We start from the raw sequence: 288,358 nt of genomic DNA on the forward strand, positions 1-288,358 counted from the left end.
ATAGCCTTCATTGACACTGAAACAGTGATTCAACTGCTGCTTTTGTGAGCCTGTTGTCATCCTGAACCAAAGAACAGTATGTGCTACATAGTAATACCAGGGTGTTGTACAATAGTATAGGGAAAAAATCAATAGCTTATCTCTTCAGTCTCTGTTCTCACTAAAAAAGTTAGAAACTCTCTTTTATGGCACATCCTCCTGAACAATAAATGGCTTTGTAAATTGGAATTTCCAACTACTTCAAATGAGATTTCCCCTCGTGTCCTCTTGCAGCTGTACATTTTCTACCTTCAGTCATTTCCTTTTCATGAATTTAAGAATCTCAGGCTTCAGGGTTGAGCCAGAAAGGGAATCCAGAACCACACCATGGGGTAACTTCATAAAATGAGAAATGGCTGGGATTCAGAATTTTCATTCTTTGGGAAATTCTGAAATTTCAGAAAAGGTTTCGTTCTGATTCCAGAACAAAAACCAGGACTTTCCAAATTTCCTGTGGAAGTAAAATTAAAAAAAAAAATTCTGTATTGGAAACCCATTTGCTTATATTCTGAAAAAAAATGGAGCCAGGTACTCTGAGCTTGGGGCACTTGGGGGTACCTCAAGCTGGGGCATGAAAAGGGTCCTCTGTTGTAGATCTGGGAGCTTGCAGGTCCCAAGAGCCCAAGGCTCCTACAGCCCCAAAAGCCCCGACTTGAGCCATCGTTCTTGGTGGTTTCAGGCTTTCTTCTGAGCAGTGAGTTTTGACCCCTGAATTCTAGCTAGAGCCAGTGCTTCAAGGGCTCCTGGCTCTGCCACAGCAAGCCTAGAAGCTCTGGCTCAACTCCCAGCTGTAAGTCAGGCAACCTGGGAGCCCCCAGTCACAGAGCAGTCCAGATAGCAAAGCTACCCTAGAGTCCATAAGTGAGCAAGGAGAGGAAGAAAACTAGAACTGAGATGGGCCTCCATTCTCCACAGCAGCCCAGAACTGGGAGGGTACAAAGGCTGTTTAAATACATGTGTATTAGCCTCCATCTCCCTATGGATGGAGTCCTGTGTGCCCCTTAGTCTACCCCACCTCCGTGCCGTGTGAAGAAATACTGCCATGCAGCACACCATGCCTATTTACTCCAACTCTGTGCACACTAAACTCAAGGAATTTCTTTATTTGTGTGATTTAAATGCTGCCCTTGCCAACAAAGGCTCAGGGTGACCTGTAGCACGAGAAACAGAACAACTTAACAAGGCAACTAGAATAAATAAAGCAAATTAACCAAATAAAAATGAAGCAGAGGCCCAGTAAACAGTACTTCAGCTTGGTTTTGGGTGCTAAAAACCTGCCCAAATAGAAAGGTCTTGCAGGACATCCAGAAGATGTCTAGCTCAGGTTCTGGTGGGCCTCAATAGGAAGGGCTGAGGAGCAACTTCTGAGAACAACTTCTCACATATTTTTGCCAAGTGGACTTGATGTACTGATGATGTTTGCAGAAATAAGGCATTGCAGAGTGGCCCTATAGACCCACCCCAGAAAGGAAGTCTAGGAGTGGCTCTGAGCATATGCCACAAGGGAGCACTGAGCTCCGCTGTCTCACTACTAGGGTGGCCATCATAGAGGACATTCTGGTTTTCTGCTATTCTGTCCTCTATTGATATGAAACCCGACGCCTTTATGTCCTCTTCAAGAGAAAAATAGAGGACATAAAGGTGTCTGGTTTTGCATCAATAGAGGACAGAGGACAACTTTAGACTAGACGTTAGGAAGAGCTTCTTCACAGTTCGAGTGGCCAAGGTCTGGAATGGGCTCCCAAGGGAGGTGGTGCTCTCCCCTACCCTGGGGATCTTCAAGAGGAGGTTAGATAGGCATCTAGCTGGGGTCATCTAGACCCAGCACTCTTTCCTGCCTATGCAGGGGGTCGGACTCGATGATCTATTGAGGTCCCTTCTGACCCTAACATCTATGAATCTATGGTGGCCACCCTACTCACTACTGGGTTCATGCAGGAAGGCGTGCCAGGTGCTAGGGCATGCTTCAGACAGTGCTCTGAGGTGCCTCACATAGTCAGTGTAGTGTAGACATAGTTGGTAGTAGACATAGACATAGTGTAGACATGCTCAACACAAACTCCCTCCTCCCTTATTTTCTACACAAAAAGGAAACCTGCAATGATCACAGTTTGTCAGCTGAAAGCACGGAGGAAGATTTAAATCTTTATCTGAGTAGCGCAGCCTATGCTGAGCGTCAATATGCTGGTAAATTCTGGTATGTTCTAGTGCTCTCTAGGTCCCAGGAGCTGCCACATTTACTGATATGGCAGTAAATCAATGCCATAAACATAATGCGTACGTAAGTGACTTCCCATAGTTAGATTTTGAGGTGGTTCCTTATTAGGGTTCATTGACCTTTAAAGGTCTTTGCTGGAAACTATGAGCAGAGATCTCTCTTTGTCACGTAGAGTACTTCTTACCGTGGGGACATGATGTGCAGAACCAGACCAAAAATATCAATAAGAATAGTGAACAGAGATATAGGGCAGAGGTCGGCAGCACTTGTTATCTGGCCCACAGAGCCCCTGCATCGGGGCCTCAGAGCCCAATGGCCTTGTCTTTACCTGTGCCCACACTGGGGCTAAGCAGCAAGGAGCTGCACAGGGGCCAGACAGCTTCTGTTGCCACATTTCTGTAGGGAGGTGGAAAGGGAAAGCTATGGGAGTACAGAGTATAGGGGGAAGTATCCATGACTAAGGCTCCTAGATGCTAGGATCATACCTTTGTAATAAAGACTCTACCAATATAATGGTCTACCAATATAATGATCCTATAATGTAATAGGATCATACCAATCTAATAAAGACTCTACTCAATTTGTGATTCCACAGATTTCACAGAAACCGTGAAATCCAGGATTATCTGCAAAATCAACCTAAAAAAAATAATGAAAACAAAATGCTGGTTCCCCAGCAGGAGCTGGTAGTCCTCACTGCCATTGCAGCTTAGCCTCACAGTCTGCCACCGGGGGGAAGGTGCAGGCTGGTGGGGTGGCATGAGAGGCAGCAGACAAGATAGCAGCTCCATCCTCCCACCTCCCCAGGCTTTGAATAACACTTTGAGTCTTGCAAAAACAATTGGACTGCCCATCACGATGCCCTAATAAAATTGGAGACCCCTCCCACCAGGTTACGATTTTCAAATCTTATGGGGGGGGGCGGCTCTTGTTTCTTATGGGGGGGGGGCTCAACTTTGCTGAGCTCCCCCATAATTTGAGCCCTGCTTCTCCCCATGCCAGGGTCTCTTTGCCAATCAGTACTGAGAGGAGGGGGCTGCATCCAGGAAATATCTGTGGAATTTGCCATTTATGCTGCAACCAACCTGCAAAAAAATGTTTAGTTTCTCTGTGGTTTAGGTAGGCCCTTAAATATAATATCTGTCTACACTGGATTGCTATCCTGGGTGTGTGTGTGAGAGGCAGAGGACAGGATGGGAGGAACTTATGAAACTGCTCAGAGCACAGATGCAAACAGTGTCTTGTCTTCCTCAGCATTTGGGAAAACTCTTGTCCTAGCCTAGTAAATACATATGTTTTAAGCAGAGTTAAGAGGTTTCTGCTTCTAGCAGCTGCAGCAGCCTCGCTGGGAGGTAGGAGGCCTGGAATGAGAAGCTGGTAATATTTATGCTTGTTCTCTCTGAGTTAGATTGCTTTCAGACTTCTCAGTGTTTAAGTGGATGTTATATTCTCTGCTGAGTGAATTCTGCCCCTCTCTAACCCTTCTGGGCTAAATCCAAACAGTCTGAATTGTGAGTGCAGCAGGGGCAGTGGCCTTTGCTGTAGGAAGGCGAGTGGTCAAGTTGCTCTCTGGAGTTACAGTGCTGTTATTTATTATTAACAGTTGCTGATACAGCACCGGAAAGTGATGTTTTTTCAAACAAGAGTGCTCAGTCTTACCCTGTAATAGGTCCCATTTCCACGATCTGGGCTATGAAAGTGGATTTAAATCTGGTTTACACTGACAGCTGAGGATTCATGCCAGAAGAGTTGTTACCCATAGAATAGGCCTGTAAAAAGAGTCAAGTCTCTTTTCTCTCCACCCCCAAAATTCTCTACTCTCCTTTTCCCGAAGCCAAGTAACCCTGAAGCTCCCATGCCAAGCCTTTGAACCAGCCCAGAGAACTTGGTTAGTCTTCACAGGCTGTTTCTGCTGTCTATATACTAGAGAGATGGTGCACAGGTATCAATACTGAGATTGAAGCCCTCAATCCTGGGGCTAGAAATGGGTTATGAGCTCGATTCCACACTCATAGACTAGGGGCAGAAATGACATATAAACCGGTATAGCAATTGGAAACTGGTTCAAATGTGTAACATGCCAGAAGTTCAGAACGCATAAACTGCTTTCAAGATGGCCAAAATCAGTTTAAGATCAACCTGGCTGGATGTGGTACCAGACTTTACTGATTTAGGTTAAATCCGTTTATTGAACTTCTGTCCCAGTTCTTCTCCAGATTCAGGCTGTCTGCTCCACTCAAGCAAGGAGGTGTGCTTTAGCACCCCTCCGGCTTCTGGCCTGGGCCACTGCAGGCACGTGGCTGCATTTGCAGAATCAGAAGTGAATGTCTGTCCACTTGCTTTTCAGTTCAATCTATGCAGCTTAGACTAACCTGTGAAGATTGAATCGATTTGGTCTTGGGCTTTTTGACTGTCTATACTTAGCCACTGAGATCAGAAGAAGTTTTGCCATCAGCTTTGTCTTAGGTTGTATCCATGAGTATAAACTTCAATTGCATTTTTTTTAATTAAAGCTCAAATTCAAACCCTAAATAGCAAAGTAATTTATGCTAATGTATTAAACATTAAGCAGTAGGACTACACAGATTTAATTCTGGCGCATTGCATGTTTCACAGACAGTAGCAAAAAAATCAACTGTAGGTTAATAATACTTTTTTACAATTTTACATTTTACAATTATACCTCTGGAGATAGTTTGTATTAATATTGTCATGTTTATTTATATATGCAACTCTAGTCTACTAGTTACTAAGGGCAATTTTATTTTGTTTGCCAGTCAGCATTTTGCATATCACCTCCAGTAAGTTAGGTTTCTAAGTCAGTTTATAGAGCTTAGAAAACTCTTTAAAGGATTAACACAAACCTATAAATCAAATGCAAGAACAAGGAGGCTGAATTTTGTGCAGAAGGCAGCTCAGTTGCAATGCGGCGTGGCGCGGTTGAATTTTAGATAACATTCCTCGTGTGGCGCTTTAAAGGTTCTTTATGTGAAGAGATAACAATTGTAAAACAAGTTGAAGCTAATGCTTTCAAAGAGGAGATTTACAGGGTTTGATTCTGCACAGGGCTTAACCTGTCTTCTCTTTGTTCTCCCATGAATAACTGAGTGCAACTTTGGGAACATAGGGAGGCCAGTGTGGAAATGAGATCATGTGGACTTCCAATGAACCAATCTGTTGAGTCTACAAAGGATCCCAGAACTGCGGTATGCCACACTCACGATTCCAATAGCCAGTAGACGTTTACATGCCCTCCCGTCTGTCTTCACACAGTTTCACCTACAACTTTATGCAGGTGCAAAAGGAGACCAGGCTTGATAATTAGGCCCAAAGGGGGAAAAAAATCACTGTTTCCAACTGACCAATAATGCGTAAGAAATATAGTTTGGAGGAGGAGAGAGTATAGATGGAGATTAAGTTAGACAGGAATGAAGATGGCTTGGAAGGTGCTGTTTTTTTTCTGTTGGAAGGGATAGAGAAGGAAAAACAGAAGTAGCAATGAGGCAAGGTGCCTGCATAAGGAACTAGAGGGGAGAAGGGAAATTTGCCTTGAAGCAAAACATGAAATGGATGGATCGGCTGGAAATGTCTGAAATCAATCAAGATAATCCAGAGAAATAAGTCCTTTTGAAAGATCAATACAAGCTTTAAAGGAAGAGGAAAAAATGCTATGTTCTTCTATTCCTGCCTCCTAAAGTGGCATTTCTCAGAGCATATGAATGAAATGGAGATGAAGGAAGAAAAGGGAACTTTACTTTGTTCCCCTGATCCAAGGCCAGTGTATTTTCAAATAGCCTTAGGGTTCTGTATTTGAGTGCAGTTGTGTGAGTCCTTGCATCCGCTATATGTGAGGGGTAAAGAGCTTGCCAAGAGTCTGGAAAGGAGACGGTTAATGTTTTTTTCTTCCCTAAGGAGGGGGACTGCTGCACAGGTGCAGCCATGAGTGCACAGACAGCCAGGGAAGGGCGGCTGGGCCAGTTGCAGTCCATTAGATAATACCTGCACAAAAGGGTCTTCCAGACAACAAGCTGGGCTTAGAGGAAGGAGAGCAGAGGGAAGAGTTATGGAAAAAAGACTGCGAGGTACTCAGAGACTATGGTAAGGAGGCATGGGGCATTTGGGTATCTAAATCATGGGAAAGGGGAAGGATTTAAACCACACATTTATTTTTTTTTTCAGCAGCTTTTCAGAAACCAAGTTTAAATTGAGCTTTAAAGCCCTGGCGTGGGGGAGTTGTCTTCTGTAGAGCACTGGGACCATGCCAGCGGGAACTGTTTTGCAAACTGAGTACACAGAAACCTCCTGACTTCTTGTGGAGGCAGGGAGAATATGTTCTCCTTTATTTCCCTCCTACTTTTAAGTAAAGGATTCTAGAGCTTTCACGTCTCCCAGAGTAGCTGGAGCTTTATGAAAGAAGCCACGGTTGAAGTCTTTGCTCAGTAAAAGCATGGGAATCTTGACTGACTTCAAAGTCAGGACTTCACCCAAATTATCATCAACTGGCAACAAATGAGTTTAGTGTGGCACTTGTTTGCTTGGTTTTAGTACTTTGTTTTGCTGGGTGTAGGTCCTGTGGACTCTGCAGTCCTATTTCTATTGCTGCCTGAGCTCTTCCCTGGTCCAAAAGGGGTGTTCTGGGCTTAGGACAGACAGCCAAAAAGCCCAAGGGTGAATTGATTCAACCTTTGCAGGTTCATCCAAGCTGTGTGGAGTGAACCAATAAGCAAGTGAACAGACATTCACTTTTGATTCTGGAAATGCAGCCACATGTCTGCATTGGGCCAGGCCAGAAATCAGAGGATGCTAGAGCACGTCTCTCTGCTGAGCTGGAGCAGACAGCTTGGGCTAAGGCCAGCCTGCCTACCCTACAAGGGGGTGGGTGCAGGGCAAGTGCAAAGTACCCTGTGATGCTGACTGACTGTGAGTTAACTTGAATCTGGAGGGGATCTGGAACACAAGTTCAATAAACCAATTTAGCCTTAATCAGTGGAGTCTGATACTACATCCAGATTTATCTTAAGCTGGTTTCAGTCATTTTGAAAGTGATTTATGTGCACTGAACTTCTGTTGTGTTACGTGTTTGAACCAGTTTCCGATCATTTATACCAGTTTTTGTTTAATTTCTGTCCCTAGTCCTGGTGTAAGAGTCTCCTATGCCTAAAGTATAAGTAAAATGAGAGCTTTTTTGTAGCATAAATATAAAAACAAAGCTGTTAACTTGTGGCATAATCTTAATGTTTAGGCATAAAATGACACTGTTAGATTATAGCCCCATTGCTCCTGTTGTTTGGCAAGTAGTCTTATTGGAGTTAATGGTAGTGTTGGTAGGAGTAACTGCTTATCAAGTATTGTGCATGTGATATGATGCATAATGTGTACAGGAGGGGAAGACAACATTCTTAAATACCTATTTTGAAGGCAATTAAATTGTTTTCCATCTTTAGGAAGCTGAAGCTAATCTTTTTAAAGCAGCATAAATCAGAGTGCCTAGGAAGAAATTATTTTAGGTAGTCCTTGATTTCAATGAACTCATGGAAGAGGATCATAATTGGCGTCTAGGTGATGTTGTTTCATTTCATACACTTCTGAAAGTAAGCAGTGTAAATTGGAAGCAGAAAAATATGTTGTTGCTTAAACGTGTGTGGTTTTTTTTGCAGGCAAAAATATACCTTTCTGTAAATGAGAGAGACACGAGTATAGCTTATTTGATGGGAGAGAGGGGTCTCTTTATTCATCATCAATACACTGCTTGGGATGATGCATGCCACAAATAGGTGTCCTACTTAAGAAGATTCAGTCCGTTGAATGTGTCCAGTGCCCACCCTCATCCCCTGTACTCTGCGTTTTAACAGCTGTTCCGCTTATGGGAGCTAAAACACAGTGATTATTTTCAAGTGGCTCATGTCTGTTTTGCAGCCTCCCACCCCCACAAAAGAAAGCCTTGTAACGAAACGCTGATTCAATAAGATGATGCTCCCGGCAATTATGGTCACGGAGAATAAATCTGTTGAGGTTATAATAGATCAGGGTATGAAACGAGACTTGAAGATGCGTCATGTTCCTGTTATCTCCAGTGAACAGGAAATGAACTGGCAAGTGCTGCTACTATGTCTTCGTTCCTAAGTTAAAGACACATTGCCAACTTGCTTTTTTGCAAAACAGGAGTTTGAATAAAAGATTTGAAGACAGGAAAAACACAGTATGTCATGAATATTTAAACAGGAGGTATTTGGTCCAATTGTAAGAAAGGCCCTCAGAAAGGAAGGAGATATGGAAACCTCAGAAGGCCCAATTCATTCTATTGGATTTCCATCACTCCTTCTGCGCATGTCCTATCTTTATTCCTCCTTGTTAACTTTATCAGATCTTTCCTGCTCTCACCCTGAAGTTGATTATTGCTTTTAATTACCTTGTGCATTGCAGTATGAAATACATGGGAGGTTATCCTTTCAGGGAATTGCTTCCAGTCTCAAAGACAAAACGGTAGAAGGAGGAAGCAAGTGAGATGACATTCAAGGGAATGGGATTCATACAAATGTCTCTAGGTTACACTAATGGAGGAGAAACTAAACGAATACAGGGACCAGTTGTTTTGTCTTCTGGTGACTTGTATAGATGTGATCATACTTTAGACGCTTAAACAGGAAGTATTATGAACCTGATTGAAAATATGGGTCTGGCCTTTCTATGCTTTAACTAAATATGCATCTGAAATGCTTAGCTCTACTGACTTAACAGGGCCTTGCAGGGATTGCTCACTTGATCTTTATTACCTATCAAGTAGTCATTTTTAAATGAACACATTTGTCCTTAACAACTGCATACAAAGCTATTAACTTGTGCTTCTGTTTGTCCGACTTGCTGACCCTACTTGGCTCCCACTTCAGTGTCCTTTAATAAAAGATTTGGCTGAAGATTCAGGATTGCAGGTGAGCATCAACTCCTTGCCAATTCCGTTTTGCCCAGAGTAAGGATATGAATGAGAACAAAACTGAGAATATTATAGCCTAGCTTTTATTTCCTATTTCACTAATGCCTCCTGTATGCATCTCTCCCATCCTTGTTGTGGAAGAAGTCTAAATGCTTCAGGCACTTGATGGTTCTTATTCTTCCTGCATTTTTAAATAACTCTTTAAAAACAGATCATTGTTCCAGCCTGTGTTTATAGCAAATGACTTTATATGCACTACAAGTGGTTTTAAGGGCCGTCATTAATATTTCTTTACTATTCATCTTAATGCTCTGTGTAGCTCTCTTTTTTTAAGTCTCTGTGCAGAACCATTAGTGGACTCTGATTTGATAAAGCACAATGGATTCCTTCTTTTTGACTGATTGTTGTTGTCATGCAGTACAAATTTAAACTTTCTTCAGTGGAACAGCTCTCTCAAATCTGACAGACTATGCCTAGAGGTCCTACCTACCCAACCGCCAACTTGTATCAGCCACGACTAGAAAGAATGGTTGCCCTTTCCCAAATCATTTTACATCAGGCCTTGTTGCTTATATAATTTGTTTCTCTAAGTGCTCATCTCCTTTTGCTGGCAATTAAAAAGGCAGAAGGTTATATACCATAGTTTAATTAACATTCTGCAGGCTGCAAGGCATTCTAGGAGTCCCTGTACCGTGACCCCAAAGACCTCACTTCACTTCCAGGCTTGTTTCAACTCTCATGTTGATATCGAGTTTGCATGTATAAACAAGAAGGCTATTATTATGCAGTGGAGGAGGAGGGGGAAGAAGGAAAATATCTGCAAATCAACCCTAACTCCCAGATAGTGGTGTTAAAGATGCTAGACTGGAGCTTGTAATATTTGGCTCAGTTTCTACTCCTACTACAGGCTTTTGTTTTCCTCAGGCAATTTTTCTGAGATCTCTTAGTACTTTGGTTTCCCATCTGTAAAGTGAGGTCTGATGCAAATGTCATCTTGTTGTGTGAGTACTCTTGATCACCTGTGCTTTTGACTGAAATGCCAAGGGGTATTGGCACAAAGTGACTGACACCTAGCAATGGATGGTCATTAGCCTGGAGTGACTTCACTTTGACAGTACAATACATATGTCAGTATGCACAGCTGAGGCTGACAGAAAGCACTTCTCATATGGGCGAGGTGATGGCTAGAAAATGATATTTAGAAATTTTGCTTTTAGGAGTTGGCTTGAAGGTAAAGTAGATATTGCAAGAGGACAGTGGTACAGGGGAATGGCAAGGGTTAATTGGTTTTTAAAAGCCTCTTTGTAGCAATGTTTCCTTCAAAGCCTGCTGTGCTTGAAGCCAGCAGACAAACGGGCTGGGAAATTGAAGACATGTACCATGGTGTTCCCTGATACTCCATAACAAAAGATAAGCTTGCCACATTGGCTAGGTCACAGTGACCAGCTGCAGAGCCCTTGGGATTTCTGGTCTTGGTGACCAGACCAAATCAGAAGGCCAGGGCATACCCAAATTAAGACACTGGTAAATGACCAAATTAAGACGTGTGCATGTGATGGGTTTGGGAAACAAAGGAATATGCTGACAGAGCAGAATGTGGGCAGTATAACAACCACAAAGAAACCAACAACGATGCCCAGGAATGAAGAGTCATCAGGAGGAGAGAAGGAATACAAAAGGAGGGATTTCAGAGCAGCAAAGGCCCTTGAGAGGGGTAAACTGGGGCCACCATGAAAAAAGGGCATACCACCAGCCCATCTCACCCACCCCATTGCAGGAAGGTGGGCCTCCAGGCTGCTGACATTCAAGAAAGAACCTCAGGGTGAAGTTTGCATACTGGCCAGATATCCCTTCCCTCTGTGAAGCCTAGGACCAGTAGATGTAGAACTGGGGGTGGGGGGAGCTTTCTTGCCTTCATGATTCTTATTTGCTATCATGTGTATCAATAACATTTGCCTGTTATCAAATGGAAGAAGTTGTGGTTGGTCTGAGGGTTTGGGTCCATCCAGAATAAAGTATCTGAGTCATAAATCCAGCAGCAAGATGTGATTTTTGAGAGGAACAGGGGTTTAATGCTGATGGTGGAGAATGGAGGTCTTGTTCTGGTGGGTGAGCCTGCTATTGGGAGGCAAGGCTGTGTGGAAGTTAGAAGGATCTTAGAATCTGAAATGAGGAAATAGTGACTAAGTTATGGTTGAGAAGTGGGTGTTCAGCACTGATGACTTGTAGGAAACTGGACCCTGGCTGGGAGACTTTACCCTGGACCTGAGGGGCAAAAGCCAGAATCTGTGCTTGGGTGCTGGTCTAATCACTGGACTACATAGTAGCATTTGGGATTTGGATCCAAACATTACAGCCTGGTGGATATTCTGTGGGGCTGACCTCAACTGGGTCTACAACAAGGGTGGAAAATGGGAAGTTGAGTTCTTGCTTCTGTAAACTGTCATCTCTGCACCCCTCAGGATTGTCCTTGATCTGGGAGTCTTCTTGGCTGTCCCATTAGGAGCCCAGGACTCTGCTTATTCCTTTAGCCTTTAAACGGTGTCCTTGAGATCTATATGTGTTGGAAAATATTAAATTTTACATTAACAAAGCAGCTTGCTGCTTCTAAATCTAAACCAGCCTTCTTTATTTTTGTTCAGGATATGCTACCCACCAGCTATCACCTGGGGAGCTTAGCCTTTCAGACTTTGCTTCTGTATAGCTTAATGCTTTTTATCCTGGAAGATCCCAGTTTATCTTAAAGGAGGATCCTGCCTTTGTTCCCATTGAAGTCGATAGAGCATGCCCATGCATATCGGTACAGGTCACCCATCTTCTTCACACCTCTTTCTAGGGGCCCCCAGTCATTGATATCATGAATTAGCGCAACCACAGAAAAAAAGAGAAAATATGGAGTGGTCAATTTTTGTTAAATTGCAATTTGCCATTGATACAGGGTGGGGGGGAGTACTTGGTGACGTATCCACAGAACTGGACAGCAGCGATGACAGTGTTTTGATGCAGCCTGGAATTTGAGGCTGATTGAAATGGTTGCAGCCTTAGGAGTTAGAGGAGGGTTTTCTTCCCATACGTGTATGCTCCTTGGAGTGGTGCTCAGATTATTGCATGAGTGCAGTGATGGGAATGTGACTGAGCCCCACCAGTTCCTTCCACAGCAATAGAAGTACTTTGTCACTGTCGGAGAAGGTAACAATGTTGATTATTACCAAGCTGAGAGAGGTGAAAAGACAATGACCTAGAGGTGGTAAATCGCTACATCTCCTTAGCAAACAGAGCTGCAAGTACCTTGAAGAAACCTCCTTTGAAAAGACCCAAAACAATGACTAAGAAGTTTATCATCAAGCATCAGCATTAAAGTTCTGGAAGGACATTTTAACAAATGCCTGTTGTCATTTTTCCTTTCCAAAATGCTTTTCTAGTTTCTTTTCACAATTACCCTTTAATTGTCCCTTATCTCCTATTTTCACTCTCATAGATCTATGTAACTTAATAAAGAACAGACTGTTCTCAATGGCTTTAAAAAATAAAAACCAACCAAAAAACCCCGTATTTCTTCTTCCTTCCTCCCAACCCCAGCCCATGAAAAGGAAGAGTGGCAAAATTTCCCAGGGAAGGAAATGGTCCTGGGGCTATAAAACAGTCAAGCCCAAAATGTAGCTCCTCTAAGAAGGCTAGTATAGGTTAATATGCTAGTCTGGGATTTGGATTCAATTATTGGCTCTGCTTTCGACTTGACTTTGCTTGGTCTCCCTGTGTCTTGATTCCCATCTATGCCTCAAGTCAAGGAAAAACTTGTCCAAGAGTGAGGACTACTGTGGGAATACCAAGTGCATGTGAGTACCTGAAATGTGCTGGCAACTGGCAATGTTTCTCCCTCCATTATTTTTAGTTTGGTTTTTTTTTTTTCTTTTAGATGGTTCTGGGTTTCCTCCAAACCAGTAGTGTTTTGGATAGCTTGTTAGGTGTCTGTATAGCTAAATCCTAGACTTTCCAGAAAATGCTTCCAAAAGGATTGTGTTGATATACTGAAAGAAACCCAGGAGTGGAGGACTTGCGGTAGATGAAGCAACCTAGTTGGGATGGAGGGATTTCTTCTGTCTGTATTAAAAGTGCACGGAAGAATAAATGAACATCAATTTGACACAAATTCCGTGGCGCAACGCCTGCGGCACAACGCTTCAGCCTCCCTGGTCATCCATCGCTGACCTCTGAGTGGCTGTTCTTAGACAATAATGTTTTTAAAAACAAATTTCAACAGGAAATACTGGAACAAGAAATCATCTGCAGACTAGATTGTGGTAAGTATGGTCTGAACCAAGACTGGATTAGCTTTTATAAATCCTTTGTGTCTCAGTGAGTTAACTGCTTCATTTTTTTTTTTCTTTCCTACTCGCCTTGTCTCACAACAGTTTTCCCACACTCCCCCTCTCCCTCTTCTGTACGTGTTTTATTTTAGTCCCTGCTTCCTGTCTAGAAGCGTTGCTTCACAGCATCTGATTCAGCCTCTTGTTTATGAAAGCTTGTTACACATCTCTGGTTTAGCATATAAGGCACACATCTACCTTGCCTTCTATCTGACTTTGCACTAATAGGGCTGACTAGTGCTCTGAGAATGTTGTTGACACTGTGGATTCCTATTTGAAATCTCTTGGTTTATCTTGTGAATCAGATGCAGGTGTTTGCACACTTAACACTGGTAATAGTGTATGGCACCCCACACGACCCATAAAAGAATCTGGCTGAGAACCACTTCTCTGCATTGTAGAAAGCCAGAGCCTGGAAGAAGTAGGGCTAGGATTCAAAGAGATTTAGACAAATTGGAGGACTGGAGCAAAAGAAGTCTCATGAAGCTCAGTAAGGACCAGTGCAAAGTCCCGCACTTAGGGTGGAACAAACTTATCCCATGCAGGCTGGGGACTGGCTGGCTAAGCAGCAGTTCTGCAGAAAAGGACCTGGGGGTTACAGTGGACAGTAAGCTGAATATGAGTGAGCAGTGTGCCCTTGGTGCCCAGAAGGCTAATGGCATCCTGGCCTGCATTGGTAGGAGTGTTGCCAACAGATCAAGGGCAGTGATTCTTCCCCTCCATTCAGCACTGGTGAGGCCACATGTGGAGTCCTGTGCCCAGTTTTGGGCCCCCACTACAGAAAGGATGTGGACAAATTGGAGAGAGTCCAGTAGAGGGAAATAAAAATGGTTCAGGGGCTGGGAAACATGATTTCTGAAGACAAGTTGTGGGGACTGGGCTTACTTAGTCTGGAGAGGAGAAGACTGAGGAGGAATTTGATAGCAGCCTGTAAGTATATGAAAGGTAGGGCTGTGCAAAGCTTCAGATCATGATTCAGATTCGGGCATGATTCAGAGGCTTAATCTACAAATCTGAATTGAATTCCTGGAAGCTTTAGGTTTTCTGAATCGATTCGGAGCTTCCAAATAGATTCGGAAAAGATTCGGTGACTCGGTGATTTGGCCATAGGGTATAATGGGGAATCAATGAAATATCTATAACCAATTCAAGTGAATCTTGCAGGGCTGGTAGCTTCTTCTGGGAGTATGACACATGCAAAGTTTCAACATGATAGGTGTAGGGGTTTCTGGGAAACTGCACCTCAAAATCCTGAAAGCAAAAACTCATGTCACGTGTGTATGTTAAGCCACAGTGGGGTGGAAACTGGAGGAATGGTGGATCTTGCTGAGGCCACAAAGTCTGCCAAGATTCAAGGAGATAGGTGCAGTTTCTCCCAAACCCCTGCACCTCAAGTTGCAGACAAGCAAAACTTGTGACATGGGTGACACTGTGTGTATTAAGACGCAGCAGGATGAAAGCTGCAGGGATGATAGCCCCCGCTGAGGCCATGAAGCCTGCCAGCTATCAAGGAGATAGGTGCAGGGTTTCTGGGGCCCTGCACCTCTAGCTGCTGACAGGCAAAATTCATGACATAGGTACTTGTGCAACTGATTGTCTCTTTCTTGGGGATACCTGGATAGGTAGCTGGGAGGTAGGGGACCTGGGACAGTATGTGTGTGTGTGTGTGCTGGTGCCTGTGGTACCTATGCTTGGGGTGCTTGGTAACTAAAGAGCCAGTGGCAGAGATCAGGGAAAAAGGCAGTGGGGACAAAGCAATAACAAAGAAACGGGTTTGCAGGCAGAGAGGAGCTCAGGACAGCTGGAGCCACAGGAGCATGGGACAGGTGTTGGAGGTGGTGGTGAGCCAGAAGCAGGAGAGGGAGAAATGAGACAGAAGTTGGAGGGGCGAGGAGCAGAGATTGGAGAAGGGCTGGAACCGTAGTAATGCAAAACTCAACTCAGGGTCCCAAATAACAGTTTTATTAAATGAACACTGTACTGTACAGCATGGTTCCCACACACACTCCCACAATGGCAGCAGGACAAAGAGACTCAGTGGAAGGGCTGGAGTCCAGGTAGGGAAGAGAAACAGAGTCCAAGTCCTTGGATGAAGAGAGGGTGGGGTGGGGGTCTCCTACCTCCCAGGTCCCCTACCTCCCAGCTACCTATCCAGGTTGGGAGGGGGTCCTCGATGGCCATTTGGGGTCTTTCTCCAGCAGGTGTTATCCAGAGGGGGGTTGCCAGCAGGCCCCATGTGTTGGTAGGCAGCATGACGTGGAGCAGGTCCAGGTGAAGATGGTGTCCCAAATAGTCAGTCTTCACTACCCCTTTTTATGGGGCAGATTACCTCTGATCTCCTATGGGGAGGGTATGTCCAGGCAAGGTCGTCCGTTCCAGGTGTTCTTACTGAGCATGTGCAGCCTTGGAACAATGGTGGGTTGCCTTGTCCTTTGTTTCTTGAATGCTGAGGTGGTTCCAATGGCTGGGTCAGTGGTCCAGGTATTGGTTTTGGTGGTGGGATGATTTAGTAGGGGGTCCCACTATCATTGTGTTTCACTCATCCATTCACTCCTTTGCATTCAAGGAAAACCAATTTATATGGGACTTAAACGTGAGTCATAATTGCAATATACTTCAGAACAGAGCATGGGGACAAGATGGGAATGAGATGGGAAACTGATGGACAGAATGGATACTTGACATCACTCATGCCAACCCACACTGCAGGCCTAAATCATGAAACAATAAAACAATAAAAATCAATGCACAAGTGATAGGAATACAATATAAAACAGTAAAAATCCATACAAATATAGAACACTATTTTCAACATAAAAAGGGGCTTATTACGATAATAGTATACAGGAACTTAGCTTACCTAGTACTACTTGTAACCACTTATAAGGGATAGAGAGGGCAGACAGAAAGTCAGAAATGGTTAGAGGAAGGGGAGGGAGTATATTTTTAAATAAAAATAAAAATAAAAAAGAAACTGGGGGTTATGCTACAACTTGATGCTACTGTGCAGTAGTAATGAGCTATGGTGCAGTCAGCACCACTAGTTATCTGTCTGGGATGCTACTGTGCAGTAGCTCTGGTTACTGCGCAGTCATTCAGTAATTGGGTATGCAAGTACTAAATGACTGCGCAATAACAACTGCACAGTCAGTGTCTTGTGTAGATGCCGCCTGCAACTATATGATCTGGAGCAGCCTACAGCTAGCCGTACCCTAAGCACAGAGGTATTTTCAAAATTTTCCCTCTCTGCCTGAGTTGCATGCAGCTACATGCATCCGTTAGGGGTGTGGAGGCCAGAATCTATACTGGAGAGTAAGTGCCTGCAACTATTATCCACAAAAGGATCCAGGCTTATACTTGTCTTTATTAGAGGACTATGGAACAAGTTGCCAAGGGAAGCTGCGTAATCTCTTTCATTGGCAGTCTTGAAGAAGCAGGACAGGTATCTGTTTTGGGATGACTTAGGAATTGCAAATCCTGCATTTGTGCAGAAGTTTGGACTAGGTCAGGGAGGGTCAACATGTGGCCTGGGTAGTTTTGTATGTGTGTGGCATACCGCAGATCAGGATCGGGGTAGGCAGTACTATAGAAGATAGAGCAGGAAGGAGAAATTTGGATAGGGAAGCACAGGGAAGAAAGCAGAGCAGCAGATGAGCAGAGCAGGTAGGGGAAAGATCAGAGTGGCATTTGGGGAGGCTGCAAGGCTTATTTATAGCATGCTTGCCAAAAAGGTGGCCATCACTAGACTAGATGCAAGGGACCCTTGAGTTAGTTCCCTTCCATGCCATATGACTTCTCCACGTTTTAAAAAAATAAAAATAAATGGCATCTCTTGCAATGAGCTATGACTTCCAATTTCCTGGCTTGGAATAGTAGATGGCACTCAAAAGTGCAAGATTTGCAAGCTATGAAGATAAATGTGGGTCAACACTTTCACTTCCTTTTTGTTAACGAGCAAGACTGAAGGTATGGGAGGCTGAGAAGGAAGACAAGGAAATGAGGAGAGTGCAATTAAAACTGGTTAATGTACTGTTTCAGAAGAAATGTCTGAATAGGAAATCTTCTGTAGAAGTGCCCCTCAGGAAATGAATGGCCTCTCTCAGCTCCATAGACAACCAAAATGTTTGATGCTCTGAAATGTTTCATGGTTAATGAGCCTCAAAGTTAAAAGACCATGGCTGTGGCATTGGGGAATCTCATTTCGGGAGGAATGCTCATTAATATGTGCTGTTTTCCCCCCCAAAATTAAATGATATAGCTTTGAACAGGAAAGAACAAGAGGAAAGTCTCATAAATCTCATGATGAATGGGGATTTGAAGGGAATCTTGTTAGTAACTGACACCAAGAGAAACAACTGAAAGGTTATATAGCAAGTGATGAATATTCTTTGCAAAGCATGGAAGGAATTTCATATTACTGAAGCAGTGCCAATGGAAAATGACTTGTGTAATGACAGAAAGACTGATGAAGAAAGAGAAACCACTTCATTCAGATTCAGGTTCTTCATTCAGATTTTTTTTTTTGGCTGCCTGTAAAATTATATTCCCCTTCCTGCCACACCAAGTTAAATGTCAGTGGAAAGGGTTTTTTACAGCATGGACAGTAACAAAGTGCTCTGCATAACTGAGAAAAAAGGAGGTGCATTTCTTGGAAGGGAAATCTTCTTAAGCTTTCTGCAGTCAGCTCAAATGGGCAGGCAACGGGACATTGATCCATGCCCTTCATCTCCTCTCGCCCCAAAGCTGAACAATCAGGAGACAGACGAAAGGCTCTCGTCATACAACACATCCCACAGAGGCATCTGGTGAAAGTTGGTTGGAAGATTCACAGGCAGTAAAACCAGAGGGGATCACTGTGGTCATCCAAGTTGACTTCCAATGTAATGCAGATCGCAGGACTTCCTTGTCTTAATTCTCGTTTGGACAGTTTCTCAGAAGTTTTGTGCTTTCGTTCAATCTAGAGCCTTAATTTCAGTAGTGGCGAGTGAGTTGTCTGAGGGTAATGAACTCCTGGATGTTCAAAATCCAGCTCTTGTTCCTAGTCGGAACAAGTTGGTATCTGTGGTTTAGTGACTTGTGAATGTGGCTGGTTATTGGGACGTCTCATTCTTGTTCCATGCTGTGCAAGAAACTTTTGTTTTCATGTGAGGTTGGGTCGGTTAACCACTGGGGTCCTTATTGATGGTCTCTGTAAGGTGGTAGGGATATTACTGCTGCAAAGCAGATGGTTCGAGATCTTTGGATCTTAAAGTGCTGTCAGATTTAACAGACTGAACCAAATAGACTTATAACCTGACAGTCTCATCGCTGCCTTTCTTCATCTTGTCTTAAAGCCAGATTGAAAGCTCTGTGTTCTGCTATTTGTCTAATCGGGGCCCAATGGCTGTAGGTAGTGTAATGATTTAGGGCCTGCAAGTGCTTCTTTGATATATAACTTATTTTATTATTGCTTAATATTTATATTATGCTTTTGCTTGCATACCTACCTAAGAAAAATGAGGCATTCCAGCAGCACTGGCTATGGACCAGAAATCCCTTTTATGCTCTCTGAATGTACAATGACAATGGACCCGAATCTGGTACCAGTGATTTCGGTGACAACATTTAGTAAATGGCTACAATGTAGCTACTGTCATGTATTTCATGTGATTTGCAAGTACTTCTAAGTGTTTTATGTATTATATCAAAATAAATAAATCCCAGCTCTTTCTCTCTGGTCACCTTAAATTCAGATTTATCCTTGTCTAGAAACGGGGAGGTCGGACTCAATGATCTATTGAGGTCCCTTCCGACCCTAACATCTATGAATCTGGCCTCTTCTTACTATAGCTGTCAAACTCTTCTTAATCTAGTAGTTTCTTCATGCACCATCCTCACAGACAGCTTGACCCTACAAGTTTTTCTGTAATTTTTTGTCTTTTCACTTTTCTCAGCAAAGTAATTGAATTTGAAAGGCCTATAATGCATTGTGCTGCCAGGTAACCTTCCTGGCTTCTTTTAAATTGCGGCCATGTCTTCCTTTCAGTTTCATATAAATGTCTGGGGGAGGTAATGTGGGGATTTGGGGGGAGGAAAGGGGAGACCACTGAGATTACATAAAGTGTGAACAGTTTTGGGCAGCTCTGTCTGGTCTTTGCAGGTTCAGCTGTGTAGGATGAGACTGGCTACACAATGTCCACTAAAGCAGAGAAGGGTTTGAGAGCACAACTTACTTCCAAGTCGGGGAGGGTGAAATTTGTCCTCCTTTTCAAAACGGACCGCGTCTCTTCATGGTCACTAGTACCGTGACAACATCCAACTTTTTTTTAAGTCTGCCCCTTTGCTTTCTACCCAAATCTCTTGGATTCAAAAGTCATCCATAGTGCAAACTTCTCTTTCAAAAGCAGGGCTATAGATAACCACTTATAATTAAAGTCTTTCAACTCCTTTCAACTCAAAGGAGCTAGAATTTTTTTAATTAAAAACCCTAAGTATTGTCAAATATTGTGATAATTAGTAAGATGAAGTTGGAAGTTCAGCAGTTGGCTGAGATAATGTATTGCTTTTGTTTTCTAGCTGAAATAAATAATTCTAGTGATGATCAGGGTGGGCAGCACCTCCATAAATAGATCAAGCCGTACCTTATCTTAGTGTTGTGTTGGGTGTGTGTGTGTGTGTGTGGTTTCTCTTTGGAGAGGTGAGGAGAAAGTTAAGTACCTACCTGTCTGCAAGCTGGAATTACTTGCTGTGCTTTAATTTGAAACCATTAAAAAACCCTTTTTTCATATAAGTGAGTATTACACCTGATGGCAGCAGCTTCATTTTTGCCTGAGATGATGCAAGTAAATTTTAGTGTAGAAAAGACTGGAATAGAGTACCTGATGCTCTTTGGGCCAATGAGCAGCACAGCATCTCTCTGGGTGTTTGGCCAATGATACCAAAGGTTTTTAACCAGCAGCTTCCTGGTGCAGAGTACGATTCTCACAAATGCTTACATGACTGCTGCGAGGGGGAAGTGGCCTTTTGATGGGCCTAGAGGAATAGCAGCCTGGGAAGGGGCAGAGGTAGGCATCCTGACATGCACTGTGTTAAGGCTTTCTTAGTATTACTCCCGCCAGGAGATGGCTTGAGCAAGCTAAATCTGGAACTGGCAGTCCTGCTTTTGGCAAGATGTAAGAGGATTCTGGGTAACAAGTCAGATTATTAAACCACGTGACAGGTAATGAAGCTCTTCCTGTTGATGAGGAAAGGTAATGTATTGTCTAACGCTATGAACCAGATGAGATGCAGTTGCAAACATGAAGTAGAAATCTAAGCATGCTTGAAGGCGAGACAAGGTAGGAGAAACTTGTGTCATGCTAAAGACTTTGGATGCAATATAGGTGAGTAGGTGGATTCCTAGCAAAACAAAGACAAGGCTATTCAAGACTTTGGGGCCTGTACCAATACACAGCTGTGAAAGTTGGAACTTATGAAGTAGCTGGAGAGAAAAGGACAAGCTGTTGAAATGATGTGCTACAGTGGGGTGGTGAATGGTTCCTAAACCCAGTAAAAAAAACTCAACAAATGGATCCTTGATAAGCTTGGAACCAGGTTTGAATTTAATGCAAATGGTGAAAAAAGAAGAAATTTGAAATACTGTGGGATCGTTATAAGAACAGAAGGAACCATCCTATGAACATGGGCCAGATCAGGAAATAACACTCAGCTATATTCAAGTTAGCAAGTACCAAAAGTAATTCATGCAGAATTAAACAAAGCACTTTGATCTATTAGCTTTATCTTTGGCTTTGTATTTGGCAAGATGAAGCCAGAGATCCAGCTGTATGCTGGCAAACTTGACATGTGTAGCTTTTTCCAGGCAACGAAGCCATCTATGGCTGAATTTCCCATAGTTCGAGCCATCCTGTGATCACAGGAAAGTAGATGCTCCTCAGAGACGACGAATCCAAGAACAACAAGGCTACTGGACCAGATGGCATAGCTGCAGACATCTACAAGGCGGGTGCTGAGCAACTGGTACTGAGACTCCGCAAATTTACCTTATGAATTTGAAGCAATGAAGAGATCCCTGAGGAGTGCCAACAATCACGCCTATCTTCAAGATGGAAGATAACTGGGAACTATCGAGGTATTGCCCTCCTTTTCACAGCAGAGAAAATCCTTGTCCGTATCCTCCTGAACCATCTTCTACCTCTTGCCAAGGAAGTTCTGCCAGAACCTCAGTGTGATTTCAGACCATCTTGTGGAGCAGCTGACACTATCTTCTTCATCACCTGACAGGTCTAAAAAAGGTGTTGGGTTTATATATAGCCTTCACTGACCTCACTAAGGCTTTTGACTTGCAAAGTCTTGTGGAAAGTACTGGCCAGATTTAGATGTCCTGAAAAGTACATCAAGGTCCTGAGGCTTATTCATGACCAGATGACTTCAAACATCCGATGTAATGGATTGGAGACAAATCCGTTTGTCATCCGAACTGGGGTCTAGCAAGGATGTGACATTGCCCACCTCTGTTCTCCATTTATTTTATTTTTTAACAGTAATATTGGTTCACATAAAGGACCACTTTCCTTCTGGAACTGACATAGAATACTGTATGGACAGAGGGCTCGTCAATCTGGGACATTTTTGGTCAAAAACAACCTACCTTGACCTTCCATATGTCAATGATTGTGTCATCTTTGCACACCGTGAGGAAAACCTCCACACTGCACTGGATCTTTTTGGAAAAGCCTACTACACTTTGGGCCTCTCTCTCGACATAGAGAAGATTGAAGTGCTCTATCAGCCTGCCCTAGGCCATGAATGTTACCCCCCTCCCTCCTAAATTACTATCTGACGAAAAGACCCTTAAAATAGTCAAGCACTTCCCCTGCCTCAGTAGCTGTCTCTCTGAGAGTGAACATTGAGGAGGAAACGTGGCACGGGATCCAAGGAAGAAATGCTTTCTTTGGGAAACTGCCCCATCAGGTCTTTATTGATCATGATCTCCAGAAAGACACCAAAGTCCAGGTTTACAATGCAGTCATCATCCCCACTCTCCTCTACAGATGTGAAATGTGGGTGACCTACCACTGTCATCTTAATAGTTTGGAGAAAGTATCGGCAATGATGCCTCTGGAAAATCCTTTACACCAAATGGGAAGATCCCCACACAAATCCCTGCTAAAGCCAGTGTTACCAGTATCGAGTTGGTGATCCTCAAGCATCAGCTTTGTTGCACCCGACATTGTGTGTAGGCCTGACTCTCAACTCCTGAAATAAGTTCTCTACTCCCCAGCGTAGGATGGGCCTGAGATCTTTCAGTGGCCAGAGGAAATGGAAGGATACATTGCAGGCATACCTCAAGAAAACAGATGCCAACATCAAGAGCTGGGAGGAATTGGATGCTGACTGACTCCAACGGTGCCACAACCTCAACCAAATGGCAGTTTGTTTGTTTTTTGAAGGAGAAGAGAGAACGGAGAAAGGAAAAGGAGAGAAACCCTCGTCCATGGCCTTCTCTCTCCTGCAGAAAAACCTGCAACTTCTGCAGGTAGGTCTGTGGCCCAAGGATCGGACACACAATTCATCTCAAGATCTATCAATGAGTCATGGAGAGATTATCCTTGTATTGAGGGATTGCCAATGATGGTAAGCCATTAGTAATGAACTTCACAGCTTGTAGAGGGTGGGTAGGATTCTAGGAGACGGCCAACATTATAGCTGTCCTTTTAAAAAAATAAAAAAATAACCGAAAGAAAATAATCTGGGAATACAGACCAGTCAGGCTATAAATGTGTTGCTTGGAGAGATACTGATACAAGCTGTTAAGTGATGTATTTATAAGCATCTAAAGAAGAGTAATGCAGCAAGAAGAAGCCAATGTGTATTTCTCAGGAACCAAATAGTGTCTAACCAATCTACTTTTCCTCATCCATTAATCAAATGGTGCTCCACCTTTGGCCCATGGGGCTCTCCATGGGTCTGAAAACTTAGTGCTGGAGGAATAGCAGCAATTAACATTCTCCCATCACCAAATTTCTAAGCCGTGTGGGCCAGATAATATGGCCCTGTGTGTAAGGCTGGACTTCAGGCATGATCTTGCATGGGGCCTGCTGTGGCCTACACAAGGCCATAAGCTTGGGCACCACTGTTCTGATCCATTTATCTTGTCAGAGAGGGAAGCTGTTGATATGAGAGAACTTTGGTAAGGATTTGATGTCCCACGTGGTTGGATTTTTTTAAAATTGACTTAGAAGCTAGATATAACCATGCTCAAAGAGTACTTGTCTACATGTAACCATGCTCAAAGAATAGTTGTCAATAACTTGCTGTCAAATTGGGAGGATATATCAAGTAAACTGCCACAGGGATCTCCCTAGTCCTGCTCAACAGCTCCTTTAATGGATCTAGTTGATGAAATGTATGGCATGAACAGGAAGATGGTGGCAAACTGGAATGGGGCAGGAAGTGTCTGGGAAGATAAGATTACAGCCTTCTAGCTGGAACTCCTATGGGTCTTGCAGCTCCCCAAATTTAAGGTCCCTAGCCCTGAGGCAGATCCACCAAGAATCCAGGCCGGGCTCTCTTACAGACCCACCCTGGATTCAGTGAAAATCAATCAACCCCAGCATGTTTTGAGTGAAACATTTCAGATCAGCAACCTGGCATTTCTCAATAAAACTTTTGTTTTGTTGGAAATTTTCCACTTACCTCAAACATTTTCATCTTGTCAGTAAATTGCTTCTGATCAGGAGTCGAGTCCTGCCTGCCTGCTGGAGTCGTTACATCCGGTGTTCCAGTACTCTTTGATTTCTGTAAATGAGCCGCGCCACGTTGTTGAACCTTCTGTTTTGTGTATTTTTCATGCTTGAAACACATTAGTATTATCTTTGATAGCAAAGCCCAAATTACAGTAGCTGGTGTCTTCCCCTTCCCCCATGGCTAATATTGCAGAGCTAGAAAAAGAAGCCAAAATACTATAATTTCTCTGGCTTTCTGACCTTTATTTACACTGTGAATATCAAACATCCACTCTTTGATCACACACATGCTAGGCTATGTTCCTAAACTAGCCCAACACGGCCCTGTTCCCACTGCGCACAAAGCATGAGAGCTGGACTAAACTGTCAGTGAAAGAAAGGATTTTTTTTTTTGTCATTTACTGGATGGATATTTGTCTTCTAGCTGCATGCTGAATTTGAAATTTGTGTAAAAAAATGCAGTGGGTTTTCCTTGTCATGATGTTGTTATAAGACTGGGAGAGAAGAGTAAAGACTTAGCAGAGGAATGCTGGAGATCAGTTCTGCTTACACCACTTCTTTTTTTAAGGACTACTGAAATGTGGTTCTAAAATATGAATGAGAGAGAGGATCTGAATTGTAGAGAAAGAGGATCTGAACTGTAGGCCAGGCCTAAATTGTCTCAAGGACTTTTTAAAATTTCTCTCTTTTTTTTGTATGGGACTTGAGCTGACAATTAGACTAAGATGTGCACTATAGCTATCTGATAGGTAGGAATCAGCTGGGAAAATAAGGAGGAAACTTACAGTAAAGGTATTTACTGATTTCCACCAAAGTACTGTAGCATAGTCTGCCTATTGCCTCAAACCCTCCTTAAAATATTGGTATTGATCAAGTAAGGTAGTCAAAAGCTAGTTACCTTTATGACGAGATGTGTGGAGAAATAGCAGTGAGTTGAGCACAAGGCTTTGTTTCGCTTGGCCTGTTAGTAGCTTTTTCTGTAACCATCTAGGAGTCAAAGCAGTGACTGAAGCCAACCAGTTGCAGAGCATGCATTTGTTTCCTGTCAGGTGGTTTTAATAATACAACTTATGACGAGGTCACTGCCTAAGCATTGCCATTATATAAATTGTGTTGTAGCCTGTAGCACATATTCTCACGTTGTAGGTTGTCATTTTGTATTAAGATTAGTACATTTGCTTTTGCTGTGGGTATGCAGCAAATTCTGCAGTGCACCAACATGCCATATTTATGGCCTTAATGGCAACAAGGCTTTTTTATTATTATTAAGGATTTTATAAAATTGACACATTAACCATTTAGAATGCAAAATAGCTAGTTTGATAGACAAATGGGGAAGCATTTGCTACTTTTGTGTTGAGGCAAATTCTATTACCCCAGTAAATAAGCAAGATCTGGCATAAAAATTTCAACTAAATCAAAAAGGTATTAAATCTTTTTACAGATCTGTCCCACTAGGTTTTAAATAACCCTATTTTCAGAAAAATATTTGAAAGATAGCAATGATAAAGTAATGTTGAAAGTTTCCCAATATGAATAAGACACTTCTTTTAAAAGAGGGATCTTCAGGTTGCTTCTGATCTCTATGGCTACACTGGGAATACCAGCACTGGGAAAATGGTCCTCTGGTGGATGCGACTATAAAATCAGAGATGTACTAATATGTACCAGCCTACTAAAGTCATCTTCGATGAAGGGAAATGAGAGCGAACAGTAAAAGCTCAACTTTTCTGGCCTAATGGTGTCTTTGCTATGACTTTTGTTGATACGGTGAGATCAGCCTGAGGTCGCATCACTTCATGCCCCAGTTCAAGAAAGGTATGTTAGTAGAACTCTGTTGTGTAGACATAATTTGAGGTGACCACTGTGGAAAAGCCTGCTGTCCCACTTGGGCGTGTTGTGTGTGTGTGTGTGTGTGTGTAATAGGACTGTGTAAAACAGTACTGTTCCCTTTCGACTTACGTTTCACGGTTTCGATGGAACAGTGTTTCGTTTTGAATTTCGTTTTTACTTGAAACCAGCGAAACAGTGAAGCTGTTTTGATGTTTCGCCCATAGGTTATCATGGGGAAACTCGAAACGGCCTCTCTCATCTGGCAGGCAGATCCGGGGCCTGCAACTGTGGGATGGTTGGGGGGCTGTGCCAGTCCTCCCAGGGTTGCAGGTCCCTGATCTGCTTGCCAGATGAAGGAGGGAAGCCAGGTACTGCTGCCTCCAAAGCCTGATTGCTCAGTTTCCTTCCCCTGTGCTGCGATCGGCTTCCTGCAGCTGGGCTGTGGGAAGCGGGGAAAGCCAGGGCTACATTCCCCACCTGGCTGAGCCCCATGGGGCTGTGGAGCTGCTAAGCCCTGGTTCTGCCCTCTCTCCCATCACCTGGCTGCTGGCTGCTTTGAAACTTGAAATATTTCAAAACTTTTGAAACGTTTAGACTAGCCTCATTTTGTTTTAGGGCTGTTTTGAAGCCCTTTTGTTTCATTTCGATGTCGCTGTTTCGAGCTTGAAATGGGTTGAAACAATGTCAAAATGTAACAACTGGTGACATTCCATACAGCTCTAATATATAAAGCCATGTCTATTGGCCTTTACTGGACACCAAAAGTGGCCAGCTTTTTGCCGCTTCAGCCCATCAGAAGCAAGAAACACTGGAAACTTCACAAGAAAGCCTGATCTCCTACAACTTCTAACGCAGCTCTGCAGACTAGTAACATTGTCAGGATCTTGTCTGAACTAACCAGATAAGCAAACTTTAGTCACAATCTCTATTGATCCTAAGTGCTGAGCACTGTGAAGTTCACTGCATAGGGGGTCCTTCTAAGATCAGTAGCTGATCCTGCCATTAGGGATTTACAATCCAAATAGGCAAGGCAGGCAAAGGAATCCCACCCTAGCGTAAAGAGGGAAATGGATACAGAGCTCAAATGACTTGACCCAGGTGACAAGAAAAAATGTAGCATTTTGGAGACACCCCCCCCCCCTTTCTCCCCCATTCATGGGGTTATTGCCCTTTGTATTTGATAGCATTGCATTTACTCAGTAAACAAAATTAATTGTAACAAAAAGTTCTCAGGCAACCAATGAGTCTGCTTCTCACTTGGGTATAACATGGAACAGCAAAGCAACAAGAGGAAAAATATCAACCTAGTGGTGTACAGTCTGAATGCCGTAAGCAGCCTTGGCTGCAACATGGGCCATATTTTGTCCTCTGTAGGTTTCTACTGTTTGAAATGTTCCTGCTGAGAGCCAGATGACAGATCTCGTATCCTTCTGGAATTAATTGGCAGCTGCTAAATGCTAATTTCCCCGTCTGGGTAGCAGTAAACAAACGCACAAACATTTGCTGGTGTTGACCCTGTGTGGAGCAGCTATTCAGTGATGAGAAATTAAAACACTTCTAATTGTTGGAAGGATTCTTTATAATTAATACTAATAATAATAATGCTTCCCCATGCCTTTTATTGAATACCTTGGACAGTCCTATGCAGGGGCGGGCAATTATTTTGGGCAGAGGGCCACTTACTGAGTTTTGGCAAGCCATCGAGGGCTACATGACAGGCAGCCCAGGGAAGATTAATATTAATTTTCTAAATGTTTTAGGGGCCCTGTGGGCTGGATGGAATGGCCTGGCAGGACGCATCTGGCCCCCGGGTCGCATTTTGCCCACCCCTGGTCTTATGGCTTGGGAGGGAGGAGGGGCATGAAGTATGAATATAAAAACGTAAGATGTGCCATATTGGGTCAGCTCATCAATAGTCCATCTACCCCAGTATCCTGCTTCTGACTGTGGCAGAAGCAGATGCTTTAGAGGGAGAGCATTGAGCTGGGTCTGTCTAGACAGGCCTATCTCCTATTCAGAGAGTCCATCTAGAGGGGTCTATCCCCTCCCTGGCATCCCACTGTCATTGGTTTAGAGATACCAGAGAACACATCTCCAACTTAGGCTGTTTAATAGCTATTTATAGATCTGCCAACCATGAATTTGTTTAATCCCTTTTTGAACCTGGCAATACTATCTGCCTTTACAACTTCCTGGGGTAATGATTTCTGCAAGTTAACTATGTGATGTGCATGTATTTTTGTTTTGTTTCAAGGTACTTTTACCCATTCATTTTAAACCTGCCTCTTCCTAACTTCAGTGAGTGCCCCCTGGTTCTAGTGATCTGGGAGCTGGTGAACAACAGTTCCCTATTCACTTTGTCCAAGCACTTCATGATTCTGTAGGCCTCTAGCATGCACCCCCACAACTTCTCCTTTCCACCCTGAAAAGTCCTAGTCCTTTTAGTTTCATCTGGTATAACAGCTTCCCCACATCCCTTCTCTGTACCTTTTTATAATTCTACCACATCCTTTTTGAGGTGCAGAGACCAGAACTGCACATACTATTCAAGATATGGGTGCACCATGGGTTTGTATAGTGGCATGTTGTTGTCCATTTTATTTTCAATTCCCTTCTTACATTTTACTGACTTTGTTGGTCACACTGCACATTGAGCTGAAGTTTTCTTGAAAACTATCTGTAACTACTACCATCTACTCAAAGACATCAGGAAAAACTTCTTCGCTGTCCGAGCTCCCAAAGCCTGGAATAGACAGGAGTGGTGCAAGCACCTACTCTGCATGTATACAGCATGCCCACTAGCCACAAGCAGCTGAAGTGGAAGTGAGAAAGGAGTCCCATTCCTGAAATAACCTTCTGGTCCTATAGAGAAGTGAAAGTTCTCAGTATACTGAGGCCGGCAATCATTGCTAAAGATAGTAAAACCTTCTGGCCATTTGCCGATGACACCAAGATGTGGAGAGAGGTAGGCATGCTCAAAGGGAGAGAGAGGCTGCAATTAGATTTAGACAGACTACAGAAGTAGGCGGCTGGCAATAGGATGGGCTTCAATGTAGATAAATGCAGGGTGCTGCACCTTGGGAGAAGGAATCCACAGCATACATACAAGCTGCGGAGCTTCCCCCTTGTGAGCACAGAGGCAGAAAGGGATCTTGAACCGCACCTTGTCATGCATCCAAAGATGCAACTCAAGCTGGTCCAGAAAGGTGATACTCCCCCTCTACGTGACATTGGTTCGGCCTCAACTGGAGTCCTGTGTCCAGTTCTGGGCACCACACTTTAAGAAGGATGTGGCCTGCCTTGAGAGGGTTCAGAGGAGGGCCACCTGCTTGGTTGGGCACCAGGGCAGGCCCTATGAGGAGAGGCTGAGGGACCTGAACCTGTTCAGCCTCAGGAAACGGAAGTTGAGGGGGGATTTGGTGGCTGCCTACAAACTCATTAGGGGAGATCAGCAGCAAATAGGAAAGGCCCTATTCCCCCCAGCAGCACCTGGGGTGACGAGGAACAGTGGCCAGAAGCTGCTGGAGAATAGGTTCAGGTTAGAGATTAGGAGGCACTATTTCACTGTTAGGGTGGCTAGGAACTGGAACCAACTTCCTAGGGAAGTGGTCCTCGCTCCTACCTTGGGTAAATTCAAAAAGAAGTTGGATTAACACCTGTCTGGGGTCACGTGATCCCAGCATGTGCTCTGGCCAGTGGCAGAGGGTCAGACTAGATGATCTATTTAGGTCCTTTCTGACCCCTAACTACTATGAAATTATGAAACTATGCTACAATCAGATTGGGCCCTAAATGCAAAAGATTTCAGTGCATAAGTGTCATAGGATTTTAGATGCATGCATCTATATATATATATATATATATATATATATATATATAATATAATTTTACAGAACCCAGGCAGAGTCGGTTGGAGTCCAATGAGCAGCTTAAAATCTAGCACAGGAGACCTGCTAAAGCAATCGGCAAATATAATTATAACATCTTGGTTCAGTAGGCTTTGTACCATGGAAGAATTTGGCAGTAAAGCATGATCTAATTCAACAAGCAACATTGGAGGAAGAAACCTTTCTTGTTAATTAACTGATATGGAATAACTGTTATTTAGACTGTACTTAATATTCATTAATTGACTTGGGTTTCATAAGACAATACTTGCAAGAGAAGATCTGCATTAAAAAAAAACTTAACCATGAAAAGCTGCATGTATCTGGCTGCCCCTCATTCAATACATTGTCTATAGGGAGTGTGCATCGGTGTGAACTCTGTAATGAGTCTCACTTGGGATGTCAGGGAAAAGCATATTAAGTATTGGGACATCAATGATATCATATAAACGTTTACAATTAAACTTTTGGGAAATGTACTGGGTGAACAAATTCTTCCCTCCACCCCAGTCTGTAAAATATTTAAAAAAAGAAAATAATCTTTACTATTACGGTTTTTTTTTCTTTTACCTAAAACAAAGTGATTAGACTGGGTGACCTGGAAAGTGGCTTGTCTGTAGATACTAGCCTTAAATAATGCAATCTCTGGAAATGCAGAAGGTGGGCAGTCTACAAGTGCAAAGATGTCTTCTCTCCCTTGGTAGGTATTGGAGAATGACATATGCCAGTGATGCCCCACCCATCTGTCCCTATGGGCCAGATGAGTGGCACTGAGTCAATCCACAGGCTGAATCCTAAGTGGGTAGGTTCAGGTCCATGGGGGTGACCCCATGCTTCCAAATCTGTCTGTGCACTGGGCCAATCCTGCACATTCAAATTTGACAGGAAAGGAATGGCAGTTAACATTGCCACCTCTCCCCTGCACCACATTTCTGAACCCATCAGGAGCCCTGCAATGTGGATGCCATGGCTCCACCGGCCAAAGATGGAGCACCCGGGCATGTGTTGACTTCAGAAACACGCACCATAGGAAGCAGTCTGCAAATTAACCCCTGAGAATTGGGAGTGGGAAGGGGAGAGGGAGGTGAAGGAAGCTGCAGATGATGCAGATATGCAGTGATCTTGGGTCATGAGTACTATCCTCTATATAAGAAGAGAGGAACAGAAGGCAATTAAATGGCCACACTGACTGACGTGGTGGGCCTCTTTTCTTCAAAGTTAAGGGGCCCAGTTTTCTCCCCAGTTCGTACACGTGCCATAGCTGAGTGTATGAAAATACCCCACTGTTCATAAACTCATTGCTTGCTTATAACTCTTTATTCAACCCGAGTGAGGACAGGCAATAGTGCCTGCACTTTCCTAAGTGCTTGTCTCCAAATCTGTGCAACTGAAATGGAGTAGACGGTATATGAGAAGTTCATGGATCTAGGGGATGATGGAGCGAGACAGCAATGGTGGCTCTAGGGTTCTGGCTGGCATCTGTAAAAATTGCAAGCTACGTGTTTTTGGGGTTTTTTTTGTTTTGTTTTTTTGTCTTTTGGGCATGTAAACAGTTGCTTTGGAGGTAAGGTAGGGAAGGGCTGTCTTTTCAATTAGCCATGATGAGTGGTGGAAAGGAACTCGGTGTATATTTGGCTTCCTTTCTGACAATGGGAAAAACCCTAGGAAGCAAAGATTCTCTGCTAATATACCCTAGGTAGGGAGAGTGGGGTTTTTTGTTTTTTCTTTTTTTGTTGTTTTTTTTTAATTATTGCATCTGTACTCCTGAGCTCTAGAGTCCTAAGAGAGCTGTCCCCCACTCAGATGTCAGGGGAGAAAATACCCCTTTTACCTCCCTCTAATTGCTCTTTCATTCAGAAGCATAAGGGCCTTTCAGCATCTCTACCTCCTTTACCGACTCGATTAGCAGCATCTATTATGACATGGTGGCCACCAACGTGAACCACAGTGCACAGAACTGCCCGAGCCAATTGCTTCCTTGGCCAGGTGCTAATAGGCTCCTCAGTCTCCAGTGAGTTTTAAATGACAAGTGGTTACCATAATGATGTCTGTATCATGCAGGTTGTTTTTTTTTAATGCCTCTATACAAAACCCTCACGTAGAGAAATACATCAGTAGATTTGGAAGACTTTGAAAGTAAGGCAAGGTGCTAATTGTTAATGGACTGTCTTAACAAGTACAGAGTGTTTTTGCTGAGGTTTACGCACCGGTCCCTGGAAATGATGCATATATTAACAGGCCCACTGGAATATTTCCTGTTTACTGGGCAACATGCGTCTGGTTGGAAAAATGTTTCCCACTCAGCAAAGCGTTGGGAGGCAATTTTTGTAGTAGCTGACGTGTACTTCAAATTACCCCAAAGAGTCTTGCATTTTGTTTATTAACTTGACAGCGTAACACTAGGGAGAAGACTGCTGTTCATTAATGCTGTGTCAGCTATTAATCAAAGTCTCATTAGCTCTTAGCATATCAACCTGTTAAATGTGTAATGAATACAATATGCTGGCACACCTAGAAATGGATTCACCACTTCCCTCAACATATTTCCAATACACTCTTGAGTTTTCTAGCAGCCTAAGTGTGTTCAGAACTGGTCTTGGGTTTTTAAGGACTTGGATCCTGCCATTTCTTATATGTACCCTCATATGCAGGGATCCTGATTTTTTTTTTTCCCCCCGATTTTTTTTTTTAAAAAATGCCCAATTTTTGGTTTTAAAAAAGTAACTCCACATCCACATTTTTTTTCATGATTTAAAATGAAACGCCACTAATACATAGATACATATATAGTGGTGTTTCATTTTAATCATGGAAAAATGTGGATGTGGGGTTACTTTTGTTTTTAAACCAAAAATTGGGGATTTTTTTTAAATCGGAGAAAACCAGGATCCCTGCTCATATGATATCACTATTTCTTTTATCATCAATATCTTTTTCTGTGACTTCCTGTAACAAAAATCAGCATGAACTCCTGCATGTTAAAATTACCTACAACAGCAGCACGTCTCCCTGACTGTTAAATTATAGCCTATGTGGGAACATATCCAGAAGACCTATGTTTCTTTTGGACTTCCGAGCTACGCGGTGCTATGCAGTGAGGTTCCTCTGAAAAAAATTCCACCAACTGCTTCCAATGCCAATGCCCTTATTCAGTCCTTTTTTTGATTTGTTTGGAGTTCCCTCTGACTTCAGTAGTGAAAAATAGAACTTGAAGAATTTTTTTTTTTGCCCTTGGAAGATGGAAACGGTTTGCTGATAGTCTAAGTGTGAACATCCTATGTTTTTTGCCACATACCACAGCAAATCACTTTAAATCTGGACCAGTAAGCACCTCGTTACATAAGGCCAGGTGCCAGAAAGGAGTGGTTCTAACTGGTGGGTTCAGGGTCCTCTGAGTGAACCACAAGACTGGAAGGGTCTGTGGTGAGGTGGGCTTCACTCAGGCTAGTCGTCGCTGGCCTCCCACCTGCCTCTGGGCATGCTGCCCGCCTGCCTTGCCTGCCATGCCTTGTTGGAATAAATAAGTTGTTAAATAAGGTGGGAGGCTGCGCATTTTCTTTGCACCCTGATATTGGGGGGGTGTCTGCAGCTCTGTACCACCCCTACACCACGGCCCAAGCCTTACAGGTGGCATCCAGATGTTATCAGTCACACCAGCCTCACACTAGGCTCCAGAATCTTCCTGGCAGGACCCTCTTTTGATCTCTCCGCTCAAGTGGCCTATGCCACCTTCATTCGGGTTGCCAAGCTCCTTGTAGCTGGCTCCCCTCTTGGGCATGGTTCCCACTTGGGACCTTCGGCCACACACAGGCCCTGGCCTCGCCTCCAAGGCCAGGTGGGGTCCCAGGCCCACAACTCTGGGTGCCCCTCACGGTGGGCACATGGCCCTTTTGACCTTCTTGGTCTTGGCGCCACCATGGACCAGTCAAGGAGGCACTCTACCTCTGGCCTCACTAGCCTCACACTCTCTCCAGGTCCCCCTTCCTGGATGTGGGGAGATGGGGTGACTCGCACCACGACTGGTATTCCAGGGTCTTACAGGAAACTCTTACTCCCTCCCTGGAGCAGTAGGTCATGGTGCTACCCTGAGCTCTTACACAACATCCCTCTACTCAGGATCTTGGGGCTTCCCTGCTCAGGTGGGCTCAGGTGGCCATAGCCGTGCCTACTACTACCGTGCCTACTACTGGTTTGGGGGCTGGGCTAGATGACCTCCTGAGGTCCCTTCCAACCCTAAACATTTATGATACTGCAATAAAGAACTTAAGTGGAAGTGAGGCACCTAAGACAAACATTGCAATCCAAAATATTCCAGCTCAGCTGCTACCTGCACCAGAGACCTCTTACATTTACCAGACACCCCCTTGTCTGGTTTGACAGTTTCTCAGGAACCTCAAGGTTTGGCTTCTACCTGTGCTCAGCACCTCTTTCCAACTGAAACCTTAGCAGGATCCCAGAATTGGGCATTTTTCTGCCTAAGTCCCCCCCCGAGCAGCCCAATCCAGTTGTCCTATTTGGAGCACACTTTACAAGTACTGACAGGACAGAGTGTCATGTGAAGTGGTGCTGTGGGTGCTTGTTTTTAAAATGTGGGGGCAACAGGAGGAGGAGAGGGTGGAGATGACACCGGAGAGGCTGCCTTTTATGCAATAACTTAGTGTGTCTATACGTGTGTTCAATCATGTTCTAATTGGAATGTGTCAGAGCAGATGCAATTCATTGACTCAGTTAATTAATTAATTGAGTCTGCTGGAGTATTCTAATTGGAACGTTCTAGCGTGCTGAAGCATCATGTGTATTCAGCACCCTGCGTTTCAAAATGGCTGCAGGGGCACTTTAACTAAAACTTGTCAAATAAGCTTTCAAGTGCCCCTGCAGCCATTTTGAAATGCAGGGTGCTGAATACACATGACAATGTGGCTTTTTAATTGGAGTGGCTGCCTGGGAGCAACTCTACTTAAAAGCCCCTCTCCCCACCCCAGAGCATGTGTATAGACACCCCTAGTGGTTAGAGCATGTGGGAAGTGAGCAACCTGACTTCAAATCTGTCCTTAGCCTGAGGGGGTTCAAAACTGTAGCTCCCAACTTCCCTAATAGTGCCCATATCATCCCAGAAGATCTACTGGTTAGGGGCACTATTCATCTCTTTGGCAGAGGATAGGGGGAGGAGGAAGATTTTTTTTTGGATAGAGAATAAGCACAAAGAGGGGTGTTTCTCTGTAGCTTAGAGGTTATGGCATCAACGAGAAGGGTTCTGGTTTTGATCCCTGAGCTCTTTCAGTAGATTACATGAAACACTCAGTGCCCCTCTCCAAGTGCAGGTAAAAGGACAATGGGATCTGATGCATGATCCACACAATTGTGCCTCCTGCCATGTAACACTTGCATGGCAGGAAGCATAATTGTGGCATTTGGCAATAGATCCCAGAAAGCCTTCTTGCTGTTGCAGGGGAAGCCCAGGATCATGATCCTGGGCTTCACCTGCTTCAGCTCCCACAGCTGCCAACCCCAGAGCTGATGGGGCTCAGAGGGGTCACCGTTCCCAGTGGGGCTCATAGCAGGGCCAGCAGGGAGAAGACTGCCCCCCTGCCCCCGAGGCTTCTGAGGTGGGGAGCTTGCAAAGGCAGCAGCTTGGCCAAGGCTGCTGCCACTCATGGCTCGTAGTAATGTCGGTATGCTCCCCACTGCAAGCCATATAGTGGGCCAGTAGGGGGTGCTCCTGTACTGAGCCACTCACCTCACTGCACCTGACCACCTTCCAGGCTCCAAGTGCCTTCCTAGGGGCACCTCATGTCTGGCTGACCCCCTTTCTGGATCACACCCACTAGCCTGGGGGTAACGTCGCAACCACCTAGAGTCTGGACTGATCCTCTGGGAAACACAAGCTTAATAGCCCTTGAGGGTACTTGACCCACTTCAAGAATTTGTGGTGCTTCCTTCAGTCTGAAGCACAAATAGTGGTCTCCCTTAGTCAGCCGAACCAAGGGGACCCCAAGGCATAATCTAGCTCCTCTCCCAATAAGTCTTCCACGCTCAGTACAAAGGAGAACTTTATTGATTACAAGGAGTAGGTCTGAAATAGGGTACAGGGTAGAGCCATATCAGAGAAATCCCTTAGAGCAAAGTGGCATGGTAGCCTTTGGCCACGCATCTGAGTTACTGCAAGCTATATATCTAGTTAGGTCTCAGGTAGCTTACTCATAAGTATCATCCAGAGGCAGGTGGAGATTCCCTCTGGAGGAAGGCAGTTCATTGACCATGAGTTTCAAGAGAGAGTGGGTTTCAGATGGTCCAGCTCCTCTCTGTGAGTTGTCACCATGGCTACTGCTCCTCCACTTGGGCAGTCCTTGACATATATCTCATTTAAGTCAGCTCATTTACCTGATCCAATGAAGGCCAGCAACTGTTGGCTGTCAGCCAACCAGTTTGAAATGCATCACTGGTTGCCGGGAAGACTGGCAGGGTCTCTAGCCCCTCCCAGACAGGTTGGCAGTGCTTAGAACAATAGGGAGCTTAAGCCCCCACCCAGGTATGTGATGCCAGTCACCTAGGCAGAGGAAACAGGTTTCCCTCCTCCCTCAGGAATGTATCCAGCTCAGGTAAAACTCGGGGGCCAGAGGTGTCTGCCCTCTGCAGTGACCATGGTAACCAAATTGTCAGATAGCAGAGTTTTGGGGAGAGACCGAGATGGCATTCTGCTACAAGGCCCACATCTGGCAACACTGCCAACACTGCGAGCTTGCTACTGATAGCAGGTGGTACACCCCTATGGGTGGCAGCCCCTCAGTTGATGATGATGATGTGATTAGAACAAGGTACAAAGTTATAGCACTTTTTTTTGTGGAATAACTTTGTAGCTTATTGCTTGTTTCATCACGCCATTACTTGGTTGAATGTGTAGCTGGGTCACAATTTAAGGCATGATTTCCTGGTTAATCATGCCTGAAGTGTAACATGTAGAGGGGGCCTCCCTGGCAAAAATGCTTAAACAATCTGTTCCAGAGCACTGGGTTATTAAACAATCGGGTGATGGCAGTGTTGTGGCACTTACTATAAGGAGAGGATTCTGGCATCGCCCTGTAGACCTAGAGCATGACTGTTTCCTATTGAATAACTTGGTCATCCCTCTGCTGTTTGTCCTGGGCACCTTTTCTAAGGCACAGATTTCCTAGGGTGATTTATTTGTATTGTAACAACTGTGTACATGGGATAAAGTTAGACAAGCTTTTGAATGCAAGGGATTCTTTGTCAGCATGAAAGATGCCTTTACATTTGGAAGTTTATCTAACTTTATCCCAACTACAATATATATATTTATAGGAAGGAGAATGTACTTGATACAAAGGAAGAAATTTTAGGCAGACAAAATGGACCCGCCAGAGCTGATGTGTGGCAGGGACATGTGTTAAGACCATTATGCTTTAAAAAATAACCTTGGTTAACTTTGGGTAATGTATGCAATTATTCAGAACCTAGGTTTTGGATCTCATTTGAAAAACACAATTGCAGGAAAGAACCTGACTTTGAGACTCCGTACTGCAGAAGTACAGCTTGTGAAGGAATATAAACACTGCAATGCATCTTGAATTCCTGTCTCGTTCTTTTGCATAGATGTTGTCAAAAAGACATGGCCATTCATTTCACTGGGAATTTTGCCAGAATAAAATCCTGAAGGATTTGTCCCATAGAGCAGGTCCAGAGGCAGATGACGAATAATACAGGTGTCGGAAGGCAAGCTATCCAAAGAGAGGTTGAAGGAAATATGCACGTTCAACTTGAGGTTGAAGGAAATATGCACGTTCAACTTGAGGAAAAGGTGCTTAAGAGGAGATGTGATGGCAGTCTTGAAATACCTGTAAAGAAGAGGGAAAGGTATCTTTTGTTTTCTTGCTGCAGAGTGCAGGATGTGGACCTGCACTCTGCAGGCTTGAAGGTGCAGCCAAGTAGGTTTAGATTAGCTATCAGGAAAAAATGTTTTCACTGTTAAAATAGGGAGGTGGTGGAATTAGACGCCTAGGGAAGTTGCGGAACCACCATTTTTGGAAGTGTCTGAGAAGAAGTTGGACAAGCATTGGACAGGGATGATCTAGGCAAAGCTATGCCTATGCTCTACTCTGGGTATTTCCTATGCTTCTGGCCTCCACTGGTTGCCATGTGGGATTGGGAAGGATTTTTTGCCCCTCCTGTTGCTACCCATGTCGTGAGATGGTGGGGAGTCACCTTCCCTGGAAGCACTGGATGTTGGCTGCAGCCTGGAGAATTTGACTTGAGTGTGCCGCTGCTCCTGCTGTGACTTAAACCAGGCGGTTACTGGTTGTAGGGTTTTGCCCCTCTGCTGAGGCTCAGACTGATCCCCACATTTGGGGTCAGGAAGGAATTTTACCCCGTGGTCAGATTGGTACAGACTGTGTTTGGAGGGGGGAACCCTCTTCCTTGGATCTCTCAAGCATATTTTTAACAACTCTCAGAGCAATGAAACTTTGGTTACCACTCTCTGCCTGCCTTACTTGTGGCAGGTTAGGGTGTTATGCCATGCAGCTGTGTCAAGGCTGACTGTAGTTTTACTAATCAGTTAGATAAGGGATTTGTATCAGAAGTTTTGGATAGGGATGATCTTGCCTCTGGTGGGGGCGGGGGTGGATTAGAGGATCTTCTCTACTTTTCTATGACTATAGTAGACTGATAAGCACACACATGGCACATACTGACCATGCTCTATTTTATATCCCCATTCTGGGGCTGGCCGTAGGCCACTTTTGCTTATTTAAAGCAACCCAGAGGCTGCTCTGAATTGTTTTATTTTTGTCTTGTTGAAACATCCTGCAAGGAGCTGCCAAAGTCCAGCTGTATCTTTCTTTCTTTTTCTTTTTCTTTTCTTTTTTTCTCTCTCTCCAGTTGAATTTCTGCTGTGCCTCTAACCAGTTAGGTGAAGCAGCTTTCCACCTGCTTTGCACTAAGGGAAGGGTGTAAAACAGGTAGAGCAGGGCCCAGGAATCAATCCACAGAATTCAGGCATTGGGATTAGTTTTCAATATAGCCACTACCGGCAAGTGCAAAAATATAGCTGTCAGTTTAGGTCAATTAACAACCTCCCCATCCCTTAAACAAGAGATTGTAACAGCTGTAATAAGTTTCAATCAGACTAAATAATAGGAAAAACCTGCTTTTGAGCATGATGCCTTTTCAATGGAGTACTCAGCCTCTGTTTAAATGCAAATTTTGATTCATCACCTGGGATGACTGAGCTCCAGGAAAAAAACACCAGAGACAACTGAATCTATCCAATTCATTAAAATGTATCTTCCTTTTAATGAAAAGCACCATTCTCTCAGGAGTGCCGTATATCTGAGTTCACTGTCCATGAAAAATGATTTGCCACGAGTGTCTGACTTTTTTAGCTCCACGCAGGAAAAATGTGAGTCAAATGCAAGAGACCTCTTTAAAAATCTGCATATTTCCTACATATTCAGAAATGCATTTGTTCTTTGCAGTAATTATCCCAGAGTTTGACTACTACTTTATCATTATTCTTCTTGGTACAAAAAACCTGATTATAAGGGTGCCCTGTCAGTACCAAAGTTTAAATTTAGAGATGATGAAGAAATCTGATATCATGCCTAAAACTCAAGATCTAGAAACTGTAAACTTTCCCCCCACTTAATGTAGAAAAGTTGGGACTTAAAATTGCAAAGTTCAAGGAAACTGAGTTTTAAGCAGCAAAAAAATAGAACATTTTCAGTCCCAATATTGAAAATGTCATCTTTTCTAAGGGAAAGTTAAATGGTAGTTTTAACAAAATTTGATTTGGTCAAAACCTTGATATTCTCTCATTAAGTCCATAGAAAATTTTTGATGAGTCTTACCGTGCCCTAAAGATAGATTGGGTCTTTACAGCAGGGGTGCACAAGGCACTGCCCTGTAGTAACTGGTCACTTAGCAAATGAATGGATTTATTATATGAGGCCAAATAATTGCCTTTATTACATGTATGGGCAAGGAGCACGGGCCTCCTTGCTTTCCTATCATTCAATCTTCCTAACGGAGGTAGCAGTAGGAGAGGCAATGCAGTCTACATGTAATTATTATTCTTGGGTGAGGGGAACAAGCACTAAGGCTTTGCTAACTTGAGATTAAGATATGGGTTAACTTTACAATTAAGGTAAGTCCCACCTGCACACAGTTTCCCTTAACTGGAGTGTGGTAGGAATTTAAGCTGGCCTTTAATTCCTACCACCAGGGCTAGGGAGAGACATTACACACAAACCAGTTTAAGTGGTCAGAAACTGGTTTAAACCTGTAACAGAACAGAAGTTCAGTGCGCATAAACCAGTCTGAAAATGGCTGAAACTGGTTTGAGATAAACCTGGTTGAATGAAGTATCAAGACTTAACTGATTTGGCTCAAACTGGTTTATGCAATGTCTGTCCCAGGCCCTTTACTGGTTTCAGTTAAACCAGACTCCCCCAGCATCCCGGCATGCTCTCTGGGCTGGACAGGGCTCTCTGCGCCACAGCAGGGCTGGCCCGGCCCCTCCCCTCTGACCCCTGGCTGAAGCTCCAGCAGAGGGTGCAGGCATCTGCCTGGCTTCCCCCTAGCATACCACATGCTGGCTGTGGTCCGTGCTGCGGGAGACTGGTTCCTTCCTTGGAAAAGCTGTTTAAGAAGAGCTTGAACTAATGCTTTGTTTTCTGATGGGGTGATAAACACTGTTAACAATTCCCTGCTGTGCTGCTCAGGAGCGGGGGAACCCCTCCCTAATCAGAGCACTGGCTGGGGCCTGGCCACACCCCCCTTAGCTCAGCACTGTGAAGGGGAAGGGAGGGCTGCTCTAGCACCCCCAGCTTCTAGCCTGAGCCAGTGCAAACATATACCTGCATTTCTGGGATCTCTCTCCAGTTACAAACTAGTTTAGCCTAGCCAGGTTAGACTAACCTGCAAAGATTGATTTAATTCAGGCGCAGGCTTTTTGAATGTCTGCCCCTAGCCTAGAGGGATAACAGACATTTATGCACTGCTTAAATTCAGGAAGAAAACAAAGATGTCAGTCAGGCAAGATGGCCAACTGAAACCTAAGTTAGGAGGAGCCTGAAGCATGGACTCCAAAATAAGCAGTAGTGGAGCAGAGAGAAAGAGAGATCAGGAAAAGAATTTCAAGAATAAGTGTAAAAAAGGAAAACTACTTAAACTGCAGCTTTTTAGATGCAAGGAGAAGTAAGACGTGACAATTAGATCAGCTAGCGAGTAGAAGAGAACAAGTGGATTGGGGATGTTCATTTATTGTCATCCATATAGAAAGAACTACCCTTCTATTTTCTCCTGGCACCAAATACTCTTTTACAAGTTCTTCATCCTTTTCTTTTCAATGATGGGAAAAGCTGGGACCTGTCTTCTGTTTGTGCTACTTGGGCTCCAAAACATAATCTTAAACCTCACCACATTTACACTTCCACTCAGTACATTTTCCCCTTCACCTATCACCATGACAACTTGAATAAACTAGGCATCCAAAATGTATAACGGGCTTGCAAATTGTTGTATGAATTGTGTCTACCAAGGGGAAAAAAGCAGCTTTCTAATGCCAAGCTCTGAAATAACCAAAAGGGGTGGAATAAAATAAAGACATTGACATTAGTGTTCCTGGATGCATCTGTTCAGCATCCAGTCACTATAAGTAATTACCTGTCTGAAGCTGTACAAGCACTTCAGGTTGGCTAGAGACAGCTATTGATCATGTATTTAGAAATCAGATGTTTTTGGGTTGTGGGGAAATAATATAAAAACTTTTATAAATTATTATTTTTTCCTTCAACTTGCTGTGGCCATGAATAAGTATCACTCATTTCATGCAATTTCCATCTGAAAGATTTTTGTATTGGGAATTTATTTCACATTTGTGGCCTGCTAGACTGAAAATTGGTTTTTTAACCATGCTGCCTAACCAAGTACTTTAGATTGTTCCATTAAATTTTGCAAACTATTTTTTTCCTGTTCTCCCTATTATTTGTAGTAGTGGTACATCTACTGAAGTCTCATTTTATTTTAGAAAAGCACGGATTTTAATGTTCTCTTTCAGGGGTTTGTTCTAATTATTTAGGTTTTAGCATTTCTGTCTTTTACATAAGGGTCTTGTTGCACGTTAATTTTTAGGAAGCTTCTGGAGCTCTTAACTCTTGGGTTGATCATGCAGGAACACCTGAAACTAGTTTTAATTGCACTTTAGGTACTTTAAAGTTTATGCCACTCCAGACACATTTATTTCTGTTCCGTGTTACCCATCTCGTGTTCCATTAATGTGTGGCCACTCCCCATATATGAGTCTCCCAAGTTTCAGTCCTCCAGCATCCCAGGAGGCAGTGTTCCCCTCCCCTCCTGTTCTGTGTGGACAGACTTTCTGCCCCCTGAACTCTACTGCCCAGGGAGTGGGTCTGGCACCAGGACAACTCCTCCCATCCTGAGGGTGGTGAATTTCCCACCTGTAAGGGTGCAACCCCATGCAAATAGCCTGTAGAGCACATACCAGCTAGCCAGGTCTCAAAGCATGGATGGGTCCAGCAGTAGGGTTTATGGGGAGTGCAGGGAGAAACAAAATAGGGGGTTGGATCAAGTCGCTATGAGCTGGGGATTTCTTCCTGGGGCAGGGGTAGTAGCTCCCCCAAAAGCACCTTCCCTCACCACTCCCATGTCCTAGCCACCCTGAGAAGTACTACCAGCATCCCCCATACTCCAATCCCAATTTATTAAGACATAGGATCTTGTTAGTTGTTGACTTCCTCTTTTTATTTTAAATTATTTCTTTTTGTACTCCTTATTTTATCCTTTAGTGGCTGATTTCCTTTATTTCACTCCCCCACCACTTCCATTTCCTTTTTACCTCTCATTTCATTACCTACCCCATTCCATTAACTCTCTGTCTCTCTAGCTTCATGTTTCTGCTCCCCACTTCTCCAACCAATCTTTCACACCCCCACCTGGAGCAGGGGCAGAAGCTCACCAGCCCTCTCATGGCAAGTCACAGCTGTAGCTCCTAGTCAGGCCCCTGCTCACCAGCCCTCTAGTGGCAAGTCACAACTGTGCAGGTGGGGGAAAGTCAGATAAGGTTTTTAGCCTTACGGTGTATCTACTCCACACTCAAGCTAGCACTAAGACCGATCAACATTTGAGCAGCTCAAATAGAATGTGTAACAATCCCTAAGACTAAATGGCAATGATTATCTTAGTTGTTAAGGTGTTAAAATGTTATGATTATTGTAAACTTGAAATTAAATGTTTCCTTCTCCTTTCCCTTCCCTGCCTGTCCCCCTCCCCCACCTCAGTCCCCCATAACATTTTATAGGTAATTAGATGGAAAACCTTAACAAGAACCACTGAAATATACTCATGACAGAAGGTCTTATGCATAAAACCTTACTGAATATAACCTCTAAGACAAAAAGTTAGACCACAATTAAATGCACTTTTTTCCAAGTAATAGCTGAAACTGACTGATTTAAATATAGGATAGACTAGGAATGCTTTAATTTCATGAGGTAATCCTACAAGCAGTCTTCTTGGTTTTATTGGGATTACTCATGGGAATAATTGCTCATCTAATGAGAATAAGACAGTTAGTCTGATTCCATATCCTCACTGAGAAGCTAGCAGACTGTGGAGTAGATGCCTACAAGGTCAGGTGGGTGGCCAACTGGTTTAGGGACCACACCCAGAGAGTGGTGGTGGATGGTTCCTTCTCAGCCTGGAGAGAGGTGGGCAGTGGGGTCCTGAAGGGTTCGGTCCTCAGACCGATATTATTTAATATCTTCATCACCAATTTGGACGAGGGCGTGGAGAGCACCCTCTCCAAGTTCACTGATGATACCAAGTTATGGGGCAAAGTTAGTACACCGGAGGGCAGAGAGCAGATTCAGGCTGACCTGGACAGGTTGGATCAAGGGGCAGAGAGAAATAGGATGCAATTCAATAAAGATAAATGTAAGGTACTCCACCTGGGAAGGAGGAACCCCCAGTACACCTATAGGTTAGAGAGTGTCCTTCTCAGCAGCTCAAAGGCAGAGAGGGATCTTGGAGTCATAATTGTCTCCAAGATGAACATGAGCCGGCAGTGTAACGAGGCCATCAACCAGGCCAATCGCATCTTGTCGTGCATTAGCAGATGCATGACTAATAGAACAAAGGAGGTGATGCTCCCCCTCTACGCAGCACTGGTCAGGCTGCAGTTGGAGTACTGTGTCCAGTTTTGGGCGCCACACTTCAAGAGGGACGCGGGGAATCTGGAGAGGGTCCAGAGGAGGGCCACTTGCATGATTAGCGGCCTTCGTGATAGACCCTACGGGGGATAGTTGAGAGAGCTGAATCTCTTCAGCCATCACAAGAGATGGCTGAGGGGAGATCTTGTGGCCTCCTATAAATTTATTAGGGGAGGTCAACAGGGAATAGGGGAAGCACTGTTTACTAAGGCGCCCCAGGGGGTGACTAGGAATAACGGGTGCAACTAGTTAAGAGTGGATTTAGGTTAGATATTAGGAAGAATTTTTTCACAGTAAGGGTGGCCAGGATCTAGAATGGGCTTCCAAGAGAGGTGGTGCTATCGCCTAGCTTGGAGGTCTTCAAGAGGAGGTTAGATAGCTGGCTGGGGTCATCCAACCTCAGTCCTCTTTCCTGCCAGGGGCAGGGGGTTGGACACAATGATCCATTGTGGTCCCTTCCGACTCTACAATCTATGAATTTATATATAAGGAGTAAAATAAAGGATTAGCTACGATTTCAATAATTTTTATTAATGTCATCATGATTGAAATATAGGGAACATGCACAATACTGCGGTATAACAGTTCTGTCATCGGGCGTTTGGTATAGTTGCATTGTTCAGGATGGAGAAGGCCTGACTAAGTTATGTAGGTCATCTCAAATGAGTTCCAATAATATCTTGTTACCACATCATTGTGAATTTATATTTTTATATGAAACATGTTTTGCAGAAACTAGGATTGTAGTGAGTTGGATTCTCCTCCCCTATGGCTATTAGATCACTTAATCTGACTTCCCTGCTAAAGGAAACTCATTTTGCATAACTGCATGTTCCAGTGCTTTAGCTAGTTTGGTTTCATGGCACCAAATACATGGGGATTTCATGCTAACTGGAATCTAAGGGCACATTCATCGAGACTAGTTAAGAACACAGATAATACCCAGAACTGAATTTCATGTCCTTGATTGAAAGCAAAATCAGGGAAGTCTTTGTGTTAATTGGGCTAAAAGGATTGAAAAGTGATGTCTTCTCCTCCTCCTACCCCTTTTTGTGGATTAAATAGCTCATTTCATTCGCAGATATTTTGTTTCCAAACGTGCTTCCACCCCAAGGCTTTGCATTGCCCCATCTCATTACACTTTAAAAGTCTGGATTATTCTGAAGAGCCGGCATCTGAGTATTCTCCAGCAATTTATGCTAATTGGACCCCCTCCATGGTATTCAGATATTCATGAATGTATCAAGAGAGAGTTTATACTGAATTAAGATCTATTGGACTGGGTGTTTCAAGGCTTCTGTCTAGAAAGGAGCCATTATTAAAATATATTACTGAATTAAACATGAGGGTCATAAGCTTCTTGACAGTTTAAAGATTATAAAACAAATGTAAGTAGTTGAGGAGAATCGAAGGTTTAAAGAACTATGCGGGGCGGGGGTCAGAGTTCCTATTGTGCCCCATAACTGATGAGCGCTATGGAAAATGAGCAAAAAGAAGTCCTAAATCAGTTGGTTTTGTCATGTAAAGCAGTCTTGGGGCTGCCCTGGGGGTCCTGGCCCTGGAAGCTTTACTCAGAATAATAGTTGGAGTGTGGCAGACATTTTCCCCCTTCTTTTATCCCTAGCCTCCATTATTATTGGTCATCAGTATAGCGTGGTCGGGAGTCCCGTTATGCCAAGTAGTTTACAAATACATAATAACGGATAATCTCCATCTTGAGGAAATTACAATGTAAATTGCGAGAGAGGATCAAGGCCAGGGGAAAGGTGATCTTATCCCCATTTTACAGATGAGAAACACTGTCAGAAATGTAAGGTCTCTTAAGCTTTTTAACCCCTGGTGAAATGAGTAGGACCTAGACACCCCAATACCTTTTAACAATCTGGCTCTATGTGATTCGGGTAGGGTTACACAAGGAGTCTTTGGAAAAGCTCAGAATTAGCCCTAGATATTTTCTGATGTTTTAGTCAGAACCACAAGATTGTCCCATCTCATTGTGGAAGTTGTAATGAGATCTTTTTGAGGATGGCCATTTTGGCTGTGATTTTTATTTATTTCCAAGCTGGTTCAGAAGCTCTAAAGAACTCAGAGAGGTTTATGCATACATATTTAAACTTCTGTTTCTTAATGCACCTGTTTACAACCCATAATATTGCCAAAGGCATTATAGTTTGCTGGAAAATAGCCCCACTCTCCTATTTTCTCCCTCCAGCTCCCAACTAAAGCAAAAATAATGCCTTCTGTAGACCTACTGTACTCGATGTTTGTCTTCAGTGATGCTTCTGCAGTTACTGTTGTACTGGGAAAACAATCTTCTTTGTGGTACAGGCAGGCTTATTAATTTTGCTGCAAAATGGACTGGAATTATTACTTATAATAAACTCCAGTGGGGAACATGAATGGCATTACTTTTCCAGGTAAAAAAATTACATGCGGCTTTTCCTGTTTTTGTTTGTTGGTTAGATTTTGTGCTTTTGCAAAAAATCTTGTTGGTCTAATAAAAGAGATCATCTCTACTATGAGCCCTGATTGCTTTCTTCTCTAGACCAATACGGCTACAACCTGGATACCTGCTTCTTTTATTTTTTTTTACGTTTACTTAAACCACGATTATTATTCCTGGGGGCAGATTGACAGGACTGACACTTGTTAACATATTTGTATCATTTTCCTGGCAGTTGTAGGAAGCCTGTACTATTTTTCTTGATGCATTAATGTGGTTGTGAATGGAAAACACAGCCATGATGAAGCCAGTCTTGGATTCAGGTACACGATGCAAGAGCCTGTTAGAGTGCACTTCAGACTTAGAAGGCTAGCCTCCTCTCTCTGAAAGTTTTGGAAAGTGTCCTACTTAGTGACAGGTGACACTAAAATGAAGTAGCAGGTATGACTGAACATTTGTGGGATTATCTGTACTGCAGACAACCTTCTCTCTTAGTAAAGCAGCTGTTCTACTTGGTGAACCGATCATAAAACAATCCCTGATACCTAGCCCTTTTTGCCTTTGCCTTTCGGCAATAACGCCTCCATAGAGAACTGGAGACCATTTGGGCTATACTTGCCTCTTAAGGGATGCTTTCCAAGGCGAAAGAGGCTAGAGAATCCTTTTACAACTAGCAGCAGCCAGTGAAATGGGTGTTTTGTTCACTTGAAAGACTGGTGCCACTGTTGTTCTTTCCACCGAACTACACGGCAGCATGGATGGCACGCCTTCCAAGGAATTCGAGAAGTGTCTAGGATCTCGGTGCTGACCCACAAGAGCTCCAGTCTTGGCTGAAACCATAATCTTCTGTATTCCAAGTTCCCAGGGTTGTGAGAAACTATCAAGAGTGAGCCAGTGGGAGTACAGACAGCAGGAGAGACTAAGTGGTCTCACCTCCACACCTTAAGTAGGGTGAGGAGAAGCATTTAAAAATGGTGGTCAAGAAATGAATTGATTTGGGGATGCAGAACTGGTGCAGCCTGCTTAACGGTGGGTTGGATCAATCGGCTATCCTGATACAGACCAGACAGAAGAGTCCTCCGTTTTCCTTGGAGAAAGGATACAATATTTGGTTATGTCTTAGCAAAGGTTGATGCATTTGCAATCTCCATGTTGTTCCATGTTCAGGTTTGTTTATTTGTTTGTTGGCCTGGCTTATTCCATTGCCACTGCTACAGACATAATACTGAGTAGTTAAGGGACTATTTAACTGCTACAGACATAATACTGAGTAGTTAAGGGACTATTTAACTGCTACAGACATAATACTGAGTAGTTAAGGGGCTATTCCACAGTTAGGATGTGCAGATTGTGGAATAGGCTTCCTCCAGAGGTGGGGCAATCGCCTACCCTGGAAATCTTCAAGAGGAGACTTATGATCACCTTGCTGGGAGTCGCCTGACTCCCATTTGTCTTTCTTGCCAGGTTCAGGGGGCTGGACCCAATCTACCAAGGTCCCTTCCAGCCTCACGAATCTATGAACCTATGTAAATTGGGTGTCAAGTCTTCTGTTAGGGCTTGAACTTCCGCCAGCTCAGCATGTCTCCTTCCTCAGTCAGTCAGTCCTTCACAGCTGGTGCCCCTACTATTCTCCAATCCAAAATTTTCCAAGCTCACCAGTTTTTCAGCACTTCCCAAAGCTCAGCAGTCCTATCAGTCTCTAGCAGGGCATTCAAAGTCCTCCTCTGCAATTCTCTAGGCTAGAGTCTTTGCAGACTCTCTTTCCTCTCCACCCCCTGGCATTCCTGATTCTTTTCAGCTGAGTCTCCTCCTTTTCTGGGACCCTGCCAATCTCTTATCGCAGACTTTCCCAGCAGCTCCTTCTCCCTAAAGTTCTCTCCATAGGGTCTCTTGATGGGAACCATGGAAAATCATCTCTATCTGATCTCTCTGGAGGATGAGTCTGATGTGTCAGATTAAAGTACTGCCTTCTGACCCTCTATATTCTTATTCCCATTCATTAGGAGGTAACTCTTTTGAAGGCCCGCCTTTGGAAGCCAGTAAACAGATATGAATATGCATGCAGGCACAAATCTAACTGGATCTTCATTGCAATTTGGGAACTCCTCTTTGCCAGAATTCAAAGGGAATCAGTAGGTGCCTTGATGGAGGTATTGCCCTGACTAACTATTGAGCAGGTCCCCCAGGATGCCAGCTCACCATGACCTGCTTAGGAGCCTAAGATCCCTTCATGCAGTCAATGAAAATACTTTGAAGAAGCTTAGGAGTCATTCATTGTTATTTGTTAAGTCCCTTAGGCAGAGTGAAGAGCCTTAGGTGCCTCAAAGGACAATTCAGAAAGCCCATTGATGCTGAGAAGTAACCAAAAGACAAAGGGCATCTCCAAGCTCTTCCCTAAACCCCATGCTCCCCAGAAGCCTAGATGCTTGATTCAAAGTATTTTTAGTCACTCCACTTTGCAAGAGGATGCCCAAACTACCAAGCTATGGAGTAGGGTAGGTGAGAGCACTCCCAACTTTCATGCCAAAGCTGGGGCAGGAGTGAGTCATGGGCAGAATGAAAGAAAGCAAGAGGGAGTCTACAGCTGTAACCCAGTGGTTGGGGCACTTCCTTGAAATGGGAGTGGAGCAGCCAAGGGTTATGTCAAATATATATTCTGATTTATTTTGTAGTGTTTGCAGAGGATGTTTCTCATTTATGAATGGGAGATGAAGTGGCTGGGGCTGTTACTAATGGGAGGGAAAAATGCATGCTATAATGAACCAAGATGCGGAACCATTTAGGGAACAAGTTGAGAACTTTTGTCTCCTACCTGAGAAGATTGTCCTATTCTCACATACAGAAATAAATGCACACTTGCAGCTGACTTCCAGAAAGTGCATTTCTTCTTGAGACTCAGCAGGGAGATATGTTTCTTGGCCTTCTTCATATTGGCTTGTGGGTGTTTTTCACTCTGAAGAGGCCTTCCAGCTGACTAGCAAGTCATCTGAATATTCAACATGAATCCAGTCTAATGACTCCCACAGCTGTTGTGAACCTGACTTGGAAAACAATGTCATGCAAATACACTCTTGCTGAAGACAAATGTTTCTGATGGCTTGTACTTGGACACAGATGCTCTTTCAGTCAACTAGCACTAAAGCTTGTTTCTCCATAGTCTGCAAAGAATAACTATATGCTCATGGAACCGAGAGTCAAAAAAAGTCAACTTTGGAAATGGATGGCATGGCTTTTCCTGGGCAGGATTGTAGTCATTACTCAAAGTCTGAGCATACCTTTGGGTGATACCCGAAACTCTAGTAGCGTTCAGATTTTCTTTGGCTCTTTCAGGCCTTCATATGTGTATTGTAATGAAAGCTGAGTGGCAGCACAAAAGCATCTTTGGCCCATAACCAAAGAAATTAAACTAAACTAAAACTCTGATTAGCAGCACTCAGGAGACCTTCTGGAAAGGGTGAAAGAAAGGCATGTCTCTGTGGTGTGATAGACCAACCTGCTCTGGTCTTAACCAAAAAGTTCAGATTTGAGCCCATGCGGAGAGACGTGGATATTTTTGCCTTCGGAAAGTATGCTGCAATTCCATGGAGACCTGTGCCATGCAAGGATTAAAATAGCAAGAGCACCCTTTTTCAGTTGCAATTTCAAGGAGGTGCTCTATGCTGCCTTGATAGGCCTATTTCCTCTTTTTTTACTCCTATAACAACACAAGGAACTCATGTAGCTAATCTAAGCAGAACAGTTTAATTCAGAGATGTATTGAGATGCACATGCTTCTCTCTAAATCTCTGGACTAGCTTCAACTCAGTTCAAGGACCGCTTTGTGGTTCTCCCCTTCCGCTCAGCCTGGCAAATAAGGAGCGACTTATTTTCCTTTGGGTCAAACCGAACATCCCAGATGTGGCTCGGAAAGAGATCTGCATCTTCCACACCACTATAAAGTCAGAATAGGGTTAGGTTTTTAGGTTCTTCTAGTCAAATCTCCCATTTTTGTCCTTATCTTAAACTCGCAAACTCCTTGACGGAGAAAAGGTGACTTTTTTTGTTCATCAGGAACCGCGTTCTTTAATTAATAGGTGACGAGATGTTGCCTGCCCATTAAATGGATTGCAGTCATGGAAAAGCCAGACTAGAAAATTCACTGACCTTTTTATCAGAGCTATTTGTAAATGCCAATGGAAGACCTACTGAGGTAACATACTATACATATAAATGAAAATATAATTAGAGAAAATAGCTAGTACCAGGGAAGGAAAAAAAAACCCATCATGTCCTCAGCCCTGTACATTTTGTTGTTATAGATACTTATTTCTGCACTCTCTGTACTTTCTGAAATGGGTCCCTCTGGATCTGGTTTGCTTTTTTGCTCCCATCCATTCTTTTTTATTTATTTATTTTCTTGCTACGGCACTTATTTTTTTACTAGGCAGTCTCTCATCACTGCAATTTCCCTTCCGTCCAGAACGAGACTTCTGCGTTGTATTCACTAAAAGCTCGGCTTGCTTAGCTTTCACGGCAGGTCTGTCTGATTATGAGCTACCATACAAGATAAATCAGTTTTAAAAAATAAAGAGGGAGGGTGGTTTTGAGGGCGGGAGTAGCACGATAGGACTGCTGCAGGACCTCAGAACTTCTTGGAAATAACCTGCAGTTCTGGTTTATGACAACAGATGATGCCAGCACATTTTTTGTTTTTTATTTATTTAGTCATTATAAGCCTCAGAAATGCGGCTGCTTGAGTCGCAGTCCAGCTTTGTAAAGTGCTGATTTGGATGTTCAGTTCAGCAAAACTTTTTTGGATGCTTTTCTTCACCTGTTCTGGGCCACTAAATTAGAAGATGTTAAAAAGCTGAAACTGCAATGAACTCCAGTTTGAGGGCACCCAGGCCTTCAAACCAGGCATCTCCAAAAATAGAGATACCCCAAATCCTTATGACTTTTGAAAACTGATTCCTTGCGTTTGGGGTTTTTTCTGTTTTGGGGGTTTTTTTGGTGTTTTTTTTTTTTTCTGAAGCAGAGAGGCAGTGTACCCAGCAAATTAGGGCCTAGGATAAGTAAATGGGTGCACAGTGTTTCTCATTAGTAGTATTACTAGTCACTTTTAGTGCATTACTGGTAATTATGAGGAGTTTCATCTCTCTGTATGCACTGGACTATGTTTTTAGTCTGCTGGTAATGGTAACGAACCCCTGCTAAAACTAAGTTAAGTATCTACTGTGGATCAAAGCAACATGGGTGTCATTTAGGAGGGAGACAGAAGGCCCTCATTCACCTTCTGAGCAGGACTTGAAACGAGCCAGCTGGAAGGAGTTCATGGCAAGCTGGTTGCAATTGCAGCTCTAGACCTGCTGCGTATAGCAGGCATCACTACTTACTACTGCCATCACTGCTTGAGGTCTTTTAGGAGTTCCCAAGACTTATCTGAAGAGGGCTTTTTTCTTTCCATGCTTTAATCCAGTGGTCGTCAACCTGTGGTCTGTGGACCCCTGGGGGCTCTCAGATTGTGTCTAAGGGGTCCACGAAAGAGGACTAGGATCAATCAAAAGTATGTGAATACCCACACTTACAGTTCAAAGGGGTCCACACTGCACCTCCATTCAGAATTTTCTTTTAGGCATCTGCAAATGGAAAAAAAAGTTTGAAAACTACTGCTTAGTTGGTTCAAAATGAATCTTTTGGCTACACAGTGATATGTCGGCAGAGGGTCCCACAATGGAATCATTTGCCTATCTTTTATTTTTCTTCTGGTGTTCAGCTTTTATTTAAAAAAAATTAAAGAATGGTAAAACAATAGCTTATTTTGGAGGCATTTCTAATTGGGTGGGCTGGGCATACATTTCTTTTTTTCTCCAGGGTTTGGATTAAACAAGATCCCCTTCTCCCCCATCCCTAGTACTTTTAAACAGCCTGTTATGTTTACTGGTGTGAGATTTAATGCATATTCACAAATGCTCAATTCAGCAGCATATTTCTGCCATAATATCACACTCAGAAGAAATATTGAATTCTGGAAAGACAGACCCCTCTCCTGGATTCATTCCCACTCAGTGCGAATATTGGCGTAATGAGGGCACCTGTAATTACCAGCAGATCCAGCGCTCTACATTTTCTTGCAAACAACGTATTCTCCAGAGGTCGCCGCTTCCCTCCCCCACAGTCTCCCTGTTTTTTCTCTTCCCAGTGAAGTTGCAGAGGCAAGGCACTGTGCTTTTTTGCACAAATGTATAGGAGGATGTTTATTGTTTTATTTCTTATTCTCGCCTCTTCAGTCACTCACCTTTTAAAACTGAGTGGTTCACAAGTGACCTCTACTAAGGGATGATGCTTAAGAGAAATGACATGGGAGGAATAGGTGACTTGAATTTGATGGAGAAAGAATGGTTCCTACTCAAATCAATAGTAGCATTGGCAATTCATGCTGCCTCAGTAAGGTGGTTACTTCCAGCATGACTTCTGTTAAGCCATGACCTGTCAGGAGTGCTCGGGAGTGAGCCATGCACATTAGCCTGAGGTGTGAGCACCTGCCACCAGGGATACTCTTGTCCTGCTTTGCACGATGGACCCAACACAGTTTGCAAAAATGCAGCAGGGCAGAAAAGTATCTGCCTCTTGACCACGTCATGTCTCGGGCAGTGCTGCAAAGACCATTGTTACACCATGAGCAAACTGGATCCCTGTCTCTAATGCCTGGCTAGTGGAGTCCTGGAATCAGCAGGTGATGGAGGTGAAAAAAGGTGAGACAGTAACACCCATCAGTATTTGGTGCCTGGCTGTAGCACACATCACTTGCTGATTGCCACCCTTTTCTTTTTCACATGGACTGGGAGACCAAATGAAGCCATCTTGTGCGGGGTGGGGTGTGCATGCCCGCACCCTCAATTTGGCAAATATCCCCGATATCCTTGGCCTTTCACTGGCTTAATAGACTTTGTGGAGGAAAGGTCAGGGATCAGGTCTCTTCCAACAGCACCTTATTTTCTTCAGTGCCTCAACAACCTCCTTCAGGCTTCAAATGCAGGATGGAAACTATAGCAATTACTCTGTCAGAAATGGCTGGGGAAGTCAAACATCTGTGTATTTAGGCACTTTGGGGCAAACATAAACCCCATTCAGCAAAGGACCTAAGCATGCTTAGCAAATTGGCAGATGACACCAAGTTGCAGATGCTACAGCAAGTAGGGCTAGGATCTAGATTGACCTAAATAGGTGGAAGCAATGGTCTGCAATCAACCAGATGAGATTTAACAAGAATGAGGTGAAGTCCTGCACTTGGACAGAATAATCACTTGCACAAATACAGACTGTGGAATGACTGTCTACACTGAAGGAATGCAGAAGACCTGGGGGTTATGACGGACCAAAAATGTGCTCTTATTGCAAACACCCCCCCCCCCCCCCGAAAGCCAGAAGCATCTTAGATTGTATCAACTGGAGTGTCACTTACTTACAAATTGAGGGAAGTGATTCTTCTGCTCTTTTTGGCACTGGTGAGGCCTCACCTGGACTGCTGCCCATACTTCAAGAGATGTGTGGAAAGTTTGGAAAGAGTACCAAACTTTTAAGCAGAACAACAAAAATGATTAGGGACTTGGAAGGCAAAAATTATGAGAAAAGGCTGAAAAAAATAGGGTTAAAGAAGACTGGTGAGCGGGAGGGTGGGGGTTGATAACTCCCTTCAGGCAGTTGAAGACTGATTAGAGACAGGATGGAGATGAGCTTGTCTGTGTGGCTGTAAGAGATGGGACTAGGAGCAATGGCTTCAGGCTGCAGCAGGGAAAATTTAGGTTGGAAATTAGGAGGAACTTTCTGACTATGAGGTTAGTCAAGCATTGGAATAGGCTACCTAGAGAAGTGGTGGATCTTCCATCCCTGGACGTTTTCAAGACCAGGTTGGACAGACACTTGGCTGGGATGGCTTAGTCATGGATAATTTGCCTGGAGAAGGAGATTGGACTGGATGATCTTATGAGGTCCCTTCCAGCCCTATGTTCCTGTATCCAGAATCAGGGCCATAATAAACATTTTTAACAGAAGCTATATCAGTTTTTTGTTTTGTTTTTTTTGTATTCTATAAATGCCAGGTATGGTTCAGGCAGGTTCCCATTCGCACACAAATGTCTGTGTTTTGATATGGACACACTGATGCATCTGTAATTTGTAGGTGAAAACAGCTGATGAAGATACTGGCATGTTACATGGTTTAAAACAGCGTTTCTCAGCCCGTGGGTCACCACCCAAAAGTGGATCAGAAGAATATATGAAAGGGTCACGAACAAACTTTAGAAATGGATCAGCAAACTTTAAAACGGGCTGAGTTCCAGCCTGAAAGAAGCTGCTTGAGGCCCCCAATGCCTCCTGCCCACACACTGGGGTGGGGAGTAGAGGGTCGGGAGTGGGGACTGAGGCTTGGGGGTGGGGAGAAAAGGGTCAGGAGTGAGGGGCAGTGGGTCAGGACTGGCCATCGATGGTTACCAGTGGATCCTGCTACAAAAAAACATTGAGAACGACTGGTTTAAAAGATGCACGTGCTGGAAATCGTGCCTATGTCTGTTGGCAGAGATTTGCATAAGTATCACTGGCTAGAGAAGAATAAAAATCTGACCAAGTTTGATTTGGAAAATCATCTGCAAGACTGAACTTGTTTCAGCATCTCATTTCACATCCTATTAAAGCATTCTGCCTTTATGTTTAATTTCAGCATTCATCCCACATATGTTCTCTACTTCATTTAATTCAGAGTACCTTGTAGTCTGGACTTGTTCCTTTCCACCACCCACCAAGATGTTGATATTTTTATTTGCATGCGATACCACCATGTGCGCTAGTCGTTAAGGATGTAATGCCAACTATTAGCAAAGGAAATGAAGTACCAAAAAGCACTCGGGCCAACAAGCATAATGTTTAACTACCAAGGCTTGGATGGATATGCCTGTATCGGTTCCTCCAATTTGAATAAGAGAAACGAGCAAGTCTGATCTTTTACGAGTTAAGAAGTGTTTCAGGAGTAGGTTTTTGGATGGTGGTCATTGTTGAGGTAAGCTTTTTTTTCCCCAACAAGTAGTAGATCTGCCAAAAATCTGAGCTTCAGAGAGACCAGAATGACTTCTGAAATTCAGCCAAAGTAATCAAAGAAGGAAAGTTTTTGAAAATATACTTTGTTTTCAAAATGAAACTTTTCTACCTTTGGTTTCACAATGGAAATCTTTTTTAAAGAGGTCTTGGAAAGATTAAATAATCTGCAAATAGACCTTGACCTTTTGGGGTTGAAATAATACATTTTGGGCTGATCCAAAGTTGATCATAAATGAAACTAGTAGGTAGCAAGTTTCAAACAAACACAAGGAAGTGTAATTAAAGTTTGGAGCTCTTTGCCATTACAGGTTGTGGAAGCTGACAGTTTAGCTAGATTCAAAAGGAGATTGGACACATTCTTGGAGGAAAGGGCATCGGTAGCTATTGAGCACAGGAGTTGGGGATATATCCTCTGAGTTAGTACTTCCTAGGCCTGAAATGCTGGAGGCTGCAAGTGAGAGAGGAACAGTGGGCAGGAAAAACAAAAAACCCTGGTCATACCAGTTCAGTCTCCCTTTCAGCATCTACTCTCTGCCACTGTGATACGCCAGGGTACCGGACAAGATGGTCGGGCCCAGCAAATGGCAATTCTTATGATCTTAAGTAGAAAAGTGCCTGCTTTGTTGAAAAGTTTTGTCTTCCTTTTGGCCCAAACTGAAGTCTTTAGCAGGTTTTTGTCTCTGCCTGCTGACCCAAGCAACACATTCATTATTCTCCCAGCTCACTCGCCATGCTGTAGTTGGTATTCTTCTTGCCTTGTTAATGCTGGAGAATTGAAGGCACAAGGAAGTCCAGTTCTTTCAAGAATATTTGTTTTTGGGTACTATAGGAGCCCAAAACTCCTCAATCCCATTGGCTTTGGCTTATTCTGTATTTCATTTATCCTTTTTGGTCTAGTAGTCTGGCTTTCAGAGAGAACCTGCTTTACCGGTGAAAGTGCTTGACTGGGCGCTATGCTCTATTTGGGCCCAAAGTAGATTTTGGACTTTGTGGCCTTTCTGGGAAATATTTGGTTTGGATTAACAATGAATTGCAAGCCTGGGCCTTCACTGGAGAAGAGCCAGGGTGGTAATTTGAGACATAAATGGTCGGTAGGAAAAAGAAGCAAGGGGAAGTTTTTTAAAGGTACTTGGACACCTAATGATCCAGAAAGAGACCGATGTGAGATTCTCAAAAATGCCAAGAATCCTTGGGGAAAATCCCAGTAGACTTCTAATCTTTCTCTTTTAGCTATCGAAATACCTTTAAATACCCTGCTGTAGGCCAAGGGAGATGGGTAATGTCAAAATAATAGCCAACCAGATGAAGGACAAGGTGTTTATGTTTTTTAAGCCCAAATCCTGCTTCTCCTTGCAAAACAGAACTACACTAAGCATACCCAGTGAATTTTTTGTCCCTTGTTTTCTTTCTAATGTAGCAACTCCAGAGGCTACATAACCTCCTTTGTTAGGAAATGTCCCTGCTTTTTACAGATGAGCAAGAAGAAGGAAACACCCCTGTCTTTGCTGTTTAAAAGATAGGTTTATATCCTGAGCCTACTTAAGATTCTTGTTGCCTGATCTAATGGAAAGAGCATGTGAATTGGGGCAGCTGCAGCTGGCCTTCTTTTAAATCATATTTCTTGTGTCTTGGCCTGTAATATGGCAGGGTCAGGAGGGTGGCAGAGGGCACACTTTGAACCTAAAGACAACAACAGTCACTTGCCCCTGACTCCTGGCAAGTGCCTCCACTTCTTTGTGCTTTGTTGATCCCTTTAGTAACAGACTCGTGTTCTTCTGACACTGAATAAGAATTACATGTTTATTTTGCTTACACCCCTCTCTAACAAGGCATCTGGGCTTTGTACAGGACAGAAAAACCCACGCCTTAAATGTGCCTCAGTGTGAAAAAGTTAGAGATGGCTCTTGTGCCAAACCAGGCACATCTACATGTGTGCTTTACTGCTCAGTATACTGATTTACTGCACAGTAAAGCATCATTTTCTACACGTGCATGGCAATTGGGCCAGTGCAGGCTAATTTACTGCACCTTCGGATATTCCTGTCAGTACTTCGGGTACTATCTGACAGTGGAGTAAATTAATGCACTTAAATGCATGTGTAGAGGGGGATATCGGGATTAATTTACTCCAGCTCAAACTGCACCAGAGTTTATTCATTAATTGCACATGTAGATGCACCCACAGTATGTCAAATTCAGCCAGTAAAAAAAAAATCCACTGACATCAGGGACATGCTTTACTCTCCGGTATCACCGTGCTGTATAAAGCAAAAACTTCTGCATGTTTGGAGCCCGTGAACCTTGATCAGTGGCAGCAGACGGGACTCCCAGGCAGGGGTAGGAATAGCTCTCTGGATGGTGTGGAAGTTCAGCAAATATGTGGAGGGGGACAGTTGCCTTAAAGGATCTTGGCAGAGGATGGCTAAGCGGCAAAAATGATTTTAGTGATTTGCAGAAAGGATCAAATAACTCGTTTTGAATTTGCCTCTAATGGAAAGGAGAGAAGGTTGATTCATAATATTTTACTGCAGTGGAAAGTCCTCCACTCCCACTATGAAGACCTGAATATGAGCCCAATTATTGGCTCATCTTCCACCGTTTTTTTTTCCTTTTTGCACCTTCAGTTTTGTGAACGCAAATAATTGTGGGAACTCTTTTCAGTGTCATTAACGCAACTGATCTCCAACTATATAATTGCAATGGAGTGGCCTGCCGCCTTAGACGTGGAAGCCTTCAAAGGCAAGTAAGAGTTTTAGAAGTTCCTTAGAATAAGTCATGGAAGGGTTTGGTGCAAAGTCCTATAGATTCTCCACATGTAGCATTCAAATATTTCATGAACACTTGGGTAACTGGGCTCTCAGAGGAAATCCAGCTCCACATATAAAGGGCTCACTTTGTAGTGGAACAGGTGCACATTCTTTGTGCAAAAATGAGGCTGATTTTAGAGGAGGATAGCATAGGAAGGGAGAGACTCCACTGATCAAGAAAATGTTGGATCTGTGACCTCTGCCTGTGCTTCCCTACCTCCTTGCAAAGTGATGTCTAAATGTGCTAAGGACTTCTCCAGCCATTGGGCTGCAAGTTTTCCCAACCCCCTGCACAACCTTCAGAGAGAGATTCCCTTTTGTTCACCTGCCAGGCACCTGACATGGGCATGCTCGGGGTCTGATGAAAAAACGATTAGGAGAGGAAGCTGGTTCAAAATATGGAGAAAGGTAATTATATGATATTGGAATGGAAAGGAAGGAATGGAAGGAAATAATGGTTTTAGTAGCTGTATTTGGGGTGGACTGGAAACAATGGCCAACAGGAAAATGAAGGGGTTGTCAGAACACCAGTTACCACTCCTTGACTTGGGCAACCCCTATGCTGCTCATAACTTATACTGAATGAAGGTATGTACTAGTGAGTGATTATGTCCATAGGATTTCATGCTAGATCAGAACATATGGTTCAGACCATTTACCCTACATCCTTCCTGTCACTCATTTCCCCCCCCCCCTCCACCCTCTTCTAGTTTCCCTCTTGGACATCCCCCCTAATGTCAGACTGGCATGCAGGATCTGGGTCACCACGCCCACACATGAGCCAAGAGCTTTTCAAACCAGGGAATAATCACTTGGCCTATTACATGCAGATTTATGGTCATTTGTATTCTTAAAACACTGGACGAAGGCTAGAAGTATAGCCTGAGCTTGCTGCAGATCTACTTCATTATCTTTTTAAAATTTTTAATTTTTTTTAATTGCAGGCTTCCCTGTAAACCACAGCGGCATTTCTACCCATAATGAGCTCTTTGGCTAAATAAATACCAGTAAGTGTACAGAAGAATTTCTAGGGTGTGCTCTTCTGAGGGCTAAGCGGATTGCATAAATTAATTGATTAAGTCATTATGACTGACGTGGTGGCAAAAGCAATCCTGGAGCTGAAGATTATTTTAGAACCTCAGCTTTGTAACCACATTTCCAGAAAACTTCCTGTTTAAGCCACATGATGTCTCCAGTGATAACGTTTAGGAGCATTGCACTAAGTAACAAATTGCTTTCCAGCATCAATATGGCAGTTAACTACCATGTAATCAAGCCAAGATGGAGAACTCTGTTTGGGTTGATGCTTTTTATTTTTTTCTTTTTTAAATTAAAACTTGAAATAACAGATTTCCTAATTAGCATTTATTTCTTACATTTCTAAACTTCATTGTGGGTTGAATTTGGGTTTTGTTTCCTTTTTTTTCCCCCCTCCCTCCTACGGAAACAATTTTTATTCTTTAATCAAATGTTTAAAAAGTTCTTTAGTTATTCTTAGCTTAAGAAGAAAATGGTTTTGAAAACGAGAAGACATACAATATGTTGGAAGCCATTAATTAACGTAATAATCAAATACTACTGAGTATAACCAGCAGTTTAATAACTCTCTGGAGTGGAAATACTTTCTCATTCCAAATTGGTATGAAAAGTTGCGTTCTCAAGGGTGTGCAAATAAACAATCTGAAAACGGATTAGATTGGAGCTAAATGAAATGAATGCTTCATTTTGACCTTTTAAATTTTTATCAGTTGGATGATTTCTAAACAAAATTGTGAACTGAAAAGCCACATTTTTAAATTAAAGCAGGGTGTTTCAACAGCTTTGTCACCTTTCTCCCCTCTCCCATTTTTTTTTTTAAACCAGAATGAATTAATAACTAATGCAGAGCAAGGGTAACCAAGGTACAGAGGTGAGTTCATTTGTCTTCAGGAAGGTGCTAGCAGAGCTTGGGCTGGGACACTTCTCCCCTGGCAGGCCATGCTGTGTGCTAAAATGAGCCTCTATGCGCGTGCACAAACTTTCATCTCTAACGATGTCAGCGGGGAAGATTTAATTATGACAGCATCACTTGACATCAAAATAATATTGTGCCCTCCCACCTTGAAGGAACCAAACATGGGCAGTACAACCAGCCATGCTCCAAACCCTGGCGAGGCTGTTTAATGGCTCGTCGCTTGTGGCTGTCTTTGATCCTTGGTCTCCAACACGCTTGAGAGCCTCTGGAGAGGAGCCTGGAGGAGCGTCAACACTAAACTTCCACATTTGGCAGTGCCTGCAGGTTTAGTGGGTGCAGCGAGCTCCGGACTGTCTTGGCTGCACCTTGCTATTATCGCGGCATAGACAAGGCCTTAGTCTCCTCTGCTAAGATTGTCCCAACTATTCCAGCTTGGGTTCATTTTCTTGAACACGGGTGACCAGAACTGTGCTCACGATTCCAGGTGAGATCTCTCCAGTGCCTTGTCCAACGATGTACACTTCTCTGCTTTCTGGAAATGCCTTACGGGCTGCATCTTAGGATGGTATATGCCGTGTTTTGTAGCTGCGGTGACTTGTCCTCTTGTGGTCAGCTGCATTGCTCTCCTCCCCTGTTACGTGCAACTGGTGAGTTCCCTGGTCATCATTGGGAGGTCCCTAAGTATGTGTTCTTGCAATGCATATGACTAATTTTCATTTGATTTCTGTTACTCTAGTCCTCAAGTTTATGTAGTTCTGTTGAATGATATTCCAGTCCTTTTCTGTGTGGGGCAGCAGGCAGACTGACTAGCCCTCTGACTGCTTGGTTTAGACTGGTTGAGTCCCCTCACCTGGTCCCAGTTAAACTGAATTGATGTGGCTGCTGGCATATAAGCAATAGCCTTTGCAGTGCTCTGTGGGCACTAAAGGCATATTGCTCCTCTGCCTTCACCTCAGGGCTCCTGATTGCCTCACTTCTGACACCCAAGTCTGGTTCCTGCTTGGACCTCTTGCCAAACTTTTGGGTCCCCGGCTCTTGGGCTCTAGGCTTGTGCCTCCTGGCTAGTGACCGTTGAGCTCTGACCTGCCCTCACCCCCCTCCTCCCTCCTCTAGACATGCAGGTCATGCCTGTGACAATACGAGCAAAGACTTCCAACTTTGTACCATCAAAAATTCCCTTTCCATGCTCTTACTTTTGATGCCAAAAGCAGTAATGAAAATGAGATTGGTCCTAACACCCATACTTTCACTAGTAGCATCCCTCCAGCCAGGCCTTTCTTCCCCTTTTAACTTAACACTGCTGTCCTCTCCTTTTTAGCCAGTTCTCTACCTCTCTCTCAATTTTTTTTCTTTAAAAAAAAAAAAATAAACATCTCAACTAATAATTTCCTATGTGGCACATTTATGGGTACGGGCAAGAGAGGAGGGAAGGGATTCCTTGTTCCAAACAAAACAGCTCCAACTTTTAACACTGCTTCCCCCAGAGTTAAGTATGAAGCAGTTTTGTTATCGCTCCCAGCTTGTGCCTATGCAGTTGTTAGAGCCTAATAACTGCTCCCCACTTGCAATCAGCAGTTCCCTTTTTGAAACGGCTCCAAATATACCTTTGTCCACAACCCGGTGATGCTTAATGTCTCTATTGGCACAACTGCACCCATACTAGAGGGCTGTACCTGTTCAGTTAGGCCAACCGTGATCTTTTTAAGCGGTGCAAAAATCGAGTAGGCAAGCCCTAGGGGCATTGTCCATTGTCATTTAGCAAATTGCAGGCCAAGCTTTAAATCGGTACAAGAAGTCCTGAATCTTAGTCCTCGGCTCTAAATAGCTTGCTCTCATAAATTCATACAAACTGTTCAGAATTAGTTAGTGCTTCGCCTATGGAAATCCTGGGGATAGTTTGATCAGTTCCTACAAATGCAATTAAGAAAAAAACAAACACAACCTTCATGAAAAATCAATACTTCAATTAGGGCTCTGTATAAACAACTGTATTTGAAACACCAGGCTTTACTCCAGAGAAATGCATAGCAAGCAGTGCAGCTGCAAATAAAGAGAGCATTTCCTTTAGCATCTTGCCTTTCAATCGTATATACTGCTGGTTGAACAAGTGTCGTCCAAATACACAGAGCGCTGGCCAAAACCAGACCTGTATTATCCCGTCTATGGCCTGATCAAATCCCTGCTGAAGTCAGTGGGAGACTTTGCATGGTTTCTGCTGGCCTTTGCACCAGCCCCATAGGTTGAGATTTGAAAGCTACCAAGGGGATTCGTTTTAATTTGAAATGTGCATTCAAATCCGTTATGCAGCTTTGAACTTTGGCGCTGCAGTGTTTTCTTGCAAAATGCCTTTCCCTGGTTGGTTTGTTTGCTTCTCATCACTAATCTAGGTTGAGTTCTGGCACTGTACACTTTGTATGTATTATTGAATATACTCTGTCATCCTTTGTGTCAGGGGGTCCTTTAGATGCACACAGTGTAGCTGCTATTTCACTGTCAATGCAAAGATGAGCAGTTGCAGGCTTCTATGGTTGTTGAATGCACACAACACACAATCTCTATACACCCCGGCCTATTAAAATCTAGAGAAAGGGGCTGCTGACTTCAGTGGACATTGAATTGGGTCCGTTAAACATGGAAGTACATCAATGTATCATAGTTATGTCTTGAACAAAACTATTTGCAGAATGGATGCAGGTCTTTTTCCTAGGAAACTTCTTAGTACAGAAAGTCTGAACACTGCTCTTCCATTTCTGTTTTGCATTAGCCTGGTGAACAAAATCAGCCAATGCAAAAGCAAGGGCAGTCAAAGCCATCTATTAGATTGCATGATATTATCAGGGGCACCGGGAAATCCTTGTGGAAACTCCTGAATCTTTTTCTTTAATTGAAAGGTTTATTCTTCATTCAGTTGTCTGATCTGCTCAGACACATAGGTAAATGCCGTCTAGCAGCTTTTACCATTAGGCTTCAGGCCTAATCCCCCTCTCATTTAGACCGGTATACACTACAAGCGTCTCCACTGAATCAAAACTGGTAGAACTAAGAGGCCAGGCCATTTCACTTTGTTGCCAAAGGGTTTTCCCAAAAGTTTGCTCCTTGTTTATAAGCACATTGGGTGGGGGCAAGGGAGGACGAAAGGTCCACATCTCGTACTTATAAGTACTCGTGAAGAAAAGCAAAGCCCTCTTGAAAAGATAAGATTAGTTTTAATTGGCGACTGACCACAAGCAAGGGGATGACTTAGCCGTTCAGCCTCTACAGTGAGGTTCTCGTTCAAGACTAGGACTCCTGGATGCCAACCTCACTTTGCAAACTCCACCTATGTGAAATCCAAATGTTGGCACGGACCAGCAGCCAGTAGTGATCAGCATAGCTCTACGGAAGTAAAAGCAGTACTATTCGCACGTATTTAAAAGTGGGCATGCAGTGGTAGCAACTGGTATCAGTGGTTGGCGGAAAGCAGGTCATCTCATTGTTGCCGTCCCCTGAAGAAAAGCACTATATACTGTGAGAGGAGGAACAGTCTTTGAAGTCAGGCATAATTTTGCTCGACCAATCTTTTATATGTAGACGGGCATTAAGGAGAGAGGCCACTGCCAGAGGCAGGATAGCAGGCAAGATACGCTATTAAATTTTCAGTACGTGTACTCTGAAAAGTTCTGCTCTGACCTCCCCTTGGATTGACTGCAGTGAAGTCAATGGGATTGCATGGGGTTGTAACCAGAACTCCCTTGACTTCATTCCCTAATTATCAATTAAAGTTTTTACCATGATACTTTTCTGCTTTTGCAATGAAAAATTACTCAGTTTGGCTGTGAGGATGTGCGTATTGCTGGCCTCTGAGCAGTGGCGCTATATGAAGGATTCAGTTTGGGTTCCTGGAAGAATATGCAAATACTAGTCCATTAAGTGGATGACCTTAATGTCATTTGCTGTTCCTTTAAACATTCAGCAGGTATTTTTTAAGAGCCGTCCCTCTTATTCCTTGAAATTCAAAAGCAATATAAATTAATTAACGAAAGGTCAGAGACTACTTCTGCTAGAGCTGATTTGTAAGCAACTGCAGCGCTGCATTTGTACATGTTATAAATGCTAATAAGTGTCCTCATTTAAGATCATACTTCAGTCTTAATAGTTTGGATAGTCTTTCAAGGTGCCAGAAACCAAAGAGTTAGGGGAAATGCTAAAAAATGAAATGAAGGGCTCTGGCCCAGCAAAGCTAACTGTGAAAGAACATTTTATAAGCATAGCTAGGAAATGCAGCAGTCTTTTGATGCATGTCCTTTGCGATTGCATCTGCTGGATTCATCCACCATTACCGATGATATGCTAAAATTGATTTAGTTCTTGGTTGGTAGTGGGGGGGGGTGTGTTGTACAGATGTTATTAGACCTGATTCAGTCAGGTTCTGAATCAATCTCTGCTTTTCAGCTCTCCATTTTCCGCTTGAGGATAAATGGCCATTCGGTTCCAAAGCAAAAATTAAAGGCTGTCATTACCCAAGAGAGAAACCTGCGTGCATATATATGTACGGGAGGGGGGTAGAGGGGCGGACTATAATGATTTGTGGAACCTTTCCATTTTAAGAGCAAAGTTATTTTAGTAAAGGAAAGAAGTAGAGCTACACGCAAACAAGCTTATACACCTCTTGACTTCTCACTTTGTTTTCCACGTTTACTGTATCCTGTCTGAAGCGCCATGTGTCAGGGATGGCTGGCAGCCAAATAATACGCTGCAAGTAACTGTATAAAAAGCTGTGTCGGGTAATCTGTTGGCACAGGTCTGATTCGTAAAGCACAGGAAATAATGGCAACGTGCCTGGAGGATTATCCCTTATAGCGCTGCAAGATATTCAGCAGCCAGCTGGGCTCCTGGCCACGTCCTGTAGCCACCGCATGAGTCATGGAGCACCACCAGATGCAGAAGCAGGGAAGAACATGGGGGAAATCTTCCTAAATCTATAGGTAACATCTAGGAAAGATTGAAATTTAAGTTCTTGCTGTGAAGATGGCAAGAAAGAAAGTTATGGGTAGAATAGAAGGTATCGAAGGGGTGCTGTGAAAGAATAGCGGAAAATATGGATTCTAGCTCTCAGTTAGACCTTAGAGATGCCATTGATTTGACTCTTTAAAAGTGGGGCCAAAGTAAAAGCAGAGGCACCCCTGAATTTTGAATAAGTCTAGAGGCCAAGCTCAATTGAGACCTGAATTGGTCTGCTCAAATGCATCGCTCATTTAGGAATTTGCATTTATTTTTTGACTCTGTGCATGGGTGTGTATGTACTGTAAATTCTAGTAATGAGAGCCTACAGTTTTATTTGGTTTTTTGACTTGTGTGTGTGTGTGTGTGTGTGTGTGTACTTTTAAATCCCAGCAATAAGAGTCTATAGCTATTAAACTATCTAAACTGTGGTTTAGTTACCTAGCTATTCAATCTCATGCTACGGGCATTAAAAAAAAGAAGATGACGACGAAGAAGAAATGCACTTCCATTGCATTTTAGTGTTTGCCCCAGCTGACCCTGGAAGCAAGCAGAGCTGGAAGTGTAGGTAGATGGGCTGAAGGCCAGTCACAGAATGTACCATGCCTTCTGGCAACAATACAGCAGATAGGCTACAAAGTAATTTTTCTTTTCTCTGCTTATATCCAACTCTGCTAGAGAGCTAAAGCAGAAAGCAACGTAGTTCACTGCGGGAGTCCTTATTAGAGAATTACCAATTGTGGACAAAAACATCTGATGAACTATAATGCCTTCATCTCCCAAATGAAAGGAAAGGTATGTATTTAATCCACACCAGGGCAGGTCATTTCAAATCACTGAGTGGGTTAAGAAAAAATTAGTCTGGTGAGGACTTGGAGCACAGCTGTGGTTTGCCAACAACTCCTGGGAGCTTGCCTGCTCCCTCCCCGCAGCCAACATTGCACACTAGTGTTTCTTATAAAGTTATGTTTCTTTATAAATGTAATATCCATTTTTGCAATATCTCTGTGGTGCACTTCAGTCGAGCACTCTGCTTTGTGGGCAAAGCACCAGCTCTCCGCTCCTGAGCAGAGACAGGGCTCGATTCAGAGTGCAAGGAGAAGGGTTATTTGTGCCGCTGCTTTCTCCGTCTGTTCTGGCAGTTTGGCCCCTTCAGCTCCCTCACCCACGAGCTTTCCTCAGGCCATATTCATACCCATGATAGGAACACTACTACATCAGTGAACAAAAGCTTTCGAAAAGACTTCCTCACACCCCATCAAGCCCATCCGAAACCTTGCCACCAGCTAGCCATTTCCCTTAGTGAGAGGAGTAAATGCAACCCTAGTCTCTGCATGGGGAAAAAAAATGTAATCCCAAATCTCTTGGGGAGCAAATGAACCCAGCAAGCAATCGGGGTGAGTTATACAGCCTGCTAGAGTTTACATACTTCAAACAGCTGGGCAGGGCACCAAGGGAAGCGAGCACAGTTCAGCATCTGTGCCGGTGCAAAGACAGCCAAAGACATGCTGTCTTTCCCACCAGATTGAGGCACAACGGAGAGGCCGGTATGAGAACAATCCATTCTTGCTGTTGGAGCCCTGGGAACTTAATGCAACTACCGCGGAGGCACAGGAGGAAAAGCATTTTGAGATGACATTTGGTGACAGATGTTACAGACCCCCGTGGAGGAAATGGCAGGGAAACATGTCTGTCTTTGTGAGGGAGAGGGGTAGGGAGGAAGAACGCCGAGATGGTATCGGGAGGGTGTCTACAGGATTTGATGCTTGTCTGGTCCTAGCAGAAAGCGTGACAGATGGCCAAGAGACAGCAAAGTCAGGAAACCTGTATTTCCATTATGTCCGTCGGGTCTAATGGCAAGTATTGAGCCACAAGCCAATATTTGGGGATGTTTGAGGATGGGGCTATGATGAGGAGGATGTGAAGCAATTCAAGGCAAAACAAGGAACAGCAACTTGATGAAACCAGTGCTAAAGCCTGCTTGAATTTCTCCAGAAATTAATCAAGACCTGCCCATTGCTGATCTCAAGAAATGGAACAATTCAGTTATTTATTATGATGCAGAACATATTGTACTGTGCTCAGCTTTTATTTCAAGGATTTTAATAGTTGTATGAAAAAGACAAACTACGTCGGGCCAGTCAATTACTTGCAGAAGGCAATATATAATTTCAGCTCTTAAAAATGAACGTAATGGAAGGAAAACACAGGACTTGCCACTCCAGCTCAGATTGGAAGTCAGTCCACTCCCATTGCTTGCCTTCCACATTGGCTGCTTGCAGATGCTACAGAGGAAGGAATGGGAAGTGACGGGCCTGATCCTGTTTCTGTTGAAGGTGATGGAAATTGCACAACTGAACAAGATCAGACAGGAAAGATCTTGACTGCAGAACTACAGTTAACCTTAATGGGACCAAGATTTCATCCCTGGTCTTTATGGAACATCTTGCCTCAAGGGGATTATATATATAATCTCCTAGTTCTCTCTGTGTGAGAGAGGCCTTTGCCCTGAAGTATGAGGGCTTATATCCCTAATTATACTTATCCTGACTTAGGTGACCATGGATGTTCTTATTAGTTTCATAAATCTCTTTTTGAATCCTGATAAGCTCTACTACTTTGTTGCTGGTTAAAAGAATTATTTTGCCCTTGGGCCACTAGAAAGTGGTAATTCCAAATCATCTAATCGGGATCAAGCCTTATTACATTTTTCTGCTCAATGGATCAAGAATATGTCTAGCTTCCACCATCATAGTTGCAATAGCTTCTTCCTCCCTCCTTCTCATGTCCCATAGTTACAACTGATTAGCAAGAAGTTTCAGCTTCTCTCTTTCTTGATTGAAACAGCAATTATATGCTCATTTGTTCAGAGCTTTTCCATCCAGGATGACAATGGGAAAATTGACAGCAGAGGTGTTCAACCCACAACCCAGATCCAGCTCCCAGAGCTGACCTGTGAAGAGCTCTGCAGGCCATAGCTAGGTTGGGCACTATAGGCTTGCAGTGTGGTAAGGGGCCTGACCCCAGCACATGGGGGCCAGGCAGGGGCAACACAGGACACCCAGATTCCAGTTCTGGTGGGTTGGGGCGATGTGGAGCCCTGTGCCACCTCTGCCTGGGCAGGATCAGGCTCTGGGGCCCTGTGTCAGCCTCACACATTGGAATCAGGTCCCAGGTCTCCATGTGGCTATCACCCAGCCAGGTGGAGGTGGAGGTGGCTTGGGGCCCTCGGGCCTCATCCCAGCATGCAGGGACTGATCTGGTCCGCAGAAGAGCCTTGCACCATTCATCTGGTCCATGTGATCTAGTATCTGGTCCATGTGATCTAGTTGGGGACAGTCCTTCTTTGAGCAGGGGGTTGGACTAGGTGACCTCTGATTTTCTATGACTTTATGCGTGTACCTCTCAACTGTCCTTGCTTTGGACCCATTTCAGTCCAAAAGGTTATGTTATCCTGGTGTGCTCCATAGCACAGTGCTAGCCCTGCAACTGGAAACAGTGTAGCTGTATTAGCATAGCTCTTTGCCAGGCTTGATTAGCCCTGAGAAAGGAGGCCGATTAGCCCGGGAGTGCTGCCCTGACATGGCTACACCAGTTCTAGGATCTGAGCTAGTCTCTTTCCACGACAGCGCACTACATGGTCAGACTGGTGAGTGTTGGAGTTATTTACTGTAAAGAGCTTCCCTTATGAAAAATAACACATGTTCCTCACTTTAAGGCTTCCTTATACACATGGTCTCCCGTGTTTAGCGTGTGACAAGTTGAGGGGCCTTGTTCACAAAAGCAACTAGCCTGCAACAAGCATTCTGGTCTGTGTAGCAGCCCAAGTGGAGGTTGCTGGGCACAGAGCTGGGTGAATGCTGCAAAAAAAAATGTTCCCCAAATAGTCTTTCCAGTTTTAAGGGCATGTCTCTAGCGCAGCACGGGGCAGTGCAGTGCAGAGATGCTCAGCCTACCTGGCAAGGCACTATGCCTGGGCAACACAGCTATAGTGGCTCACGGAGATTGACCTGAAGGGTCTCTGTGCGGCACGGCCTTGTTTCATATCGACTCTTCGCTCCGAACGTGGCAAGTTGCACGTAGTTCAGGGCTATTTCTGCCTGCGGTGGCATCATGCCACATAGATATATCCTGAATAAATTTGAAAATATGGTTAAGCAACTGGGTTGGGTTGTGAGGGTCTAAACCAGTGCTTCCTAAACTTTTTTTCTCAGCATGGCCCCATCCGCTGACGTTGCAACCCCATTTGGGGTCGTGACCCACAGTTCGGGAACCGCTGGTCTAGACCCCCTCTGCCATTGATCAGCTCCATGATGACCAGGATGTTGTACTTCTCTGCACTTCTGCTTTCTCTGCCGGTCTCTTGCTTCCCCTTGGTGAGATCTTTGGAGCTGGCACTATCTTTGTTTTTGTGTTTGTACAGAGTCTAGCATTACAGAGGCTTGATCATAGCTGGAGCCTTTAAGGCCTTTCATGTGCTGCAGCGCACACGATGACAAAGATCTCGCATCAGGTGCTTGCTCTGCCACAAGCTTCCTGTGTGATCTCGGAAACGTCGCTTAAGCTCATTGGTAAAATGATTAAAATAGCACTGAAGTATTTGTTCTAGAAATAAGACAGTTATTTCAAACCTTAAATCTCTGCTGCTGCTACAGTGATTAAACAAAAAATCCAAGCTATTTGCCTTCAAAATGTTCAGAAATGGTTACCTCTAGATTTAGACTTCAAAGCAGATATTTAAGTGTGACCTGTCCCCTATCCTGACTGGTGTCGGTGCAGTTTACGACTGTCCAGCAGTTCTAAACTCAAACCAATCCTATTTAGGTGCCGGATCAAGGATTTATGTTGACGGGTCTGGCCAGAGATCTCTTGCTTGTTTTCTCGTGTCCGTAAAAATAATCTCCAATTCATACTGCGCTGAGATTCAGTGTGTGCTGTATGGGTTTTCTACTGTGCTGTCTCAGATGAGCAGGATGCTTTTGAAGAAGCAGCAGTGGCACAAAAAAGGCTTTGTACATGGTAATGCAACTGAAGAACAAACAGACGCGCTTGAGCTGGAACAAAGGCAGCAGGCATTTGTGTCAAAATGTTAAAGGCTAGGATGGAGGCTCAGCCTCTTCCCGTTAGTCTCAGATGCCTGTTTGGTATGCAGAGTCACCCCGGCGGAGGTGCCACGTTGTGACAGGAGTGGAAGGTGGATGACAATGAGAGAGGGATGTACTGAGAGGTAACACTTTGCTGATTATCAAGGTACATTTCCCACCCCCCTCGTTGAGCTCTTTGTACATGCCAGGGCCCCATGCCTTTCCATTCATCACAATTCTCCACACCTGCCTTTTGGCCAACAAAAGTACCAGCAGATCTGGGGAAAAAAAGTTTTCAGTGGGATTCCATAAACCCACCTAATCGGTCTTGGACTCATTAGCTAAAGGCATTCAGAAAGCATCCTCCTGTTGCCTAGAGTGGCTGCTGGAAAAAAATGGGAGACCTTCCCCCTCTCTCCCCTGAATACCCATGCAATATGCCCAGGATGCAGCTTTCAGCTGAAACACTCATGATGAGATTCAGACTAGTTAATTCAAGGAGGAGCAAAAGGCACCTTTAGTCCATACCCTTTTACTGAGATAGTCTGTCCCCTCCAATAGGTTGTGGTTACCTCTAGAGGTCAGTGAGCAGGGATCCAGGTTTTCTGGTCCCCATAGGGAAATGGAGAAAAACACAGATTTCCCCCTTTACCTGAGGAAAACGCTTTTTTTTTTTTTTTTTAATTTTAATGGAGGAACCTTCAGATTCTGTTGTTTTGCAAAAAGCTCTCTGCAGGGTGGCAGAGTTGCAGCCTGCAAGGGGCTGGGGGGAGTGGGAGGAGGGTGGTCAGGCAGGGGGCACCATGTGCAAGTATATGCACATGGCCCCAGGCAGCCTGCAGAGCAGCTCTTGCAGGTAAGATGGGGCGGGGGGGGGGAGAATAAAGGACCCTATAGGGAGAGAGGGAGTGAGTTGGGCAGGGCTGGGGCTGCTGCCCAGCCAGGGGTATGTGGGGCTTGGAACCCAGCTGCAGGGCCCTGGCAGGGAGTGGGTTGAGGCCACAGGTGGCTCATCAGGGGGCAGGGGTGTGGGGCCAAGTTCCTGCCACTGCACGCACAGCTGTGCATGGGGTGAGTGTGGGCTGCCCGCTGTGGGCTTGGGTTTCCTGTCTTACTGCCCGCCCTTGGGGCCTCTGCAGCCCAACAGCAGTGTGGGCCGGGGACACCTTGCCAAGGAAGCACAGAGCTCACAGCGGCAATGAACTTTTTAGCACAGCCCTTCTCTGCCCTGCAGCTCCGGGTCACACCCACTGGGCTGCAGAGGCCCCAGGGGAGGGGAGCAGCCTGTAGTGGGCAGCCTGTGCCCACCCCCACCCTGTGCATAGATCTGGGGGGCACAGGTATTCCTGCTCCCCCAGGCGTGCATGCACTGGGGGGGAAGCCGGCCCCACTGCCACTTGATCCCGCAGCGGGGAGGCAGCAGGGTGGGGGGAGCCTGGCTCTGTGCTCTGCTCTGCTGCAGCAGCTGGGGCTCGGGCATTGCTGGGCAGGGGGCTGAGGACCTGGGTCCCTGGCCCCATTGCCCTGGCAGTGGTAATGGGAAGAGTCAGGGGAGGGGGTTAACTATTGCCCTGGCAGCTGAGGTCCCCTCTGGCAAAATGGCAGGGGGGCAGGGGGCTGTGGGTGGGGAGTGAGGGGCACCAGCAGGGCCAGGGGGCTGGGGGGCAGGGGTGGGGAATGACGGGCACCAGCAGAAATGCCCAAGGTTCAGGTCAGGTCAGGTCAGGACTGACCCTGGGAGTTTTTCCTCTCGCCTTCACCAGCAAGGTTCCTCTTGCTCCAGAATAATTCACCCAGGTCTGACTGGTTACAGCAGCGTCACTTCTTTATAACGAACTGCTTTTCACAACCCCAACCGAAGGAGCTGATCTTTTCATTATGACGATGCAGCAAACTGGCTAGCGTTATAACTTCAAAAACCTTCTTCCATGAACGTCTCTCATGGTCCCGTGGGGGGTCATTATGACGCGGTCGTACTGTTCCATCCTCTCTTGCACAGGCCGTTAACTCCGTGTTGACTGGGGTAGATCAACTCAGTGTTGACAGAGGTTTAACATATTGAGGCTGTTTCAGCCATGATGATTCTTTGGTCTTTTCCTCATTTAACAATCACAAAGTTCATTAAATGCAATTTGATGATTTGGGACGTGTGGTCTGTGATCGCATCCCCTTCTCCAACCTCTCCCATTCCTCCCTCTTGTGCACGTGATGGGACAAAAGAGGTAATGATTTTATTTAATGCATTCAAGCTAACACGTTACTTGAAGCTGCTTGAACTGATTTGCAGAGTCTTGTGGGATGACGGCTTTCTGTTATTTCCTTTCCCAATAAAATAAAGTGAAGAGTAAAGACGAGTGATTGGTCTAAAATAAGAAATGTGTTTCCGTGTGGTTTGCAGATGACATCCTAAATCATTCAGTAGCTCGGAGCAGGTGGTTGTGCAACTTTCCACTAAAAGATGGAAACAATGTGGGGATGTGATTCAGCGCCATACCACAGCACTGGGAGACCATGCGTCTTGATAGCATTTACACTGGTGAATCCAGCTGTTCTGTGTAGACCCAGGCCTGCTGCTTTACGTTAAAATGTAGATGATGTTTAAAAATGTAAAAACCTCCCAAGCTCTCAGTCTAAGCCAATGGTTCTCTATCTTTTTGGACTCGAGCTGGTCCTGAATATGAATAGACTTAATGCCCCCACACAATGGACTCGAGGGAAAACACCAGCTCTTCTTTTTCGCTTGAAAAGTAATAGAGCAAATCTTCTGTTGCAAAGAGCTCAGAAAGAGCCCAGCAGGTCCGAGTGTTTTTAACACTATGGCTTCCTATTCGAAGTTTTTGTTTTTATCGTGCAAATCATATTTGCACACCTAGTAGTGCTAACTTTGCATGGCACCATACAGCACCTTTTGAAATGACCTCAAAGCACCTGGTCGAGACTCGCAGGTCTTTTTGTTGAGACTTTGCCAACATCATTTTGCTGCTCTGTTCTGCCGCTGAACTGTAATGTTTCTGACTGGCTGATGATATTAATAACTGTCGTTGCTCCCTTAATCAAGTACGGTATGCAGTATGTGCGTGCGCGCATGCACACGCGCACACACACACACACACACACACACACACACACACACACACAAATAGATCTATAGATAGATCAATAGCTAGACAGATAGATATAGATATAGCTATTGATATAGATATATTTCTGCCCCGTTTCTCCCCCTCTCCTCCCTCTGTCTATTGTTTCAGGATTTTTTTAGCAGTTTCTAGTGCAGCATGTTCTTTGTGGTTACTAAACCAGATTGTAACAGCCTCTTCGAGAGCTGCCTGTGAGTGTCAGTTAGTGAGGAGACATTCATTAACAGCTTTGGGATCAGAAGATAATGTCACCCTCTCCGTGCAGGCTCCCGTATCTAACAGGTATAATGACTTATGATTGTAGAGGTTCATGCTCATTCAGAACATTCATGTTCATAAGAGCTATAAAGACTGTTTTGTTCATCCCAGATAGGAGGCAATGGTGGCATTATGGATTAGAGAAGGATGCATATAGTTCAAAGAAATTATTTATCATTTATTTTGCTTTGCCTGTTTGTCTCTTGCCAGATTTTCCAAAAACAGGTCAGGACTCCCTCAAAATAAAACGTTGTTCAACGTTACTAATCGAATAGTATCTTTTGTTCGGTTAGAGATTATTTGTGAGCAATTTAGTGAAAATAGAGTTAATAAAACTCTTCTGTTGCTATTATTTTTCCAGAAATGCAGTTTCTGCAAGATACCAATGTTACGAGGGAAAATTGCAAGTTTGAAAAAATCACATTTTCCATTAAGAACAGTGACAGTAAAGACAATATTTGTGAATGTTCCTAATGGGTTATTTTCCTAATGAATTATTCTTGGGTTATTTTTCACCCACATTTTTATTTTTGCCTTTTTTTTCTACCAGGAAAATTTAACTCAAATATTTTATTTTGAGTCACCATGATCTAATCAATTCTTCTCCCCAAAAACAAAATGCAATTTAATATTGAACTAACTTAAAAAAAACAACAACCCATTTCTAGTCAGTTCAATAAACTAAAATGGAACTATCTTATGTTTTTAAAGAGGTGTAGGTTGTAGCCGTGTTGGTCTAAGGACATAGGCAGACAAGGTTCTTGGGTAAATCTGGTATCTTTTATTAGACTAACTCAGATAGTTGGAAAAATACTTCTTAGCAAGCTTTTGAGTATAAATACCCTTGGTTGGACTGAAGAAGCATCTGCAGTTGGTGTGTGCGCTCTTCCTGGATAGAACTATGTTTTAAATGAATTTTTAAAAAATTCTGTTTCATAAAGCAATTAAAGCTCTTACTGTAACTTTGGATGAAAGCAAACGCTGAAACATGAGATTGAAACATGGAATTTTTGTCTTTCTATCTGATTGAAATGTGAGTATTCCCAGTTCAAGTTGGTTTGTTTGGGTCTGCAGGTTATATAATACATAGGAAGTATAATTAGCCGTTGAAGCCAATTGCAACAGGATATCAATGGAGCAATGTGGACTTCAGGAAAGGGTAGAAATGTAACATGATAATTTTGTTGCATAGGATTGATAAAGTAGAAGTTGTCTATGCCTGAAGCTGCTCTGATCCAGCTCCGTGTGCTGTGGAGGGTCTGCCTGGGGTATGAGGGTGCTTCGGTGTGGGGCTAGCCGGCAGTCAGCCCAATCAGTGTCTACCCATGTGGAGCAGCACACTAAATAATGCCACCCAAGGATAGTATTTGTGTTGACAAGTAGTATCCTAGTGTGGAGCTTATTACTTTACTGTGGCATAATAGGGCTGCATGTGTAGATGCTGAAGCACCTAACTTAGGGCACTGACAGAAGTGACTTTTGTTGTGCTATTGGCCCCTTGAAAGCACTCTATGGCCATGCCCTGACTGAAGTCCATGGCTGCTGAGTGCTTTAAAAGTGCCCAGTCATGTGACAAATTAACCCTCATGTAACAAGGGTTCAGATGATGACACTCCGAAGTGGAACACCTTCATTAACTTCTGTCTGTCCCTGCACGTGATCGGGGCTGGGCTGATGCAGCCCAGCCCTGCCCCCTGGTGCTATCTGCAGGATGGGAGGGGAGGGAGCTGGGGTTTGTCCAGACTGAGATGGAGGAGGGATGGGTGGACTGGAGCTCACCTGAAGGGGCTTCAACCCATCCATTTCCCTCCATCTCAGGTTGAGTAAACCCCAGCCTAGACCTTCCTCCTTCCCTCCTCCCATTGTGCAGATAGCAATGGAGCTGAGAGAAGGATGGGGTGGGGCTAGGGGGCAGAGGCTGCAGGCAGGCAGCCTCACTCCACTGGATCAGCTCCAGAGTGGAGCTGAATCCCCACCACCCTGATCAAACAATAAATGCCTGTTGGGTCAGGGAAGATGCTGAAACTCATGGTGCGTTCTGCAAAGTACCATGAGTTACAGCAGCAGGGAGCTGTACGTCTGTCAGTGCCCTTAGCTCACTTCTGCTTCAGGCTTTTCTGAATGTCTGTACCTGGACTATATGCAAGGGAGACTGTTTAGGCTGAACTTTTCAAAAGAGCCAGTGAGATTTGGGGGCAAAACTTTGAAAATTCAAGGTTTGACATTATTTTTATACTTCCATATACATTTTTAAGAAGCACAATTTGCATTGAGAGACCTACCTTAAGTTTCCTGCAGAAAGATTTTCAAAATGGCAAGTTTTAAGAGTCTAACGCTATTTTCCCCAGTTAGGCGTTTCCTTTAAATGTGCATTTGGGTCTCAACTTTATATAACGAAAAGTCTAAAAATTGACTGAGAATGAAAATGCTTTACTTTGCAAGCACCAATTGCTCAGGGGGATTGCTTCTTCCAATAGCCAGATTTCTAAATCGGCTTCACGTGAACTTGAGATATCGGATCATGAAAAGAATACACTGGAGTCTGCCATGGTGCTGCTGCGGGATGTAAATTAGGTGTGCATTTGCACTCGCATGTGCATTTGAATACTTATTTGACAAAAATCTGGCCATGTCCAATAAAGAAAATGAAGCACTTGTATGCGTCTCCTTGCCATTGATTAGCAAGAGTCTGTCACAATTCTGCTTAAGCAAATGTTTCTTTCCCCATTCCCGTAAGATATTTTGGAACTTGAACATATTTTTTTAAGCAATGGTAATGGGAAGCAACAAAAGCTTGTGCTGCTTCAACCTGCCAAAATTTCAGCTAGCAGAGGTCTCCCTGGCTTTCTGTTCATCAATCTGTTGTTATGATTTCCTTTGCTAATCAGTGCAAAGGCTTTTCAAAGCCACTTTTGCAGGTCCTCAGTGACATGGAAGCTTTAAAGACACCTCAGTGCACCCACCAATCTGAAGTTACTGCTCCAGGGGAGTCAGATATGTGCTTGAAGGAGCTCGCTCACTTTATATGAAAGTGGCCTGAGTCAACAACACCTTCAAGCTATAAAACAATCTCCCAGGCTGGCGATTCCAGTTCTTTTAATCTGTGCATGGCTTGCTTCTCCTAATCCTGGACTTCCGGGAGGTGCTGCTCCTTGTGTGCCTCTGGCTCGCATTTTCCTCTCGTTATTCTTTAGATTAGCACATTCACAATGGAAGCGTCTGACAGACTTTTCTCCTGATGTTCCTAGATAAAATAAGAAGCAATTATTCAGCTGAAGTGTGGCAGGAGAGGGGGAAGGAAATGAAAATAAAGGGCGAAAGACTACAGTAGATGTGAAGAACCAGGCTCATAATTGCTGAGTTGTTTTTTTTTTTTAAAGTAAAGCTGCTGTGAGCTGTCTTCCACTTGATATACATAGTACAAAGGTAGCGGACCAGTAGGTCTTCATCCTGTTTTGCAACTGCTTTACCGAGTGCTAATGACTGGATTGTTTAAGAAGCTTGTAACTGCAATTTATTTGGACTCTATGTGAATTTTTCCTCTCTTGGGGAAGCGGGGTAGGGGTGGGATTCATTAGAGATTGTTTTTAACTCAATTTAAAGACTTCTCACTTGCTCCATCTACCCGGGTGATGGAAGCCTCCTTTAATTGCCTCCCTTCAAACAAGAGTTGTTTTCTAGATAGCATTCTTCCTTCCAATACACAAATGCTGCCTTCCCACTCCTTTTCAAGGAAATGAGATTCCTTAAGAACTTCTCAGCTTGTTAACAAGTTGTTAACATATAAATATCATCGTCTGGCTGGCTTCTCTCTGGAACAAAAGGTTATGATTAATAAAAATGAATACACCCAAAGTTCCCTCTTGCAGCTTGCACTGATGAAATAGTAATAACTTGGATTTATGTGGCATCTTTCAGCCAAAAGCACTTTACAGCCTATGTCTAAGAGGCACTGCTCCAACCACCAGAAAAGGGGAGCCGGCATGTGGTGTGCATGGGGGGAATAATAGCTTGGATGAAGGAAACAGGGGAGAGTTGCACTTTTCTTACCAAACATGGTGGAACAGGGCAGAGCAACAAGGACCTAGGGTTTGCAGAGGTTTTATCTGAAAGACCTATAATGTCAACAAGCTCAATTTATGAGATTCATGAGAGATTTTTATTCGGTGGGTTATAGTTGGGGTCATCAGATTTTTGTGCAAGGGGTTCAGAGGCTTCTTCAGTGACTTTTGTTACATAGTTTTATCACTTTATGGGTTTTCTACAAATTTGACAAGGGCTTACACATTACTGAGGGTCACACACAGTGAGAGGGTGTAGGGGGAGAGGGAGAGGGTGTAGGGGTACATGGGTATGTTCACACAATTGCCCACAACTGCATGCCATATGAGGCTTAAAGGTTAATTGTCATTTCCCCCTAGCTCATGGGCTGGAGGCCTGTGCTTTTAGAGCAAACATACTTGGGTTCCCTTCTTGGTGCTGCTGGAAAGGGCTGAGTATCACTGTTGCTCAGTGAAGCTTCATGTGATGCCAGCTTCTTTTCGCTATCAATCATTGTGGCTCTTGCCTAAAGATGAAGGGCTGAACTGAGCCTGCCAGGATTCAACCATGCGATTCCAGGGAATTTAGGCATTTCAACCTCAAGAACTGCATACACCAGAAATGCTCCATTAACAAAGGGTTACGCTGTACAGTTGACCTGACCGCTCACTTCTTGCTTTCCCTCATTATGAGCCCAGGTTTAAAGGGAAAAAAAAAAGTGCTGTGTGCAGTTTCAAGGCTGAGGATCTGATGACTGCTGCTAAAAAGTGGATATATTGTATTTTCCCTTGCTCTGGCATGAGGACAAATACAGAGCAGGGCCAATGCCTGGAGCTGATGTGAAGGGGCAAGGAGCTCAGGGACTTCTCCCTTTCTACTTGCCCCGGAGGGCTCAAGTAGACTCCTAGAAGGATTGCTAAACCTTTTTGAGCCCCCTCTCGGTGATGCTCAGCAGCCCTCTCTTCATCTGATTTAAAAAAATTAATGAGCAGAAAAGCACATGAAGAAATTTTTGCCAAATCAAACCATACGTACATCTCACTGGGCTCCTCCTTTTAGCAGCATGGACTGACTCGGTGCATCAGGTTTTCAGGGTTGCTCTTCATCAGGTTCCTTCTAGTTTTGGAGTCTGTGATTTCTCCTGCCTGCTCCTTTCCTCCGTGTGCCCTGAGGGGAACAAATGGTTCTGCAGTGCCCTCGACTTGCTCGTAACATGAGTATCAGGGATTTTTGCTTTTCTCTGTAGCATGGCTTGTGGCCATCTTGAGATCTCCATTCCCTGGCACTGCATTCCTATCACCTGGTCTCTGCTGGTTGCAAACTGTTTAGTGCCCTAAAGAATGCAATGCTTTACTAAACTCAGTACGGGGTCACGTGGTGATCTTTATACAAGAAGGCAGATTGTCTAATCCAGGGGAGGGTGGGTAATCCCAATTACTAAACTCAGTATGGGGTCACGTGGTGATCTTTATACAAGAAGGCAGATTATCTAATCCAGGGGTGAGCAGTTATTTGGGCAGGAGGGCCACTTAGGAAGTTTTGGTGAGCGGCGGTGGACCAGGTCTGCAACGGCGCACCAAAACTCCTCAAATGGTATATTACTAGACCAGCCTAGGACCCTGCAGGCACGAGGATGGGATGGGGCCATGGGCGGGTAGGGAGCGGTGTCTGTAGGGTGGCCATCGTAGAGGACAGTCTGGTTGTCCTCTATTCATACGAAACTGGATGCCTTTATGTCCTTTATGTTTCTCTCAGGTTTCGTATCAATGGAGGACAGAGTAGCTGTCCTCTTTGATGGCCACCCTAGGTGTCTGGGAGTGGGATGGGTGGACAGGACCACGGCTGGCGCAGGGGCAGAACTGCGATCCGCTCCCAGCATGGTCCTGTGCTGTCGCCGCCCTGTGATTCTGGCTCTGCCCCATCCCTGCCTACCTGTCCCACTCCCGGATGCTGCTTTTTGCCTGCAACCGCCTCCCATCCACCTGGCTGAGTGTGCCCTCCCTGTGGGGGTCCTGTGCCAGTCTCCATGGAGACCCTACCCACCTGCCTGCTCTGTCCAGTGCCCCTGATAGTAGGTGCAGGGCAGACGGACTGGGGTGCCTGGGCCAGGGGACTGGGTCTGAGGGACATTGGCAGCAACAACTAGAAGGAGCTGCCACTGCCAGGAAGCAGAGTCCAGCTGCCGTGCCACCCCAGCCATGCTGTCCGCCTGGGTGTGACGACCAGCTGCATATACCATGACCTGGGCTGCTCCCCATGGGCTGGGTGGGGCTAGGGCACCCATCGCGGGCTAGGTAAAATCCTTTGGCAGGCCAGATGTGGCCTGCAGGCCATATTTTGTCCACCCGGAGTTAATCCAGTGATCCTTCCTGACCTAAATCTTTAACACATTGGAAACTGTGGGCCATGTCGATTGGGAATTGCTAGTTACACAGCAGACAAGGTTCCTTGGGTGAATTTGATATCTTTTATTAGACCAACCCAAATGGTTGGAGAATAGTTATTAAGCAAGCTTTCGGGTTCAAAAACCCTTCGTCGGGCTAAGGAAGTTTCAGCAGTTGGTGTGTGCTCTTCCTGGACGGAATGAAAAATTACACAGCATGCATCCAAATCAGCATCTTGTCGCTGCAAGAAAATCCTCTTGCTTTACCTTCACAACTTGTGTAAAAATACGTAAAGTCCTGCCAAACTGGAGCAAGGAAAAGCATAACCATGCCAAACAACCCCTGGGTAAGACAATGGATGGATTTCAAATGCCAGGATCAGAGCTTGCACTAAACAAAATGCAAAGTAGAGGAAAGTCCTGTTTGGGCAGAATTTGCCTAATGAGGATTACTGTAATTACCAGACTGGATTTTTAAAATTTAATCATGATTTGACATTGCCATCACAGTGGTACCCAGAGACCCATGTCAGGCTGAGGTGTCTTGTGCTAAGACTTGCCCACCTGTAAACCCTTGAAGCGAGTGGTAGGCACAATACACACCCATCCAACCTGTACCGTGCTGTGTTCTCTGAGATACCCAGACTAGAGCAATATTCATGTTCCCACTTCACCTAAGCAACCCTCTGAGATCAAAGGGCTTTCCAAAGACACCTGGTAAATGTTACATTTTGAATATCTGCTATTGGGTATTGAATCTGTTTTCAGGAGCTAGAAATCCAGGCTGACACGAGGCTGTGAGGTCTAGCATCGAAAACAGTGGTTTCCAACCTTTTTTTCATTTGCAGACCCCTAAACATTTCGAATGGAAGTGAGGACCCCTTTGGACACTTTTGAATGGAGGTGCAGACCCCTTTGAACTGTAAGTGTGGGTATTCACATACTAGTCCTCTTTCACAGACCCTTTAGATATGGTTTGCAGATCCCCAGGGGCCTGAGGACCACGGGTTGAAAACCTAGCTATCTAAAACATTGCATCGGACCTACAAGGATGGGGTGCTACTCCTAGCTCTGATACTATCTAAGACCTCCTTGGTTCTCAGGCAGCCCTTTGTTGGACCGCACTTGTAAGCTTTTCATACAAAGGCTGCTGCTTGCTACATGTGCACACAGCAGGTGCCTGCAGAGCGTGCGACAGTACAAATATACACCTCTCACTGCTCAGATGAGAAATCTGACCCCAGTATCTGTTTTAGTGCCTGAATGGTAAATCGTGATCCCCCCTGCTGTGTTCCTTATCAAATACAGGACTCCACTAGTTGCATTTGCCTGTCCTTACAATAAGTACCAAAATTGGCAGCTAAAAGGTGAATAAATCTAGGAGAACCGTTAACATGTGATAGGCTGTCTCTATCCCCAGGCCTTTATATGATACATTGGCGCCTGGTGATTTTTTTTCACACTGGTTTTCCCTCTTCCGCTTCAAATTACACAAAACCTGAAGAGCTACTTTACGGTGATGAACAGGAAATATGCAAATGGTTTCATCACAGCTGCAGTAGCTTGCTGCCTCCTAGCAGTGCCACAATCAGATGTTCAGAAAACTTTCTTTCCCTTTTCAGTACTGCATTGCAAGCAGAGTTTCTAGCCTCCCTGCTTCAGCCAGAAGGACTCTTGCCTTTTCTCTGTACCAGTAAAACAAATAGACATTCCTTATCCCAAAGATCTTACAATTAAAGCATAAAATGAAGGACAAGAGATGGATACACACACAGGGAGCTACAGGCAGAAGCTCAGTGTTATGACTTTTGTTTTTGTGTTGATCGTAATCATTGAGCTATATTCATCTCATAGTGAGATTGGAAACTAAGGGCCATCTTTCTGTTGTGTGTATAGTACCTTTCTGAATTGGCCCCCCCTGTCTGCAATTGGACCCTCTAGGGGCTTTCACATTATATTCTCCCAGGTGAATCTCCATTAAGATGGAGGAGGATGTATTTGTTAGCCATGTTGGTCTGAGACAAAAAGAAATGCAAAACTCTAAAACTCATGGTTCAGAGATGATACCTTTTATTTGATCAACTAGGAAATCACCAAAAAAAAATGTTTTGTTGTTGTTGTTGCAATTTCTTAGTTCATTTAATAAAAGGTATCGTCTCTGAACCAAGAGTTTTAGAGTTTTGCATTCCTTTAAGATGGAGGAGTAGCTTATGCATTTGGTGAGCTGGTATCATTGGTGGTCATTTAGCGAAGCCAATAGTTGTAACCTCAGAGTTGTAAACTGCTCTACGTTCAGAGTGTAAGGATAAACGGCCATTTTTTTTCCCGTCAAATAATCACTGAACCAAAAAGATGGGATGCTATTTTCAACTTGGTTTTTGCTATGTAGCAGGCAGATTATAGAAGAGCTGGTCATAGAAAATAACTTCAGATCAAATCACTATGAGTTGATTTTGTTTAAATTAAATGGGAGAAAAAACAAAATCAGGTCTAAAATTATGACCCTGGAAAGAAACATTTGGACGCCTATCTTGCTGGGATCCTTTGACCCCTGCTGACTTCCTGCCCTTGGGGCAGGGGCTGGACTCAATGATCTTCCGAGGTCCCTTCCAGCCCTAATGTCTATGAAATCTATTAAATTCAAAAAGAGCAAATGTTGCCAATTTAAGGGGATCAGTAGAGTCGGCTATAATGAAGAGCTTTGAAGACCTGAATATATAGAAGGCTTGAAATTTCTATCTGATTTTTCCTTCAGTTTAAAGAAGATAATGATATGATAATGTAGTATAGTAATTATATAATTATATAACAATATAGTGTAATGATGGTTAGTTGGAAAACTTGTATGATTGATTTAAAATATATTAGAATAGTTCCTACCTTCCAGTTGTCAAAACATCTTTCATCACAAAAAGAAATTATTTTTCAGCTAACGTCTTGAGCACATTTCTCAGTCAGCTCTAGTGGGATGACCAAGAGCTGGCACAGCTGGGGACTCACCGGATAGGTGGCCAAAAGTCCCCACCACTCCCACCTACAAACAAATACTGTAGTCCTAGATTGTAAATATTGTAGTCCCCTGCTCCCCAGTAATGAGGAGATTTGTAGCCTTGGGCAGGCCTGAAAGTCCATTGTCTACCCCAACTAGTGCTGCAATGCCTTGGGGCTTGCTGGAAAGGCAAATGAAGAGCCAAGATGTGTCCTAGAGGGCCTGAGAGAGCTGCAAATTTAGGCATAAATGCTTTTAGGTCAAGGCCTTGGTCTTACCATAGATGCTCTTGGATTCAGTGAGGCTTTGGGCAGACACAGGACTTATTGCCTGTGGAGGCTTAGCACTGCAGCCAGCAAATGGCAATGCATATTTCTTATTCCAAGCGTGGGGACATCCTGACTGACTTTGATGGGAGATAGGCATCCAGCTGTGGCACCAGAAGGAAAATAAGAGCTTTGGATTGCACAGCTTTGTAATAACAGTTATTTCTACTTTGGCTTCTCTTGTGCTGCATAAGACCTTACCATTCTCCTACTGTTAAGAAGAAAAAGCAATTAAAAATGTATTAAAATAGCATTAGGGTTCAACCATGAGAGCCATGAATGCGATGTCATGGGGTAACATAGAAGGGTAAAGGTTTGGTAGAAAGCAGCATATGTTCCTTACCCTCCTGCTTTGATTAAGAGTCTATGTCCTTGATCCTGTAATGCAATCTGCACAAACGGGGCCCTCCTATGGTGCTCAGCTCTTTGAAGTCAGCGGTGCTTTGTGTAGAAGAACTATTCCCGGTAAAGTCGGGCAGAGTGCTGTGCTAACACAGTACTGAGACAGCTCGTCTCTCTCTACCCAGCGCTGCGCTGAACCAAGGAGTCAAAGCAGCTGATCTTTCCTAGGATTCCCGCTATTGTGCCGCACTTGCGGTATTGCAATAGTGGGCACATCTGGAAAAAAAAGGCTAACGTCAACCTAGGGTAGCTAGTATGGGTTGCGAGCCTTCACTTTAAATGGCACTCCTTGGAAAAGTTCATTTCTTAAGCAACAATCTCTCGGTCGTTGCTAAGTAACACTAAGTTGCCTTCAAGGTAAGTCTGTCTGGTTTAAAAGTGATGAGGGTGTAATGTTTGTATCTTGTGTTTCACTGCTTGACTTGCCAAATATTCAGCTGGGTCGGCAGAGTGCCGGACTGAGCTAAGCACGGTTTTAGATCCATGTTGCTTGCGCAGTTTGAATTTAGCTCTTGACAACCAGCGATGTGTGTTTTCCCATGTTGTCTCCACATCATTATGAAATTGTTATTCCAAGCAGAGTGCTGACTTTATTTGGCAGGAAGAGTGTCTTTTGGGGTCGCTGTGATAAATGCAGACCTAGAATATCCTCAAATGGCAACCAAGTTGGAGCGTTGTTTCCAAGCATGGAGTATACACTCAAGCTCAGGATGTGGTACCTTATTTCCTTGTTTCTATTAAGCTCTGAACATATTTATTTTTCACTTCCATCAGCACAATCTGTCACATTTGGAAGAAAGAAGTACTAGTCTTTTCCCTGTTTACCTCTGTTGTATGCACACACTTTTGAAATAAGGACAGTGGCCTTTGAGCCCGTTAGAATCGTGTTATTATGGGAAACCGTAGAGGATCGTCTGCACATTTATAGTCATTGAAGACTTCATCCTGGGAGCTGCTGATTCCGGAGGCTATACCCATAGTAGGATATTTGTCCAAGTATGGGTGCACAAGAACAATACCCTCAGTTTTCTACCAGAATATCCTCATCACCACTACCGTGGATGGTAACTATTAAAATCATAGACTCATAGAAAATGAGGGTTGGAAGAGATCTCAGGAGGTCACATCTAGTCCAACCCCCTGCTCAAAGCAGGACCAGCTCCAACTAGATCATCCCAGCCAAGGCTTTGTCTAGCTGGGTTTTAAAAACCTCCAAGGATGGAGAGTCCACCACCTCTCTGGGTAACCTGCTCCAGTGCTTTACCACCCTCCTATTGAGAGAGTTTTTCCTAATATCCAACCTCAGCTTCCCTTGCTGCATCTTGAGCCCATTGCTCCTTGTTCTGTCATCTGTCACCACTGAGAACAGTCCAGCTCCATCCTTTTGTGTATCACCCTTCAGGTAGTTGAAGGCTGCTATTAAATCCCCACTAGGTCTTCTCTTCTCCAGACTAAGTAAGTGTAGTTCCCTCAGCCTCACCTCACAAGTCATGCCCCCCAGCCCCTGAACCATTTTTGCTGCCCTCCACTTGACTATCTCTAATTTGTCCACATCCTTTCTGTAGTGGCGTGCCCAAAACTGGACACAGGACTCCAGATGTGGCCTCACCAGTGCTGAACAGAGGGGAAGAATCACTTCCCTTGACCTACTAGCAACACACCTACTAATGCAGCCCAGGATGCCATTAGCCTTGTTTGCAACAAGAGTACACTGCTGACTTGTATTCAGCTTATTGGTCATTGTAACCCCCAGGTCCTCTTCTGCAGAGCTGCTGCCCAGCCCATCAGCCCCCAGCCTGCACCAGTGCATGGGATTTTTCCATCCTAAGTGCAAGACTTTGCACTTGTCCTTGTTGAACCTCATGAGATTCCTTTTGGCCCAATCCTCCAATTCATCTAGGTCACTCTGAATCCTAACCCTACCCTCCAGCATATCTACTACTTCCCCCAAATATTAAAGGAACCAGTGATTTCAATAGATGGTTTTATAAAATACCACATGGGAAATTAAGTATGTTTGCAAGGTTGGGAATGAATATAAGAAACTGTAAAGCGAGTTGGTTAAAGGAGGGCAGACAATGGGTTGTGCTGAAAGGGGATTTGCTGAGTTGAGGGAAGATTATCATTGGAGTTTCTCAAGGATAGGTCTTGGGATCAATCTTTTTTACTATTTTCATTAACAAACTTGGCACACAATGGTGGAACCTTGTAAAGAAATGTGCTGATGCTGCAAAGTTGGGAGGCATCATCGATATACAGGAGGACTGAAGTATCATACAGGAAGAATTGGATGACCTTGAGGACTAAAGTAATAGAGAGGAGATGAAAGTCAATAATAGAGTGCACAGTCATGCATTGAGGAGCTAATAACAAGAATTTTTTGCAAGAAACAGGGAGCTCATAAGCTGATTGAGGAGGAGAAGGAACACCTGCATGTATTAGTCAGTCATAGGATTCCCATGAGCCACCACTGCAATGTGGCAGGGAAGAAGGCAAATGAAATCCACAGATAGATCTAGAAATGTCCTTGCAGTAGTAGACTCATCGAAGCATTTATGCCACTGGAACTTGTTTGGGATATTGTGCCCGATCTCAGTGACCCATATTCAAGAAAGAGGGATTCGAACTGGAACCAGTACAGAGCAGCAGATATAAGGATGATCCAGGAAGAAGGGAACAAAAGAGCTTGACATGTTTAGCTTATCAAAAGGGAAGTTGAAAGGGGACATAATAGCTTTAATAATACCTAGGAGGGATAAATACTAGAGAGGGAAAAGATCCATTTGACCTAAAGGACACTGTTGGCAGAAAAACAAAGGATATAAACTGGCCATGGACAAATTCAGACTGGACTTTCTAATCATCATGGGAGTGAGGTTTGGAAACAGTTCCTGTTTGAGTTGTGTGGAGGTAAAGAAAAATATACCCAAAAACTTATTTGGCTTCACCACGGTAGCTGGACTGAGGATTGAACAGCGGTGCTATACTGTATAGCATGCTTGCTTGTGGTGGCAGTGTATTAAACGGACTGACATAAGATCTTCCCTGTTGTGTTTTTCAGCATTTTCCCCTTCTTTCTTTCTTTCTTTATTGCTGTCTAATTTAGGAGTGGAGTGTGTGGTTCTCAGCCAGTAAATGGATACTATGCCAGTTCTCACCTGCGGTATATAGGTAGAACTCCATCATTACTCCATTATTTTGACTGGAGGACTATCATAGAATCACAGAAAGTGTTGGAAGGGACCTCAGGGGGTCACATCTAGTCCAGCCCCCTGCTCAAAGCAGGACCAGCCTCAACTACATCATCCCAGCCAAAGCTTTGTCAAGCCGGGTTTTAAAAACCCATAAGGATGGGTTTTCCACCACCACCTTGGGTAACCCGTTCCAGTATTTTATTACCCTCCTAGTGAGAAAATTCTTCCTAATATCCAACCTAAACTTCCCTTGCAGCAACTTGAGCCCATTGCTCCTTGTTCTGTCATCTGCCACCACTGAGACCAGTCCAGCTCCATCCTCTTTCGAACTCCCCTTCAGGTAGTTGAAGACTACTATTAAGTCTCCTCTCAGTCTCTTCTTCTCTAGACTAACTTATATTAGCTGATGTCATAGCCCTTTGTGGGGAACTGCCTTTGAGTAGCCTGATTTTGCTGCTCTGCCCTGGTGTAAATAACTCCAAGAAATACAAGGCAGGGAAGTCGGGTCCCATTCTGCATGTCTGTTTTTTAGACTCCTAGAATCAGGGACTTGATCCCTACAGAGTTGGGGCTTCATTAATAGTATTGATGGGAGAGGAGTTAGAATTGAGTGGCTAGTGCAAATAATGAGTCAAGTACTCATTAGTTTTGGGGCAGATATGCCCCAGGAGTCTAAGTTCAGATGATCTTAATGTGTTTCCCCGAGACCAACATACATCTTTCAGGACCTGACACTTTAGTTCAAAATTTGAATGCCCATGAATAGGGACAGTGGTGGGAAGCAACGTTTTTGGCAGGCTTGCAACAAATTACCCCCACACCTTCCCTAAGTGCCGCTCCCATGCCCTTTCCCTGCTTGACTGGGCTGCATTGCTTTCTGCTCCCTGCCCTGCCCCGTCTGCCACCGTGTTGCCTGTGTCCTCCCCAATTTGCTGTGCGCCACACACCGAGGATGCCTGTGCCACTTGAGGCATACGTACCACAGGTTGGCCACCCCTGTTGCAGAACATGTGCAGCTAATGATCACAGCGTACTTGAATATGCTTAATATCCGATTGATATTCAGCAGATAAATGAGCCACATGCCCTACTCTAAATATTATAACGTACAGTTTCTCCCAATGCTCCAGCTCTTTTCTTGTTCCCTTTAATTAAAAATATGTATGTGGGCCTGCTCCAGAACCCATTGAACTCATGGGAAGTATTACAGCCTTGCTTCTAACCACTGATTTTTTTTTTTTTCCTTCCTCTATCTTTCATGTAACTTTTCTTTTCTGAAACCGGTGGGGCTGCCTGCTTTAAAACTCAGGTAGGAAATTGGTGTGGGGCACTTGTACACTCCCTCCAGGCTCTTTGGCTGTGAAAAATGGGGTGTTATCCCCTCCCTCTGTGCACCCTGGAAAATGGCTTTTTTTTAATTATTCTCTTAACTGGAATGAATTGCACATGGCATGAGATCAAAATTTGATCTTCCTTTCCTTGATTCATCATCTGTCAGTATAAAGATTACTTTTCATCATGCTTCTTGCTAGGAAGCCCACTTTAATATCATTCTCAGTGGATTCCTAACACCTCCCATCTTTTATCAAGTTAATCTCATATTGTTGATGATTTGAGGGAGTGAGAAGCTGTAGGACTAACTGGCTTGGTGCTCTCCCTTTGCAAATTCAAAAAAGAAAAAGAAAAAAAAAAGCAAACCATGTTGCCAGTTGTTTGCTCCATGAAATGTCTATTATTTTGTCGAAAGGAAGGTGAAGTTTGCATTTAGGTAACCCCAGAGGTGGTAGGAAGACTAGCATTGTTAGCTAATGACCTGGCAATGGTCAGTAGTCAGAGTGGATCTTCCCAGACCCTGCGGCAGGCTGTTGGGCAAATCAGAAATACATTTGCTGATGAGGCTCGGACGTACACCTCTTATTAGCGATCTGACATGTGTGGTGGAGTCTCCTTTGTTTCTCAAGGCCCTGCTAAGGCAGGAGCTGGATAAGGGCAAATGGTCTGAAATTTAATGCTGATAAGACTCCAGTGATGCTGGTGGTTGGATGAAGCCTTCAGTGTGTGGGGCAGAGGGTGTTTCCTCCCTCCGGGATCAATGGTCCGAGGATCGTGTGTTCACAATGAGTTGTTAGAAATGTATTGCAGCAAGTTCCCATGCAAGCAACATAAGCAGGGAAGCACTCGCATTGTAAAGCTGTGATCCCCGTAAGCATATCTCCAAGGCCTGAGAGGAAACCAAGACTTGGGGTGGTGGGCTCCTCCGAATCTGCAGGAGCCATCCATCCAGGCAAAAACCAGACCGGCATCTTGGACAGCAATTAGTAACTGCCTGCTCAAACCTGCTGCTGAATACTGTCCAACTCTATGCTACTCTTGCATTGTCTCCTAATGCTTTCAAGCCCCACTCCTTTTCTAGTCCTCCAGTAGCTAGTATGAGTAGTTTTTTGTGGTTTTTTTTAAATGAGCTCGTTTTCTCACAGAAGTGTGGGACCCCAGTCTAATGTAGTCATAAAAAAAACCAAAAAACCCTCCCTGGCTTGTTTCACAAGGATGCTTAATCTGAAAGCAGTGGACAAGTCCCTGGAGGAAGTGTTGCAACCGTCTTGCCCCTCCTACACGGCTAAGTGGGAAGTCGAGGGAGTCCTCCCTCGCTAGGAGGAGGAGTTCAGGAGAGAATCAGAATGCAAAAGGCTGGAAAATGCTGTTCAGCTAACAACTGCTTCAGCATTAAATAAAACAAAAAGGGAAATAATTGCCCACGCTCTGATCATGTTTTGGGGGATATGCAAATTGGAGCAAATGGCATTCAACATGCGTCTCCCTGGCATGAGCAAGCGAGCACAGGTCACAGCCCGTTCCAGGTTCCAAACAATAGGCAGAGCTGTTCATTTCTGCATGTATTACATTAGACACGACACTGCAGCTGAAATGCTAGCTTTGGAAACACTCCCTCGGCCTTTTCCTATTTGATATTCCAGTCTAAGCCCAAGAATCTGAAATGCATGTCCCTATGAACAACTTTCCCATTCATATTTCAGTTCTTGCATCTCCAAGTTTCCTGGATCCTCCTTCTCTTTTTTGACTTCAAAAATCCTAGCAAGCTTTTTCCTCTCTTACCTCCAACTTCTTTCTTTTTTCACAGCACCACTATCTCTTAGTTCCTGATGTTTACTGCAGGAACTAGTCTGCATGGCTCTTTGACAGTGTGCATGGTTAAAGCAGGTTGGGTACGGGGTGGAAAGTCTTGCATCTTTAGCTTCAGGAAATATCATGCTCTATTGACAAAGTTTGTCAGACAAGACTCATGGTAAGCTAACGAGGGCTTCTGTGCTCACAAAAGCTATCAATCGTTGCCATTTGCTTCAGGCACGTTTTGCTCTTGCCTGTGTTTTTCCCCGGCTTGTCAGCCCCGCATGCAATCCTCTGCTCAACCTCAAAGAGTTAAACCTCTTAACAGCGCTAATAAAAATGCCGGACATGTTCAAAATAACCATTGAGATTCATGAGAGAATTTTTTTTATTTGCATAGTTTCTTTCTAACTGGTGGGGGAAAAAAATTGTGTTATATGCGGTGATGCATCTCAGTATCTGCACCCCACCTTTTCAAAATCAGGGTCGTGCAGAGCTTTCTCTGCTGTACAGAGGCTCAGGGAGGGGAAGGGGAGGACAGTTCGAGTTATCCTTCTCACCCCTGCCCCCAAATACAGCGATGGATGTGGCGTTGCATTTGCACAGCTCCTGTGTCTAGGCAGAGGCATCACAGAGCTTCCCCTGCTGCAGCGAAGAGCCCATGGGGTGGATCCTGGGACCTCCTCGTAGTCAGCAGGTGCCCTGCTTCCCCCCACCATAGTTACACCCATGGAGAAGACCAGCCCTCTAGATGCTCAAGAGCACCAGGTGGAGAAGAAGGGGTGGTCTGGAGAAATTGGGGGAAAACTAGCCTGAGACAGAGCTACCTTGTGAGAAAAGGTGCATCTTGGTTTGAGGGAAAACCTCTTGCTCTGGGGGCAGAAAAACAATAGAAACGGAAGGAAAAGAAACGATGATACTATGAAACGAGACCAAGAAATCTGTGGTTCGACCCTCCCTTTAGCCACCACCTGTGGCATCTGGCAGCATTTGCAGCTCTAGTATCAGCCTTTTTAGCGATCAACAGACTCATCTGCAACTCTTTACTTGACCCGGGGGAGTGATCATCCTCAACCGTGAGGGATCGCCAACGATGGGTCTGGAGAAATGCCCGAGTGGGCTGGGTTTCACGTGCATTTTGGTTGATTGGGTGGTTTTACACATTTTGGTTAAATTACAGTGATGTTTTAAAGCGTAAAGAAATGCTAGGCCAGATAACAAAGGACATGAGAATTACCCAAAAGGTGCTTGGGGTGCAGATTAACCCTGGCAAGTATGAATGCCTTGTGGGGGATAGCAGCCTAACTCGAGGGCTCCCTACTCAGCCTACAGGTGCAATCTCTTCTGTTGGAATAGATAAGGGGTGTCCTGCTTGGGCTGCCCTATGGGTGCCATATGGACCTACCTGGAGTTTGTTCTCAGGGTTGGCAAGTCCAGACTGTGAGCAGGGCACCTGTGAGAAGGGCATTAGCTAATATTAGGAGGCACAGGCTAATTAGCTACTTGCTGAAGTTCTGGGAGTCCTAGCTAACAGATGATATTGAATAACAGCCAGCTTTCCCAATTTTTATTGTAGGTCTAAATTTCTTTCATCACTTCTCCCACGTTCCCTCTGTTTTTCAAGTGTTAGTCTCCGTGCTTATTCGTGGGGAATTATTGCTTCTGAAGGGTGCTCTGGGTAGGTAATTTTGGTTTTTTCCAGGTTTCTGGCTGGGAATTTATACCAGCGTTGCTTAAGGTTTCAGAAGGAAAGCATGGATTGAAATGTGGACACGTGGCAGGAGGGTTTGCAAAAGCCCTCTAGTCCAGGCTGTTTTCAGTCTATGTGGGTTGTCTCATAGCTGGAAGTATGGCTTTGCTTTTGCTTGGATGAATGGTCAGTGTGTCATTTCTTGGAGTCGGCGACTAATAGACTTTCCTGCAACCCCTCTGGCAAAACGGTTCCTCTTGACCTGAAAGGTGATCCTTATCCAAGAGAGCTGCTGACTTGTTGCATTGACTTGGTAAACATTGGTAAAAGCATAACTTCTTTTCCAAAGAGGATGGAGGGAGCAGGTGGGGTCTTGCATTACTACTGATGGGCACAGTGGCTGCAGATGGTAGAGCTGGCCAAATATTTGTCAACATAAAAATGTCTTTTTCAATAATAAAATACATTATCCAGTTTTCTATAAAATGATTTCATTATGAAAAATGCCAACTTCACTCTGAGGGATCAAAAATGTTGATAAAATGATTCTGGCTCGCACCCCTATTTCCTTCCTTCTCCCACCCACCTTTCCCCCTGGGGTGATGCCATGTTTCTCCTTTGGTTTGCCGGATTATGGGTGTGGGTTTCCCCCCCCCCCCCCCCCATTAAGAAAAGCTACAAGCCACCCTGGACTCTTATTTAATATCTCAAACATCTCCCATCTGCGTCTCTTCTCCAGTATGTCAGTAAAAAGACAGGCAAGTTGGTGACTGAGAAGTGCAGTCATGTCTTGTCAAATCTAACACACTTAAGTCGAAATGAATCCTGAAAAGTCATAGGGACCTTTGTATAATAGCATTGAAATCAGCCTGTGAAATGGCACAGTGGCCTCTGAGTTAAAATCCCACACAAGCCGACAGGAACAGAAAATACCCCTTGACGAGTGACACTGAGGCCAGAGCCCCTTCAGTGCAGGAAGATGGGGCAGGAAAACACCAGCAAGCCTTGAAGGACTAGCACTACCAAGCTGATGTATCAAGCACTTTGAGCAACTTTTAGTGATTTTTTAACTCGCTTTTACTCTACCTGCGCCAAGTAACTTAGGCAGTAGCATAACTATGGCTGGGAAAACAAGAGCTCAGACCTTGAGTGCCGATGATTTCGATGGGGCACCTGTCGCTACCCCTGCTGTCACTGCACCCAGGACCTTTTTATTATGCCGCTAAATTTAGGACTTGCTTTGTGGGCTACCAAATACTCCATAAAACTGTCAGAGCTGCTTTGACTGAATAATCCCAAATAATGTACACAAATTGAGGATCTGGGCCTGGGCCCCAGTATCTTCCTGCCAGGCATCTGGCATCCTTTTGCTTCCCCTATGGGGATAAGATGCTTTCTTGTTACAGGTGCATCTTCATGCTTTCTAGTTGAGCGGTCTCTGAAGGACTGACTCTTAGTCTGTCATTTTAGCTGCTTGGCTTTTAAAGCAACATGGCAGAAGCTAAACCCGTGTGAAATGGGGCATCCAGAACTCTGCCTTTTTGGGTAAATGTCCTTGTTTGCAAACTTAGGAGTTTTCTTACCTCCCAAAAGGAGGGATTCATTCACTGGATGTCATAAAATGCTCATTTTTTTTTCTTCCATAGGCAGAATAAACCTGTTGGAGCTGAGTGAATAATTGGCATTGAATACTACAAGCTCATCTTTAAATCAGGGCAGCTCATACTCCTGGCACTAGCCTAACCCCTCCAAGTCTTCCCTCCTGGTATAACTATATACCAGTTATTAAGCATAGGACTGGGATGGGATTCTTAGAGTATAGCCTAGTGTGCTAGGGACGGATGCTGGGGGAGTTGGGAGGGGCCCAATCCTTGTTGTGGCAGTGCACCCCTGGCCTCTGCCCCGCCATCCACCCTGAGGCACGCATGCATCCACTGCTGACAATGAGCTAGGCTGGGGCTCTGTGGACCCCAATGCAGCCACTTGCAGCTTCCTGGCTCCCTGCCACAGCTGGTCCAGACTTTAGGAAGGCCCCTACTACCCACCATGGAGCCCGGGCTGCTCACAGCACGTGGTAGGGTGGCTGCAGGCAGCTGCACCGGGGTCCACAGAGCCCCAGCCCAGCTCATTGCCAGCAGCGGGTACATGTACGCCGATGGTGGGGCTGGGGCTGCGTGCCACAACAAGGATCAGGCCCCTCGCAGCTCCCCCACTGCCTACACTGAGACACGCATGTCAAGCAAAATGCCTTCATGTGCCACACTCTGGCACGCGTGCCAGGGGTTGCCTGCCCCTGGCCTAGTCCCTATAGCCTGCATTTACAGGCAACCATTTACTCAAGGATTCCCCCAAGATACCACTTCTCAATCCAAGGTGCAAAACTAGCTTCCTACATTGGCATACATCTCCCCTGCCTCAATTTGCATCTAGGATATCTAAATTCAGGCATGTTCATAGGTATTCAAGTTTTAGGACATGTTTGTCCCCTTCACCTCTGCTCTTCTCGTCTGTGCTGAGCCTCTCTCAGCAGCCAGCTGTCAAGGGAGCCACTGCATCCGGTGCCAACAGGTTTTCGGTAATGGCATTAGTGCTTCAGAGTGGGCAACGCTTTTCTGAGAACAGGGCATCGTAAGCCTCTTAAGGCTTTGACCTGCTAAAGCAATTCAGGTGTGTGAGCTGCTCAATGGGGTACCGATTCTGGTCTTGGTTTCCTTGGTATAACTGTTCAAAGTTGCAGCAGTGCTCTGTCGCCTTCATCAAACTTGTCAGCTGCCCTTACCCCAGCTGTACAATTTTGCAATATAAAATTGCATGCATAGGGATGTCCCACTGCTAGCACATCCTTTTTTGGATCCCCTAGGGGGCACTAGATACCTACCCCTAACTTGCCTATACTCCTACCAAGTTGCTCACTTGTAGATGTTTTCTGTTTTCCAGAGGATTTCCTTAACTCTCAAATCCCTGCTCTTTACTGCTGTTCTTCTTCATCCTAATAAACTGTAGCAGTCTGTTGTGAATATGCCAAAGCAGTGGGCAATCGGGCTGAAATAGGGAAGAATTTTGTTCGCTGTATATGGCCATCCATGGAGCGGTTTGTCCGGTTCCACTGCACGAGCTGTAAAAAAAGGTGATTAAAATTCCAGGTTTTTAGAAAGAAAATGATTCTACGACTGGAAAACGCAGCTTGTAATGAGAGACCAAAGAGCTCAGGGTATTTGGTTCATTTGAGAGAAGGCTAAGAAATGCCTTGATCGTTGTGCAAAAATATCTAAAAGGAAGACTATTTCTGATTGTGGGTGTTTTAAACACAAGCAAAGATGCAAGTATGTGAAATGGCTGGACTTTGAAGAGACACAAATCCAGTGCAGAACAAAAGATTATTATTTTTTTAAAACAGACAGGGCAAATAGCCATCAGAACAACTTTTCTATGGACAGGATGGATTTTCTGTCATTTGAAGTCTTTCAGTCAAGACTTGTTTCCAAGAAAATATGCTTGACTAGAAATAATAGGCTTATTTTATTGAGGTCAGACAAGATAATGTTCCTTTCAGGCCTTAACAATCTATGATAAAGGCTGCTAGCTCAGATACTTGGTTGTGATTTTCATATCTCAGATGGTTTAAAATAAGCTTGTGGAGGAAATCCGCCCTGTAACTAGAAAAAAAAGGCTGTAGTCATTCCCACTAGATTTAGCATTGGGAAATGGAGTTCAGACTGCCACTTTCTGCTCCTTGTCCATTTAAAAAAGGCAAATCAATGGTATTGCCATATCCTGACATACCCTTATCACTTTTTGCTATTTTGTCATGAGCAACTGCTATCATGCCATTACACTTTCTGATACCATTAGGGGTGGCAATGTGAAACCATTGAATCAACCTACAGTAATCTAAAGACACATTAGGTCCTACAAGGTTTGAAGTTGCCCCAGACCAAAAGCAGGGGAACTTTGGCAAGTTACCTAGACTGTCACCTTGGGTTGAATCTATAATTTTGTACTTCGAACACAGTTATGTCCTGATTACTGACTGGGATATTCTGGAAACCACAATGCATTATAATGGGTTTGGATTGAATTTTTCATATAACACTTCCAGACTCGAAAGTTTTCTGTAATGTATGGCAAATCAGTGCTTTGTTTCCTATTATAAATTGGAAGAAAGAAACAGGTCAACACATGAAAAAGGTGTTTTGTCTTCAAAGACTTCTTTTCTAAAAGCTCCAAGATACTTTGACAAGGAGACACACATTAACAGCTTCTTAGCAAGACAGAACAAAAGCTGTAACGATCTTTCCTTCTCCAGAAAGAACATTTGTTTTTAGTAAGGATGATACTGCAGATGCTGTGAAATTGGATGTTAGCCAAAATCTATCCACTTCCAGAAAATGGGGGGCATGTGATTGCTGTCAAGCAAATAAATTATATGGCTGTTGGTTTTGTGCAATGTGGATGTCAAGGAGGAGAAGAGCCAAGTTAAGTTATGAGTTAACAGAAACATGAAGTCTGAATATTGCCCGCAAGACACTTGCTGTATATGGCATTGTATATAAAACATACAGAGAAATAGAGATGTACGCTAAAAGTTATCTATGAATTGTGGTCGGCTTACCTATAGCAGTCCGGCGAGTCCAGGCTTGGAGAAGCTTCCTTGTGATTGGTGGAACACTTCCACCAATCAGGTGGTTGCTGGGGAGGGGCTTGCCCCACCCCTTCCTGGCGGGGAGGCAGAGAACCTGGACCTGGTTGAAGCCTGTGTCTTGCTTCAGCCTGATTGGTTTGTTTGCAATCTGGGGGCGGAGCCCCCAGAGGGAATAAAAGAGCCAGGCACATGGGTGGCTGCGTTGAGGGATGAAGAAGAGGACTGGGCAAAAGAAGAGCGGGCAGGAGCTGTTGCCCCAAAGTGCCCAGAGACCCTCCTTGCCGGATGGGAGCAGTGAACGGTCGTGGCCCACAGCCCTGCTGCTGAGAAGCACGGCGTTGGTGCATGGAGCGAGACGCTGGGAGCTGCACGAGGCAGCTTGGGTCTACAACACCTGACATGGAGCCAGGAACGCAATGCATGGGCTGGTGCACAGAGCCAGACCCTTGGAGCTGCATGAGGCAGCTCGGGTTCTGCATCTCCAGTCAGTGCACGGGATAGGACATGGAGCCAGGTCTCTGGGAGCTGCCCAAGGCAGCTCAAGTCCCCAATCCCGGGCAAGTGGCCAGGACATGGTGCTGACGGCACAGCACAGAGTGATCCAGAAGGGATCGGGACCTCTGAGAGCAGCTCGGGGTGACTCCCAACTACAGCCACTGGCACAGGGCCAGCAGCTTGGTGCAGACAACTTTACATGGAGGGTTTGGGAGTGGATTGAGCCTCGGTGCTGTACGAGGCGGCCCAGGTCTCCAACCCCTAGCAGAAGGCAGAGCCCTCAGTGCACGCAATGGTGTACAGGGCCACCAGCAGCCAGTGGCCCAAGGGGAACCAGTGGCCTTGGAGACCTCGTATGTGAGGAGCAACTCAGCTGAGGGGGACGAGGACCACCCATCCAGGGCCCCAGAGTCATGAGTTGTCGAGAGAAAGGATTCCCATAGGGGAGGGGTAATTCCTCCCGGCTAGTAAGGGGCTTCTAGAAGGAAAGCCAAAGGGAGAGGGCCTTTGAGTTTTTAAAGGCTCTCTTGGGGGTGCCCAAGGGGCAAAGGGGCAAGGGGCATTAGGGTTTTACCTCACTGGTCCCTGGAGCATTGGCAAGGCCTTGGGGACCCTTAAAGAGTTAAGTTTTATTTCTGATGCTATGCGACTCATATTTTGCAAAATAGCACCTTATATTTTGTCATTCCTGTGTAATGATAATAGTTGATTCGTTGACATATGATCCCATTGAAATCCTTGCTTGGACCCCTCCCTGTCACCCACCTGTCCTTGACTTGTGCTTACCTATATTGATTTACTACTTACCTGTTCCTGAGTGGGACCTCTAGTGGTAGTGTATAGTTCCCCTCTGGTTCTGCTCTCAGAGTCTAGATTTATGTCAAAGTTGTATATTTGTACATATGTCTACTACTATACCTCTTTCAGTCTATTTTTATTAATAAATCTGTATATAGTTAAGTCCATATTGTCCCAGCCTGTCTGTACAGGGAATAGAGGGAAAATAGGCTTCATTTATAGTTTCCTCTCTCAGCACTCCTGCCTAGCCAACACTTCCCTTCCATTGGAGGAGGGAGCACTTACCCTGGTGCACCTGGGCTACAGAATGTAAATGAATAGATCGGGGTTAAATTCATGAAGGGACAGCCCAGTGGTCTGTAATGTTGCACTCATAATCAATTTTGGGTGCAATTGCACTGTAACAAGACTGTGTCCCAGGGGCAGCCATTGCCACCCCTTGGTGGCCACACAGCTCCTGCCCCACTCAGCTCCCCGGAATACCCTCCCTTTTCCTTTCGCCTGCCAGACCTTGATGGAATTATTTTCTCTGTTGGTAGAAGGGAGATTGCCCCAGGGTCCCTAAGTGAGCCCTACCCTGCCTTGGCCAGTGAGTCCCTCCCAGACCCAGCTGATGCCAGTCCTTCCCCTCAAACCCTAAGCGGCGCCCTCCTGACCCTGGTGATGCCCATGGGCCAAGGCATCAGTTGTCTTTAAGGGCCTACTTGCATCCCTACATGCCCATGCCTCAAAGGTGCCACTCAGTTGCCAGGTACCCCCTTTTATAGGCTTCATCCTTCTTAGTCTGAGCCTACAGATTCCTTTAGCTGTAGACTGGTAGCCTAGGCCCATTGGCTCTAGCCTGGACTTTCTGTCTCTGTCTCTTGATGGCCCCCGGCCAACCCTATTGCTCCCTCTCGGAGTCAGCCTGCTTGGACCCTTTACCCCTTCCCCCGGCAGGGCTCAGCAGTGTGCCCCTCAGCCACCCCTGTGGCCTCCTTTCCTACTGTACATCTAGTCCTCCAGTACTTAATCAGGACAAAAATGCAAGACCACTGGCTATATAACTAAAACTCTCCTACATTGGGTTAATAATCCCCCCTGCAGGATCTAAGTCCTCCTTAGCTCTCTACTTGCATCCACGTTGGCTTAAAGGGCTGGCCTATGATGTACTGTTTTCCCCACCCGGGGACATACCTGCTGCATCTCTTTCCTTAAAGTAAAGGAGCCCCTGGTTCCCTATTACATGCACGCATAAATGTGGCAGCATTTAGACGAGTAGATAAAGGATTTAAAATCCAGCATCTAGATATTCACTGATAATAAATTATGGCAGCTTGTTTTCAGCCCATGATTATGTGTTGCTGTTTAAGCATTGCATGCTGCATTGTCAAATGTATTTATATATTTAAAAAAAAAACCCTCTAGCAAGCTAGCTAGTTCTCGGTTAAGACTTTATTGCAGTACATAATGTCACGCTTTGCCTTTAAATTTGTACTCTTCATTTTTCCCCCCCCCACACACATAGAGAAAGATCTCACTGAATCCTGATAAAGCCAATTTTATGTTAATTTAGAAGCTGTGTACAATCACTAGCTGATAACTGCTGATCTCAGCAGTACTGTTAGAGGAAAAATGAGGCACGTAAGCAGTCTTATTACCTCAAATCTGAATATCTAGGCTTGAAGTACAATACACCCATTAGGCAGAATCGCTATAGATTTCTGCATATCTGATTCTATTAATCAGCAGAATAGTTTTGTTGAATTGATAGCACCGGTTTATGCTAGAGTTCGAATAGTGATTATGTCATGAATACATTCATTGCCAGAATGGGTTTTTGTCCATCATTGTTCAGACAAGAAAATTTGTTCCTTGTGTCTAATCTGATTTCTCCCTTTGCTTGCCTTTCTGTTATGCCAAGTAGAGAGCTTTTGCTCATTAATAGTGAAGGTTATTTTGGGAACTATTGTTCCTCATTTTTACCAATTTTAATACCAGTCCGCTATAAACGATTCCATGTTACGACGCACAAAAATCCATTCAAAATCCCCGTTTGACTTCTGGTGAATTTCAAAGCAAATATGATCTTGTGGCTATCAGAACTTGGCCCTGTTTCTGGCTCAGCTACAGACTTTCATCGAGATTTTTTTTTTCCCCACTTACAATCTTGCAAATTCCTTACTGACTGCCACATTTTTACTGACGTATGTTTTGACTAATGTTTTATATAATGTAAATGTAACCCTTTTGCCAGGCCCTGGATGGCAAGAATAAGGGTGGGATTCAAATTTCGGGATTTAACACCAACTCTAACAGTCTTATTTGACTACAGCAATAGTCTTATGTTGTGATGTCCCCAGCCCAGGGGTCCCCTATTCACCCCACACCCTAAGACGCCCAACCAAACTTCATATCCTGCTGCCTCTTCCTGCACCCACTCCCCAACTTTACCCCCGTTGACCCTGCTCCCTCCGATCCAGTGTAACCCCCTTGTACTACAAGGGAACTTTTCCATCTTGGGAAGGTCACTAGGGAAATGGGGGTGGCTGATGACCAGGTTGGGTGTACCACTGGGATCAAGGGTGTAAACAATATCTGAGCAGCAACCAGGTTTGAGCGTGTGGCAATTGGGTCCAGAATGGAGTGTTTTGCAGGAAACCTCTGTGAAGAGGAGCAGGGCCTGGTTGACTGTCACAAACTTTCCTATGGACCGATCAGGGCTGGGTGAGCTCTGGCTCCTGCTGGCAACAGGGTTACAAATCTATCAAGTGTTCCAGGAACTAAAGGAGGTTAAGCAGAAATGTAGATTGTTTTTTTCTCGGCCAGAGACACGTATGTCCCACTTGGATAAAGAAATAACACAAATGTGTTGGGTCTACCCAGAGGCTCCTGAAAAAAATGGATGCAGTCTGTGCCAGCCAAACTCAGACTACAAGGAGTATCAGGGATAGTGAAGCTGGTTAGCAGCCTTTTTTGCTACTAAGGAGCAATGTTGTGTGCGTGTGTGAAATCCATTTGTTATTGTAGTAAAAAGATAAATTTGGACTTTTTTTTCTTCATGATTATTCACTGAGAAAAAAATGAATGCCAAGTATCCCACATTGGGGGCTGCTGGTTTAGATGTATATTTTGTGCATGTGTGGTGAACCAAGAGGGGTTGGCACATGGTACTGCATAATCATTTCTCCCAGCTGCCATCTCTTCCCACCTTCCGGCCCCAAATTTCCATTCCAGCCATACCATCCCCCCTCCCTGTCCTGCTCAGCGCCCCAGACTGCCCAGTCCTGCCTACCTTCAAGGCAAGCAGCCTTTACAGCAGCGGTTCCCAACCTTGGGGTTGCAATGATAAAAAATTGAGTAGTAAAGTCTTTGCATTCAATGTTATTTCTGAGGTCTAAATAGAAGTTAAAATGTTTTGAAATGTTTTAAATGAAAAAGATAAAGACGATAAACATTGTGATGCCATATTTATGACCTTGTCTGCATCATTTTGTGGTCACAAAAAATTTCCAAGGCTTAAATAGGGTCATGCTGAGGACAAGGTTGGGAAGTATGGGCAATAGGCAAAACACAGTGGCAGCACATGGCTGGGGTGGGGAGGGGGCTACTGAGGCTCCTGTGGGCTACAAAGCCCTGAGGGATTGCTCCTTGCAGGGTACTCTGCTCCTCTTCAGACATAAGGCTTTATTCTGTCTCCACTTCAACATCTCTTGAACTCCCTCTGATAACAGATATTCTATGAAACTCACTGCTTCTTAGCCTTTTTTTTTTTTTTTTAACTGAAAGCTCCATTTTTTTATGGACTCTTCATGGCCAATTGTTTTTATTTTAATTTTTAATGACCTGTCCTTAAGATCGAACGGTCACAAACTCCACCGTGACCAATTCAGGCTGGACATAAGGAAGAACTTTTTCACTGTCCGAGCCCCCAAGGTCTGGAATAGACTGCCGCCGGAGGTGGTTCAAGCACCCACTTTGAACGGCTTCAAGACACATTTGGATGTTTATCTTGCTGGGATCCTCTGATCCCTGCTGACTTCCTGCCCCTGGGGCGGGGGGTTGGACTCAATGATCCTCCGGGGTCCCTTCCAGCCTGAATGTCTATGAAATCTATGAAAATTATGAACAGTTAGCAACTCTGTTTTGCATGCTCAAGTAATTCATTGAAGTGTTGATCTCCTGCCAATATAAGTTGTCCCAGACTTGGTACCCTATGGTACCATGGTATTTGACATCAGATGATGCCAAGCCTGTGCCTCAGTTCCACATCTGTTAAAAAAAAAATGCTTTCCCCCCACCCCATCACTATCCTGCTCCCCCCAAATTTTTCTCTGTTATGACCATTTGATGAAGGGAATGGACTAACCCTGTGTGTTTCTATAACTGCTGGTACAAAGATTTTCCTTTTTCAGCCTTTAGTAATTGAAGATGCCTAAGCACATTTTGTCTTAATCTTTTACTTGAGTTTAAGGAAAAGAACAGCATTGTGTTTTTAGGGAAAAAAAAAGGCAGAAAGAAATGTCAAAATCAGTAACATGAGAGCCAAATTCATCATGGATATAAATAAATCCATTGGCTTTGGTGAATGTAGTTGGCCCTACATATTGGATTCTTTCAGCATTTCCTCTTGATTCAATTTTTCCAGCACTGGAATTATTGTCAGTGGTTTCCTCTGAACTCCACAGTATGGTCTTAGCCCCACAAACCGTCAGGAAAAAGCTGGTTTTGACATTGTTTATACCAAATAAGCCTACAGTGGCATTTTCCCTACCTTCAATTTAGTTATGGTGGTAATAGGAGACTCATGCTGAAGATGGTCATATTGCACTATTAATTCTTATACAGTAAATTGCTGCTCCTGAGCGTTGACCTAAGGTACGTGACAGAGTTCAGGTTCAAAGCAAAATTTGAAAGCAGAAATTGCCTCTGGACCTTTGTATTTCACAGGGGTATGGAAAGGAGTCAAAATGTGCCGTGCGAACGTTAAGCAGTTTTATCAAAGTTAGATCTGTCTTCGGTTGGGATGGGGTTTAATTACAATAATTTTTTTTTTTTCTTTGAGGCTCGAGCTAATTACAGAGTGACTTTGTTTGCACCTTTTCTGGTGCATTTGACAGTCCATCTGTCTGTTGCAAAACACAATCTGTAGGTGAAACCCCAGGAAGCCCTTATATCCTGTAACATTCTCAAAGTAAGTGGCTCATCAATTACTCATGGAGGTCAATGGGGACATGACTAAACACTTGGTTGAGAGCAGGATTGGGGCTCAAGTTTGTTCGAGCATTAAGGGACCTTCAAAGTGATTTGTTTTGGATAAGCATCTAACAAACGGAGCATGTATCTGAACTTCAGCCAAGCGGCTGAACTTCTGAAATCTGCAACATGAGGCTAAACAACTCATTAGGCCCTTCTTGGCCAGATGCCTGTTTCTTCCTGATCCTACCTTTTCCAGGCAGTTTAGTTTGTGGTTGTTTTTTTTTTATTCAGCCATTACATGCATAGAAGAAGTCAATGACTTTTTTTTATTAAAAACCAAAATTTTAGTTTCCAGTTTTGGCAAGAGGTACGTAGAGGGTGGAGATTTCATGTTGTGAAGGATTTCCGTACATCACACTTGTTTTGATTTCAGTCCAAAATGTAGCTCGCCATGAAAGAAGATGCTAAACGGCGTCGTTCGGGATTAATTGCGTAGTTTCGTTTTGACTGGCACGCTTTAACATGTCAGTTCTTTTCTGACACAAAACTGAAACTCGGACATCAAAACAAGCCAAAACTTTTCATTTTGTGAACACCGTGTATGTGAGCATTTCCTCTCACCCCTCCCGGACAACATGATTTGAAAAAATGGTTCTATTGAAGTTTTTTTGTCTGCTCTGTTATTACAGTATAGACTAGCCTCAGGTGATCTGGGTTAATTCCTGGCCTTGAGCAAGATGCCCTCCAGCTTCATCTCAATCCTACCACTGACACTTTTCAAGGGTTCTTCACCCTTGAACATGCTGTACATTTACATGGGAGAAGGGTGTATTTTCTCAATGCATCATTATTCTAAGTCAAAGAATAAATGTGCACATGATGGGTAGTACTATTAGCATTTTTACCTTTATTATAACTCTACCACCATCATCATTATTGCCGCACTATTACTGGATCAAGTGGCTCCTTTTTATATTTCCCATTCATGTTAGTAAAAGATGTGTGGGAAAGGAATTTGAGGTTATTATTTTGTTCTCAGGAGTATATGCACAGAGGCATGGTTTTTAGATCAGGATATGAACAATCAAGCTAGAACAGACCCCTGGCAAAGAGGAGAAGCATAAAGCAACCAAACGGGTAATAGCTGATGTCTGGCCATTTGGGGGCAAAATGACCCATCCGTAGAGCAATTTTCAAATTACAATAATTCCCCCTTCCCCCTCCTTTGCTCTTTAATACAGAACTGTTTAGTTTGCCAGATTTTCTTTGGAGCATCTCTCGCCTTTCTGGAAGACTCCTATCTGAAAGGGATATTTCTTTCATAAAACTCGCTCTTTTCTTTTTTGGTCATGTGGGGAGATAAGAGATCAGAATTTGCAAGGAAATTATACTGGTTTAACAAATGGAGCATCATGATGACTTTGCTGAAATGAATGTGTGGAATACATTTAAATATGATTTGATTTGGTACTTTAGGAAACACTTCCCCAAAACACTGTGCTCTCGAGCGGTCCGTGGGTTGGAAAAAGAGGAGCATAGAGTCTTCAGCTGATATACTAGGTGGCCTAAGAAAGAGGCCTGTACAACCCCGTTGAATTCAGCATGGTCCCATGAGTTTTCACGGGGTGAACTGTACCAGAATGAAGTGCTTTAGGGTGGCTGTGAATCTCAAAGGAGCTTGATTGTAATTTTATATGCAAAAGTTAACCAGGAGGCATTAACATCCACTTACAATTAGTGTTTTTAATGGTTTCTTTCTGTGCGACTTAGGTACCAAATACCATATTCAAACATGCATTAAAATGGATTCATGAGGGCCTCTACTTAAGAAACCCAGGTTCATCTGCTTTTACTTGCATTGTTGAGAGAACCTGAAAAAATGAGTTTGACCGTAAACCCCCCATAATATAAAATACACAGAGCTATGGAATTACTTCTGGAAAGACAACTGCTGAAGCTGAAAGAAATACCAGCATATGAGAGCCTCTAATATGTGTATTATTTTGTTTTTCTACATACAGAACAATTATAGAAGGACAACAGCATTACAGAGCTGTTCTGGGCAGGTTGTCTGCGGACAAGCGGGTGTGCGTGCGCACACGCATGAACACACACCCTCTCTGATCCAATGCAAAGTCATTTACACAAGCCCATTAATACCATGCTTAAATGTCTGTTCTAAAAGTTTTCTGCTCCACTATTTCTCTCATTATCCTGAGAGAGCCTAACCAGCTACCAGATGGCAATTCGTTACTTCAAGAGACACATGCCAGAAAGCTGAAATAACCATCCAATTATCTTGAAGTGGCTGCGGTGACAAAGTTTACTTTAGAGATGATTGCAGCAGACCTTGGGCCCTCTTAGTGAAGACTATCAGGTGGAGTTGCTAAACTACTTACCTCTGTGCTATGAAGTACAGCGCATAGGAAAAAGCTCTAAGTATAATGTCCCTGAGAGTTGCAAGGCATTTTCACAGATGGATAAAATGCATGAAAAGATACTCCAGGTAGAGTGAAACATCTCAGCTCAAATATATGGACCTGCAATCAATTGGATGACTTAATTGTTGACAACATGCTGCCTTCCATGTCTGAAGAATGGCTAGACTCTTTCCTCCAAAAGCATCTCAGGACACAGAGGGAGAGAGAAGTTCATTGCCTTATGCCTATCCTGGTTTTTAGTGGCAGATCAGGGTTTTTATATATATATATATATATATATATATATAAATAGAGGAGGAGGAGGTGAGGCGGGTGGATATACATGAAGAGTCCACTTGACCTATCTATCTATCTAGCTATAGATAGGGGTTTAGAGGGGTTATATATATATATAAACCCAGATAGATAGATAGATAGATAGATAGATAGATAGATAGATAGATAGATAGATAGATAGATAGATAGATAGATAGATAGATAGATAGGGGTTTATATATATATATATGGGTCAAGTGGCATCTTCATGTATATCCACCCCCACCTCCCCACCTTCTTGATGCTTAAACTCGATTCATGCGTTCACTTAAGAGCTGGCAACTTTTATAACTAACAGGGCAAAGAATACAGTGTAGGCTGAGCTACTCCAGTCAGCCACTGCCTGTGCGCTCTGGTTCCTATGTCTTAGTCATCCATTTGAATTCAGTGGGATGGTTTCCTTGACTAAGGACTGCAGGACTGGAATGGTATTAACTTGTATCAATGGATGGTAAAGGAAGCAAACAAAACACAAAAACCGAACAGTACAAAAAGTCTGAATATAAAAATAAAAGCACATCGTAAGTCAAGTCCCTTCCACATCCTCACTTAAAAAGCACCACCAACCCTGAAGATTTTTCTTAAAAATAATTGTTTTAAAACATACATACACATTCTTTGGTTCTTTTATTTGCTTTTTTGGTTTCTGAGCCTGCAAGGTGCATTTCCTTCATTGTTATTCTCCTCTGCAACCTATAGCTAGAAATCTTACTTTTCTAAGAAATGCAGATGGAGTTTCCTATACTCAGATGCTCCAGGATCTGAGTCTTTAAGAAAAACAGGAGATACCATAAAGAGCCTAGACAAAAATTGAGATCTGACAACTCTGGAACCTTGCAAAAAGCCGAGGCTGTACTATGATGTTAGACATCGGGGACCAACAGGATACTAAAAATCTATCACTGTACAGTATTTTCAATCTTTTAAGTTCCTGGAAATACAGGGCAATGGGTGATTATCATACAGTCATAGAATCCATAGAGTATTAGGGTTGGAAGGGACCTCAGAAGGTCACATCTAGTCCAACCCCATGCTCCAAGCAGGACCAGCCCCAACTACATCATCCCAGGCAGGACTTTGTCTAGCTGAGTCTTAAAAAGCTCCAAGGTTGGAGACTCCACAACATACAAGCTCACAGCCAAATAAGCATGCCCAGAGGAATCTCAATACCTGGGGGCAATTGTATATTCTAGCAGGAAACAGTGAACTTGGATTTGTACTTACCAGGTTACCATGTGGCTAATAAGTAATACCAAGGAAGCTGCTAGGAATATGGATTGTTCCCTTTTTTTAAGATATTAACCTTTTGTTCCCTTTTTTTAAGATTGTAACCTTTTTTTATGATGTATTTTAGGTTCAAAACATTGCAGAGGAAATAATATTGTGCTTTATGGATATTGGTTGGTCATGACTCAATACTATTAGTATACCTGATGCCATGTCCAAATCACAAGCTTACCATGCCTGGCAGGGGTGCCCTCCAAGATGCCATGCCCTTTCATAGACATTACTACACAAGCTACAAACAATGTAGTGGCAGCTGAGCAGAATGGGGGAACTGGAGGGGAGGGTGGGGCAATTAGCTTGCAGGCAGGCTAATTGGTGCTGTTACTCAGCTAAGCTAATTGGCTTGCCCATTCAGACTTGGTTACACTGCTTGTAGTTGGAGGAACAGCGCATGCACCCCCCACCCCCACACACACTCTAATGTGGTACATCCAAGAGCAACACTTCCAAGCACAGTTGGTTTGTGATCTGGACACGACCCAAGAGAGAGCTCAGCAGCAGATCCTGAACAAGATTCAGCATTGCTAAAATAATCAGGGTGAAGTCCCAGGAGACTATAGTTAAAGTCCTTGGAGGTTTTCAAGGCCTGGCTTGACCAAGCCTCGGCTGGGATGATGTAGTTGGGGCTGGTCCTGCTGTGAGCAGGGGTTGGACTAGATGTGACCTCCTGAGGTCCCTTCCAGCCCTCACTTTCTATGATAAAGCAGGCAGACAAATGTGTGGGTGCCTAAATATGGCAGTGGGCCTCTGACCGTGAGTGGGACAACCCCTGCACAGCACCTGCAATTCATTGGGACCAGAAGGCTGGATTTTACCTGCCTTCTCCAGCTAAATCTCTCCAAACTTGCGTGAGCATCTTTTGAGAGTTAAAGTGAGCTAACCTTCCTGCGGTGCCTTTCATCCCGGAGCACTTCACAGACCAATTTGCATACTGCAATCACAATCACTGGGAAAAAAAAGCAGTTCTTCTGGAGGACTGAATGTAGTCCTAGGAGCAGTCACGTATAGCTGGTTTCTCATTGATTAAGTTTCTCTTTCAAAGGACAAAGAAACTCTCAGGAAAGCCTGCTTGTCTCTCTTTGTCTCCAGAAACTGAGGCCAGATGAAACAAAATATAGGCAAGAAACAGCAAAGTTCCCAAACCATTTAGGGTATACATCTGGATAGTACCAAGCAGCAATATGCAGAAATACCTAAGCCAGTCGTGCATGTTGTAGCTCAGTATACGCTGCGTCAGTGTAATACTGTCTGGGCTCATAAGCCCTGGTTATCAGCAATGCTAATTGCTGAGGTATGCCCAGGTGTGCAGTTGTGTTGCTGATTCAGGTGCCTCTACATTGCATTGCCCTGTGTTTTGTTGTTTCCAGTACACGGGACAGCAAAGTCAAAGCTAGCATTGCATTATGCCACCCATAAGGCCATGTATCTGAAGCAGAGGCAGAAATGTTCTAATGGGATTTCCAGAAACAACCAGACTTTAACCCCTGGGAAGATCAAAGCCCTTGAAAATCCCTCCAGATACCTAAAGAACTTTTATAAAGCCACAAAGGATAGATTATTAAGTAAAAAAAATCTACTTTTTAAATAAATGGGCTATTGGATCACACACTATCTTTGCTTTCCAGGTTGATGGAAATCTATACCTCTGTGCACAGTGCTTTACAGTCATACCAGGAAATAAATGCATGAAGCTCAGTAGCAAAAAACCCCTCATACCTAAAGACTGTGGGGTGGGGCACAAATAAATCCAGGCTTCCTACCACTTCCCTCTACAACTTCATTGAAAAGCTTCTGGGCAGTCAGTAAAACCTCTGGGCAAACTCTATTAACAAATGGCAGATGGATACGTTCTTCTTTCAAAGAAGGAAGAAAGATTTATCCTTTGCCATCTCCTGGTATCAAAGCCGCTGCAGGCACATCAAACGGTTTTCATATTGCATGCAAGTTCAGAGTCCTCACCCCCAGACAACTCATGCACAGCCAATACTTTATTAACCACAAATACTGCATTTGAGCTTTCCGATCCAACCTATGGGATTAAGTCCTGGTTTTATTTCTGCGAATGGTTGTAGTTAGATCAGGTAGCAGTCAGTGTGCCCTCAACAGAAAGGAAAAGTAAGGCTCAGGTTCTCACTTCATAACATTGCAAATGGGCTGGAGGAGGAGAGGTGTTGGGAGACAGACTTGGGTGGGTTGGGTGTGTGTGTGGGTGTGATTTAGCTTTTATCTAGGTTAAGGATGAATGAAAAAAAATCCTGAGTTTTCTTCTTATTGGAAAACTGTAACCCCACAAGCTATAGCACATGATCATTAGGTTTTTTTTAATTGTTTCCTGTCCTCTGAAACATTGGCTATTTTGCAAATGAGTAATCGTTGCAAAGGAGGAGCCGATTCCCCTCCACACACACCTCCCAACTTAGAGCAGCGTCCCTACAAAAATTCAGTTGAAAGAACAAATGGTTTCTTTCTTACAATGAGAGAAGGGAAGAATCTCGAAACAGCAAATCTAGTATCTTTTTTCCATTGACACCCAAGTCCTGCCGGCAGCGGTGTTTCATTCCTCAAGGTGTGGGCAGTAAGACAGACTAGAGGAAACCATGTAAACCCCATGTAACATTCGTATACATGGAGCAGAGGGAAGTAGGAACCCAAGGATGTGTTGATGCTTCTCCAGACATTGTGGGAAGGGATTCCTAGGCAGTTGGATCAGGCATCTAGTGTAGGATCCTCCTAATCATGCAAAACCATAGTTATGTTGGCTATTATTTATTTCCCCGGTTTACAAAGTATATGGACAATTTTCAAGACAAACAATGCAGGGCTTTTGTCTTTCGTTACTGCTGTCTCCGGCTTGTTCCAAGGGATGACAGTCTTCTCCTTCTGCTCTCGTCCCTCCCAGCCCCCACAACAAATATACCTGGGGGCAATTATATATCTATATCTATAGATATAGATTTTTAATAATCCTACCGCTCAGTCCCAGACGAGGGGTTTCAACCATTTGTGTTGATTTCTTACAAGGAATCTGCTTCAGTCTACGCAGGGGCCTGCACTCTCTCTCTCTCTCTTTTCTTTAGCTGTACTTGGCTTCGGGTAGCTGATAGTCAGCTTCAACCCTGATCTGACTTGAAAGAGAGTGGATTCTTTCCTGCAACCCCAATGGCATTGACTTCTGCCTGTGCCCAGCCACGAAGAACAAAATGTATTTTAAAACAAAAGCGAGACTCATCTTCTGGGAAGAACTTTCCTCTTCCCCCACACTGCTGCAAAGGTATCATCAAAAGCAGCTACTCCCAAAGTCTGAAATGACCCTGAATCATGCTGGGTTTGTCTCTCTAGTTCCAGAGGTATTCCAGAGACCACATCTAACTAGCAGTACCTTAAATAAATTGTTCATTACTTGTAGCTTTATGAAGCACATCAGGAATTCCTGCAAAAGACTTGGACAAAGGGAGCAAGTTAATACAGTTAAGGTAAAAAAAAACCCAAAACCCCACAGAGAGCAGGATTATCAACCCAGTTCTGGCCTCTTGCTGATGGGTAAAAGGGACAGAGAGGCTTAAGGGAGCTCTATAAAGAAAAGATTGCTCTGGTGCAGGCACTGTGGAAGATGGCAGGCATGTACTTGCCTTGCGTGTACACATGATGGGGGTTTAGTCCTTCGGGGTTGCATTCTGTGCTCCCTAAATCGAAACGGTGGGTTTTAGTTTTCCATCACTGTATACACATGATGGTCCTGGTGGCCGCAGGTGCCTGTTGAAGGCAGAAGCGGTGAGAGGCCCGATCCCTTTTTTCAGCGGAGCCTGATTGCCTCTCCCACGGCTGGGGGGCGAGCTGACCGATTAATGGCTGCAACGTTGCAAACTAAACTACAGCGGGGTGTGGTTTAGTCCGTGATGATGCAAACTCCTTTAAATCCCCCCCCAAACTCACATGTGTGTAAAATGTGACATCGTTCAGGCAGACACAGGGAAATTTTTGTCACGTGTGCATGGTAATATCGTCATGTGTACAAGCACCCCTTAAGACTATATTCTGAGGACCTATTAACATAGGAGTATTTAGGAAGCAGAAGCAAGTTAGAGAAGGACCAAAGCAGCCAGCATTTTAGATATCCCAGGCAGAGTCTGTGGGGCGTGCTGGCACAACCCAGACAGCCTACTAAGTCATGGGAGTGGAGGGGAAGGGTGTCCAAGGCCAGGAAGGCATGAAGATACCTTCAAGCCAGTTTAGCCCGTTTACCCAGTTTAGCCCAACCTGAGGTCACACACCCATTCCCTGTGGAGTCTCTTCAGTTCTGCATCCTCACTCTACACCAGCACAGTCTGTCTCAAAGGGACATTAACACTGTGGGTTGGTATCCCTGACAAAATCCAATATAAAGTAGGGCTTGTTTTCATTATAAGCCAGTGCATTCAATGAGGTAGGGTAGACAATTTTTTTTTGACTACCTAAAGCAAAGAATTTCTATGGTCAGATAAAGGCTTTTACCAATATTGGCTTAAATCCTATTTTCATTGAAATCGTCCCTTATAAAAGGCCACAATATACCAGGCATCTCTGTCGACGTGAAAGGAGAGTGAGGGAGTTGGGGGAGAAGCTTATTGCTGTTCTGATGCACAAGCACACTGTGACTGGATGCAACTTTGGTTGCTCTGAGATTGTAATTTCTATTTAACAGATGGGAAAATGAAGTCCTTTATGTGCCATGCATTTTTTTTTTCAACCCAGAATTATACTTTGGGCAGATAGATGGTGGAAGCTGACAGTTCAGTCAGATTCAAAAATCTGTTGGGCAAATTCTTGGAGGAAAGGGGCATCGGTAGCTGTTGAGCACAAGATTTAGGGGTCCAGCCTCTTGACTCAAAACTTCCTACACCTTAAATGACTGCAAATATGAAAGGAACAGTGGAAAAACCCCTGATCATCCCCCGTTTGTTCTCCCTTTCAGCATCCACTCTGCCACTGCGTAACACAGGATACTGGGCAAAACTGGACCTGTGGTCTGACCCAGCAAATCGCGGTTCTTATGTTCTCAGAGCAAGCAGCTTTCTTCCGCCTCATCTTCAACCTCGGCTAGTTTGCCTGATTAGCAATGCAAAGCTGATTGTTTTTTTCTGACTTAAAATAAAGCAGGGGCTAGGGAAAAAGCTCAGTAGTAGCTATCAGATAAAGGCATAACCAGGCTGACCTTTGGGAACATCAAACTTTCCAATAGTTTGTAGAAAGTGAAACGCTCAACAAGTATGTCTCCAGCTCTACTGAAGATATCCTTAGTCGTAAGAAAAGGGAATTCTAGGGGCAATAGATACTAGCATTGCTACAAAGCAGTTAATAAAGCTAATTGTAAGTAGAGCTCAAACAGCTTGGTTTGTTATCCAAGAACCTACAAGCCATGACTAATTACCCATTAACTTCCACTGAAAAGCCTTATGTTCCTTAGAGATTTGGGGTTTCCAAAGAAAAGATTAACACTAGCCTTGTTTAATAGCTAAGACAAAGCATTGCTTGTGCTCTTGCCCTGCGCTCGCTGTTCAGCAGAGAAGCCCACACAGCGCTTTTCCACAGGGCTCAGTGGCCGCTACACTTCTCATTCTTGCCTTAGCACTGTGCATCTGCAAGGTCTCCACGTTTTCGGGAACTCCCGGTGAGATAACAGCCCTCCGCCATCAGATGCCGCATGAGCATCAGCAAACGAATCCATAGCAAATATTCTGTGCGCGACACGGAAACAAGTTTATTCTTGAAATGTTTCATCTCTTTTTTTTTTTTTTAACACTGAAAAAAAGCCATTTAAAATATGTGCCCTGGCTCTGAAAATAGAAGGAAAAATAGACAATAGGTTTGACTTGGTTGTTAATTACAAATATTTTATGAATATCCTGTATTCTGTAGGGGAAAAATGGGGGGTGATTGATTAGCTTAGTAGCAGCTAAAAGCCCATGGCATGTCCCCCTGATAGTAGCTATAAAAAAATTAGCAGAAGTTAATACTAGCATGTTTTTTTCATTCATCTGTACATTGAATATTATTCCAAACCCTGGTTGCATTGCTTTAATGCAGTGTTGTATACCAGCCTTTTAGATCCCAGTGTAGTTTGGGAACAGCAGCAGTGCTACACTTTAACTTTTGCCATATACTTTTAATTATCAGCTGTCCACCGCACCTCTTCCTCAGAAGCAAATAGAAGAGAACGGGAATCTCCGGGAAATCAAATTACAAAACATTGAAAAGGTCAGTGTAATATAATTTCCTATTAAAGGGGAGGTATTACCTATCTCTACAGCTTGTTCTTGTGACAAAGCTTATAACGAGGAAGGCAAATGGCAGTGCCTAAATAAGTTTTGGTAAGGGGAAAACCTAGTACAAACTTAAACCTGTTCTCCTGATGGCCAAATGTAAATCATGCTGGAAAACCTAGGAACATTAGCTTATTTTGCCTATACCTTGAAGGCAATTTTATCTCTATGCTTGGTTCTCCAGCACTTTGCCCAGTATAGTTATATCTATCTTAAGCATTGGTGAGCCCATCACTTTCCATAGGAAAGTCTGTTCTGATGGGCTTTATTGTTAGGCAATCTCTCCTCTGGCAAAAGCTCTGTGCACGAGTTAAACAGAAGATAAGTTTATTTTGTACACCCATGTGCAAGCAAAGGTCAAGTGGAGAGTTTGATTTAAAGTGAAGTCTGTGGTTTTTCTTGTTAAGGGGACTACCTAGAAACGTTATCCAAGATGCACACAGTAACCTTTGTTTTTTGCTGAACAACAGGAATGTAGTTTAATGGTGGCTATTCTTCATTTTCATATTATGCTTGCTTTTGCTCAACTAACATTGGTGTAGCTAAGAAGAGAAACTAGGGAGGCCACAAAACATTTTGGACAGGCAATAACTAAAGATCTGACGTCACATCCAGTCACTTATTTCAAGTGAGTTAGCACCATTCAGGCCCTAACTACATTAAATATTATCCATATACACACTTGTTTCAGGGGGATGGTTTAAAATAGGGTTTATTCATCGGTTTATTTGAACCTGGTTTATTTGAACACAAGCCCTGATTTATGTGGACCTGGATTCTTATTGCATGGGCTCTACACCTCATTACTTTCCTCTCAGCTCCTGATCTTAGGGGAAATAGTGCCATTGATGAGATATTTCTACAAATAGGCTGTGGAACCTGCTCCAACATCTGCATCTGTAAAGCTAGCAATTAAATAGGATTTTGATTAGAACGGGTTGAAACTTGGAATTTCAATCTTATTTTTCAATCTGTTTTTCACTAGAGTCTGCCAGGAGTCTAGGTACAGTAGTGCACATAGTCTTAAAGAGTCCCATCAATTGAAATACCCTCCATTGCAGCATATTTGCTGCTCCCAGAGCTCTTCCTTAGTTCCTGGCATCAACCATCTCTTCCCCGTGGCTTCTTCACTTCGTCTTTCCACCAGGGACTTGCTAGGCTTTCCAGACTTGTTACTTCTCTCACCTGAGCTGGTCAGACAGGCCCCTCAGGGGCTCTCCCTAGCTCTGCTCAGGTTTTTGACTCTAGCTCTGTAGCTTAGAGAAGCCCCTCCATCAACCCCATAGCTGCTCCTGGCCCTCAAACTTTAGCTCTCCGGAATATGAGGCAACCCCCTTTATGTCTCTCCTGCCTCTGATCTACCCTAATTTTCTAGCTTCTCAGCATCAGGAAATCAATAAGCCAATCAATCCTTCAGCTGATCTTTCTAGGTTCAGCCTCCCCAGTTGAGGAGGACCCACAGGTAATCTTCTTGGCAGCTCTCCCAAGACGCCAGCCAGCTGTTCTTTGTCGGAAACCTCAACAGAGATCTCAGTGCCAGCTCCCAACTAGCTACCTCCTCCAGAGAGCTCAAGTAGATGTCTAACTCTTCTTGTTTCCTCTTGTTACTTGTCTCAGGTGGCATCCCATCCTCCTAATGAGGGCCAGGTGAGATGAATCATAGAAGCATAGTAAGTTAGGGTAGAAGGGACCTCAGGAGGTCACCTCTAGTCCAACCAACTCCCTGCTCAAAGCAAGAACATCCCCAACTACATCATCCCAGCCAAACTCCTTCTTGATAAGGGGATGGGAACCTGATTTACTTAAAGGGGCCAGCAACCCTGTGATGTGCCTAAATTTTGTCATACAGGAAACTTTTAAAAACGTACATCTTAATACACTAGTTTATGATTTAAAAAAATAACCCTCCTCACCAGTTCATCTCCACCTCTTAATTCCCTAGCTCATCTCATTTTCTACATTACCAACTGTTTAGCTTTTTGTTTAGCAGGGTCTGTCTTCTCTTTCATGCATTATGTAGTAGAAGGCATATTCTCCCTGGTAAATAGATGATGTACCACCAACAGCACCTATCTTAGTCAGTCTTAAAGGGTCTCTTTATTCTGCTGTTCCATCTGGACATTTTCCTTGTAAGACCAACATGGGATAAAAATCCCCAAACCCCATAGAGTTCAAACAAAAGAGGGAGGTATAATGTGTATAATAATACAAATCACATGGTGCTTTAAAGTGTAGCAGAGTGTATAGGAGAAGTATAGATTTCTATAAAAAAGGAAAGTTTTTAAAGTTAAGAATGTCATTCAAAATCTGCAGCTGAAATTATTTAATTGACCTGATTTTGCTGTTAAGCAAAAGGAAAAACAAGACTAATGTATTAATATGAGCCTGGAGAATGAAATACCATTAAGTCAGGTATGAATGGTTCATATGAATAATAGACTGTAATTGCAAGCATATTTAATTTCTTTAATATTGAATTACAAAAGCTTCAGGGAGACATGGTACAGTAGGCATAAAATAAGAGATACACAAAGCTGATTGTTCTTCAAACCAAAGGGTGAGGAATGGTTTAAATGCTGATTCTAATCTCCCGGGGAAAAACTGGAAACACAGCAACCAGAGTTTTTGTAACTGCAGTGGAATTGCAGTCATTTGGCTTTTTTTCCCCCCCTAAATAATAGTGCAATTGAAACAGAGTTCTGCTTTATCGTCTCTTTTCTCTACTCTACCAGATACAAACATACATGCCACCCCAGACTGACATTGCACGATGAGTCCTTAGCACAGTGAGTCTCAGCTGGGCGGCTGTGAGGTCCATTGACATGCGCCACAACATGAGCACTGCTAGGTATGCAACACCACATATGATTTACAAGGTAAACCCAGAGATTTCAAAGAAGAATCCACAGCATCAAATGCAGCCTGGTTCTTTGCAAGACAAGAATTGCTCTATTCTTTTTTTTTTTTTTTTAATAAAAAAAAAAGACTAAAAGGAGGCATTTCCCACTATTATTAGTGAAGGCAGCCGCACTAGAAAGTTGCTTATACATCTTCAGACAACACATTCAAAATTAGCTCCGATCAAATCTTCTCACACACGTCATGCTGCCACTTTATGGTAGGCAGTGGCAAGCATCCACTCCTGTGAGTTGTTATTCATTGTGGTTAACAAGGGCTAACTTTTTAATTAATAAAATGCAGCTGATGTGATAGACCCGTTTCTTATACAAAAGTAAAAGGTGGATGAACCAGGTAATGAACTTGTAATGAAACATGAGTCTTTGTGTTGACTCTGAAGCGAGCACAAGTTAAAGTAGTGGTTTTAAAACAAGACTGGAAGTAGGTAAGCTGAGCCTACAATGAAACCTCTCTAGCTATGGGCTTTACTTGGTACACAGATGAGTCATTTCCCAATCTTGCATGCATTGTCCATGGTGAAAAATGAACTAATCAGGCTCAGAAAGCCCACACCAGGTCTGAATGTTTTAGACACTATGGATTCCTATTTGAAATCTCTGGGCTTATCTTGTGAATAATGCATAGGTATTTGCCCACCTAACCGTGCTAATATTGTGCAGCACCCTAAATGGATCTAATTTACAGTACAGTAGCAAGGAAATTGCAGCACCTTTTCTCTGTGAAGCCCAGACTTTTGGATAAAAAGAGCCTAGAATATTTTTAAAGGCTTCTAAATTCTCGAGGAAAACAGTCTCAGACTTTCTGAAGAAGATAAAACTGCCAGACAAAGCACAAGAGACTAGTTTGCAGTCATACTATTTTGTATGCACTGTTACAAATAAATTGGTTTTTGAAATGGGGTGCTACTAAATTCAGAAAAGTGATAGAAGGGAGCCTTGAGTCTAAGAAAGGTTGAGCAGAAACCTGCCAAATTCTTTTCATTATGGCACAGCCTCATTGCAGATAATTGGGTCGATATTCTGAAGTTTTCAAGGGGATATTTGTCTATGCAAGGCTTCATTAACCATTTTTGCCTTCAGTTAATGGATTAGTCCCACCACTGGGCCGAGAGTTAGAGATGTGCTAGAAAAATGAGAGTTGATCATATTTTGATATGTATTAACCAGCAAAAAGAGGAGCCCCAGGGGTTGTTTTGCCGAACACTAATCTAGAAAAAAAATATTGGCTTGCTCTCTACAACGTGCTTCACACTGTCCAGTCTTGTTCACTGAACACATCAGTAAAATACAATTGATTGCTAGACTCACTCGCTTGTCCAGTCCCACTTAAAAAATGATTTTAAAGTTGTTATGGAGCAAAAGGCTGTTTACATCCAGATCATAAAGCAGTAGCGCTAGCCAGGTTTGTATACCTAGCTGAGGACAGCATCTTGTTTCCTTCTCTCATTTTAACTAAAGTATATGTAGGGCTTGCAGAAGATAATAGGCTGAGAGCTTGAGATGGATCTGATTAATGGCAGGTCAAGCAGACAAAGGGCAGCTACTGACAAACCGTATAAACTTCCTTGTGCTGTGCTGTTTTCATCTCCTTTGTCCTTGCTCTAGTGGGAGCACGTCTGTGGTCAGGAGGATAATCTTTAGGGGTGTGCAAAGCAGGCCATATTTGATCCAGATTCTGCCTGAAACAGGGACAGTAATTCAACTTGTTGATTTGGATCACTGTCCCTTTTCGATTCGGCTGAATCCAAATCTGAAGATTCGATGCTGATTCAGAGAATCAGCAATTTGGACACAGGCACAGCTTTAAATGGTTTTCCTACATACGTCAAGGTACCAGGCATGGCTTGTGATTGCTGCAATGCTGGGGCACGTGGAGCATCCTGCAGGAGTGCAGGGGGCCCTCCACGTGCTTGTGATGAACCTGGAATTGGACCAGAAGTACTTCCGATCCACTTCTGGGTCTGCCGGGGAGTGCACCAGGGGGCTGCCCTGCACCCTCCCGGCTCGGCAATCAGCTGCAGGAGGACCCCGGGTGCCCCCCCAGACCCAGGAGACACCAGTCACTGAGCCGGGGGGGCACCCCTGCACGCTCCCTGGCGGACCTGGAAGTGGACCAGAAGTGATCCTGGTCCACTTCCAGGTCTGCTGCCGAGCATGCTGGGGACCCCCCGTGCTTCTGTGGCACGCTCCGTCCGCCCCAGCATCACAGCATTCACAAGCCCCTGCTACCTAGAGGTATGTAGAAAAAGCATTTAGAGCTGTTTCTATGCAGGAATCTTTGAATATTTCCGAATCTCTCCAAATCAGTTTGGAGCGTTCCGATTCAATTTGGAGAGATTAAAGGGTCCTCTGATTCGATTCAGATTTGGAGATTTGACCACTGAATCGGGCCAAATCTCTGCCAAATTGAATCAGGAACCAAAGCTTTGCACAGCCCTAATAATCTTAGTCAATTAACGCAAAAGGTGACTGTAGTGTTGTTTGGAGGTTTTGGATACCTGTTTGCTTATCAGTGGACTGAGGCTGACTCTCCACCTTAGGAAGACCAATAAATAACTCTCAGATTATTAGGAATATATGATTTATTGCAGATTCTTTTTGAAAGTTCCCAGACTCATAATATTGCTAGAGGTGGGGCTGGAGATCTTTAGGTTTAATCAGACATGTCCAGGTTTATTTCCTCCTGATCTGGGAGCATATGTGCAGGTGTGGGGATTTGGGGGTGGTCTCTGACACAAGTTACAGCAGCCCAGTGTCATCTATATTCAGGTGCCCAAAGGAGCCCTTCTACCACCTGGAGAACATCCGTGCAAGGGCATTGCAGTTTAGCCCTCTTTGTTTTATACCATAAAGACTTCCCAATGCAGAACATCCCTGAGTAGCTGCCTAAACCTGGCAATTGAGCTACCCAGCATAAAGTGGACAGGTGGGGACAAACATCTGCACCACTGGATGCACCTGATTTTCTATTACTAGCATCCTCCACTACAGTAGAGCCAAGAGCCTAAAGATGAGAGTCCATTTCCCATTACCAATCCCCCATGCAATCAAGACTTTCATTCCCTAGCTAGCTATCAGTCTACATGCCTGGGTATTTTAATTGTCCAAGCAAATTACAGATCTTTTTTGGGGAGTCTAACCAGAATTTTCACTTATACATTAAGATGTACAGAAGCAGTGGAATTACTTTATATACGAGCGCTTCCCATTCTGATTTCATTGCAACTTGAATTACATTTTTGAAAGCTGTGCCTTTTTTTAAATTGCTCCTTAGAATAAATAATTAATTATAATAATAATTAAACTAAGACTAGTAAGTGTGGGCTTCCCCCAAGGTTTCGGCAGTTTTATTTTAATTAAGACCAAGGACTGTATTTGAATACATGAATGGGTAATAGGGTTGTTGTTGGGTTTTTTTTTTTTTCTTTTTTAATACCATATTGATTTCTTCTGTATTGCCCTCACACACACAAAGTTTATTAAAAAGAATTGAGTGGCTCTCATAGATTTTTGGTTTTTGGCAAATGTAATCTGTGTTCTTTCAGAAATCTAATTTTCTAGATTAGTGAATCACATCTCATATTGCAAATGAGAAACTGTTTATTACTTTGATAGCATAGCATGGAAAACAATATGAATAACATTGATATTTCTGTCAGGTCAGCATTTAGGTAACATTAGTGCCTAATACAGCAGATCATAAGTTATAGAAGGCTTCTGAATATAGCATACATATTTAATCAGTGCTTTGTTCTCCCAGCTCAGAATAAAAAGATTACTTACATAACGTCAGTACCATCACGCTATAAATTACGGCAGATGACCCTTCAAATATGAAATATCTGTTCCCTTTCACTCTTTCATTACAAAGTTGCTTACAGAAAACAGGAGCAGGATGATCTGAATTTGTAGGGAGAAGAACAAAATCAGAAAATTATCTGAGTTGGATGTGGCGCATCTGCTCCAGTGCTTCCCAATTACAACTGGCACTTCTAATGGTGGTATTGCTACTGGTGCAGAATGGTTAGTTCTGATGCGTATAATGCTAGCTAGACTCCATAGTCATGCAAAAGTGTAATTTTGGATGCTTTAGGTTTTGACACCTTGAGGATGCCTGATTTTTAGAAAGTGCCAAGCGTGCCTTCCATCTGAAAAGTAGGTCCTTTTAAAGTTTCCCAAATTAAGAGACACCTACAGAGTGATGATCCCCAAATTCTGAATCACCTTTGAAATCTTAACCCTACCCCTTAATTGTGAGATCCCAGTGAACTTCCCCGCATGCTGCCTTTTAAGCTGCTCCTGCTGCTAGTGAATTCAGCATGGGGTGCCCCAAAACTTTGCTTCTGAGAATGCAATCATCTCTATTAGGCATGTCTCAAAGTGTGATTAAGCTTTCTCAGCTCCAATTCAGCCGAACATTTGAGCATATGTTCAAGTCCCATTGACTTCAATCCTGACTGCAATCTTCATTCATCCCCTATTACAGTCCTGATTGAAGAACAGGCATCAGTGAAGATCCAGTAAATGGCTTAAGTACATGCATGGCTTTAAGTGCAGGTTTAAATGCTTTGCTAGTTAAGGATGGACTTTCTGCTTAAGTGGTTTGAGGAATCAGGGTCCTAGGAAATTGGATTCCCCTGACTCATTTTCCTTCTAGTCAAAATCACCATTTCACTTTTCTTTTCTTTTCTTTCTTTCTTTTTTTTTTTGTGCTATCTTACATCAAATTTCTCTTGTTTTCCATTTAAATCCATTGTGCTTCCAGTTCTCCTTATGAACCATAGCCATTTTTCTTCCCTCTCTTCTCCCCTTTGTGAAATCCAAAAGCCCCTCACAACTTATTTAGCACAAACCCTAACTTACACAGATATTATTAAAAATATTCTTTCTCGAAGAGTTAAGCTTTATCATCAGAGGCAGCTGAACAGAGCTGCGTAAATATTTCCGGAGAGAAATCCTGATGTGTGAAAAAACCTTCACACGTGTGAAAGGACAAACCTAAGCAGCAATTCCACTGGAGTCGCAGCTCTTTCCTGCACTTTCTGCGACAGCATGCAAGGTATAGAGGAGTGGTCCTCCACCTTTTCAGATTCAGGGCATCCTCCATAAACTTTTCTGAATTTGGCATCACCCAGTTGAGAACCACTGTTGTGCTGCCTCAGTGGTGCACAACTGGGGTGTTGCTGTCACCACCATCTCCACCATTCAGGCAGATTGCGCCTTCAGTGCAAAACTGATCCAGTTTCACCTGCTCCACACACCTCTGGGACACATCACGTGGAGTCAGACCAGGGGAGGCTAAAGACTCCTGCCTGCTTTACGTTTATCCCACAGCCCTAACCGTGCTGCAGCCACTTTCAGATCTGGCTGCACACAAGAAGCATGTTCAGTAGGGCTGTGCAAAATTTCACCAGCTGTTTCGTTTCGACACTGTTTCGACTCATTTCAAGCTTGAAACAGCAAAATCGAAACAAAACGAAGGGCTTCGAAACAGCCTTGAAACAAAATGAGGCTAGTCGAAATGTTTCGAAAGTTTTGAAACGTTTCGAGTTTCAAAGCAGCCAGGTGGTGGGAGACAGGGCAGAACCAAGGCTATGCTCCCCCCAGCTTTACAGCCCCATGTGGCTCAACCAGGCAGGGAGCGCAGCCCTGGTTTTCCCCACCTCCCACGGCCTGGCTGCAGGATGAGCCCAGACTCAGTTCCCCTCCCAAGCACTGTGATGGGGCTAGGGAAGGAAACAGCCCAATCACTCAGTTCCCCTCCCCAGCCCTACGATCGGGCTGGGAAGGCAATTCAGCCCAGCTGAGCTGAGTTGCCTTCCCCAGCCTGATCGTAGGGCTGGGGAGGGGAACTGAGCAATCAGACTCAGTTCCCTTCCCCAGCCCAATCGATCCCAGCACTGGGGAGGGGAACTGAGCAATCAAACTCAGTTCCCTTCCCCAGTCCCAGGTGGCAGCACCTGGCTTCCCTCCCTCATCTGGCAGGCAGATCATGGACCCGCAATCCCGGGAGGACTGGCACAGCCCCCGCAGCCCTCCTGGGGTTGCAGGCCCCTGATCTGCCTGCCAGATGAGAGAGGCTGTTTTGAGCTTCCCCATTATGACCTTTGAGCGAAACGTCGAAACAGCATCACTGTTTCAACGAAACAAAACGGAACAGCAGTTTCGAATCGAAACGAAATTCAAAACGAAAAACTATTCCATCAAAACCTCAAAACGCAAGTCGAAACGGAACGGTGCCATTTCGCACGGCCCTAAATTGTTCAGCCTGGCTGCTGAGGTAGCCACACATGCTCCACCATTCCTGAAACGGTCTCATGACACCCCGGTTGAGACCCACTGTTCTCAAGAAAGAATGAACTTGATAGAAGTGAGATCCGGGTTCTCGTCTTGGCTTTGCCACAAACTGCATGTGTGATGTTGAATGAGTGTACTGCAAATCTGCTTATTGGCAGGCTCTTGGTCTCTTGTCTGAGAGCGTGGTTTTTGTTCTGTCAAGCAATAAATCAGAATCTTAAATGGATCCAGACCCTCGGAAAGTTTGGAGAAGTTTGCTTTGGAAATTTTCATTCAAACTTTGCAATTGAGACCCGTCTCAGATCTCCTTGTCACCTTGCAGGAGGAACTAGACTTGTAGAAAAGTTGTTAGTTGACATGGTTTTCCTGAATTTTTCAAAGCGCTCATTAGTACTAAATGTGGGTACTTGGAAACCTCATGCTTCGGGGCATAAGCTGATCCCCATGTGCCTGTCTACACTGCAGCAGCTGTGTTCCCTGGTTGCGGTGGCCCACAATGCAGTCTAGCGCACTGCTGCGATCTCCCCACCCTGGAGGTGTGGGGAGCATCTCATGGCTAGGAGACTGCAATGGCTGGGAAATGACAGTCACCGTGATCTCCCAGCCACTGCGCGGAGTGTCCCTGCAGCTCGGAGATCACCGGGTCTGCGATCTCTCAGACTTAGGGGCATAAAGTGCTCTCCAGTGGCTGGAAATCGCAGCAGCTGCAATGTCCCAGCTGCAGCCTACCTACACGCACAAATTAAAGCAGGATAGAAGCCAACTATAAAATTATTAACTGTTTTCCAGCAATAACTCTATAGCTGGTTGGACTTTTTAAAGGCAGCATAGCTAATTTGCACAGGGAGCCAGTCTAAGTTTATTGCACAATTAACAAGGTAATTGCTTAACAGATGTAGAGGGGCCCTTAGAGGGATGTGTAGCCATGGTGGTCCAGGAGTAGTGCAAAACGCAAGGATTTCTAAGAGTGATGTCTTTTATTGAACCAACTGCATAGTTGGGATAGACTTAGACAAGCTTTCGAATGCAAGACGTGCTTCGAGTCTGAGCAGTAAAAGCCCAGTCTCTGATCTCCAAAGTAAATAATCCAGCCTCTACCTTGCACAGGGTACTTGCTCTTTCCCCTGAAGCATCTGCTACTGTTGATGTCTGGAGACAGGATGCTGGACTAAACGATTATTAGGTTTGATTCACTCTGATAGTCCTAAGAATCTGTCCCTTAGTATTCGATCAGCATTGATTTTGTGCGTAGACTTGTCATTCAATTAATGCCTTTTGAAATGGCTTTACATGTGTTAAGGGGTTTTTCATATGTGTGCATTTAAAATTTAAAAGGAACAACCAACAAATTGAAACAATAAAAACAATGAAATATCCCCCCACTACTCTGCATCCATTACCGACAGAGTCTGAGGTGCTCCAGCATTCATTTTCAAATGATTAGACCAATTTGCAGCTATCAGAAAGCAGCATAAAGCATCTGTTTCTTCAGCTTAAAGCTATCCTTGCTCTGATATAGGATATACTTAATTATAATGTTGTATACTGCAGTGTTAACAGTACAGACGCCATATTCAAAGACAGTAAGATTATTATTGTTATTAATATCATACCATGATTTTGGAAGGGATGAAGGTAACAATGGTGAGTACGGTATATTAATGAGAGTCCTTTCACAACATAGCAGGGGGAAAACCCTCAAACTGAACAATTCCAAATGGTGCTTAATAATTTTAACACAGTGTAATGATCCTTGGGGCATATGCATCCTCAGTGCCTCTATCCCACTTAATATGATAGTCCTATTTTTTGTAGTCCTACACAGCAAGAGTCTTGCATCTTCATTTAGCAGCACCCCATCATAGGAGCTAGGGACATGGCACAGTATGGAACGGGACCTTTGGTCACCGGCTAGCCCAGGCAATCATGTTCAATAATCCCATTCGTGAATTTATCTAGGTCCATCTTAAAACAAGCCCCAACTCTTCCTGCTGGCAGGCTGTCCCAGAACCTCACTACTCTGATGGTCGGGACCATTCTTCTAATTTCCATCCAACATTTATTCTTGGATGGAATCAATATTTATTTTAACCAGATTCAAAAAGGGATTGGGACAAAATCTTGGAGGAAAGGGGCATCGGTAGCTATTGAGCATGGGAGTTAGGGATACAGCCTCTGAATCAGAACTTCCTAGACCTTAAATGCTGGAGGCTGCAAGTGAGAGAGGAACAGGGGGAAAAGCCCTGCTCAGACCCTGTTCACTCATTCAGCATCCACTACCTGCCACTGCATGACAAGGGTATTGGGCAAGAAGGACCGATGATCTGACCCAGTAACTGATAATTCTTCTGTTCTTATGCATAAATAGCCTATTTATATCCATTTTTTCATATGCCAGCATTGTCTTTTAGCATAAATAGTTATTTCGTTTTCCTGGCATTCCCATCCCTTCTGCTTCCCATCCCTCCTTCCACTTATGTATTTATAGAGATAAGTCTTTCATCTTTTTTCCAGGCTAAGAAGCCAAGCTCTCTTCTCCTCTCAAATGGCCTCTGTACCTGTTCCAGTTTGATTTCATTTTTTTTTTTGAGCATAGGTGCCCAGGATTGCACACTGAATTCCACATGAAGTCCTACCATGATCCTGTAAAACACTTCCTTATCTCTACTAGAGACGCACTCTGGTGCAAAGTAGTTAAGCTAACCTGAAGTGAGCTGCTGTCGTCATTTAGGACTATAGGATTAGAAATACCAAATGAGAGCAAAGATCTACTGATGTGCTTATTGTGCCTCTGGCAATGGGTTACTAAAAGTGTAAATCATCCTTTGTCTGGTCAATCGTGCAGTGCTGAGCATGGCAGGAATAAAATTATTTCCTGACTGTTTTTGTGATGAGTTTATATCCTAATGCGATAGCCTCTGCTGTCCTTTCTTGCCTGGCCGTTGGTGCTTTATCATCTACCTGGAAAGCAAACGGAAAAGAAGAATACTGGTTTGTCGCTACTTTAATGCAAGGTATGGGGCATAAATTATATGTCAGCTGTCTGGCACAATCATGCATAGCATGCTGTGGGGATATGCCTGTCCACATCTGACAGTCTCCGATAGTGTCTAACAGATGTCTTTCACCTTTGTAAATAGTTGTCAGAAATCAATATTACTGTTCCCAGCTCAAGCTGAACTCAGAGAAGACAGAGGTGGTGCTGGTAGAAGGATCGAAATTCTTGATGAAACTGCATGAAATCGCTATCAACCTTGATTGAGGGGATTGCCTGGCAAGTAGGGAAAATGGTAGTTTACCCTTGGATTCTGCTGGACTCAGCACTGCTCCTGGGTAGCTCAAGAACGGAAATTGCATTTTTCCATGTAAAGCCAGCAACAGCCTGCAAGTTTTGAACCCTAGTGAGAACTCGGAACAGGGACCATGACATTGAGTCATCCCAACTTCAACAACTGTTGCAACCGTACAGGTAGCACAGAAGCTAGTTCAATACAGATCAACCTACCTTGGAAGGTAGAAGGATTAACATGACCACTTCACTCTGGGCATCTCAACCTCCACTGGCTTCAGCAACATTATTTCAGTAGCCACATAAACTGCCTAGTCCTTGACTTTTAACCCTTAAGTAAGGCCCACCAAAACAACCATGCCCAGACCAGGTTTTGGCCTGTCCTGTGAGCCACCTAGTTGGACCCACCAGGGTTGCCACAGCGCATGAAGCCATGGATGAAAAACAAATGAGGACATTATTTGAGCTGTGTTTACCCAAAGGAATTTAAAAATCAATCTCACTGTTACTATCTTTGACTCTGTTAATGCACTGCTTGTACCGATAGGAGACCAGTGCATCTGCGGTCTGGGGTGTTTTTACCACATCAGAGTATTTTCCATCAGGATTAACTACCATGATGATAAAGGTGCAAACATGTCTTCATCAGCTGTGAAGACTAGTTATGGATAAACCAGAAAGTGATCGTATCTCATTCATTTGCCAAACCAGTCCCAAGCTGCTCCTTGTACTATTCAACCATCTGTATTTAGCCATCTTGTAGCCAGTAATCTGGTATGACCATGCCACTACAGAGGTAATGATCAAATAGCAGAACTCACCCTAAGAATGCCAACAATGGACAAACCATGTCCAGCATCGCTGTGTAAAGACACGGACATTGATTCTCTGCTCACCCCCTTGCCTTCACTGAAATTCATCCTTATTGAGAGAGAGATACTGGAAAAGAGATGATGAAACATGAGTTCCCACACTCTCGGTTGCTGTAAGTCATCCTATGTACGGACTTAAGCTAATTGTCACCAGTTGGAGATCTGGTCAAAGGAGCGTTTGGGTTTGCCACCTTTTAAGGAAATACTCATGCAAAGACTTGGAGCCTTGCTAAAAAGGTGCATTTATCTTTATTCTGCACTTTATCTAATAACCTATTCCTCTTAATCATATTACAGGAAGACACACAAAGTTTAATCAAACCATTAATCACAACTGGGTACAGAATGTGCTAGTACGGTAGGTTTATTGCATTGTTTCCAGTGCCCATTAATGCAAATAATTTTGACAACTAGGAGATACTGTTATTTAGACAATTAAAATATCATTGCTAGTGCAATCCCACTCATATCAATGTATGCAAAATATCATTACAAGTCCAATTTTGTGTCAGCTCCTTTTTAATTATATCGGTGTCTTCAATTCTTACAGCAAAGGTAGTAAATGAGTCCCATGCTTATACTCTTCGTTAAGAGATCAGACGAAGCTAATTGTAATGGCGCAGTTATCATTAAACACAAAGATGCCTGTATGCAAGAAGCATCTGTTTAACTTATGGAAGCCTGCTCACTATCTCTTCTTCACTTCAAAGCAAACAGAAGGGAGAATGAGATTTCCTGAAAAACTGATTTAATCAACAGAATTAAGTGCATTAAAAGACTCCTTTTTCCCTCTCTCTCTCTCCCTGTTCTGTCTCCTTTGACAAAACACCTGAAACAATAGACTAGGGCTACAGATATGCTGTATAGAAACTGGTGCCTTTTACTGGCACTGTATTTCATACCATTATTTGGATTTCACTTGGAAATAAATATCAAACATCTGATTGCTAATTCCAGGGCAGCCCGAAGAGATGTGTGCATGGTGTGAAGGTTTGACCCGAAGTGACCTCTTTAAATGGTAGTGCTGAGACCAGCAGAAATCTCACTTTACAGCTCCTAAGCAACACCTGAAAGGCAATCTCTCTTAGTACCAAGTGTTGACCAGGTGTAAAAATCAGATCTGGATCTTGATCCAAATTGAAACTCTGCCAACGGTCAGGGTTGCTGCAGTCCAATCCAATCATCTTGAAAGCAAAGTATAAAAATATACAGAAAGCCTAAACTTTTGTGTGTCTTCTTTGCAAACAGGACAATATTTTGACAAACATTTTCTCTGCATTTTGTTAAAACAAATCTTGGTATTAAGCGCCCTTCACACCCTTGGCTCTGCAGAAGGCGATGAGAGTTTTCAAATTTGTTAACATGTATCTACTAGCAAAGTAGAAATTATTAAAAAACACACACACACCCCAAAGTAGATAGCTGCTGCCTGCATGAATCCATTATGTTATATTTACCCTCTTAATGGCGCATAATGAGTTGGTCATACTGTGACTATAAACAGGGAGATGTTGAAGGCACCAATTTATAATCCAGTGGTTTTTATCAAATGCTCCAATTTTGAAAATGCGATAATCAGCTAGCATAAGCCGTGGCGCTCATCAGGCAATCTTCCAGTATCATTTCATCTGCTTTGAGACTGCATACCTCCATTACAACCAGATTCTGTGAGCCCATTAGCCTCTGGTTTTCCATAGGATAATCAGATAAGGACAAGGCTGTTATTTCAATTTTATCAATCAATTATCATATTTCAGCTGTCCAGATACTCCATTTTAGACATCTGTCATTCATTGCCTCAAACTGGTGCTCTATACTATCCACTTCCTAGTGCCTGATCAGACAGAGGATATCCAATACCCAAGGCCCAATCCCAGGTTTTTAAGTGCTTTGCTGGATACAGGCCATGGTGCGAGAGAAGCGAGCACCTGACTTCTTTTTGTCTCTCTATGAAAATCATACATAAGAGAATGACAGGGCTTTTTAAAAAGTATATATAATTTAGTAGCATAGTAATATGATTGGAAAATAGTGGTTATTTAAAAATTTTCAAAATGACTTCACTAGCCAAGTTAGATACTCTAAAGGGAAAAGTAGCATACAATACACAATCTATGAGAACATTGTCAAGTAAATGAGGTCTAAAGGTATAATAATGGAGTACCTAGCAGCCCTATATTTATGTGTTCTTCACTACATAGAAAAATTGCAAAAATTTTGGTGCCAGATTATTCTATTTGAACAGATTTTGGAGTCTGCAATAGTCACTGTCTCTTTGGGTTGCAGTGAAAACGGAGTAAAAAACATGGGGTCTGATCCTGGTTGGTATGTATGAGGTGTAATGGAAATCAATTAGCTTTACTGCCAAACAGTCATGCTGCCATGAAATAAAGTGGAATTGGGCTCAGAAGCCTGCATCCAAATGAAAAATATTTGGTTAAGTGGATTGAATGTCTAGGCTTTCTGAGCGCATACACTTGGGAGCTGTTTTTTCTCAGACTTGGTGTACATTCATACTTCAGACTACGCTGTTGTGTAGAAATACCCAAGCTAGCTTTAGACAAGTTAGCTTGGGTACCAAAAGCAGCCGCACAGACCTGTCCCTAGCTTCTCAGGAGAAAGGAATCCATCTAGATAACTAAAATATTCAACAATTATGTGGGAGGTGATCTCTTTCTATATGAAGTACTGAATATATCTAAAATCTGGGCTCAGGCCAAAATTTGAAGGAATTTGAGTTTTCTAGGAATAACCAGGCTGTGTTTTCAGCTGGCCACATGGTCTTGAGAGGAACTAGGATAAGTGATGCACGTTGCGGGGCTGCCCTGCTGTGTTTTCAGAACGCATGTTGCCCAGGGCTCAGGTTTTCCAGTCTTTTATCCTCATAGATCAACAGACTTTTTTTTACCTCAAGAGCTGTGGCTTTATTATTATTCATATCATAGCAGCATCAGAGATAGGACCTCATGGGGTCAAGCACCTCATACACATAACAAGAGACAGTCCTTGCAAGCTAAGCAGAGACAGGAGACACCCAGTGTGTTTCCACTCCCACCATTATCTCAAAGCAGGATAGATCGGGTGGGGAGGGAAAGCACTGAGAGATAAAGTGACTTGCTCAAGGTCACTCAACGGGGCAGAGGCAGAAGTGGAATAATCTTCTCTCCTGGTTTAGTGGCCCACTCATGAGACCGCCTCCGTCCAAAAACTAACTAGATTCAAACTCTGTTGGCAGAAGAATAAAGACGATTAAACGTATCCAGTTCTCCGCATACACAGCCCAATTAGACATTTTTAAGGGAAATCTATAGTAGTACTAACTAGGAAAACACAGGGTCTGATTTTTAATGTGCAGCCCTTTTCAGCTGGAATATGAGACAATCAGCCTTGATACTAATGATTTGGGTTGACCTTCAGGTCCCGCTTAAGCCCAAGCCCACTAATCATCTATAGTGAAAGTGCTGGATTGCAGGCCTGAGAGTGAGCCTCCTGCTATCCCAGCCTGCCCTGCAGCACGTTCCAACTCAACTGAGTGCTGCAAGTCACAAGAAGTCAATATGCAGCAATCCCACAATTCCCTGTTCTGTCTGTACACCCAGCTTCCAGTCTGTACCGGACACTGCAGAAGTAAAGATGAGACTCGTTCCTAGAAACTCTCTGAGGAACAAACGTAGTTTGTGAAATCCAAAGTAAGAATATTTGCATAATCCACTGGCAAAGCACTTGCAAATGTGGACCCAACATTGACCCCATGTGGACCCAACAGCAGGGGAAACCTGCACATTGTGCAAGTATAACACACTGCCGACAAGTGAAGGAAGCCATGCTAGTAAAAGTGCAATGCTAGTTTAGCTGTGCCTACGCAATGGGTTTCTCCTGGTGCAGTTGGGCAGGGATTACAGCATGGACCCAGGTAGCTATGCTGGCATTGTTCTGCAGGGTTGTGTCAGCCTTAATAAAAGTAACATATTATATTTTCTGCAGCAGAAGAGCTTTCATATTTGTACCACTTGTTTTTGAATAGGATGTTAGAAAGGAAAAAAGGCTAGGAAATGTGTTGAACCAGACCAGAAATCCATGGCGTGACAAAACTCTTGTTACGCTTCCTTTATCCGTATCAAACTCTACCTCCTGTTTCCCCACAATTTCTCTCCTTGCTGAGAGTCCTTGAAAAGTTCTCAAGTGAACCTGCTTTATTCCTCTTCCTGTTCACTTCAGAGTTTCAGAGGTTACTTTGAAGTCAGATGCTGCACAATGCATAATTTTACCCACATGCCATTCTTAAAAGCTCAAGAGTTGATCCTGTCAGATCTCATAAGCGAATGAGTATTAGTTTAAATCAGTTCTCAGATGGAAAGACCTCTAAGGAAAGTCTAAGAAGCTGAGCCTAAGAGTATTGAGTCAGGAAGGTAATGTGTTATCTCTGAAACAGTATTAAAGCAAACAAAGGGAAGGATCACTCCATGATGCCAGATGAAATGTAATATCTAGCTCCATTTTAATGACAAGGGAAGGGGTAGGAAAGGACTGGGAGCAAAAAAGATCTCTGGGTATTCACTTGTACTAGCCCAAAAAGAGGAGTGCCATGCTATCAAGTCCAAATGGTAGGTAACTATAGAAGGCAGGACAGTTGGGAGTCTCAAAATGCAGTCTTTCTGTTCCTGATCGTGCTATGGACTTCCTGTATGTCCTTGGATGAGCCATTTTTCTTTTTGGGGATATTATCCACTGGGGATAGTACCGACTTTCCCTCCCCGCATGGGGGCATTGTGAGGCTTTGCTCACTGATAATTGTTAATGGCTCTGAGAAGCTTGCCATATGTCGGGCTTAAAAATCTCAAGAAGTGCAGATTACTCCTAATTCCCATTGTAGCTGGAGGAAATCATTCAGATCATTGCAGGGCAAAGTATTACTGCAGTTGTGCTATTACAGTGCGTGGGGGAATAGGAGGCGTTCACCTATTTTGCACAGCTATTTAAAGCCTACCCACAAGGACAAGCGTGCAGGTCAGGAGTGTGAGAAGTGTGCATCTCCTTCCTGCCCCTTCATTTTCAGTCATGCCTATGAGTCACAATTTAGCCTGTTATTTCCAAATGAAAAATGTTAATAAAGAGTTAAGGAAGGAAGGTACTTGTAAGAGTGATATTGTAGGCTTGATGGTTCAGAAATTATGCAAGAGGCAAGGATTTCTTAGGGCAATATCTTCTACTGGACTGCTGAAAGAGCATTTCAGTGGAGGTCAGCAAACATCTAGGAAACTGTCACTCTTAAACACCTGTATATGTATAGAGCCCACAAGTAATAGAAAATTGCTTACAGGACAGTCCCTCCAGCCCAACTTTGGCATCATTTGGCCTTAAGTCTCTCCATTCCCAAAGTGTGCATCCCATCCACACTTGGTGCCAGTCTATGTACTGATCAAAACAACATAGGACTAGCAGATTCATGGAGATCCCCCTAAGTATAAAGAATCCCATGTATCACTCCTTGGTGGCTTTGTGCTGGTAATGCAAAAATATGCTGTAACCATCTGCCACTAGGAGTAGCTGCCAGGAAATATGAGTTGGTTAAAGCAAATTCATCTTTCCACTGAGAAGAGATCAGATTTCTATAATGCAAACCTGTAAATCCTCATTGCAGGATCCTGCTGTGATGTTTATGGATATAGGCAGTGACTATATAGCAGTAAATCTATCAGAATGGGGCCAAAATTAATTTTTGTGCGTGCGCAAGTCTTTGAATGCTGTTTCTCACTCAATATTTTATCAAACTTGCATGCTTTCTACTAAAACAATGTTTTCTATGCAAGCTAAAGAGAGACAATGCTTGTGAAACATGAATAAGGCAAATCAAAAGCCAAATCCACAACATTAACAGAAATGCAGCATCTGTCATGATACAGTGGAGAAGTACATTGACTTAGTCATCGCTGTATCTTACTTGTAGATAGTGATTTGACGGCATCATTTATGCTTTATCCCTTCCCCTTTGCCCACATCAAGTTTGAGGTGGTCTGTTTTTAGTCTAGTTGGAATCTGTTCATCCCGGTGATACAGGGAAAGTTGTTTCGTAACTGTGAGTAGTGTAGATCGGGGTGTCAGACAGACAGATAGACCCACAGCTGGCCCACAAAAGCAGATCATCTGGACCTTGGGGGGCTTCTTGCAAGCTACACCACCCAATGCATGATGAAGGTAGCAGATTTATACCTGAGTAGTTACTGCGCAGTAAGGCACATGTAGATGCCTTACTGCACAGTAACACTGTATATGTGGAGTATGTGGACTAACTTGGAACTAACTTTAGCCCCAAATCAGTAACACCTACATCTGTAGACACCGGCGTAAAAGCCACTTACTGCACAGTAAATGCACATGTGGACACCCCCATTGTATCCCCCATGATAGCTCTTGGCAGTAAATGGCACTATCAATCAAATTATTACTGAATTAGGTGAGAGGCATGTCTGTTAGACATACTGCATTACCGTGATAGTTCATGTGCTGCATATCTTGACATTTAGAGGGGAAAGTACCTATTTCAACACTGTTCACTTTTATGGTCATTTTTGATCGTGCCTTTAACTTTCAATGTGGAGCACTTGAATCAAAGGTAAAGATGCTCTAAAAATCTGCATAACAAGGTCCTTAAATTTTCTGTAGTAATAATGATCCATGTTGCTAAAGCCATTATTTTTGCAAGACTAAATCAACTTTTTAAAGTTGACTTAAAAAATATCTCAGCTCAATAAACTGATCAGGGTCTCCTGAAGGAATAAACCATATTATCCATAATTTCACAATTCAGGGTTTTTCCCTGTCAGACAAAAAACTAGAAATCCTTCAAATGCTATATTTAATATAGATCATGTAGGCTCTGCAACACATGAAAATGTCAAGCTTTACATATGGAGAAACCGAAGCCAACATAAAAGTGGAGCTGGTCAAAACTGGAAAAACACAATCTTGCAAAAAAAAAATAAATAAAAATAGAAAATTTGAAGATAGTTTCATTTTAAACTCCATAGAAACAACATTTTCTTTTAAAATATTTTTTCATGATATTTATTTGAAAAAAATTGAGTGGATGAAGTGTTGAATGTTTGCTTTTTTTCCCTTGCTCTTTTGTTTCCATACTCTTCCTGTGTCACTTAATGTTATCAAGTGCAATAAGTAGAAGAATATACAGATTTTCTTTTTTTGGGGTTTTTTTCTGTTTTCCCTTCTACCCTCCTCCTCCCCACTCCCTGGTTTCCACTATGCAACTTTTCAAAATTCAGTCAACTTCAGGGAAGTTACAAATTGGCAATAGACAAACAGAAAATATAGCTGCCCTTTGGCAACTTTTAAACTTCTCTAATTTTGGAAAGCCTTACAGAGAGGTAAAAAGGGCAAGCTTAATAACAGTGAGAAAAAAAATCAGAAATAGGAAAGAAAGGGAAAAATCCCAGATTCAAAAATATGAAATTTCAAATATGACTTAGCAACAATCAAAATGAAGGTAATTTTCATTTTGAAAGAAAATTAAATCAAAATAATTAATATGACTTTTTTCATAAAAATTGCCAGTTACACATTTTTCCTGGGGGGGGATAGGGGGGAGGATATTTTTATTCAAGCCCAGTTTTTGGTGGGATAATTTTTTGTTTAATTTTTCAGACCTTAAGTTCTGAAGCCGCCTATTTGTTATAGTGGATCAGTTCTTGGATGCCAAACTTGTGATGTAGACGGTATGATGTTGAGAGAGCTCACAGTGAGAACCAGCTGACAAAAACATGGCTTTTTCTAAGGGAAGTTTCATTATCATCTACAGAGAAAAGTTTGGTTTTAATGGGAAGTTGAATACAGCACATTTGAAGTAAAAATAGAAATGTTTCGATTCAGAAATACTGCTGGAGGGCTTGATGGGTCCCTCAGCTCATACTATTGTTCTTCCCTACGCGTCTGATTGGATTCACATCCCTAATGATGCACAGCATACCTTCCTCTAGAAGAACAGAAGCAGTGTATCATGGGAGTCCAGGGACATTGCAAGTTACAGAGTAGATAGTCCATGTTGGGTGCCTGGCCCATGGTGAAGAATGGAGACATGAGACAACTACAGTACAGCTCTTATGGGGTACCGTGGCAGCATCTGCAGTGGGTGGAGTGTTACTGTAGGCTCTTTTAACAAGTAAAAACACTCTTGCAAATAGAAACAACTGGGCCATTTGTTGGCTGGTTAAGCAGAGAGGCCAAGGTTTCAAACCACAAGAAGAAGTAGCTGTTCACCCACTCCTCAAGTTGACCCAGTCAAGTCCATCCCATGCTGACTCAGGCACATGCTAGCGGTAAGAAAGTTTATATTCCTTTTATGCATGATTTGGGCAGGCTATTAGCAGGCATGGTTAACCTTGTGGTATCCTCTCAGCAATTGTTTTCTTATTTATTTTTTATTTAGCTGCTTCTATGATGCTTTCTTTGGTGTAAGCTGCTCTGACCCTTTTTTGGGGAGGTGGCATAGAAATCAAATCGATAAATATAAACGTTGGGCCCACCTGGTGGATAAACTGGGTGCATCTACACGAGACATGTAGTGCAGTTGTCTAATTAGCTCCCCAGTAAAGTCACATGAGACCCTATTAGGCTGCAGTCAACTGATAAACGCTGGTGTAGGTTAGTACTTGTCAACACCAGTACTATCCTACAGCAGTGTTATTTAGTGCACCGAATATGCATGTCTGACTGGGCTGGCTGGGGCAGAAGAGTGCTTCAGTGTGGTGGCTGCCCACCAGCTAGCCGCGCCCTGGACCACTCTCATGCCCCGGATGGCCCCTCTGCATCACGTTGAGCCACATTGGAGCAGCCCCAGGCTGGCAGGCTGACCTCCCCCTGGTTCCCGTGCCAGCCAGAGCTGCTCTAACCCGACTCAATGTGCTGCAGTCCCAGGCATGTGTGTAAACATGGCACCTGGGATCAATAAACTCTGGCGTGCTATGTGCCAGAGTTTATTGCATCACATTAATTGCACACGTAGACATGTCTACTAAGTTTTTCCTGCTTACTGTTTCTCAAGCTCAGATGGTCTCCGAGTAGCAAACTGTAGAAAACTTTTAAGGTTCTGCACTACTTGCCTGCTGTAGGACGTGCTCAGGCTTAATTAATACACTAGAGGAGGGTTTGTTCTTATTAAAGTATTAGCCCATTAGCGTTGCTAGGGACTGTGACACTGTGGAAATATGAATCACCTGCCTGCAGCTACATTTAACCTGGTGCACTCAACCTGAAAAAATAATTAATAAAATACTCCCAAGTGTTGTGGTTTGCTTTACTTTAAAGTAATATCTTAATTACAGGGCAATAGTGGGAAGAGATTCCTCCCTTAGCAGGATAATCTTACATTTCCATGAAGTCTTCTTTATGCTACAGATAATGCCTTTGCTCCCATTTCACACAGTAAACACCGATGCTTATGTCACGAAAACAAAGCCGTACATTATTTTAATGGAAACTGAATTTCTATTTAGATTCTAAGTATGTGGGGCTTGTTTCTTGTTCTTTGTTTCATCAGCGTCTAACACAATAGAGTACCGGTCTTAGTTGGGGAGCCGAGGCAATGTCTGATTTCAAATAACAAATGATAGCAATATTCCCACTAGCCCAAAGCTTAGAATCAGTGTATGCAAAGAAGGAAGGACAGAGAAAAGTTTCCCCTTGACATCCTCTCACCTAGACCAAGCCTGAGAAACAATAATGGGATTTCTATTGGAGTTAGGAACCCTTGAAAAATCCCAGCTCTAGGCACCTCAGTACCTTTAAAGCTCTGGCCCTGCTGAATTCAGTCTGAATTTGTTTCCCTTCCTCTGCAAACCGCTAATAATTACTAGAAACAACCAGAAAATCATGTTTGAAAATGTTAGTCTTGGCATTTCAAATGTGCATTCCAGAGCATCAGAAGTCATTCAGAGCTGTAAGTTTGGGGGGGGGGGGGGGGTCATTTTTAAATGTATTATTTAAAATATATATTTACTGATATGTCAGGGGTAGGATTAGGTACTTTTACTACTGGCATTTCATAACGTGACAGAATACCAAGTTTCCACGTTCTGTTTTATTATCACAAGCAGCTGCTCCTTACTGTTTGAAATATCTTTTCTAAATCAAATGTTTCCTATCTTGTAATGGAGGGTTGTCACTTTGTATCAAGTCATTTAAATAAGGAGACACTTTGATCTAAGTGTCAAACTGTTTTATAGAAGGTAACAAGATACCATATCATCTAGAGCCAATAAGCTGTTTCAACTGGTACAAAATAGCTGCTGTCCTCAACAAAACAAAATCGAGTCCTTCCATGGGTTTATTGTATCTTAATGTGAGATACTAGTAGTAGTAGTAGTAGTAGTGCATATTAATGTTTTTGTCAGTTAATATTATACAATAAAATCTATTCTATAGGGGAGTCTACATAAGATGCGTACTGCGCATTACCCTAATAACACTGCACAGTAGCATGGTGGTGCTAATAGCCAACTGCCCACTGTTATTAGGCTAATGCTCAGTAAGTGTAACAAAATAACCATGCGCTGGTGGTACTGCACAGTAACTCTAGTTATTGCGCATTCTATTAGTACTTTATTAAGCAACCACTAAACTTAATGTGAAGTATTTAAGGTGCATTAATGAATGTGTAGACGCTCCCAGTCAAGTGAAGTTTAAACGTTTTGAAATGGAAAATGCACATTTCAAAGTTGGATCTCTGAAACTAACATTTTTCAGCAATTTCATCGGATGCAACACATTTGTTTTCATTCACATTGGAAACAAAAAACAATTGAAATGTCAGCCTGTCTCCCAAAGCTAAATGTCAGCATCTCAACCGGCTCTAAAATGGAGACATGCCATCAGAAACATGCATGGAGAAGGGAGCAGAGGAGGGGGTATGGCAGCAAGGCCGGCCACTGCAAGACTGTTACACCAATCCTGAAGTTCATTACATGGATATTACTCTTTGCCTGCTTTTCAGAGAGAATTGAGGAGTGGAAGCAGGGCAGAGGTGAGAATAAGGAAGACGTTGAAATGACCCATCTGAAGAGAGGTCAGAACAAGGAAGGGGAACACCGGGGAATGAGGAGTGGTGCTAGGGACTAGAATTGAGTGAGCTAACAGGGGAAGGGAGCAATAAAGAAGACAAAAGGATAGGAAAAGGCAGCCAAAGTGAGAAAAGAAGTGACAAGAGGACATTTGGAAAAGGGAGATGACTTTTTACAAGGTATTTAACATCTATGTCAGGGGTCATGATCCCACCAGGAGCTCAATGAGCAGAGCTCGGCACAGTTGGGCTCTGCCTTGTGTTGCCCCATAGATCTCATTATAGGATCTGGTCCCAAGTGTTGAAAACACCAATGCTGTTATATTTTCAGATAACAGTGGTGCATCATTAGCCACTGCTCTACTCCCAGAGATGTCTGGAGGATGCTGGTAAATGCCGCGTGTCTCTAACATTTAAGGAAATAAACAAACAAGCCTGACAAATGTTGAATAGCTTGTCTCTGATTTGTGGTGGAACAAACAAAAGCAAACTGATGCCTAAGGGGAATTTGGGTTTGAAGACGGATAGATGGAAAAGCTGTTGAATACCAAACAGCCCGTTGCTCAGGAAGATGCAGAGTCAGTGCTCAGAAATGCTGAACAAATATTTAGTCGATGCCACAAAGACGGATATTGAACCGAGATCTACCTGCCTCCCTCCCCACAGATATCACAGGATGCAATTTCTTGTTGCCCTCTTGGAGGATGGGGGATACAAAGAGAGTCTCCTGTCATGAGATAGGGTAATGTTACGGACATCACAATTTTGCTAAAATTGTAAAAAACCTGCATTACCTGCAAAATCCATTAAAAAAAAAAAATCTTACTGCAAAAAAAGGCTGGCTCCTCAGACAAAGCCAGCAGTCCTCATAACACGGTGGCCTGGCTGCTCAGCTTGCTGGGATAAAAGAGGAGAGGGAGGCTACCAGCATGAAGGAGAGCCTAAAATGGCTGCTGCCCCCCCCCAGCCCTCACTGCTGATTGGCCAAAAGGGCTGCCTGTCATGTGGCTCCACCCCTTTCCACTAATTAGTGATAAGGAGCGGGGCCACATGACAGACAACACTTACAACCAATCAGTGGTGAGGGGTGGGGACGTATGATGGACAGCTCTTGTAGGCAACCAGTGGCAAGGGGCAGAGCCAATCAGAGACATGGGGGGGGGTGCCACAATCAGCCCACAAATATAGTAGCCAGTCTCACGAGCTCCCCATGAAACTGGTCAGCCGTGTCCTCATATTGGGTAGTTCCCCTAGTTATGGGGAATAAAATAATGAATGTTTTACATAAGATGAGCAACTTCATCCCACTGAATGGAAAGCAGGGCACGTAGGCACTGCCCCCGGCTAGTCTGCCAGGTACAAGTGTGCCTCTCTGTACCTTGGTCTGCCATCTGCAAAGCTGCCTTGTAAAACGTGTGAAGTCCTGCGAGGTCGATGGAGGAATGGCTCGGTGGAAAAAGGAAGGTATTCGTTACAGTCCACTGTAGCCATTTGAATTCAACAGCAGAGACTGGGGGGCACCATCCAGCATCAACCCCAGCGTCACAACACCGGGCCTCCGGACAATAAATGAAACTGGTGGGAGCTGGGGGCGTTGAACTCTTAAAAATCAAGTCCAATCTATTTTGGTGCCTCAGTGTGAACTCCAGAGCTTAGCCCCAAGTTTGAGGGTGTCTCTGGCCATAGGTTGTAGAGGCAGCTCTTTTTAAAGCCAGGATTCCTTCTTCTAGGAAGGATCCAAATCTCCCCAGTCTTTTAATAAAAGCAACACTTAATGCCTGCAGGCAAGTTTCCACCAAAGTCAATGGGAGTTCTGGGTGCTTGACGGCCCTGAAAATCAGGCCAATTACTTGGGCATCCACTTCTAGGCAGGCGTGTTTGAAAATGTCAGTATTTGCAGTATGAAAGGTTTAAAAAAAAATTGTGGGCAAGACCACAAAAAATCTTGAGCTTGGCTTTTTGATTTACTTTCAACAGTGCTGAGTCTTCGGGCTTCCTGCTTGTAGGCTCTTCTCTGTCAATGTATGTGGTCAAATCTGACTGCGGGACAAAACCCCCCACTGAGATTACCTGACTTCAAGAACTGGAGAAGGGGAAAAAAAGCCCCATCCATTAAAGAGAGACTTGTGATAAAACCATCAAAAATAGCAAAGTGGAAACCTTGCTGCGGCTCCAGTTCTAACCGTACATGCTCTCCCTGCTCGCAAGACTGCCTATCCCAAAGAAATCGCTGTGGGCACGTCTATATGTTCATTAATGTGCTTTTGCTACTGTGCATTAAGATTAGTACCTCTAATATTAGGTACTACATAAAGGTGCATTAGGCTCCCCTCATGCACAGTAGCAAAAGCGAATGCCTTTTTAGTGATGCTTCATGTGTAGTAGACTAATTCTACTGTGCATTATTCATTGGTGAACCATAGGGCTGCACGTGGGTGCACATGCACACCCTGAGAAAAGGTGCCACCAACATTGCCAGCGACACCAGCGGGCAGTAGCCGCCCGCCACTCTCCTCCACCCGCCTCATGACGCCAACAGTGCTGGTGGCGTCTGCAGGAGCTCGCCGCTCACTGCCACCATGCTCCCACCACCACGCTCCAGTGCGGCCATGCCCCCCAAGCCACCGGGGGGCATGCATCGTTCATGAGTGTATTAGCACTATTTTTAATGTGTTGCTTTAATGTGCAGTAGAATAAACTACTACAGATTAAAGCACATGTGTAGACATGCCTGGTGACAGCAAAAAAATGACTCTTGAGAACAGAGATTATGGGCTGTTTCCTAGAGTCAGCTCCCATGGATTCATTGGGGCCTCTCCGTTTTGCCTGCAAAATATTGTTCATTGTGATTCTCTGAAGGATTATTTATCATTTGCAGATTGTTGCTCTTTTTGTTTAGTCTGCCCCCCCCCCCCAAGAGGGGCTCTTTTTGATTTTTTACTTTGTATTTATACATATTTAGAATCAATTCAGAAATAATGCTACTTATGCCTAAATTTATTGACATGATTTTCATGCGCAGTTTCATTCCTCCATTAAGTGTTTTGTCATGTTTGTGATGGGTATTGGTTAAGGTATGAGTCATAGGAATAAAACAGTAGTGAAGCATTCCTTAGTGCTCTCAAACAAATCACATTATTAGAACAATAATACATTGTGCCTCGTGTTGTTACAAGGGGATGATTATCTAACCAGATAATATCGGGGAAGTAAATTTGTAGCTGACATTAATTTCAGGCACGGTGAGTAATTTCAGGCAGGTGTGGCTGGCATGGAGAATGAGCTGACAGTTCAGTCTATAATCCAAGTTTATATCATTTAGTTCCCACTGCTTAGACACCTAGTTATAATATAACTATATTTATGTTTTAAAAAGAGATAAAACACAATTTCTTTGTGATTCTTCAGCTCGGTGTGTCTCCCTACTATAGTTTTAGGGTGCAAAAAACTGAAGAAGCTATATGAAGTTAAAGGGGTGGAGGAATTGCTGCATGTCATGGAGTCCCGGGGTGTTGCTCAGGACCACTGTGGCCTTGTCCTATCTCTGAGAATGTCCCTGAAGACACTGGGATGCCATGTTGTCTTGGCCCACTAGCAGGCAAGCCCTAGCTTCACCATTGTCAATGCATTCTTTCTCCTCTATATAAATTAGCCAGGAGGAAACTGAGGCTTGCAACATTTTTACAACATGAGCAGAGTTATCACAGAAGTATTACGATAAACCCAGAATTTGTCACTATACATATCAGCTGATCTGTGGCAATTGTTTTCTGTGTTTGCTCTATCCTATAGTAAGTGAAATCCGAACAATACCGTTTAACATGGAAAGAACAACTACATTTTTATGGTTTATTGTCCAAGTAAGTTCTCTTAGTTCAGTATAATTGTTCATCTGTTCATACCTACAGCATCCCAGGGAGACCAGGGGGACACTTTCACAAAGATATTTAGGTACCTAACTCTCATTGGTTTCAATGGGAATTAGGCACTTAAAGAGTTTGTGAATCTGAGTTTTGGTCTCTTGGAAAGTGGTCTTTGTTTTCCCATCAGGGCTTGTTATGCATTGACTGATTACCTGCTCCATCCAGTGACTGTTGTCAAATACATAAATAGTCCTGGGAGCAGTGAACGGACCCCAGAGCACTCCTAGGTGAGTGTCCTAACCACCAGGCTGCAGAGTCCCATTCAGTTTTGGCTCTTTCTTTCCGGCCCATGGATCTTGAATAGTTTTGTGCACAGTGGCAAGAGAGGTGGAGAATGCTTCCCCACCCCAGTCTTAAGGGTAATAGCCTGATGGTGAGAGAAGTCTTGTGAGTGATGGGAGAGATGGGTTGAGCCCCCTTAGGCAGAGGAAGAAATTAAACCCAGGGCTGTCACCTGAGAGAGCAAGTGAGTCTGGCTTATTTTTTTGCAAGAAAGAGCATGGACATCCATCTATCTGTCTCTAGGTGGGGCTCCCGGATGTAGATCCCAGGTGAATGGTAGCTAGGGCTGTGCAACGCTTCAGGTGCTGATTTGGTTCGGAGGAGATTCGGCCCGATTCGGTGGCCAAATCCGAATCAAATCAGGGGACCAATAAAAAGGTCCAAATCGATTTGAAGCTCTCCAAATCTGCAGAAAAGATTCAGAGAGCTTTGATGATTCGGGTGGTCCCTGCAGCAGGGAGCTGGAGCTGGACTTGGAGCTGGTAAGTGGGAGGTGAGGGAGGGGGGACTGGTGGAGTGGGGAAGGGGACCATGGGGAGGGGACGACTCCTGCCAGCCTCCAGCCCCTCCTCCCCGACCCGTGCCTGATCCTCCGGCCCCGCCATGGTTGCCACACCTGCTCCAGCTCCTGGTGCTTTAAAAAAAAGCCCCCACTCACTGGGTGCTGCCTGGCACTGGAGCAATCGCTGCTGCCCCCCACTGCCCCACACTGCATGGGGGGCTCTGCATGATCCCCGTGACCCTCTCCTCTTTCCCCCAGGCTTCCCATGGCTGCCCTGCCTACCCTGGCTCTGGCCCTTTAGGAAAAATTAAATGAAAAAACCCTGGGACTCACCGGCTCCTGCAGCGGCCTCGGCTTCAGGGGGCTTGTGCAGAGCCCCCCCCCCCCCCCATGTGGCACAGGGCAGTGGGGGGCAGTGAAGATTGACCTAGTGAGTTTGGGGGGTTTGGGGTTTTGTTTCTTAAAGGACCAGAGCTGCGTCAGGCAGGGCACCCAAGGTGGGGGCTGGGACAGTGAGGGGAGTGTCAAGGGGCTCATGGAAAGCCCCCCATACAGTGTGGGGCAGTGGGGCTCGCCCCCCTGCCCAGCAGCACTCACTGAGTCAGGGCTTTTTTCCCCCCCAAGTACCAGGAGCTGGGGCAGATGGGGCAGCCATTGCCAGGCTGGGAGAGCTGGCGGGGGGATGGACCTGGCTGATTCGGCTGAATCAATTCAGGGCAGTGATTCAAATCACCGAATCGAATCGCTGTCCCCCGAATCGGCCAAATCTGAATCCAAAGCGAATACTAGTCGCTTTGCACAGGCCTAAGGGCGGCCTCTCACCGAAGTCTTGCAGGAGGCATCTGACCCTCCTTTGCCCTCGGCACTTCTCACTGGCCAGCTCTACATAGCGACACACTGAATTTTGATGCTACTCGGAGGTGTATAACTCTCAGAAGAGAGCCCAGGCTTCAAACACCGGGCATGTAAAAGGTAGGTATTTCAGTGCTAAGTGCGTGGACACCATTGGCTTTAGCTCGCTGAGCCTTTGCAGTGTGTAGCACCACATACATCTTGCACTCTAGGGAGGTGGTGAAGGGTCTCGAGTATATGCTGCAAAAACAGCAAGACAGTGGAAGAAGGTCAAGCATCTCCTTCATCAGAGGGTTTCAAGAAGAGGCTGGGTAAGCATTAGCCTGGGGTGGTTTAGGAACAGAACATCCTGCAAGGTGTTGACTGTTCCTGGAAGACCTTTTCAGCCCAAAGCCGCACAAGCATCTCTGCCCCAGCTTGGAGTTACGACAGTTGTGATTTAATCCCCTACTCTATAACTCCTTCAGGAAGTACCAGAGTTATTGCACAGTCCCCAAGACCACGGCGATGGCCGTACTCCAAACCGAGTAACAGGCGAGCAAGCTTCCTCATCTGAAATCCTAGTAATAAGCAAACATTTAAAGGTGGCTTGTGGGAAGAAATACCATATTAACGTTACTGCAAGGGTTGCTGTGCTAAATTGGCCAAGGTTATAAAAGAGGTGGATTCTAAGGCACGATCTATTCACGGAGAGAAAAAAGCAATAACTGCATTGACACTAACAAGGTATAAAATATCTCACCTGACAGCCGCTAATACATACAGGTCACAATTTTTCTGTAGGCGATATGAAGCAAAGTCCGGATTTTATTATCTCCTGTTTGATGCAAACTTGGGAGAGAGGAAAAGTAAGACAGTGCGGGCTCCATTGGTATATTATAAATAAGTTGAAATACACAACAATTAAGGAGATTTATTTTTTTTTTAGAGCATTTCACAAAAATGAGACATTCTGGCAAGCTGTAAACTCAGAATACATGGCACTTTGATGCACATGCATTTCTGCATTGCAATTGCTGTCTTGCCATTGATCACCTCTCCGGTCTATAGGCTCTGTTCTCCTCCCAGGGAGGACAAGGCAAGTCAGGAGTTACTTCATTGAAATTAATGGCACAGTGACATAAATTGGTTGAGAAGACAAGAAAAGCCACCCTATGTTTTCCCCTGTTGCACTCTTAGGCTTACATAATGCTTCATTCAGTCACTGAAAGTTGACTCATCTCTGTGATCCCAAAGTAATCCTGCAGAGAGATTTTCCCAACTCATTTCAAATTATATATATATATATATATATATATATATATTAATTTGCTCTTTGCAATTAACTCATTCTAGAAACTCTGGGCTGGTTTCCCAAGGGTAGCAAATTTTGTTTTCTGTGTTTCCATCTGTTTTCTTTTTAAATGTGCTGTGAATTAACATAGGGACTGGGACTTAATTTTTTTTTAATTAACAAGTGGAATTTCTCTGTCCAGATGGAGTGCCAATCCAAAAAGAGGGAAGCAGCGTTAGCGAGGAGAAGTAAATTAGGCTTCTCAACTCCTGCCATTTTGATGACTGAAAACAAGGTGGTGACCGTTACCCGGGTCCTTCCCATATCTTTGTGTGAGGCATGGGCTACAGCTGGAGGGGTGGGGAGCTTGGATGTGCGTTGCATTATGGAGCAGTCTGTGAATCCCGAGTCTAAGGTATTATTAGGAACAAAAAAAAGGCAGGACAAGCTTTTAATTCTGTCTCTAAAAATACATGATGTTCTTCTGGATTGCAAATGGGGTCAAGAAGGATTCCCCAGTTCTGGCCAAGATTAGTTCAACAGCAAATCTCTGAGAAACCAGCCTCATGCAGGTGGAAATAATTGGGGCTAAGTATAGCCCTATAAACCTGGCACACAAGGCTTTCCCACCAAAAACAGGCTGGGTTGGGCTGGGCTTTGCCTTTCATCTCTTCTCTTCTCCTCTTCATAGGCCTTTTCATGCCTCTTAAGCTCTGGCTCTTTTCCTCTAGCTCTCTGAAACCTATCACACCAGCTTACAGGGCCATACCTATGGGGGTTTTTTTATTTCCAGGCAAGGCAATGAGACAAGTCACATACCTTGTATCTACATGCATTCAGGAGGGCTTTAATCCAGGGGTATCCTATTGTATATGTAAGAGATCCGCTACTGCAAATATGATCTGCATGGCCTACATTAGACTTGTGTAGTCAGTGAGCTCAGTGCTTTACAGTTAGGGAGAGCTATTGTGGCCTTCTCCCCAAGCAGGCTGCACGCTTGGCGGAGTCCAAAGACATAAAGTGTTTCAGATGAAGATCAAGCAGAACAAAGACATTTAGGGAAGCTTCTCATTACCCCTCTGTAGCCGTACCTATATTAATACCATTTTATTCATCTCTCCTGGGTTTCTTTTGGAATTGACTAGGACTTTTTTTTTCAGTGAAACTTTTTCCTCATTAGAAAATGTTAATTCACCCAAGTAGGCCCCTTTCATAGGAAAGGGATTGGTTTGTGATGAATTTGATTCCTCCATAAAACTATCTGGAGCACAGCTATGAAGCTGTTTCCTTTTGACATTTTCAACATGCAAAGCTCCCTTTCTAAATGCCTCTCTCTTTTTTTCGTGTGACTCTAGGAAAACAGTAAACTTTTGAATTGAAAAGTCCTGATCCAGTTAACGGAGTGATTGATTTATGATTGTTGTTTTGTCACAGACTGAAGAAAGTTCCCTTTTTGTCCTGTCTTGAGATGGGAACACTGCTTTTCTTCCACTGCTAACCTCTATTTGTGAACGAGATCCAGCCACTTTCCAGTGAGATAGGAGGAGAGATAATATAACTTATTAGAAAGCATGTCACAACAAAAAGTGCTTTGAATCTGCTCCAGGCCTTGAAACCATGCTGATCTTTAAAAGAATAAATACAGGGGTTAGTAGCCAAAATCATTCAGGCTGCCTTTGTTTCAGTTTAAATTGAAGCCATGGTACAGGTCACTTGGATCCAGTGTCCACAATTCATAGATACAGGCTTCTCCACTCATCTAATCAAACATGCTTATTCATGATAACAGCACCATTAATGCTTGTATGTACATGTATTCTACCGGCCCTGTTTAAATTGTGCCATCCCCTTGGTTATGAATGCAGTGATATCAGCTTAAAGGTATGATCTATTGGTATAGCTATTTCCATATGGGTAAAGGAATATGCTGTACTGAGAAACAGCACCTTTACAGTGCTAAAATCATGTTTGTAGTAGGGATTGCAGTGCTATATCTGTAAAATATCACCCACCCACCAAATGAAATGGCTACATGGCTTTGCAGAGCAGGCCGGAGGCAGGGGATATGCGGGTGCCTTGCACGCTGACTAGTGCAATGGAAAATTATTCCCCAAAGCACACACTGCCCATGCTGAGATGCTAGAGAAACCTGCTTCCCAAACCTCGCCTCGTGTCTCCTTCTCTGGGTTTACATAACTGTGTTGCAGGTAAAACCAACATTCAGTTTTAATTTTCAAATATGGTTTTAACAAGTTCATTCAATATCTTAGTGCATGGGGTTAGCCAGTCACATCATGTGTTTCCACAGCAACAAATAGAGTAATGCAATTTCCTATCCACCCTGCCATAAATCCTTTGGCTCATTATTTTCAAACTGCAGATAACAGTAAAGCTTGGGAAGCACAACTTTTCAGCAGCTTTCAGATGCCAAGGTGCAAAATTCAATCAGGAGCTGCCTGTGCGGCATTGCACACTGCTGGGAGTATGCAATGCATATGTCCCGGAGATACCTGAGCTCTCTTGCTTTTGTGCTTTTGTGTACCCATGTCCTACCAGCCATTGCTGAAGCTGTTCCTTTGACAAAAGGGAACAACAGAACTGAGGGGGCTCTACTGATTTGGCCTGGGAAACTCTGCAGAGGATTGTGCATCCTTGGTGGGGCATGAAGTTTGCAGCTAGGGGGAAAAAAGAGGGTTCAGGTTACCTAGATTTGCCATATCATGGCTCCTGCTAGGCATCGCCACAGTAGGACCAAAAGCATGGGCCACACAGAGGTTGCTGTAGCTTAGAGGGTCAGTTTTCACCAGGCCTCGTTCCAGCTCTGCCCATGAATTCCTGTGCGAGCTTAACCAAAGCCTTTTATAGGCTGTTAACTAATTGCAGTTTACTGAAGCAGATCAGGATTGTTCTGCTATTGTTCCCACGGGGAAACTGAAGCACAGCAAGATGGGCAAGGATGCATCCAAAACCAGTTGCATGAACCAGAATATGATCAGAGTAGAACTGATTTCACTGGGACCTGGGTTTACTTCCAGGATGGTTGACTTCTCATCCCCACCCCTAATAACCACTGGAGTCGCTGCCTCCGTCGCCAAATGATCACATCAGCTCCAGACTTTACCCTGCGTCCCTGTAGAGATGGATGCAGGCTTGCTATTGGTATGACAGGACATAAGGGGATAATTAAGGCTAGTTTTACGGTATTCATCTATCTCCTGCCCTGATGATTATTAAAATCCTGCCTGGTCAAATAGCTCATCTTTAGTAGTTTGTTGTTAAAGCAGAAGCTACATGAGAAATACGAATGGGCATGCGTGTAGATGCAAGTACATGTCCATGCAGTTTTCAGTCAACAGTGAGAATTAAATGCATTCCTCATTCTTACTGAACTAAACTTTGGCTCCTGTAAGCAGCTGCTTCTCAATAGCCACAAAGGGCAAACAGCCCCTTCATTTCATTATTGGATATTACTAGCTACGACAAAACACAGACCTTAGGGTTTACATAAATATTTCCCCTCGAGTTTGCAACTACTGACTTTCACTTTGCTTTCCATGCACAGGTGAGCCAAAGCAGAGTTTCAATTGATTCTTTGTGTCAATCATGATTTGTCTTTTTTTAAACCCGTAGTCAACCCCAAGCATGCCATACATATAATTTTGGCTTTAAATCATGAGAGATTTTTTTCAAAACGTGTTCTTATGCTTTGATTTTTCTTTTGTAGACCTTAGGATTCACAGTTTTTTAGGTTTCACAATCACGAGAGCTGAAAAACTTCCTTTAAACAGAAGCTGAGATTCTTTCGGTATCACATGACTCTGGACAGTCACCTTGCTGGGGTCACCTGACCCCAGCTGTCCTTCCTGCCTGGTGCAGGGGGCTGGACCCGATGATCTTCCGAAATCCCTTCCAGCATTACAGTCTATGAATCTATGACTCTAGGAGCTGGGGTTTGTTTTTTTGGTTTTTTTTAAGAAAATGCTCTTGAAATGTGTGATAAAAGAAAAATAAAGCTTGCACCAATGAATGCTACAGATGGCTTTTAACCACAGATTCAGCCTCTAAAAATGCAATGATTTTAGGTGTTTTTGCATTTGCTATAATAGCAGCAAGTTTTGCAAAAATCAGCTCTTGAAGCAAAATTGGATTCTGAAGGTTTCTTACATTTGGAGTTTTTCTAATGCACAGTTTAGTGTGATCTTAACATCAAGGGAAACATCTTAGTTTGGATTCTCTCAACTAAAAATGAGGTGCGAGTTTTAGAAACGTTCGACACCCCTCAGAAAGAGTTCAGACTTACTGGTGGTGTTAGAGAGTGATGTTGTACCCATGATGGTTCGGCATGCTAGAGACAAGGATTTTGGGGGGATTAACTCTTTTAATGGACTAGCTGCATGGTTGGAATAAAATTGGACAAACTTCTTTGAATACAGTGCAGTGGCGCGGAAGTTGGAGAACGAGGCTTTCTCCAGCTACAAGGAGAAGCCTAAAGCCCAATCACAGAGCCGTTCTTGCCTGCATAGACTAAAAGAGGTATTAGTCTTGTAGGGACTATATTTTCATCAAGGGCTGAGCACCATGGTCTTCCTCTCTGACCTTCATCATTCCTATTTGGGAATGTGCCCTCCCTGCCCTGTGGTTTGAGGGTGAAGAGGGGCAGGTGGGATTAACATATGGGCACCATGGCTATCTGCAGACTAGACAGAGTGATATTTTTTAGTCCAGATTCTTTCCTGGAGTTTCCAGCAAACCCAGAGTCCAATGGTGTTACAACAATATTTAAACTCCAAGTGATGCATTGCCAATGACTTAATGATGCTTCAGAAATAGTCTCAATTTACTTGGGACTAAACCAAAGTGTGAGGTTGCACGTATTCTTAGAGGGAAGACTACAAATCATCAAAGCCCCTTAAAATGTTAGCAGAAATTTTCGGTAATCCAGGAACCCCTGCGTAGTGTGTGTCTACTCCCAACTGTGATGCATCTTTCTCCAACCCTGCCTCAACACACAAACATTTCTTCCCACTGAATGACTTTAAAACCTTTTTAATAAACCTTTTAATTATTTAGGAGTGGTAAGATGGGCTGCCAAAATGGAGGAATGAATTAGATGTTTGCTTACCCCAAATCCCCTGCCATGAATATATTCTGTTACAAATCATATACTCATGCAGAACAGTCACTCTGGTAGGTGAGCAGATCTGCCTTAGATAATGAGCCCGAGATGCCCCAGATAATTCTTCTACAATGCTCAGTGTCTTCATCCATGCATCTGCTACACATACACCAGAGAAAGGATATAGTGCAACTAGTTTTGGTTACTCTAAATATAACTTGTCAACCTAAATAACTTCTTTCACCCCCATGGGAGCTGGCCATTTAGACACTTATCCCGGCTTACAGTATTGTTTGTTCCTCAGCCATGTTCTTGTTCGTCAATAAATATAACTATAAAACAGTCTCAGTGCTGATGTCATTTATATGTCCTTGGAGATAGCATGAATATCAATTTTTTTTTATTGACTCATTACTTAAGGATCAGTTGAAGTCCTCTTGGCAGACTCTGAGACACTCCTCTTGGGAATAGTTCTGCTTAAGTATATTCTGAATTTTTCATAGCTATGTGTTTCTTTTGGTGGGGGTGGGGATATTTAAATGGTATTGGGTTTGTTTGAAAACAGGATTATTCAGCTTGTATAAATGGATGTCGATCCACTGAAGTGATCCACACAAGATCTACTCAAGTTATGCATTTCCCTGTATGCTTTTCCCTTCTAAAGAAGTCAGACATCACGCTTAGATGACGGTGTCTCATTCTAGGGATGGTTGGGTAGCAGAATTACTCCTGGATCTAGAGAAACAGGAGCGAGCAAAAAAAAAATAAAGTTAATTTAAAACAGTGGAAGTAGGTTATAAATATCTTGATTTTGCTGCAGTGCTGTGTCCAGGAGGAGGCCACTAGACAAATATTGAAGCCCCAAAAGTGAACAGTAGGGATGTCATGACTTAGACATCCAGAGCACGTGCTGCTTTGTTGCTAATTATTACTTATTATGAAGGATCGTTCATGCAGAAAATCAGAATGGTGATAATGGTGTAACGAGCTACTAGTTACCAAGTAACAGCAAGTGTATGACCTCTGTAAATCTTCCTACTTCAGTGTCCTGATTTCAGCATGTTCTCCGTCCTTATAGAAAGCAAATCACTTCTACCTCTCCTATCCCTGTGTTTTGCCAGGGATGTCTTTTATGACTCTCATTTATATTTCCTTTAAGTTTTGCCTAAAAATTATGTCTTTTAAAATGATGTTTAATAATTCCACAGCTCTTCCCATGGCAGAGGGACAAGGTTTCTTGTGTCACGTTACTCTGGGAGTCTGCTGTTCCCAGATACTTGTTGACCAGGAATGCATGGCATAAACATTGATACATGCCAACGTGGCCTTTTTTTTAAAAGTGAAACGTTCAGGATTAAAACACGCTTTGTAAAGCTTTTACAGGAAGCAGGATGTTGGCCATGGACAAAATCTAACGTTTGGATTGAAATGAAGTAGAGGTATAGGTGGCATAGGTCAGTCAAGTCTGCTGAAGTTGCTGAAACTATAGAACATGGATTTGCTCCAGACCACTATGGCTCTGATTAAAAGAGTGATGGAAAGTGAGGGATTATTGAACCGGATGCCTTATTTAGTAGACAGCTGATAGCACAGCAAAATCAAGTATGTTGTATGGCTTGGGTAGATCCCATGAGAAAAATGTGGCCTTTGCAATTAAGCTTAAAATAACATAGTTTTGAAAATCCACTATTAGTGTGTAAAATGTTCCATATATCCAGCAGTCAGATACCAAGCTGTCACTAGCTTCTCACTTAAAACCAAAAACTCCTATGCTTCTTTCAGATATTCCCTGCCAACCTTCCAGTAAATTTAACTCTTGGGTCTTAGAAGGGAGCGTGATGATGACAGCTGTTTCTATTTGCAAACGAGGGAGCTGGATTTTCATGCTGGAGGATCTGCGTCTGGTATCGTACCCCTTAGCAAGTATCCTGGTGACGTATTCATAGGGCACGCCAGGTCCTAAAAGCAGCGGTGGGCTGCCTCATGGACCTTTCCGACATCATTAGGATTCAGAGTTGCACGTTCCCCTCTGAGCACTAAGAAAAAAATCTCTAAAACATGAAGAATCTGCAGAATTAATAACTTAACGCTCTTACTTTTTGATCAGGTTCTTTTATTAATACACTCATCACAACTCTGGGTAGAATGCGAGGCATCTCTTTGGCCTCTGATTTTCCTGAGTAACCTCTGCAGCCCCAGCACCCTTTGACCTTCTGATTGAAATGCTAATTATGAAGGAGAGAGACAGAAAGGACCAAGTATTTCTGCATGCGGAGTAAGTTGTTACTATGCCACCAGCACTGCCATTACTACAGCCACTCTGATATCCGACAGGCATACACATGCACTTCTGCTGGCACCGTGCTATTACAAGTGCAAGTTCCATAGCTGATGACCATGGGCTCCATCATCCATTCCCCATTTGAATGCACGCGGGACGTGAAGATGATTTGCCTCCAAAATGGCTAGTGGAGACATGAAGGTAAAAAGTCTCTGCTAACCCTGGATCCCCAAGAGCAGACATCCAAGATCTGATTTTGCAAAGTGCTTCATCTTACAGAGCACTGCAGATAGTCCCGTGACTTCAGCTGTAGCTGCGAATACACGGCACTTTTCCAGCTTAGCCCTGGGTCTCAGATTGAGGGGTGTGCAGATTGTGGCCACCTGTGAAAGGTTTGGTTTAAGTGACTTCCCCAACTTAGTATGCAGAAAGGAGAGCAATGAGGGTGAGCATGATAGAAGTCTTCAAATATTTGAGAGACTGCCATAAAGGAGAGGGAGAAGAATCCAACAGGACAGCATGCAGTGGCTTTACGTTGCAGGAAAGTCGGTATAGATTTGGTATCAGGAGAATCTTCTTTACTGTCAGAACAGTAAGGCAATGGAATAGACGGCCTGGGGAAACTGTACAATCTCCTTCACTGGAGATTTGCAAACAGAGGTTGGATACACATTGCTCAGAGATGATTTGGGTGTAGCATTCCTGCATTTATTCAGGGGTTGGATCGGGTGACCCAGAGGTCTCTTCCGGTCCTATGCTTCCTTGAGTCTATGAACTCTGTGGCAGGTCCCCGGAGCAGGTCCCTCCTGTGCACTGAATGGTGCAGGGGTCTTGTAGAAAAAAAACCAGCTTATGCTAATATAATAAAAGATCCCATCATAATGCATATGCATCGTAGGGCCCAGTTAAAGTTAGGACAAGCTTAAACTTGGTACTTTGTTAGCGAAGAGGGTGCACTTGGAGTGGAGCCCGTGCTGGGGGCAGATGTGGGCGGCCAGCTGCAGGCTAGGGCAACCTGCCATGCTGCCCTCCCCCTGAGACCTCCATGGCCCAGCGTGGGTACCCAGCATGGCAGGGCAGAGCAGGGCAGGGAAGCTTGGTGCTGCCGCCATGAGCCCCATACCACACTGGCGAGGTGCCGCCTGGTAGCAGCAAGGGGCACAACTCTGCACTGCCACTTCTAATTAAAGTTTGCCATTTAGTTCTTCTAATTAATGTATGTCTTTATTTATTAAACCCAATGATCACTATATACTGCAGTGAATTAGCTGCATCGGCTCAAGCGGCAGAGGTCTGGCCAGTTGACCTAAAACTTCCAGTCTTGCTGAAGAATCGTTTCGGAAAGCAGTCAGGCAGACAGACAGACACTGCATCAGAAGAACATTATCAACATTGCAAAATTAAGCCCTCTCTGCTAATGAAATGCCAAGTTTAAGCTTGCCCTAACTTGAACTGGGCCCTACAATGCATATGCATTATGATGGGATCTTTTATTAGATTATCATAAACTTGGATTTGTTGGGTTTTTTTAAATTGGAGCATTTGCAGTTGTCGAACAGAGAAAACCAGAATTCCTGCTTATGATTTCTCCAATTTGGGCAGGTTTTTGTGGAGATGACAAAAGCCACTACCATGGTAAAAAAACAAAAAAAAAAAGCCACTGTCTTTGCAAACGCACTGAGGCCAGTAGAGCCGTTTCAAGGAAAAGCTCACCAGATTATTTTTGTTTAACCTGCGTAAGGCAATGCATTTTCCTAACCTCGTTCTCCAAAACAGAAACTGCCAAGCTCCAATGGATAGCCACCACATAAAATTTCATCCTCCCCTGCCATTCACAGCCAAAACTCCCTGCGTCTTGTAGCTTGTCGTGCTGGCAATGAAATACTGAGCAATGCATATCCTGTGCCATAAGAAACCAAAAAAAATGTGCCAGATTAGCAGAGCACAACCCTAGGTCCAGCTAGCCATTTACGCTCCTTTTGTGCCTTTTCCTCAACCATGTTACCGTCAGAAATGTTTGAGAAGTTGTGATGCGTGTCAGCTCTTGCAGCTATGTGAGCTATCCAGTTGTTGCACATCTGTTACCATTTCTCAGTGGCGAAGATGCTGCTTTATGCCTGTTCTAGAGGGTTACGCACCAGCTTCTGCATACAGCGTCATCTTTGCTGGGTGATTTAAGGACAGGCCCATAGTTAAGTCAAGAAAACATACACATCGGCTTGCTTCCAAAGCATGACAGAAAGGACCAGATTTCCAAAGTGAGCAGCGTCTGGCTGTGTGCATGTGCATTACCAATTTATATTTTATTGCTGTCGCAGTCATTAGTTTCCTGATCTGTTGGTGCTCATGTAGTTCATAATAATGCACTCTCCTCTTTTTTGTCTTTTTTGTTCTTCTCCGGACCGTTGCTTTCCATGGGCTAGAAAAGGTGAATTGTCTGTCTCTGAGTGGGCGATCTCATGTGCCAGATCATTAGCTGATGTGAATTGGTATCATTTCTTTTGGCTTCGGTGGAGCTGTAACTTTCAATGACATTATCATAAATATCATTAGGATTAGTATGAAAGACCCACGAAACGTTTTGTCAAAACAGTGACTGCTGTCAATGAATTTCCTGTCTTAAAAAAAATTGCAGGGGGGGAAGGTGGAAAGGTTGGAAATTATTATAATATCCCATGTCTAAATGCAAACCTTCAATTTTTCACCTCCAAAACTACATTTTCATTTTCAAAATTTCAGTGAATAATGAGTAAAAAGAAAAAATGTTAAGATTATTTTCAGTCTTGATTAGTCTGCTCTGACTTTTTTGCATTTTTAGTTTGAAAAATGCACTCGTGGTTTTGTGATTGTGATCTGGGATAGTAAATACATATATTTAAAATCTCATAAACTTTCATAGAGTGGGAAATCTGCTTCCCACCCATCCCAGGTCTAGGTCTTCTGTTCATATTGCTTATAGTATACAAATGAAGAGCTGTATGGAAAATGTTCAGGTCAATGGTTACCCGTTGACCAGCCCACTCTGAAGCAGAGTACAATACTAACAAGGCACAATTCTCCTGGGGTCAGTAGGACCTGGTGGTTTATAGTTAATTCTTCGACATAAATGTTAGCTTGGTCACGGCGCTCTGTATCTTAAGAACACAACAGATGTCTCAGAAAGTATAATACCCAAACCAAGGGCATTTTTTTTTCTTCCTAGTTGGGTTGGCATGTCCTGCTCCATATGTCAAGGCAGATGTAAGAACCGCTCTCTTTTCCAAGCAGACACAATTCTTGTTGTCCATGAGTCCAACTGACCCACCCAGCTTCCTGGTTGGAACAACATTCATGAGTTGGCCCAATAAGTTATCCTTTAAGAGGGCCAATCCAAGGCCCAGTGAAATCACTGACCATCTGTCCACTGATTTCAAGGGAAGGAGGTGGATATGGTCCATAACTTCTAATTATTTTCTTTCTGTTGCACTCTTTCATTCTCCTCTGTTCCAGCCAACTCTTTGACTGTTTGTATTTGAGTATATCAGGGACATATGGTACAAATCAACTGCCATGCAGCTGAACAGTCTTATACAAGGTACATCCAAGAGGCATACTGAAGTCCACGGGACATGAGAAACAGAAAACTAGCAAATCAGTTAATAAGCATGACTTTGGTCTCCCGTTTATTCTTTCATCAAGTTCCCTAATTTATTTTTCAAAGGCCTTTAGGGAGTTTTAGCAAAGGCAGCAATATCATGTGCAATTTGGAAGCGATTGAGTGTCTGTAAGTTTGGGTTTCTCTTTTATGTTCATGTCAGAGTCTTCTCTCGGGGAGTTGCAAAGCATTCGGGTATATTTTTTAGGACAGTGTAGCCTCATTTATGACTCACTTGAAGTTTATGGAATCAAATGTTTGACTCGCACATGAAAGTTTTTTGATTTTCCATTCTGCTGGGGAGAGACTGAGAAAGGAGTAAAAGCTGTGGAAACATTTGAATGCAGCAAGTAAGACTAGAGAGATGGGTCTTCTGGGGTGGTTCTGTACCGCCGTCCTCTGACATAAGCATTGTCTTAAGCAATCCTGGGAGGAGCATCACTGCACAAAAAGTAATCCTATGATGGTATCAGTCTGGTGCAGAGGACTTGTAACCACATGCTTTGCTTTCCACCTAGAACTGCAGTGATGAAGGGAAAATGGACTACGCAGAGAGGCCATGGACATGACACTTCTACATCCTACTGTGATTACAGCTGGGTTGTTGAGTTGCTGATATAAATTAAAACAGCGCCTAAATTGTGCTAACCCACCACACTGGGACTTGTGCAAACTGTAGCACTAAGAGAGTGCTGAACTTTATTAGCTTTGCATGTGTGGCCCCATCTATACGCAGTGTGATTTGGTTTAATATAGTATATCAAAACTGTTGCTAGAGTAAGTTGTTTCAGTATATAAAGGACACCATTTGCACTTGTCTTACTTTAGCAGGCTTCTTCTTGCCCTAGTCCATAACTCAGGCTTCCTTTACTTAGTTAGCCATTTGTAAACCCACTGAGAAAACACAAAGAGGGGAAAAAATGAAAACAGTGACAAGCCCCCAAAACAGATACATTTTGTGTCAAATCTGTTGCTAAAATGTGCTCATCCCTAGTGGTGAATATTAATGAAGACTGGTTCCAGGATACTTGTATGTATTTCCTGCGCTCCTTTATCATTCTCGCTCAGCCTATCTATAGCCAACTATGGATGTGGCATAGAAGGTGGCAACCAATTTGTACTAATGTCTTGCATATTCTGTCGTCTTCATTGGTGCAGGTTTTCCCCTCGTACTTCCATAGATGAGACGCAAGTCTACTGAACACAACAGGAAGTGCTAAATGTTAAGAGTGGTAGCATTGAGAAACTTTTTATTGACTATGCAATTAAAGTCGCAGGAGGGGACCTGCAGGAACTATAGTATTGACCTTTGGTTTTCACTGTCCTATTAACTTTCTAAGGACTTGGGAAACTTTATGCCTTGGTGGTTAAAAGGATAAAGTTACCAGAATAACAGAGAAATAACAACAAATGTCCAGGTTCCTCAAAAGAAAAGGGGTATATGCAAATTAAATTAGACCATGCAAGACATGAGACAGATTTCCATTGAGTCTATTAGCTACAAAACCAGTGGTTGAAATATAGGTCCTCTTTTTCTTTGCTTCTCTGTGTTTTCAGATTGATTTTTTTTAACATTCTGTTATGTTTTTTGCCTCTGTTTTCTGTTAAAGATCAAGGTTTAAGAGGCCAGTTCTCGGCTGCTTAATACCTTTATTTCATCTTTACTCATGTCCCATCATTTCTTAGCCTACTTCATACCAGGACACTGAGCCATTGCTCCCAGCAGAATTGAGACATTGGTTCTGTATTGGGCCAACACAAGAATGGGTTAATGATATGATCTGAGATGAAGTCATTGCAATTAAAATAAAGACTGTAGAGTAGCAGGCAGGCTAGCACTATGTAGCCAGCCCATGGAGAAGTTAAGATGTGATGTCTGGATTTCCTGTTGGGTCTTCATTGCTGTAGGCTCTGCTTCCCTGTGCTTCAGTCGTACCTTCCCATTGAAGAGAAGCCCACCATGGGCTGCAGTCAGCTTCATCCCAAAACACCGGCCATATTAATGTCATGAATCAGGGAAAGATTCTCCCACATCAGGAAATAATTGGGAGAGAAAGAAAAGTACAAAGGAAGAAGCAGGATTACAGCTGTGGTAGGAGCAAGATCCCTGGAAGGAATCAGGGCTTGGAAAATTACCATTTGCTGAAAAATAAATGAGAAAAGAGCTGCCCTATCCCAGGAAAAAAACCCTAAATGACGCATTTTAATGAATTGGTTTAATATGTGAATTCCAATGCTGAAGGCTGCTTCTTCCCTAATGATTGCATCAGGGGTTTATGCACCTTTTTGTTCCCTGCCACAATTGATAACCAAAGGCCACCTTAACTGGTATTAAAATGGTTTACGTGCTAGACACAAATCATTTTTTAGTATCTTCTAAGCCAGTGTCATGGAGATCTGATTCCATTTATTTTTTTAATGCCTCTTTATGTGCTTACTGCTCAGGTACACATTATAGTAAATCCACACAGTTAACGCTCTTATCTATTGTCATATCAATATTACAAAAGGAAATGCCAAGCCATACTTTTGTAAACTTGTGTGCCTGACCTTAATCTCTTCCATTTATATTTTGGACACTGAATTGAAAAAAAAATAGTCTGATCGCTAGAAAACCAGTGCTCCTACAAATCCCACTGAAGTTAACAAAAGCTTCAGGTTCTCATGAACTTCGAATAGCTGGTCATTATTACGTCGTTTCCTGACTTCATGTAGCCAGTTCAAAAGCATTATGATGTGCTTACTGCACAGTTCTGTATCCAGTATGAAAATTTCCCTAATCCATTGGGTACAATACTTGAGAAATGAGTCTTCTCCAGACATTCCCTAGACAAATCCATGAGAACGGCAAAAATAATCTCATAAGAATGAGATTTTAGTCTGGTTCAGTTATCTGAGTTCTTGGTCCACTCCTGTCATTGGGGACTACAGTGTAAAATATTGTTGTGGTAGATATGAAAGGTGATCTCATGTAAATCTGATTAAGATTAACTTTAATGCTGAGTTCTGAGTACATCGCATTGATTTTTTTTTCTGTCTGGAATTAATCAAGAATGTATTTCTTTCCAGTGGATTTGTAGCTAGAGACTATTATCAAAGAACAGTAGTTATTTTAAGAAGGGCAAGACAGAGGTCAGGTGAACTTTTTAATTTTTTGTTGTTGCTGTTTATAGTGCTGCTGAATCAGTAATTTTAGTTGCACTGATTAGACTCGTTTTGGAGTGTAAAGAAATAGTAAATACTATAAAAAGGATCTTGCACAAAGTTCTGAAAAGCAACTATAACTGCTGACATATGGCGATGCAGTTTGCAACACAGCTTGTGGTATGGAGGCTTGTATTCCAAATTGTTCCCCGTTATAGAAGTTTCTTTTGGTGCGCTACCAAAAATTGCATAAAAAGTCAGTTGAAGACAGAAACACTTACATTAGAGTAATAAAAGCTAATGATTTTTTCTTCTAATGATTTTTTCTTCTAGATCTTTTCATCTACATCTGGATTGTCCTCCTTTAGATTTTTTAATAAAAGGTTGTTTCCCCTGAAGTCAAGCAAGCCAAGGGCTCTGTACTGGAAATGCAGAGCCTACTGACCTCATCTAAGCACTGTTATATCTGGTAACCAAAAGAAGCCCAGGACTAGAAATCAATGGATCAAAGTTAGTGTGTTGAGAATTAGATCTAATTGGTGAAGAAATGAATGAGGATGGTTGTTTTGACCATCATGACTTTTGGAGGCCTAGAGGACAGGCAGATGGGAAGGAGCAAGCTTGGCCAGCATGGCTGTCATCCTTGCTGTCCCCCAGACCCTGAGAGCCACCATGGCACTGTTGGGTCCTGCTTCTCAAAGATCTCCTGATAAGACCAAGCCAAAGAGGCACTGCCCTACTGGCTTTTGCTCAATCCTGACCACCATCTATAATATGAAACAGGGGTTCCTGCTGTCACACCCCTCCACTTCATTTCTTCTTTTCTTATCTCGTATTCCAACTTCTTTTTTATTTTTAAAGTATCTGGCTGACTTGCCTTGGGAAGCTTTTGAAAAACCTTGTTATGAGCCCGTGACCAGAGACAGCTAAAGGTAATGTCACCAATGGTACAAGTTAGCCAGGCCTTGAAGTGGCTGGAAGGCTGCATGTTTGCTAGCAGGGATTGTAAAGAAGCTGCATTTTGAGAGTAAAGGATGTCATTCAGTTGAAAGCCTTCCTTCCTTACTTTCCATGTAGTGATTTTTTCTTTTAGATCCTTTAATCTAGATCTTCATAGATTTAATAGATTTCATAGACATTTGGGGCTCGAAGGGACCTCACGAGATCATTTTCCTTCTCTTGATCTTTTAATAAAAGGTTGTTTTCCCTGGAGCTAAGCAAGCCAAAGTTTCTGTACCGGAAATGCTGAGCTTTGCTAACGCGGCAAATGCTGTACATTGTCAGGATGATTTAAACTCTTTATCAGGGTCTGGCAGCTTATGGCTCGGGATCCAGATTTGTCCCACAAAGTTATCCAGTTTGCAGAGCTGGGGAGCTTCTATTCTACAGTGTTTTGGCAGCAGGAGGTAGGGGAGGGAGGAGCGGGGGGCCTTTGGCAACAGGGACCTTCTCTCACATAGTGACCAGATAGAGGGGAGAAGCGGCAGGAGTACAGGGTTTCCTCGATTTATGCGGTATGTGTGTTCCTGGAGAATGGTGCATACATCAAATTCACATAAAGCGAACCCACTTTACAAGGTAATAAATAGGGATAGCTTCCCACGGCAGGGAGGGAGGGAGACAGGGTGTGAGGCTGGGACTAGGGAAGGGGCAGGGGGAGGGGTACTGCTCCCGGGGCTGCACAAGACAGCAAAGCAGAGGGAACAGAGTGGCACTCCCCCTCAGCCCTGGCTGTAGCAGTCCCAGGAATGGCTGATGACAGATGCCTGCAGCCGCTGGGCTGCACCGTGCTCCTTCTGTCCCCCCATGCCAGGCGGTGCAGGGTGCAGCATTCACCCCGACCCGTGCTGGAGCAGCCCTGGGGACAGCCAACACAAGCTGCCTGCACCAGGGCATGGCACAGCCCAGGAGCAGAGGTCAGTGGGGACAGGTGGATCCCAGGCACAGGGGGGACAGGTAGAGCATGGTGCAGCCCAATTGCTCTGGGCAGCTGGCACTGGCCACTGCCAGGGCCGCTGCAGCTGGGGCTGGGGAGAGTGGAGCCACAGCTCGTTCCCCTCCCCGCACAGGGATCGTCTATGCTGATCGCATAAGGCGAATTTACCATGCATATAATGAATTATGGGTCTAAATATGCTCGCATATAATGAATTATGGGTCTAAATATGCTCATTGCATAAGAACGAATTCGCATACAAAGAGTCCACATAAATCGAGGGAAACCTGTACAGGGAAAGGTGTCTGTGGCTGTGGCAGTGTGGGCTGTGCTGGAAGTGGCCCGTGCTCAGAGGTAGGCTCTGTCAAAACAGTCCCCACCCCCAAAGAGTCGCTCGCCCCTGCCCTAGGCTCTCTGGGATCATTTAGTCCATTGAAATGAACACCACAAACCAAGTCCGCTTCATGACACACCTGCTAAATGTCAACGAAACTTCGTTAGCCTCCTTTGAACATCTCTGCTGGATGACTGTGGAGCTTAAAACCACCCAATAGACATAACTGCAATGCCGTGCAGTGCCAAAAGAATGGTTTCATCTTGGTAGAAAAAGTTTGCTCTAAAAACAAGATCAGCAGGATTCTCAAGCACCCCGAATATCATGGATCAAACAGCCCCACGATAGCCCTTTGATTTTCCTCAACAACTTGGTTAGCTTTCAGTTAACAAAAGAAAAGTCCATAGAGCTTTAAGGAATAATACAGCAGTCTAAACAGCTTCTCAAAGTTGCTTCTCTGCACAGCCGTGTCTCCTGACTGCTCAATTAAATGTGGGTGCAAGTTAGAAGTCTTTTCATCTCCACCTCAGGCCAACAAGAACATGGAAGGCACCTGGGGCCAGATTTTTGAAGGATCCCTAAATAATTCATATCATTATTGATCCAATCCAGTTTCCACTGAGGTCAGTGGGAATAAATCAGTGAGGTCTGACTAGGGGCATTTAAGCAGAAATAATTAACCTTAGCTAGTAGACTAACCCCTGGCTGAAAGCATGCATCTAACAATTATAAATATTACTAAGAGCTGAGGTTTAATGGTAAGAAATGAGGTAAGCTATACCAGCTTCCTTGTCAGGGATTTTGCAATCTTGACTTTCCCCTAATAATCCACTGCTAATTTTTCTATCTCCATCTCATTTTTATTAGTTTCGACTATCAAATTAAAATAAAATGCGTGCAACCTAATAGACATTTTAGTTGGTCGTCTCCAAATCCATATATTCCTTACTCTGACTCATGAAGTTCCTGAGCTTGAAGCAAGCTGTTCAGTGTTTTGAGCACGCTCAGACAACAAAATTGGTTTCCCCAGCTTCCTCTGAGTTCACCTGATCCTTTTGTCTTTCTTACAGGTCATAGGTAGCTGGAAATGTAGCATTCACCTAAAAGTCATAATTCAGGGATATAAAATCCTGTCCCTGCCATCAACACTAGGTAAGCTAAGGCTGTTGCTGAACTACCACTGAATTCAGAAATGATGCTCCACGGACACCTAGCAGATGGGCATCTTTCATCCTGAAAACAAAATATTGCAAAGCTTTGGTTTGTGACAGACACGTCTACAGGCTGGAATCAGAATAGATCCCTAGGGCGTATCAGCTGCCTTTTACTTCTAAAAACTAAAAGAAAGTCTACCAAAATTGTTCATGCTCCCAAAATTAGGCCAGTAATTTCACAACGAAAAGACCCCCTTCTTTTGAGGTTTGTTCCCACAAAGACACAATCAAATCATCTATGCTTTGAGATGGAAAAAAAAAAAAAAGTAAAAATCTCATATAGTGACTAAATCCCCCCAGCTCTCTCTTATTCCTAAGGATTTCCCTGCTAAAGGACACAGAAAGGGCACCTGGAATATGAAATCAAGCAGCCCGCAGCAACCAGCAGGTTTGCAGCATGTCTCTATGGGTTTTCCCTAGATGGGCACGTGAACGAGTTATCCCAAGGTAACCCAGGGTGTGAACTTAAAGGCTAAATACAGACAACAGGAGGTTAAACTGGGTAATGGCCACCTGATTTAAATTTAGCTTGTCCCGATGCCATCCTTACACTTACAGACCGGTCTCAGTGACAGGCAGTCAGACTAAACCTGTAACTAAACAGAAGTTCCTTGCACACAAACCGGTTTAAGTTAAACCTGGATCTACGTCATTTTTGACTCATTTGATTTAGGTCAAACTGGAGCATGGAACTTCTGCCCACGATCCCAACAAAAATCCCCCAGCTATTTCATGGTACCTATGCATATTCCTACTCCTTGGTAAATGTGAAGTAGTTTCAGCCCAGATTAGATGAATATTCAGAAGTTCGGCATTTTATCCAAGCTACTGAAATCCTTTAAATTCTGCAAATTAGGCCAACAATTTCACAACAAAATGCTCCCTGCTACCTCTGTCCCTTGACAGAAATACTACTGGACCAGGCTGCTAAGCACTGTATCAGCTTTTCTGGTTCTGATTGTGGCTGGGATGCAGAATTGTGAAAAAAAAAGACAAATACAAGGGGAGGAATAAAAACCCCGTTCACTATCAGATTGTTGCAGTGGTCAGGAAAGTTTCCTGTCAGACTCCATAATAGAAAATCGGTTGGTCTGAATCAGAAGATTTGCCCACATCTGTATATAACCATCGTTTGTTCCTCTCTGATAAAATATCTCTTAGTGAATTTAATAAAGCTGTCATGCTGCATGCTGCCTGGGCAAAAACTATGTATCCTGCAAGCTATTCATAAGCTACTCTATCACCACATCATGCACTGTGTGTCAGCTGCTGCTACAAATGATTATTTTGTTCAGTTTGTTTAATCCGTTCATAAACTCAATGCGGTTTTAATAAACAGAGCAACACATTGCTGAGTCAGTACAGAACACATGGAAAATAGCGCAGAGGGATTGAGAAATATTTACTTTTTTGTCAACCCAGCTTGATTTTTTTTTTTAACTTGCCTAAAGGTTCTGGCTTTCTATTCATATACACTTCCCATACCAAAACCATTCAGTAGTCCTAAAGGTAGTTTCTTAAGACAATGCTTAAGACAATGCTTAGATACTTTAAAATGTAGAACTTATCATACGATGAACCTGACTGCTCTTGCTTCTACACTGCCAATGAGACAAAGTCTAAAATAAAAAGGATCAGACCAATTTATTTTCTTCCACTGCCTGAAGTAGAATTACAAGAGGAATGAAATTGCCCGTTATGTTTAAATTTAGTAAAATGTTCCTCTCTCTAGTCCAGATTTTCAGGAACAAATCACAAATAACTCTGCAAAAAGATTTTTTTTTCATAACGCAATTAGAAAATATAATGATTATATATCAAACTAGGTTATATTTTACCGCCACATTTCAGGCAATTCAATTAACACTGTCCTAGAAGCTTATGAAGCCATGACATTAGCGCACTGATCATTAACTAATTCTTTACCGTGTTTGACTCAGTCACTGATCAACTCCATATGCTTAATCTGCCTTCCTTAACATTCAATGATGTTTATCTTTGAACCAGCCTACACTGAAGCATACAGGATTTTCCCATGACCTCTTTTTGGAATGAAGGCATTGGAAAGACCTCAACATTTCTAAAACATTGTTACCAAACTAGAACAGGGAATATGATAATAGAAGAGAGGTCATGAAACAGCAATCCACATTGGCCAAGCAAACAGGAAAGCTGGAAATGCAAATATAGTACTTTTGTCAACTACTATTGCAAGGGGTTATCCAAATCAGCAGAGATTAGATAGGAAAACATTCCACATAGTGTACATACTGTATGTTCTCTTTAGATTAGACTTGAGGTGGTACATTTACATAGGTGTCATGTAATAGATTGAATTTAGATACTGTAATAGGCTGATAGGTGCATGTAAGGTTTGATTCAAAACTGCTCAAATCCAATTTACGGCATCTGTTCACTTCAGCTGACCTTTGGGAAAGTGCTCTGAAGACATTCTTAGTGCAACTACAAGTATTCTAAAGTGGCCCTGTGTTAAAAGATGGTCTACAAAATAATAGTGTCTGGATTGGGATTGCTATGTACCAACAAAGGCTGGGTACAGACATTCAGGGAGGTCAGGGGGAGGTTGTACTGAGTTAAAAATGGCCACTCAATCTAAGGTAAGCCAGGACGGGAGGGCTAGCAGTAGCAAGTAACCTCCAAGAAGGGATCAGGGAGGGGTCCATGGGAGGATTGGCGGGGGGGGGGGGCCTGCAGGGGAGATTGGGCAGCTAGCAGTGTCTACAGGAAGGATATGGGGTATTGGGGTGCAAGAGGAGTCTTCAAGGGGGATGAGGAGGATTGAGGCAGCTATTGTGGTCTGCAGGGGAATCTGGGGAGGCAGGTGGTATCTGAAAGAGGGATCAGGGGGCAGGTGGAGTCTGGAGGGTTGGTGAGATTAGATGAACAACCCCCCGCTCCTTTCCCCCACTCCTCACAGTGAACCTATTGCCCACCCACTTCCTTTGCATCAGCAGCACTGATAAAACCAGTGCCAGCCCAGCTTGTGGTATGGAGGGTTTGGTGGGTTCAGGGGCAGAGGCAGCTGGCTGATCCATAGGGTGGGAGGGAGTTGTCCATCTGAGGGTGGGATGAGGGACTGGGGTGGGGGTAAAAATAGCTCTGTACCAGGGGGGTAGGTGGCAAAATTGCAGCCCCTGGCTTAGGGCCAGCACCTGGGCTTTCCCAGGCCTAGGGCTGCAAACTGTACAGAAGTTCAGGACAGTTAGATTGAACGAGAAATGGCCAACATGATCTAAATTAGGCTATCTTGGAGGTAAGGTTAACTTAGATTGGTTCGGCCATTTTTAGACTGATCTAACCTTCCTGGAACTTCTGTACAGTTCAACCTTAGACTGACCTAACTAGGGATCTAAGTGTAAGATCCACATGTGGGAGAACTAAGGAAGATTGGGTGGGCATCTTTAATGTGATCTAATCTCCACAAACATCAGTGTGCACTCAAATAAATCACTGAACTGTTTTAGTGTTAGCCAGTTGAATGCTGATATTCACCCATATATTTGATTTCACTGCTCCCTATCTTATGTTGGTGTTCCAGGTAGTTTCTGTTCATTTGTATTCCATTTTTTTTGATGATAAAGACATTATCATAGGAGGCAGAGGCAAAAAGAATCTATTAGGATTATAAAAGCAAAGCTATGCATCCCCCTAGGAGTGTGAAGGAGAACAAGATTTCACTTCACTCCACTTCAGATTTGTTTCTGTGGTCCAGTCTGTATCCTCTTTCGCGAATTGGATCTATGGCTCTGTAAAATGTTGGGCCAGTTCATCAGTTAGCCTAAATAAGGACAGCTGCACAAAAGTGCGAAGAATGATGGCAATTAATACCATCTGAGCACCATGATAATTAAATGTGAATCTAATTTTGTATTTTCAGTAGGTGGCCTTCGGTGGGGAATTTTTAAAGCTCTGTTTATTTTCCTTATGGAAGAGGAATTAATGAAAAGTTCAAAGTTGCTTTCTAGGGACAAACCAATCACACGGAGTGACTGGGATTGGCAGAATCATCTGAACACTAAAATGTTAAGACCTAATCAAGCTTGGTGGAAAATTTTCCAAATGGGCCATTTTCGTGAATGAAAATTGTTGCTTTGTCACAATTGAAACTGTCCACAACAACATTTCAACTTTCAACTGTGTGAAATTTTGCTTAAAAAAATAAAATAAAATCTGTTCTGCATTTCTGAATGACTTCGTATTTCAAAGTGTATTTTATTTCTATAAACTAAGAAGTCCAAAAGGTGGAAAAATGTTTTAATTCTACTAAAACAGAACATTTCAATTGACCTCAAATTATTTTTAAAAATCTTGTTTCCCCAAGAATTCTGGCTGTTTCACAGAATTTGTGCACTTCTGTTATGATTTGGAATGAGAACAAATTTTGAAATATCATTATTGCCTACAAAATAGAAATCTGGGAGCTTGACTAGCTCTAAGCTTAGTTCTAGGCTACATCAAATGAAGAATGAAACAGTATAGATGGGGGTGTGAAAAATAGGAACAGTCTTATCCTGAAGTGCAGCTAGAATTAATTTTGGGTCTGATTCACTGTTTTACTTTACTGATAAGCCATAGCAACATGGCTGTAACTTGGAGTTGGAATCAGACATATCCTCTTTCAATGGAAGTTCTGTGATACAGCGTCTCAGATAAGAGGATGGAGATGCTAGAACGTATCCCCTGAGGCTATTTATTCTGTGGCAGAGAAAGTGCTAGAAAAATGAAGGGAAAAAACCAAAGCAATATTTTAGCTTGTCCACAGATCTGAGGGAGCTCCATGGCTGCTGTAGAACCCGTTATTTTCCTTTTCTCTTCTTTTCACCGGATAAGTCTCGGTATGTAGCAGTTCCATGCTGAGTCTCATATTATTTGCATTAAAACTAATGGCAAAATTCCCAATCATTTTTAAGAAAAAAAGTATCAAGCCCGTTGCTTCCTGTTCTTGGATCTATCGTGTCTACATGCACTCTTTGGGTGCATCCAGACGAGGGCGGACGTGCAGTACGAGGTGCAAACCCATCTGTGGCACCTCCAACTACACATGTCGCACATGCAGGCATTCCCCACGCTGCTAATTTGCAGCTCAGGGTCGGGGTTGACACTGGGAGATCCTGGCTGCTGGCCAGGCTCTGTGCTGCTGGTTTTCTGCAGCTGCAGGCCCTGGAGGCCTTCAGGACCCTAGGTAAGTTTGCTGGGGTCAACTGAGGTGCTGGCCCCAGCCTCCTCTACCCCACTGGAGGCAATGCGCTGCACTCCAGAGCACACGTGCACAGTGTTTCCCAAGGACAAGCAGCACTGCAGCTATTTGTCGCCAGGGAAATGCACGTTCCTACTCATGGGGATATGCCTTCTGGCTGCAAAGAGAGAAAAAAGTAAATATCAATAATTTTCAAAGTGCAGAAAATCTTTCCGGCTAAGTTACTACATACCACATTTGAATCCACATTTACCAAAATGGCATGTTTAAACTGTGCAAGGTAAAGTATGAGAGATGAATTTGCTGATGAACTATACATATAAATGAGTGCCTAGGCTTCTACCCCAGAACATGGACGTTTCCATATCTGTCCATTTGAACAGGGCTGTGAAACCTATCTAAGTGGCCCTTACCAATACAGTAATAGAGCGCCTCACCAAAATATATCTGCTTTGATGGGAGAGGGTTGAGAGGGCAGACAGAAAGAAGAAGAGAAATGGTTGCAAGTACTTATTGTACATAAGTGAAACTCCTATAATCTACCTTGTTATATTAAGGAAAGTTAAGCTTCATGGAGGTAAAGAGGAGGGCCAAATCTCCAAATCCGTATTGAATCAGAGGACCGTTTAATCTCTCTGGATTGAAGCAGGATCCTCTGGATTGATTCAGAGAGATTCGGAAAGATTCAGTGATTCGGACATAGACACAGCTTTAAATGTTTTTTCTAGATACCTCTAGGTAGTAGGTGGCTAATGAATGCTGCGGTGCTGGGGCGCATGGAGGGGGGGGGGTCCCCAGTGCAATCAGCAGTAGACCTGGAAGTGGACCAGAAGCACTTCCAGTCCACTTCCAGGTCTGCCGGGGAGTGTGATGGGGGGCCCCCATGTCCCCCTGGCTCAGCGACTGGTGCCTCCTGGGTCTGGGGGGGCACCCGGAGTCCCCCTGTGGCCGATCGCCAAGCCAGGGGTCAGGGGGGCTCCTCAGCGCACTCCCCGGTAGACCCATAAGTGGACCAGAAGTACTTCCGGTCCGCTTCCGGTTTCGCCGCCAAGCACATGGAGGGCCCCCCCTTGCTTCTGTGGGATACTCCGTCATTCATGAGCCATGCTGGTACCTCGAGGTACGTAGAAAAAACATTTCAAGTGCATCTATGTCAGAATCACTAATTCTCCAAATCAGCATCGAATCTTCAGATTCAGCCAAATCAAATCAGGGACAGTGATCTGAATCGATGAATCGAATCACTGTCCCTGATTCGGGCTGAATCCGAATCGAATAGGGCCCGCTTCACCCCCCCCCCCCCAGTAAAGAGCAGTTTTGTCTGTCTACATAAGTGGTTTGCGTAGAGGCTTCTGTAACTACTAAAAGCAGGGCAAAATCCCAGTCTGAATGTAGCCCGAGATGAGAGCTACACGCTCTGACGCCAGCTCACCAGCTCTCTAGGATAAAGGAGGGAGTCTGTCTTTCTGAACAGTGCCTACTGCATTTTGGAGGCTGCCGTACTACAAATAATAAATACTAAGTACTTGAGTCACAGATGGTGCATGCCCACAGGGGAATATGGAGCCATGCTTCAAAACTTTTAAATGCAAACGAACTTCCAGCATGAGCTAGAAAAGCATTTGGGAGAAATAGTCACTCCTGCTACATAAACTCAGCAGGCACCAATTTCATTTCTGAAATATACTTTGGACGCATCTTTACTTTTGTATTTAAAGCAAGTAATTAAGTTGCAAGAGGCTGGCGGAGGGGGGGGACGGGGGGGTACAGTGTATGAAGCAGAACGTTTCCAGCAGGAGATTTTATAAATGTAGAAAAAAAAATTGAAGCTACAACCTTTTCAAGGGTAACTTTCATTATGTTTGTTTGGAAAACCAAGACAGTTTCTCTCCCTCAATCTTTGAAGGCACGTTAAGGTGTCTTTCTAGATCAAAAAATATTTCCACTGAGTTTGTTTCTTTACAGAGCAAATCTGCTTTCTGTGATGTTTTCATGTTTTTCAGAGAGCAACTTGAATTGGCCCCCATTGCAAGAAATTACATCTCCAGAAGAAAATAAATGGTGGCTGTTGTTTCTTTACATGTTTGTTCAAATATGAGCATGGTAAATTATTCTTGCTTTTTCCTTTTTCCTGTAAGGGGTGGTAGTTTCCATGGGAGATGTGTTAATACAATCTCTTCATTATTATTTGGAGTAGATGAAAAAAAAGCAGATAGTTGTAGTTGAAAAGATTTGATTTGGAGATTATGCTGTATTTTTAGTTCCTTTATTTTCTCAGAAATTGGTTCTGTAACCCTCTTGCTCCAGCAAGCTTTTCACTCTCTTCTCCAGTCATCAGGAAAAAAATTGTCACTCAAAAGATAAGTATGGAGGCGACTAAATGGTCAGGGAATGTAGCGCTTTGCACATCCAACAAGAACATTTTGCATTGTATGCTGCCAAATTACTTTGCAAAATGAATACAGCTTGATAGCCACTATTCAGTGGGAAGCCGAGGTGGTGGTTGAATTCTGGCCCAAATTTTGCAAAACACATCCTATGTTTATTGTATTGTGGACAGTATCAAACCCTTGAACGTTTCTGAAGTGCCAGACTGAGGTCAGGATCCAGTTCTGTTACAGAAGCCCAACAAAGAAATTTATTTGATCTCTCTTTTTTGAGTCACTTAATTACTGACAGCTCCATTTTTGTGGAGGCCAGAGAAATGAAGCAGGGAATGAAATGGTTTAGTGGTTAAGGGGCTAGGAGACAAAGGAGATCTGGGTTCAATTTTTCTCTTTGTTACATACTACCCTCACGATGTCATCTTCCTAAGTAACTTAACCTTCTGCTGCTTCGGTTCCACCGCGGCAAAATAGGATAAGAATATACATTTCTCTTACCTTTTGTATGTCTTGCATACTTGGACTCTAAATTTTGTAGGTGACTGAAAATAATAATGAAATTTCACCAAGCAAATGGGGACTGGAACGTAGATGTGTCTGGCTTCCAGCAGAGTGTTCAAAAGCTTCACCTGCTAAAAGCCAGTGTGATTGTTACTGATTCTCTATGGTCACATCTCATCATTTTATAGATAGATAGATAGATAGATAGATAGATAGATAGATAGATAGATAGATAGATAAATCATATATATATATAAAATTATATAGATATATAAATCATATATATATAAAATTAGATAGATAGATAGATAGATAGATAGATAGATAGATAGATAGATAGATAGATAGATATGTATAAAATGATGAGATGTGACCATAGAGAATATATATATAGTGTCTATACATATAGTGATGACATGAGACCATAGAGAATCAGTAACAATTACACTGGCTTTTAGCGGGTGAAGCTTTTGAACATATATATATCCCTTATATAAAATCCGTCATTAAATACGGTACCTTTCTAGCAGTTGTTGGTCAAAGTTCAGATCCTAAACAGGTTGTCAAACTGCAACACCCACTCAGAAAGATGGACAAAAGGATTATGGTTTCTGTGGCAGGGATTTACTGCTCTTGTCTCTGCTGTGTGTGCTCGGAAGATCTATAAAATCCTAAATGTGAGCAAGTAAATGACCCAGGATGCAGGGTGTGTCTGCTCTGTGCAGGACCAGATACTCAGCAGGTATCAATTGATATTACTGTGTTAAATTGTCAGGAATGATATCTGGTTCAGGGGTTTACACCAACTGAAAAATGGGTCTGGCGCTTAGAAAAATCATTCCATTTTCCATAGAGGCCTGTGAGTCCTGCACCTTCTAGAGCCTTTCAAGTGCATTAAAATGCTTGGAAACCAGAGACTAAACTGCTATTGAAATATTCTAATATTTCAACCCTGTGTGGTATTTGATCTTTTCCCAGGAATTTGCCTAACACAAAATAACCACTGGTTCAGCTAATTCTAAATTAATTCTGAGAACAGGCCACTTCCGATGCAGCAATGGCATTCCTTTATCCTTTAGGATCAAATGAAAAACTCCACCACTTCTCATGCTCCTGGACATGCAGCAGCCCTCAGCTGGTGATCAGTTCATACCCTGCAGCATGAAGTTCAATAGTACTTTTTATTCTAGCTAGTGCAACTGCACCTGTCTAATCTTTTTAGCATAATCAGGGCTATTTTTCTCACATTAGGCCTCTCCTCCTGCTCCTGACTGAGGGAATCTTTTAGCTCTGGGTTTAGAGCCACACAATAACTTGCAATCATTACACTCTAAGCCGGGCAGACCAGGACCCAGTCATTTCACTGGAGGGAGCATTGGTTTAGTACAGGGGTGGGCAAAATGTGGCCCGTGGGCCGGATGTGGCCCGCCAGGCCATTCTATCTGGCCTGCAGGGCCCCTAAAAATTTAGAAAATTAATATTTATCTGCCCTGGGCTGCCTGTCATGCAGCCCTTGATGGCTTGCCAAACCTTAGTAAGTGGCCCTCCGCCCAAAATAATTGCCCACCCCTGGTTAGTGGCTAGTGCCTGGGCTGTGATTCTGCTGCTAGTTCTACTGCAGACTTTTTATGTCATCCTTAGGCTAATCCCAATCTTTGTGCTTCATTTTCCTCTGTACATGAAGGGTGATAATACTCGCTCTCTTCACCTTACAAACAGGCAAAGAGCTCCATTGACTATGTATGGGAAATATATATGCTGGAAGGAGTTGTGAGGACATAGGAAAGTATACAAAGGTATGTAGAGGGAATTGCATTCTTGGTATAGAATAAGGAAGTGAGATTGCAAAATACAACTAGATGAAAAAATACCCGCTGGCTAGGCTCAAGGGGGAAAAGCTAGACATACGTTTGCAACAGGATAATGGCCATGAAAAAGGCCAGTAGAGTTTAGGGCTTCAGATACACAGAGTCAATGCCTGGATCTTCTCCAGTTTGCAACCTCATAGGCAAATCCTGCTCAGGGTTATGCAATCTGAGGAATTACTTAATTGCATGTACAAGAGTACAATTTAAAGCAAAGGGATGAAATTAGGAATAGGCAAATATAGTATGGCCGCATCCAATGCATATAGAAACACATAGAGGTGACGTGAGTTCCCGAAGGTCAGAAAACATACCAGTGGCAGAGCTGAGAAAAATAATAATCTCTGGATTCCCAGCTAACCTCCCACTAAACTGTACTAGACCTTGGCCAGTTTTTACCATCTGTAGCTCAGGCTTTGTGCCTTCGATGATCAGTCTTCTCTCTAGGTCTGTATATTGGGTATATTTTCCAAAGGTCCTAACTGGTGTGGGTGCAGTAGTCCCTTGGTTTTCAAAGAGACTTAGGGCCTTGAGTCACATAAGCACCTTTGAAATGTGTACCTGCCTATTTCATGGCTCAGTCTATCCAAAATGAACTGGATGCACAAGGATCCTGGAAAAGAAATCCTTTATCAGTGCTCCTCTTCAATTAATTCCCCTCCTCTTGTTAATCAGGTGTGGTGACTAAGCAACAACCATTGTACAGCCATCCGCTCCGGCACAGGATGTCACGCGCACAAACTCTGAACATATCCAGTTCTCACTGAAATTAAAGAAAATCTTCACTGTACTCTTCAGGAGGAGCTGGATGAAGTCCCAGATAATTGACCCCATTGAAGGATCTAAGTTGAGTATTGCCTCTTAGGTGTGATTGACTTACTAGGACAAATTTCCCCCACAATGAACATCTAGCAAAAAGTTCACCAACATTTGTAAACTGAACCACATTTATTTTACCCCTGGACACAGCTTAGTATGAAAAAACACATTCATAGAGATGACATTCTTGGAGAGAGATCCTCTGTAGTTAAAAATCAGAGTAGGTCCACAAAAGTCCATGGAGTTACACTTATTTGCCGTAGCCCATTTGGTGCACAGCGCTCAACCAGTTTATTTGAAGGTTTCCATTTTTTGCACCATTTACATAATTACCACAAAATCCATGCCTAATCCATTAATAGAATTAGCACTGAGTGGTATATCTCGCAACATCACACAGGCAGGCTCTCCAAAATGTGCATAGTGTTTTTAAAAGACCACCTGTCTTTCCTGCTTTCTTTTGAGTTCCCCTCTTTCTTTACTGTATAAATAGGCAAGACTATGAGAAGATGAGAGAAAGGGGGAGCTTGTATCACAGTTTTATACCTGGGAGAAGGAAGGCACAGAGAGGTTGTCACGTATCAATGTATATAACGCAGTCGGTACCATGCTGTATCAGCGCTGTCAACACATCCCCCATCAAAGAAGGAATGTCTACTTTCTTTATTACATTATTAGCATTCATGGGGGGCTGCCAGATGATTCCTGAAAGAAAGATCAGATGTAGGTGGAAGCAGGGAGCAAGTGGAAAGAAAGCTGGTAGGCAGAGGAAACCAGCTGCGCTGAAAGTAACCCCAGGTTGGCAAGCGTACATGGTGGAATACCAACATCTCTGGCATTTTTTTCCATGTAGAGCACTGATCCATCCAGCCATAAATCAACAATGCTCCCAGAAAGCTCATTTGGGCATCAGAAATGGAGCCAAAGCCGGTGCAGTCCTGAAAAGAATTTAATCAGCAGCCTCTGAAACAGTAATGCATTAATCTATCATGCACATACACACACACACGCACACACACGCGCACTGTAGGACCCTTGAAATACATTTTCCTCAAATGATCTGAATATCTTAGGTTACAAGAGGTGCCTCTCATTAATATTTGCTGCCCTGCTGAATGCTTTGGGGGCAAGGGTGCCTCACCTTTGTTAAAAGCTGTCCCCATGTTAACACTTAATTTTTTTGCTTTTCTAAATGAATTAAAGCTGATGACTTTTTTTTTTTTGGCAGTAATTTAGCCAAGTCGTATATAAAACACCCTGCCAAAGTGAAACAGAGATTCCTCATTCTTTTATGTTTCTCTAAGCCTACCAGTGCATACATTTCTGTCCTCCCGGCCACTTCCTGCTAGGGGGAATCGATCACATGGGACTTCTGGGCAGCCCGGGACTGGTGAATTAGCCATATTCAAATCCTGGGAAAGGCAGAATAAGAAAAAGTTGTTTGAATCTCACTCAGCGGAGTGTATTTCCCGCAGCTGATGATGTGCCCATATATTCTTGCCAACTCGATGTGTGCAGGATACTTGCTTGTGATGATTGATTTCACAATGGAAAATTGGTGATGGGATGTCTTTCTAAGAGAGATGCTCTAGTTCCACCGCAAGTTATTGAGCTAAATGAAAGAATTCTTGAGTGAAATTCTATAGTGTGCATTACACAGGAAGTCAAACAAAATGATTACCATGCTCCTTTCTGGCATTAACATTTTATAGCTATATAGCCAGGCTTTAATTCACTAAAGTAGATCCATCACATGCTCTCACTTGTTAAATAAGTGTCAGATATTGGCATGATTTTTAGTTGTGGTTATTATTTATTACCGATAGGTTAGAAACAGATGTTTCATTTGTCCCTGGACATATTGTGCCCGTGTTTATTCCAGAACAGAACTGTCCCAGGATTAGTGCATACACATCACCCTTCTAGTCAGGGTTAAGTGAGTGGCTGAATGCACTGCAACTTTTATGCTGTCGATTCAATAATATGATCTTAGGACAACCATTCAGATATACTCTACAATGTCCCAGGATAAATTGTTAGTGGCTGCATCTACATGTGCATTAACGCGCTTTTCCTAATGCACATTAAATGTAGTACCTCCGATGTGAGGTACTAAATGAATGCACATCAAGCTGCCCTAATCCACAGTAGTGCAAAAGCACACTTTAAAAGTGCTGCTTAATGCATAGTAGCCTATTTTACTGTGCATGACCATGATAGCACTGTTCTTTACATGACCCTTTAATGCATGGTAAAATAGGCTACTGCACATTAAAACGCACGTGTAGATGTGCCAAGTATTTATTTTTCCATGAGTCTTTTTGGGCTCTGCAGGTGGAGGGGCAAGGGGGGCTTTAACTAAAGTGTCCAAAGTGTCTTGTGTATCAGCATCCTCACGCCTCATGTATAGGCACCCTTTAGGATTTATCCTAGGACAATAGAAATGGACATCTGGTTTATCTCAGTACAAATGTGACATCTGTTTGTAGCCATAATAAAATACATTTCAAAGGTGGTATGTTAGATACTGGGCATATTTATAACAAGATCTCTATCCCAAAGAGCTGACGTGACTGAATACCTCAGTCCCATGAACTACAGTGAAAGTGGTCACGGAAAAGATGGTCATACGGCATATATTAATTGCATGAAATTTTCCAGTGTTGCATTTTTATTTTAGTTGGATTTGAAGAGACGATGCAGGGGTGTATTAAGTGGAAGGTGAAGAAAATCATGTGGGAGTCAGAGAAGGAAATAGGCAGAAAGAAGATTAGCAGAAAGGGTATCAAGCATAAAAGGAGGAAGGGACAGGGAGAGGACTGTCAAAAATGTAATATGGAGGGGGCTGAGGCTGGGCATTGAAAGCTTTTGTAGGAGTGGCAGAAAGATGGGTGAAAGTGGGAGCAGCTGCCAATGATAATGCAGCAGGCAAAAGGGAAAGCATTACCCTTTTGCCCAACTCTAGCGACTGAGCTGATGACGACAGCGAGGCTAATTCAGAAGATGATCAACAAAGCTATAGTCCACAAGAAGCCTTATGATATTCAGTTTTCTTCATGTTGAAGAGAATCTAGAGCTCCAGAAGTTTTCCCTGGGCACGTTGACACGTGCGCTTTAATGCACATTAGCCTATTTTAATACGCACTAAAGTGTCACTAAAAAATCTATGCATTTTAGTTAGTGCACATTAAAATAGGCTAATGTGCGTTAAGCATCGTTTTAAAATGATGCTCTTTAATGCACCCTAAGACAGACTAATGTGCATTTTCTTAGGACTTCACAATGGAGGTACTGGATTTAATGTGCATTAACTAAAGAGTGTTACTGCACATGTAAACGTGCCTTGCGGGTAGTGAAGGTAAAGCACAGTGTTTGGACAGCTTGATTCCAAGTAAAATAAGTCAATGGAAAGACTGTCGCCAGAACAGGTGTAAATTCAGGAGCGCATTACAAAAGTAACTGAATTTAATAACAGCTAAAACCAATGGCCTGGGGCAGGAAGTTTCTCCCCAGTAACAACGCCTGGATTTGCAGGTATCTTGTGTTGCATGGTAACAGACCTCACCGGCTTGTTTTGCATGGAACATGCAATAAAAATATTCCTTTCCCCCTCGGTCATTTCTGTCTTGGAGCTTCAAGGGGAAACATATTAGAAGTAATAACAATAACGGTAATAAAAAATCCAAGAACCCCGAAATGAGTTATGTATGTTTTTCAGATATTTAGATGAGTTTCATTTGAAGCAGTGTCAGGAGCTCTCTGCTAGTTTTCCCTTTCTTTCTCATTTTCTCTTGTTTTGTGCTCTTCTTCTTTTGAAGATTTCAATGGAGATGCCATAGAAGAATAAATAAAAAAGCTTTTATGTTTTTATAGGACGCTATAAAGCTGACTTTGAACTGGTGCCAGTCAGGTTCTGTTTTTGCTTTACCTTTGAAGGCCTATTTCTCTGTTAGTCTGACCTTCCATACAGACGAGCTTTAGTGTCTAGGCCTGATGGGCCAAACTCACCCTGGATATTCAGCTATTTATTGAGACCTGAGGGTTAGCCCTTTAACTGGCATAAATCATCCAGCTTTATTGATTTGTCATCCTGCTGCAGTGCTGGATTTTAATGGAGCTTTGCTGCTTTATACCAATTGAGGATATGGTCTAATGTGCTTACATCAAGAATGAACTTGGCCCCTTGGTAAAAAAGAAATATTGTACAATATTTAACGTGGGGAGCACGTGTCAAAGGACTGTGATATTTTGGAAGAGCCTTTTGTTTTCATCCTCCTTGTTCTTTCCCTTTCATGAGCCTTTGTGGTTAAACAAAGACACATTCTCCTCTCACCTCCCAGCTTCTGTGAAAATAGGTTTTATAAGACCTTAATAGTTTAATAGTGTTTATTGAATTGATGCTTTCTGCAGAAGGCACAGTTACTCTGCCTCTGTTCATCTACACTGATGGAATTTAGTAAATGGCCAAGTGCCAATTCTGTGATAAAGACAAGAGAAAAAGGGGAAGAGAGAGGGGGGAGCCATCCCGGCATCCTTTTTTAACATTTTCCTTGAATGTGTATCAAAGGGTATTGCCAATTAATACCTCAACCTCTAGCTTTGTTTTTTTCTCCCTCTCATGTATGCCTTTTGCTTCAGGGATCAGGAGAGCAAATCAACATCAGTGGCTTCCTCACCTGAAACTTGAAAGCAAAGTGCAATATCTCTGTAACAAAAAGGGGGAGGGTGGGGAAAGGGCAGGGGACTCTCTTTCCAATCCTAAATAGAGAAGAACATATATATCACCTTAGTCTTAGGCCTGGCATGGTAAAAGAGTCTTTACATATATATATATAAAGACTCTCCAAATCAATTTGAGATATATTATAACCACCTCAAGTCTTTTACACTAGCTAAGCTGTGAAAAGCAATAGGGCTATGTGAAGCTTCAGTCCCTGATTCAATTCAGCGGAAATTTGGCCTGATTCAGTGTCTGAATCTCCAAATCTGAATTGAATCAGGAGACCCTTTAATTTCTCCAAATTGAATCAGAACCCTCTGAATCGATTTGGAGAGATTCGGTGTTTTGGACATAGACACAGCTTTAAATGTTTTTTCTACATACCTCTAGGTAGCGGGCGGCTTGTCAGTGCTGTGATGGTGGGGTAGATGGAGCATCCCACAGGAGCACGGGGGGTCCCCAGCGCACTCAGCAGCAGACCCGGAAGTGGACCAGAAGCAATTCCGGTCCACTTCCAGGTTCACCAGGGAGCATGCAGGGGGGCTCCCCCATGATCCCCTGGCTCAGCGACTACTGCCTCCTGGGTCTGGGGGGCACCTGGGGTCCTCCCTGCAGCTGATTGTCAAGCTGGGGGGACGTGGTAGGGCCCCCAGCATGCTCCCTGGCAGAACTGGAAGTGGACCGGAAGTACTTCCAGTCCACTTCCACTTTCACGGCCGAGCAAGCGGGGGGCTGCCCCGCACTCCTTTGGGACACTCCATCCACCCCACCATTGCAACGTTCACAAGCCACGCCTGGCACCTTGACGTATGTAGAAAAAACATTTAAAGCTGTGTCTATGTCCGAATTGCTGATTCTCTGAATCAACATTGAATCTTCAGATTCGGATTCGGCAGAATCAAATTGGGGACACTGATCTGCATTGATGAATCGAAGCACTGTCCCTGATTCAGGCCGAATCCAAATCCAATATGGATGGTTTTGCACACCCCTAAAAAGCAGCTGACATGTCCATGAGAATCATGCAGATAATGTTTGTCAATAAATATATTATTACATTGACTATGGCGCTTCCCCCAAAGCCTGCTGGCATCTGCTCGCTAGCTCCCTTTTACCACTGTGCCAAACAAACAACTTTTCAAGTTGTACATGTATAACTTGGCCCAAGCCACCAAGCCATCAGCTTAGTCAACTTTGCCAGCCTCTATCACTCCAATTTCCCTCAAACACACTCCGATATTCTCCCATGCTACCTCAAATGCTTGGGAAGACCTGCCAGTAAAAATCTTCGAAGTCATTGTCATTTTGTTGTAAATGACGTAGTAGTCTACAAGAGTCCTGCTGACGCCCTCCAAACCACAGTCTCTGAGGGCATGTCTTTGAGGACAGTCAGTAAAGCAAGGCACACCCACTCTGCATGCTATGCCCCCAAAATGCATGCTAATGTAGCCATCATAGTGCCACCCTGGGTGTCTGCCAATGAACACTCGAGAACGAGCTTATTGATGTGCACATTGCATTTGTTTTGGGGTGTAGCTCTGAACATCCCCTAGGCATGCCCTGAGCCTCCCTCAGCAGTGCTTTAAGCAACCAAACCAGCATCCATCATGTGTGGTTTTGCTCTCATTTTCTTCCCAGGGAGAGAAGTGGGTATACAAAGAGGAGTATTTTGGTCTGATAACTCTCTGCTTATTTTAGAGGAGTACTTTATGCACACTGTCTATGTTAGGGAAAGCCGGTCAAAAATTAAACCTGGCACATGGAGCAGGCAAAAGGTAGGGAAGTTTGAGATAGTCTTTAGTTCCCCAGGGAATTTGTTCCATAGTCCATCCAGCCCCAAACTTATGGTACCTTTTGCAGTTTCAATGTGCCAAAAAATAATTGATTTATTATGAATAGAGTAATAATACATCATAGAGTACTATAATAAAGTAATTTATTCTGCATTTTCAGATGATTTTTTAGATATCCCAGGACAGGGCCATGAAGTTGTTCAAGGGACCAAAACCTGGAACGTGATACTTAGGCGACCTATATCCTTCAAATCCCCTTTTATTTAAGTGAATGTACTGACACCATTGTTCTCCTGAGCCTTTTCCAAAATAAGCAGATGTAAGTAGAAGGAAAGTTTCAGTTCTGGGTGGCCTTGGTTTGCTGGATGTTGATGCTTAATTTTCTTTTTCGGTGGGTTAATTCACTAGCTTCTACATCTGCAAATCAGAGAATGAATTCATAGGACACAGATGAAGCGGACCAGTTCCTCCAGACAAAGCTACTCAAGTGTCTATTTTGTTCCTCCCAACCATCCACCTCAGTTTTGAAACAGCCCGACACAAGGGTAGCGCACAATTCAGGGAGATCCTTTTTTTAACAGAGATGCTAAGGGAAGGCTGCTGACAGCCACAACTTGTAATCTGTGCAATGTAGCTTGTGCTTTCAGATTCTCCGTCATAAACACTAAAATCAGAAATTGCTCACTTTGCATCAGACTGGTGTGCACCGGCAATACCACTGTTGTAAGCATAAAGGGTATCCATGGTGATGCCCAGGCTTAGAAACCACATAGAGTTTTACTGAGAATGTCCCATAGTTCTCAGAATATTTTTTTTGAGAAAGCACTTTTACTGTAGCACCAAATCCCTGCAAAGGGACGATATAACTCCTACAAGAGGATTTAATTGGATCAGGATGTGATTAAACAGCTCAGCTGAGATATCAGGAACTTCAAAAGAAAATAACTGTATGTAAAGGACCAGCCTGTGTCCCTTTTTGCAAAGCTGTAAGTCTGGTGTTATTTCCTAGAGCCAGTTGTTTTACACCAAAGTACCAAACACAGAATTTGGCAGCAAAGGCAGCAGTGTATTAGGGCATTTGTAGATGACACAGGGGTTTAAGTCTCCCTGAATTGGAGTGATGTTTTTTTAAAAACACAGCTTCAATTTAGGGCAAAGTGAACCTCCGTGTCACATACACCCATGTCCTTACCTGCCTCTCTGGTGACAGGGAGGAGAGAGCGAACCCTGAGCTGCAAGGGTGGGTACTGGTGCTTCCCTCCAGAGCAGCAGTGACCCTCCCACAGGCAGCACCTGCCTGCAGGCACCCAGCTCGGGTTGTCCCGTGGGGCACCACAGCCCCAGAGGGAAGCACTGGGCCCCTGCGTAGCTCATGCAGGCAGGCAGGCTCCAGGAAAAAGAAAAAACAAAAAGATCAGGCTCGTTGCTTTTTTTTTTTGTTCCTTCAGCGTGGCCTGTCTTCCCAGGCTGCTGCCGGGCTGCCTGCTGGGGCTGCCTGCAGAGCCCCTGAGCCACGCAGGACCCAGTGATTCCCTCCATGGCTGTAAGGTACCAAACCAAAACTCTTCAGAGGTGTTTTAGTTTGCTGTGCCCCAAAGTTATTTGCTGCGCCGCAAAGTCATTTAAGGCGCATTGCACTGCTGAATTTGCTACAGCAGCCGGAATTAATGTGCAATACCCTGCTGAACTTGCAAACTTGTGCAAACAGCAACACCATTAAAGGGGTGCAAAATGGCATTTAACCCACTTTAATGTGTCGTCTACAAATGCCCTTAGATTATCAAGTCCTGGGTTTGGGTTTTTGGTGGGGAGGGATTTTCTATAGTGAATCTGAAAATGTTCACCAGAAAAACAGTTTAAACCTCCTATGAATTCTGATCAGGATTCAGAATACGTTGAAGAAGGGCTGGTTGTACATAAATATTGCTTTTCTGTTTTCCTTCCTTAACAAAAGTCCTCTCGTAAGTACTGCACATTACAACAAATCAGAATAAGTAATCAGCAGAAAAACAGATTCACGATACTTACCAAAGGAGGCATTTTAAACGGACTGATTGTTGTCATTGTTGCAAACACGAATCACTGCCGTCTTCATGAATTCCTTTCACTGAGCTTCCTGTCCCCTTTCCCATCATTGCATACAGTAGCTTTCATCTTTCCTCATCTTTTATCTTTTCGTTAAGGTTGGTGTAACTGAAGGCTTCTTAATCCTTTTTGTAGGAGTTTGCAACATGGTTTAATGACACCGCATTTGTTACCAACATGACGGCAGGCAGCTTTGGTGCCCTGTTACTTCAAATCTAATAAGTGTTGAAAGGCAACAAAAAGGGAAGACAAAGGGCAGCAGGAAGAAGACAATATAGAAGGTAAAAGGGACAAATGATTAAAGAAAGGAGGAGGAGGATGGAGAAACGGAAAGAGAATGGAGGAGTGGGTGAGGGGAAGAGAGAGAACTGGAAGGCATAAACTCACAACTTCACTATCCTAGATCGGGGCACCTCTTCTCTGATCTCTCCAAAGCAATAGAGAGATTCCCTGCATGTGCTTCTGGCTACAATACTCTGGCGTGAAGTATCGTAGTTGCTCCGACGTCCCTGGAAATGTACTGGTTTACTCCAGCAGAGAATCTGGACCTCCCTCTTTAATGAACATTTATTTGTAAGTACAATTAAGTTCTCTATAAATTAATAAGAGCAGAGAGCTTCGCTTCTGCACTTCCTTGCTTTGGTGTCTTTTTACCCCTTCCTCCTATTTCTTTTATTTTATTTATCAGATAAAAAGCCTTGCTGTTAGAGACTTGTTTTCCACTTCTGTGTCTCCATCCTCTTGAGTTTTTTTTCTCTCGTTTCTCATTTCTCATGTTCTCTTAGGCCCGGACTCAGGAAAAAAGTTTACTATATGCCAACCATATTTGGGAAACACCTTGATTCCAATGAGATTCCAGTTGATTCAAATAAGATGCTTAAGCGCTTTCCCACATACCCTTTTAGTTCACTTTCCTGAAGTCTTGAGCCCAGTCCAGCTGAAGTCAATGGATATGTCTCATTGATGTCTCTAAATGTTAGATTAGGCTCCTCAGTTCTTGTTCTGCCAGGCACATGTGCTCTCATACTCCAGTGCCTGCTGTATTCCTGTATCTATTTTCTTGTTCCATTAGCTGTATACCCTCCTGGCCCTACCACCCATCCCCTACACATAAATCTCTCCCTCCCATACCCATGTGCAAGATGCTCTGGTCCAGTGACCCATTACAGAACTGCACAGAGAGAATTCAGAGAGCAGGAAAGAGATACACAAATGCAAAGGGAATGGGGAGATAAATGGCCAGAAAGATGGATTGGTTGAAAGAGCCCAATGTAACAGATGGCAACATTTCAGGTGAACGACCTGAACATCCCAGCTCAGGTTTGAGAAAGGCCAGTGCTACAATCCAGCCAACATCAATGCTTTTTCCCCACTCCTTGGTGGCAGTGTGGCTACATCTCTCTGACCCTGTTGTGAGCACGGATGAAGTACCACCATCTCCATATGCTGGATCCAGTGGCTTCATGGACCATTTATAGCCATATATATTGTTGTCAGCCTCTGGCCAAATATCTTCCACCGTCATGCTCCAGAATTTTTTTTCCATGGAGAATGGTGTGTATAATATCTGATTAAAAGTTCAATTTAGCACCCTGTCTACTAATGTTGCCATATTTACAGGCCCAGATTGCTCGTTAGGATCGATGAAGTTTTGCATGGTGGAGGACAAAGACTAGAGTCTGTTTGTAAACCCAGACTCATCAAAAAAGGCTGGTTCCTCTGAGCTCACTACACATAAACCTCCCTCTCCCATACACATGTGCTTTGGTACTTGCATATTTCTGGAGCAGGAATGCAATACAGTTTTACAGTAGCTGCCAAACAATTACTGGAAGGAGTATCATTAATGTGGAGGCCTAAAACTTCATTCAGGCAACATGTTCAGCATCTGATAAACTGATATCCTTTGTGGTACTTGAGGCCACCTATACACATGCCGGACATCTGCTCTGATGCATGGTAGTTAGCACGCATTGGAGCAGACTCTATTAATTGGGTCTGATTAATAAAGTCTGCTAGAGTATGTTAATTAACGTGCTTGAGCGACAGCTCATTGAATGAGCTTGAGTTCAAGTGCCCCACTGCCATTTTGAAGCATGGGACAGTGAATCCACATGCTGCGGGCACTTTAATTAGCCGTTCTAATTAAAGTGCCACCCCCCCAACCCCGGAGCACGTGTATAGATGCCTATAGTTGCCAAATGGCATTTCATCATCCCTAGGAGAACCTGCTTCAGTGAATTTATGGCAAGCTGCTCCATTGTGTTCTTCATGAATGGAAGCTTATTGGAGATTTTCCAGCATCAGGGAAGATTGACCAAAATAGAAAGTCCATTTTTATCCCTACCCTTCAATGGCGGCTCAGGTTGAGCTTGTTGCCATTATAAGTGGTTTGAGATTTATTCAGGACAACAGCACAGGCAGATGCTCCTTGCTATTTCAAATGCCTGCTGCCAGTTTTATTGTTCTCAGAAAACTCAGCAGGGCGATACGACAAATACTAGTATTCAACTCTGGGTTGTTCAAATAATGCATGTTACTGCCTCACCATCTTTGTAATGTCTGTGTATTTACAACAAATGTTTAGTGCTGGCCAGCAGTTCCTCTGTCTGTCCCCAAGAAGCAGCTGAAGAGTCTGGACTTAGAACAGCTCATTCAGCATCAGTGTCCATTGAAGCTTTGACTTGTCTTTGTGATGAGCAGGGATTGTGGTTTTGTCTGATATTTTTTCGGTTAAAAAAAAGTAACCCCAAATCCACCTTTTTCCATGATTAAAATGAAACATCACTATCTATCTATCTATCTATCTATCTATCTATCTATCTATCTATCTATCTATCTATCTATCTATTAGTGGTGTTTCATTTAAATAATAGAAAAAATGTGGATTTGGGGTTATGTTTTGACCGAAAATTGGTGATCTTTTTAAATCAGAGGAAACCAGGATCCCTAGAGTTGAGACAAGGAAGAAAGTCTGATTCTGTAGATTTACTGATGCTTTTGTCGTGGGAATAATTTCCATGGTAATAACTGGACTCTGCTTTCTTAATTTCAGCAGACCTGGCAATATCAGGAGTTAATTGCATAGCTGCAAAGTTATAGGATGGTAGTCCCATATCTTGAGTTATTTGACAAGTGGTAGCCAGTAGAGTAGGCCATGTCCCACGCTCCCTTGTGAGTGCTGGAATAAAGATTTATGCAATACGTTAGCATTAACCCCTAAGCGGAATACTTTCTTGCTTCACAGTGATGTTATATGGTGTATATTCACTGGCTTCTGTGAGGTTTTTGATACCAAAGTTGACGGGAGTGTAAGAAAGCCTAATATACATATAAAATCAATGTGTGGCTACTCCAGTGAATATTCTCTGAGTGCTGCCTCTCTTGCAGTTTCCAGGAGCATTTGGTCCGACTTCACGCACATTTTTGCCATAAGTCATTTTGTGGGTTGTCTTCTTTTGCAACATTTTTAGGGGAGTCAGCACACAGTACTGTGTGTAGCTCATGAAGCCACTCTTGGATCAGTGAAATAAGAAGATACTTTTGCTAACAAACACTTTATTATCTCCCTTTAATAGCTTGGCTGTTTAAAATTGTCAGTATGTTGTCACAAAATGCCTGACCCTTTCTCAGAGGCCAACAAATTAACCTCAAGAAGGAACTTTATCCTCATCAAGGATCGCGTAATAAGCAGCTGTTTTCCGCTTTGCAAACAAGCCTTTAGAATCCGAAGTTGAGAGGTCTCAGCTGATCAATGAGAGCACCAACAATGGTGTGTTTTGTGTTCAGCTGGCGTAAGCAAATGACCTCTGGTTTGCTTTTGCTTTACATGTCAGGATGGCTAATTTGAACACGCACACATTAAACCTGAGTGCTGCATAATTAAACGTCTACTGTTAACTTGTATATTTACCAACAACTTGACTTGAAATAATCTAAACAAATTGTGGAACTACTGCTAATTGCTTTCTTTAATCATATCAAGAAGGGCCCACCCGTTGACTGGGAAACACTGCCCCTCACCACAGGGCCCATCTTCATGGTGCATGGCCTATCCCTGGGGCCCCAGAAGTTCTGCCCTCCAGAACAGGCATGACCTAGCCTGTAGCAAGGGGTTGTGACCCCTCTAACAACCTGCCCCATCACCCTCAACCAATTGGTGGGGGCTTGAGAGGCATCAGAGCTCCCCAACTGCACCAACCCAATTGAGTTGAGGGCCGCACACACAAAATCTTTCAAAAGAAATCTTTTTAACAAAGTATAAAAACAAATCATATACTAAAAAAACAAACATCTTCTATAACATATTTTAATTTTATTTCAAAAAATATTTTTGTCCTGATTTGTGTGCGTTTGAATGGTGCATACGGTGGTGATTGCATAATAGCTCAAAATAGTCTTGCTCTGGTATATTGTATATGGGGGGGAGAGCGGTGTGTGGAGGCAGTATGTGTGGTAGGAGGGGTGTGTAAGTGTGTGGTGGGGTCTGTGTGTGGAGGGGGGTGGGAGTGTGTGGGGCGGGTTTGGTGTACACATGTGGGGGGCTACCCGAGTGCTAGATCCTGGGAGCAGTCCAGGGGTGGGTGAGGAGAGGGAGGGAGGGGCAGGGGGCATGTGCAGCAGAGCTCACTTGGGTGGTGCAGGTACAGTCTGCCCCCTCCTCTCCTCTCCTCCTCTCCAGCCCAGAGCTTCTTCCTGGCACTCCACACTCCCCTCTGGGGCAGCCCACCCTGCACTCCCACCTGCAAGTGCCCCATGCTTCTGCCTGCAACTTCCCTGCACTCCCACCTGTAACCACTTCATGCTTCTGCCTGGACCTGCCCTGGCCCTGGGCCTGGCTTCAGCCCCAGCCCCAGCCCCGGCCAGCACACACAGCTTCCAATCAGGGCCGCCTTCCACTGAAGGTGGCTGCTGATTGCTCCAGGTGGATGGAGTAGGTGGAAGGCAACCAGGAGCTAGAGCTTGAGCCCGTGTGCTGGGGCAGGAGCCCCTGGCTGCAGCTTCCCCTCTGCCCACCGCTGCTTCCTCTACCTACCTGTTTCCCATAGTGCTGCATCAGGGGTAGGAGGAGGAACTGCTGGAGGAGGAGGGAGCCAAGCAGGTCCCCAGGTGGCTGCAGCAGCAGCAACAGCCCCACCAGGAAGCTGTGTGTGCTGGTCAGGGCCCTCCAGTGGGCAAGGGCAGGAGTGCAGTGTACACTGCCCCAGGCAGAAGTAGGCAGGGCTCATCCCCACGTGGGGTGCAGCAGGGGCAGCCACAGGCCAGATACCGTTAATTGGTGGGGGCCTGCCTGCAGGCCAGATCCAATCAGTTGTTGGGCAGGATGCAGCCCACAGGCTGTATTTTGCCCACCCCTAATGTAACCCCTGAATCCAAGAAAACTGGAAAGTCAAACAAAGTCAGCAGTTTTTCCTCTTCAGTCACAGAAGTGCCATCTTGGGATTTATCCCACATGGCGATAGACCTTGACTTGGGTCAGTTCACCTCTGACATAGGTGGGTACAACCCTCATGAAATTCAATTCATTTATATCAGCAATGAATAGGCTTCCATGTATGAGTTTAAATTATGGGAGAACTGTTATGAGATCATTCACATGAGTTAGGAAACAGACCCTGAAAATAAGTCACTTGATGTGGTTCTGCTGAAGTTAATTCACTTTTCAGCTGTGTAATAAGATCCCACAGGTTTAATGTTTGTTTGCTACATCACCAAAAATAATGAGGTTCTCTTTTTTTTCAGTTTATGTGGAAACATACACTGTCTCTTATCATCCTCAGAGGAGTTAAATTAAAGCAGGCATCATTTCTTTCCTGGATATTTTGAAACCTGCAAATCTGAATTAAAATATGTGGTACGAAGCATTATTACAATGAATTCAGATATACATTCTAATGATTGTTATATATCTATATAGCTATATAGATATATATATATCTATATAGCTATAGTTATAGTTATATATATATGTATGTATATATGTGTATATATATATGTATGTATGTATGTATGTAGGTATATATATATATAAAACAAAGGTAATACTCTTATGCTTCTCCCATATCATTTCCAGCAATAATGCTCGTTAGGTTTGTTAGTTAAAAAAAAAAAAATGAAAAAAAAACACATGCCATCCATACTTTGAAATGAAATAAAATATAGGCCAAGAGGAACGTTGCTCACAGCCATATGTAGTATACACATGATGAGTTGTATATTTTGTGTGCATGTGGCTGATAAACAATACCTTTAGCCATGAAATACCTGAGAGAGACTATCATTCAAAGTGGCCATCAGTTGGGGAGGGGAAGCTGCTAGACTCCTACTGATGATGTATTTGCAAAGGATGTTATAAGCTTCGCAAAGAGGCAAGCTCAACGTTGCAGCGCCCATGCCTGTGGATAATGGATTCCATTTTGCACTTGGCACATAATGAAATCAAGGCTTTTTAATTCCAATTGCAGCAAAATGGAATAGAACCTAGACTGGGGCGGTTAGAACAGAGACAGAAGCGCCACATCATTTTACACATCTGGCTTTTTTTTTTCCTTTCACACCACCAATTTGCAGTCATTCCCAAAAGCATTCATCATCGTGGAAGGCCTGTCCACGCACAAAAGAATACTGCCTCTCTGAGCCCAGTTCATTTTCACACCTCAAAATGTAATGAAATGCTGGAAACTACAAGAGGCAGAGAGTGAGAGCGAGACAGTGATTTCTGTGTTAGCCTTTTATTTGTGACATTCTCTGCAATTTGTCAAGCACTTATCTGGATGTGGCCGGCACAGGGCATAAAGAAACTCAGTGGAGATTTCAGTTAGCGTAGCAATGCAAAACACTGGGGACTGATTTTTTTCCATGCCTTTTCCCCTCCTGTAGTTGTCTGGCCTGTAGCATAATGCTTGTTAAGAGTTTACACCATCAGTCCATTATTGCAGTACTTCAAGCTGTCATTACTCTTACAGTCTCGTAACAACTGCCTATGTATGCCATTTATTCCTCATTATTGCAGCGCCACTGTTTTGTGCTGCTCTAGGTGAGGTTTTAGAAAATCCTCTTGTATTTCAAGTCCTACTATAGCTTAGATCATTAAAACTGCCTAGCTTGAACCTGAGCCCATTAATGGCATCACTGTTCTGTGGCTTCTATATCAGTATGTATTGGTGTATGATTTGTAACTAATTAGTCCTGTTATGTTAGAATAGCTTATTGAAGTCTAATTGATTAAATCACACTAATTCAACTCCTGAGATTTATATTACGGTCAGAAATGATTTAGTTCAAATAGGTCATCTGAAAAAAAGTTATAATTTTCTATTAAATAAATTAGTCAATAGTTGTTTTTATTCTCAGACCAGTTTTCTATAGAATCATAGAAAATGAGATTTGAAAGGGACCTCAGGAGGTCACATCTAGTCCAACCCCATGCTCAAAGCAGGACCAGCCCCAAATATACCATCCTACCCAAGGCTTTGTCCACCCAGGTCTTAAAAACCTCCAAGGATGGAGATTCCACCACCTCTCTGGATAACCTGTTCCAGTGCTTTACCACCCTCCTTGTGAGAGAGTTTTTCCTAATATCTAATCTAAACTTCCTTTGCTGAAATTTGAGATCATTGCTCTTTTTTCTGTCATCTGCCACCTCTGAGAACAGTCCAGCTCCATCTTCTTTGTAACCCCCTTCAGGGAGTTGAAAGCTGCTATTAAATCCCCTCTCAGTCTCCTCTTCTCCAGATTAAATAAACCAAGTTCCCTCAGCCTCTCCTTGTGTAATTTGCCCCAGCCGCCTAAGCATTTTGTTGTCCTCCACTGGACTCCCCATCTTGTCCACATCCTTTCTGTAGTGGGGGAGGCAAAAACTGGACATAGTACTCCAGATATGTCCTCACCAGTGCCGAATTGAGGGGAATAATCATTTCTCATGATTTGTTGGCAATGATCCTACTAATACAGCCCAGGATGTCATTAGCCTTCTTGGCAACAAGTGCACATTTTTAGCTTCTGTTCAGTTTATTGTCCACTGTACCCCCCAGGTCCTTTTCTGCAGAGTTGCTGCTTAGCCAGTCAGTCCCCAGCCTGCATGGGTGCATGGGTTTGTTCCTTCCTATATGCAGAACTTTGCACTTGTCCTTATTGACCCTCCTGAGATTTTTTTTTTTTTTTGGTCCAATCCTCCAATTTGTCTAGGTCACTCTGAATCCTAGCCCTACCCTCCAGCGTATCTACCACTCCCCCCAGCTTGGTGTCTGCAAACTTGCTGAGGGCGCACTTCATCCCATCTTCCAGGTCGTTAATGAAGATATTGAACAAAACTGACCCTAGGATCAGCCCCTGGGGCACTCTACTTGATACCGGCTGCCAACTAGACATCAAGTCATTTATTACTGCCCTTTGGACTCGATGATCCAGCTAGCTTTCTATCCACCTGACAGTCCATTCATCCAGCCTATACTTTCGTAGCTTGCTTGCAGTAAGTTTGTGGGAAACGGTATCAAAACCTTGCTAAAGTCAAGGTATATCACATCAACTTCTCTCCCAACATCCACAGAGCCAGTCATCTTATTATAGAAGGCAATCAGGTTGGTCAGGCATGTCTTTCCCTTGGTGAATCCATGCTAGCTGTTCCTAATCATCTTCTTCTCCTTCCAGTGCTTGGATATTGATTCCTTGACGATCTGCTTCATGATTTTTCCAGGGACTGAAGTGAGTCTGACTGGTCTGTATTTCTCTGGATCCTCCTTTTTCTCTTTCTTAAACTGATGGCTTCATGTTTTCAAAGATAATGTCCAGCAGAACTGCAATTACATTGGCCAACTCCCTCAGCACCCTCAGATGCATCACCTCCATGCATGGACTTGTACACATCCAGCTTTTCTACGTAGTCCCTAACCTGTTCTTTCACCACTGTTGGCTGCTCACCTCCTCCCCAAACTGCTGCCAGGTGCAGTAGTCTGGAGCTGACCTTGCCTGTGAAGACTGAGGTGAAAAAGGCAGTGAGTTCTTCAGCCTTTTCTGCATCCTCTGCCACTAGGTCACCTCCCCCATTCATTAAGGGACCCACACTTTCCCTGATCCTCCTCTTGTTGCTAACGTACTGCAGAAACCCTTCTTGTTACCTTTCATATCCCTTGCTAACTGTAACTCCAATGGTGCTTTGGCTGTCCTGACTTCATCCTTGCATGCCTGAACAATATTCTTAAACTCCTCCCTAGCCATTTATCCAAGTTTCTACTTCTTATATGCTTCCTTTTTGTGTTTTAGCTCACTGAAGAGTTTCCTACTAAGTCAAGCTGGTCTTCTGCCATACTTGCTAGTTGGAATGGTTCATTCTTGCATCCTCAGTAAAGTTTCTTTAAAATACAACCAGCTCTCCTCAACTCCTCTTCTCCTTAGACTGGCCTCCCAGGGGATCCTACCCATCAGTTCCCTGAGTGAATCAAAGTGTGATTTTCTGAAGTCCAGGGTCCTTACTCTGCTGCTCTCTATCCTTCCTTTCCTCAGGATCCTGAACTCAATCATCTTGTAGTCTCTGCTACCCAAGTTGCCATCCACATCTACATCTCCCACCAATTCTTCCCTGTTTGTGAGCAGTCGGTCAAAAAGATCATGACCCCTGGTTGTCTTCTCCAATAATCTCTATGATTTCATGCTATTTCCTGCTTGGGCTTATTCTCCAAAACTCTCAATTCATCCTATAGTACAATCTGCATTCCCTATAGGGTCATTTATTTCTATTACAGGAGCACCTGGGTCCCATTCTAGGACCACAAGGTACCAATGCCAATCCAAACATTCACATGGGGGCGATTTGATAACGGGCTTCAACTACCCAAAGGGTGATTATAAAGGGGGTGGAGATGGGCTTTTCTCTGTGGGTGTAGGGGACAGGACTAGAAGCAATGGCCTCAAGCTCCAGTAGAGGAAATTTAGGTTGGAAATAAGGAGGAACTTGAGTCTAATGGCAGTCAAGCACTGGAACAGGCACCTAGAGATGTTGTGTCTGTCCAGCCTCCTCTTGAAAATTTCCACGGAAGAAGAGGCCACTTGGCTGGGATGGTTTAGTCAGGGACGATCCTGTCTTGAGCAGGGTGTCCCTTCCAAATCTACTCTTCTTTGCTCTTTACCCCAACAAGGGATTGGCTTATGATGGTGTGGGTAGGGATGATCCTGCCTCAGGCAGGGGGTCAGACTAGATGACCTCTGCAGGTCCCTTCCAGCCCGACTGATCTATGATTCGAAATAGGTTCAGAGGCACAGGGGTGGCAAAAGGACTTTCCCATCATCACACAGTAAGCTTGAGGCAAAGGACATCTCATCTTCTGACTTGAAATCTCAGGCTCTAGTCATAGTATTTTGATCCAAAATATATCCATTCAAACTGCATCTGTAGGTATAAAATGGTAGGAACTTGAAACCATACTCAAAGTAAAGCAGACTGTGCTCTTCCTTTCCTATACATCCCATTCATTTGTAATCGGGGGACTAGAGGTAAAAAGATCCTACATGTTATTGAAGAATTTTTCCTTATATAGGAACAAATGTTGAATATAACATTTACCATTTGGGGTAGTGCAGAGATGGAGTCCTGCTGTTATCTCCAGTAATATGTAGGGAGGGTGGTGACTAGTTTATTAACACCATCTAGTCCCAGGCCTTGTTGGTGTTGAGTGTAGGCCAGGACCTGGACTCCTTTGGGGTGAATTTGTCATTTTACAAAATAAGCCTGGCACTTTAAGGTTCAGATTGCATCTCCTGTTATGCATAACAGTTACTCTGAACACGCAAAGCTCCTTTCACATGCAAGAAGCAAATATGACAGGAATATCACTGCATTTAGATATGTTGTGTGACAGGGATTCACGGTGCATAGCTCCATTAATTACAATAGAGCTAGGCCAGTATTTTGATACAGTATTTGGGGTACATTTCCCTAGCTTGTATAACAGCTGAACATTTAAAGCACTCTCTGCTTAATCAGAAGTGACTAATTTAATGAGTACACTGTAACTAATGACCATTACACTGTGTAAAGATGGAGAACCCAAGATAGACTTTCTCTTTTTCCTATGACAACTACAGCTTGATTGCATTTGATCAATATTTTGAAAGGTATTTTACATTATTTTACTCTGCTTGAAGGTTTGCGGGCCTTCAGTGGGGACATGTATTGCACATATAAAGAAAGTAAGCACACGCTTAACTTAAGCAAGTGGTTCACTCCAACTGAGCTCAGCATTTTAACTCGTGTGTGCGGACCTGGGGCCCTGTTTGCATTTAATTAGCAATTCTCATGCCCCCTTGAAGATTAAAAAAAAAAACCCAACGAACCAAAAACCTTTAAAAATAGCTACACATGCAAGAATCTCTCAGCATGTTGAGACCACTGTCATCAAAATGTATTGTCTGACGACTCTGAAGTTTAGTCAGCTCTGCAGAGGGAAAGGGAAGGATTAGAGGTTAGGATTTCCATTTTCCATCCTCTTTATAGTCTAGATTTGATGCACAGTGTGAGAATAGTGTGGAAATCTGTGCATTAAAATGGATTATTATAATGGTCCTTTCTGGTGAAGCCTAATAGCTCTAATACTTACCAAAGGAAAATCTTTTTCATTAAGCCAGCAGAGGTGTCTAGCTCTTTAACCTTAAAACACTGAACAGTTTTTTCTACTTTGCCAAGCAAATTAAGAAACAGATCCTTCCAACAGCGTGGTTTTAATCAGGGGAAGAACAAGATCATGATGCAAACCTTATCATTGAAGCTGTGTGTAAAATCTATATTTTAGATTGGGGGCAGGGGCTTTGGGTGGGGCACAAGCAGGGCTGGGGGGGACTGTCGTGGGGGGACCCGCACCAAACCAATACACAAGATCAAAGATAGTATCAGAAGTTTTATTTATTGTTACCAGGTTTACAATTTGTAGAAAATCTAAAAAAGGGCAACATTTATGATTATTAACTATACTAATATGCAGCGCATCCTGCCATGTACCCCCTGCCCTCCGTTTTGCTTTTCTGGCATGCCGGCTCTCCGGCACCTTCCAAGGTAGACGTAGTTACCAAAAAACGTTACCTACCCCTGCTCTATAACGTGACATCCCCGATCTTATGTAAAGAGCTATTCATGAGCGTCTCTCAACTCCCCCTTCTGCTGTGTGCACAGGCCCAAACCCAACGAGGAGAGGGGCCTGAGTGCTAAGACCTGCAAACTTTCTGATGCAGAAGTCAGAGATACTATTCACATGGGAGCGCAGGATGTGGCAAACACATGCATCCAGTTATCAGAGGGTTACTGTAAGCAAGAAGGAAAAACAAGTGGGTAGGCATCAGCATCTTGCAGCTTGTTTGCTAGAAGCCAGAGGGGCCTGGTGCCAGTTACTGCTGAGTCAAGGAATTAGGGGCTGGGGAGAAGAAGGGAATATTTTGTACTAGCTGACGTGCGGCCGCAGGTAGGGAAGAAGCAGTGGAGTTATTTGCTCCTTCACCAGGCAGCAGAGCATAACAATTTGAGATTACTCACCTGATCAGTCACCACACAGCTTGCTCTTATTGGGAGGAATGCCAAAGCAGCAGTTGTTTTATGAGGATTTCCATGCCCAATGTACTCCTTCCTTTCTGTAATTCAGCAACAATTGTTCTTCCTTTTGCCAAAGCATATTCTCTTAGAAAGTAAAAATTGAACGACTCTCCTACACGTTACACGGTTTGGCAAAAAAAATTCATATCGTGACTTGGCTTCTACCTCGCCCCCAGCTAGTCAGAAAACTTCTGGCTCTTAGCATTAATATTAATTAGATTGTGCACTCTCTAGGGCAGGCATAGTCCTTCTGCTTGGTGTTTGTACAAACCCCAGCATAACAGGGCCTCAATGTTGCCTGAGGCTTCCTTGCCCTACTGTTATGGAAATAATGATATTAGGGAGAAATTAGGTGTTCTGGTGAATAGTTTCTCCAAAGAAGGGTTGAACTGAAGGTTTTATCTTAAGTTATCATAGGCCTCTGGGAGATGTTACACTTGAGATGTGATTAATGACGTAATCACATCTTAAAGGAGTAACCTAGCCACATGTTCATGCAATTAATGACACAAAGAAACAGGGAATAAGCTACAAAATTATTACACAAAATTTGTATAATAACTTTATGGCTGGTTCCCATCATGTCTTAAAGTGAGCATGTGGCCAGGGCCCTCCCAGGGTGGGAGCATGGGTCAGCTGATTGACTCTCCCGTCCTCGGGAGCTCTAGTCAGCTGATTGGCTCCTCCTCCACTGGCATTAGGGCAGAAGTGGGATCTGATCCCTCATCCCAACAACTGTACCTCCTACCATAAAGTCACGCAATGGTCTCCCATAGTTTTATACTTATAGTTTTAATCAGCAGTGATATCAGAGCGCCTTCCACGTAACATCAGTAGAAACAGTGACGCCCCATTGGACTTCCAGGAGTCAAAAATGTGAACCAACCTATAACTTCTCCCAAGCAATGTCAGGCTACAACAGTTGTGCAACCATCAACAATGTTCAAGTAATTGTCCTGTGGCCAAAATGTTCATGCTGGGAGGGGGCTGTTGAATTGCAGCAAGTGTTTTTCACATCTCCACATAGAAATAAAAGTTTGCCAAGGTTAACGGAGGAACCTGAAGTCACTGGTGACACTTGAAAACGTGTTTTATTTGGTGTTTCATTCTGGGATGGGAAATGGCAGTGTTGTCAGTGTGAAGGAGAAGTTGTGAATCTTGACAAAAAGTGGGTAGTAGCGAAAATCTGATGACTAGAGCTGGCCAAATGTTTACAAAATGTATCGATTTTGATCCCAAAAAATCCAGTTAAAATTGGATTGAATATCTCCCATCATTTCCCCCCAGGCCACCTTACATTTTCCCCAGTCCACCTTGCACCTTACATTGGATTTTCCTTTTCTAGGAAAATGTCCACCCAGACTTTGCACATCAAAGAAGTTCAATTAAGATAGACATGCCCATCCACAGAGCAAACAGAACCATTGCCCTTAGGTTTTTGCTCTTCTTCATGAGCTTCTAGGCTCCTACCCTCAGGAGGTTTCACAGCATCTGTTATATTCACTGTTCTGCTTTGCATCGATGACACCATACAGCATCTCTTCTGAATGAAAAGTCTTCTCCACCTTAGGGAGCACAGCACTCATTCTGATTCTGCAAAGACCTAGAGCAACTGCGCTATTTCAAATGAAAGAGAGATGGAGGTAAAGGTGTTCTGCACTGATCTGACCCAGAGGCCACTGAAGTCATTGGAAATACTTTAATTCCCTTCAACAGGGTTTCTGCTTCTCTCTGCACGCTTCCCTTTTTCTTCTCTGTCACCCGGTGACTGGTACACTCTCAATGCAAACTGCTCACACTGAGAATGAGATGATTATTTATTCCCCATTGTTGCCTCTCACTGGTTCAGCTGGTGTCCCTGTCTCCTACGTTGAGAACACTCTGCATTTCCTGATGCCTCTATAAAGTGATGTTTCCCCCCCTCTGCTTTTAGGATATCTCTGGCTGTTTTCTCATTAGGCTTATGGCACTGAATTAACGCAACAGGTGATTGTCACTGAGTGTTCAGATCCGATGGGGGGTCAAGCAGTGAGCCATAGCTGTAATGGTAAGTACATGCAAGACATACAGCTGTAAAATAAGTCAAGTCTCCAAATTCAGCTCATTTTATTGATTAAAGCACAGTACCTAGCAGTGGCATTACAAAAAAACAGGACCTCACACTTCTTTATTGCAATCTCTGTAATATGTGGTGTTCAGGATATTCTTTGACGTGTGTGACTCATGTATCTTGCGTCTGTTTTTTCCCAACATGCTGTGACAATTTCCAAGTACCCCCACTAACCACGGTTGATACATTCTGGTCATATTGAAGTCAACATGATGTGTTTTGCTATTATATGCAGTGGAAATAGGATAGGTCATTGAATTGTTAAGGATATCCTGTTTCTTTTATTGATATAATCAAGTGAAACTTCTCTGCGGCCGATTTTATTCATTAGATAGGTTCAGGCTGTACCACGTGTGAATCTAGGGCTTGGTAAAGAGAGATGCAGCACACCGTCGCTTAGACCATGCAAAGCCCCAGGCCTGTGGGAGACAGAGCGTGGGGCAAGGCAGGGAGCAGGTCCAGGAAGGAGGGACCTTCCTCCTGGCACCACTGTCTCTGGCTGAGCCAGGAACAGGGGAAGCCCCAAAACTACTCCTCCTCACCTCCTGGGACTTGCTGGGCAGAGGGGTGCCTGCAAGAAGCAGGGGCACAGGGTGCCAGGCTCAGGCCGGGGACTGTAGCAGTGAGAGGTGGATTCCTCCTTCCTGCACTAGCTCCCTGGGGTGCCCCCATTGGGAATGGTCTCTGGAAAGGGAAACCCAAACCTCTGCCACTGCTGCTGCCGCTGTCCCCAGCGGAGCCTGGCATCGCATGCAGCTGGAGGACAGCAGTGGCGGTGCATGTGGTCCTCCTTTTATCACCTGCTCCCAGTTGGTGGGGACGCCAGGGAGCAGGTGCAGGAAGAAAAAGCCTGCTCACTGTTGCCACCGTTCCTAGTGGAGCCTGGCACCCCATGCAACCACAGCCTGCAGATGGAGTGGGTCGGAAGTGGTTCTGGGGACCCCCATGTCTGAGTCACCTGGTGATGGAGATGGCAGCAGGAGTGTTCCCCCTTCCTATATTGCTCCCTACCAAGCTCCCCGGGCATCCCTCACTGGCCTAGGGGCTTCAGCTCCAGGGAGAGGCTACATGGGGTGCCAGGCTTGGCCAGAGACAATGGCAGTGACAGTGGAAGCACGTTGTAACCAAACCTCTGCACCACCCCTGGATCTGCCCCCGGGCTGCACAGTATCTCAGCATATCCACAGCAAATTATGTTCCCTCAGCATCTCCCTGCCAACACCCGAGAGACAAATGCAATATTTTACAGAGTTGATATTCATAATGAAATTGTAATGCTCTGGCAGCAATTCTGATTTGTTGCTGCTTGATGGAAATTAAAAGACAGCAGACTGTTTCAGCGAGTGCTGCGAGCAAGAGCAGTGGAACCTTCTGTAAAGTTTTTCAGATGCCAGGATTTTTTTGTGTCTGGAGGGGAAAGTTGACATCAGAGAATTTCAGCTACATGCCATAAAAGTTCAAAAAATAAAAATAAAAAAGCCGAAAACATCAAAAACCCAAAAACACTTTCTTACGGTCTGCACTCTTACTGATAATACATTACTAATATTCAAAGAGAGACTAAATCAGGCAAATCTGATGTAAACAGTACAAGAAAAAGATGCAAATACTGTAAGCACATCCCATCAACTTAATGCAAAATATATGCCACCAAACTCCGACATACAAGCTGAGGCTGTCAAAGGGCAAGAGGCCTCTGCAAGCTCCGTTTTGTAGCAGCTTGAGGACTTACAGCTTGGGGCATCTGCTTCTTTCTTGCTCTTTTTTTTTTTTAACACAACCTTAAAATTAACAGCCAGGCTGGTTTTATTTATTATTCATTCCCATGATATATATTATTTATTTTAGTCTTTCCGCAACTCAGGCACTTTCTTTTTGCTTTTACAGTTCTGCTCTTCCCTGCAAGATCTTTTGCTCCTTGGATTCATGCAATGATTTCTCCGACTTGAACTTTTTCATTAGTATTTCATAGTCCTTTCCTCCTGAAAATGTAGAAGTTGTGTTCACCTCCGATGACCCCCATTATCATTTCACGTTTCAGCCCTGTTAATGAGATGGCTTGGTGCAGTGGTGTGAACATAGTGCTGAGAGATAGTACGTCTGAGTCTTTTCTCACATCATCAGCAACCAGGTGGAGAATCAGGCCTAGGTCCTGGCTTTGCCCTGGACCCCCATGAAGCCCTGGGCATGTCAGCAATACAGCACGGCTCTGTCATGTATAGCTACAGGGGCAATTGGCTGGAAAGAGGCCATGATATCTCCACTGCCCTATGCAACACACAAACATGTTCCAGGAGGAGCTAAATTATGGGGAGGCACAAGTGCCATAATTACACAGATTAATTAACCAAGCCTTGGCAACAAGAGGTGGAGGGATACATAGGCAGGAGTGCTATGGACTGAGAACATGGGCAGAAAGGGGTCTCATGACCTGCGGGGAAATAGTCTCTTTTTCACCAACTTCTGCAGTCCCCATTGGGCCAAACCTGTTTTATTCAGCTTTATTGTGGAATGGAGGCTTTGGATTTTAACTTCTGTGTGTACAGAATATGCTGTAGGGAACTGTAATTATATAGTTACCTCCATCAGCATCATGTCACAAGGATTAGTCAGTGTTTGTACAGTGCTAAGGAAACATAAACCAATGTGCCAGGTACTGTGTGCTTAATTTTCCTTGCTTACATTTCACAAATAAAGGGCTTTGTGTCCCTTTTAATGAACATCAGAAGCATTTATCTGATACTGCTATTTTCAGTGTCTGTCATTAATGCTCCATATGTCCCCTGGATTTCTTTGTCATGGATCTTACTTGCTTCCGAAAATCTTGGCCTTCTTTTGAGTTTGAGAGGAGGGATGCATCTCAGAAGGCCTAGGTTTCATTCACTTCAGAGACTGGGTTTCTGCCCCTTGATTGTGGGCCAATTAATTTTGGGGACTCATTTATGCTTCTGCAACTTGAGGGAAATGCTACTCACCATAGTCCCCTGGTAAAGGTCTTGTAAAGCTAACAAGGTTCCTTGGGTGAATTTGATATCTTTTATTAGACCAACCCAAATAGTTGGAGAATATTTATATTGTAAAGCTAAGGCATTCATATGCATGGAGCATGTTGAGGTCCTTCAGTAAATGTTGAAAAGAAGACAATAACGGGAGAAATTGGTGGGAAGTGTAGACGTGGATGGCAGCTTGGGCAGCAGCAACCGCAAGATGATTGAATTCAGGATCCTGAGGGAAGGAAGGAAGGAGAGCACCAGAGTAAGGACCCTGGACTTCAGAAAAGCAGACTTTGATTCACTCAGGGAACTGGTGGGCAGGATCCCTGAGGAGGAAAGGAGCCAAGGAGAGCTGGTTGTATTTTAAAGAAACCTTACTGAGGGCACAGAAACAAACCATCCTGATGTGCAGGAAGACTATTAAGTATTGCAGAAGACTAGCTTGGCTTAGTAGGGAACTCTTCAGTGAGCTGAAACACAAAAAGGTAGCTTACAAGAAGTGGAAAGTTTGACAAACAACTTGGGAGGAATATAAGGGTATTGCTTGGGCATGCAGGGAGGAAATCAGGAAGACCAAAATGTAATTGGAGTTGCACCTAGTAAGAAATGGAAAAGGTAATAAGAAGGGTTTCTACAAGTATGTATGTCAGTGGCAAGAGGAAGATCAGGGAAAGTGTGGGTCCCTTACTGAATGGGGAGGCAACCTAGTGACAGACAATGTGAAAAAGGCTGAAGTCCTCGATGCCTTTTTTTCCTCAGTCTTTGCAGGCAAGGTCAGCTCCCAAACTATTGCACCTGGCAGCACAGTTTAGGGACCTGATGAGTAGCCAACAGTGGCAAAAGAATGGGTTATTTAGAAAAGCTGGACGTATACAAGTCCATAGGGCTGGATGCAATGCACCCAAGAGTACTGAGGGAGTGGGTCAATGTCATGGCAGATCCACTGGTCATTACCTTTGAAAAGTCATGGTAGTTGGAAGAGGTCCCAAATGATTAGAAAATGGAAAATATAGTGCCCACCTTTAAGAATGGGAAGAAGGAGGATGCAAGGAACTACAGACCAATCAGCCTCATCTCAGTCCCTGGAAAAAAATCCTGAAGCAGATCCTCAAGGAATCCATTTCTAAGCACTTGGAGAAGAAGAAAGTGATTAAGAACAGTCATCATGGATTCACCAGGGGCAAGTCATGCCTGACCAACTTGATTGCCTTCTATGATGAGATGACTGGCTCTGTGGATGCAGGGAGAGCAGTGGATGTGATATTCCTTGACTTTAGCAAGGCTTTTGGTCTCCCACAGCATCCTTGCAATCAAGCTAAGGAAGTAGGGGTTGGATGAATGGACTGTAAGGTGAATAGAAAACTGGCTGGACTGGTGGAGCCAGATATCAATGACTCGATATCTAGAGGATGGAGCTAGACAGCTCTCAGTGGCGGCACGTGACAGAACAAGGAACAATGGTCAAGTTGCAGCAAGGGAAGTTTAGGTTAGATATGAGGGAAACCTTTCTCACCAGGAGGGTGGTAAAGCACTGGAACAGGTTACCTAGGGAGGTTGTGGAATTTCATTCTTTGAGGTTTTTAAGACCTAGGGTGGGATGATATAGGTGGGGATGGTCTGCTTTGGACAAGGGATTGGACTAGATGACCTCCTGAGATTCCTTCCAACTCCAATTTTTATGATTCTATGAAAGTTTAGTTCTGTTCTTAGTTTATCCCTCATGGTTCTCCCATCATAAGCTGTGGTGACGTATGCGAGTTAAATCCCAAATGAATCTTTGATCTTTTGCATTTTCTAAGAGGTGACCATAAATTGCTGTGTTTTAAGCATGTTGGAGAGGTTATAGAATGTAATATGTGACACATATTATATAGAACATATTATGGCCAAACATTAAGGAAGCACAAGCTCTACTTTTCAAACTAATTCACTAGATATATAAAACAGAACCAAAGGTGCACAAATATGAGGGGGAAATGTTATTATAATTATCATCAGGCTATTTTGTGTGTATTCAACATACAGTTTTAAGTTCTGTACAGGAAAAAATAACTTACAAACTTAGAATAAGTGGTTCTGACCCTGGGCTCCTTCAAGTGAAAGCACAGGAGGGAAGGATTGTGTCACCTCCATAAAGCCAAAACTGAAAAAACAGCCTCCTTTTGATTGCAGTTTCTCACCCTGTAAGACATCAGACTATGACCTTATTTAAGGACACTCAGTAAAAGCTTCTGAAAAACTCAAAAGTGACAGCAACTGTGTATTAGTGGGGGATGTGCCTAGCTGAAGATTGAACAAAAGCTGAATGAGGACATTGGGATCTAGCCCGTAGTAACTGGGCTCCTCTACATGAGATGTTTAATTGATCAGTAGCCTAGTTTACTGCACAGTAAGTGCACGTGTGATTAGCAGTAAAAATCGCTAATCACAAGTAAATTTGCTACCTGCATTTGTAATTAGTTACTGTGCAGTGACACACTTGTAGATGCAGGGAGGTGGGGGACAGTGCAAAACTTCATTAAGCAGCCTGTGCCCCTGCAGCTAGGCAGGCATGGGCCTCTCATGTGTCAAGGAATGCATCAATGAAGGTGGTGATAGTCTCCTCGGCTGCAGGGTGCCAAGAAATGTAGCACAACCACAGATAGCCCTTCAGGCAGTGGCAGAGGTTGTGGGGCATGCCAGGTTTGCCCCCCATGCCATCAAAGCTCAGGGTCCTATGCCAGGTGCGCAGGTACACCTGGGGCACCATGGCAATCAGCAGCAGCAGCGTATAGTGGGTTGGACACCCCTTGGTCTGTGCAGACAGCTCCTTGCGCACCATCCAGCACACATGCAGCAGGGGCACACTTGGGGCACAGTGCTGGCATGCTGGGGGACTGGCCCTGGGGCACCTCCCTGGAATGGCCCCCTGTGGGGAGGGTGGAGGCACAGGCAGCTCCTCATTCCAGTCATCCAGGAGCATCATGCCCCCTGAGCCTGGGTGCTATGAGCTGAGTGGCAGCATAGGAGAGTGGCGGGCCTGCAGGAGGATAGGGGGGAGCAGGGTCTGGAGCAGTGGCAGCAGGTACTTCCTGTCCTAGTCTGGGAATGGGGCAAGGGAGGAAGGCTACCAGTGCCTAGCACCCAGCAGCCTGCCTAGCCCTGGTGAATGAATGGGCATGCAGGTCTCCACCAGCAACCACATGGGCCTGGCCCCGCCTGGTGGACATACCATGATCCCTGGGCACTAGGGCTGTGCAAAACAGCACCGATTTGTTTCAACTTCCATTTTGCCATTTTGATGGGATAATGCTTCATTTTGAGTTTTGTTTCATTTTGAAAGCACTGTTCCGTTTTGTTTTGTCGAAACTGTTTCGGTGTTTCGATGCTGTTTCAACGTTTCACTCACAGACTATAATGGGGGAGCACAAAACTGCATATAACTGTCATTTCTTGCCTGATATGGATTAAACTTGCAGGGATGGAATCCCCTTCTGAGGCCATGAAGCCTGCCAAGTTTCAAGGAGATAGGTGTAGGGGTTTCTGGGAAACTGCACCTCAACCTGCTGACAAGCAAAACTCGTGACGTGTGTTTTAAGGCACGCCCTCACTGCCACTGGGGCCTCTACACGACACATTGCTTCTGGCCAGAGAACTGGCTGCCCAGGGAACAGAGAGTGAGGCTGGCTTTTCAAGAGGGCTGCTGGGAGCTAGAGCCAGAGCCTGGAGCTCCCTCCCAGTGGCAGCAGGGGCCCACTGCAGGGCTGCTGGAAGTAGCATCAGTTTGGTGCTAAAAGCAGCAAATCTGCTGCCAAGTCTCTGCATGTGTAGACACCTTCCCGGGAGCGTTTACTCACAAGTAGTTTACTTGCAAGTAAACTGATCTCGGATCAATGCAAGTGTAGACTTTCCCACTGAGAACTTGATGGTGACTTTAAGTGCACTGAGGTGAAAAAGGACATGAGAACCATTCTTTGCCTCTGGGACCAATGTGTGCATCCTGCACAAAATCACAGCACCCATTCTCAGGGAAGCATAGCAAGGTGCTGCCACGATGCTTGCACCCACACCGGTCAAGAGGGTGGAAGCATCTTGTGCAGATGCAGCTATGGCTTCACCCTTATAGATATACTAGCCAATGCAGTCAATCTGAGACAGGCACAGCTGCGAGAGCACTCCTTCATGAATGGTTATGCATTCTGGAAACAACTTCTAGCATCCCTTCAGGCAGTTCAGCTTCTCATCAACCCATTATGGCCTGTGGCCAGATTATTATCTGTTCATAATTTAATTCTGATGAAGATGGAGAAGTAGAAGGAAGCTAAACAAATTTCAAAAGGAAGAGAAAGGAGAATAAAATGAAATACATGGTACAAACATAATATAGCATAACATAGGATGCTGAAAACCTTAAGAGCGGAGCACCGCAGAGGCCAGGGCTCTGCGTGACCTCTCATAGCCTTTATATCTATGCTTTGTTGCACATCATCAGCGTTATCCAAGTATGCTGGGCTGACATGAAGGGAGTTAGCAAAGCTTCACCAATTTTTTATACAGGTCCTTGGTTCTATGTCCCCAGCAACAAATATGGCTCTGAAGGCAAGTACAGCAATGATTCACGCAGAGAGCACTGCCACAAAGGTTCAGCACACAGATGCACACCAGCATGGAAGGTAGCCCCCATTCAACCAGAGAGGTTGTGCGTGTAAGTAAACTTGGTGTGGAGTTTGCTCTGTCCTTTCTCTAATAACAACTGTTATCACTTGTTTTAACATGTGTCTGTTCTCGTAGACACTACAAATAAAGTACTTTGAGGCATTTGCTTGTTCAGCATCCAGAATGGCAACCCTCAATGGAATGGTAATAATTGCATATCCCTATGCCTTGTTAGTTTGCCAGCTACTTTACTCTTTTCTCCTGCACACACCCTGAGAAGAGGTTTGTAATAGTTCTGCACAGCTGCAAGGGCAGGCAAGGCTTTGAGTAGATGTGCTATCTTTTACTAGACCAACTAAGTTCTCCTGCAGAGCTGTGAAGCATATTTGGAGTTGTGTGTGGTGGTCAGAGGATTGTAGATGTTCAGTCTTTTGGGAATGATGTTGTGTTTCTTGCATAGGCGTAGAAAGTATATGTCGCTGTTGAGGTTAGCTTCTTTTTTCTTCGTGTTGTGAAGTTTCCATTTCAAACGGCAAAATTCAATATCTTCCATGTTGCTGAGTTTTTGGTTGTAGCTGTGTTGGTCTGAGGACACAGGTAGGCAAGGTTCTTTGAGTAGATGTGATAACTTTTATAAGACCTGTAATCATCCCATACAATAAAGGTATGGTTGCTTTAATTATGTAATGGTGTAATTACCTACCAACTCTTGAAAAGCCTGGTTTATTGACTCTGAAATCCTATGAAATATGAACTTTCATTTCTACCCAGGAGAACTTGTACAATCTTTTCTCCAATGCCTGATGAAGGGTGTTTGAGCCTGAAAGCTTGCAATTAAAGACCTTTTTTTGTAAAAATTGTGTTGGTCTAATAAAAGACATCATCTCTGCTACAAGTCCTGATTGATTTTTCTCTCGCTTACCATAGTTTGGCCCAGTTTTATCTCTATCCCCTTGGTTTTGATTGCCATCATGGTGACATGAGAATCAAGGTCCCTGAAAGAAAGCTGTAGGGAAACTGAGACCTTAAGATGCTCATGATAAATTTTCATTTCGGTAGCGTCTTCTGCCTGAGGATCATAGAGAACTTTTCAAATCTTCCTTAGTGACAGGAGTCTCACACGACTCCTATATGGATTTTTTTTTCTTTTTCTTTTTTTTTTTGAAGAAGAAGAAGGGAAAGCGTTAAATTCCTGTTTCTCTTCCCATTAGCTATGGGAAAGCTTGCAGGGTATGGGTATTAGGCTTGGACCCAGGAGATCTGACTTCAGCCCTGCTCTACCCCAGACTCCCCCAGGCTGTCTTAGCACAACAAAGCCAACAACAAAGTTTTCCTTGGGAACTTCTAAGAAATGCTCCAATCCAACAATAAGCAATAATCCTATCACTAATGAAAATGAGCTTTGGAGTTCAAACCTAGAAGTCAACAAAGATTTCAGATGTTTTTCAGTTGCCCCATCGCATTGCTATAGATGAATGTAAGAAAGCCCCCCACCTCAAATTGTCAAGAATGGAAACAGAAAATCAATGCTTAAAGCAAAGTGGTTCATTGATTCTGTTGAGGACAAAGCCAGGTACAAAAACAAGCTGCCTTTTGAGACTTTTTGTATTTTTTTGGCTGCTGTGTACATACAGCCTTTGATTAGATAATGCCCTTAATATTGCATTACAGCAGAATTACCTATATTACAGTAGCTGCTTGCTGAAATTGTGTTGACAAGACTAGTTTCTTGTGTAAACATTTTCTGGTCTTTCTAATCTCTTTAGCATCATCAACAGGACATTTTATTTGCAATTGATTTTTAAATTTAGGAGTAATTGAAGTTTAAGCGCAGGATCCTCCTTGCAACAGGGACAAGTTGGTACTGTTTAAACCCCAATTAAAGGCTGATTGAAAATGATTGCATTGCTCAAGTGTGCAACGGCTACAATTTGTTTCATTCCTAAAGGTTTGCCATGGCAAATCGATTGTATTTCCAGCAAAACAGATCAGCATAAATAGGAAGCAATTAAGAGTTCATTGTTGCATCATAAATTTCCCAGCAATTTTTGGAAGGTACTCCCAATTCTGAAAGTAGATCTCTATCAAAACAGGCTTCTGCTTGATTTGAAAACCGGTGACAATACTCGCTGTCTGAGAATGCATTGAACTGGGAAGTGAAACTCCCAGTTACATCAATGGGAAGTTTGCTGGAATCCAGGAGGCCGAAGCCCACTCATTACTGCTTGTAAATGAGCACAGCGTTCTTGGGTTTGCTTTGTTTCTAAATTAAATAACAACATGACAGCCTGCAAATTATTCTCATGCAATAGGTAAGATAAGCAAGACTGTTCTGTCTTTTCATATAAGCAATCCTCATTTCATAACCTTCAAAAACTCCCTGGGTAATAGAGCTGCTAAATTAACTTATACTGGTGACAGAGATGAGTCTGATGCACAGTCCTGGGTATAGACTGCTTAGAGGTTATAGTACTGGATCTGAGAGCGTGTTTGACCCCATTTTTATGAGGAGGCAATTCCTAGACCCAAACAATCCCAAATTTAGGGGTAGTCTGTATCCAGCTCTGGACCTAAACTTGGCAGCCTTGTAATCTAGTTTTTAGTCCCCCTAGCCACATGAAGAGCCTGAATAGAAGAACATATACACCAATGTAATTTATATTAGTTATTTATATAAATGTACACAGGGATGAGGAATAGGTAATTATCCTGCATAGCTCATCCCTATCACTTGCACGTGTATCAAGGCCTTAAGTGATTATTGCTGCACTTTCCTAGAAAGTGGTGGGGGATCAATTAACAACCCCTTTGCCAGTAACAACTGGATAAGACAAAAAGAAATGGGCTTAAATTTTGCCCAAAGAAATGGGCAAAAATGGAGATTGAGGTTAGATAACAAAAGGATGTTTCTAACACAGGGGGTAGTTTTAAGCATGGGTATGGATTACCTAGAGAGGCTGTCGAGCCTCTATTACTGAAAACTTTTTAAGGCAGGTTAGAAAAATCTTTGAGTAGGATGCTTCAGACAGGGATAATCCTGTCTTGAGCAGCGGTTGGACTAGATGGCCTCCTGAGAACCCATCATCCAGCACCATGTTTTTAGTGTTTTAATTGTCGCAGCCTTTAATGATATTAGAAGTCAGGTGTAGGTAAGGGGAATTGACTCAACTGACAAGGCTTGTTGCTTAGACAAAGGCATCTATGCATGTTATTAATAAAAGAGGGGTGCAACCCCTTTTAATGGTAACGAGAGGGAAGATATTACTTCTTGGTCTTCTTGGTTAGGGACAGATATTCAGAAATCCTGAGCTTGAATTGATTCAGTTTTTGCAGGTTAGTCTAACCTGCCTAGATTGAATCAGTTTGCAACTGCTCAGACATTTCCCCTCTGGACTGAGGAAATGCAGTGTCTCAGGCTAGAAGCCAGGGGATGCTAGAGCAGCCCTCTCTTCCTTGCCACAGTGTTCAGTGGGGCAGGGGGGCAGAGCCCAGCCGGATGCTCTGATTAGGGAGGGGTTTAAACCTCCACCCTGCCTGCACCACCCCAGGCTTTTCCATGCTCACTGCTCAAGGGACAGGAGTGTTGCCAGACCCCAGCCCAGGCCTAGGATAGAAGAACATTTACATATTAAGTGTATGCATCTGTTGATGATACTGAGCTTTTCAGTCTCCCTCTCCCTGCTACTTCATGTTGTCTGCAAACCTGATAAGCAAGAGAGCCAAGAGGGAGCTGATAACACAGCGCTTATCAGCCCATCAACAAAACAAAAGACTCTCTCATTAGTTCAAGCTCTTCTTAGACAGCTTTTTCTAAGAACAGAATGGAGGGACATTACCAGCTGACCTGTTGATTAGCTCCAAAAAGCCCTAAGCGGACACTGTCCTGTCTACCCGTCCCAGTGAAATGGGAGATACACACACACACACACACACACACACACACACACACACACACACACACACACACACACCTCTTAGCATTAGCTAGCATACCACATGCTTAGGGTCTGTGGGGCTGGGGTCCATGCTATGGGAGATGGGAGGGTGGGAGCAAGGGATCCCTGCTTGAGCAGTGGGCAGTGAGGGGTGGAGGGCAGGGGGAAGCCAGGCAGACCCTGCTGTTTTTCTTCTGTCTCTGCCAGAGCTCCAGCTAGGGAGCAGAGGGACAGGGCCAAACCTGATCTGGAGCAGATAGTACAGCTCAGGGCAACCCAGCCCAGGGCTGCAAAGCATCAGGGATGCTGGGGGACTCTGGTTTAAATTAAACCAGGAATGGGCGTGAGACAGACTGATCACTTAAACTGGAGAGGGTCCAGAGGAGGGCCACCCGCATGATCAGGGGTCAGCAGGGCAGGCCCTACGAGGAGAGGCTACAGGACCTGAACCTGTTCAGCCTCCACAAGAGAAGGCTGAGAGGGGATCTGGTGGCCATTTACAAACTAGTCAGGGGGGACCAGCAGGCATTGGGGGAGTCCCTTCTCCCCCGAGCACTACCAGGAGTGACTAGGAATACCAGTCACAAGCTGACAGGGGGTAGATTCAGACTAGACATCAGGAGGCTCTACTTCACAGTTAGGGCGGCTAGGACCTGGAACCAACTTCCAAGGGAAGTGGTGCTGGCTCCTACCCTGGGGGTCTTTAGAAGAGGTTAGATGAACACCTCACTGGGGTCATTTGACCCCAGTACTCTTTACTGCCATGGCAGGGGGTCGGACTTAATGATCTGCTCAGGTCCCTTCCGACCCTACCAACTATGAAACCGGTTTATGTGTAATGTCTGTCTCTAGCCCTCCACACAGGTCCTCAGGCAATCCACATAACTTCTGCCCCATCTGCACTGTCAGCCAATTTGCCTTCATTCCAGCTCACAACACCTCTAGTCACAGAGCAAGCCAAGAACCACTCTAGTCTGGTAGCAGAGAGCTCTCTAGACGAGTATCATTAGCATCTGCATGTTGCTGTCATTACTGATAGACGGCTTATACCAGAATGCCAGGTACAGCTGCTACTTTTTATCTGTTGTCAGCTCCTGAGCAGTGTGGGGTAGCATATGACAAAAAGTCATGGTTGAAGACAAAGGTTTCTTTTCTTTCTATGTTGTTTTTCGATACAAAAAGTATCCCGCTGGTTCCTCAGCTCCTACCAGCCCTCTAGCACGGAGACGTTTCCTATTAGGTGTGAGAAGGTGGCTGGGTGGGAGTCAACACAATATTCTCATGACTGAGCCAGCTGTTTGATTCAATATGCAGAACAATCAAAACAAGCGGATCCAGCAGATTCTAAATAAGAGATGTTTCCTGAGGCACAAAGGGATTCATAAAAGAGAGGGGCTGGTACTGTGGATCAGCAGAGAGTAAGGAATAGCTAAAACAATGTTTTTTACCCTGCAGTAAAGCTGCAAAGATTTAGTATGTACAACTTCAGAGTGCGCTCTGGCTTTCTTGTTACATTTTTTTTTGCATGCATTATTCAAGTGCAATGACATTGGTGACCCTATGAGCAGCACACCCCAGCATCTGCTTTGTTTCAATGATGTCTGTTATACTGACGTCCAGAACCCCCATGTCACTCCTATAGGAAATTAAACCTGTATCCTCTTATCCAGTGAAGTCAATGGGAGTCTGGAGGAATGTGATGAAGGAGGGAAGTAGATGCCCACTGTTTGGATAATGATCTCTCTCTCTTGTTTTGGCTTGTCTCAAACCACAGGAAGTATTTGATTGATCCTTTTCAGGGCTTAGTTCATTTCTTTGGGTTCCAGAAAGGCCTGCAGCCATGATGATCCATAGCCACTCTTTAGATGTCTGAAGATGATGTTGTGTGACTTCCTGCTTTAGCCCATCTCACTACTTGGTTCACTGCACCTCCTTTTACCTTATTTTGCTCCTTTGTGGGACAGGTCCTGCTAGATTGGGGGCAGTTGCTCATAGCATGAAAATATAGTAAGTCAATACAAAAAGTTTTACAACTATTTAAGTTGGTCTAATAAAAGATATCAGATTCACTCAGAGAACCTTATCTGCCGATGTCCTTAGACCAACACAGCTACAACCTCCACCCCTGTAAGGCAATAAATATAAGGCACTAATGTTTCTGAACAGTGGTTTTTCATCCTGTGGTTTATGGACCCCTGGGAGTCCACAGACTATGTCTAAGGGGTCTGCGAAAGATGACTATGATAAATCAAAAGCGTGAATACGCACACTTATCATTCAAAGGGGTCCACACCTCCATTCAAAAATGTGTGGGGGTCCACAAATGAAAAAAGGTTGAAAACCACCGTTTTAGAATAATAGTGTGGAGAGTTGGCAGGTCACCCGGTCCTGGCCTGGGGCATATGTATGTCTGGGCTTTTTTAAAATACATTTTTAATACAACGGAGACCTGAACCATGTTGTGCTACTCCTTCTGTGTATGCATAACACAAGCGGATGCCTGCACAAAGAGTTTATAGTCAAACAAGTAGATCATTCAGGCAGAGGTGGAAGAAAGGAAGCATTATTCTTCTTCTTTTGCAAGGTACAGAAATATTAGTGGCCAGATCCACAAAAGGGCTCTGGTGTCCACAGTAGGGCAGGCTTTGGAAATCCAAGACCAAAATTGCAAGCCATCATCCACTGCTCAGCAGCCACCAGACCTGGCAGCACTTTGACTCACTACATACCTACCTTTGGCCTGAAAGTTCCCAGGGTGCCTGCAGTTCTGTTCCTGCACATGCCTGGACTGCCCCAGCCTAGGCCACTGGCACTAAGCTCCCACATAAGCCCTATTGGGTTTCAGAAACTGGGCAGAGCAGCAGCCAGATCCCTTGACAGCCTAATACAGCTTAATATACACTGAAGCCAAGGCCACTTGCATTTAAATGTGATTGAGGTGGAGAAAGGTGTTTCTGCCTTTCCAGTGGTTAGAGCACTTGCTCAGGTAGTGAGACACCCAGGTCCAACTTCCTCTTCAGCCTAAGGGGCTTCAAACCACAGCTCCAACCGATCATGGGAGTCTTTTACCTAGTAGCTGGGGAGGTAGCACCCCCTTCCCTTCCTGCCAAAATTGGGCCATGGAGCAATAAGGAATGCAAGATCTATGGGGATGGAGAGAAAACAAAAGGGATCATGATGCTGAAGCCTGGTGGGTAAGACCAGGCTCAACTCATCTGGGACAGCAGAAGTCTGGATTCTAGGCCCTACTTCCGGGGCTACCTGTGCCTTTTATTTCAAACAATCACTGGATAAAGAACACTATTCTGAGAGTGGGGACTTAAGGGACCTGCTAGAAAATGTGAGAATGTCTATTCAGCGCAAAGGCAATGACACTGCAAGTCAGGTCTGCACAGGGTAGCTATGGAACTGGAAACAGTATAGCCACACTAGCACGGTGTTAAACTTGGACTAATAATTCCTGCTTCTGGAGCTAGAGTTTGCCAAGCTGGCTCTTCACAGTGCTGTCTTTTGCCTTTATATAATCCAATACACAAGCTCTTGGGTTCACAGCCAGCTCAGGATACATCTGCATGGCTCTGCATTGTGTAGCATGTAGATATACCCTAGGCACCATGTAAGGAGGATTTCTAATGCCTAACTCTAGGTTTTAAATGCCATTCTGGGGCTGCATGCCTAGAATTTAGGTATTGTGCCTCCTAGATATAAGCTCCTTCTAAATTGCCCAGAGTTATATGGAAAATCTAGGGTGGAACTAGGACTTACATTTTCTTTGTGCTTTGGCAAGGGATATAATCTAATCAGCCATTCTTCACTGTGGTTTCATAAACTCTGTGGCTTTTTAAGTCCTTATTGGGTGGGATTGTCATGGAAGAGCATCTCTGTCATCTTGGCAACAACCAAAGCCATCTTGTTTCATCGTTGTTAGGGGCTGGAAGGGACCTTGCAGATCATTGGGTCCAGTCCCCCTGCACTTGGGCAGGAAAGACCTCTGGAGTCAGATCTTTCTCCTGTGATCACCAACAAAGAAACCAATCGGTGTCCCTTGCAATGTGCTTTACTTTTGTTTTTGCATTATCTGAATACTGGTAAACTAATCAGCAGCAGCACTGAGTGTCCCTAGTATTTGTCAACAACTGTGCCATCGTGTGGGGTGGAGTCAAATACTGTGAGAGTCCAGATGACTCCTCAGGCCTATGGACAATGCCATAAAGTAGAACACCGTTCAATGCGGGATCCAGTCTGCTGCTGTTGTTGCCAAAAATGGTGCTTCTTTTGCATTGTCTTGCACACTCTTCCTGTCCAAATGCAACCTGTTACTGTTCCAGTAAGGTTCTTTTTTCCCTCCCCTAGGTGCTCTATTATGGCAAAGAACTCAAGAGAATTAGTCAGTAGGTTGTCCTCAGTCACCACACTTCCTCTTCCTGTGCTCCAATTCACCATGTAGGAGTTGCTTGAGTATCATGCATCGTCCAACTGAGCCACATGTCCAACCCATTCTAGATGACCTTCATTAATACCATCTGGATAGGCATGCGGTCACTGCACTGAGGAATTCATCTGTCAAGTTTGTTGTACTGCCTTACTGGAAATAGGGCACAGATGCATCTGATGTAACTTCAGCTGGCAAATGTACGTTCTTTATGAATCTGAGCATAGCTATATGAGACATTTACTGTGGAGTTGACTAATTAGCCCTGCAGTAAATGCCTGGACCCCCTGGACTCCCTGCCGGCTGAGGCTGCTCCAACCTGGCTCAATACGCACCAGAGTTTACTGTATTGCATTAATATGCATGGCTCGACACACCCTCTGGACACATCTACATGTCCAATTAATGCGGCTAAATATACCCCAGCTCAGTTTGAGGTGTCACGGTCTACACATGCATTTAAACAGAGTAATTTACTGCACTGCTGGATACCACTTGTATCTGACAGAACTATCCAGCAGCACAATACATTAATCTAATTGCAACTAATTGTCACACACATGTAGTTGGCGACACTTTGCTCTGCAGCAAATTAGTCTGCTGCACTGCAAAGTGTCTTGTGTAGACATACTCTCTGTGAACAAGTAATGGTACTAGTTTAATTTCTCCCATTTTAATCTCTCTTTATCCCTGAGTAACAACTGGGTAATACACCAGTAGCAATAGTAATAGCATGACCTTGCAAGAATAAGCAACAAGGCTGCAACCTGAGGGAACAACCTGCGATCTCAGTCATGTTGATGTAAATCCAAAGGAACTGCACTACAATTTGCCCCCAAACTGAACATGGAGATAGCGGTGGATGCTCCATTTACAATGGGCTATATTTTGCCTTAGTTAAATCAGGGTCATGCCAGGGTCAGTTCCTCAAAGTTAGTGGAATGACCCCAGATTTTTACTGCATTCTGAATTCTAACTGCGAGTTAACTCCATTCAGAGAACAATTCATTTTTCCTCCAGAGCCATTTTCTATCTCAGTTAAAGCATGGCGCTTTGCAGTGTCACTACCTGAACTGTTATACCACATCATTCCTTATTTAATGTCTGTGATGCAATAATCCTCTCTCAAACCACACTTGAATCATAATGATCAGCTTGCTAAAGGAGCGACTGTTTTATGGCCTGGGCATTGCTTCAGGATATTAGCTAGCAAATTGATCCTGCCATGATTCCTTTTTGTGTGCACTGTTTCTTAATTATGTGATTTATAGGATCTTTCAGACTCAATTACTCTGTTTAAGGAGATGCACAAAAAAAGAAGTCCTAATGCAGAGGGAAGATTCAAGGAAACATGATAAGCTTCAACTTAAAGGGGTAGAGGGGGGAACCCAAAGACAATGGAGGCTGCTGTCCCTTGAAGAGCTGAGGTGGTACAATTTTGGCTAACTTGGGACAGCTTTCAGCTCTAACTAGGATTTGCATGGGGTTTTACAGCCCTGCATATGGACTGAGGGCAATGCACATTCCTTAGGCAGAAAGCTCTTCAGATGTAAAAAGATAAGTGGAAATTATTGGCCCTATGTACAGTGCAAATGTAACTCAAGCTCTCTGCCAGCAGTTTGTTTAAACCGCATTTCAGTCTCTGGGATGCCAATCCACTGTGTATGCCTGAAGTGAAGACTTCACGAGGTAATATTCTGAAAATGTCAGCCTTCAGGGCTTTGGGAAGTGACCTTTCTGCAGGACCCAGATCATCCAGTTCAGTCTTGACCTTGCCGGAAGTAGATCCACATCATGTCCCCATGGTCCAGCCTCCCATCCCAAGAGGCAAGTCATCCACTTCAGTCTTGACCTTGCCAGCAGTAGAGCCACATCGTGTCCCCATGGTCCGGCCTCCTGTCCCAAGAGCCAGGTCACCCAGTTCAGTCTTGACCTTGCCAGCAGTAGAGCCACATTGTATCTCCATGGCCTGGCCTCCTGTCCCAAGAGTCAGAGCAAGGGCAGACTCACAGCCATGGCTCCACATTGGCCTGACTCCAACATTACTGGATCATTGAGCTGCTTTTTGTAGTCTTCAGAATAGAAGACAAGGGGCAGCGTGGACATCCAAGTCACCCAGTGACTTCAGAGAAGGCAGTAATTGGCCTCTAGAGAACAGGGGACTTGTTTATAAACTGGGATTATTTGAGACAGCTGAAGGATCCAAGCACTCAACTCCCACTGACTGATTCTGGGCACTTGCAGCTACTTTTGAGAATTCAAGCCCTCAAGTGCTACATTGACTGCATTAGCTCCTCAAGCCCTTCCTGCCCGATCACTCTCTTTACACCATGGTACACAAATAGCACCATTCTGCCATCCATCTACCCTTAAAGGCGATGTTTCATGTTACGTGTAGATCGTACTAAATCTGTGGAATGTTAATCAGTGTTAAAATTAGAGCACGCTGTGAGCAGTCATACGTTAAGCATTAATACCATTTCTTGCCTCCACAGCTCTGACTTGCCACTGGAAGGCTGGCAAACAGGGACGTGACTACGTGCCAGGATGCTCGGGCTCTATCCCTGCTCTGGGTGGGGAGAGGTCTGGGAGCAGTGCATCCTGGGTTGCCAGAGGACTGTAAATTGCTTGTTTTCTCTCTGTGAAGCAAACTGAAGTTCCCCTAGTACGGGCTGGGTAGCACAGCCCAGAGTTAACCCTTTCCTGAAGTGGCCTAACTTTAAGACACTCACACTTAGCATGAGTTAGTGAACTTTAGTGTAAGATGCTCGCATTTAAATGCAACTTAATATGGTTTAAGTGGAATGAGCAATCTAGGTGTTTAAAACCAGTCCCTGCTGAGCTCCCTGAGCCCCCATGACCCATGGAGAGTCACAGAGAGGGTTGTCTTTGTGGTATTGCTATTGCTGTGTTTCAGCAAGAGGAAGGCAGCTTTACTTTTCTTCAGGACCTTCATTTATAGGGGCACCTTAGTTATACCCTGATGTTGCACATCCCCTGATCACTCTGGCTACATTTCTGTTAGAGTCAGCAGTACTCACAATTTGGACAGTGTGCATTCCCTAGCAGAGAGGACATTGCCACTGCTTTGTCTACCCAGGGGCCCCATCCTGCTGGAGGTCCACTTGACAGGTCAAGTGGATACATAGCACCTGAGCAGTAGTGCTTACCTTGAACTTCATAGCTAGTGGCTCTGTGTGTCCATATGGGGAGTAATGTGGTAGCTGTAACTAATTCAGAGAAAGTTTGATCCAAAACAGTAGGTTTTCTATTGACTTCAATGGGTTTTGGATCAGGTCCAGAGTGCATTTGCAAAATGTATGCGCTTTTGAATTGGAACCACAGCAGTGTTAATATAAAAGATAAAAGGAATAATATCATGGAGAACTAAATCAATATCTTGGTCTATGTCTTATGAGGGAATAATAGAAACGTGTAACCCACAGGAACTAACGTAGGGTGAATATGAAAAAGCCAAAACTTCTGTTCTTCTGTGCGCTGAGAAGTATTAGGAGGATTCTAGTATTAATCAAAAGTTTTTCACAGGCTCCTTTTTCCCACAATTGCAATGAGACAAATATCTGAAAATGCAATTCAAAAGCTATTATTTCTGAATTAATATTTTACATGCTGTAAACAAGACATTTGCTTTGTAAGCAATTGCTTTATGGAAAAAAAACCAAAAAAAAACCCCCAAAACAAGTTTCCCATGAAAAAGTTCATACGAGCAGCTGCATATTCAAAATCCACTTTCTATTTATTATACCTCAGAAATCAGTCTGAGCAACTTCCTCTTAATGAAGAAGGATAAATGAAAACATATGTCTGTTCATTTGGATTGTAACAGAAGCAACCTGGTTTCCCTGTCTTAAATATGGGCATTGGAAGGACAACTGTTAAATCTTTGTAGCTTATGAATATAACTATGTCTAGGACAAGTGAACTCCATGCTCAACAGCAATTTAAAAAAGCACACAAAACTTCCTAACGTTCTCTATCAATTATGAAAAAACCTTAAAATCCATGAAACTGGCCTGAAAATCTTGTGATAATATTTCTTGACAGTTTTCAGGATCTTATGAAGAAATGGAGAAGGAAACAGGCAAACTGGTGTATAGATTAGTGAAGGGCACATATTTGGCACACCACGGTCTTTGCCTATGACAAAGCATCTAACCTTAGAGCCTGCCTGAGGCAACTCATGTGTAATACATTTTGCTTCTGAAATGGTGATATATCTAAAATACATGCATTAGCTAAATATATTAAAGGATCCACAATAAGTAAATTAATTTTGTGACTAAATAGTTCCTGTTTCCTGAATGAGTGTCAGCTATGGGCACTATACTGACACCGAACAGAAGGATCAGGTTTTGTGACATCTTGTGAAATCTCTCTTCTTTACTGAATGGTCTTTGGCTGCACTGGACAGAGAATCTGTTTCTCATTAGACGGGTTGAGCAAGAGACTTCAGCCTCTTGATCTGATACCACTTTCATTCCAGACTTTCAGAGAAACCCCATGAATGTGTTTCCCAGTGCATTCCTGCACTCACCATGGCCTCTAATGATGTCCATGTAGCCAAAAAGACAACAAAACTGGACACAGGGGGCCAGATTTTCAACAACAGTTTTTCAGTGAGAACGCACATTACTAGGCTCCTTGGAAAATGAAGCCAACAGTATGCTTTATTATGGAAAAAAAATGCAACAATTCTGCACAATTGAGATTTAGGTTCAGGCTACGGCATGGATAATAGGATGCAAAAAATGGGATTCCTTAGAAGTCTAATGCTGCAGTATGCATTTGGTGAGCGTCATTAATTTAAAATATTTTTAATCTGCTCCATCAGGTTTTCTACTCATTATCAGATCCAATTGACTTATTGATCAGTTAGCCAACAAATATAACTTTTTTTTTCTTTTTAAAGTTGGTTTATTAATGCGATCATTGTTGTTCAATCATAATTGTTCTGCAAGATTTGGAAACACCAAACTTCAGTCTCGTGATTGTTTGGAAACCATTCAATGATGCATGGCTTGCGGCTTTTCTTCTACACAGGGGTGGATTGCACTCAAAGCTAACAAAAGGGACCCAGCATGTTCAATGTAGGCTGTTGTCTGAAATTCAGACAAATATGCCTAAATATCATCTTTCAGCAGTTGTCCTACCGTTGGCGTCATTCTGTGTTCAGGATATCACATTGAGCTGCTATGGCAATGATTAGAGTGTGATAAATTGAAAATTATGGCCTCCAACTGAGAGTAGAATCAAGAAGTAAAGCTCCTATTTTCAGGCAAATCTATGTGAAATTCAGGGCTCCACAAGAGAATATGGAATGTAAGCGGGATTATTTCTAAATGGAATGATAGTCATTGTTTTCTGCCCAGCGACAACTTTTCTTTAAAGGATTTGATCCGGTGCCAGTTGAAATCAATGGGGAAGCTCCCAATGGCCTCAATAATTCAGCCTCAGGAAGTTCTAACAGGGACTGACAAAACTAAATTAATTTGCACATGCAGTCATTTTATTAGAGAGGATGATGGTAGCATCTGCTGGTAGGCAGCTGACGGTGGTGGAAAGAGTTAGATTGGACTAAGAAGGCTGCTACTAAACATTAAATAATGTAAGTGAAGAGGGTATAACAATTGGGAATGGACAGAAATTCTCCTGGAAAATTTCACTGAAAGGTGCTGATTCTTTGAGCTTGAAACATTTGGTTGAAAATATCTCAGGTAGTATTTGTTTTAGCTGAACCTATGAGAATTCTTCTTCCTCATACTGGTACCCTCAGGCAAGGGGCCCTGGAGGCTGTGAGTCACCATCTTGGGGGTGGACAAGACTATGGGGCCTACTGAAGACCAGAAGTACAAGACTGGTTGGGAACCAACTCCCAGGGGTGATCTGCCAGGCTGGTCTGCTCCAGGATTGGATACTGTAAAATTTCCCTGCAGTTGCTCAGTGAAATTAGTAGGCTTGTCAATGGTATTGCCAGGAGAAATATCACAGATGTTGATTTTTGTGGATCAATTGCCGGGGCCAAAGTGTTTCCAGTTAGTGGAAATTTTGAAGCAACTTGTTTTTCTTCTGATCCAGACCACAACCACATTTGAGCCTCTCCTCCACATCCCAACATTTCCAGACAACTGGGAAACATGGTTTTTATTAATTCTCATCTTAATTGCTATGAAAGCGGGGCTGATTTAACAACAGTATTTCCTAACTTTTGAATGTCTGACTTTTCAATCTCAATGTTGTTTTAACGTAGTTTGGGGGGGGGGGGGGGTTGTGTGTGTATAGAATCATAGAGAATTAAGGTTAGAAAGGACCTCAGGAGGTCACATCTAGTCCAACCCCCCCCCCCCCCCAAGCAGGACAATCCCCAACTATATCATGCCACCCAAGGCTTTGTCAAGCCTGGGCTTAAAAACCTCCAAGGATAGAGTTTCTACCAGTTTGGCCTGCAATGGCCTGGGCAGTTCATATGGAGATGCTTGAGTTGCCAGTATATCAATGTCACCCTCTCAGCCTAGCTGGTTGATCCCAAAGGAAAGGCAGAAGCTAGTAAATTTGGAGGCAACTTGGCTACAGGAGCTGATGGTATGAAGATCTTCAATATGTCCGCTTTTTGGGGCTCCACTTGTAGACTGGTTGCTAACCAAGGCAGAAGAACCCAGTCCACCCTGTCATGGCATCCAACTTTTGGTGGCATTTCCTCCACCAGGGGAAGAACTAGTATGCCTCTCTAGGTTGCTGGATAGGTTGCCTGAAACCATTGGCACCATAGAGGTTGCTAGGCTATTTTCCACCACCCAACTCTTGGCATTGACAGCTTCAGGTAGTACAGTCTGCTGTCATAATGCTCAGGGTAGCCTGTTCCAGTGCATTTCTACTCTCCTCATGAGAATATTCTTCCTAATATCTAACTCAAACTTTGTGTGCTGCAACCTGAGCATCTGCCCCCACTGCTCCTTGTCCTGTCATCTGCCCCCACTGCTCCTTGCCCGGTCGTCTGCCCCCACTGAGAACGGTCCAGATCCACCCTCTTTGTAACCCCCATGCAGGGAGTTGAAGGCTGCGTCTTCTCTTCTGCACACTAAATACGCCCAGTTCCCTCAGCCTCTCCTCAGACGTCATGTTCCCCAGCCCCCTAACCATTTTCTATGTACGTATATGTATGAATACATCCACACATACCCTACATTTGTAGGAATGTATGCCTGAGATATACATACGTGGGCTTGTGTAGTCCACATCCATGTATACATACATTCTATATATTCCCTTTAGCGATCAGACTAAGTTCTTTCTATACCTTTGGTTTCCAAATATTCCTGATTATTGCAGTTGGAAATTCACAAAAAAGAAATCACAGAATTGTGCATTACATGACAGATCGGAGCATTACATGTCCCTGCATTACATGACAGATCAGAGCTTGGGAAAAGAGCAGTAAATAGCCACTTGCGTGCTAAATCTAGCGGAAAATAGAATTAACTATTCCACCCTTCAAATCTTGTAATTAAAACCCTGGCGTGTTTGTTTTTGACAACCTCCTTTATTTTGTTCTTTAGCAACACAAGCGGCCGTCTATTTTACTGACAAAACTTGTTTAATAAAAGAAATCTCTTAGGACATATTATTTTTAGCCCATTTTTATTGCCAAATCTATAAAAAGATTCTACCCAAGTGTTTTGATGCATCAGATCTTAACCGATAAAATTCTTTAAGCATATTATTTTTGTTTCAGTCTCTTCCTGAAGAGCTGTATGTCTGTAAATAATGATGTAGGTAACTTCTCAGACAGAAATCAATTTTTACCTCTTAACTTTTGGCATCAAGATATTTTGAAAAAAAGAGAAAAAAGATTGCTTTAACTCTTGAGTTCAGCTACCTTTGTGCATTGCAGGGCAACATGCAGCATCAGCAATACAAGATGGGAATGAGTTTTCTGCTACTGTTCACCATGAAATAAAAATAAAGCCCTTGCTATTATTTGCTGGTGTTTATCTGTGGCTGCTAGAGGCATGAACCAAAACGGTGGTCCCATTGCATTAGGACATGGAGAGAGAGTCCCTCCTTCAAGCTTAAGTATCTTGACAAAGACCAAGTAGAAAGTCAGTGAAAGGCCTAGCAACAGAAATCCTGTCTTTTGGTTCCCTATCAATTATCTTATTTGCCTCTTTCTTTCATCCATCCTTTTGGCTTGATAGTTAAGGCCTGATTCTTTCAACTTTACTCGCACAGACTAGTACCTTAATTCACATGTAATTCCTGCCGTGGTCCAGATTCTGCTTTCCTTACTCACTGGGTGCATCTACACGAGACGCTTACGGTGGAGTTGACAAAGTAACTCTGCAGCAAAGTGTCACCCTCCACATGTCCGGTGCTGTTAGGCTGGAATAAACTAATTAACTCCACCGTGGGATAGTACTACCCAACATACGTACTATTCTACAGCGGAGTTATTTAATCTGCTGCAGTGCATGTGTAGACGATGACTGGGGCTGGCTGGACCACAAGGCTGCTACATTGTGGGGCTGCCTGCTGACTAGCCCCATACTATAGCATCCTTGTTCCCCAGCCAGCCCTTCTGCAGCACATTGAGGTAGGCAGGAGCAGCCCCAGGCTGGTAGGCTGACCCCCTTTGCCCCCTGCCAACCGGGGCTGTACCACCCTGGCTAAACATGCTGCAGTCCCAGGTGCACATGTAAACGCTGCGCCTGGGAGCAATAAACTCCAGCATGACGTGCACCAGAGTTCATTGCTTCAAATGAATTCATGTGTAGATGCACCCACTCCTCTCAAAGCAGTCCTGTTAACAGAGGTGTGAATGAGAAGAGAATTAGGCTCATTTTTTTCTTATGTAAGTTTTCTAATCTTATCATTGGTATCTGAAAATAACTCTCCTCTTTGTTGTAGCTCTCCTATATCTACACTCGCTTACTCAAATCATAGCCATCTTTTGTCAGTCTGTACCAGGTTTAATTCTCCTGCTCTTCCTCATTTTACTCCAGGATCCCACCCGTTGCTCTGTGCTCGGGTAGTCTGTGGCCCTCAGAGAACTTGTTGGACTGCTGGTCCAAAAATCATACTCGACTTAAAGCAATGCAAAACTCTAGAACTGTTGGTTCAGAGACGATGCTTTTTATTAGACCAACTAAGAAATCGCACAAAAATTATTCTTAGTTGGTCTAATAAAAGGCATCATCTCTGAACCAACAGGTTCTGGAGTTTTGCATTGCTTTTTGTCTCAGACCAACATGGCTACCAAATACATAATTGACTTTATGTTTTTATCTGAAATTGAGCTGGAAATGTCAATCAAACTGATTCATTTGGATATGTATTAGTTCCAACCTGGGAGAGTGGAATGGCTTTTCTCTAGGTGCTTTTGTCCTGCCCTACACCAACTCGGGAACACCCCAGTGGGTGCTGCAGTGTATTAGGGCATGTCCACTCTGCATGGACTACATTATTGTTGTTTTCCCCTGGCTACAAAGGTGGCAAGTCGTAGGGGGCTGCTACATATTATACTTAGACACATGTTCCTCGCACTTACCCCTTTCAGGGGAGTAGGTGCAGCGTGTCTCATTGAAGTGCCGCCACGTGGATGCTCAGATGATGTAGACATGGCCTTGGCATTTCTGTTTCCAATCCAAGATAAAACCTAGCGATGCAATGGGCCAGTGGAAAGCTGGGAAAAAAAATAATTGAACTATTTTTCAACTTTATATATGGTTTGGCTTTGAGGGAGATGGCGATTAATACATTAAGGGTCAGTAACATGTGAAGGCTGTATAGATGACAAAGTGGAGCACCATTGCCCTGGAAACCTACCAGTCTAAAGGTCTGACACAGAAAAGATGGTAGGCATTAGGAGTCTGAATGAAGGCATAACTCAGCATCACACTTATTTTACCCACCTGGTTTATCCATCCCTACTATGTTTGTTCTGATGGTCACTGCACCAATAGAAATATTTGGCTGGAACTTGCTTTTACACCGTTGCTACATCTAAGGCTTTCCTCTGGGATATATACACTGTATTCTCAGACTGCAATGAACTTGGCAATGGTGTGGTCGCCATCCAAAAATGGCCAATAACAATGACGATTTGTACTCCAACTGACTCTCTCCGCTTCCTGCAATTACACACGCTGAGAGCTGATTGCTGCTGATGTGGGAAGCTGAAGCTGGACAATTCTTCAGAAGCGTATTTTCCCTAGATAGCTAATTAGGTTTTGCTTCCTTCCTTGCAGTGGTTTTAAAACATGACAGCGTAAGTAGCTTTTATCCCTTTGGAAAATAAAAGGCAAAGCAGGAGTTACGAGGGGAAGAAGTGAAGCGTTACTGTATAGAGATCACTGATTTCCAGAACAAGATGATGTGCAAAATTCTCAATCAACCGCGAAGGCGCTTTGTAGTTGCTGGACACCATGTATCTGGGAGCAGCTACTTCCAAATGTAGTTTGAACAAGGGAAATGCTTGAACAAATCCAATGTTCTTACTTCAAAGAAGCAATCCAACCAAATTAATCAAATCTGCAAGAGCTTCAGATACCAACATGGAAAGTGGCCACTTTCATAAACTAAATTAAGTCTCTCTTTGTCTTGAATCTCTTGTTCAGTTAGCTGAGGAATAGCACAAAATTGTGAAAAAAGGACAGGAGAAAAAACGACATTCTTCTGGCAGGAATTGGCCTTGGCTGGTAAGTTCTTTAGTTTTAACTCCTCTGGTAACTCTGTTATCTGAATAAATGTAGGCACTGGTCTACTAGAGAAAAGGGGCTTAAATGTCCGTGGATTTAAGTCACTCAGGGACAAAGTTTAGTACGGGAAGATGTGTAATTCCTTGGCCTATGTTAGGGCTGTCTAGTTTTTAAACAGCCAGCGGCCACGTACTGCCTGCAGGCCACCAGTAGAACAGTGCTGGCCTATACCACAGGCTGAGTAATTTAAATTACCCTTATCATAAATCACGTAGGCTCCCAGATCCTACAGTCACAGGTGACATGAGTTTGAGAACATGAGACTAAGCCAGAAATGGTGTTTTCTCCCACTTGCATGACATGGTGGCACAGCTTTCTGAGCAGCCCATTGACCCCAGCTAGTCAGCCAGCTTTGTGGGTTCCCTGGGGTGGCTGCCAGTAGATGGATGAGCTCCCATGCCATACTTGCAGCTCCGATTTCTTATTTCTTCCAAGGAAAAACAAATAGTTCTCAATTCTCTAATGTAATTAAAAGCTTTTCAGATTTATTTATTGGTCATTTGTCACTGTCATCTGCCAATCTCTCTCCACGTTTGCATGGGCTGTCACCCCATCCATCCTCTGAAACTTTGTTGAGAACTTAATTAGCATTCAAAGACACTGCATGTCCCAACTCCCAAAGTGCTGCTGCTCTAGCCAGGCACTTTCAGGGGTCAGCATGATACTAGACACTGTGCTCAAGCAAGGTCAGCTTTTCCAGAAGAGAAATACCCCTTGCATACTTCCCATTACTAACTTTCCTGGATTGGTGTGGTTGCTTCATCTTGAACCATCCTTGTGACCATAACCCAAGAATTCCCCCTGCCAGGAGGCTGCCATGATTCCTAAGCTGTAGATGAAGACTCCTACTTCTTTGAACTCCTTCTGGCCCCATGCCCTTTACATCCAGTGGCCCTGCTTCCACAGGAGGGAGCTCTTATCTAGCTTATTGTATAGACTGACAGGACAGACATGCTCCTAGGAAGTGGGAGATGTATGTTTTGAAGGTTTCAGGGTGAGAAGGGCCCAGAACCTAGATCTCCCATTTCCCAGATAAGTATACAAACCAGTAGGCTCTTGGGCAAAAGGCAGGTATTACCGTCATCATTGTCTTAGCTGGATTTGGTACCAATTAAGCATGTTCCTAGCACATGTAATGGCACCGCTTTAGCACCAAACTGTCTTCTGTAGAGGTTAATCAGGAGACAGGCATGTGAACGATCAAACTAGACTGCTTCTGGGCATACACAGAAGCCGTGATGTGAGGACCTAAGAAAGGTTGCAGTCTGACATGGAGGTGCCTCTTGACTTTTGTAGCTTGTAGAACAGGGCCAAATGAGATGGCACTTGGAAACATAGGAATCTAATTTCCACTTCACTCTGATGTGAACCCCCCTTGGACTAAACTGGATCAGACTCCAAGTGTCCACTTCCCAAACATCCCAGTGCCTGACTCTGGGGAACGCCTGTGGCATCCTACGTTTCATCCGTGCTTGGAGAACCCTCAGGTTTCTTAGCCTATGTGATTTTAAAGTCCCTTTCCATTTTTGAAGCTTTACAAAGGAGCCAAAATAAAGCAATAATCTGACTCTCTACTTGGGTTTTCTTGAGCATATATTAACAACATTTCATAGAAGCAGGACAATGGCTGCCATGGTTCCCCTGCTTTACCTGTGGCAGGTTAGGGTGTTAAGTCTGTGTTGTGTCAAGGTTAAGAGTAGTCTTCTTTAGATCTTTGATTCTGTTTTGTATAGGATGACTTGCATAGGAATGACCCTGCCTCAGGCAGTGGGTTGAGCTAGATGACCTTTGGAGGTCCCTTCCAGCCCTACTTCTCTATGACTATGACCCAATGGTGCTAGAACTTGTGAATGATTATTCAATGCAATGAAACCAGAGTTTTTCACACGAACATACCATGTGTCTGGATATCCGACAGTGATCCAAAAGACAGAGAAACATTCCAGAATAGCAAATACCCTGATGGTTTAGGGCATACATCCAGAAAACCCAGGTTCAAATCCATTGTCCAGATTAGGCACATGAACCTGTGTCTTCCACATCCTGGACAGTGCTGTAGTAAGTGGGGCAGGGCACAAGCAGGCAACTGCCCCAGTCACCAAAGTGAAGGGGCACCAACAGGCACTGGCCAGCCAGAGCATGATGCAGGACAGAGCCATGAGTGGCTTGTTTGGAGGATGTGGGGATGGGGGAAGGGTGGCTCGTGCCACTGCATGCACTCCTGAGCAAGAATTGGGGGGGGAGGGCATGTGCCCCTCAGATCTGTGCACAGGGTGAGGGCAGGCTGCTGCTGTGGGCTTTGCCCCAAGTGCCAAACTTCATTGCTACAGCACTGACCCTGGATGAGTACCCTAAGCACCTTGGCTCAGTGACAGAGCCATTCTCTGTCTCTCTTGTAGGGGTAGCACCTCACTGACAAAGGGACCTCAATCTGTGGCTTCTTCCAGGGTATTGGCTGCTCCATGATGTGTCTCTCCTCCTTTCTCTGCTTCTTCTGGTTTTGTCTCCGTACAGAACAGGTCAGTAGAAGACAAGGGTTATAGCCATTCAGGAGGGATAACTAAAGTCACTGGTTCTACCTAACAGCTTACTATTAAACAAGTAGCTTTTAAAAATTCTGATGATGTGTAGAATACAGTGCATTACCAAGCTTCGACATAGAGTCGGGCACAGGTTGGTTATTACAGAAAGTCTAATAAACGACTAGGGAGCTGCAGGTCAGAGCTCAATTCAGGAAAGTCACCCAAACTAATACTTTATAAGGCTTAATTAGGTCAGGGACAGAAATTTGGAACTTTGGGGCGTTGAGTACATAGAGTTTTCTATCATGTTACGTTTCTTGTCCATTAAATATAGTTGTAATATTTAACAGCACGGCTTTTAATTTTCTTTAAAACTACCAGGCCTCAGGAACATCAATTGAAACCTTAAATCAAAGGCAGATTAGTGTCACTAGAAATGTCAGTATGGTTATATCACCCCTCTGTGCCACCCTTACAGTTTGTGGTGAGGAAGGTCATATCAGTGAATTCAGCTAGTTCCAGCTGCCACTCATCAGGCATAGTGTGAGCACCTCAGCTCCCTTACTGTAGTCTTCATTTCCATTACGATCAGCACAACTGGGAAGTTTGCAACCCAAGACAGTGCTAGATCAGTGGTGCCCAACTTTTTTGGCCCATGGGCTGGTTAAGCAGTGCCAGGTCTGTCCACGGGCCAGATCCAGCTGTTGAGCTTGAATCCACATGTGGTAGGATTCAGCCACATGGGAATGGCCTGGGTGGGATTCAGTCCTGCCTAGCTACCTCAGCCCCTGCCAGGCCAGTCCCATATGGCTGGATTGGGCCATTGCTACACAGCTGGACCAGGCCCTAGTTTGATCCAGCCATGCAAGAATGGGGCCCAAACCCTCTGAGCAGGGCCAGCCCTGCCAAGGAGACCCTCTGAGTGGGGAATATTGGCACCACTCCCCCACTGCCAAATTTTCCAGACCATGGCTGGTTTGCATGGCTTCATCATCCAGATCTGACCTGTGGGCCAGGAGTTGAGTACCTCTGTCCTACACCATTCGGTATATGAAGTTAAAGGGTAGAATTGTGACTCTCTTGCCTGGCAGCAGAGTGGCCCAGATGAAGCAGAGCTAGCTAATGCCATTCCACTGCATGTGTCTGGGGTAGGATTGCTAGAGTCAAACCACCTCAGGCTTGTAACTCAAACCCACATATGCACCGCTCATGTTTCCGCAGAAGGTGTGGATGGGAGGCCAAGGAGCAACTGGCCTCCCATCCATGTGCAGGACTTCCATGACTGCACTGACTGAAGCGTTCATATGTTTTGGTCCATTAGCACATAAAAAGGTCGTTGAGAGCTGACCCCACTGAGTTCATTGCTGTACAGATACATCATAAGCAGCACCAACTACCCAGTAATTTTAGCACTGGCCATATAATATATGGTGTTTAATGTCCCAACTGCTGGAGTTCTGTGGTTACAGAAGACTCTTAGCTTTCATTTAGTCCAAAACTATGAGGTGCTAGGTTTTATGAATACAGAAAAAAACCCAGAAAAAATGAATCCTAAAGGCCCCAAAACTAGAGACTCATTTTTTTTAGTGTTTGGGGTTACCAGTTTGGGGGAAGAGATAGGCCCTGGCTTTTGAGGAGCTTATAGTCTAAATAATCTAGACAAATCTGTCTATAAACTTGCCAAGGGGGACCAGCAGGCATTCGGAGAGTCCCTGTTCCCCCAAGCACTACCGGGAATAACAAGGAATAATGGCTATAAGTTGACTGAGAGTGGGTTTAGGCTAGACATCAGGAGGCGCTACTTCACAGTCAGGGCAGCTGAGATCTGGAACCAACTTCCAAGGGAAGTGGTGCTTGCTCCTACCCTGGGGGTCTTCAAAAGGAGGCTAGATAATCACCTAGCCAGGGTCATTTCACTCCAGGATCCTTTCCTGCCCATGGCAGGGGGTCGGACTTGATGATCTGCTCAGGTCCCTTCGACCCTACCAACTTTAAAACAAGGGAAGAATTGTTATTTCCATTTACAAATGAATGAGAGACTTAGGGATTCACCTCAGTCACAAAGGAATTGTGTGCCAGAACAAGGACTGGAGTGCAGCTCTCCTGAATCCCAGTTCAACCTTAGGTCACAAACCTCAATACTGCACCCCCTTTTCAGTCCACAGCTTCCAAAATAGGAGCACAACATAGACCCAGTGTCCCGATGGGGGTTCTGCTGCCATTGGGTTTGTGACTCTTTTTACCCCGTCTCTGTTGCTCCTGTGTCCTCTGTGGCACACTATGGTTCCTTGGATTTAAGTGTAGAGGGGAGGTTTGTAGAGTAGAGTGTTTCCAAGAAATGTAGAGGACAAAGGGGAAAGGATGCCTGGTGATAATCAGGGTCCTTGGGCATGCCAAAATCAGTTCTTCCCAGAAATGATTCGAATCCTGTTTTCATTTGACACGGTCACTTGTGTTGTGGTTCTGGTTCAGCCACTAGTACATTCTCGCCCCTTCTCCTGGGAGCGCCTCTCCCTCCACCTCCTTGCCGGTCTTTTCTTTCTCCGTGCCATTTACAACTCTTGCTTAATGTGCACTCCTTAACGGTGCGGTACACTTTGATTGTATACCACACAGCAAATAAAAAAGCCGTTATTAAGAATCTGATTGCCACTTCTTCATATCCAAATTTACACTGTATCCTGGGAAATCTTTGCTTGAAACTCATGCACTCCTGCGAGAGATTTTTTTCATATTGTTGTTTTCCTTGATAGACATAATGGTAATTTCGAGTTTGCTCCAGGTAATTGTCAGTCAGAGTTGGAAGGCACCCAGCTGATTTTTTTCTAAGAGGTTAAAGTACATTAGTTATGATAAAATTGAAAAAGTCTTTCATTTTCTCTCAAGTGTTTTCATTTTTCTAGAGCAATGGGCGACAGCCTACATTTCCACACAAAGGGAGATTCATTAAATTGTTTGATTGCTCCAAGCAGAAGTAGGGCTTTTTTTCCTCCCTAAAAGATTTTTAAAACTCACCTTCTAGCACCATTGCCTCTGTGATTTCACTTTAGTCCATGCAAACAGGATTCCCTCAGTGCACTAGAAGGGGTGAGCAGCAATATGGCATGTCAGATGAATATGCCAACAGCCACACTAAAGAAAAACAACCAAAAAAGGGTTTTTTTTTACTTTCCATTTAACATATTAAAAATCTTGCAGAATATAACCTGAGGGATTTATGCTGGAAAAGATCAAAATATATTTACTTTGCTTGAAATAAAGCATGGAAACCTCTTCCAAAGTAGTGTGAGGCAACCACCTTTTTCATGGCTGTGAGACACCAAACACAGTAGTGGGATCCCAGTACTACGGATGGATGCCCTACTGTAGGCCTTGATTCTGAAAGCCAATCCGTATGGGCAGACCCCAGGAGCCTTGAGAAATCAGCTTGAAGGTCTCTCACTCCTCTTCCTTTCCTTGCCTTGCTTAAGGCTTGGACGGGTCTTCGTTTTATCCCAACAGGAACATTTCTGAAAGTTTGAGCAGGCTCACACTATGAACAAAACATTTCTCTCCCAGCTCTACACAACACCAGCAGCTGCTATGTTATGTTTCTGGCCAATATGATAATGGCCATGGTGAATCTGGCCGCTGTGGTGCAACTATAGTTAGACAAGTGTAATACCTGCTATAGGACGAGCATTTGAAGTGCAGGCAGGGCTGTTAAAACCCATTGTAAAGGAGGACTTTAACCTTCTGTAGAGTTTACTCATGAAGCCTGTTCCCCATCTTGAATCTGCAATGCATGTAGGGCCAGCGCCGTTCAGCTACTACCTTCTTCCAGCCTCCCTATGCCTCCTGTTCCTTGCTTGCCATGACTTTATGTTATTGGTTATTGGGAAGTGGGGGAGTCCTAGGATCAGTAGCAGCTCTGCAGGCATCAGATGAGCCGCCCTATCTGAGTTCTTTGTCCACATGCCCCCATGCTGTTCCCCCTTGACAGGGTCAGTTGTATTGGTCTAATAAAAGTCAGTTTGAGTTATTTTAATAAAAAATATCAGATTCACCCAAAGAACCTTGCCTGCCTATATCCACATGTAGACCAACATGGCTACAACCTATACCTTTTTGACAGGGTTGTCTTTGTGGGTTTCAAAGGGCTTGTAAGGGATCCTACTGTCAAAGACTAGGCCCCTTTTCATCTCTGGCCATGCCTGCCTTGGTTCACTGATAAAGACCTCAGCCTCTTGGTTTTAGGCCTGGCCTCAATGGCCATCTTCCCCCTTAGGGACTCCATCTCAGTGTGCCAGAGTCAGCTCCCAGCTTCAGGTTCCCTCCTAGTCCCTATAGCAAAACAAGGGGCACACCCCAGCACCCCTGTCTGCAGCCTCCTCTGCCCCTTTAGCCATAATCCAGTACTCTGGTACACACGTCCACACCAAAGCAAAAAGCTCAAGACATCCACTTCACAAAAGAAACAAGAAATCTCCCTCCTGAGGTTAAGTAGCCCATAGGCCTTACGTGCCGAGGTGTCTTTCTCCCCCAGTCTCCAAGGGCTGCCTGCTTCCAACAGCCTACACACTCTCCAAACTCTTCTCCCTTTGTATAGCCCCAGGCTGAACTTAAATCTCCTAACCCAGTCCTATCACCTGCCCGGGGCTGATGCACCCAGCAGCCAGGTGCAGCCAGTCACTCTTTATTTGCCTGCCTTCATCAGTGACCGGCTCAGTCAACCTGCGCTGCTACCCTTAACAGCCTGCCCATTCACCAGTAACAGGGACAGGGGGTCTCTGTTACAGAGGCCCCCAAAGTGAACAGGCTTTGGTGCAATGCATCGTTTTCACCCGGTCATATGCTCATACTAAAAGGGAAAACCAAAAAACAAAACTGTCTTTGTAAGAGGACAGTTTACAAATGGCCTTCTCCGGCATTTGGAGCCATATCTAAGAGCAACATGATAGTGGATCTTATGGGGAAATCCTGATGCTTCATATTATTAGAAGGGCAAATTGGCTTGGAAAAAATATAACTAACCACAGGCTGTGTCTGGAATGTGCAATGCGCTTAGTTTGCTTTGAGGTCTCCTTGGAAAGGTTTGCTTACTTTCTTTTAGAGAGAGGCTCAAGTTGAATGTTTTGGATCTGGGTTGGGGGCTGTTTCCCTCCCATCAGATATAGTAGGCTCAGGTTCTGATTTGGGCCCATATTTCTTTATCTTAAGTGAATTCCTCTTTATTCAATTTTCTTTACTGAGATGCTAAGGCCAGGAGGGACTATGGTAATTATTAGCATGACTTCCTGAATAACATGGACAGTAGAATTTCTCCTAGTGATTCCTGCAGTGGAAATAATTGATCATCTTCCCTATTACCTAAGTGAATATAATGAAGCCAAATGTGGTTGAATCCAAGTGTATCCCTTTAGGGTACAGGAACCAAGGACGCATATGAATATAATATGTAGAGGGTGCATCTACATGTGAAAGTAAGGCGAAGCAATAAACTCCAGACTAGCTTCAGCTGGAGTCAACTGCAGCACTTTGAGCTGGCGCAGAGCAGCCCCAGTCTGGCAGGGGGAAAAGGGGTCAGCCCTGGGCTCCAGGTGGTGGTGTGGAGTGGTAGAGGGGCTGTCTGGGGCACGAGGGTTAGGCAGAAGTGTGGCCCCCCAGCTGGTGGGGGTAACCAGGCGTAATTTATACCTGTGGTCCCTGTCTTCACTGGTGTTTGATCTCATGTAATGACTCCACGGTCCCTGACGATACTATCTTATGGTGGAGTTAATTAGTTTATTGCACCCTAATACTGGCCCATATGTAGACTGTGACACTTGACTGCAGAACTCATTAGTCTATTCTGCAGTGAAGCACATGGGTAGATGCACCCACCGAGTCCCAAAATCTTGTTATTTTAAAATTTCATGAGTTTCCACGTGTCCTAGTTTCAGACCTAAGCAAAGCTACCAAGAAATTAAATGAAAGACTAACTTCTTGGTATTTACTGCCCGAATCAAACCAGCGAGACCAGGATGGATCTCAAGGATGTCCATTCTTGCAAGATTTCCAATTTGATTTGGATAGCAAATATGGCCGATAAGCTTTAGTGAGGCGCAAATTTTATGTGGTTTGAAGGTTCATTTTTAAATAAGTATGCAGGCCGTGTCAGATGGTTATCTAACTGTGGAATGCAAAAATGGATACAGATTTCTTAATAACTGCATTTTATACAAGTTTTCTGGTACTTTCCATTCAGGGTCAGGCCTGAAATATGAGGATAATTTTTCTCCTTGTATTTCCAGATGTGATCCCAGAGCAGAACAGCTGGGACAGTAACACAACTTAGAAAATGACTGAGCAAAAAAACTAGTCATTTAAAAAGTGCCATATGGGGTCAGAGCAGTGGTCCCATCTAGTCCAGTATCCTGCCTCTGACAGTGGCAGGGGTGGATAGAGGGAGAACATTGAACTGGGTATATCTAGAGTGAACTATTCCCTATTCAATACCCTCTCTTGCATCCATCATTACTGGTTTAGAGATGCCAGAGAAAACAGCTCCAACTCTTCTGTTCAATGGCCATTAATAGATCAAAGATTTTCAAGATTAGTCAAAGATTTTTACAGTTCAAAGCTGGTTAATAGTATAGCTGGTTTGAATTTTGACATTAATTTCTTTTCCACAAAAAAAAAATCAGTCATCAAAAGGGAAGCTTTTTGTTGTGAATTTCTCAGCTTAAGAAAGGTGTAAAACCCCTTTGAAACCATTTAAAGATCACATTCCTATATCCCCTAAAGAAGCATGTCCAGCTGTGTCATTCAAAATTACTTTTCACTTTGAAATTTGAGAGGCACACATTTAAAAAAAAAATCTAAGTTGAAGTTAAATATTTAAAACTTCTCAGAATGAGCCTTGTTGACCCACCCACAACCTTTTCAGAGTTTTGGCTTGTGGAAAAGTGCCGAGATTTTGACTTTTCATCCAGATTTAGGATGGACAGAACTGCTACAGTCTCAAATATTTCCTTGGGATGGGAAATCCAGCTCTACTTAATCTAGAGGGAAAATCTAGACTAGTTGTCAGACCAGTGATTCCCAAAGTGTGTGCCCTGGCATGCTAAAAGGCTGTGTGAGTAAGGGAAGTGTGCCGCAAGACCCTCCTGTGTGAGGGTTTAAATGCTCTCTTCCCCCATCCAGCACCCTGCTTCTCCAGCAGTGCGTGGAGCTGCTCCCTGTGGGGACTGCTGCCACCAGTCCCCAGGCAGCTGCTCTGCCAGCTCCCCCCAACCACTCCCCAAATGCTCCCCCCAAAAACTCTGCTGCAAGTGGATGGGTGGACAGACACCCAGACAGAGCCATGCTTTGCAGCCCTGCTTATCCTCCCAACCCCTCCTACGCTCCTGGAGCCAGCAGGAGAGGCCACAGAGGCGAGCACCAGGGTGTGAGACCCTGCAGGAGCAGCCTCAGGAACCGAGCCTGCCCTTGCCCCCCGACGTACAGACCAGGGGCTGGGGGGGAGCTGTGGGGGGTGACGGCCAGTGGAAAGAGCAGGGCACAGAGGAGGGTGAGGTCTTGCAGCCCCCCCTCCGCACACACCCCTTTAAGTAGCACCAGCTAGATCAGTAATTTTCACCATTTTTTAGTCTTTAGCCCCTCCATATTTTTTGCGAATTTTGATTTCTCTCTGTGGTTTGCAACTGGGAAATTTGGAAAATGTATTTTTTTAACAGTACGTGTCATGATTTCCTCTGGTAGAAGAATGGAATATGTCATATGGGGGGGGGGGGTGAAAATACACACACACACACACACACACACACACACACACACAGTTTTATGTATAACAGTGAAGTGTGCCACCTATTTTAATGTAGAAAAAAGTGTGCCCAGGATATCACAGCTTTAGACAAACATGGGCGGATTAGTGGTTATACATTACAACGTGGGGATCATTTTACCCTGTTATTTCCATTACTGCTGTTTAAAGTCAGACCCTTTCTGTGTGGTTCCATTAAAATTCACTCACCTTCTTAAGTATTAATAAAACCAAATTGTCAATCAGACGCTTTTATGAGGTTTCCGTGCAAGATTTCACGTCTCTCTTCATGCCAGTATCTCAAAATGACTGTGTACTTCATTCAATCTGGTAAGGGCTTGGAGATGGGCATTCAGCTCCGTTCATACATTTGCCTGCACCGCTGCTGCTTTCCAAGAAATTGCAATTTCCTCCTTGGGACACAGCCATTAAATTGACTTACTCATCCATAACATCTCGGCCACCTGGGCTTTGGTCTGTCCCTGCGGTCTGTTTACGTACAGCACCATTACTACCATACACAGAGATGCTGTTGCCTCTGATTTATACGTTTAGCCAGCAGTGGGCAACCAGGACCTTACACAAATGACAGAGACAGAGAGGCAGGTGAATCATCCAATTATGAAGTGTGTCACTTCAACCATGATAAAATGTGCTCCTATTACACTTCCTTGGGAGGAGACATAAATAAATGCAGCTGAGAATTTATACCTGACTTTTCTCATCACATCTGCTGTCTGAAGATAGGCTGTCTGTGAAATATCTTGCTTGCGCACTGCTTTGCCAACATGTTGCTTGTAATCTATTAAAAACCCCGTGCTTTTTTACAGTAATGTATTTAAATGCAATTAAGTCTGAAGCAAAAGGCAGAGAAATTCCATAATGCAGATTGGTAGGGCCACATGGAGTTGTATCTTAGCTCTAAATCTGGTGGACTTCTCTCATTTTACTCCAAGTTATTATCTAAAAAAACACCCAGAGTAGTTGATCAACATTTCCTGGTATTGGGAGTGAATTAGAAATGAGTAAAGACCTTAAGCTTTGACTCTTAGCCAGGCTTTTCAGATGCCAGCACTGCTATGAAGAACATTTATCAACCTCTGACAGCTTCTCAGGTTGTTTTTTTCCCTTTTTTTTTTGTTAGATCAAGCCCTTTAACATTAATCAGACTTCAACCAGAAGTTACTGGCCTCAAAAGTAAATGAAATACTATGCCCTTCATTATGAAAGGCATCAGACCAGATGAACAGAGGGCTCCCTTTCTCCGTGATTCCATCACCGTGACTAATATTTAGGTCTTTAGTATAGATACAGGGAGGCATCATTCAGATCCAAGTTGTATCTATGAAGTGTCAAAAGTTTGCATGGTTCCCACAATTCTCATCAGCTCCAGCACCTGCTCTGTGACTTTCTACAACCCCTTAGGCCCTGATTTAGCAAAGAATTAAAGCATGTGCTTAACTGTAGGTATAGAAAGAGGGCTGTTGGCTACGACAAAATTCCTCATGAACTTACATTTAAGTAAATCTAAACAACATCTACACAACAACAACAGTCTAAGCTATTCTTTTTTAACATAACAGGGGGATCCATCCACATTAACATCTATATATCTTCACCTGCCTCATGGTTAGATACTGTCAACCATCACTTTAGGACCCGCATGCCTTCCATGCAAAATTAAGAGCTATAGAGAACACTATAGTGGGTTTCCTCAGCTTTCTGAAACTTCTCCTTTCAGGGCAAAAGCTCTGCTTGATTAACTACTTTAAAATTTTATTCATTTCCTTCCATTTATTTTCCCTTGTGGTTGGTTGGAGCTCATAGACTCATAGAAAATGAGATTGGAAGGGACCTCAGGAGGTCACATCTAGTCCAATCTCCTGCTCAAAGCAGGACCAGCCCCAACTACATCATCCCAGCCAAGGCTTTGTCTAGCTGAGTCTTAAAAAGCTCCAAGGATGGAGAGTCCACCACCTCTTTAGTTAACTAGTGCTTTGCTACCCTCCTAGTGAAATAATTTTTCCTCATTTCCAAACTTAACGTCCCTTGCTGCAGCTTGAGCCCATTGCTCCTTGTCCTGTCATCTGTCACCGCTGAGAACAGTCCAGCTCCATCCTCTTTTGGACGCCCCCTTCAGGGAGTTGAAGCCTGCTGTTCAATCCCCCTCAATCTTCTCTTCTCCAAACTAAATAAACCCAGTTCTCTCAGCTCTCTTCATAAATCATGTGCCTCAGCCCCCGAACCATTTCTGTTGCTCTAAGTGCAAGGGAATGTCAAGTGCCATGTGTCCCATTGGGCTAGTCGATACCACAGCAATACAAATAGGGATGAGCACACGTGAATCTGTAGACCTGGACGTTCATTAATGAAGCTATTTAGGGTTTGCCTTGAAAGCCACTCTCAGTCCAAAAGACATTGAGAATAGGCCCCAGCCATGAGCTCAGTGAAGCCTCATTGGTGATCTGGGTCTGGAGCATGCTCACTGCAGACTCAGGTAGGCAAGGCGTGTATAGGGAAGCCCATTGATACTAGATAAAGGTTTTTTTGAAGAGGAATGGTCAGTAGTATTTCCTAAAGCTGGCAAGACCCTAGATCCATCTGACCTGCATAGCTGAATCCATTCCCTTGGCTGACAATGTACTTTGTCCCCAAGGCTTACTTGCTCTGTCCTGAGCCCAGTGACCTACATTATCCCAGAGGAGCACAGCAGTGAAAAGATTAAAACCAAGGCTTCAGTATAGCTGGGACTTGAGTGTGGGGCTGACACACTCCTGTAAGTCCAAGCCATGAGAAAGTCAGTTTGCTTCAAATATGAAGTGTGCATTAACGTCATATTTACCTGGAGCACCTGACTTCTGCAGTAAAAGATGGGCACACGTGATGTTCCTACTCATCCTCCCTCTGACCAACAAACATATAGAGTATGAAAAAGAGTCCTAATATCTCCAGATTTTATGTGTGTGATGCCTCCTACAGAACTAAAGTGTGCATTGTCCAAAGGCCCTGGAGAGAACAGAGGCGGTATTGGGTTGATAAATAACATTTGACATGTTTAACTGGAATTATTCATTTAAGCGGCACTTACATGTCCCAAATAGAGGCTCATCGCAGCCATACACACAAAAGATCCTGACTCACAATCAAAACCAACCATGGAAAATATATAAGATTTATAGCGGGGAAAGTGGCATGCCGAGCCCTCCTCTACACTCTCTCCCCAAAGCGTTTGAAGAATAGATTCATAGATGCTAGGGTCGGAAGGGACCTCAACAGATCATCGAGTCTGACCTCCTGCCTGGGCAGCAAAGAGCACTGGGATCAGACAACCCCAGCCAGATGCCTATCCAGCCTGCTCTTAAAGTCTCCCAAGGTAAGGGAGAGCACCACCTCCCTTGAAAGCCCGTTCCAAATTTTGGCCCCCCTTACCATGAAGAAACTTTTCCTGATATCTAGCCTAAATCTGCTCTCTGTCAGTTTGTGACCATTGTTCTTTGTTACCCCAAGAGGCGCCCTGGTGAACAGAGCCGATCCCTTGCTGAGCCCCGCGATGAATTTGTAGGTGGCCACAAGATCACCTCTCAGCCTTCTCTTGCGGAGGCTGAAGAGGACCAGGTCCCTCAGTCTCTTCTCATAGGACTTGTCCTGTAAGCCCCTAATCATACGAGTGGCCTCCTCTGGACCCTCTCGGGTCTATCAACACCTTTCTTGAAGTATGGGGCCCAGAACTGGACGCAGTACTCCAGCTGTGGCCTGGCCAATGCCGCATGGAGGGAAGTATCACCTCCTTGCATCTGGGCTTTTAATATGGGCTTTTAAATGACATTAAAATGAAAGCAGCTTATTAAGAATGTATATCAATATATAATATACTAAATATATTATATATAATTAAGGCTCTGCTCTGGTTCTTTCTCCATTTCAGTCCCAGAGCCTTAAATTTCCATTTGTTTCCTTGGCGTGCTTCCTGCCCTGCAGAATGGTTGCCAGTGAGTAACCCAGTGTCCCTGTCACGAAAACAGTCCCTTGTTTTCTTCAGGCCAGGAAAAATGTGAAGTCTCCAAGAGTCAGACTCATGCTTGCATTGATTTTTTAATATACCAAAGTGATATTGCACATTCATTGTTAATGCCTACTAACATTTTATTTGCTTGTTTTGAACAGAGAACATTGAGCAGAGCTGCCTGTAACCATGTCACGGACATTTTCCCCGAGTGGTTACAGTTAGTTTTGAACCCAGCAGTGGGTACAAACTGTTCCTATCATTCCTTCCAATGTGCATTATTACCTAGCATTTGCCCACAGTCGCTTCCACACGCCATCAAGCTGATCTTCCGTCTAGCTTGGTTAGATCCCCGAGAGGCAACCTTTCCAACCTAAATAAACTTGTTTCATCCGCAACTTCTATTCACCCTCAGATTATGAATAAAAAAAGACACCTGTCCTTGTGCAGACCTTTGGTGGACCCTCTTTTTTTTAAATTTCTGATTCTTCGTGTTCTCTGCATCTGCGTGTAAAAAACTCACATATACCTGAATCCCTATGTGTTTTCATTCCATTTAAAATACCGTGCCATACCTACTTTCTGGATGCTGAAATGCCAGCTGTAGTGAGCACATACCATCTTCCATAATTGCCACTGTTGTAAAGCACCATAGCCCTACTTTGGGCTGCTGTTTCTCCAACTAACAACAGTGCTACATGGGGTATTGTTCCCTGTGTCTTGCTAGGGAATAGAATTTACTTCTTGTATAATCACCTCCTTCCAGAGGGTCCGTGTACAAGGTGCAACCTCCCTGGCCTCATCGGCAAGGCTCCTACCCTGATTGCATTTAGGCACTTCTTAAAACCTGACTTCTGCCGTTCTGATCACAGTGAATCAAATGAACCTGCGTGTGAACTGTTTATCACTTGCCCATAGTTCCCCCAATATATCTTTTCCCTAACCTCCGTCTGTTGTTCTTTAGCTTGTGTCGGGGACCATCTTTTTTAAGGACAACACCTTGTTCATAACAGGTGCTCCTGTAAAGATCAGCTATTAAACAAAACAGTCAGGGGTGTACCCTGTGGCATCTCTAAACTAATGATGGTTCATGCCAGGAAAGGTATGAGGGGTACAGATTACAGTATCATGTCCTATACATACATTTTCATTTTAAAGCATCTGCTCCTGTCATTGTTGGAGACAGGCGACTGAGCCAGATGGACCCACTATGGCACTTCTTATGTTAATTATTATTATTGCCATTACCTATCCAGAAATCAGTCAAAAACCCCTGTTCATTTGGTGTGGGGTTTATTTAACCTAGTATTTTCAAGATAGACTGAACAGCTCCTCCAGGACATGGACTGACTTATTAGTAACAGAATTTACAGTTAAAATATCATGAAAGCAAACTCACCGCCTGTTATCTACCACTGCTGCCCTCATTTCTCTTGTGCATGTGGAACATGATGTTCTGGGCTTTAGCTACTTCAGGGTTGCATTACATTGATCACTTCCATAATTCAATATTTTTATGAATGAGAGATCACTACCCTGCTGCCAAAGGAACGTAGTGAGTGCTACCCCTTGTGCTAATGAGTCAGAAATAAGACCTGAACTCTTCACAACCAGTGAATGATTTAATTTTTTTTGCCATCATAGTTCCCAGGAATTTTTCTGACAATAACATACTGGGGGGGGGAGGGTTCCCCTCACTTAAATAAATTTCCTTGATAGCTTCAAAATACTATAAGCTTTATTGTGTTATTCAGGGAGCTTGTGCTATATTATATGAAATGATAAGAAAAATAACTAGAAAAGATACAAAGTTCATGGTGAAGCAAAGAAACTAGCAGCAGTTACTAGGTACATAGAGTTCAATGTCCCCTAACACATTGTCTTCACTCAAGAATACGGTTGATACACCTTTTTGTTATGTATAGTACTCATTGTTTCCCAGCCAGTTATTTTATCTTCTAATTGCTTCTTCTTCAAAGGTGTTTTTTTCTATGTCCTTGTTTCAGTGAAATTGAAACATGGATTTTAATATAACTGTTAATGACTTGATCCTCAAGAGTTCTGGTATTTTCTTAGGTTGGCTAAGAAACTTATTTAGCTTGATCCACTTGACTAATTCTTCACTGCCGAATAACCTTTCCTCAAAAGGAAGGTTGGGTTTGTGGTAAGGGATGGGGAGAAGATGAGGAATCCTGCTTAATTGAGCAGCTGTGCATTGGAATTCCAGTGTGTCCATAGACACACAACTTGATATCCATGAGCCTCAATTCCCCACCAGTAAAAATGGAGACAGAAGCATCTCCATGAGACGCTACTGCACAGTAGCATTGGTGGGTTTTAACTGTGATGTGACGCTACTGCATAGTAGTAATGAGCTACTGCACAGTAGCTTGTTGCTACTGCATAGTAGCACCTGGATAAAAAAACACGTGGCAACAATACTGCACAGTAATGCTGGTTACTAGGCAAGTACTGGTACTGCACAGTAATGCTGCACAAATACTGCACAGTAATGCTGGTTGCTTGTGCAAGTACTAAATGGCTGCACAATACGAACTGCACAGTCCGGCATAGACCGTGGCAGGCAATTATTTTGGATGGAGGGCCGCTTACTGAGTTTTGGCAAGCTGTCAAGGGCTGCATGGGTAGCCCTGCCCCTTGATAGGTGCCTTGCCCCCTGATCACCATCTTATGACTGGAAGTCCTGCCCCCTAACCCCTGACCTTTGCCATGAGAAGTCTCTCCCCTCGCCCCCCAGACATACTCCTATCAGCAAAGGGTTTTGCCATCTTGGAACCAGAAAAATACCAAATTATATTCTAAAAAGTGAACATATACAACATTCATTAATTGATTTAAAAAAATATTTTTGTCCTGGTTTAAATGTGTGTGTGTAGTGTACATAAAGGTGATTGTATACAACAGCTTAAAATTAAGTCTTACTCTTGTATATTGTGGGGGAGTGGGAGGGGTATAGGTTTGTAGGGGGCTGTGGGTGTGTGAGTATGTGGGATGTGGAGGAGGGTTTGGGTGTGTCTGTGGGGAGAAAGATAGGTGTGGGGTTGTGGGTGTGGGGTGAGGGAGCATTTGGGGGTGTGGATATGTAGGGTGTGGGTGGGATGGAGTTTGTAGGGGGATGTGTGTGGGGGGGAGGGTACCTGGGGTGTGTGAGGGGGTGTGGGTTTGGGGGTCTGCACGTATGGCAATGTGAGAGGGGTGTGGGTGCATGTGTATGGTGCAGTGTGCATGTGAGACTCACCCTATAAACACACACACACATGTACTCTGCCCTTCCCTACACACACACACACACACACACACACACCCATACCTGCGCAGCCCATGCTCCCTGGTCCAGTGATGTAGCCGGGAGCCACTATAGTTCTCCCTCCATTTGGTGCCGAAGCAGTACAGGGGCAGGAAGGGAGGGAAATGCCTGCGGGTGGAGAGGGGCTGGGCTTCTCGGTTCTGCCAGCTCCCCCTGTGTCCTACTGCCCCTGGCTCCTGTCATCTTTGACAGGCAGGCAGGAGCAAATAAATATTAATTTACTAAATTTTTTAGGGTCCTTGCAGGCCAGATAGAATGGCCTGGCAGGTCGGATCTTGCCTGCCCCTGATGTAGATGCAGCCAGTAACATTTTTTTTCCTCCTGTTGTCTATTTGGTAAGCTCTTACTCAGTGTACATTTACAAGACACTATGCAGTGATCTGTAGAGATGTCCACGCTAGTTCTGAATGACCTGGCTCGGGTTCCAGAAGCAATATAATTTGCGTTAATGCAGCATTCTTCCCAGGCTATTATCGGTATATCCTGTTTCTCAGTGTCTGTATTGTGTTTGAAAGTGAGTTGGCTCCTTCCAAGGCAGCTTAGGCATTGCATGGCATTGTGCAAAGTAGATGTACCCTAAGTGACCATTCAGCACGCTGGGGCCCTGTTCTCTGGCTGTGCTATTGTAATACAAATAATAATCCATAGCAACCAGTGAGTAGCAGTGGGATACCTTGTCCTAAACCATACGCTTAGTAATAGACTAAATGATTACTTTTCCCCTGGGGTTCACGTAATAATTTATGCTATTATTTGTTCTGTACATTTGGCAGTGGATGCAACATAGCATTCTTTTATGTTTCATGATGAAAATGTAGGGCTGGACTAGGGATTAAGGCAGTTCAGCACCCAGCTTGCCTGGAAATTCAATTGTAGGTTTGCATTTGTACCTTTGAACACCTACCTCCAAATGGCAAAAATCTTCGTAAGTGGCAAAAGAATATGATTATGCAAAGATAAAGTTTCTCTCTTTGTTCTCTTGCATTAATTAAGTATGTCACATATTCAGAGTACGGATAGACAAACAGTTTACCACAGGGTAAAAAGGGGTTTTCACATCAGGTGATCTATGATAATCACCCATGGCCACCCTCTTACGCCTTGTAAGGGGAAGCTAAGCTATGAGTTTAGCCTTCAATGAAAAAAAAAAACGGGTTTGGTTTCCTCTTTCCATGGATAAAAGCATGAATGTGGGCAGCTGTCACAGAACAGTTGACACACAGTAAAGCCCTGGTCCTTTTAGTTGTAGTAAATTGTGTATATGTTCTTCGATAATTAGCTGCTACAGCTAATTATTTTACCAGTCGTGGATGAGCAGCAATGTGTGCCTGGATTAATGGGAGCTGCCTGTTTTACCGGTCTCTCTCAACACTGAGTGCCCTGCCTCTGTTTTGGTTTCTAATAAAATGTTCAGGGTTGCCACTGCCTCTCCCTGTCTTCACAAGTAAAAGGAGAGGATCAGAAAAGGGCTGCAGTTCAGTCTTGCTTGAGGAAACATATCAAGGATTTGGACACTTAGCCAAACCTCTCATGACTGGGAGTCTCAGGAGAATCCCCCCCCCATCACAGAAGGAAATATCACACGTGCGGGTTTTGCTGAGGAATATCAGCAGGAATAGCAAAACATTTCTGGTACATTGAGTTGCAAAAAAAAAAAGAAAAGTTGGGCAACCATTTCGAAACTCCAAATCAATAGCTCAGCGTCTGCAGCTTTTAACTGTCAGTGTTTTAGCAGCTTCTGCCTAATGGAGGGAGAATTATAGCCTGGGACTAAGTTTTGTTTTAGGTTACTAGTTTTGTCCCATACTTCTTGTGCCACCTCAGCTGAGCCACCCAGCCCGACACTGCTCTCACCTGCCTTCGGTTCCTCATTTGCAATACAAGGACAACGTCACTCTTCAAAAGGTGTTGGCAGGCTGCGTTCTTCCAGACAGCCCCACGTTGTGAGCTTGGTAGAGGAGACATGTTATAGAAATGCAGAGCATTTGGTTACTGTTCACTGACTCCCATTCCCTAGGTAGTGATAACTCAGGCCAGCTTCAGCAAATGGCATTGCAGGTTTTAAGTCAGGCAATGGAAATCAGCAGAGCTGCAGCTGGTGATGCAAACCGTGCGGAAGGATGTTTTGGCAGGTTGACATCTACCCTACCTCTAGCAGAAAAATGAATGAGTCAGTGGGTCTGGTTCGATCCCAGAACTGTCAGTGCCACCCTGGGAATGGTGCTTTGCGTAGAAGCTATTGCAGTGCCACGAAGCGGAGGAAAACGAATGTTCATTTTAGCAGCTGCACCGAGCCCGTGTCCTTCTGCCCGGCGGGGAATCATCAATTTCCCAGCTTCTCCGAGACACGGAGCACTCCCTTTACACAGAAGACATCCTCCCCCTGAGATGCTGGTGCAGACGCTACAACAAGCAGGTGATTCCCTGCTCAATTCCCACTGACACCTGCATATTCCACGCTTGGGAGATGGATGGCAGAGAACAGGGCAAAGCAACTCAACCAAGCAGCTAATGTTACACTGAGCCCATGCCAGAGGGAATGGATTCCCATAGCAGGCAGATGCATCTCCGAATACAGGAGCCTAGGACTGCATGATGGAAAAGGGGCAGAGGGAGAGAGACTGGTAGAGCCACAATGCGCAGAAGCACTTTAATTGGGAGACAGAGTCGAAAATATTGTAGTAGAATAAGGGAAGACTGATCACCAGCTTAGAGCAGTGGGACATGTATCAGTGCAGTATATCCCACTTTGTCACCTTGGTCCTTTTTCCACTTTATTCATATCTTTGCTGTTGATCTGTAATAATCTTGATCCCCTCTGGCATGGTCTCGACTATACCTGCTATACCCACAAACACCTACACACTACCATCACATACAGGTTAGGGCTATGCCAGCCCTGCAAACTATCATTAGCCCAAGAGTTTTTCTGCTTATGTCATCATGGTTTCTCTCTGCAACCAGAGCCCATTGGAGTCAATGGAAAGTCATTTTTGAACTTCAGTGGACTTTGTATCTGGTTTTTAAAGAACAGACTTTTTAAAACATTGCATGGGATTCATATTCTTAGTTCATTAGACATGCTGGCATTCACGGCATTCCCTCCAGTAGATATGTGGCTAGGAGCAATGCCTCTGTTCACATCGCCACGGGAGCTAGCATATGGTCTTTAAAATAAGCTTTGGCCATGATTCCTAGCTGTTGTATCAAATTATAAGCCAGAGCCTGCTCTGATAATGTTATTAAATTCATATGAACCAGGCTCTGTCATATGTGAGATTTTCCAAAGACAACAGTGGAATCCAAATGATTTTAATCAGTGCATGTTTTTCAATATAGCCCGAAGGGAAGGTGCTAATCTGCTGTCTCCAGTTAACACCTGGCAGCGTCAATGAACTGAACTGGTATATCATCTTTGTATCTCATCCGTTGCGGTACATTCCCTTGCAGACCAACCCTCCCATGGTATAGTTTGCTGGTTCCTTTGCTCTTTTGATTTCCTGGTTGTGTGTTTTGGCTTTTTGTTTGTTTTAAACAGATGGAGTCAATCAGCATCACTCTAGTCACTAAAATAAAGTTGTGTCAGTTTATACTAGTTATTTGTCTGGGTATGTTCTCAGCAGAAAAATTGGGGAATGGTAAATATAACTACTTCCACAGAATGCCTCCTCCAGCTTTTACCCTTTAGGTGGGCAAGATCAAGGTCCTATCTGGTGCTAGGTGGAACCATTGGCTGAGCCAAAGGGATGGTTAGTGGTGAACTCCTGCAAATCTCAGTATTATCTTTTCAAAGTTCTGCAATTAAATCAACTGTTGATTAAGTAGGTCGTTGCCACTGAAGAAATGAGCCCAACAGCTCAGCCGATTAAATGGAATTCTGAAAGTGATTAAAAAGCTTCTCTTTTCCTGGCTGGGATACAAAACAAAGCCAGATATCCTTTTTTTTTTTTTTTTTTTTATTTTTTTTTTTGGAGAGGTGGGGGAAAGCCAACATTTATTACAACATGAGCAGAGCACATACTTTCCTTCCAACAATGGCAGTCATTTGCTCCAGGGAGATAACAATCAAGATTTGACCGGTCCTGCACCTCGTTCTGCTGCTGATTCACCGTAAGACTTCAGAAAAAGTTGGGTAATGTCTCTGTGCCTTGATTTCCCCAGTTGCAACATGTTTGCATGAAGGTTAGCTAACTAATAACTGTAGGCTAATTAACTAATTATGGTAGAGGTCTTGAGATCATTGTATGGGTACTTGGTCTTGCCCAGAGTATGTCTACCAAAAAGACATCCTGCCCTTATGCAAGGACTTCTGGAGATGGAAAACTTACCACTTTCACTGATGGTGGGGTTTTTTTGTTTTTTCCCAATAGTTTACCCTCACTGTGATATCATCCAGCATTGGATGGCTATCAGTATGAATCATTTATGTGGGTGGAAGCTTTTCCTGAATAAAGACTTCAGATGGTGGCCTCTGGTCCAGGAACAACAGGGACTCAAAGGAAAGGGTTATCCTAAGCAATCACAGCATTTTACTGTTTCACTTCTCCTAATGATGATCCATACATTTATCTGCTTCTGGATACTTCACTGAATGTAATCACAGCGGGAGGAACAGAGAGCCGCCCCTTTTAGCAACCAGGTGGCTTAGGTTTAGGCAATCCTGTTCAATTAGCCCCAGCTGCTACACCTGCATTTAAAAGGGAGGAAGCCAGCCCCAGGGAACTGGTTAGGAAGGAGGTCTTATGCTATTAGGGCAGAAAACCTTAGCACTTGTTTGTAAGGTGTAGCCCATCTGAGACTTTCAGGAAGGAGGCTGCTATGATCTAGGGTGACTAGAGGTCTGGAGAAAAAATTGCTGCTATAACCCAGCTGAAGGGGTCCTGAAGGGAGGCTGAGGAGCTGGTGAAAGGAGAGTGGGCTTCAAGGGAGATGCACAAGGTTATGGGGGAAGAGGAGATCAAGATTAGTTAAAGGAAGTATCTTCAAAAGAAGCTGGGTAGAAAGCTGCTAAGCAGTGAAGGACCTGCTCTACACCACTTCATATAGGCCTTCTGGACTAAAACTCAGAGGAATGGATGGACCTAGGTCCTTCTACCAAGCCCTGCAATATACTGAGGGAGGGTATATTGAATGCTACTCTGACCAAGGAGATCCCTTTAGAGAGCTGGTGGTGTTAGACAAGCAGGTAGAGAGCTGCTGCTAGTGGTGCTAAAGGGGAAGCTGAGGCAGGCTCGCTGCAACTGCCTATGTGATTGTAATCGGAACTTGTGGTAGACAGGATATCTCTTATTAGACCAACTACAATTTTTTTTTTCCCCCCAAAAAATGTATTTAATTTTAAGTAACATTTATGTCCTATTTGTAAAGGGTTTTGTTGGGTAACTGGAGTACTGGGACAGCACTGGAGAATGAAGACAACCAAGTGCTGTGCCTACCACTGCAGGAGGAAATCTGGCATGCAATTCTTTTGAACAAGCAGAAAGAGAAAATAAACCCTTCTGTTTTGAGTAGGAGGTCCCAATGAAAACTTTTGCCTTTTTGCAAGGGTTGGGGAATTAACTTGATCTACCCCACATTTGCTGTTAGGGTGTGATCTGATCTGATTTCCACTGAAATTAAGACAAAGTATTTAGCAGCTTCATGTTGTGCAACAGGCTCTAATTGACCTATACACAACTAGCCTCCTACTAAGCCATTTCTATTGATTATCCCCCTCTGATTAACAATTGCCTGATCCAAAGCAGACTGAAGTAAATAGATTTGGTTCACCTCTGGGGACTTTGGATCAGACTTGGATATACTTCACTTACTCTTGCAACTTGGACTGAAGAATGCTGACCCCTGGCAGGTTGCTCTGAGTTGTTGTTTGTGAGTGGCCCCTGGCCCTGATCTTCACTTCTTCTTGTCTTCTTTCCTCATTAAGAAGAAAAATTTGCTGTGTTTTTGCTGATCCGGGTTATTGTTTGCCCAGGAGAAGGAATATGTGGGAAGTGAATAGCACTGTCTGCTCTTGATGCAAGCTAGGAGTATGTGTTGGGTTTGTTTTTTGTTGTTTTTTCCATGAGCCAGAAGGCTTTAGAAGTCCCTCCCTGTGAAGCAGCTATGCTTTTAAATGGAGTCCATTGATATGCATGAAGCAAGACATCCAAGAAGCATAGGGTAAAAAGGGGCTGTCATGTAAGGATCCAAGCTTGCATCTAGAATATGCCCAATGGATGCATTTGGTCATAAACAGACCACGCTTGGGACACTGAAAACTGCATAAAAATCTTTTGACTGCTGCAATCAATCAATCAAATTTTTCTCAAACTTTCCTCATGAATGGTGCCTGATGCTAGTAACTTCGATTTCCTGCATCTCCATTACACATGGGCTCTCCCCACCCAGATGTTTAAAGTATAATGATGAATAACAGGCTCTTAAAGGGAGGATTTTAAACTACATATCTCCAATGTGCTCATCAAAATATATATACAATTTTTAACCTCAGTTCCCTTTATCTGCACCTTTTGGAAAAACAAAAAATAAATAACTCTGGGTGACTTTGTTGAAATCATGCCACAATATCAACGCCTGGGATAAAAGGAGGACTTGGCTACTACTGTATAATAAAGCAGAATACCCATCTGAACAGTTTGTGTGGCCTCTAGCATTAAGTAAGTACTGCGTTCTTCATTTTGGAAGCTGCCAGAAACCCACCTGTGGCATTGGCAATTGTCCTAGGCAAGGTTTAACTGCCTGAACAGAGGAAATCTGGAGAGGGTTGCTGCAGAAGTACAAGTTCAGATAAGCAGAGGCAGCTCAGACTTTGTGACCGAGTAAGGAAGAATCTCTTCCCAAGGAGTTGAGCCCAGAGGGATTTCTGAACACTACATTGCCAGCACAGTAGCCTGTATGCAGGTTGGTTTTGTATGGTGGTGTCTATTTAGTGAACACGGGTATTTGGACCCAGCAATACGCATGTGGTTTCTTTATGGGAATTGTGTTGTTGAAAAGTGGGAAAGATGCAAAAACCTGCCACCCTGTCTGGTGCCTGAAATATGTGGAACATAAATTCATAGAAAAGGAACCATTAGCTCGTGGTAACTTGACTTCCCATAGAAAACAGGCCACACTATTGTGTCCTGTTGCTCCTGTCTTGAGCCCAAGTACTTGGTCTTGACCACAGCATGTCTACCAAAAAGGCATCCTGTCCGTATGCAAGGACTTCAGGAGATGGAAAACTTTCCACTTTAATGGAGTTTGTTTGGGTTTTTTTACCCAATAATTTATCACCCTCACTTTAAAATATTTGGGCATTATTTCTTGTTAGAGTTGATTTGGATTTGAATTTTCTTAATTTAGCTTCTTATATCCAAAAATGATCTGTTTTACGTAAGGAACAGATAAAAAAGTTCTAGGTGCCTTCTGCACATGGCCAAAGACCGTGGACTGGTCAGTGGCTGATCCCATCCTTTTTTTGTTTTTTGGGGTTTTTTTGCAAAATTTGTGACAAGATTTTGGCACCTTCAAACCCTGAAACTTGAGCTTCAACATTGAATCAAAGACTTAATCTGTCTCTACACCAATAAATAGTCAAATGCCACCTTCAGCCCTGCATAGTATGTAACTCAATTAGCCACTGAACAAAGCACTGGGGTTGACATTGTCTGGTTGGAAGTTTTCCCTCCTGATTTACACCTTTTTTTTTTTTTTTATGGACATCAATTACAATTTGAGCTTTTGCTGGAGTCAAACAAGTTGAGCATCTCCTATCTTACTGGATAAATTATTTTCTTCATTTCCTTTAATGCTTGCCTAATATCTGCATAAATCTTCATTTGCAGCTCTTCATTTGGCTCCTAGGAGACACGATGTTTGCTCTGCATTTCTGTAATGAAAATAACAAATAGAAAAACAAAATAGGCCAAAATTAAAAACTCCCCATTGGAAACTGGGATGCTATAGGAAATTGGTAAGAGATACGAAGCTTCTTCATCTCTAAATCCAATTCTTCTCAGGTTAGGAGTAATTAAAGATCTTTTCCATGTACTAGCTCTTAGAGCAGCTTCCATGAACTAGGTGACTGGTCTCATCCAAGCCCTGTCCTGGCATACACCGGTAACACAGCATCTCCCGTCTTGGGAGGCTGAATAAAAGAGGCTAAAGCGTAAAGAAAGATTAACGTTTCCTCTGACATGTTCCCTCTATAGTGCATATTGACAGAGCACGATGGGGAAGATCATACTGCTTCTGTCCAGGGTATATTGGTTTTGTTCTCTTTTCAAAGAATAATCTTTTATGCCAACACTGCAAAGCTAATACCTCCATGTCCCTGAAGGCAACTGTAACAATGATTCATTTCCCATTGTCTACTCAATTCTTGGCCTCTCTCTTGATGTTGCCGATTAACGATGTCATTGAGTGGTAACCATGGTGGCAAATTAGGGCTTTTGTCTTCTAGGAGCAACGCTGATCCAAAGGTGGGCTCTCACAGACTCTGGATTGGACCCGGAGATGACAAATCATTTTAATAGGCCACCGAAGAGCTAATAGCTGGGAACAGCTTACAGTCGCTACTAATTAGTGCCTGAAATTGTGACTTGACCAATGCAAAGCCGTACTGCCAGTCAGCTGAGCATCTCCGCCCCTCACCTCCACTTCTTGCTTAAAATAGGTTAAATAATGAAACAGTTATGACAAAACCTAAGGCAGAAAATGGCAGTATCAACAGCCCCTCCCTTGCTCTGCCAGAAACTCTGCTTTGCATGATTTAAAAGTCCCCACTAATGGATAGGATTCATCAGGAAAGACTGAATCGGGAGCTCATGTCCTTCTCAGACAATGCAGGAGCCCAATGTCTTAATCCAAAGGAGGGCAGCATGTGATCAGTAGTAAGCTTAGATCCAGCTCCTTTCACTTCTGTAATTGTCAAAAGAAGGGAACATCATCTTTAATGCTGTGAAGTCGTCCGGATTCCAGCAAGAAAAATGAGGTTTTCTCGAATTTAAGGGAAACGACCATGTTCCTTTCCCTCCATCTGTGCTTCACTTTACATATTTTGGGGTATATATTTATATGTCTGTCATTTTGGACCTCATGAGAAGTGCTGGCTTGACAAGCCTCTGATTGTTATAAAAGATAGACACTGCAGCCAGCATCAGTGCCGGCCTCCTGACCGATGAGCCTGCGAAAGGGAGAATTTAGCTCGTTCTCTGTGCGTAGGTGAGATCAGGTTGTCCACATGATAGCTCCACTCCCATTTATAGACACCAGAGTTTTAAAGAGCTCAGCACCCAGCAAAAACATCTGGATGCTTATCTTGCTGCTTAAGCACATTCTCTAGATTCATTTATGGGATTTTCTTGTGTGTACTGATATTAAGTACACTGGGATCCAGGCAGACAAGGTTCTTTGGGTGAATCTGATATCTTTTATTAGACCAACTTAAATAGTTGTGGGGAAAAAATTTAGCAAGCTTTCGGGTTTAAAAACCTCTCATCGGGCAGGGCAGACCAGAGTAGCTCTCATAGTAGGCACTATTACAATATCCTCATCACTGGGCAGTGTGAGACAGGCAAGTAAAAGCCTGGTATGATTATGGAGAGACAACACCAAAACCCGGTGCAATATGCACAGGTGGAGTCCGACCCTGCTTAGGAGTAATTGTCTGCTGGATCAGACTTATCCCTCAGGGGTTTGCATGGCCTGTTTGCCACTTTTAGTGTAAATCCAATTGCATCAGTCTACACGTGTCATCCTTCACACCCTAAGTGACAGCTGAGCTCTGGTCCACACATCCTTGTCTATTCTGTTGAGATCAGTAACCAAGGGGCAAATTTGATTTGGCAATGTGATATTTGATGTGAACACTCTTCAGCAGATGCATTTCATGCCAGGCAACAGGGAGGCAGCAGCCTTTAATCTCTTTAAGCCTCCATTTTTTTTTTGGATTAGGCCTCATGAAACTTTCTCTTGAGGTCTTGCAACAGATGGATGGAAGAGCTGGGATTCGAACCCATAGCATTGAGAGGATGCACTCCCTCCATTGCAACCCTATATATTCCATATTACAAGAAGTCCTATTCAGTTCTGGTCTGAGGGATGACTTTTTACTCGCTAGGTTTTATACTAGTTTTTCGCAGTTCATTTATTATGGGTTAGGCAGAATCTATTCATCTTGTTAATTCCACCAGTTTGGAGTATTAGAGCAAGAACTGAATATGAAATATATGAACAACAGTTAAGGTTGACACAGACCCAGCACATACTAATTTTAAACCATCACATTATACGCTGCTCTTACTCCAGAGGTGAAATTAAGGAGGAAACCGAAACGTGTAAGACAGTGCAGAGAGCATAACAACCCGCATATTGGAAATATGTCTGTCCTCAAAATAAGCAATGAATTGTGTAGGGCTTAAATTTGGAGGATCTCATCTTAGTCTTTTAATTTTTTCAATGCATTTTCATAATCATTAATAAGGGTGTGATTTCTGGGAAGGTAAATCTGGATATATGTGGGCTAGTTCCTTCTTACCAGGGAATGCCTGATTCCCATCATTCCCAGTGACAATGCGGCATAGCCATCTGTGAAAAGCAGTCAAATATAATCGGGATTGAATTCAGCTCTAGGCTATGCCACTTCCTGCTGGTGTCATCCCTGCCTTTGCAAAGTCCATATCAAATCTCATAGACTCATAGCTGCCAATCATAACCTGAACAGTAAGGTGGTAATAGATGGGAAAGAGGGGCTGGTGAAGGCCAGGAGAGGCAGGTGCATGCACTGATTCAGCTTGTCACTCCAAAAAGATGTTTGGGGAGGGTTCCTGGGAAGCCTTGGATGCAACTTTAAAGTTATCTTCACCAATTTATTTTTTTTTTTTTTTCCTTTGGCAGCACAAAGCTGAACTGAGTCTCTGGATTTAGAAGGCTGGGAAACCCTGACCACTCCCTCCAGCACCCAGAAACAGCCTTTGGGTGAAGCCCAGCATCTGAATTAGCCCTGGTAAACTCAGAGCAGTGACTTAAACCATATAAGATCTGATTATTTTTATTGCTCCTGGAAAGCTCTCAAGTGCACAGTTTGCATTTGTGCCCAGACCACAGCACATTGAGCCAGGTCGTAGGAACCCTGAGGCTGCTCCAGCCAGGGTCTATAGGCTGGAGCAGCCATAGACATGAGCAGGCATAATTACAGCACGTCGAAGGAGACTTAATTTCATCCAGTCTGCTAGAGCATGGTAATTACTGTGCTCCAGCAGACCCCAGCATCTCGTGTATCAGCATCCCCACATTGAAAAATGGTGTTAATGAGCATTCAATGAGCTTTAGTTAAAACTCCTCTGCTGCCATTTTTCAGCACAGGGACACTGATACACAAGATGCTCCAGGTAATCAGAGTGGCTCTGGGAGCACGCCTCACCCCCCACTCCCAGAGCACATGTGTAAATGCCTAATGTGCCTAATAGGGCTGGCTGGCATATGAGGGCCCCTGCGCTGAAGCACCCTTGTGCCCAGCCAGCTGGGTCAGTATCTACACATGCGCTGCTACGCACAAAAAGACTCCTCAGCAGGAGTCTTCAGTACAAGTACTACCCTGCTTTGGAGTTTTAGTTTCATGTGCCCTAATAGGGACACACGTGTTGACGCTGAGACATTTGCTGTGCAGTTAATTAGTCAACTGTGCGGTAAGCGTCCCATGTAGACGCACCCAGTGCGAGCTTAACCCAGCAGATCTCGGTGCAAATTGCTCACATACCAGAATGATGGGTGCAGTTTAAAAATATAGATCACTGGAAAGAGCTCGTTGTTAGGTGGAACTGTATCCGTTTGACATATAATAAAGGAACATCAAATGGTTTGGAAATGTGATTGAGGAAATCATAGGGAAATTTGCTTTCATAAAGAAACATGAAAGAATAACCTCCCCCAAACATACTGGTGACCTTTGGTGTCCTTGGTTCTCTTTATTTGAGGGTGTTCTTTCCAAACGTACCAGGCAAGAGCGTATCTGGCAATGCCTCTCTCTAGCTCCGCCGCTCTGACTCAGGTTTATCATTTACTATAGCCACATCTGGAGACAGGTGACTATTTGATACATTATTAGACAAAGTGGACTGCTAACTCTGGAGACCCAAAGAGATTTGCAAAGCTGGAGACATTTAAAAGACATTTACATTTCTTTCATGTAATTAAACCTCATTTGTTTAAACAGAAGGAGAAAAGGTTATCTTCTAACAACAGCAGGATGGTCTAACCAGCTCTGACCGTCTTCCAGATATGTTGCTCTGATCTGGAATGATTTTAGGAGCAAGGGAAGCTTCTTGCTCTGAAATACCTCCAGGTAGTACAGCAATCTCCTACACAGTCTCCATTCTTCGTGGGATCCCTGTGGGATATGAAATCCAGGTCAGGGCTTTGCTGGGAAGCCCATCCCAGTGCCTGGGAAGCCCGGGAGCTCCAGGTCCGACTCCTTCCTCTGCTATGGACACACTGTGCGGCTGTGGGCAAGTTGCTTAATCTCACTGTACTTCTATACCCAGTATTTCCCATGCTCATAAAGTTGCGGTGAGGATAGATGCATCGAACTCCTGTAGGGCAGTCCAGGGTAGTTGGATGCTGCCATGACGGGGACCATGCAAGTATCTAAAGGTGTGAATGCAGCTCATTGAGATATATCTGAGCAAGCTTTAAAATTTTGTTCTTTTAAGAGACATTTTGGAGCTGGAGCCTCGTCACCTTGCATTTGACTGAACACTTCCAGGCCTGTAGAAATTAAAGCAACCAAGAAATAAAATTGACCTACACCCCGGCCATATTCTTGGGCTGTAACATGCGTCCTGTTTTCATGCCCATGTCCATGATAATGAGCAAATAAAAAATGGTTTGAGAAGAAGAGGAAAAACAGAAGGTAGCAGACGTGTTAGCACAAGACCCTGTAAATAAAATGCAATCTCAAAGCATTCATCAACAGCTCTGTAAAAATCTCACTCCGGGATCACTTTGTTTAAAGGGATGGAAAATGAAAAGTTTTGACAAAGGTATTTGCACGCTGTCTGAAATGGCAGCAACAATTCTGCGAGTGTTAAGAAAGCAAACCAATATTTGTCAGTGGGATGTGGCATCACTTTTCAGCCATGATGAAAAGCTGAGTGGGGGAAAGGCAGTTTGTATTAGTGTCTTAAATAGACCCTTTTTTTGCTGATACAGGACAGGGTGCTATTTTTCACACCTTGTGCCAGATGCACCAGAGAAGGAGAATATTTTTAAATTTTAATGAGCAGGCCATATTCACTACTTGCTTCCTCCCAAGATGGAACAGAACAGGATTGAAATAATTAACTAATCAGGTTCTCTATATTTTTAGAGAGCCAGCACTTCATACATCTCAGCAGGTGCTGCTTTATCTGCATTGAATCCTGCCACTCAGAATCTCTCCATGTCTTCCCAGCATGCATTGATATTCTCCAGACCTGTTGTATCTTCAGTCTACTCTCCATACTTCCTAGGTGCAGCCATGGAAGCCACAGATCAGGTAGATACCTATAGCAGGTATCTACCAATACCCTGGTGTCCCAAGTCACCCACCCCCCATCCTGGAGATTGGATCTGTTCTACTAGCCATGATTCTGGACCCACCTTTACTATCCTGGGCAGAAAAGATGGATTTAAAATGTGTTTCGTGTCACTTGAGCACCTAATGTGCTTCCCTTCTTGCACACTCCCACCATTAGGCAGGCAGCAATCTCCTAAGGATTAAAGCAGAAGACGGAGGTCTAGCCCTTCTGACTATTTCCTGTGTGACGTTGAGCAAGTCATTACTAGCAAACACTTACTTCCCTGAGTAGGATCGGAAACATGGTCAAGAGAATAGATTTCTTAGACTGGGACTCGGACACGTAAGGCCAACTCATCTCTGCCACAGGCTCCCCATGTGACATGAGTCAACTCAAATCACTCGAGACATCAAACCCCCACCTGCAAAATGAGGATAAATAACCAACCTCACAAGAACATCACAATGATAAAAATCGTTGTTCACAACAAGCCGCTTAGTCATGATGTTGATGTGGGTAGAGATAGGTGTGGGTTGGCATTGACCCTTCTGGGGGAGTAAAGGGGGTGTACAGAGATCCAAGCACAAACGTTCACAAGGCATCTAATTTGCCCTGGATGCCTGGGTAGCAGGTTGGGGGAGTGGATAGGGGAGTGCACATGCTTGATACTCCACCACCTCCTGGAAGCTTTGTGAGGCTTAAATGTTCAGCATAAATGTCCTTAAGAATTGGCGGAGGAGCAAATTTCAGCTACTGTTGACCGCTATCCCACAGACATTATCGGCTCACCACACAGCTCACAATCCTGGAATAATCCCACTGGGCTCACTGCGGTGAAAATGGCACTCAACAGTGTCTACAGGATGGAGCCTAATAATAATAATAATAATAATTAAAATACTGGGAAAGAATTCTCAGTTGACTCATTCTGCAGCTTTGTTACTTGTAGTTCAATCTCCCTAATAGTTTTCTATGGAGCAGTTGTCTAAGCACAGGAAGGAGATGAGCTGATTAGCTTCTAATTCATTTAATGGCAATATCAGCACTCAAGAACGAGCTCTCCGTGGCAATATTAGGAAGACATCCCAATTAAGTGCTATGACTGTAAGATGCAAATTCCAGGCTCTGAAAGATCATTCACGCCATGATACTCCCCACATATTTGATGAACACAAGTCACATAAGCATCGGCATAGAGAACGTGCCCAGGGTCCCTTCTGACCTTGAACAAGGAATTAACATCCAGCCCCTTTAAACCTGCTCCAGTGCACTTCCATTTTGAGACTGGGCTGGAGAGGAACTCAAACATAAATTATCTGCCTTTTTATCCCTTTTTATGATGATTTCCAGCAGTAATTGCTGATCGTTAGCATTAAACTGGCTATAAAAATGTACTTAGAGTGCATCATAAGCTAGTGAGGTTTTTGATGGTTCCCATGTGCTATTAAATAGATAGTGACTGGGGAAAAAGAAAAAAAAACACAGAAAGCGTCTAGAGGCCTATGAGTTGGATTGGACTATGTTCAGAAAAGCGCTAAAAATGGCATCATTGTGGGGTGGAAACTGTCTGACTCTGATTGCTGATTTGAGCTCCTACGAGGGGGTTGGACTAGATGACTTCTCGAGGTCCCGTCTAGCCTTGTTTCTCTATGATTCTAAGATGGCACAAATCATTGCTCATAACCAGCAAAGCATTGGCAATTGCTCACAAGCAGCTCAGCCTCAAATGCAGGCAGGGTTGATCTTCATCATAAAGTAGGCCCTTGAAGCTGCTGCTGTTCAACAGAAAGCAAAGAGGGATGGGCTCGGTGCCGCTCCTGGAACTGTTTTGATAGCAAAGAAAAGAGACAGGGAGAATACCTCTGTCTCTGGGAGCAAGGGATTAGGGGCAAGCTCTCTGTGGTCTTTCTCCAGAACTGGCTCTGAGTGTGTAGGAGGAGAGAGGGTCATTGTCCTGCCCTTGGCCAGCACTGGAGTGCTCCACACACTTTAAATTCCTCTCTCTTTGCAGGGCTAATTCTGCAACCACACACCCCAGCACCCACTGAGATTCAAGTCAACGGGGTCTTCCCTGGGGGCCTGGTTCTGCATGTGTATTCCCAGGAGGTAAACAGGACTATAAATGCTTGTGCCATCCTCACAGCCTCTTTACTACATACTCTCTTCTTTCCTGCAAAAAAATGTGGTTACTGCCCCCTTCCTTCTCCTTATGTGTGCAATCACTATCCGTGCCCTGGATCACTCTGTCTCACTTGCACAGACCGCGGCGCAGAGCCTCAGACTATGCAATGCGGCTGCTTGAAGGCGCACGCACAATGAAAGATCTTGCAGAGGACAATAAATGAGCGCAAGCGCTTGTAACAACATGGTGAAAGGTGGTGTAGAGACGCAGGCAGGCGACTTGCAGTCTGGCTGTTTAGTCGATAGGATTCACTTTCATGACATCCACTACTGTCATGGGTTTTGACGGGGAGAATGGAGGGCCGTGTGGCACCTTAGAGACTTAACTGGTTTAGAAAGGCATGAAGTGTCATCATCAGTACCAACCTACTTTGTCAGACTCCTAGCAGTTGATGAAGTAGGTTGTTACCTACCATGACTCATGCCTCTCTGAGACGGTCTGTAAGGTAGAAATGCGAGTCTCTGAGGGACCATTCTGCTCTGCCGTCTGCCTGACTCCAGACGAACACCGCTGACTACCTCTGTATTTTGACAGGAGTCCTCAATTTACTTAAGCTGATGCTGTGTGATCACTACTGAGATGCTGAATCTTGGCTTCTGGGTGGGATTAGCCTTGGACCTTAGAAGGAAGGTCTCCGTAGCCCTAGGTCCACCATACTCAGAAGATCACCCAAAGCACCAATGTGCATCTCCTCCGGCACAACAGGACTTTCTAGGATAAAGGATATAGCTGTCTGAGGTAGAGAGAGTTTTCTTGAGGGCTAGTCTGAGCCTGTGGCATGAACAACCTAGAGAGCTATGGCTTATCAAAACTTCACAAATATAAGGCAAGTTTCTTTGGCCTTGTCCTCTATAAAAGTAAAGCCACAGGTATGGTAAAAATCCTTACCAAAAGAAAACATGAGGCTGCACACACAGTTCTCTGCTGGAGGGCAGGGAGGGTGAACGAGTGAGCAGTATGTAATAGATGTTAGTTCTGTTGCTTAATTCATAGTGAGGTACTCGGATAGTACAGTGCTTAACAGAGAGAGAGGGAACTGGAAAACAGGGTGAAAATGAAATGTCATTTTTAGTAAACTGTGGATGTCTCTGATCTTTCTTGACCTCACTTACACAGGAATGAAATAATCCACAAAGGAGACATCAAATGATCACCACTGGGTCTGTGATTTGGCATGCTATTTGGAAACACGGGGCAGTTCACTTGATAGTTGCTGTCCTTACTTTTTGTCCACTCGATTAGAAATCTGAGATCACGCTGCTGAGATTTCTGCCACGGTTTTAACCAGCTAGAGCAGGGGTGGGCAATTATTTTGGCCGGAGGGCTGCTTACTGACTTTTGGCAAGCCACCAAGGGCCACATGACAGGCAGCCAGGAGCTGATAAATTGTATTTTCTAAATTTTTTAGGGGCCCCGCGGGCCGGTCAGAATGGCATGGCGGGCCGCATCCAGCCCCCGGGCCACATTTTGCCCACCCCTCAACTATAGACACTGGATGCATCTGAATGGCCCATGAAGGGCACTCCTAAGCAAACCCTGCTTATCTGTTCCCACTCTCATGCACCAAACCCGCAATGAAGTCATTTGGGGGTTTCCTTTCAGGATCTCTATCTCCAGGATCTCCATCCCTTGTGGCTCCTTTCAGGATCTCCATCTCTCTTGTGTTTGAAAGATGATGGGGATATCTCCGGAGCAGCTTCGCTGCCATATTTCCAGGTTTGGGTGTATATGGGTAGGAATGGATGAGTAAGGTGTGGGTCAGAATGACCCTTCCAGGATATACTAAGGAATAAGCACAGACCTATACCCTTCATAAAAGCATGTAAACCCCTAATGATGAATTTAAGTGGAATTTAAGTTGTCTAAATAGAAGTTAGACCATATGAACGCTGAGACGCTGGCAAGGGAGAGAGCAGATAAGGACATCCAGTCAGTACAACCTGCTGCAGCAGACCAGTCCACACTCTGCTTATGGGTACCAATGGATTATGAGAAGAAAGCAAGTAGCAAAAGAGGCCATTTACAGTAGGTGTCAATGTAACAAAGCTCCAAAATGATAGTGTGCATGATGTGAAACCATTATCACATCCTTTTTCCCGAATCCCAAGCAGACATTCAAGCATCCGAGATGGAATTTGCCCAATTGCACGAGCTCAAACTTCATCTGAATTTCACTAAGGAGCAAGACAAAAATTAACTGGTTGGGAGCATTTTGTTTTCTCACGGTTCTTTGGGTGAATCTGATATCTTTTATAACTTACATAGTGGGAATTTTTTGTTTGTTTGTTTTTTCTTGATTTTAAACTGGTGAATTATTCCGTTTGAAGTCCTATTGCTCTTAAGCATGCACTATAGTTAAGTGTGCACTTTAGTACTTTGTTGGGTAAGGCCTTAATACTCATGGAGCATGCTGGATTGACATCCCTGGAAAATGAAACCCATTCTTTACCTGTAAGACACATACCACCGGGGTACAATGAAAGACTCCTTTACACAGAATCACTAGTGTGATTCAATCACAACTGCGGTAGACTACCAATAGCAGTGAGAGGGTAAAGTTTGGTCTTTCTAGTGAGGATTTGGCAGCTATGATGACAGTGCCAGGAAGAATACCAACTGGTGCCAAATACGGTTGCTCCTTGGATGATGTGGATGCCTGTCCACTAAGGACTGGAGCAGAATCAAACTCCTTTCACAAAGCACACCAAACGTGAGACCAGCTGCTGTACAATCTCAGTGATCACCAAGTTTATAGATAGTATTAGGCAGCCGGAAACAGTTAATCTGGAGTACCATGTACCAATCCACATCAGCATGTTCAGGAAAGATGAATTCAAACTGGAATAGGTACAAGAAAAGCTACTCAAATGACAGAGGGAAGCCAAAACCAATTTTACAAGAAGAAACTAAAAAATAAAGGTTTGTTCCAGCAAGTGCAATGAAGGCTGAAGGAGAGGAGAGGGGGTCTCTATGAATAAATTTAGAGGAAAAATAAAGGAGGGAAAATGACTTTTTTAAAGCCAAACAACATCACTTAAGAACAAATGGGTATATGACAACCTTGAAAAAAGCTGATGTTAGAAGTTTCCCAACCACCATGTCAGCTTTCCAATCAGTTGTGGGGTGAAAAACCTAACTAGTTTTAAGAAGCTGGCTATGCTTATGAATTAGTTCATATGACTGGTTGCTAGAGAACTGGACCTTTCCAGTCCTATGTTACTTTGAGGTACAGCAGGTATGAAAACCTAACAACATAATCCATTTAGAGCAGTGGTGCCCAACCTTTCCACCCCATGGGCCAGATGGGCAGTGCCAGGCCCATGAGTTAGATATGGCTGGGAAGCAAAACCGGCCGCATGGAGTACATGCAATACGGTTCCAGCCCTGCCATGCAGGGCTTGGAAATTTGGCAGGTGAGAGGGATGATAGCGTTAATTGCCACCAGTCCCCTAATGCCAAATTTGCCAATCCATGAGGAGCCCTGCTGGCTGGATGCCATGCCTTTGCAGGCCAGAGGTTGCACCCATGAGAATAAGTTCATTTAATGAATGTGCAGATTTTGTGCTAGTTCCAGACTCTGCATGATAGCTGCCTTATAATTAGTGATGGCATAATCACTAAATCACAAGCTGTTTGTATAAAATGAATGTGGATAAGCCTTAAAGTTGTCTGCATCTTATTGTTGCTAATATTGGATTGAAATCAGAATGGCATGTAGGGATGGTAGCATTAGCCACAGACTAGTGGAGAGGAGTGAACTGAAAACCTGACCCCATCTGACCCCAGCGCTCTTTCCTGCCCAAGGCAGGGGATCAGACTCAATGATCTACAAAGGTCCCTTCCAACCCCCAAAATCTATTAAATCTATTAAAAGAAATGAAGATGAATTTATGCTAGGTAATGGCATAATGTCAGCAGACTTTGGCTGTGTGTTGGGGAGATGACCACTGAGCATATAGGAACAACCATGTTACAGAAGATTGGATAGGATAATAATACAACCTGACAGGTGCTATCACTTTGGTAGCTGGCTCCTGATGAGTGACCCATAGGCCTAGCTTATATTCACATGAAAAAAAAAAATGGTCTTTGATTACATGGATTTTTTTAATATAAAAAGATCTCTGTTTGATCAAAAATGTTTTAGGATTTCCTTGAAAAAAGTGGGGATGGGGTGGTAGGACTCTGCAATTGAAATAGTTTACTATACATTTTAAAGTCTGGAGGGTTTTCAATCAAACTGTTCAAAGAAAAAGGAAGAAGAAAACTAAGGGGAAAAAAAAATGAATTCCAACTGAACATTTTTAACCAGTCCTAATTAAGTATTCATTTGGCAAAGATCATGATTGTTACTAGAGAGCTATCATTTCAAGTTCCCCTTTTGTAAGCTCATATGTTAAGTGCTAGGAAACACTAGACTGATTCCAAATGAGTACAGCCGCTTCACAGTGCAAGTCTGCGGAAGAGAGAGAGGTGCATGCGTGCAATTAGTCACAAGTGTGTACATGCACACACTTCTATATATGTACAGCCTCACATAAGTCGCACACAGCCAGGCAAACACATGCCGTGCAAAAAAAAAGGTCACAAACTACACATTCTTTCTGAGCTATTGGAACAGCTATTAATCAAGCCCTTCCTCTTATCCCTGTTAGTCATTTCAGTCAATCATCTGCGCTCTCCCTTGTCTTTATTTTCTCTCCTCTCCTGTTCCCTCTTCCCTGTCGGCCAGCTTGCCTCTGAGCGATTGATTTCTCACTGCAATTAACAGCCTGAAACATTCCAGGACTCTCAAGAGTCAGACACACGAGCGCAGCTTTGTGATATGGCTGTCTCTAATAAAGAAAGGTGTATTCTAGTTGCACCTTGCATTTGCAGAATGCCAACGCTATTAGGTTGATTACATTTTGTTTTCTCATAAGAACAGCTTATGATTCAGGGAATAATGGAAAGCCAGCTTACCCAGAATCATCTAATTGCATGAATGCACATGACCCAGAGAGACCTAAGAGAGCATGGACGGGCAGGAAGCTGACAGTATGGCCTTTCTTGACCCTAGGGGGAATTCTTTTCTCTCTTAACCATTCCACACCAACGCATCTGCTTGTGGCAGGTGCCTTTGCAACTTCCAACTGTAAAATTGGATATTCAATGCTATCAAAATCACAGCAATGCCCAAGCTTAGTAGCCCAATCTGGCTAATGTGGTTAAGGCACCCCAGGTTCTACAATAAATGGCACACACCATGATGCACCTAGCATCACATCTGGCTTTTGCTCCCCTGCCCAAATGAAAACCGGCGTGGATCCACTGGTGAGATGCAGAATCCCAGACAGAGACTCCCATTCTTGCCTGCCCCTGGATCTTTTTTTGCAATTAATTGTCCTCTCTCTGCCACCATATGCTGGCAAACATGCATAGGTGTGTTTACACACATTATATCATTCGAAACACCCTTCAAGAACAGAGGGGACTGCCACCCATATGTAGCACAATTGTTCGTTCGATAACCATAGGGCTTCTATTACGCTGATCAGCACATTGTTACTGATCTTTGCCTTAGAAAGAGGAGGTGGCATGGGATGGATATCTTTTTCATTGTCCTTTCCTTTGCAGGCTCACTCCTTCCCCTGCTCACACATGTATGGGGGGGGAAAGAAAAACTGACTGTCACCTTCTTTTCCAGCTCCTTGGGTGAGGACAGTAAGAAAATGCAGGATTCTCCATCCTTTATCGTCACATGGTGGCTTCCTTCTGAAGCACACTTGAAAATTTAAACAGCTGGTTTAAGATGGAAGATACTCACAGAAAGGGAACATGAGGCTACTGGAACACATAGAGGATTCCTGATCAACCCACATCTTTGGTACAGGCATCACCGGAAAATTAAACTCCATAATTTAAAAGGTTGTTTCCACCACACATAAAGGCAAATGCTACACTGCTAGTTCTCCGCTGCTATCCAAGGGCCAAGCTCTTTATCTTTTAGGTCATCTTTTTTTACCTTCACTTCTCCAAGTTGTCAGCACACAAATATTTCCATGAAATAAACTTTATGTCCCTATAAAAGGGATGGAAATAGCCTACAGTCCATAAGAACCGAATCCACATGCAGTGCAGTGATTTTAGAGATGGTGTCAAATTTGCAGAAGGTTCATTTATGGGAAGAAAGGCAATGAAATGGTCACGCTCCATCCTGTCGGTCCGGTCATGCTGCTCCGTTAACACTTCAAAATGCACAACCATCTACTTAGAAAGGAAAAACAAGAGCTCAAGAAATCAGAGATTTAATCATACATTTCATGGCTGATAAATGTGTGTCCTACTATGCCTGGTTATACAGCAAAGTCTTTAAATTAGCAAATCTCTTGAGATGCTAAACCTTTCTTGGGTGAATGTGAATTAATAGCTTCAAAATAATTGAGGAAACCATGGCTTATCCTTGCTATTTGTTTCCTGAATGGTGCAGTAGGCACTGAGTAAGCTCAGCAGCGCATTTGAAAAACCCTTTGCTATGCTTGGCGTTGCAATTACACTGATTCAAAGGAGCAATATGATCTTTGCTATAATTACATGTCAATTTGAAATGCTACACACAATGAGAATAACACACCAACGGATACGAATGACCTGGATATGTATATTGTAAATAGAAGGTGTCTTAGTTTGGCATGTAATAACAGGTATGCTCAATTCATAGAAGAATTAATTTAGAGAAGTCCTACGGTCTGTATTATACAGCAGATCAGACTACACATTCACAGTGATCCTTCCTGGTGTTTTTAACACATGAATCAACTAATTAACTTTACTCCTTAAACATATGTACGTACCAAACTGGTTTAATTAGTAGCAGCATTCATTGGTATAGCAACATTATTATTTTTGCTCTGTGTATTTTTCCATCAGTGTGAATAGACAGCCAGCCAGAGTGATGATCACTATAGGTCAGGGAAGAGAGATGCATAGCTGTCCATGCTCATGATAAAATGAGACCCTCCCCTTCCTATGACCATGCATATCAATACCACAGAGTTCCTTCAGCATTTCCATCACTCCTGGCTGTAGAGTCAAAGGGGTCTCTATTCATTCAGTCCTTTCCCCTCTACTGATACAATATGGATGCTAATTAGTATTGACCAGATGACCATGATGTGGTGTTCCCAGGCACACACACACATGCACATACTTGAAGTCAAAGACATTGAAAGATTCAGTATTTTAGAATTCACTGCATTGGGTATTAATTTTTTAGGTTCAGACATCTCTAGTTTCTGCCATGTGGAATAAGGAAAAAGAGAGTATTGTTAATGACAAGAAATTACTAACAAAAAAGAACAATACTGTAATATTGTGCATCCTTACTTTACTCCCCAAATATTAACCAATGCTCAAAAGAACCCATTTTCTAAATATATTTCTATTCATCTTACAGATTGATGATTTTCAGTTCTACCTCTCTCTCTTATTGAAACTAGAAAATGTCCATGTCAGACACGATGAAAAGTTTTTTTAAGACGATTTGGGCTTGAATGATTTTTAGGACTCATACAAGATGGGCAGTGGGGCTTAGCGATGGATAACAGGGACAAGGCAGAGCTCTTCAATGTGTTTTTTTGCCTCTGTCTTTTTAAATGGGAATCTAGATGAACCCTCAACATACATCATGGACACCAACAAAGGGAACATCAGCCAACCAACGGTCAGTGCCAACATGGTAAAAAGACACTTGGAGGGATGAGATGTATTCAAATCACTGGGACCAGAAGGACTCCACCCACGGGTAATGAAGGAATTAGCGGGGGTCATAGATGATCCACTGGCAAGGATATATGAGTGCTCATGGTGCTCGGGTCAGGTTCCAGAGGATTGGAAGAGGGCCAGTGTTGTCCCAATCTTTAAGAAGGGGAGGAAGGAGGACCTGGGGAACTATAGACCAGTCAGCCTTACCTCTATCCATGGGAAAATCCTAGAAAAAATTATCAAGGAACACATCTGTGGGAGCCCGCTGGCTAATGTGATGCGGAGGGGTAACCAACATGGGTTTTTAGCAGGCAGGTCCTGCCTGACTAACCTAGTTTCCTTTTGTGACAAGGCCACCAATCATTTAGATGCAGGAGTTGAGGTGGATGTCATCTATCTGGACTTCAAGAAGGCCTTTGACATACCATCTCATACCATCTTTATAAATAAACTGAGGGGATTTGCCTTGGATGATTACACAGTAGACCGGGTAGCAAATTGGCTCCAGGGTCGCACTCAGAGGGTAGTAGTGGATGGGTCGGTGTCAACCTGGAAAGATGTGGGCAGTGGAGTCTCCCAGGGCTCAGTTCTGGGGCTAGTGCTATTCAACATCTTCATCAGTGATCTGGACGAAGGGGTGGGAAGCACCCTGTCCAAATTTGCAGATGACACAAAATTATGGGGTGCAGCTAACACCCTGGAGAGGAGGAACCAGATCCAGGCTGACCTAGACAGGCTGGGGAAGTGGGGAGAGAGCAACAAGATGCAATTCAATAAGGACAAGTGCAAGGTGCTGCATCTAGAGAGGAAGAACTGCTATCATACCTACGGGCTGGGGGGCAACCTTTTTGGCTCCACTGAGGCAGAAAAAGATCTTGGAGTCACTGCTGACTCCAGGATGAACACAAGTCGCCAATGTGATGAAGCAGTTGGCAGAGCCAATTGCACCTTGTTGTGCATCCGTAGGTGCTTCACAAACAGGTCCAGGGAAGTGATTCTCCCTCTCTACGCAGCATGGGTCAGACTGCAGCTGGAGTACTGTGTCCAGTTCTGGACGCTGCAGTTCAAGCGGGATGCGGACAACCTGGAAAGGGTCCAAAGAAGAGCCACTTGCCTGATTAGAGGCCTGCAGGGAAGGCCCTACGAGGACCTTAAGCTCTTCAGCGTCTCCAAAAGAAGAGGGGACCTAGTGGCGGCATACAAGTTCATAAGGGGAGAGCAACATGAAGTAGGCGACGATCTGTTTCCCAGGGCACCCTCAGAACGACAAGGAACAATGGCCATAAGCTACTGGAGAGAAGGTTTAGGCTGGACATTAGGAAAAAGTTCTTCATAGTCAGGGTTGCCAGAATCTGGAATGGGTGCCCAAGGGAGGTGGTGCTTGCCCCATCCTTGGGGATCTTCAAGAAGAGACTGGACAGGCACCTGGCTAGGATCACATGATCCCAGGATTGGTGACTCTTTTCTTGCCTGCCAAGGGCAGGGGGTCGGACTAGATGGCCCACTGAGGTCCCTTGCAACTCTAGGAATCTATGCATCTATCTGCATTTTAAACCCTGAAATGTTTTTATGTGCTGCAGTCTGTTGTTTCAGTTTTGACCCGTCTGTAACTTTTTAATAGATGATCTCAGGGATAGAAAAGACACTGAACTGTATTGTTGTTTGCCATCCCTGTATCAGCAAAGACACAATTTGGCTCTTGGTTTTTAAAGTATAACTGAGATAAATGCTGAGGAAACCTAGCTACTTTAAGTAAAATTAATGCAGTTTTCTTGTGTTCCGGGTTATTTGGAGGAAGGGAAAAAAATTATTACAAGAGGAACATTTTTCATTGAAGAAAAAGGTAAATAACCTTTGCTGCTAGACTAGATGGGTTGAACCAGCAAAGGGAACTGGCACCCAGTAAATCATATGCTCTGAAAAATAATTTTAAATAACAAGCTGCATGCTAAGAAAGGTGCATGAGGATAAAGAGAGTAAGTCAGAGAAACCTAACCACCATCACATCAGAATGTGAAGTCTTATTTTTCATTTTTTTTTTTAATATCCACTCAGTTGTCAAATACACATTTAGTGGTATGTCAGGAAATGTAGACTCTGGAAAAACATAAAACTTGTCTTTGGAGTTATCAAGGATAATGGCTATTACCCCCCCAGTACATACATATTCACCAGCAGTATTCAATCATTATCCAGGTATTATAAAGTAGTCTGTATTATATTAATCTCTGTGCTATTAGGGTATGATCTCCACGATATTAATCTCTGTCCTATCCACCAGGCTGATTGTTTTCAAGTTCATGTTTCATATCTTTGAGGAAGTTTGTTAGACTTCAGGGAAATTGATCATCTGGCCAACATTTTTTGGCCCCCAAAAAGTTAGGTGATGTGTGACATTATCTTGATTTTTATCTATGGTACTCTTTCAAGGCAGTTGGACACAGTGGCAGACCAACGGGGGGGCAGGGGGAGCCATGGCCCTCGGGCGCCGGCCTGGGGGGGAAGGGAGGAGGGGTACCGGCCGAGTTTTTATCACGTAATGTGACTTTAAGTATTGCTACAAAAACGATGGGGTGGGGGCAAGTATTGGCCCCCAGGTGCTGGAGACCCACGGTATGTCACAGTTTGGACATCTCAGTTTAGGTGTGTGTGCTTGTATGTACACGCATCGCCATGTATGTAGGTTCGGCATTGTCGAGTCCATTGGTAAAAAGGAAGAACTACCTTGATACAACTATATATGAACAAATGTCCTATCTATTTAGAAGTTGCATTACAATTGCAATGTACATCTTGCTGTCAAACTGTTTTCCCCCAAGATTTGTATTATTTTAATCTGCATCTGTTTGGTTCTTGGAGTCTAATGCTAGAAAGGTCAAGGTGTCCTACTCTAGCTTCAGAGGGAGGGTATTTTGTTCCCAAAAATGTGTCTACTGTTTCTCCCATCTAACCAACCCAATGACAGGTATTACCAAACTGCTTCCGAAGCATGAGATCAAGACCTGTTCTGGATTCATGCTGAAGGCTGCCCTTAGTCAATCCAGGTGTAAATGGGTTCATGGTCATGATGGGGAGTCGGAGGCAGTTGAATGTGATGGTATCTGCATTGCTTCCTTGTGTGCGTCATTGGTGCTAGAAGCTGACATACTGTACCCTCAATGAGCCATTCATTTCAGGCAAATGTTTGATAGCATTTTACCCTGCTTAGTGTTGCTGAAATGACAGTTGTTAAATAAGTGCTTGATCGTGGGAGCTGCTGAGTACTCTGCCCCAATCCAGCCAAAAAACTTAAATATGTGCATAATTTTCAACATGTGAGTAAGGTCTGATCAGAGGTTTAATGTTAAGTACATGCTTAAGTGCTTTGCTACCTCAAGGGCAGAGTGCTCTGAATGGTTAGGCATCTAACACCTCCAAGAGAGGAAGAAATAATTGAACAACAATTCTGACGATGTCTAAACTGCTTTATGGATAAGATTCGTTACACAGTTAAATGTCAGTAGCTATTTTTTTTTCTTTACTAACTGGGTGTGAAACAAAACTTTAATCAGCTACAGGCATGTTGAAAAACCATTGATAAATATTTAACACATTGTTGGACAGGATAGATTAATTCTTACATCCACAGCCTTGAAATACTATCATTCTACCCTGCACAAAACTATTTATTCAGTTTATTACCAATTGGCATATAGATTAGTATTTCAATCCAGACTATATTAGTGCTTTGGGGGAAGCTAATCTGAAATATATGCATTGGTGGCCAGTTGCATTAGTATTTGGGGATACTAATTAAAATATTTATCTATCTGGCTATCGTTTTTCTAAGGCACCCTGCCACCATAGCATCTAAAGATTGAGGATGAGATGCACTAAAGCATTAAAATTCAGATCCAGACTTCAAAGCTTTCAGAGTTCAAGGATGTTTTCAGTTGAGGTTTTGATCTGAAGTCTTAGAGAGAGAGAGGTGCAGCTTCTGAAATTTGGATATGGACTTGCATTCAAAATCAGCCCAAACTTTAAAAATGCTCAGGTCCAGGGTTTTGGGCCAGGCTTATCTCCTGGTCTTCACAAGTGGTCCCTCAAATGACTTCTGAATGTAAATGCTACGCACCCCTCTATCTACAGTCCCAGGCTTGCTGGGGATTTGGGGGCTCTGCAGGAATCAGAAAGCCCAGTGCTGGCACTTCAGGATTGCCTTCTCTTAGACTAACTGCTCCTCCCACAAGACCCCCACAAAGAGGATGTAGCCCAGTCCATCCAGCAGCACACAAGGTAATAAGGTGGCAAGCACCACATCCAGCCACTTTTAATTTCTTACAGCTGGGTGAGCTGAAGGCAGGAGTCTGGAGCAATCTCTAACTCACACCTTTGGATCCATGCCAAGGCACCTAAACCACCGTGATACAGCAACCCTTACCTGAACAGGAGAGATCTGCATCGAAGAGCAGCGTCTGGTGGTAGAAAGGATCTGAGCGCAGAGGTGATTTAATGTAATGATTTAATAGGACACCCACATGAAAATGAGCAGTCTGAATGCTTGGGTATATATTTGGCTGTGTCTGTCTTACAGAATAGGGTTACACATTTCCATAGATGAGACATTCTTAATTTGGTTCCCAGGGGTTATTTATTTTAAAGTGTGTGGATTTAGGACCTCCCCTGAGGTCAACTGGTGCAGCTCCTTTGGGTCTGCCCATTGCCACTAGCTAAGGATCTGACTCCAACCCAACCTAAAGTACTGCTGACAAGTGTCAGCTCAGTCCCAAAGCGACTGTCTGTTCACAGTGAATAACTGCTCCCGGGAAACGTTATTAGTTGTTCTTTCTAAATTACTGCATATGAATCAGAGTGTCATTCTAATAACTATTTAACCTAAAGAGAGATTATTTAAAGGGCTGTAATTAATAAAGATTGGAACCTGAATAGATGCAAAAATAAATTAACTAAATTAAAACCTAGCCTCTTTCATTTATTTATTCCTGCAGCCTTTCATGGATCATCAGTCAGTGCCATTTTAAGAATTATCACTGGTATGTTGGCTGGATCGCAAAGGGACTAAACAAACCTTAAAATGTCATGAACACGGTACATCGGTAGTCGGTTGTCTAGTGTTGCTGGGGGGGCACAGATAAAAGTGCTAATGGACTTTGGTCCAGCCCAGCATCCTAATCACAAACTGACAAATGTGAATGTGCTATAACTGTTACATTACATTAACATTATTTGGGGAAGTGCCAATTGTGGCCATGAATTCAACCAAGGAACGCATTCCCTCCTAAAAAACAAATTATGTCTTGTTTAAAGAATTTGTTAATTCATTATATAATTGTTTGCAGCTAATCATAAGCCAGGATGTTTTAATGTAAAGAAAATAATTATACCTCAGTAGTGTGCCAGCAGCATATACTTGCCTTAAACCAATCAGAGAAGAAACCCTCTCCTAATATCCCATGTGCAACTTTACATATTGCAAGATGCGAACATTATTTGCAATATGCAAATAACTGACAAATAAATGGCATCCTTCATCCAGATGAATGTGCTTCTTCCCATTTCAAAATATAAGTCACTTTCCCTTTACAAATGAATCATGTTGGCATCCAGATGAAGGAAAACTGCTGACAAATATACTTTCACTATTGTGCTGCAATCAGTCAGAACAGCTGAATGTGCGTGCTAATAAACATGTCACTTCCCACAAAAAGAAAGATTAACGCCAAAGAAAAGGCAGGAACAGGGACACCTGGAACAGATATTTGCATACGGTACAACGTGCTCTCTGCCTCCCTGGTGCAGATCGATACAGACCAAGAGGTAATGATGCACCAAACTCTGCCCTTCCTCTTTCCACACACCCCCTCCCCACAATGATGTGCAAAACATTCCTCTTCATTGCAATTATTATATGCAATCATGCTTCCTCTTATATGACATATCATGGCTTGGAGTCCACTGAAATATCCTTCTTTTTGGGGGATACCTATAAAAAGTTTAGGTAGGCCATTACCATATAGCAGAAACAGGGACTTCAGTATCTTGTTCTTGACTCTTCAGCTTTGGCTTTGAAGTCTTCTAAAAGTAAAAGTGAAAGCAGCTCTATCACATTGGAAGCTCCATTTTCGACCTGGAGGGATGTGGGCAGTGGGGTCCCCCAGGGCTCAGTCCTCGGACCCGCACTGTTCAACATCTTCATCAGCGACTTGGATGAGGGGGTAAAAAGCACTCTGTTCAAATTCACAAATGACACTAAGATGTGGGGGGATGTGGGCACTCTAGAAGGGAGGAATAGGATGCAATTGGACCTGGACAGGTTACAGGGGTGGGCGGATGAGAACAGGATGGGTTTCAACACTGACAAGTGCAAGGTGCTGCACCTGGGGAGGAAGAACCAGCAGGCATGCCTACAGGCTGGGGAACTCCCTTCTTGTCAGTGCAGAGGCAGAAAAGGATCTTGGAGTCCTCATTGATGCCAAAATGAACATGGGCCGACAGTGTGGGGACACAGTCAGGAAAGCCAACCGTACCTTGTCATGCATCCACAGATGAATCTCAAGCAGGTCCGAGGAGGTGATCCTCCCCCTCTATGTGACACTGGTCAGGCCGCGGTTGGAGTACTGCATCCAGTTCTGGGCGCCGCACTTCAGGAGGGGTGTGGACAGCATAGAGAGGGTCCAGAGGAGGGCCACTCGCATGATCAGGGGTCAGCAGGGCAGGCCCTACGAGGAGATGCTACGGGACCTGAACCTGTTCAGCCTCCACAAGAGAAGGCTGAGGGGGGATCTAGTGGCCGTTTACAAACTAGTCAGGGGGGACCAGCAGGCATTGGGGGAGTCCCTGTTCCCCCCAGCACTACCAGGAGTGAGTAGAAATAACGGTCACAAGCTGGCAGAGGGTAGATTCAGGCTAGACATCAGGAGGCGCCACTTCACTGTCAGGGCGGCTAGGACCTGGAACCAACTTCCAAGGGAAGTGGAGCTGGCTCCTACCCTGGGGGTTTTTAAGAGGAGGTTAGATGAACAGCTCACTGGGGTCATTTGACCCCAGAACTTTTTTCTGCCATGGCAGGAGGTCAGACTTGATGATCTGCTCAGGTCCCTTCCGACCCGACCAACTATGAAACTATGCATGAGAGCAAAGACCATGAAGCTGTCCATATTGTCTCATCTATTGATAAATGTATCAAGTTTCACCTTCAGCCAAATTAAGGGTTTTGCTTCCACTGCTCTGATTAAAAGCTGAGGAATTAATTACCTGCTATGGATTAAACCAGCTAGAAGGTCCATGGGTTCAAACAAAGAAATATGGCCTGGGATGTTTCATTACTGTAATTAGTGTCATAGGTTTTACACTTGCCCCTAAAAGCCCCAAGCAGATTAGTCCCCCATTCCGCTGGGCGCTGTCCAGGTATATATTAAGAGTCCGTAGCCCAAATATTTTAAAATCTTAATTTCTGGCTGAAACAAGCTAAAGAAGACAGGGGGAGGGTGGCACAACAGTAATAATGAATATGGGGTTGACTAGGATCCAGTATAATTACCAACGTAAATTAGAGCAACTTCAAGGCTGCTGTAATGTGTGTTGACTAGGAGTACGATCCAAATGGCCGTTGTACCAGCTACCAAAGAATAGCAGTTCCTCAGCACAGTCCTTTTCCTGTTGTACTCCTCGGCTTGAAAGGGAGCACAGACCTAGTTATACTGACCCTCTGTCACCCAGAGATTCCCTCCCGCTTGTAAAATTAACCTCATTTCAGTAGAGCTCAATAGAGGAAGGCATGAAATGCAAACAGGATCCACATTCACGTACACATTTTCCCAAACCTCAAGGGTGTTTGTATATGTAGCCACAGTTTAGACTGGTCTTTTGCATTCAGGAACTGAATCAATATGAAGTGTCCCTCTAGATTAGCCATACTCAATAGCGTAATTACTCTTTACTATCTGGCTCTTTACTCATTTTCCCAGGCAAAAGGTAACTGCTATTCAATCCTGACTGTGAAAACCAACATTATCAATTTTTCAGCATTGACCTGATGTGGGTGTGTTGGCTGCAAATATTTAACTTCTGCTCTTAGGCAAATAAAAGGGGTCTGATAGAGAAGGCAAACGTGGAGTCTTTTACTATTTGCTTTTATGGAAGCAAGTGAACCTGGTTTCTGCTGCTCCATCCTGATCACTTGCCTAGACGGTAGGAAAGCTGCTTTTTTCTAAAATTCCAGTTTAGATCCCATTTCTTCAAGGAGGACGGGCTCTATAATAATTACTTGGTGAAATTGCTGAAGGCTGAAGAGTCACAGGAGGCATCCCAAAAGTATAGACCAACATATCACTGTGCTGTTGCAAATTAGAGGCAAACTATGGAGAGAAGGGGAACTAATACCTGACTGGAAAACCTTTCAACGTTTCGAGTCGTGCAAAGATGACTGCAAAGAAAAGCTGTCTCCTCCTTATAAATCACACTGAGCTAAATTCACAACTGGAGAATAAAATACTGGCTATTCTGCACCCATGTCTCCTGAATAAATACCGTCCATGAACGGGTAACATTTTGCTGATCAAGGCAACTCCATTCTTCTTCAGCTCAGATAATACAACCCTATTTTTCTGGTTCAGGGTTTTTATCCTGGCTGTGGGACTAACAGGAATGTATAGCACTTGCCACCATGGGTTAACAGTGGGGAACGGACCAGAAACATCTCAAAACCTAGACTATGGTAAGACTTGCAGCTGGATGCAGACCCAGTTTGCTTGAAATGTCTCTCTCTGCTGAATCCCTGGAGTTCAAATAGTCTATAAGTGGACTTACGCTTAAATTAAAGAACTGAACTCTGCAAGTACTGCTGATTCAACTCACGTCCTCTATGGATTTTGTCCAGAGAGTCAAACATAAAATGCATGGATCAGTGCATGGATCAGTTATACAGAAGAAAGATTATGCAAGTGCAAGTCATGCTTGTCAAGAGAGAAGGAAAGAATTGCTACTCAGCAAGACTTGGAAAACCAGCCTTAAATTTTATAACAGCAAGAGAATGACAAACAGAGCTGAAGAGGGCCCAGAAATGTAGGATCACATACAGATGTCAAATTGAAATCATAAAGTAGCAGCACGTGCCCAGCTCCCTTTCTCTACACCTTTGCATGACATCTTGGCAACAGGAGACGCAACGAGGCCAGGATTTCACCCACTCTGAGAAAGCGAAAGAGCTGAGTCCTGCCTTCCTGTACAAAGATTGTGCCTCCTTCCACCCAACCCTTGGCAATCCTGTAAAGGGATCAAAAAGAAAAGCAATGGTGGTTTTATTTTTAAGAAGAGCAATGATTATGCTCATTGTGTGGTAGAAGGGATCTGAGCGCAGAGCTGATTTAATGTAATGATTTAATAGGACACCCATATGAAAATGAGCAGTCTGAATGCTTGGATATATATTTGGCTACCCATCACCCTGGTCAGCTTGGGATGAAGCAGGTGTGGTGATATCACCATGCTTCAATCCAAATCAGCTAGTGGTTCTGGGCTCCCAGTTTAACAATATTCCCAATACAGCCAAGTTTTAAAGTGGCCATTTAGATATAACCCAGATCCTATGGTGGTCAAAATACAGTTGTTAAAGCTGGGATCCAGTAGACAGCCTGAGAGATTTGCATGGTTGAGTGAATGAGGTTCACTTAGAAGTCAGAAGAACAGACAGAAGTCAAGTACATAATCCTGCTCTTTGAATACCTTATGAAGGCAGAATATAATGAGGATGAAGCGAGAGATGCCAGCATCTGAAACAGTTAGGAGGAGCACGACTGACACAGCCACGCCGCTGTTCATTTGTAATCTGGGTTTGCTACAGCCACCTGGTTTGCGCTACACTTTAGAAATGACTTTTCCCTCCATGTGGCAATAACTGATTCGGAGAAGTGTGTGAAGGCAAAAAAGAAAGGAGTTTAACTGCGTGTCAGAGGGGGAAAAATGACATTGCCTAAAAAATGGCTGTGAATAATTCATACAGCACATTCTAATTTCATGCAGGCCCTGGACCAGCTTGAGCGCTCTATTTGCTTTACATTAATAATGTTTCATTAGTCATTATAGAGATGAGCGAGGCAAAGTCATTAGGCTCAGTACAATGTTGTATTACCGCTACCTCTTGGTCCTATTACCATACAAAATACCATGACTACAAAGGACTTCAATTTCTTCCAGAAGAGCTTCTGGGGCTGTTTTGCTCTTCAAATCATTGCCAGTACAGGAGAATTGTTATTAAACAGCAGCTCTGGACTCCTGGGTACCAGTTCATAAAAAATGATTGATTCATTTGAGGGCTCAGTACCTTCCACAATAGCAGAAGAGTATCTGCACTCTCATAAAATAGGGATCTTTTTCAGCTTGAAACTAAGCAACTCTCTCCTATTGTGTGCTGGAGTGATTAGGTAAAAAAGTGTTGCTAGTTTCTTATCTGCTACTAAAAGATTTAAAGTTAAAATGAATTATGTTGGCATTGAGCAGAGCAAGACTGACAGGTCTGTAAAAAAAAGAAGGGTGCAGTCCTGTAAGGTACTGATCTTTCTCAGCAAAGTGCTGCTTAGCCTCAGTTGATATTATTTAAAACAACAGAGGATGCATCTACATGTTCAATTAATGCACGGTAGTAACCGCACATTTAGTTTAGTACTTGCTTAATGAAGAACTAAACGTTCAGTAGCTACATTTACTGAACAGTAGCACTAGTGCATCATTTTTTCATGATGGTTACTGCACAGTAGCCTAATAACACTTTGCAGTCGCTTATTAGCACGGTTTTTAACCAGCGTGCACAATGTTATTAGGCTACTGCGCAGTACGCAGTAAGCATCTCATGTAGATGCACCCAGAAAGTTGCAGAATTGGAGCTATAATACAAAACCCACTGTAAACTTCAAGGGATTTCATAGATTTTTAGGGTCAGAAGGGACCTCAGTAGATCATCAAGTCCAACCCCCTGCCCTGGGCAGGAAAATGCGCTGGGGACAGATGACCCCAGCTAGGTGGTTGTCCAATCTCCTCTTAGAGACCTGCAAGGTAGGGGAGAGCACCACCTCTAGATCTAGCCCCTGACACTTTATTTCTAAAAATGATGCATCATGGGATAGATAGTTTTGGCTTTTCCTGCTTCACTCACCCTGAATGAGACACCATTCTGATTTGGAGTCATCGCTGCTATAGGTAAATGTTTTAGGGGACCAGCATCATTCAGTTTGTGGCACCAGGAATTGTGCAAAACATGCAGAGAAGTTAATTGCCACAGGAAAAAAAACCCCAGCTTTTATATTTAAAAATTCTCTTGTGAAAAATCCAGGCCATTCTATATGCTGTTACAAAGGTACAAGAAAAGAGGGGTTTCATGCAGGATTTTTTTCCAAATATGAAAATTTCCCAATTTGAAAACTTAAAAATGTTCTTCCAAATGTTCAGGATCCAAACAAAAATTGTCCCTTTCATCTCTCTTGATACTGCTCCTGAGGGTGTGAAGTGTCATTTGTAGCATGCTGTGCACTCAAGGACGAACAGACCTGTCAATAATAATCTTCTTCTTGCTGCCTAGTTTACACCACAGAAACTTGGATGGTAGCATATTACTCAGATTTTATGTATTTATGTATCTAGTTTAACATTCAGCAGACAAAGCACCCTTGCCAGGGGAATGCCTGGTCCCCTTCTCTTGTAACGCGTATCATGTTTCTGAAATGAAAAGCATTGTGTTTTTAAAGAAACAAATGCCCTCCTGTTCTGTAAGCTTTCAACATCATGGTTTGAATTTACCAGACCACAATGTGTACAGCATTGCCTCCTTTCCTCTAGACACTGGCAGGAGGTAAAGGATAGGTGGTCAGTATAAGATCAGGTTAAATTTGGATGAGTTAACCAGTTTGGGCCAATTTCTGCCTTTAGTTACACCCGAGTTTAATACTCTGTCAGTGTAGCTTGAGCATACAAAGAGGTTTATGAGTCTGCTGTTCTATCGAAGCTCATGGATGTAGGATCTGGAGACACAAAGAGAATATAACAAATTAAAAGGATGCATCTGCTGTACCTGTTTCATGTGTCCACTCTTAACCTGTGGTACGTGGTGGAAGATAACCTGGGACAGCGTAGTTCTAGAAGGAACCAGGGTAAGAATTTATATAAGTATGGGAACAACAAGGAGGAGCAGGTGCAAAAGGCCGAGTCCAGATCCCAGTAAAGTCAGTGGGAGCTGGATCAGATCTCATGGGAGCAGAGATGCAGAAAAAGATGGAGTCCCGCAGTCATTTTGTAGGAGAGCCTCAAAAGACCAAACACCTGGGAAGAGATTTAAAGGATATGGATGGTAGGGGTGTGCGAAACGGGCTGTATTTGATTCAGATTGGGATTTGGCCTGAATCGGGAACCGTGATTCGATTCGTTGATTCAGATCACTGTCCCAATTCGATTCGGCTGAATCCGAATCTGAAGATTTGATGCTGATTCAGAGAATCAGCGATTCAGCCATAGACACAGCTTTAAAAGTTTTTACTACATACCTCGATGTACCAGGTGTGGCTAGTGAACACTGCAATGCTGGGGCAGATGGAGTGTCCCACAGGAGCAAGGGGGGGTGGGGGGAGGAAGCTCAGTGGCAAACCTGGTAGTGGACCAGAAGTATTTCCGGTCAACTTCCAGGTCTGCCACCAAGTATGTGGTGGACCCCCACCAGCTATCACCTGCAGGGGGACCCCAGATGCTGCCCCCCCCCAGACCCAGGAGGCACCAGTTACCAAGGCAGGGGCTGGGGGAGGGTCCACTTCTGGGTTCTTCTGGTTCACTTCTGGGTCCACCGCCAAACACTCAGGGGACCCCATCCCGTCCCCACACTCCTGTGGGACGCTCCATCCACCCCACCATCGCAGCACTCACGAGCCATCTGGTTCCTTGAGGTATGTAGAAAAAACATGTAAAACTATGTCTATGTCTGAATCATCGAATTGCTCCGAATCTCTCCGAATCAATTGGGAGAGATTAAAGGGTTCGGATTCAGAGATTCGGCCACTGAATATCGCCAAATCGCTGCCAAATCAAATGAGTGACTGAAGCTTCACACAGCCCTAATGGATGGACCTTTGAGAGAGGAAGAGGCTTTCACACATGGTGTTTTTGACTGACTAGAGGAGAGAAAGATAAAGAGTTTGCTACAGCTGCAAAGGAGATGGGTTGATGGCATTTTGGTGCTTCTGTTCATGAGCGTATGCCAAATGTAGAACTGCACAGAAGTTTTAAGAGTTAACCAAGCATTTTTGAATCTCAAGTTCAGGTTGAATTATGGGCGAAAGTTTGAGTATCTTCTCATTAACTCCAAGTTAGATTAGGCCCTGTTAGGATCCAGTAGAAAGTATGAAAGACCTAACCCCAACTGCACTGAAAGCACTACGTTTTTCAAGCTTTATAAATGTGATCTCTGAGTTGTTAAGTGATTGTCCAATTCCAACCGTGACCAGTTTTCTACTAGGGCTAGTTCAGTGTCTGCCCATTTATGCCAGCTGAGGATATGTCTCAACAGAGATTTTGTCAGGTTCCATTTTTTTTAATCACAGTGATATTTTTGCTTTTTATAAGGAATAGGGGACTATTTAGATAGTGTGGTTCAGGTGGTTTATTATCTTTGTAGTGTCTAATTAGGGACCTAGCCAACTCCCATTGAAGTCGATGATAACATTTCCATAGACTTCTTTGGGAGTAAGAATCATGTTTAAGAAATAGAAGCACATCTACTTTAGAATGATATAAGCAGAGTACTTACTTCTGCTTTGCTTTATTGAAGACAGAAAGTGTGTGAACACAAAAGATGCTGTGGAGCCCAAAACAATTGACCTTTGTTCTCTTGTGCTTGAGTGGCCTAATGTATTAAAGCAAGACGGGGTTAGCAGCTTCGTAAATATTGGGCTTTTTTTCATAATTCTGCTCTTACAGCCAGAAGAGGAATCTTAATGGAAAACATATGCCAGAAGTGACCCAACTGTATTCCCGTCCCGGGAGTGGACGGGAGCAATGCAACTCAAGTGTCTTTCCAAATAATTTTATCTCGGACTCTGGGATTTGTTTTCAGGATTGCAGCAGATTTGCCTGAGGGATTGAAATGGCACCTGAAAAAGACCAGGAAAGTGGCAAACTGATGAACGGAAAAAATGAAAAATACAAGCAATGCGGCATTCTTTGGGCAAAGGATCTGCAATATTGCCTACTCTTTGATGCCTGGGTGTTTCTTCCAGTCGGAGTGCTTGACTGACTGAACATGCCCGCCCTCTGATTTTTTTAATCCACATTGTCACCTCGGGCACCACAACAGGAACAGCACTGCTTTATTCCAGGTGCTTTAATTTTCACTGGGCTTTATAAGCTTTATAAATTTTGACTTTAATTATGAATGTATATGAATCAAATTCCAGGCTCAGTCATTTGGACACGATCTGGCCCTTTTTTCATGATCTTATGGTCACTTGCTTCTGGCCTTTGTCCCAATGTGACTGCAATGCCAATGCAACACTTCCAAAATATGGGCTCTGAAACATTAAAGATTATCCATTGAGGGTCCAATGTGAAACCTCTTGATCAGGGTTCACTCACTCACCAACATGGCAGAGACTCTGCCTATGGATGTCTTCTGTTCTATGTATTATCTTCCTTGTCCTAAGAAAAGCTTTTCCTAGTTCCTATGGAAAGCTTTTCTCTGTTTCAAGGATGCATGCATGGTAAGAGGTCATGTCAGGGCCAGGAGTACATTGTTTCCCAACCCCCTTATGGGAAAAATGGAACACTGCTTCCATTCAAGTAAAACACTTTAAAGAGAAGGGGATATTAGGAGCCAGGAGAAAATCTTGAAGAAGTTAACTGGGGAGTTACAAAGAAGAGAGAGTCTTGTACTGGTGCTAAACAACAAGGTCTCCAAGTGCAATATCCACGTGGATCCTACCAGGACAAGTCTAGGAGAAATCCTGCTGTCTTTTTCAATGCAGAAGGTAAACCGAGTCCCCTGGAGGAACCCATGGAAATTTCTCCTCACAGAGTTTTCCTTTCTAGAAACTCCCCTCATACATATGTTTCCATGGGAGAGGACACCCCAAGGCTTTTTTACTCAATGTTTGCTTAGCCAAACTCCCACAGAGGTCAATATAGGTTTGCCTTGGCAAAAATACAAACAAGTCCCATTCAAGTCAATAGCAAAACTCCCCTCTATTTCACCCACCGGATTCCTGGACTTGGCCAATGGGTATCAAACTGTGGTTTTGAGATTACTATCTCTATATGTAATGAATTCACTATAATGATAAGGTTGCTCATCTCCAGAGATTATTATCATTTCCATCCTCAATAAATAAAATGGCAAAAGAGAAATCCTACGGAAATTTGAGCATGAGAATAAGCCATATCGAGTTTTTTCTTCTTTACTATTTATCACTATTTTAAAATATGGGTGAGGGGAAGATGACAGAACTGGCCGACGGTAATTGGATGCACATGTTTTGCCCTGGAGTCAATGAATGCCGAAATAAGTCAGGAATGAGAACAGAGAAATTTTGGGACCGGTCACTTTTAATGATTGCCATGTCTTCATAGGTTAGAAGGGGGGAGGGACATATATAGAAGTCATAGATAAAGTTCTTTGTACGTCAGCAGCAAAATGAGAAGTAGCATGAGATAGCATAGAAAATTAGAAAAGAGAATTAGAAAATGTGGGGGGAAATCCTTACATGATAGCTTCTAAGAGGCTTAAATGGCTGTGTTGACATTTACCAGTCCTTGAAATTATCTCCAGCAGTAGTTTTCAAGTGGGACCATCATGGATAATGATTCGTTCAGGGTGGTTGAAATATTTAATTTTTACGAGGCACCTGGCTCTATTCTTTCATTCCAGTGCTATTTGCCATCCACTGGAAGCAAATCTCTTCTATCTATCTTGTTCTTGTTCTCTATATTAGCAATTAATATTCCAGTTCTTACCTGGCCAGTCTGGGGCATTTTCCAACCATTTTATCTTTCACTTTGATGCTAGGTTATTTTCTGTAATTGACTTCATTCAGACAGTCACACGTATGTTGTTGTTCTTAAAAAGAAAGAAAGAGAGAGAGATGTATCCTTTATTCTTCTTGCCTGAGTATGTATTATTTATACTGTTCCCATCAGAATGATATCTTGCCTCCCAGATGAGGATATGCACACTTAGATAATCATAATCTTATAGTTAAAGAGAACAAAGAGACAAAACTCTCCAGCAAAGTTCAATACTTTCAGATGGAATACTAATTTACATCGAGTGGCTTTCTTCTTCTTTGATTCTCAGTCACTGTCATTACACTTTAGACCTAGATATGAAAGTCCTTTTCTATCTGGTATTATGATTTCATTTCCAGACTGTTTCTTCTGCCAAGTCATGCCTAATGCATTTGCTGCAGGATTTCTGCCCATGTAACCTATTGTATCTCCATTTTGTCTCTCTTTTTATTTGTGAAGTTCCGCCTAAAGTTGTGTGAAACTTTCAGGACATCTCAGATCAGATGATAGTCCCCTGATATGAATTTCATGACCTAGCCAAAATTTGAGACAGTTTTCTGGAAGGAATTGCCAGGAATTATGAACCTTTCTGGTGAACCAAAGTTAAATGAGGCCTTCATGTGAATAGTATGCAAACCTCTGGTGTTTTAGTTCAATTTGAAATTAGGAAAAAAAAATGGCAAGCTTCATTCTTTTTCTTCTTTATTATTTTGTTGTTGCTCAGCTTTTGGATTTCTTCAAAAATAAAAACAAAACAAATCTTAAGTTTGGTACCTAAGAGCTCTAATACAAAAAGAACAGAAAAGTCTCATCCATTATTCATTAGCCAATGCCATTAGTCATCATTTCTCACCAGTGAGTTGAGATTTTAATTTTATATTTATTATAGAAAGCAAACTTAGACAACTTTTATTTATTATACATGGAGCATGTCTACATGTGCAGCAATGAGCCGTCGCTACTGCACATTAATTTTAGTACCCCTAATATGAGGTAGTACATAAATGTGCAATAGCCACAGCGCACTGTCTTCTTGTGACGCTTAACGTGTAGACTAATTCTACTGCACGTTAGCATAGATTTGGCCATGATGCATTAATGTACAGTAGACTTAGGCTACTGTAGATTAAGTCTCTCATGTAGACATCCCCAGATTGCCTTTAAAAGGCCCTACATTAAGCAGGATTTGGCATTGCTGAAAGCATTAGGTGAAATTCATAATTTGTTTTGCAAACTCCTGAAACGTCTTTGAGCCCATAATTATAGTAGGTTGGGAACGTTATGCCCAGATCAGTTTTCTGATATCTATTTATTATTTGGATTTACTCCAAGAATTCCTTTTAAATGTACTACTCGATAGAGTGATGACAAGCACCTGAGACTCTGTTACTTATTCGAGTTAAGTTAGTCATGTAGAATTTCTTCTCTTTGACTGGTTGAGTGAGCAAGCATATCCATTTATTAGATTAAGTGAAGTAAGAAAAATTCTTATTCATTATACATTCAGTGCCCTTTCAAGATCCTAAATTAAGAAGAATATTGGCACCATAGACAGAATTATTTGCTATTCATTATTTATTTGCAAATTTATCCTCCTTTAATGCTCATAAAATATTTTTGAGCACATAGCCATTTTCTAACACACAGTTAGTATTTGAATGCACTCAAAACAGTCCTTTTAAAGATATTATTCTACAGAGTGATCATAAACATGTAAAACTGTATCACTTAGTCATGACTGGTCAGGTAAATCATGTAGTATCTTATTCTTTTCTGTGACTGAATAAGTGAGGAGGCATACCCAGCAAGATTACTTTTATGTGCAGGTATGCATGTATGTATTTTTACACATATGGCTAAGATGGATGAGAGCTGCCCCTCTGGCTGAGTAATTTCAGAGTCATCCTCTATCCTCTTTGGAAACTCATGGAGGTCCAGTGAGGTTCTGAATGACTGGAAAAGAGAAAATATAGTGTCCATCTTTTTAAAAGGGAAGAAGGGGGGACAGGGGGATTACAGACCAGTCAGTCTGACCTCTATACCTGGAAAGATCATGGACCAGGCCTTCAAGCAATCTATTGTGAAGCACCTCAAGGAGAATTAGGTAATCAGGAACAGCCAGTGTGGATTCACCAAGTGCAAATCATGCCTGGCCAACCTGATTTCCTTCTATGATAAGGCAACAGGCTCTGTGGATGGAGGGACAGCAGTGGATGTGATATACTTTGGCTTTAGCAAGGCTTTTGACACTGTCTCCCACTGTCTTTATTAATAAAATAAGAAAATACAGATGGGACCTACAAAAGTACTGTAAGGTAGATGCATAATTGGTCGGATCATCATGCTCAACAGGTAGTCATCAATGGTTCAATATCTAGTTGGGAGGAGGTACCAACTAGGGTTCTGTCCTGGGTCATTCTTCCAGATCCTAATCCTGTTTACATCCTAATCCTGTCTTCATTAATGATTTGGATGATGAGATTAAGTGTCCATTTAGCACATTTTCAGATAACACCAAGTTGGGTGAAGTTGCAGACAGTCTGGAGGGTAGGTCTGGGATTCAGAGTGACCTGAATAGACCAGAGAAATGGATTGCAGTTAGCCTGATGAAATTCAACAAGGACAGATGCAATGTCCTGCACTTGAGACAGACTAATTGCATGCGCAAATGCACGAAGGGGAATGACCAGCTAGGCTGCAGTGCTGGGGGTTTCAGGGGACAACAAGCCAAATGTGAGCCAACGATGTGCTCTTGTTGAGAAAAAGCCAACAGAGTACTGCAGGGGTGGGCAATTATTTCAGCTGGAGGGCTACTTAATGAGTTTTGGTAAACTCTTGAGGAACAAAAGGGTAGCCCCGCCCCTTGACAGGTGCTCTGCCCCCTGGTCATCATCTTGGGACTGGAAGTCCTGCCACTAACCCCTGACCTTTGCCACTGGAAGTCCCTCCCCTTGCCCCCAGAAGTATTCCTTTGGGGAATAGGGTGGGGGTTCCATCTGAACCAGGAAAAAAATCACATCATACACTAAAAGTCAAACATCTACTATAACATATTTAAATTTTACTACAAAAAATATTTTTGTCATGATTTGTGTTTGCATAGTGGATATAGAGGTGACTACGTAATAGGTAAAAATAAAGACTTACTCTTGTATATCCTGTGTGGGGTATGGTTGAGGGTGTGGGGAGTGTGGTTTGTGAGTGGGTGTGGCCATGTGTGGGGGTATGTTGTGGGGTGTGTGTTTATGGGGGGGGTTGTGGGGCAGGATGTGGGTGTGTGGGATTTGTGGGGTGTGAAGGAGGATGGGGGCTGTAAGGATTCCCCACACACTCCCCCCATGGTGCGCAGCCCCTACCCCCGGCAGCAGCAGCAGCAGCAGCACAGGCAGGGGCCCTTGGAGTTGCTGCTCATCACTGCATGGCTCCACCCAGAGTTGCACATGGCAGCAAGGAGCAAAGCCTACCCGGCCCTCCTGTATCACACAGGGCTCCCCACAGTGGGCATGGAGCTCCCGGCACTCATGTGCCACCAGGGAAGCCCCTTGCAATGGAGTTGGCTGCCACCATGGAAGCAGGGGGTGGGACTCCCTGCCATGTCTGGCGGAGTCCTAGCAGCTGCACGTGGTGGGGAAGGCAACCAGTTCCATCACACGGGGCTTCCCCTGGCAGCGTGTGATTTCCAGGAGCTGCACATGCACTGCGGGGAGCCCAGTGCAATAGAGGCTGCACTCCTTGCTGCCATGCACAGCTTTGGCCAGTGCAATGTATGGCCAGGTAGCAGTGCCACAAGCGCCCTAAAGGCCCCCACCTGCTGCTGCTGGGGACAGGGGCTGTGCACCATAGGGGAGAGTGTGGGGGGGGGTCCCCACAGCCCCCCACCTGAGCTCTGAGCTCCCACTGCTCACCTAGGCACAGGCTCTGCACTCCTGCCAGCTCCTGCCCCCACCCAGTTGCAACTACTCCCCCTGCCACAGCTTCCCTTGCCCTGACTGCTTCCATACCTGCTGCCCAGAGCAAGCACTACAGCAGGGAGATGAGGAGGAGCTGTTGGAGGCCAGGGAAGCCAAGCAAGTCCCCCGGCGGCTGCATCAGTGGCAGCAGCAGCCCCACTTGGAAGCTGTGTGCTGGCTGGGCCAGGCCCTTCCATGCACCAGGGTGGGAGGAAGGCATGCAGGCTGGGCAGGGTACAGTTAATTGGTAAGCGCCCGCAGGCTGGATGGAGTTGCCTGGTGAGGCAGATGTGGCCCACAGGCCATATTTTGCCCACCTCTGGTGTAGTGGGTTGTATTAACAGGAGTGTCACTTGCAAATCTATTGAAGTGATTCTTCTGCTCTCTTCAGCACTGGTGAGACCTCACCTGGAGTACTACTCCAGTTTTGGGTCCTGCTGACTATGAAAACTGAAGGTGTGCAGTCCAGGAAAGATCAAGGAGCCATCCTGCACCCAGCCCACAAGTGAAGGAGCCACAGTCTGTGAAGCTGTAAAAGCCCTGCTTCCTTCCTGCTTTGGTAAAGATCTCTGCACAACTAAGATAATACATGGACTGTAATAGCTCATTTGTTGAATATTAAGGAAAAGTCTTCTGTTTTTCTGTCATTTAGTTTTATAGTTTTTTTGGTAGTTATTAAAGCAATCCTTTCTGCTATTCATCAACCAAGTGTTGTGTCAATTCTTAAAGTGCTAGATTTAGACAGTCGTTTTCTAAGTGGAACAGGTCCCGCACTTCAAGAAGTATGCAGATGATTGGAAAGAGTCCAGTGGAGAGGAACAAAAATGATTAGGGGCCTAAAAAGCATGACGTATGAGGAAAGGCTAAAGAACTAGGGTTATTTAGCCTGGATAGGAGAAGACTGAGCGAGGATGTGATAACAATCTTCAAATAGCTGAAGGGTGATTATAGAAAGGAGGGAAATGAGCTTTTCCTTGTGGCCATCGGGGACAAGACTAAAAGCTTAGGCAGGGGAAACCGAGGCTGGAGATTAAGGGGAACTTTCTGATGTGAGGGTGGTTACGGACTGGAGCAGGCTACCTAGAAAAGGACTCTCTGTCCCTGTAACTTTTCAAAAGCAGGTTGGACAGACACTTGGGCGAGATGCTTTAGTCAGGGATGATCCTGCCTGGACTAGATGTTCTCGTGAGGTCCCTTCCTACTTTCCTATGATCCTATATAAAATCTGGTTTCAAGCCAATTTTCCAGCATATGGATTTCCATCAGGGTTGAGCACATAACTCCCTTACAGCTATGAAAACACCAGCCTTAAAATCTACTTCAAATACAGCTCCACCAACCGCATCGAATACCCCAGCCTGTCTTCCTTCTTAAAAGAGGAACAGATGGGATTTGAAGCTCTCCCAAAAGGTTAAAACTGCAGCTCCGTCAAAAAAAAAGTGGCAAAGCGAATTCCTGAATTAAAACCACCCTGTCATCAGAACTTGCACTAGATGGGTGCTGGTGTCCAAAATATGAAAAACTACTAAACCCTTGCACTGCCAGCCACTTGTTACATAAGATGCTACTTTGCATAACGTTAGTAAAACACCTTTTCACAAACCCGCAGACAGGTTGCCAGTTGTCCTATACTAGGCCACGAATATATAAGTCTTCAAGCTAGACTTCTGGTTTATGTGAAAATGATTTAAGCATTTGTTTGGGGTTGTTTTGGGGGGTTTTTTAGCCTGGGTTGTCCTGTTAGCTAGCAATGCTGGTAAATAATGTTTGATATTTCAGTTTTCCAAATAGCAAAACCGAAAAGTTTAATACAAAGGCTGCGCTAAAGAAATTACCTTCTCAAAGATTCATGCTTTTCCCTTGGAAGAAACTTAATTTACCCATTGCTTTTTTTTTCCCCCCCTCCACTTTTATGTACCACATTAATCTTGAGATCCATATATGAAATGCTGAAAATGGGCAATAATAATTTAGATGTTTGTCACTTTACTTTAGGGGCTTGGAGAATAACTTGATTTTAAAGTGCCCATGAAAATCAGCTCTGAACAACTACCTGATTTATGAGTGCACAAAAAGCTATTAACTGAGGTTCTCCAGTTTATGACACAGCATATGGAAAGGGATAGTGTGTGATAGCAAACAAGAACAGTCTGTAAGGAAAAAAAGATTTCTCCTTCTCTCACGGGACCATTCTCAGGAAATTGGTTCTGAGTTCACACCAGGAAAAAAATCACAGGTAGAATCCAGTACCCTTTTGGTGTCTGAGAGGCATCATTTGAATAATGAAAACCAGGTGAAACAGTATATGCACATATTGTTTTTGCACGCACTCTTTGCAGCTCTGATATACTGCTCTTCTCTCCAGCAGTGATTTACTTTCTGCTCATGTCTCTCTCCATCAGCCAAGAGTCCTTTGTATGCTGTTACCAAGAGAGGGAATCTAATTCCCTGACAATATGTTTACATGTAAATACCCAGCAGATGATCATTCTTCCTTTTCCAAAGCAAAGAAAGGAAGTCTCGTGCTGCCTGTAAAAAGAAAAACAAGCAGCTTGCAACTTCTACTGAAGATAAAACATTTCAGTAAGTATTCCAACTCTTCAAACGGTGCAGAAAAGGCCTGGTCTCAAATCCAAAAATAATAGAGACTCCTATGGGGTTTGATTGAGATAAGCCCTAATAGCCAGTCGATCTGAGAATATAATGTGATGTGGCTGAGGTTTCTTACAGTACAGAGCAGCACCCCTTCACTACTACCTTTTTCATAAGGTTGTTCAAATGTGAATGATTTGAAATGGGTTCACCTGTTAAAATCCTGTTCACATTTGAGTATCCAATTGGTCAGTAGCTGAAAGATAGGGATGTAACTAGTAGTAATCAGCAACATTTTATGGGAAATAGGTCTTGTTAAATAAAACCTATTTTTATTCCTGGATAAGATTGTCTTTTTGGAAGTTATAACCATGCCAAAAATAAATTGTGATTTCGTCAAACACAAGTCATCGGGTTCAATGCATGGTTCAGTGCGTGAAATTAGGACTTGTCTGTCTCATGCACACAGCCGATCCTGGGAAGCTGTAATAATCTTAAAGGTGTTTGATTTGGTACCATATAATATTCTCATTAAAAATTAGTACTGTGCAGAGGCTAAAGAGCTGCCTAATTGACAGATTCCCAAAAATTGATGACGAGAGGATTCGTTACTCTATGTGCACATGTCTAGTGAGGTTGTGTAGGGGTTGATGTTAGGACCAAAGCCATTCTAAAGTTTTATCAGTGATCTGGAAGTCAGTATAATGCTGCTGCTGATAAAATTTGCAGGTGCCATGAAGACTTATAGGGTGGTGAATAATGATGATTAGAGCTGTCTAGATGACCAGAGTGCCACAGCACCTGAAGAGTCTGAAGAGGATTTAGGGTTTGTACTAGACACATAACTAGATATGAACTAGTAGTATGGTGCTGTGGGCCAAAGGGCCTGTGTGGTCCTTAAATATTTAAAAGGAGTTATGGAATAGATATGGCGGGGGGATGATTTTCCTTCTGCATATAGTATTGGGACAGTTCTACATGGGTACATTGCCTTGCTGTCAAGTTATTGAGTATTGTGACCTATAAAAGAGAGAGACAGTGTGTTACTTCTTCTGACAGCCATTGTTTTATGGATGTCCTCACTTGCCCTTAATCATCCTTTTCCTTGTATAACACTCATCAGCAGGGAAGAATGAGCCTCACCGTGCACTATGGGTGATTCCACTCATGGCAAGTGACCATTGGAGAATGTACTTAGCACCGTCTATGGTTCACTTGGCTACTCCTTCATTGCAGCTGGAGAAGCTGCTGCTGGACAGTAGTGGATATTTACTTTTCTCTCATTGGCTTGGCATGTCATCCTGGCAGCTGAAGTACATCACATATCC

General features: G+C 43.7%; 1 long non-coding RNA gene across 1 annotated transcript; it reads left to right on the forward strand.

Moving 5' to 3' along the window:
* Positions 1–6,261: 6,261 nt before the first annotated feature.
* On the forward strand, positions 6,262–157,411 carry LOC132251104 (uncharacterized). Its single transcript, XR_009462892.1, has 4 exons — positions 6,262–6,355; positions 81,253–81,326; positions 113,441–113,521; positions 156,412–157,411. It is a non-coding gene; the product is annotated as an uncharacterized LOC132251104 (long non-coding RNA).
* Positions 157,412–288,358: the final 130,947 nt, after the last annotated feature.

Source organism: Alligator mississippiensis, chromosome 6 (genome assembly GCF_030867095.1).
Source record: "Alligator mississippiensis isolate rAllMis1 chromosome 6, rAllMis1, whole genome shotgun sequence".
NCBI classification, from domain to species: Eukaryota; Metazoa; Chordata; order Crocodylia; family Alligatoridae; genus Alligator; species Alligator mississippiensis.